Source organism: Canis lupus, chromosome 1 (assembly GCF_011100685.1).
Source record: "Canis lupus familiaris isolate Mischka breed German Shepherd chromosome 1, alternate assembly UU_Cfam_GSD_1.0, whole genome shotgun sequence".
In the NCBI taxonomy this organism is placed as follows: Eukaryota; Metazoa; Chordata; class Mammalia; order Carnivora; family Canidae; genus Canis; species Canis lupus.
In genome coordinates, this window is record NC_049222.1 from 103,067,260 (window position 1) to 103,336,258 (window position 268,999).

Consider the following 268,999-nt stretch of genomic DNA (forward strand, 5'->3'; position numbering starts at 1 on the left):
AGCCCTTAGTGTCAGGCTCTAAATGGTCTTTCTTGAGCTGTCAAGTGTTGTTGAAGACCTAGGACTGTGAGGACTGCAGTGGACTTTACCTGGTCACATGCACTAATCTGCTGCATGAACAGACGTGCATGAACACCTCTGACGTGTTCAACATAAGAACGTGGACCACGCCCAGTCCTGGGGGCAGAAATGGTGGGACAGAGCTCCCCCAACCTAGACCTGACCCCTCCAGCCCCAACAGTGTGAATCATATGGTAACACGGGTGGGGGACCACGCTGGGACAGGCAGCACCCACATGAATGCATAGGGGCAGAGCCCCAGGGCCACAGCGAAGGGAGGCCCAAGCCAGATGGTTAACATCTTTATTGCTCTGGGTACAGGGGCAAGTGCTCAGGAGCTCTTGGTGGGGCGGGCCCGCTTCCTCTTCACCATCACAGGCTTCTGACTGCGCAGGATAGCACTGGCTCTGCGAATGGCAGCCTGGAAGGACAAAGAAAAGGCTCAGCACACATTCCCACACCGCTTCCTGAGAGCAGCTCCAGCCCCACTGGTCAGAAGCCCTGCTTACCATGCGCAGATCCGGACGGTACTTATTCTTGCGGATCATGTGCCTGATGCTACTGAGGGTGGCCCGGGCATTCTTGTTGATGGTAGTTCGCACATAGGAGGTAGCGGGTTTCCGCTGGCCTGGGGCAGGGGATGGGGTGGCAGCAGCAGGGGTCAGTGTGATGGTGCAGTGGTACATGGGGGACCTGAGCGCCCCACAGCCAGCCCTGTCCACCCAGCCTTGTACCAGTTCACTCTTCTGTGTCCCTGACACAAGTTCATAAAGTCACTTCAAAGCAGCCTGGGTGGCTCAGCGGTGGAGCGTCTGCCTTCTGTTCAGATCATGATCCTGGAATTTCAGGATCAAATCCCACATTGGGCTCCCTGTGGGGAAACCTGATTCTCCCTCCACCTATGTCTCTGCCTCTCTCATGAATAAACAAACAAAATCTTAAAAAAAAAATTTAAATTTAAAAAAAAGGGAGGGGGCGGGAATCCCTGGGTGGCTCAGTGGTTTAGCGCCTGCCTTTGGCCCAGGGCATGATCCTGGAGCCCCAGGATGGAGTCCCACATTGGGCTCCCAGCATGCAGCCTGCTTCTCCTTCCCCTGTGTCCCTGCCCTCCCCCTCTCTTTCTATGTCTATCATGAATAAATAAAATCTTTAAGAAATAAAAAATAGGGCAGCCCTGGTGGCGCAGCGGTTTAGCGCCGCCTGCAGCCCAGGGCGTGATCTGGAGACCCTGGATCGAGTCCCACGTCAGGCTCTCTGCATGGAGCCTGCTTCTCCCTCTGCCTGTGTCTCTGCCTCTCTATGAATAAATAAATAAAATCTTAAAAAAAAAAAAAAAAGAAATAAAAAATAAAAAGGGAGGGGGGAGAGGAAAGCAAAACACTCTTGTCCAAGGTCACTGGCACACAGGCCACCTGCCTGCCTGACTCTAGGGCAGGAAGATGCTCACCCCACGCTGGTCAGGTTCGCAAGTACCTGTGAGACTGAAGCTCCAATCAAGCTGAGTCACAAGATGAGGCCAGGGTGAGCAAGAGCCCTGCAGCAAGCACCTGCCTGCCCATCCACAGGTGGAGTCTGGACCCCACTGCCTGTGGTTCAGAGGAAAGCACCCCTTCCTTGTGTGCAGAGCTGAGGGCCTCTGTCAGGATCTAAAGTAGAGCAGTCAACGAGGTCTTGGGGAGTGTCCTATGCCCCAAACAACAGATGTGGAAGGTGTTGCCCAAGAAACCAAGGACCCTTCACCACACCAGTGACTTTAAACAATGCCAGTTCCTGGGGCACCTGGGTGGCTCAGTGGTTCAGAGCGTGATCCTGGGATGGACTCCTGCATTGGGTTCCCTGCACAGAGCCTGCTTCTCCCTCTGCCTATGTCTCTGCCTCTCAGTGTCTCGTGAATACATAAAATCTTTAAAAAACAATGCCAGTTTCTGATAGTCCGGAAGAGACCACCCAACAACCTGACAGGGAAGTGAGGGCTTCAGGGCACAGAGCAGCAGCATGGGGTTCTCAGGAGCACAACAAGAACCCTGGATGCTCACTGGTGGGCTGAGAAAGAGTAACCCCCCTTCAGGGTGGGCAGGAGTCCAATCAAGAACCAGCATGCCACAGCCACTGCTGTCCCTGCCCTGGGCAGTAGGCTCCAAACCCAAACAGAAAACAGCCCTCAACAGAGTTCAGGAAAAACCTTGCTCCCATCTTTTAAAATACCCCAGCAAAGGGATGCCAGGCTGACTCTAGATGAACATTTGCCTTTGGCTCAGGTTGTGATCCCAGGGTCCTGGGATCGAGTGCCATATCGGCGCCCCCCAACAGGGAGCCTGCTTCTCCCTCTATATATCTCTGCCCTTCTCTCGTGAATAATGCTTTTAAAAATAAATAAATAGAAGACGTAAAATCTTAACCAAAAAACCACCCAGCAAAGAACAAAGGTGAGGAACTGTGATGCCTCTGGTCTACACAACACCTGCCTCTGAAGCTCTCCAGTCCCCCTGACCCTCTGTCACACGAAAAGCCTGTCCAGTAGGAGTGGGACGCTCGGGACGTCTCCGAATGCACTCGGCGGCTGAGGGGTCAAACTACTGCAGCGCTGCACGGATACCTAGCCTGCTTCAAGCACTTTGCCGCGCTAGGTCGCGCCGTCCAGCCCCTGAGCACCCCTCCCCCTGGGGTGGACCGCCGCCCGATCCCAGCCCCGCCCCGCCGGGGGCTCACCTGATCTCCGCTTCAGGACCACCACCACACCCTTGCCGTCGGCCGCCGGCTCCACGCCCACAGTCTTGCGGTGAATCAGACCGTTGTAGCGGAAGGAGTTGCGAGCTTTCAGGTTGTTGGGCTCCTGGGAAGGGAAGGGGGCGCAGCGAGGCCGTGAGGCGGGAAGGACCCCGGCGATGGCGGCGGTTGCCTCCCCGCGCCCGGGCGCCCCGCTTACCGTGCTGTACGTCTGCTTGTTCCTCTTGATCAGGAAGCTGGAGCAGTTCCGCACGACCATCCACTGCAGGTGAGCGGACATGGCGGCTGCTGCGGGGAGAGAGAGCAGGGGAGGGCGTCAGAGGCGAGCCGCGGGCCGGGGCTGGGCCCGGGACGAGGGGAGAACACGAGATGCCGCGGCGAGCTCCGGCGGTGGGGACGGGGGGGCGCAGCGCCAGAGGCCAGGCAAGGGCCGGCAGAGGCCGCGGGCAAGCGTCGCAACCACGCGGGAAGACGGAGGACCGCGCGCTCACCTCCTTTCCTTACGGCAGCGAGAGACGGAAAGAGGCAAGTAGAAGACCCGGCGACGCCTTTAATTCCAAACGCATTTCCGCTTCCTCTGTGGGCACGCGCTTGCCCTCGCCTGTCCCCGCCTCCTCCCTTCCGCCTCCGAGGCGGCTCGGTAACGTTCGGCCACTTGCGCCGCCTCGTCGCCAACCGTTCGGAGAGTTCCGGACTTCTTCGGCTGGTGACCCGAGGGCGTGTTCTCGGAGCCTGAGCGCCACTGTTCCGAGGGTCCTTCGTGTGTTTTCGGAACTCCAGCGCTGGATTTCCGAGTGGGTCCAGTTCGAGAGGCCCGAAGTCCCTTTCCACAAGGGTTTCTCTCCAGGATTGCTCACCAGCGCTGAGCACAGGATAGGCACTCAATAAACATTCATTTTATGAATAAACGTGAGAATCCGTGAATTACTTAAGGCTAGCTCCAGGGTCTTTGGATACTTCCGGTCTTCTTCGTAAGCTCTCGGCTATTTCCGATGGAGGCACGGAGGCCCGATCGGGCATTTTCGGAACTCTCCGGAAAGGCTCTTTCGCGGGCTTACCGCCTTCTCTTATTGGCGCAAGCCCTTTCGGGTCTGTTCGGAAACACTCGGCTTTTATCGGCCACATTCGGAATTCCGTGGCTAATCCCCGCTGACCTCTCGGGTTGCCCTCCCCGCGATGCTCTCAAACGCTTTATTTTTTTTTTTATTTTTTTTTTTTTTATTTATTTATGATAGGCACACAGTGAGAGAGAGAGAGGCAGAGACACAGGCAGAGGGAGAAGCAGGCTCCATACACCGGGAGCCTGACGTGGGATTTGATCCTGGGTCTCCAGGATCGCGCCTGACGTGGGATTTGATCCTGGGTCTCCAGGATCGCGCCCTGGGCCAAAGGCAGGCGCTAAACCGCTGCGCCACACAGGGATCCCTCTCAAACGCTTTAGAATCTAGAGAGATTCCCGCGGGACGGAATCTTTTCGCCGACTGTCACCCCGGGAGGGCGTAGATTACCTCTAAGGGCGAGTCGTTTGCAGGAGAAGAGATTTGCATGGGGAAGTTGTTGGTTCCTTCAGAGGGTCCTACCTGTTGGCCTCTCCCGGCCCTCCCCGTCCAGTGTGCCCGCTGTGGCACCCCTTAAACTTATGGAAGTTTCTTTTCTGTGGTCGCGGCCCTCTTCGGGGGCGGGAGCCCTGCCTGACATACCTCGGGATCTCCGGCCTCGCCAACACGGGGCTCAAGGAACAGTGGCTTTATGTTGCCCCCCCCCGCGCCAACCCCCAGTGCACCTTGATCTGTGGTAGTGTCGGGGTCCCCGTCTGGCTTCGTTCCCAGAGAGCCCCAATGGTGCAGAGGCACTAGGAGAAGTGCAGGGTACTGCCCTGCTGCCCCCTGTAGAGCACCCACATCTGGAGGTGGTGCACAGTGCAGGAAGGACCATCCACTCCATGCCTCTCATGCAGCCGCACGGGCCGCCCCACGGCACAGGCAAAGAGTGGGAGAAGGCTCAGCTCCCAGGAGTCCCATGCTTCCTCTGCCTGCTGATTCTTTGGGTCCCGGGACTTCTTGAGGTCCAAGAGCCTCGTCGGATTCTTGTTTTTGACCCCACCTGTCCCCTCTGTGGGGTCTGGTACATACGGGGCCCCTGAAGGTAGGCACTAGGCAGAGATAGCCTCCTGCTGGACGCCCCACGCTACCTCCATTCGGACACCCTGAATTCTGAACATGTTCCTTAGCCTCCTTCGGGTGCATAAGGCCCCTCCCACCCTGATCAGTGAGGCTGGCAGCCCTCAGCATAGGCCTCTGAGGGCCAGGACGTGCCCAGAAACCAGGGTCAGGGCACCCCCAGGTCGGGCCCGTCTGCCCCCCAGCGTGGTCAGGTGACCAGGCGGGCGCCCGGCACACCTGGCGCCGTCCCTTGACCCCGCCCCGGGCCGCACCCCAGAACTCTCTCCGAGAGAGCCAGCGCGGCGGAGCAAGGGCCATGGCGGCGGCGCCGGCGGTGGGCGCCCCGCAGGGGTCCCCGCCGGGTGCACAGTCCCCACCGGCTGGCGCGCCGGTGCCCGCGTCCGGTCTGGGCCGCTGCCGGATGGCGCTGCTGATGGCCGTGGCGCTGGACGTGGCGGGCATGGCGGCGCTGCTGACCGGCGTGTTCGCGCAGCTGCAGGTGCGCGGCCGCGACTTCGGCGACCTGCTCATCTACTCTGGCGCGCTGCTCGTCTTCCTGAGCCTGCTCGGCTGGATCCTCTGGTACACCGGCAACATCGAGATCTCGCGCCAGGAGCTCGAGCGCGACTATGGCCTGCGGCCCTCGGCGCTGGCCCGCCTGGCGCGCAAGCTCTCCCGCCGCTGGTCTGCGCCGGCCTCCGGCCCGCGCGCCGCACCCGGCTCCCAGGGAACGCGCCGAGCAGCCCGCGCGCCCCCGCCGCCCGCCGCCGGCTCCCGCCGCGTACGCCTGCAGCTAGCTACGCTCGAGGCGGGGCCGGGGGCGGCGGGCGCGGGCCCCGAGTGAGTCGGAGGTGAGGGATGGGGCCGCAGGGAGAGCAGCAGACAGCTGGACGACCGGACGGGGGTGCGGCGGGGGCAGCTGGAGAGACAGGGAGAGACAGGGGAGACAGCTGGAGAGATAAGAGGGAGAGCCGGAGAGACAGCGGGGAAAGCCAGAGCCCGGGACAGGAGGCATGAGCGCAGCCTCTGAGGAGAGACCTTGTCCCCAGATGAAGCCTAGAGCCACGATCCGCTCTCCCCCACACTAGGAGACCCTACTTTGCACTCCAGCCCACTTAATCCTCATAGAGTAACTGGGTCTCCGAGTCACTGCCGGTACCATCCCCATTCCAGTGGAGGACAGGAAGGTCCAGAAAGGTGCCACCTCTTGCCCAAGGGCACACAGCTGGGATGCTTCTAAAAGAGAGAGGGAATGCAAATGCCAGGAGTGTGAAAGCAGAGAAGGTTCTGCTGCTCATCCCTTCCCTTTTCTATCTCCCCTCTGTCTTCTGTCCCCTTTTGTAAACACCTTTGCTCAGACACCTGCTGTTTCTCCCTGTGGCTTTCTGCTTAAACCTCAGCCTCTCACTGCAAGCCCTGCACGTTTCAGCCCATCTCCCTTCTTTGCAGCTATGATGGCATCGCTCAGTCCTCAGACAGCCAGGCTCTCCTGTCAGTTGTCCTCCATGCATGCTCTCCCCTGCAGCAGGAGTGCCCCGGGGCCGTCTGTCCTCCACACAGAAAACATCCCGTGTGTCCGTTAAGATCCAACTCAACTTTGCTGCCTTTCTCTGGGTCTTCCTTTGTCTGAGGTTCCCTGTTATTGCTTGTGATGTGTCTTGTGAGTGTGTGCTGGTACGGTCTCCTGCTCGACAGGGAGCATCCTGATACTAAGGCCTGTGTCTCTGGTGTCTTCATTCTTAGCATTGCCCAGCAAAAAGTAGGCTCAGGAAATCAGAGGCAGGTGATTGGGTCTGTGGGTGGCTGCGTGGATGGATGGGTGGATGGTTTGATGGGTGGTTGGATTGGTGGATAGATGGATATAGTTAGACTGATGAATTGGTAGGATTCACCAGAATTGGTTTGGGCAGATAGGAAGATGAGAGAATGGATGGGTTGGCCAGTGGATGGATAAAGAAGTGGAACAGTGAATGGATGAGTGACTGAATCAGTTTCTGAGAAGGGAGATCTGCAGGGGTTCCTGGGTGGCTCAGTGGTTGAGTGTCTGCCTTTGGCTCAGGGCATGATCCTGGGGTCCTGGGATCGAGTTCTGCATCGGGCTACCTCTGCTTCTCCCTCTGCCTCTGTGTGTCTCTCATGAATAAATAAAATCTTTTTTTAAAAGAGTGGGGGTGGTGAGTTCCACAAAAGAATTAAATCCCGATGTGCTTAGACCTCTGCATGTGACGAACTTAACTCTTCGGTGCATCCAGAACAGTACTAGTTAGAGACCCTTCTTTGTGAGAACTGAGGATGTAGTCACTCCAATCACCTGCTGTGTTCTGTAGTTCAGAGGAGGAGCCAAATCTAAGAAAAGACGTAAGCATGGGTGAGGAGGCATCAGCTCGGACAGAACTTGGCCTATAATAAAGAATCGCTCACCAGCGGCGAGAATCCTTCACCTTGCCCAGTAGTCTAACGTCACTGGCTGGGTCTCCTGCTGGAACCACCTGCCAGAACCATGGTCCTAAGTGACTGGAGTGGCAGCCCCTCTTCCAAGGAAGACAGACCTGTTCAAACACAGGACTCCCTAGTGGGCGAGGTGCTTCCAGCACACAGAGGACAGAGAGCCTCAATTTTAACACAAGGACCTGAAGATTCTGGCTCTGGGACCAGAATAAGTTGAGTAGACAGAGCCACCAGCAGCAGCCATTCTTTATCCCCTCATTTTTTTTCTCTGTCTCTGTGTGTCCCTGTGTCTCCATCTGTCCCTTTACATGTCTATGTCTCCTGACATTCCTGTCTCTCCTCCAGCCTGTAGCCCTGGACTCTGGCGAGCCACACAAGCTGCGGCAGGTGGGGGCGTGGAGGGATGGAGGAGCAATCAAGCAGGTGTACCAGTCAGCGAGGGAGGGGCTCCCCCTGCCCCTTAGGCCACTGGGTGCTAGGCCCCAGGAATGTATGAATCCTGAGCCCCCAACAGTCACTAATACCACCCTTCCTCCTGCAGACGACCACACGGCCCCACGTGTCAGGACGGGACTGCGATGTTCAGCTGTGCCCCACATCACTTGGCCTCCGGGATGCCTAGCTGTCCTCCTCTCTCCTTCCCTGGATAAATGGCTCTGCCTCCTAGCTCTGTGTGTCTATCTGGGAGAGGGGACAGTACTGGGGCCAGGCCACATACTCACAAAGGGGCCACCCATGCCCTAGGAGACCTTGGGGCCCAGCCTCACACTGGTCCCTCACAAGAAAGCGGCCAGGATCTTGAGCCCATACCCACCCACCCCCCCAGTCCAAATCTTCTCAGCCCAGGCCCCTCTGTTGGTGCGGGGGTCCTCCAAGAAGCAGACAGAGGGACAAATTAGGGACAAAAAAAATAAACATGCTTATTGGGAGGAAATATTTAAAAAAAAAAGATTTATTTCAGAGGGGAAGGGTCCGAGGGGGAGGAAGAGGGAGGATCTCAAACAGGCTCCCTGCCTGCCCAGCACACAGCCCCACAGAGGCCTCAATCTCACAACCCTGAGGTCATGCCCTGAGTTGAAATCAAGAGTCCGCACCCACTGAGCCACCCAGGCGCCCCCGGGAGGAAGTGCTGATGGAGGGTAGCTGGCACGGGTGTGACACCTGAGGAAGGCCGGAGGGTTGGGCAGGACAAGTCTTGTGCTATACACGCTTCCAGGAAGATTTCTGCCCAGCCCCTGGAGAGTCTTGAGAATAAACCCGCTGGGGGCAGCCCATGTCCTGCAGGGAGTCCTGCCCTGGTCAGGCATTGGAGGCGAGGCAGGCTGGTCAGGCACAGGCTGGCAGAGGGGAGCGGGATCCCAAGAGTAGGTGGCAGAGACTGCCGGGCAATGGTGCTCCCGCAGGAAGGGAACAAGTCATGGCCCCATAGCTGCAGTATGCACCCTGGTCCAGGCCACCACCCATGTACTCAGCACGCCCTGTTTTCAGACCTCATTCGGCCCTGAACCCCATGATCACAGCTCAGCTCCCTGGCCCCTGCTTGCACACAACACACTCGCGCACGTGCACACACACACACACACACACACACACACACACACACCTTGCCCCAGAGCTCAGGTCCCTCCTGTTCCCATGGTTCTGAGAAAAGACACCACACGTCCATATGCTATATCTGTATTGTGGGGTCCCCCCAGGGGTGCCCCTAATCTTCGTCCTCTCCACCTTCTGTTTCTTCACCCCCTTCTGTCGTCCCTTCCCCTTCAGTGGCTCCTGACACATCCGCGTTCCCCTCCGTAGGAAGGGAGGTTGGCACGCTGCCCGCAGATGTCTTTTTATCACTCAGAGTCCCCCGGTCCTTGGATAACAGAGAGACGGTCCTCGACAGGTCACATTTGCCCTTTAAGAACCCTGGAAGGTGCAGCATGTCCCGGCGCTTGGCCCACCTGGGAGGAGGGTACACACTCAGCCCTAACCAGGCTGACTGCTCCCCTGGGGTACGGGTGCCCACCCCAAGCCCCAACGCCACTTGCCAGAACAAGCAGATGCTGGAGATTAGGAAGAGGAGGCCTCCACATGTCCAGCCCAGCGCCCACATATGCTTCCTCCGCATAGTTTCTGAACAAAAGAGGCAGGTTTGAGACCTGGGAGTCTCAGTGGCCAGTCCTGCCCCAGGGACCCCACCTCCAGGCACTCACCATCTGGCCGCTGGTGGTAGCAGACCCCATCACGGTAGCAGCAGCGTAGACGCAGACAGAGATTGGGATTCTCGATTGCGGCCTGGCCCCCACAGCTCTCCCGGTCCCACACATCTCCCTCACAGCCTTGGGACAAACCACAAGTGGCAGCTATGTCACAGAGTCTGTCCCGAAGGCCTCAGAATGCCAGGGTCCCAAAGTCAGACTCCAGGCCTGCCTGCCTGGTCCTACTAATCTGTGCAGGACCCAGGAGTCCAGGCCCCCAGAGCTTCCTCCCTCAGGCCCCAGAGTCCAGGCTGCCAGCCCCTCCTCCCTCAGACCCAGGAATCCAGTCCCCCAGGCCCCTCCTTCCTCAGATCCGGGATCCAGGCCCCTAGCCTCCTTTTCCCTCAGACCCAGGAGTTCTGGCCTCCAGGCCCTATTCCCCTTAGACCCAAGAGTCTAGTCTGGGCTCCCTGTCCTTGGGAGACCAAGGTTTAATTCATTGCTCACTCCATGGATAGAAGAATCCCTGGATTCCATTCCCATCTGTGAAGAAAAAGGATTGGTGTTAGAGGAGGCTGTATGGAGGCTGAGGAGGCTCCCTGCCCAGCTCTTGGACCCTCACTTCATCCCCCTTACCTACTGAGCCCTGCATCAGCAGGAAAAGGCTCAAAGCTGGGATCCCAGAGGCCACCATGTTGCCTCCCCCAGACCCCTGGGGCCTCTGTGGGGACAGACCCTGAAGGCCATCACCCCAGCAACCAGCGGGGCCCCGCCCACCTGCCCACCCAGCTTTCAAGGTTCTAAATTCTGTTGCTAGGGAGCCACCTGAGCAGTGGGGGAGAAGGAAGGAGGGGGTCACACTGGCCTGGTCATGCCTGGTTGTTAAGAAGTTGCTTCCTTAGCAACCAGGCGGAAAGGTCCATGGGGGTGGGGGAGGGGGCCTGGGCATCAAAGGAGCCTCCTTATCGGCTTGAGCAGAAAGCAGGTGGTGGTCTAAGGCACCTCTTGCTTGCCAACCAGGGGACCCAAAGACAGGGGCCTGGGAGACCTTACTGCCAGAGAATCCCTCTGCTTAGTAACCTGATGCCTGCGGGCAGCTCTCCTGAGACATCGTTGCCAGGGTCTTCCCCCTAGCAACCAGGGCGTGTTGGGGGGGCCTGAGGCTCACTGAGCCCCATTGTTAGGAAGGACCCCCCACTAATGACCCGGTGGCCTGGGAGGACACAGGGGAAGTGGGGGTTGGGCCAGAGGTCAGAGCACTTGCTCAGGAGTCCTCTTGTCCCAAAAGCACTCCAGGCCTCCCAGTGGAGAATGGATGGGGGATGTGTAAGGGCCCATGGATATGGGAGGGTGGCTCATGGGCAGGAAGACCTTCCCTGAGGCCTGTCTCTCCACCCACAAATGGGGAGAGGGGTCCAGGGGTCCACGTGGAGGCCCTCAAGGTCACCATTTGTTTCCCCTCAGAGGGGCTGGGTTGGGACCATGATTCCTAGTCCTCTCAGGTGAACCTTCATTCAACTTTGTAGTACAGTGAAGAGGGGGGCAGTGTGGCTTTGGGGGCTGGATTTCTGAGGAGGGGCTGGGGGCCTGGACTCCTGGGTCTGAGGGAGGAGGGAGCTGAGGGCCTGGACTCCTGGGTCTGAAGGAGGAGGCTGGGGGTCTGGACTCCAGGGTCTGAGTGGGGAAGGACTTGGGGCTGGGACCCCTGGGTCTGAGGGAGGAGGTGGCTGGGGGCCCAGACCCCTGTGTCTGAGGGAGGAGGAGGCCAAAGACCAGGTCTGAGGGCAGCTGTCCAGGAGTCCAGACCCCATTTCTCAAGAAGCCCTGTGAGTCTGACTCCCGCTCTGCGCATCTCTTGTAAACATCCTGGTGGGAGCTGAGTGGCCCTGGGCTGCCTCCGTCAGAGATGACACAGGTTAGAGGGGGCTCAGCAGGGGGCCGGGGGTGGGGGGTCATAGGGGTTGTGAGGCTGAGGCCAGCAGCTGATGACCATTTCCTGTGTCAACATCATCTGGACCCACTTCGCAATTCCCGGGATTCCTCAGGGATCAAGGAGGGGGTGGGGGGCGGGGCTGCCGGGCCCTGGACCTCGGCTTGGGACTGGGGGGGCCCCCCCCCCGCCCTCACGGCCCTCACCGCTAATGACAGGTTTGGGCTGCTTCTGCGGCCTGCCTGCCCCGTCACCCCCTAGAGGCCAGACAGGACCCCCCAGGGACAGACAGACGGACACACACAGCCTCGGACCTGCTGACCTCACACCAGCCAGTCTTCCCTTGCCCACGGGCAGCACATGAGCCAGGACCCCTGCTCCTGGCTCGTATCCCAGCAGCATCTTACCAATGTTTGTGACCACCCCAGCACTGGGTCTCCCGAGCCTTGTCTCTGAGCCTCTGAGCTTCTTTGTGTGTCTATAGATCACATTGTTTTGCATCCTTGTCTTTTTCTCACTCTGGATGTCTGTGCTCTGGTCCCTTTCCGTTTGTTGGTGTCATCTTGCCACTTTTTGTGACTCCCCAATCCTGCCTGTCAGTGTCTGTCCCCCATCCCTTCTTGCTCTTCTAGCAAAGGAAATAATCTAAGCCGCATCCCTGTCTTGAAGACTCAGGGTCCTGCGTAATCCCTGACCTCCTGCCTCGCACTCACCCAGTCTCCCTCAGCCTCCTGAAGCCAGGGAAGATGGAAGATGGGGAAAGATGACCCCACGGCCCCAGGGTGCGGGCCAAGGCAAGATAATCCAGGGGGACAGGCACCAGCCAGGACACTGGCCCGGCCCCAGACTCCTGACCTTTCCAGTAGAGCATTCCCCAAACAGCAGAATGGCCACACCTTTTTCTCCACCTGGGAACCAGGGTTTAGGGCGTGGACACCTGACATCAAGGTCTGAAGGAGGAGGAGGCTGGGGGTTCAGGGTCTGGGGTGGCCCCCCAGGTTCCCAGTGGAAGGGGCTGCCATTGCATGATCCCTATTGTTGCTCTCAGACTGGCCCCAGGCCCAGTCCCCATCCCCTCAGGCCAGTCCATCCCCCAGGCTGGTGGCCTGAGTCACCTTGGCTGGCCCCGCCGGTCTGGGGGGGGGGGCTACGTCAGTTCTCCCCTCACTGACGCAGCCTCAGGCCCCCCCACGCTGACTCAGCCGGAAACAGGCCCCCTGAGGGGCGGAGACCCAGTGGTCAGAGGCCTGGGTCCCTGCGGGAGTAGAGCAGGAGCTGGGGAGGGCCCCTGGGGGGCCCTGGAAGGGGTGGCCATGACAGACCGAGAGAGCGTGCTCTTACCTGAGGCAATGAGGTCATGTCCCACCATGGGGGGGCTGTGACCTCACCTCCCCAGGGACTTGAGCAGTCACCCTCCCCCAGTGGTGGGGAATGGGAGGTGGAGGACTTTAGCCCTCATTCATCCCTGGAGCCCCCCTGCCAGCTCAGCAGTTTTGAAGGCCAGGAGAGGGCCTGCAGGGGGACCCTTAGAAATCTGTGTCACTTTTTCTTCTTACTCCCATCCCGTCTTTCACTAGGAGGGGAGATCCTTCTGGGGATGAGGCTCTGGACCTGGTCCCTCACTGGCTCTGCTCAGTGGACTTGGTGCTCATCCCGATGCCTCTGTCTGCAATGCTGTCCTCCCACCCCACCCCACCCCCGCTGTCAGCATGTCTCCCTCTCCTGCTCTGGTGTCCCGTGCAGTGTACTGCTACCTCTGCCCTGTTCCTGTCTCCACTCCCTGGCCGAGCCGCTCTCTTCTTGTGTCTGTCACCCTCATTATCATGCCTGCTCATTCACCATCTCCAGCTCTCACACTGGATATTACATCCTTCTCTGGGTCTCCCTGCATGTGTTAATAAAAATCAAGGAAGAGAATTGCAATGGCTCATATTTGTTTATATTGACAGCTGACCCTGTGCCTTACACGAGGGAACTCATCCTTACCCAGGTGTTGGGGTGTGTGTGTGGATGGGTGGAACGGCTGCTGGGTTATCCCCATTTCACAGATAAGGAAACTGAGGCACAGAGAGGGTGCAACAGCACCTGTGCAAGGTCCCACCTCATCTGGGCTTCTCACGCTCTCTCAGTCCCCTGTCTCTGCTGTTCCCCCCCCACTGCAGATTCTGCCCATCACTGCCGCCATGGCTCAGCACCTCCATCTCTGTGTGCCTACATATCCTGGGGCCTCTGCAGCTTTGTCACCTGCTGCCTGCCTCCCCTCTAAGCCTGCAACAATCTGTCCCTTTTTCTCCTGGTGTCTCTCTGCTCCTGCAATGTGTCTGCTTGGTGTGCCCATTTCTCCGTGTGTCATCTCTATCTCTGCAGTTCAGACTCTTGTCTCTGTCCCAGGGTCCCCCTCATCTCTCCAAGCGTCTCTGTCTTCTTGCTCGGGTCTCACACTCTCCTCCGCTCGCTTTCTCTGTCCCTTGGAGTCTCTCTGCCTCGCTCATCCATGTCCCCAGGCCTGTGTCCTGTGGCCCTGTCCCCAGCTCTCCCCCAGCCTCCCCTCCTCTCAGTCTGTCCGGTCCAGCCAACCCCCTGACCGCAGACCCCCTGCCCACAGCCCACAGCCGGGCCCCAGCTCTCCAGCCGCGGGTGTCTGCCCCTGTGGCGGCCTGGGCCCAGGAGGTGGAGGGAGGGGACGCCAATGACCTCACCAGCCCCTCTCCGACCACCCCCCCCCTTTCTCTTTTCAACTTTTCCAACTTTTCCTTCTGTGCCCTCCTCTGAGCAAGGCAGCGTGAGCCCTGCGAGGCAGCCGGCTCTGTCTGAATGGAAAAGGCAGGCAGGGAGGGTGAGTCAGGATGTGTCAGGCCGCCCTCCCCTGCCGCCTGCCCCCCGCCCGCCCGCCCTGGCCCCCTATATAACCCCCCAGGCGTACACACTCCCTCACTGCCAGGGCCCTCGCTGCTCACACGCACATGCCTCCCCTCCCCAGGCCGAGGCCCAGCTGACCCCCAGGGCTCCCCAACGGCAGCGGACAGGGAAGGGTTAAAGGCCCCCAGCTCCCTGCCCCCTGCCCTGGGGAACACTTGCCCTGTGGGGACATGAACAGTAAGTTGGTTCAAGTTCATGGGGTGGGGGGGACAGGAAGGGAGGAGGGAGGGACCGTGGCGAGGAGGGTGGGGAGCAGACTGGCACAGCGGACAGAGAGGGAGCCACGGGGAGGCAGAGACAGAGAGGAAGGAGATTCCGAGAAAGCAGGAGGCCCGGAGAAGAGACGGGAGGACGAATCTCAGACGCCGAGAGGCGCGCAGGGCAGAGCGAGGGAGATGGGGACCCCCAGACAGACAGAGGCCGGGAGGTGACCGACCCCCCAAGGGCCCGGGACCCCCATTCCTCCCGACAGAGAGGTTCCGGGAGGGAAACGGAGGCAGAGAGCCCCAGGAGGTGAGCGCCAAGTCCAGAGCACCGACCTCAGTCAGGGGGAGGAGAGGAAGAGAGACCGCGGTGCAAGACAGGAACGGGACAGCCAGACCGTGCGGACCGACCGGCAGACAGCGGCGGGGGAGGGCCCGGGGGGCGGGCTGGGGGTGTGATGCGGGAGCGGGGCGGCCCGGGGGGCGCTGATTGGCTGGCGGGCGCGGGGGTGGGCGGGGCGGCGGGGGATGGGCTGGGGAGAAGCGCGCGGGCCGGAGCCCCCAAGTCCTGCGCCGCCGCCGGGTCCCGCTCGGCGCCCGAGCCGCTGCCTCTCCCCGCCCAGGTGTGCTCCGTGGGCGTCCCCGGCACCTCGGCCGGGCCTCCTGCGGCCCGCTAGGGGGCAGGGGTGCCTCCCAGGAAGGGGTCTGGGCCCCTGCCCGTCCGGGTCTCCTAACCCAGCTCTAGCTCCAGCTCGGGCTCCCGAGGCCCGGGGAGGGGGCAGGTTCTGGCCTGTGCCTCCCCCCCTCATGCCCCGCCCCGGGGCCCAGATTCCGGCGTCCGGGGGCGGACGGGAGACGCCCGGCCCGTCTACCCGCCCCGGGCCGCGTCTGCTCCGACGGGCGGGGCAGCCAGAGCCGGAGAGGGAGAAAGAAGCCCGCCCCGGGCCTGCGACCTGCCGCGGGCGCTCCACCTTGGGACTCTAGACCCCCAGTCCCTCCCGCCTCAGACCCACCAGTCCGGTCTGAGCTCTCGGCCTCCTCCCGCCCCCAGGTGTTTGCTGCCTGGTCCTGGTCGCTCTGAGCCTGTGGCCAGATAGAGCTGCTGCCCCGGGGCCACCTCCTGGCCCCCCACGGGCCTCCCCAGACCCTCGGGCTGAGCTGGACAGCGCCGTCCTCCTGACCCGCTCCCTCCTGGCGGACACCCGGCAGCTGGCTGCACAGCTGGTAGGAGAGGCTGGAGGGGCCGGGCTGGGACGGGGACCAAGAGCGGGGAGGGCTTCTGGGCTACCACGGTGGCAGAGTCGGAGGGGAGGGAGGAGTTTGGGGCCTGTCTGGAGGATGGAGAGACCCTTGGAGTTGGGCAGGGTCCCCCTCAAGGCTTCTTTGCCCCCGCAGAGAGACAAATTTCCAGCCGACGGAGACCACAACCTGGACTCTCTTCCCACCTTGGCCATGAGTGCAGGGGCGCTGGGAGCCCTACAGGTAAGGGAAGGGAGCTTGGATAGGGGCAAAGGTGAGATCTGGGCAGTGGGGGGGTGGGGTGTGCATGGGAGATTGGGGCCAGGCAGTGGCAGGTATTCCCTGATGCCCGCATACCCTGTGTCCTAGCTCCCAGGTGTGCTGACACGACTGCGGGCGGACCTGTTTTCCTACCTGCGGCATGTACAATGGCTGCGCCGGGCGGGGGGCCCTTCCTTGCGGACCTTGGAGCCAGAGCTGGGTGCCCTGCAGGCCCGGCTGGACCGCTTGCTGCGCCGGCTGCAGCTCCTGGTAGGACACCTCAGCTCCCAGACCTGACACCTAGACTTGAAACCCGAGACCTGCTCTGAGACCCTTGCCCCTGTCCCTCAAATCCTGTTGGCCCCGAGACCCCCAGACCCTGACCTAAGGCAGCCTGGAGACCCTGGCTCTGCTATCTCCAGACCTCAAGAACCTAGACCCTGAGGTCTCAAATGAGAAGACCCCACACCTTGAGCTCTGAGTCCCTAAGACCTCAGATGCTGGTCATTAGCCCTCAGGACCTCCAAACCCTGACTGCTAAAATCCTAGACCCAAGGACTCTGAGATCAGAAAACTTCAGATAGTTCTGGACCTCAAAGTCCAGCTCCCAGTTCTGAGACCCTAGCCCTCACCCATGAATTCCTGAGCTTGGATAGGAGAGACCTCACGTCTCCAACATGCTGAGAACTGTCCATTCAGAAACCATACCTCACAAGCTAGAGACACTACGGGAGGATGTAGCCTGGACTCCCCAAGACCCCATTCAGTAGAGGCTCCAAACACCACTTCCCAGGACCCCCAATGCACCCCAGACCTATTGCTAACTTTCTGTTCTCTCCCAACAGATGTCCCGCCTGGCCTTACCCCAAGCACCCCCAGACCCACCAGCTCCCCCGCTAGCCCCCCCGGCTTCAGCCTGGGGAGGCATCCGGGCAGCCCATGCCATTCTTGGGGGGCTGCACCTGACCCTTGACTGGGCTGTGCGGGGCTTGCTGCTGCTGAAGACTCGGCTGTGACCTGCCACCCAGAACCATCAATGTCCTTCAATGCCACATCTTATTTATTTATTTATTTTGGGACTGGGGGCATGGCAGCCAGAAGACACCCTCTCTTTTTCTCCCCCTAAATAGAGACAGTCACTCCAGGAGACCAGGGCAGAGTAGGGGGGGTATCTGTGCCTTATTTATACTTATTTATTTAAGGGGGTGGGTGGGAGGCAGGTGGACTTGAGGACCAAAGGGGCAGGGAACTGGAGTCCTGGATTCTTGAATCTCTTAAGAAGTCTGGCCACAGTGTTTCCTTGTCCCTCAACCTTCTGGGCCTGGGCAAGAACCTATATTATTTATTAAACAATTACTTTTTATGTTGGGGTGGGGAGGGAAGGGAAAGGAAGTCTGGGTTTTTGTACAAAAATGTGAGAAACCTTTGTAAGATGGAGAAGGGGGAATTAAATTTGTCAAACACATCCACTTAGAGGCGATTTCTCTGAGGGCTGGGACGGGGTACTTGACACTGGGGTTTCTGGAGCAATGGAAGGTTCCAGAAAGCCATCCTATGACCTACAATACTTGTATGTGACAAAGTATGTGTGCAAATTTGACATTGTTCATCATGGCAATGTTCACAACAGCAAATCAGTAACAGCCTAGATGTCCAACAATGAGGGATGGTTTAATAAATTACACCTGTCCAAGTGATGGAATTCCATTAGCCAGGCAGAGGGGATGCCACAGAGGCGCCATTAAGGCAGAGAGAAAGGAAGTTAGTAAACACTGCACGATTCCCATTTTGTGTTTGGATGGATAGATGGATGGATGGATAGATATATAGATGTTTTTAGAAGTCCTAGAATATGGGGCACCTGGCTGGCTCAGTAGCGCATGTGACTCTTGATCTCAGGAGTTCCAGCCACACATTGAGCATGAAGTTTACTTATAAAAAAAATAAAAAAAAAATGGGGCAGCCTGGGTGGTTCAGCAGTTTAGCACCGCCTTCAGCTCAGGTTGTGATCCTGGAGTCCCGGGATCAAGTCCCACGTCGGGCTCTCTGCAGGGAGCCTGCTTCTCTCTCTCTCTGTCTCTCATGAATAAATAAATAAAATCTTTTTTAAAAAATTACAAATCTTTAAAAAAAATAATAGTAAGTCCTAGAAGAAAATGCACCAAAATGTTGACAGTGGTCCCTTTAGGGTGGAAGGCTGGGTGGAGTTATGGGTGACTTTTATTATTTGCACTTGTCTGTATAATCCAGAATTTCTATCATGACCACCTAGTTTACATGACACTTAAAATATATATATATATACTTTTTAGAATGACAGAATATCAGTCAACCCCTTCCCCTCAAATAAGCCCTCAGAAGAAGGGTCATTGCCCACTGAGTGCCTGCTCTGGGCTGTGCCTCAAGTGTGAGGTTTTACTCACTTGATCCCCTGAATGTTCCATTATGCCCCACTTTACAGATGAGGCTGGAGGGGGGGTGGCCCTTGTTAAGGTCACATGGCTAGGGAGAGACACCTGTGATTCTGCCAGAGGTCTGGCTCATTCCAAAGTGCATGTACATCCCTTTATAACCCATGTTTCAGCAGTTGTTGCCACAGACACAAATCAGTGACATCTGGGGAAACTGAGGCCCAGTGGAAGATATGGGTCTTACTCAAGTCTTACTAGAGAAAGGTCAGTGGTGAGTTGGAGCTGTACTCAGAGCCTCCCTTCTTAAGAGTCAGAAACTCTGGTTAATTATCCAAGACAGCCCCTCCTTCCCCTCCAAGGGTTTCCACTAGTTTGGGTCCGGAGTGGGGACTTCTGATTCACACACTCCAGCCCTCAAGACTCTAGGCCACAACCTGGAGCAGAAGGGAGTGCATGCCCCCCAGAGAGTTCCCAGAAAGAGTCCTACACGTGTCTGATGAGGTCACAAAGCCTGTCCACCAGAAGGCTCCTCCCCCAGGCCAGGGCTGACCGCCCCCCCCTCCCTGAAGGGCCTGGCCAAGCCCTAGGGAAGCTCCACCCTCTGCAGCCCCTGAGCTCCCCGCACCTGTGAAGCCCAAAGGGCCAGGCCCAGTGGGCTGGGGGACACAGGGCAGGCCATGCACCCAGGCACCTGGGCCCCTGACTCTGTGTCCGTGGTGACTCGTCTTTTCTCCAGATGCCATGAACCGCTTTCGGAACATGAGGCGCATGGAGCCATTCCAGGGCCCCTCAAAATGGGTCCCCACTCTGGGCGAGCTGCAGAAGACCCTCCAGAAGGGCGAGTACCTGCCCCTCCGCCCGCTGCCCATGTTCGAGAGTAACTTTGTCCAGGTCCCCAGCTTCCTGCACCCTGGGGAGGAGCGGGGCAGGGGGGGATTGAGACCCCCCCAGAGCTGGGGGGATTGTAACCCAGACAAGCACAGGGCAGCGGTGGGTGGGGGGGCTTAGCTGGCAGGGGGCTTGGGCTGGGGATACCAGAGGAGCACAGGAGAAAGGAGTGGTCCCAGCCCCTCTCCCTGCCCCCCAGGTGACCAATCGAGGGGCCCCCGTGTACGTGCACCACAGAACCAACCGCCTGACCATGGGTGTGGCCGCCTCCCTGCCAGGCCTGGTACTGCCTGACATCCTGCTGATCGCTCAGCCCCCAGAGGGCAAGGAGTGCTCCAACCTCGTCCTCACCAGGTGCCAGCATCCCCCCACGAATCTGCCCCTGCCCTGTCCCATCTCCTGCTCTACTATCTCCATCTTCTGCCCCCTGCCCCAGGATGCTCCCGCTGGACCTGGCTCACCTCTACGTGCATGATCTGTCTGCCTGGCGTCTGAAACTGCGCCTGGTCACGGGCCGCTACTACTACCTGGAGCTGGACGCCCCTGATAAAGAGGTTGGCTTCCTGTTTGACCGCTGGATCCGTCTCATCAACCTGCTCCAGGAGCCTGCCACAACCTGGGCCCCCAGGACTCTGAATACACCCACCACGGACCTGGCCCATGTTGTACCTCCTGCCTCCACCTGGCGCCTCCAGGTGGGCACTGCCCTCCAGCCCCTGGGGGCAGCTATGGTTTTAGAATTCAGAGCCAAGACCAACAGCCTGAAATGCAGAATCCCAAGAATTAAGGGTGGTGGCCTTGGGACTCCTGGATGACAGAGGAGGGGCTGGGAGCTGGACTCCTGGGTCTGAGGGAGGAGGGGCCTGGGGGACTAAATTCCAGGGTTTGCAGGAGCAGAGGACAGGACCCTTGAGTCCTGGCAGGAGGTTGGGCTGAGATCCTGGAGTCCTGGCCTGGGTAGGCAACAGAGATGTGGAAACCAGGAGGAGGCCAGCCCTCCTGACTGCCCTCCCTCCCTGTCCACAGGCCCAGCCACAGTCCAAACGTTCAGGTGAGCAGGCTCAGTGTCCATCAGGCTCTCCCTGCTTCTCAGCTTCTCCTGCACTAGGCATGGTCACACCTCCCCCCCTCCACTGGCCAAGCCCCTTGCACAACTCCCTGCATCCTTCCTGTCAAGGACCCTGACTCAAAGCCCCCTCTCCTCTGCAGTCATGATTGTCGAGCCCACCTTTCCTTACAAGTTGCTGGCATCTCAGAGACAGAAGAAGGCCAAGGTGAGCAGGCCAGGCTGGCCTGGCTGCTGAGGGGTGGGGGCTGGAGGTGCTGAGCCTCTGGACTGCCCTATATCTCTCCTCTCACTGCCAGACTCTCAAGCGCAAATTCAAGTCTCAGGCTGTGGGCGATTCTGTGCCTCTCATATGGTCACAGATGGAGCATGCTAAAGCTAAAAAGAAATCTGCAGAAAAGTAAGCTTAGGGTCTCGCTCCCGAAGGGAGGCAGGGGAAGGGTGAGGACCCTGGTGCAGATGCCATCAGAGTCACATCACATTGCTCCCACAGGTCCCAACCACACCTCCACCCAGACAGATCTCAGACCCAAATCCAGATTTCCGGTAAGTATGCCACCCCCTCTATGTATGGACCCCCAAGGTTCTAGCCCTTCCCCTGAAAGCTCAGACTGTTTTCTTTCCACCCAGAGAAGCCCAGCATCACCATCCGTACCATCTTCAGCATCATTTCCAATACCATCAACCACACACAGTCCTCTTCTAAGGCAGCTATTTACTGGGGACCCAACTCTTAGTCTGAGGGAGGAGGGGCTAGAGGCCTGGACTCCTGGGTCTGAGGGAGGAGGGGCTGGAGCCTGGACTCCTGGGTCTGAAGGAGGAGGGGCTGGGGCCTGGGTCTCAGAGCCTCCCCTGGTCCTGATGGTTCTTCGTCTTTCTTCGACCTATCTCCAGCCTTGCTCTTCTGACTCTGACCTGGGCACAGTCCTGGGAGGTCTAGTTGAGACCCCTGTACGCTGTATCTCGGAGGAGAGCGCTGGTCCTTCCTTGGCGGGCTCCTATGAAAACTTGGACCCGTACCTGTGGCAGCAGGATATCGAACACCTGATAGATCCTGATTCCAGCACGCTGTCATCTTCCTCCTTTTCCCCAGCCCCAGGCCCTCCGGCCTTCTACCTCCGTGCCCCCTACTCCTCCTTCCGCAAGCACAAGGAAAGGCCCCGGGTCCCGGGATCTGGGCAGAGGCAGCGGCTGCCACCCTCCCAGAAGACCCAGTCTATCCGTGCTACCTCTTGGAAGGTTCCATTCATCCTTGACCAATCCAAGAAGGTCTCGGCAGCGCATGCTCCAACCCAGAAGACCTCAACTGGTGCTGGCCCATCCCGGAGGGTCCCAGTGGCACCTGTTGCTTCTCAAAAGGCACCTGTCACACGGGGCCCGTCTCGGAAGGTGCCCCCTGCATTGGCTACTTCCCAGAAGGCCCCCACAATACACGGCTCAGCCCGGAAGGCCCCACCTGCACCAGCCATTTCCCGGAAGGCCCCAGTTGTATCTGTCCCATCTCGGAAGGCCCCACCTGGGTTGGCTATTCCACAGAAGGCTACAGCCATACCTGTCCTATCTCAGAAGGCCCAACCCATACCTGCTTTGCCCCCAAAGACTGCGCCCCACACTGTCCGAAACAGGAAATCTTTGTTCCTCCCTACGCCATCTCAGAGGGCTCTGATCTCTCCCACTCAGGACCAGGGGACCCTGGATGAGGTTGATTTGGGCATGTTGCCCAGATTAGGTTCTATGAGGAATGTGCCTAAGAGAAGCAAGCGAGAAGGGATGCCAGAGCCCATGATGTTTGTAAGCACCCATGAGATGGACCTGGTAGAGACGAGGACCAAGAAAACCTCCCTGGAGCTGCCTTTCACTACCACAGAGAGGGAGTCATCGGAGGTGGTGATCAGCAAAGCCCATGAGATCAACGTGGACGGCCTGAAAGGCAGGAGCTGGTTGGAAGACAAAGTGCAGAGGAAGAAGGAGGAGAGGGCTCTGGACATTCCTGGCTTCAAGTCCAAGGAGATGAGGCAGCAGCACAAGTGGCTCAAGACTGAGGAGCTGACCATTGAGGGACCCCCGGAAGAGCAGAGCAGGCCCTTCTCAGTGGAGGGGCTCACCCTTGCCAAGCTGATTATCATGGCCAACTCCAAAGAGCCGCCCCAGAGACCACCTGTAGTCCGTCTGCCCTCCTGGCTCTCGGTCGCCCAGGTGTCTGCCATGCCAACAGAGAGTACGGTGCCCACCAAGCCCCATAAAGAGCCCCCAGCAGAGAAGACACCTGTGGTGGCTAAGGAGAAGCCCCCAGTGCACACCTGGGTGCCCCCACCAGAGAAGACACCTGTGGTGGCTAAGGAGAAGCCCCCAGTGCACACCTGGGTGCCCCCCCCAGAGAAGACACCTGTGGTGGCTAAGGAGAAGCCCCCAGTGCACACCTGGGTGCCCCCACCAGAGAAGACACTTGTGGCAGCTAGGGAGCAGTCCCCAGTGCGTAGCTGGGTGCCCTCGCCAGAGAAGACACCTGTGGCGGCTAAAGAGCAGTCCCTGTTGGACAGCTGGGTCTCCTCATCGGAGGGCACATCTGTGGAGGCTAAGGAGCAGTCCCCAGTGCGCAGCTGGGTGCCCTCATCGGAAGGGACACCTGTGGCCGCTAAGGAGCAGTCCCCGGCACAAAGCTGGGTGCCCTCATCGGAGGGGACACCTGGGGTGGCTAAGGAGCAGTCCCCAGCACGCAGCTGGATATCCTCGTTGGAGGGGGCACCTGGGGCAGCTAGGGAGCAGTCCCAGGTGAGCCCCTGGGTGAAGGGGAAAATGCATGAGTGGGCAGAGAAGAGCAAGCATTCCTGGGTAGAGCAGGAAGCAAAGGTGGAGAGGTCATCCCAGGACTCAACGGGACCTTCCGAAGTGTACTATCTCCATGAGCTGGAATCCAGCAGCCGTAACACAGACACAGCCTCCCCACCTCCCATCCCTCTGCCTGCATCAGAGTGGGAGAGTACACCCCAGTCGCCCATGTCACTGAGCCCCATCTCAAAGATGGAGCCTGGGATATCCTCAGAGTCCAGCGTACCTCAAGAGCCCCAGGAGCTCAAAGAGATGTCAGACCATAGCCCTCTGACCATCACCGACTTGTCCTCAGAGGTCTTGCCCTCACCCTTGGAAGCTGAGAGTGTGACAGACGTAGCAACCAGTGGGGAGAAGACAGATGAATTGGATGCCTTTAGTCCTTCAGCCAGGTACTTGGGGCGAAGCTGACATGTTCTGTCAAAGCCATTATCTGCGAGGTAGAGAGGATCATGCCCTCTTTTTTCACTTTTGCTCATGGACTTGAGATATAGTGAGTGTGGACTTGTGCCAGGCCTTGCTCTAAGCACTGAGGGTACCGCACTGAGCAATTTGGGGAGTACACACTCCTACCGTCTTGTGCGTAGAGCCCAGGGTAGCTGTTCCACATCCTACAGCACACAGGATGGTGTCCCCCCACTCCCATCCCCAGCAAAGAATGATCCACGCAAAATAACAGGTGGGCTGAAGTTGGGAATCCTGATGATAGAAACGAAGTCAGTTACGTGGTGTGATACAAGGTGATAGCCTCATGGGAAAACAGCAGAGTAGAGGGGCTGGGAGGGAAGGCAGGTGGCCTCCAGTATTGGGCTGGTTGGTCCAGGAGGGCCTCAGTGAGCTGATGTCACTTGTGTGAAAGACCTGAAGGAAAAGAAGGAGGATGCCATTCACACATCAGGCACAAATATATCTGTGTGCAGTATCTTGGACCAGGAGTGAGTTCCAGGGGACCTCAGAGTAGGGAATGCAGTAAAAAAAAAAAAGTTATGGAAGTGGTGGTGATCATGTGGGACCTTGCAGGCCATTTTAAGAACTTTGGCTTTGATGCTGAGTGAGCTGGGGTGGGGGTGAGGGCTTTGAGCACAATGACTGGAACTGATGTTAGAGGGGCTCTCTGTGGCCCAAGCATAGAGAAAGTAAGGAGGCAAGGATGGAAGGCGGGAGAACAGGCAGGAGGCAGCTGCAGTGATCCAGGCATGAGATGGTATCAGTTGGGACAAGAGGGGGAGGTGTTGAAAGCGTTGAGAAGAAGCAGGATTCTGGAGATGATCTGATGGCTGAGCCAACAGATTGGCTCATGGGTTGGGCGTGTCCATGTGGCATCAAGGGCAACTGTAGGGCTTGGGGTCTGGGACACTGGGGAGATGTCGTGGCCATCAGCAGCAGCCAGAGAGGCTGTGAATGGAGCAGGTGGCAGGTAGAGGATCAGGAATTCCATTCTGGACATCTTAATTCTGAGATGTCTGGTGAGGATGCAGGGTAGGTAGCCAGATGTATCAAGAATGATGGGAAATCATTGGCCCATGGATAATTATTGCAAGCTATAAGACTGGAGGAGGTCTGCAACTAGCGAGCGTAGACCAAGAGAGTCCAAGGTGTTTGGAAAAGGGGAAACCATAGTCATGGTGGGCACACTGGTAAGAGATGGGCATCCCCAATGCCACAGGAAGGGAGCCCCTGCGTCTAATACCACAGCTAGGTGCAGGGAGAGGGGAGTGAGAAAAGGTGTTTGGATTTATCAGCAAAGATTGGATTATTTGTTGCATGGTAGTAACAAAGACCTGAATGGGGCAGGCCTAAGGAAACACAGGAAGCATGGAGTCACCTGCTGCAACCCTTGAAAACATGATGCTGAGCCAAAGGAGCCAGATGCAACAGGCCCCATAGGGATGCTTCCCTTTGTATGAAACTTGCAAGGCAGGCAAATCCAAGCAGGGATTGGGAGGGGTGGGGAGGGAACTCATACTGGGAACGGGGTCTCCTTTTGGGGTGATAAGACTTCTGGAATTCAGTGGTTGTGGTTGTACAACGTGGTGAATGTAATTAATGCCACTGAATTGTACACTTTAATATGGTTGCAAGGGTCAATTTTATGTGATGTGTATTCTCCACACTGTATGCCTACCTACCTAGACCAGCTTTTGCAAGCAGTTTGCTGGAAGGGGAGAAGGGACATGGATTGGTGGTTGGTGTAGGACGTGTGTGCCAGAGCATTTCTTGAGAGGAGAAAGGTATTAGTGCCTTTGGATGTTGGTGTGAAGGATCCACAGTCCAGCTTGATAGCAACTAGGCAGGAGGGGGAGGAGCCAGGGAGGTCCGCCAGGGCCAGGGAGACGCCGGTGGGGACCCTGTTCCAGCTTCCGCTCCATTTGCATGGGTTTACTGAGTATGCATGATGCTGACCCCTAAGCTCCCTTTGGCTTTCTCTCTCTCTCCAGCATGCACAGTTGGGAAAGCCCTCAATAGCAGGATTCCGAGGACTCCATCTCAGTTACCAAAGTGTCCAAAGGAGCCCAGCCTGGCCAGGTAGGCTGAAACCCCACAGCCCTGCCTCAGTCCTGGCACCGGGGTCCAGGAGCTCAGACTCCACCCTGGCTCTTTCCTCTTCCCCACAGGCCCCTAGAGTGCTTGCACCTCTACCGTAAGAAGCAGGGTGCCGAAAAGGCCAGGCGGGGGGATGCTCCCTCTCCGGTAGAGACCAGAGCTATCTATACGTTTATATATTGGGGGGCGGGGGGCGGGGCAGGGGAGAGCCGGCGGGGTGGCCCAGTTTCGCAGAGATTAAAAGCCTGAGTCTGAGACTCGGCAAAAGTAGCGCCTGGGTGCCTGTGTGTGCGCGCCCCCCTACCCCCAAGAGCTGCATGGGGCTGGAGGCAGGAGGAGGCAGGGGGTTCCACGCAGACCCGGCCCGCGTCGGAGAACGTCCCCTGCAGCGCCGCGGCTCCCATTGGTTGCGGTCCAGGGGTCCCAGCCTATCCTGCCAGGGGTCGTGTTTCTCCTGGACTGGGACCCCCGAGACTCAGAAGCGAAGGGCACCCTTGGACGGAGTCACAAGCACCGCCGACCCAGTGACACGTTGGCATCAGTCTGGTGAGGGCAGGGCGGGTGGGATCAGGGGCTGGGCTTCCGGGTGGGGGCCGGGAGCTGGGTGCGGGTCGGAGAGAGGGCGCCCCTGAGCCCCACGGATCTCCCCGGCCCCCGCAGGAGCTGCCGCCTCCGTGGATGTTGGATGTTGATTCCCAGAAGCCCCCCAAGGGGAAATGGTCCACACCGCCCTTTGACCCGCGCTTCCCCAACCAGAACCAGACCCGAAACTGCTACCAGAACTTCCTGGGTGAGACCTTGCGGGCCGGGCTAGGGAGAGGGGGTGAGGCAGGAAAGGGCGCACCCCACCTGAAGACGGGGAGAGGGTCGGGGACCCGCCTTGGCGGCTGAGACCGTTGGGGGGGGGGCAACCAGGGCCCGAAGGGGCGGGGCTTGGCTGGGAGTGGGCGGGACGGAGCCCTAGAGGGGGTGGGCCGTCGTGGGGGCGTGGCCTGGCAGGGAGTGGGCGGGGCCTGCTCTGGAGGGATTTGGCCGGCCCCGGGGGGCGGGGCCTGGCCTGGAGGGGGTGGGCCGGCAATGGCGGGGTGGGGCCTGTCTGTGGGGGGGCGGGGCCTGCCCTGGAGGGCAGAGACTGAGACCTGGAGGTGGCGGCCTGATCTGGAGGGAGTGGGCGGGCCATGCTGGGCCGGTCTGGATGTGGAGGGGCGGGGCCTGGAGGGGATGGGACCAAGTCCTGGAGGAGGGGCGAGGGAAGGCTAGGAGGGGTTTTCCCGTGAAGGGAGCGAGACCTGATCTGGTGTGGTCGGGATGAGCCGGAGAGAGCGCGCGAGCGAGGGAGGGAGGGAGCGAGCTCCTGGCCAGGGGCGGTGCCTGAGTCGCGGAGGGACGGGCGGCGGAGGCGGGGCCAGGCCGGGAGGGGCGGGGCCGCAGAGCCACCGAGCCGGCCCGCCCGGCCCCACCGTGCAGACTACCACCGCTGTGTCAAGAGAATGAGCCGCCGCGGGAAGAGCGCGCAGCCCTGCGAGTATTACTTCCGCGTGTTCCACTCGCTGTGCCCCAGGAGCTGGGTGAGCAGGCCGAGGGGGCGCCGGCGGCCGGCCGGCGGGGCGAGGGTGGAGGGCCCCGTGCAGCTGAGCCGGCGCCCTCCGCCTCCCCGTCCGCCGGCCCCTCCCCAGGTGCAGCGCTGGACCGAGCAGATCCAGGAAGGGACCTTCGCAGGCAAAATCTGATGGCCTGAGTGCGGCTTCTCGGAAGGGTCAGCGTCCTGACCCCCATCCTCGCGTCTCCCGGAGACACAGCCCCGGCTATCCACTCCCCGGTCTGTAAGCCACAAATAAAGCTCTGTTGCTGCTGATGTTTCTTCTTGGTATCTGGCGGGGGTGCTGGAGAAGCCCTTCCTGTATCCAGGGCCCTGCAGCTACCACTACTGGTTCTGAAGGGAGAGGGGACACAGGGAGGCTTCTTCTCCATCGGGGCTGGGATGCAGGGAGGTCTGAGATCCCCAGGGCGGGAGCAAACCCAGCCCCTCCTAACGCCCCCCCCCCCCCCCCGCTCCAATCCTGCAGCAGGCAGCGACCCCCAGCCCAGGTTCCTGTTTGACTATGGACGACGCTTGCCCGCTGGAGTGCCCCTGGCTCTCTGTCCCCACACCGAGTCCGCCCTCTGTCTCCGCCCTCAGGGTCCTCTTCCCCTCTTGCCTGGACACCTCCCCAGCCTCCTTTGGAACTTTCATTCCCAAGTTCTGGGGGGTTCTGTGTGCTCCCCAGTGCTGACCCCAACCCTCCCTCTCCAGCTCTCACCCCAGCTGGACCCTCTCCCAGCTTTTCACTCCATCACTCCCCTGCCCAACTCCAAGTCCCTCCAAGTACAGCTCATCCTAATCCTGTGAGCCCCTCCCCCCAGTCTTCTACATGCCTGGCCCTGTCCTTTCAGCACTGTCCCCAGCCAGAGTAGTCTCTTCCGTGGTTCTCCACACACATGTGTCACGTCACTTTTTCCAGAATGCTCCTCTAGGATGTTCCAAGCTCCTGTTTGGATAACTCTTTGCTCCTGCCCCATCAGGCACTGGGCCTGCCTTCAGCCAAGGTCAGAGGTGGCAACGCTGAGATTCATTGATTCCAAATGCCTCTTGAAATGTCACCTCTCCAATCGCTCCACCCCCTGGCCAGCCGCCGCCCCCAGCCAAGGCTGAAGAGTGACCCTTATCACAAGCACAGAGCCCTAGGATTCTAGCCTGGCCTGAGTCCTGGGCAGGGAGAGGATTGTTTTCCAGTTTCTCCCTGAAGCCTCTTGGGACAGCCTGGACCCAGACTCTGCCAGAAGTAGTCTCAAGAGGCCTGTTCAGTCCTGGGGTTCAAAGGTGACTATTACTAATCACAACAACTTTTAGGGTGACCCTGAACAAGTCTCTTGACCTGCATGCACCTCAGTTTCCCCAGCTGTAAACCAAGATGGTGCAGAGTCCCATTACCAGGAGGATGTGGGATGATTGGAGGGGCTGAGTGGACTGCCTCCATTCCCTCCTCCCACTCTCCTTGATGACCACTCCCACAGATACCCTCCATGCTGCCCTCGTCACCCCACCCAGGGCACACCCCAAATGTCCCATTACTGAGATGGGTCCACCCAGAAACCTTACCCCAGACTCTGTCTCTCCAACCACAACCGAGAGACAGGAGGGCAAACGAGGATGCGGGGTATGTGGAGAGCTACAGGAAGGGCTGTCCTGCTCTAGTGGTGGTGCCACACAGGCAAGGCAGCTCTGAGTCACCAAATGGGGTGACACTCGGTGAGATCACCCAGGTAGTCTCTGGGCATGGGGCCTGCCACCTGTGCAGCCCCAGCCAGCCTCTGAACCTCACCAGGGCACCAGTGCCTGGAGTGCACTTTACCCGGTTGCCCAGAAGCCACTCCCAGCCTTCCTCCTTCCTTCTTTGGCCCAGGATCCTCTCCACCATCATCCCTCCACCACTTCTGGAACATTTTATTTTTTAAAGATTTTATTTATTTGAAAGAGAGAGTATGTGTGTGTGCAAGCTGGTGGCAGGGGAGGGGGGGGCGGTGCAGAAGGAGAGACAATCTCAAAGAGACTCCCCACCGAGTGCAGAGCCCCAATGGGGCTCGACCTCACCATCCTGAGATCATGACCTGAGCTGAAAACCCAGAGTCAGAAAATCCAACATCCGATGCTTTTTTTTAAAGATTTATTTATTTATTTATTTATTTATTTATTTATTTATTTATTATTAATGATAGACATAGAGAGAGAGAGGCAGAGACACAGGAGGAGGGAAAAGCAGGCTCCACGCTGGGAGCCTGATGTGGAACTCAATCCTGGAGTCCCGGGATCACGCTCTGGGCCAAAGGCAGGCGCCAAACCGCTGAGCCACCCAGGGATCCCCCAACATCCGGTGCTCAACAGAGCTACAGGCACCCCTTTTCTGGAACATTCTTCCCACTCTGCCACCATTGTCCTGTGTATGCCCACGCCCAACAACACTGCAAACTCTCAGGCCCTGAACTCTGAACATCTGTCCCACTGCTCCTCTACCAGCCCCTCTGAAGCAGCCTCCCAGATCCAAGCAAACTAAGGCCACTCGACTGGTTCCCTGCCCCTGCCCCCAACCTGCGGCCCTGCTCTCCTTATTGCCCCCTTCCGGTCAACCTCAGTCCTTCTCTAATCGTTCTCTAATCTCTGCAGACCCTCAGCCAGCAGCTTCCTCCCTATCTACAAACAGGCTCCAGGGCTTCCCTGTAAGAAGGGAAGATGGTGGGAGGTGAAGGAAAGGAGCTGCAGGAAACGGAACAATTGTAGCTCACAATGGGGTCTGCACTCCGCTGCTCCTCCCCCCAGCGATCTTCTCCCCTCTGGTGGCTGGTTCAGCAGCAGAGCCAAGAGTGCCCTCCAGGCTGGGCACCCCAATCCTGGGCCCACCGAGCTGCTCAGTGGCCCTTCCCCCAGTAACCCGAGACCCCAGGCCCCTGCTCTCCCTCTCCTCTCCTCCCACCTCCACCCCACAGAAGCCCTGCAGCCCAGCTCACGGTCCCTTGGTTCCCAGTGGGCCCAGCTCCAGCCTCCTCTCTCTGGTGTCTGCCTCCTTCTCAGAGCCCGATGAACTCCTGAGAAACAGCCCCAGACAAATCCCCTAAGCCTTCAGCACCACAGTCTTTTCATCCCAAATGCAGTGATAACAATGCGTGCACTTCATAGGGCTGTCGGGGAGGATGATGCTGAGTCACAGGATTGTGGAGCTGGGTGTTCTCAGGGTGTGTGTGTGGCGGGGGGCTCTGTCCACAGAGGCAATTCGAGGAACTCAGCATCAGTGTTGGCAGTTCAGTGATGGTGCCTAACGTCACATTGGACGGTGGGAGTGACAGATTGCCAGCGGCCCTCTGGGATCAGCAGCTCCAGGATCAGCAGCTCCAGGATGGCCAGCCCATCAGCAGCAGGGGCCCGGAAGCGGCTGGTCAACACCGCAGGCATGCAAAAGCATCGAAGAGCGCCCTCGAGGAGACATGTGGGCCCAGGATTGGGGTGCCCAGCCTGGAGGGCACTCTTGGCTCTGCTGCTGAACCAGCCACCAGAGGGGAGGAGAGCACTGGGGGGAGGAGCAGCAGAGTGCAGACCCCGTCCTGTGAGCTACAATTTTTCTGTTTCCTGCAACTCCTTCTTTCCTTCACCTCCCTCCATCTTCCCTTTGCCCTTGCTTGGCTCAGCCCAGGCTGCCTGTCTGATGGGGCTCCTCCTGACCCGGCCCTCCACACATAACCCTGGCTACCCACCCCACCCACCGGGCCCTGAGCCACCAGGGGGAGCTCTGGAGGCCCAGCACAGCTCGAGATACTTCTCTGGATACATCTTGAACTCCTTACACTTCCCTGTGGTGTTAGTGGACTATCTACTTGGGGGTCCTGGAGGAAACTGGCAGCAACGGGGACTCTGTGCATGTACCTACTGTCCACAGGTCATCTGGGAGTGCTATCGTGAAGGCTGGCACCAGGACACAGCCCAGCCATGGGTATTGCCCACAGTTCGTCCTGGAGGGCTTCCCTGTTGCTCAGCCCAGTGATTCTCAGGGTGGCTCTGGCCCCAGGGGGACATTTGGCACTGTCTGGAACCACTTTTGTTACCACTGGTGCTCCTCATCCTACAACACAGAATGGGCTGGCTCAGGACGGCGGCAGCGCCAAGGGTGAGACCCTGCCCATCAGTTTCTGTTTTTTTGGGTTCCAGACACTTTTGAGAGTTGGATGAAGGCTCCAAACTCCCTCCCCTGAGAAGGCAGTGCACATGCATATGTAGTTACCATGTTTATTTTTTTGTTTTTTTTTTTTAAAGATTTGTTTATTTATTTATTCATAGAGACATAGAGAGACAGAGACGCAGGCAGAGGGAGAAGTGGGCTCCGTGCAGGAAGCCTGACGTGGGACTCAATCCTGGGTCTCCAGGATTACACCCTAGACTGCAGGCGGCGCTAAACCGCTGCACCACCGGGGCTGCCCTATGTTTATTTTTTTAAATATTTATTTATTTATTTATTTATTTATTTATTTATTTATTTATGAATGATAGACATAGAGAGAGAGAGAGGCAGAGACACAGGAGGAGGGAGAAGCAGGCTCCATGCCGGGAGCCCGATGTGGGACTCGATCCCGGGACTCCAGGATTGCGCCCTGGGCCAAAGGCAGGCGCTAAACCGCTGAGCCACCCAGGGATCCCCCATGTAGTTACTATGTTTAAAATATAATTTCTGGAGGTTCTTGTAATCCCCAGTGGCCTTAGGGGAAGAAGATTCCCGGCTCTGCCGTGCTGTTTGTCTAGAAGCCTCAGTGAAGGTGCCTGCACTGCAGTCCGTGCAGATGCCCAGTTCTTTAAGGATAGCCCTCCCTCTGTGCTCCTCTATGTTCTCTTCTCCCCCATCTTTAACAGGAAGGAGAAAACTATCAGGGGCAATAAGAGTCCCAGGGAAGCCCGGTCTCAGGCTCTTTGTCTCCTCTAGTTCTGAAAGGAAACCCCTCTCAGTAAATGAAAGGAATTTAAAGTAAAAAGGTTACAGCCCCAGGCAGTTCCTCTGCCCCACCCAGGGGCCTCTCCCTGCCGCCCCACCCTCTCCTTAGCCCCCAGCCCCACTTGACCCTCAGGCTGTGTGAGGCCACACTCACTGGTCCTGGCTAGCTGTCTGCCTTGCTGGCATTTGTTCTGTGCCACTGGGCAGAGGGAGGTGAGGATGAAGAGGGATGGCAGGGTCCCCACTGACCTGGATCCTGAGCAGCTTGAGAAGGTTCACCGCCCTGGCCCCATAGAGCTGGGCTGACCAACAGAAAAGAACATGGAGGAAGATGCAGGGGCAACAGGACCTGCAGGCGACTCCCTCTGTTTGCTGGACCTGTTACCTCATCTGAACGATGAGAGAGCCTGATGAAGAGAGAGCCCGATGAGAGAGCCCGGCTCGTGAGGACAGCGCCTGAGGCACTCTTCCTAAATCTGGCTCGGGTGCAGTTGTGACTCTGGCCTCTAGGACAACCTGCAGACCTTTCTTCTAAAGCTCGTAGGCCCCCAAAGCCTGGGCCACCTCCCCCTGACCTGATTTCCCCAGCAGGGCCGAGGGTTTCCCCCTGCTGATAAACATCCCCTCAAAACATCAATCAAAATGAAAAGCTACAAAGGGTGCTGCTTATAACAAGGTTTTAATAAAATAAAAAGTTCAAGTGCTTCCAATCCCCCAACATATCCCATTCTGGTGTGAGGGAGGGGAGGGACCCCCACACCCCAGTAGCACCAGGGATAGCACCATGAGAAAGATGAGGTCGCATCCGGCCTCCCTGAGACCCACAGGGTGGTGAGGGCATGTCTCAGACAACCCCCCCGCTTGCCCCCCACCTCGGACAGTCGCAGAACTGAAAGCAAGTCCATTCCCCTCCGGAGTACAGTCTCTAGGGAGTGCCACCCCTAGGTGAATCTCACTCCTCCTGAGGCCTGGGCTTCTGGGGAGATGCCATAGGGTAGCCCCCACCCCTTATGGCTTTGCTCCCTGGGCAGGAGGTGGGTAGGGAAGGGAACGGCTCCCATAGTCCTGAGGCTGGAGTTGGGGAAGGGCAGCCAGGACCAGAACACGCTGCTGGGGGTGGGGGTGGCTCAGGGGTCAGCAGTCACAAAAGGTCAGGGGTCAGATCCCTGGGTGTCTCCAAACCCACTCAGCCCAGGTCAGAACTGTGCTGGGGCCAAGGGCCAGCTCCCTCCCAGAGGTCCAACAGCTCCTTCTAGAGGTCAGTGAGTCCTGGAGAACCTGGGGCTTGGGGAGGATGGAGGACGAGGAGGGACCCTTTGCTCTCCTGGCCTGCGGCCTCCCTGTCCAGCTCCTCATGGCCCGTCACCGTTGACGTCCAGGTCAATGGAGCCATGGCTGACCACCAGCCTCAGACGCTTGGGTGGGCTGAAGGGGGCAAAGGCCAGGGCCTGCTTCGGGAAGGGGGTGGGGCCTGGGGTCCCAACAGGGGCGGGAACGGGGGTGGCAGGCAGGGCTGCAGCCACGCGGCTCAGATCCACGCGCACCACGTAAGGCAGCCCATAACGCCGGGCCCAGTGCCAGTCCTGCTGAGGGGCCCAGTGGGCTCGGGGGGCTGGGCCCAGGGCCACCAGGGCTTCTGCTCGCAGGCAGCAGCGAGGGCCACAGCCTCCCCACTGGTGCAAGGAGACGCGGGCTGCACGGAGGACAGGGAGCGCAGGGGCCCGCCGGGGCTGGGGGCGTCGGCGCCGCCGGGGGCGCGCCCGGAGCTGGGGTTGAGACAGCCACTGGAGCCAGAGGGGCGAGGCGTCGGGGCGAGTGCCGCAGGGCAGGGGGCGCAGGGGCTGGCAGGCAGCTGTGGAGGCCCGGGGGAGGGGGAGAGACACGAGGGGCTGGTGAGCAGGGCCTCGGGGAGGGTGCCCAGGGGCCGGAGGGCAGGAAGGGGCAGGGCAGGCGGCCAGCAGACAAGGGGTGGGCCTTGGGGGGCTCACCACAGAATGGGTCCCGGTGCAGCGGGGACAGGTGGGCACAGGCCCTGGGGCCCAGGGGGCCCTGCCGGCGACTACGGTCTGGGCCCTGCTGCAGCCTCCGTTTGGTCTCCCGGAGCTCGTACTTGTCCAGGGGCCGAGGGGGCAAGGGTTCCCTAGGCCGCAGGCGGAAGGCTCCTTCGCCTTTCCTTGTGGGGGTGGGGGGAGATGGGAGCAGGTCCTGAGGAAGGACTTCTGGGTTCACAGGCACAGCTTTCCCGATGTGCCATGGCTTTCCCACAACCTCCTGACGTGCCTCCCATGACCTCCCCAGTGCCTCCCACAACCGCCCCCACATGCTTCCCTACAGCCTCCCCAGGCCATCCCATGGCCTCTCTGGATGCCTCACCTCTCACACGTGTAGCATTCACAGTGCTCATTCTTCTCACCAAAGAAGCCCTCACCATAAAAGCAGGTCACCTCATCCCCTGGCTCAATGTCCCGAAGCACCTTCACACAGGCTGCATTCCCATCTGCCGGCACAAACTGGGAGCCAGGATGCTCAGGGGCCTGTCCTAGACTCCACCCCACCTGGCCAGTCCACTCCAAGTGCACTCCTGGGGATGGGGCCTGGGATAGGGACTGGCAGGGGCCAGGAGCCCAGAGCCCTGGTGGGGGGAGGGTTCCCCTCCAGGGCCTGCCTGCCACACACACTCCCTGACCTCCCACCCTTCTGCTGGCCTCTACCCTCCCCACATGATGATGGTCTAACTAGACCCTGGTGGTGTTGGCAATGCGCATGGCCCACTCCCTCCTGCACTCTTCCTCCACCCCTCTGACACACTGAACCCACTCCCTACTCCCCGCACCTTGTACCCCAGTGGCCAGCTCCCTTCCAGAGGGTCCGGCCACTCTGCAGCCCAGGTCTGGGATTGCTGGCCCACCGGCCACTCCTGCCTTCTGCCTCTCAACCCCCCACCAGTCTGGGAGGAGTGGGACCCCCATCAGTCCCTGCACTCTAGCCTGACACACATCTGGGGTGGCTCTCACCACCTGCCTGCCTTATCCCAGACCAGATGGCCAGAGCATCCGTGCACAGGGTCTTGTGTCTTTGTCCTATCCCCTACTCCAGCTGGAGCCAACCTCTCACTCAGTTACATACCAGGTCACACACCAGGTCACAGGGCAGCTTCTGGTCCTTCCCCTTCCTGCCAAACCTCTACCTCATAAGCTGCCAGGGCTGTCTCAGAGCCAAGCCCCATTATTCACCCAGTGGGAGCATCCACAGGGCAGACTTGAGCTACTTGTGGCATGTGGACACCAGAGTCACCAGGCCGGTCCTGCCTCCTTGGCCCTCCACTGAGACGTATCCATCTGGGATGCCCTGACACGTCGGTTTTCCTTCAACACCTAGGAAAATCCTAGTCCTCCTTCCAGGCCTAGCTCTGGCGGGACTTCTCTGCAGTCTCCCTGTTTTGCATGGCCTTACTCCTGGGCCCTCAGGCAGCTGCCATCTGCTGCACTCCAGAGCCTGGTTTTCTGTGCTCCCCAGCATTTTTCTCACCCCCAAATCCACACAACGGGACGGGTCTGCAGTCACAGAACACAGGAACCAGGGTGTGCACTTCACTTCCCTTGCAGGAGGTGAGTTCTCACGGGCTCCCACGCAAGAGAAGTGAGTGAGGCAAAGACTCGGATCCAGTTTCTAACTCTGGAGCCCCAGCTCTGGACCCCCTGTCACACCTTGGGGCCCAACATTCAGCAGGATGTGTACTCAAGACCTTCTCGAGACTGCTCTGTGTTCACACACCCCATGCTCCACCACGTAGAACACACAGTGGCCCCTCCCCACCCCTCTATCCCAAAGCTGCATCCTCAGTTCACTCCTCTGCCTGGAAGCCCTGCCTCCCAGACTCTCATCTTCTAGGGCTGTCTCTGGCTTTACCCGAGGTGGCTCGCATGAATTGACAGCTTCCTGTCCCTCAGCCACCCCAACACCCCACCTCGCCTTCTGCTGTGGCCAGTGGGCATCTCCACATGAGGCCAGGGGCTCGCTCCCTCCTCTGAGTGGCATAGCCCTGAGTCTAGCCAAGGCCCCCTCCTCCCTGACTCTCTGATCGCTGCAGCCACAAACATGATTCTGAAGCTACAAAACCAGGGCTGGAGGACAGTTCTGTCAGATGGGGAGACTCTGGGCAGTTTTGGGCTAGTCACTGACACAAATGCCCTTCCCTGGGGCTCCCTCATCACCCCATGCCCACTCCTGGGTGGAGGTCCCCAAGTCTTACCTTGCAATTGGGTTTGCAGTCTGGAGCATGGAGGGGTGGGTGAAGGAGAGGGAGAGAAGAGATTCAGGTGAGTGGAGGGGTGGCTGGCCACCCTCCCTGCCACCCGCCCCACCCCGCCCCTGCCCCCACCATGGTTTATGAAGGCTGCCGGGCCCAGCCACAGCTGTGCGATGCGCTTGCGGGTGGAGTACATGATGCTAAAGTCGTTTTCGCCAGCTCTCAGCAGCCCCTCGTCGGCCTCCCGCAGCTCTGCGATGCAGCCCACCAGCAGTTCCAGCTTCTCATTCTTCTTCCTGCCAAGAGGCCAGGCAGTGGGTGGGTCTGTGCACAGCACCTCTAGCCACTATCTCCATGGACAGGGGCTCTAGGGGACCAGGCCTCCTGCATGCCACTGCTGGCCACCGTGGTCCGATTTCTCAAACCCACCCACCACTGCATCTACACCTGCCAGGGGCACTTCCTAGATCCAGCATCCTTGGAGAGAGGATGGTGCCCAGACAGGACACTACAACCCAGGCACCACTCACACTGTCCTCTTGCTCTGGCTCCTCTTCCAGGTCCAAAACCCCTTGGGCCTTGCACAAGTTGCCCTTCTGCCTGGACTCTTCACAAGCTGCTATCCCACATGCTTCACCAGACCCTCTGGTGGGCCTCTGCCTAGGCCTGCTTCCCAAGAACATTCAAAATTCCCTAGTGGCTCCTGAAGCACCTAGGAACTGTGGTCAGTACCTGTGTGTTTACTTGGCTACACCTGCCTTCTGTCTACACTGTGAGTGGCTGGCAGGGTCGACCTTGCTCACTGCCCTGCCCCTTACCCAGTAGCATGGTTTATGCTGCAGAGGCCCCACTGGCACCAAGGCTGCCACAGTCCTGGGGACAGTCAGTACTTTCCTAGCAGCCCCTGGAACCCCAGGGTCGCATGGAGTTCTCATCCCCCATCAGGGCTGCTGAAGGCCAAGAGGGTCTCTGGGACTAGACCTGGCCTCAGCACCAGAGGCTTCTGCCCTGGTCTGCTGGGGTATCCTCTCCCAGCAGCCTCCAGGGCTCTTGTCTGTGAGCTCTGCCCTCTTACCAAGCTCTGGTAGACACAATCTTGGCTCCATTTGTCTCCATGGAATAGCGTGTACAGGGCAGGATGGTAAAGCCGCTTTCAGGCAGGAAGGCTCGGAGGTAGCGATAGATCTGGGGGAGGTGAGGGGGTGGGCGGGGTGAGGAGCTGGGGCAGGGTCGTCCTCGGCCCTCTCTCTCCTGGGTCCTAGTCCTGCTCTGTCACTGACTCGCTGTGTGGTCTTGGGGGGTTCACTTCCCCTCTGGGGGGTCTCAGTTTCCTCATCTGTCAAATGAAGAGGTTGTACTCCATCTCAGAGGGCCCCCAATTCTCCTCTCCTAGGATTCTCTGAGCCTTGTCTCAGATGGTCCCAATGGCTAGGAAGTTAGGGCGTCTTGTGGGGGTGGGGGATTTGCAGAGGGTGGGGTTGGGGGCGAGGTGGGGTGGAGATGGGCAGAGCCTGGGGCTCCAGAGGTTCTGTCTGGCAGGGTGGCAGAGGTGAGAGGGAAGACCTGTGGGCTGAGGGTGGAGATGAAGGGAAGGGCGCCCTCACGTGGGTCTTGAGGGCAGCCTCCTGCCGCGGGCCCCGGCTCTGGAAGTAGTGGGCCATCCAGCCTCCCAGCGTCAGGGCCCGGTATGCAGCCTCCAGGTCCCGCTGCCTCAGGAAGGCCTCCAGCGCTGAGCGCAGGTGGTGCTGTCGCCGCAGTGGGGGCACAGGGCTGGGGGAGAGGGCATGCCTGGGTCCCAGGGCCTTGGCTGGGCCTTCCCAGGCCCCGCCCCCACCCCCTCTTGGGGCTGCAGGGCCCCTGGAGGAAGGGAAGGGGTCCCCAGCCGCCTCACCTGACGTTCATCTTGTGGGTACGGAAGCCGAGGTAGGGGTCCAGGACTAGGCTGGTGGCAAGGTCGTCATTCTCACACAGCTCTCTGGCTGTCACTCTGTCTGGTCCCATGGTGCCCCACGGACCATGCTGCCTCTGGCCCGGAGGGCACAAGGTAGGGGCAGGGGCAGTGCCCCAGGAGTGCCACTTAGGAGCTGCGCGGAGTTTGGCAAGGCTTTTAAAGGTCTCCAGTCTCATCTATAAATCAGGGAGTAAAAGCAATGCTGACTTCACAGGGCTCTCGGTGAAGCCAGAATGCAACAAGTACTTCTGCTAGTGGGGAAGCCCCTAAAGAAATGCCAGTCATCGTCATTAGTATCTTCATGCTCTGGAGCACAGACACAAATCCTTCAAGCACCCATGACCACCTGCTGTGCACACCCACACACATGCAGATTCCCTCATCCCTCTCTCTCTCCCTCACACACACACACACACACACACACACACACACGTGCGCGCGCACGCAAACGCACTCGTCCCTACTGGCTCAGGGAAGGCTGATTAATTGGCAGTCAGGGATAACCCTAAAGGCTTAGCCCTACAGGGGTGGGAGTCAGGGGGAGCCCATTTCCACCTCCAGCCCTCACTAAGGAAAAATCCAAGGCTTCCCACCCGCTAGGACAGCCTGTTCCTCCACCCACCCCCACTCTTCTTGGCCTCAGCCTCCACCTCCCTCCAACCACCCCTCCATTCCTCCCCAGCAGCCCTTGGGAATCATCTGGAGACTATGGGAGAAGCCTCAGGCAGCCTGGAGGGGGGGTAGGGGAGGGAGCGCGGAGGAGGGATCCCAGCACCTGCTCCCTCTCCAAGGATTCTGGGGGAGGGAGGGGGGGGCTCGGAGGACAAAGCCCAGAAGGGGGTAGAGGAAAGGACTGATATGGAGAGGCAGTGCAGGTCTATCAAAAGGGGAGAAAGAAGGGAATTAGCAAAAGGAAACAAAACAAGACCCCTGACCCTGACTACAGAAGGCCTGCTGGGCATCCACGCCACGGTGCTTCAGGGAGAGTCCACGGGGGACCGCGAGGAAGGGGAGCTGAAGAGGGACCAGCAGCTTGAGCTGCTGGAAGGGGTTCCAGAAAAGACAGGAAGGCTGGGGATACATAAAGAGGGGGCGATGCGAGAGGGCGCCGGGACGGAGCGGAAGCTGCAGACAAGCTTGTGGGTAGAGACAAAATACACTGCACAGCGGGGATCTGGGGCACAGAGTAGGGCCGGGGGCGCCTGCTGGACAGAGCGCGGTTCGGAGGCCTGGGGGTCACGGACGACCCCACGAACGCCAGAGTGGAGAGCTGGGGTCGAGGGCAGGTCCCGTGGAGGAGAACGGGGGCCTAGGGGTGCAGAGCGGGGCGTGGAGAAGCAGCGGAAAGGCAGGTCCTGCACACCCCGGGAGGAAGAGCTTGTGCTCCAGGAAGGGACCTGGGCAGGCTCTGGGGGTCCAGGAGCCGGGGCTGAGGTCCGCGGGCGGCACTCAAGAAGCAGACAGGGGCCTGGCAGGCAGCGAGTGTGCAGGGGAAGAGCCTGAGGGCCAAGGAGGGGAGCGGGGGGGTGCCGGGGCGACCCGAGGGTGCGGGGAGAGGCTGGGCGCCCGGAGCAGCCTGAGGCCGAAGGGCGGGAGACGTGGGCGCCTGGACATGAGGAGGGGCCGGGCGGGGCGGGGGGCGGTCGGGGCTGGGGGCGACCGGGAGCCAAGGCAGCGCGGGCTGGGGGCCAAGAGGGGGCTCAGAGGTCGGGCCCCGCGCCGCCCCTCACCCGCTTTTCCTCCTCCTCCTCCTCCTCCTCCTCCTCAGGCACCAGAGCCGCAGCCGCCACCACCTCCTCCCACTGCCTGCTCCAGCTCTCGTCAGACACGGTCGCCGCGCCTCCCGTCTGCGCCGCCGGCCCCGCCTCACCGCAGCCAGCGGGAGCGCCCATTGGTCGAGGCCGCCGCCATTCTCAGCGGCTGCGGCGCTTCCGCCACTCTCATTGGTCGAGACCCACTCGGCCCCTCCCCGCCTGCCCTCCCGTCCGTGCCCCTACGAAACCCCGCTCAGCTCGCGCGGCTGCCAAGAGCCGCCGACTTTGGCTAATGGCTCCCGCCGCTGTCCTTCCGCCGCTGCCATGGAGACACGCCCCGCCCACAGCCAGGAGTCGACGCCCTCATTGGCCGAGAGCGTCGTGGCTCCAGGCGAAACTCGGGTTTGGGTCAGGTTATTCAGGTCCTAGTGGAAAGGGGCGGGCTCGCCGGCTCCATAGCCCGCGTGTGACTGGCTGGCCTTGGAACGGCTCGGCCTCGCATAGGCTAGGGCCTTCCCCCGTCACCGTGGAGTCGCTTCTGGCCCATTCTTTTTCTCCGGCGAAACCTTCGCGAACCTCAGGGAGAACGCTGGGGCGGGTGGGCGTGCGCGGTCGCCCGGGCAGATCCCGCCCGGCCTGCGGTTGCCGAGGCGACAAAACTTTGACAGCCCTGTCCGGCTACAAATGGCACCTCGCTCTCCCTGGTGGCTGGAGCACCTTCTGGGCTGCGAGAACCCCGAGAACCCCGCGGTAGCTGTGTGGTTGAACGGGTCGGACAGGAGGAGCCTGGGAAGCGGGGCCTTGGAGAAAACTCTCATGGGACAGTCCCCCCCCCCCCCCGGTTGGCATCAGCCCCCCCCCCAGCTGCAATCCTGGAGGCATGCATAATTACCAATTCATCATAATTATGCCCAGAATAATAAGCTCCGCACTCGGAGCAGGCCGTCTTTGTGTTACTCACTGCCGTGTATCTTGTGTGTTTATAACAATGGCTGGCTCGGAATAGGTGCTTTCTTCATGTGCACTGGATGAATGAATGTGTGCATGACCCGCTGGCGAGGAGGAGCTGACGGTTTCTGCATAGCTCTGTGATGCTGGGGAAGTGGCTTACCCTCTCTGGACCTCAGGTTCGCGTTTGTAGAACAAGGACCACGCTGGTCCCTCTCTGAGGGTTTCTCCTTGACATCCTCCCGATTGTCTTCCATCCGTGCTTCCAGCCTACCTACCCCCCTATGTTCCTGCTGATCCTTCCCCAGCTGGGGCTAACCCCAGCTCTGAGACCGCTCCCCTCAACTGAGGCACACACCCACAGCTCTCCAATAAGGATGGCCACAGCTCCAGAGGAGAGCAGGAGCCAGCAAGCAGAGAGGACCCTACAAACTTAGCTCTCTGGAAAAGTCCTATCAGCACGTCTGGATCTTACAAGGACAGCCCTTCTTTCTGTTCGCTTGTGTATATAACCTACAAAAACACTCGCAAATGGGAACCAAAAAGATAAGCTCCCAACAGTAATGTTTGTAGTGGTAAAAAACAACAACCTGGAATCGGCTTAAATGCCCATCACATGAAGATAAATGGATCATGAGGTATTCATACAGGGGAGCACCATACAGCAGTGAAAGGGAGTGAGCCTGCACTCTGTACATCCAACCTGGACAACCCCAAAACATGATGCTAGCTGCAGAACTCTGCAGAGTCGAATGTGGGCAGTTTTAAAACACTTGAATCGAGGGTTGTAAAAAAAGAAAGAAAGAAAAGAAAGAAAGAAAGAAAGAAAGAAAGAAAGAAAGAAAGAAAGAAAGAAAGAAAGAAAGAAAGAAAAGAAAAGAAAAAGATTGTATGTGGATGTGTGTTTTCCACGTGTATAGATGTGCATAGGCATGACAAAAGGAGGGGCAAATCCTATCTGTGACCCTTGCAGGTGGGCCAGAAAGAATGCAATCAGGAAAGCCACGCACACGTTGATATTTGTACTTTTTTTCTCTCCTTTTGTAGAGTCCAGAGGTGGAAACATGAGTTTACTATATTCACTATCTGTTGTTTTTCTATGTCTCAAAAAAGATTGCATAATATATAGATATAGATATAGATTTTATTTATTTATTCATGAGAGACAGAGAGAAAGAGAGAGGCAGAGACACAGGTAGAGGGAGAAGCAGGCTCCATGCAGGGAGCCTGACGTGGGACTTGATCCCAGGTCCTTAGGATCACACCCCGGGCTGCAGGTGGTGCTAAACCGTTGCGCCACCGGGGCTGCCCTTTTATTTGTTTATTTATTTTTTAAAGATTTTTATTCATTCATGAGAGACACAGAAGAGAGGCAGAAGAGGGAGAAGCAGGCTGTCCGCTGAGCAAGAAGCCAGATCATGCCATGCCAGCACCCGAGGATCAAGACCTGAGCCGAAGGCAGACGCTCAACCACTGAGCCACCAGGTACCCTCACTTCCAGGGTTTTATTTAAAGAAAATAAATAGCAAATGTTAAGATATTTATATAGAAAGATGTTAGCCGCAGAGTTGTTTAAAACATAGAAAAAGGGACGCCTGGGTAGCTCAGCAGTTGAGCACCTGCCTTTGTTCCATGGCATGATCTTGGAGTCCCAGGATCGAGTCCCACAACATCGGGCTCCCTGCATGGAGCCTGCTTCTCCCTCTGTCTATGTCTCTGACTCTCTCTCTCTCTCTCTCTGTGTGTGTGTGTGTGTCTCTCATGAATAAATAAATAAAATCTTAAAAAAATAAAACAGAAAAATAGGGCATCTGGGTGGCTCAGTCAGTTAAGTGTTTGCCTTTGGCTCAGTCATTATCCCAGGGTCCTGGGATGGCATGATCCGGCTCCCTGCTCAGCAGACAGCCTGCTTCTCCCTCTTCTTCTGCCCCTTCTCCTACTTGTGCTGTCTCTCTCAAATAAATAAATAAAATCTTAAAAAAAAAAACACACAGAAAAATACAAAAAGCCTTAATGTCCAACAACAGAAGATTGGTCAGTTCACTTGACAAATCCACCAGATGGAGTAATGACCACGCCTAACAGTTTACTGAGCTGGTAAACTTTGCAAATAGCTCTGCTAGGGGAGGGCTCTTATAACCCCCATTTTATTTTATTTTATTATTAATATTTTTTTAAGATTTTATTCATTTATTCATGAGAGACACAGAGAGAAAGAGAGGCAGAGACACAGGCAGAGGGAGAAGCAGGCCCCACATAGGGAGCCCAAGGTGGGACTCGATCCTGGGTCTCCAGGAGCACGCCCTGGGCTCAAGGCAGGCACTAAACCGCTGAGCCACCCAGGCTGCCCTAACCCCTATTTTACATATGAGCAAAGTGAAGCTGACAGAGGGGATTTAACTGAACATCAGACACCAGAGGTTTACTCCCAAAGTCTGAGCTATATTGCTCAGAAGCATCCAGCTGGTTCTCAACCTCCAAGGCATAATAAGAGACAGCCCAGAGCAGGAATGAAGCTTGGACAAACCGTACAACATAGATGAACCTTGAAAACATACCAGGTAAAAGGAGCCAGATACAAAAAATCACATATGGGGATCCCTGGGTGGCGCAGCGGTTTGGCGCCTGTCTTTGGCCCAGGGCGCGATCCTGGAGACCCGGGATCGAATCCCACGTCGGGCTCCCGGTGCATGGAGCCTGCTTCTCCATCTGCCTGTGTCTCTACCTCTCTCTCTCTCTCTGTGACTATCATAATTTAAAAAAAAAAAAAATCACATATGGAATGATTCCATTTCTTTTTCTTTTTTAAGATTTATTTATTTATTTTAGAGAGACGGAATGCGTGTGTGCACACAAGGTGGGAGGGGGGCAGAGAGAGAATCTCAAGCCAACCCCACACTGAGTGGGAAGCCCGACTCAAGGTTCTATCTCACAACCCTGAGATCATGACCTGAGCCGAAATCAAGAGTCAGATGCTTAATCCACTGAGCTCCCCATGTGACTTGGAATGATCCCATTTCTATGAAATATCCAGAATAGGAAAATCCATAGACACAGCAGATTTATGGTTGCCAGGGAGTGGGCAGGGGCGGGGGAGGTGGAGGGAAGAATGGAGAGAGATCAATTATAGGTATGGGATTTCCTTTTTGGATGATGAGGTTTTGGAACTAAAGAATGGTGATGCTGCAGAACATCGAACGTGTACATAAAGCCATTAAATTGTACACTTCAAAATGGTTAAGACAGTGGGATGCTGGGTGGCTGGCTCAGCGGTTGAGCGCCTGCCTTTAGCTCAGGGCATGATCCCAGATTCCTGAGTTGAAGTCCCACATCCGGCTCCTTGCATGGAGCCTGCTTCTCCTTCTGCCTGTGTCTCTGCCTCTCTCTTTGTGTCTCTTATGAATAAATAAATAAAATCTCGGGGATCCCTGGGTGGCGCAGCGGTTTAGCGCCTGCCTTTGGCCTAGGGCGCGATCCTGGGGCTCCAGGATCGAATCCCACGTCAGGCTTCCGGTGCATGGAGCCTGCTTCTCCCTCTGCCTGTGTCTCTGCCTCTCTCTCTCTCTCTCTCTCTCTGTGACTATCATAAATAAATAAAAGTTTAAATAAATAAATAAATAAATAAATAAATAAATAAATAAATAAATAAAAATAATAAAATCTCGGCAGCCCAGGTAGCTCAGCGGTTTAGCACTGCATTCAGCCCAGGGCCTGATCCTGGAGACCTGGGATCGAGTCCCACATTGGACTCCCTGCATGGAGCCTGCTTCTCCCTCTGCCTGTGTCTCTGCCTCTGTGTGTGTGTGTGTGTGTGTGTGTGTGTGTGTGTGTGTGTCTCATGAATAAATAAATAAAATCTTAAAAAAAATAAATAAAATCTGTAAAAAATGATTAAAACAGTAAATTTGATGTTATGCATATTTTACTACCCAAAGAGAGGGAAGCAGAGAAACAATCAACTGGAAAATATAGTGAAAATATAGATTCTAGGATGCCTGGGTGGCTCAGCAGTTGAGTGTCTGTCTTTGGCTCGGGTAATGATCCTGGAGTCCTGGGATCAAGTCCCACATGGGGGTCCCTGCATGGAGCCTGCTTCTCCCTCTGCCTATGTCTCTTGCCTCTTTCTCTCTGTGTCTCTCATGAATAAATAAATAAAATCTTAAAAAAAAAGAGAAAACATAGATTCTAAGTCTCAGCCTCCAGAAAGCCGGGTTGAGTATTTAATAAGCATTTTAGGACAGTGTGCCCAAAGTGTGGCTCGTGCACCCACAGGATCAGGCAGGATCACATGGGTGCTTGGTGGGAATGAAGAATGTTGGGTCACATCGCAGAATTCCTAAATCAGAATCACCCAAACCAGTGATTGGAATGCTCTAGAATGTTTGAGAAGTGTGCCTTTATTTTTTTTTTAAGATTTATTTATTTATTCATGAGATACACAGAAAGAGAGAGAGTCAGAGATACGGGCAGAGGGAGAAGCAGGCTCTTCGAAGGAGCCCGATGCAGGACTTGGTTCTGGGTCTCCAGGATCCCGACCTGAGCTGAAGGCAGCTGCCCAACCGCTGAGCCAGCAAGGCAACCCAAGAAGTGTGCCTTTATAGGTGGCTTCTTCAGACCACACATTAACACACTGGGGGGACATTGTAGCCTTAGTAACTTCCAAGTTACTTATGGCTTATTTTAAGGGGAAAACTTGTTATAAAACTGTAAATTCGAGGGGTGGCTGCGTGGCTCAGTCAGTCAGGCGTCTGCCTTCAGATTAGATCATGATCTCAAAGTCCTGGGATCAAGGCCCACATTGGCCTTCCGGCTCAGCAAGGAGTCTGCTTCTCTCTCTCCCTCTGCTCTCCCTTCTCTCCACTGCACTCATGCTTACTCTCTCGCTGTCAAATAAATGAGTAAAATCTTAAAACAAAAAACTTTTGTAAATTCAGGATGACCATACTTTGAGGGAAAAGGGGTATTTACTTATACGTGTATGTAAATTACATGATTGAGGACCAGGATGTGGAACAAAGGGGACCCTTGTGGCTGTCGATGGGAATGTAAGCAGGTGTATCCACTATGGAAAAACGATATTGTGAATCCTTAAGAAATTAGAAATAGAGATGTGGTATCATCCAGCAATCTCATTTCTGGATATATATCCAAAGAAAATGATCACTATTGCAAAGAGATACCTGCACTCTCATGTTAATTACAGCATTATTGACAATGGCCTCAACATGGAAACCACCTAAGTGCTGGTCGATAGATCAATGACAGAAGAAAAGTTAGGGCATGTGCATATATAATGGAATATCATTCAGCTGTGAGAAAGGATGAAATCCTGCCGTCCGCAACACAATGGAAGAAACTGGAGGACATGCTGCCGAATGAGATAAGACAGACAGAAAAGCAAATACTGTACGATCCCACATGTGTGTGGAATCTAAACAAAGTCAAACTCACAGAAGCAGGGATTGGAAGGTGGTTACCAGAGGTTGAGGAGGCAAGGAGAGACGTTGAGCAAGGGGTACAAACTTACAGTTAGGAGAGGAATGAATGATGAGTTAATAGTACTGTATTGTATACTTGAAGTTTGCTAAGAGGGTAGATCATAACCCCCCCCCCCCCCACACACACACACAGGCAAAAGGCAACTGGTGATGGGAGGTAAGGGATGTGTGAATTAGCTTGATTGTGGTGATCACTGCACAGTGTGTACATATATCAAGCCATTATACTGTATATTTTAAATATATACAGTTTTTGTTTGTGAATCATACTCTAATAAAGCTGGGGAAAAAAAGGGTTGTGGGGGAGTTATCTCTCTGTTTTCATGTATGACTTATGTAATGACTGAATGTATATAATGATAGAATAAAATGTATTATATACTATATGTTAGTTCATAAACATCTATGCCATGTATATACCTATGTATATGCATATGTACACGTACATGACTCAATCTACCTATATCATTGTCATCATGCTCAAAGTTTTGCAATGAATTCACACCTTGGTGTATTCACATTTCCAAGATGACCCCTAGTGACCTCCAAGATGACCCCTAGTCAGCTTCCAAGATGACTTCCAGTGACCCGCAGTGGAATTCAAAACCTTGTGCACCTCCTTCCACTCTGAATAGGGCTGGGCTGGTGCCATGCAAAGGATATTGCAAACACAATGGCATGTCCAAGGCTAGCTCACTAAGGACATGATGGCTTCCATCCTTGCCATCTCTTTAATTACTCCTCTGGGGGAGCTCATCACCATGCCGAAAGGCTGTCAAGTCCACCTTATGGAGAAGGTCATGTGGCAAGGAACCAAGTTTGTGCTAATAGCCAGAGAGGAACTGAAGCTTCCTGTCAAGAGTTTGAGTGTCATGTGAGTGAACCACCCTGGAAATGATCCTCCTATCTCCAGACTGTTCCCCAGTCGACATCTTGCTTACAACCTGAAGAGCAACCCCAAGCCAGAGCCAGCCAGCTAAATTGTTCCTGAATTCTGGACCCTCAGAAACTATGTGAGATGACAAATTCTTTTTGTTTTATGCTACTATGGTTAATAGATATGCACCTGGATTAAAATCCAACATCCTTACGGTGCCCATCCCCTCATTATTCCTCTGATCTTAATTATTAACTATTCTCTGAACTGTTCACCCTGTTATTATCCCATTGGTCTCCTTGATGGAAGTAAGACCTTTCCTTGCTGTACTCTCTGCTAGAAAATCTACCTCCTACAACTATTTGCAGGGCTCACTCTCTCATCTGCTTTTTTTTTTTTTCTCTCATCTGCTTTAAGTGTTTGCTCAGATGTCACTTCCTCAAGGTGACCTTCCCTAAGAGTCTGGCTGGAAGAGCCCAACTACCCCAGTTATCCCCTTACTCTGCTCTCTTGCCTCAGAGCCCCAGGACCAGCTACATAATTTGTGGGTCCCAGAGCAAAATGAAAATTCAAAGCTTTTGTTCAAAAATTTCTAAGAATTTCTTTTTTTTATATATATATTTATTTATTCATTCATGAGTGACAGAGAGAGAGACAGAGGCCGAGGGAGAAGCAGGCTACATGCAGGGAGCCCAACATGGGACTTGATCCCAGGTCTCCAGAATCACGCCCTGGGCTGAAGGCAGCACTAAACCGCTGAGCCACCCGGGCTGCCCTAAAAATTTCTAAGAATTTCAAGATGGTAACAGCAGAGTATTAAACCAATGTTAGGCCCTGCACCACTTCATAGCTCACATGCCTACAAAGCCGGTATTGCACAGCACCAACCTCTACCTGACATTATTTGTTCACTGTCCTTCTCCCCAACTAGAACAGAAGCTCTAGGAGGGCAGGGGCCCTTGTTCTGTTCACAGCTGAGTTCTCAATGTCAAAGGTGGTGCCTGGGACACCGCTGGCATTTGATGAAGATTTAATGAATGATTGAACAAACCACAATGAGGGATCCCTGGGTGGCGCAGCGGTTTGGCGCCTGCCTTTGGCCCAGGGCGCGATCCTGGAGACCCGGAATCGAATCCCACATCGGGCTCCCGGTGCATGGAGCCTGCTTCTCCCTCTGCCTGTGTCTCTGCCTCTCTCTCTCTCTCTCTCTGCGACTATCATAAAAAAAAAATCACAATGAAAGAAGCTTGACTCTGAAGGAAAGAGAGAGGCCCTCAGAAGAGGATTGTTATTCATGGAATGGGAGAACATTTTTGCAAATCATGTATCTGGTTACAGATTTGTAATCTAGAATATATAAAGAATATGTATAAGTTGGGGTGCTTGGCTGGCTCAGTGGGTGAAGCGTCCAACTCTTGATTTCAGGGTTGTGATCTCGAGATTGGCTGTAGAGACTACTTAAAACTAAAGTCTAAAAAATAAAAGTTTGGGGTGGCTCCTGAGTGGCTCAGTCAGTTAAGCATCTGCCTTTGGCTCAGGTCATGATCTCAGGGTCCTGGTATGGAGGCCCACGTCGGGCTCCCTGCTCAGCAAGGGAGTCTGCTTCTCCCTCTGCCCTCTCCCCTGTTTGTGCTTTCCCTCTCTTTCTCTCTCTCAAAAAAAACAAAACAAAACAAAACAAAACAAAAAATATATATATATATTTAAAAATGTTTTATTGGAGTTCAAATAATAAATAAAATCTTTAAAAAAGAGAGAAAAAAAGAAAGAACTAACTTGTATGTGGATATTTATCACAGCATTATTCACAGTAGCCAAAGGTGGAACTAACCCAAGTATCTATCAACTGATAAATGAATAAACAAAACGTGGAAAGGAAATTGTGACATAGGCTACCGCACAGATAAATCTTGAAAACACTTTCCTAAATGAAATAAGCCAGACACACATATAAAAATATTGTATGATTCTACTAATATGAGGTACCTGGTAGCACCAAATTTATGGAGACAGAAAGTGGAGTGGTGGCTGCCAGGGGCTGCGGGAGGGAAGTGGGGAGTCATTAGTTAATGTGTATGAAGTTTCTGTTTGAGGTGATGAAGAAGTTCCGGAGATGGATGGTGGGGATGGTTGCACAACAGTGTGAATGTACTTAATGCCACTGAACTGTATATTTCAAATTGGTTAAAAGGGCAAAATTTATGTTATGTATATTTTACCACAATTTTAAAAATTTTCTAGAGAAAATTCATATTTAATGGGGAAACACTGAAAGCTTTTTTTTTTTTTAAGATTTTATTTATTTATTCATGAAAGACACACACAGAGAGAGGCAGAGACTCAGGCAGAGGGAGAAGCAGGCTCTACGCAGGGAGCCCAATGTGGGACTTGATCCCGGGTCTCCAGTATCATGACCTGGGCTTAAGGCGGCACTAAACCGCTGAGCCACCCAGGCTGCCCCACTGAAAACTTTTTACTTGAAATCAGGAAATAGACAGGGATGTCCCCTTAGCACTACATTCAGCACTGTTCTGAAGACACAGCCAGTGTAGTAAGGCAAGAAACAGGAAAAAAGGTATAAGAATGGAAAAGACAGAAACAAAACTGCTATTAATCACATATTTGAGGAAGGCCTGGGTAGCTCAGTGGTTGAGTGTCTGCCTTTGGCTTAGGTCATGATCCAGGTTTGTGGGATCAAGTTCCGCATCAGGCCTGCTTCTCTCTCTGCCTGTGTCTCTGTCTCTCTCTTTTTTTTAGAGATTTTATTCATCCATTCACGAGAGACACAGACTGAGAGAGAGAGGCAGAGACACAGGCAGAGAGAGAAGCAGGCTCCCGAGGGAGCCCAACGTGGGACTCCATCCCTGAACCCCAGGGTCATGACCCAAGTCAAAGGCAGATGTTCAACCGCCAAGCCACCTAGGCATCCCTCTCTCTGTGTCTCTCATGAATAAATAAATAAAATCCTTTTTTTAAAAAATCACAGATTTGGTTATGTACCTAGAAGATTCAAAAGAAGCTCCTGATAAAATGTCAAAATCAATGATGGAATTTAGCAAGGTGCTGGTTACAAAATCAATATATAAACATCAGTTATCTATTTTTTTACCTGTGTGTTGGGGGCACCCAAACCACACATTTTTGGAAATTCACTAGGACTCATAGAGCTCAGTATAGAGTTGTATTCATGGCTAAGCTTTATTACAGCAAAAGTCACAGGCCAAGACCAGAGGGTTTATATGCGGTTTTCCTCATGCTCTCTCCCTTCATGAGGATCACATAGAGCTCACTCTTTCCTCAAACAAAAATGTAACAAAACATGGGATGCTTGGGTGACTCTGTTGGTTGAGCATCCGACTCTTGGTTTCAGCTCAGGTCATGATCTCAGGGTCATGAGATGGAGCCCTGTGTCAGGCTCCTCTATGGGCATGGAGTCTGCTTGAGATTCTCTCCCTCTCCCTCTGTCCCCCACCCCTCACATACACTCTATCTTTCTCTAAAATAAAGAAATAAATGTTTAAAATTTTTTTAAAGATTTTATTTATTTATTCATAATAGACACAGACTGAGAGAGAGAGGCAGAGATACAGGCAGAGGGAGAAGCAGGCTCCATGCAGGGAGCCCGACACGGGACTTGATCCCAGGACCCCAGGATCATGCCCTTGGCTGAAGGCAGTTGCCAAACTGCTGAGCCACCCAGGGATCCCCTAAATGTTTTTTTTTTTTTTTTTAATGCAGAAAAATGTGTATGATGTTTTTTGCCTAAGGGAGCCTATTAGACTCAGCTCTCAAGGTTTTTTTATTGATGATTGATCACTAGGGTGCACCAAAATTCTAGACTCCCAGAAGGAAACCAGGCATTCAGCATTAACCACATGATTTGCACAAACAATCCAGGCACAGTGAGCCACACAGAATAGTTCAACAGCCAAGTACCCAGACACCAGCCAAAGGCAAATCTTGCAAGTGGGACAGCTGATTCAGATCTGCTAAGTTAACCATTTTCTGTACAACTAACAGTTCTAAAATAAAAATTTAAATAAATATGGCTAGAGGGTATTTATAAATATCCAGCAAGGGGGGATAAATCTAACAAAAGATATACAAGACGTCTTCAAGGAAAATCTGTAAAAACCTTGTTGAGAGACCTCAAAGGTCTAAAACAGGAAGATACATAACATGTTCATGGCCTGGGAATGAAAAGGGAGATGAGAGGATGGGAGATTTTTTTTTTTTTAAAGATTTTATTTATTCATGATAGGCACATCACACACACACACACAGAGACAGAGAGAGAGAGAGGGAGAGAGAGGGAGAAGCAGGCCCCATGCAGGGAGCCCGACATGGGATTCGATCCCGGGTCTCCAGGATCACGCCCTGGGCCAAAGGCAGGCGCCAAACCACTGTGCCACCCAGGGATCCCAAGGATGGGAGATTTAAGGAGAATGGAAAAAAGGGAAAAACCATATTTAAAAAATTATTTATTTATTTATTCATGAGAGACATACAGAGAGAGGCAGAGATATAGGCAGAGGGAGAAGCAGGCTTCCCACAGAGAGCCCAATGCAAGACTTGATGGGAGGACTTCAGGATCACAACCTGAGCTGAAGGCAGACACTCAACTGCTGAGCCACCCAGGTGTTCCCAAGAACCACGTTTTATTTATTTTTATTTTTTTATTTTTTTAAGAACCACGTTTTAGAATCAGTCAGACCTGTGCTCTGACCCCAGCTCCTCCACCCTCCACTCAGTAGCTGAGTGATATTGGGCCAGCATGGTAGCCATGGTGGATCTCCCTTGAAGAAAGAACTTAATCAGCTGTGAAGAGTGCCTTTGGAGGACGGTCCCCAGGTGCAGTACCCGCAATTACTATTTTGTTTGGATCAAGGTCATGTTCTTTTCTGGCAGCCCCCAACCGTGACTAAGCATCAGGGCAAGGGGAGGGGGAGTACTAGGGCCTGGCCATTCCCAAATAATGTGGCTCTTCCAACGGCAAACTTTCTTTCTTTCTCTCTTTCTTCTTTTTCTTCTTTCCTAACTTTCTTTCAAAGATTTTATTCATTTTTATTTTTATTTATTTTTATTTTTATTTTTATTTTTTTTAAAGATTTTATTTATTTATTCATGATAGTTACACAGAGAGAGACAGAGAGGCAGAGACACAGGTAGAGGGAGAAGCAGGCTCCATGCAGGGAGCCCGACGTGGGATTCGATCCCGGGTCTCCAGGATCGTGCCCCAGGCCAAAGGCAGGCGCCAAACCGCTGCGCCACCCAGGGATCCCGATTTTATTCATTTTTAGAGAGAGAGAGCGTGCAGGCACGTGAGCCCATGTGCAAGCAGTGGGAGGCAAGGGCAGAGGAAGAGGAAGAGAGAAAGAAGCAGACTCCCTGCTGAGTGCAGAACACTCTGAGATCAGGACCAGAGCCAAAATCAATTTTGGCAGACGCTTAACCCACTGAGCCACCCAGGCGTCCTTTTCCTTTTTTAATGGAAGTAAAATTCACATGCCACAAAATGCACCACTTTAACCATTTTGAGGCATACAAGCCAGTGGCATTTAGTACCATCACACTGTTGTGCAACTGCCTAACCTCTATCTGCTTCCTAGATATTTTCATTGCCCCAAAAAAGAAGTGATTAAGCAATCACTCCTCATGTACCCTTCCCTCCAGACCACCAGTCTACTTTCTGTTTCTAGGCACCTGTGACAAGAAATTCTTGCAATAAAAATTTTGAAAAAAAAAAAAAGGAAAAGAGAAATTCTTGCAATTCACCTCCCCTGTGTGCTGGCTGAGATTCCTCAGAGCTGCACCATCTTAAGCTCTTCCTATGCACACCTCCCTTCCCCCTCTTATGCCACAGGTGGTCGACCCACTTCCCAGCACAGCCCTGCTCCCTCTCCCCTTAATCTTTCACTGGCATGCCCCCCACCGGCCCTAATAAATCTTTTGTATTGCTAACACCTCCGCAACATTTGCTTCTGGAGGCCAATTTAACACAGCAAGATGCTGTGAGCTCCAAGCATCTACGAAGTGATACAAGTTCTCAGAAATACTGAATGTGACTCGGAGGACCCAACAATGTTAATACCTGACTGTAGAAAGCATTGACTAAGTGCCAGGCACTGCGGCAGTTGTGGACTCCCACGGGCTCCCTCCTGAACCCTCACAAGCATGTGATGGGGGCACCATTAGGATCCTCGCTTTGACAGAGGAGAAAGCAGAGACCCACTGCACGGGGAGCTTTCCCTCTCTGGGAAAAAAAAGTCCTCACCACCAACCAGAAACAGTTTCCTAAATACGGAAGTGCAGTATCATCTTAGCCAGAGGAAGGCCACAGGCAGCCTCTTGCCCTGGGCTGAGCCTGGCTAAGGAAGCACCTGTTTCTGGAAGGTTCCAGAATAATCCAGTTCCTCAGCCTACACAGTGGGAGGGGACTATTTCCAAATTGAAAGTAGCCCACCAGTCCTCTCACAGATGTCCCAAGGATGTCATGCAGCCACCAGAGCGATACCTGTAAACCTAGCTTCTGTGCCAACACAGGGAGGTGGGGAAGAGTCTTGCCTTGGGTCACCTGAAGGTTAGCATCTTTGAGAGAGGAGTAGAAATTAGACAGGCACAGCCAAGGTTGGGGTAAGGTGCGGGGACAGAGTGGGCACCAGTTAGCATTTGGTTGTCCTGTGTTCCTTCAGGCACAGATCCCTGGGATACACAGGGAGCCCCTTGAAGGCAGGGGCTAGATCGGATCCATGCCTGTGAACGCAGGGAAGTCAGGGGAATGTTTCCCGAGTGAATGAAGGATTCAGGAGAAAGATGCTGAGCCATTGGCTGGAACAGTTACCAGTTACCAATAACTGGTACAGTAACAGTTACCAGTTACCTCTGGAACCCAGAGGGGACTGGGAGGAGAGGTGTTTGGGGCTGCGGGCAGGGTGGAACTTGCTTGTTTCACTCCACTGGAGCGATTTTTGTCTGCGTGTTCACTGCTCTATCTCTGGTGCCTGGAACAGTGGCTGGCACACAGTGGGTCTCAATCAGTGTTTGCTAAATGGCAATCACACACATATGCACACAAAACCACCACCACCAAGAAAACCCCCAGGAACTCTGATGCCCCTTCTGCCAGGAGCAGTTAAACTATACTCTGCTAGGAGAAACAGTCCTGCACTGAGCAATAACCATAGGCCAGGCCCTCATCAGAGGCCGATCATGCCTTTTTTTCCCCCTTTGATTCTTACACACTCTCAGATAATGGCAATGCTGACCACAGCTACCTCTTAGGAACACAAACACATCAGATGCTGTTCTGAGCACCTTACGTGGACTCTCAGTTCCCATACCACGGGCCCCTGAGGTACTTACTCTCAGTGTCCCCACTTCATAGATGAGGACACCAAGGCACGGAGAGAGAGAAAGCCACCTGCTTCCGGTCACACCAACCACAAGAGGCAGAGCTGGGGAGACAACCACAAGCTTAAATAGCAAAACTTTAACTGAGTACCTCTTTTTTTTTTTTTAAAGACTTTTTTATTTATTCATGAGAGACAGAGAGAGAGAGAGAGAGAGAGAGAGAGAGACAGGCAGAGGGAGGAGCAGGCTCCATGCAAGGAGCCCGATGCGGGACTCGATCCCGGGACCCCAGGATCATGCCCTGGGCACAAGGCAGGCGCTAAACCACTGAGCCACCCAGGGCTCCCCTAACCAGGTACCTCTTAAAGATTGGAATTGGCTCTATTAGGTGATTGATGAATCGGGCAGCATCCTGTCTAGCAAGGAAAGGGAGCTCTGTCCAGCCACCCAAAAGAAAGGGTTTTTAAAGGTAGATAGGGAGCAGAACAAAGAAAAGTATTAGCAAAGAACGCATTGTTTCAGGCAAGGTTGCCCTCCCTAAGGGGAATGAAAGGGTCTTATCAGTACATTTCCTCCTGCTAACCCGAGATTCCAGGTGGACTAATTAAATGTTACCATGGGGGAGGGGCAGAGGCTGAAACTACTCTTAGGTTAGGTATTAAGTCTTGGTTTGCTGACTGGGGCCCGTGCCATAAGTGACACCATTTGGGAGGCTGTGGTTTTCTTACTACCACCAGGAAGGCCGTCTCCAGAGTGATTTTACGTGGTCTATTTTTACATATGGAAGGAACTGAAGCCCCCTACCCAGGGACACTGTGGGAGACAGCATAGTGGTCCCCAAAATGTTGACATCTTCATCCCCAGGACATGTGACTACGGTACATTATGTAGCAAAAAGGACTTCGCACATATGATTAAATTAAGGATTTTGAGCTGAGAGACTTCTGGATTATCTGGGTGAGCCCAATGCAGTCATCGGGTCCTTATAACTGACAGAGGGGGCACTACTGGAGTCAGAGAAGGAGACGTGATGACAGAAGCAGATGCTAGAATGAGGCGCTCTGCAAATGGAGGAAGAGATACACACCAAGGGATGCCGCTACCTCCAGAGGCAGGAAAATGAAGTCTCTCTGGAGCCTCCATAGGAACCAGTCCTTCGGACACCTCAATTTCAGCCCATGAGATTTGGACTTCTGACCTCCAGAACTATGAGCTATTAAATTCGTGTACCTTGGGCAGCCCAAGTTGCTCAGCGGTTTAGCGCCGCCTTCAGCCCAGGGTGTGATCCTGGAGACCTAGGATCCAGACCCATGTCAGGCTCCTTCCTGCATGGGGCCTGTTTCTCCCTCCCTCTGCCTGTGTCTCTCAAAATAAATAAATAAAATCTTAAAAAAATAAATAAATTCATGTATCTTAAGCCATGATATACTTGGTACTTGGTTACAGCAGCCATTGGGAGTTATTATGATTTTTTTTAAAAGATTTTATTTATTTATTCATAAGAGACAGAAAGAGAGAGGCAGAGACACAGGCAGAGGGAGAAGCAGGCTCCCACTCCATCTCAGGTCTCCAGGATCGCACCCTGGGCTGAAGGCATCACTAAACTGCTGAGCCACCTGGGCTGCCCTACAGCAGCCATTGGAAGCTCATGTAGGCACCCAGCTTTTAAGTGGCAGAGAGGGGATTCAAACTCAAATCTTGCCGATTTGAAAGCTCTGGATCTTCTGGAATCTCTTTTGGAAGTGTGACGCTTGGCATTATTCCAGATGTGTTTTTCTTGGGGTCGCTGGGCAGGGCTTGGCACTAAAGATATGCTAATGGTCATTATCATTATACCTCCTTCCTTTCTGTACACAGTGCCACTGCCTCAGTCTTCTCTTCTCTGCTCAAGAACCTTCCATGGCTCCCCAGCATCCTCAGGATAATGTCGAACCCCTTTATGGCAATGGAGAACTTTGCAGCCTGGCTCTGTCACCCAGCAGACAAAGGCACTAGACCCTTATGGGCCAGGTTTCAGGGGCCACCTGGATTCTACTGAGAAACACTTCCTGCAGCTTGCAAACTCCCTTACAACCTCCCTTCTAAGTATGGCTTGTGAGACTTTCCTGGCTTTCCCTCACAACTAGAATATACTAAACACGATTGCTAGTTAGCCACTCCCTCTTCTGGGGGCCACCTTACCCTGTGCCACCTTCACTATAATACCTGTATTCTAATTTTTGGGTTCCAGTAAGGCTGCCCCCAGCCTGGGAAGCCACCGTGGGCAGGGATGAGATCTCGGCCTCTGCTGATTGCTGCCTGCCTCTGCCTCAAGGAATGTCCACTGTCTATCTCTCTGCTTCTCCACTTTCTTATCTACTCTCTTGAGGAAGCTGACAGCCTAAAGTCCTAGTTGCTGGGGCAGCATGACCAAGCTCTCAGACTCGTAAGTCCCCAGAGACATAGGACTTCTATTCAGCTGTGGAAAGAGATGAAGCATTGACACACTCTACAATGTGGATGAAACTGAAACACATATGAAATATCCAGAATGAACAAATCCACAGACACAGAAAGCAGTCTGGTTGTGGCCAGGGGATGGGGGACAAGAGGGAATGAGGAGTGCCTACACTTGGTGGGGAGAGGATTACTTCCAGGATGATGAGAAAGTTCTAGAACTAGATAAACATGGCAGTTGTGCAACATTAGGAATGTACCAAATGTCACTGAACTGTTTGCTTTAAAATAGTTAATTTTATGTCTTGTGAATTTTAGCACAAATTGAAAAAAAAAAAAAGGAGGTGGCTGAGGGAGAAGGTAGCTGGAACTTCTAGGTCTGAGGGAGGAGGAGATGGGGTTCAGGACTCCCAGGTCTGAGGAAGAAGGGCTGGAGGTCTGGACTCCAGAGTCTGAGGGAGGAGGGGCTGGAAGCCTGGACTCCAGGGTCTGAGGGAGTTGGGGCTGGGGGTCTGAACTCCAGGGTCTGAGGTAGGAGGGGCTGGGGGTCTGGACTCCAGAGTCTGAGGGTGGGGGGGAGCCTGGGCCTCTGAGTCTGAGGGAGGAGGGGCTGGGAGCCTGGACTCCTGAGTCTGAGGGAGGAGGGGCTGGGGGCCTGGACTCTTGGTCTGAGGGAGGAGGGGCTGGGAGCCTGGACTCTTGGGTCCAGGGGAAGCAGGAGGAGGCTGGGGCCCAATGGCCTGATTTTTAAGAGGGGAGGAAACCAGAGTTAGTTGAGCATTGCTATGCCGGAGAGAGAAAAGAAGGATCAGAGTAGAGGAAGCAATTGCTTTGGTGGGGGGAGGCTCATTAGATGGAGATGTCGACACCAAGGCCTCCCTTCCCACCCTGAGCCAACCCACTGGGGAATTCCAGCTGCTGCCCAGAGGAAGGGAGAGGGGAAGGCAAGTGAGGGGGAGGAAGCAGGGTCACCAGGGCCCCACACCCAACAGCCTAAGGACAGAAACTGTACCCAGAAAGGAGCCTGGCCTGTGGGCCTGGATTCTGGGGCACTGGAGGAGGTAAGAGCTAGGAGGTTGGCCCAGGCAAATGTAGAAATTCTAGAAGGGACTGGGGTCTGGATGGCTGGGGCCCAAGGGAGGAAGAGTAGAGGGAGCTGGAGGCTCAGATTCTGGGTCCTGGGGAAGACAAGGGCTGGGTGCTTGGACGTTGAACTTCTGAAGCTGGAGTAAGGAAGTTGGGGCCAGGCGAAGCTATCTGAGGTGCTGCTGGTAAGGTTTTGAGTGGGGAAGTGGCAGTTCAGGGGCGAGGTCCCAAAGAAGGTGGCAGGTCAGTCAGTGGGACAGTCTGTCTGCCTGCTGTCCTGCTGTGCGGACTTTGGCTCTGCCACGCTGCTACCGCCTACGGGGCCCCACCCCATGTCCCCTCTCCCTTTCCGACCTCTCCCACGGCCCCAGGCCTAGGACGGAGAGAGCCAGAGGGAGAGTTCGCACAGGTGAGCATACAGGCAAGCCCAGGGGCCACCAGTGGAGGGCTGGCTGGGAGAGGCTCAGAGGCTGGGTAGAGGGAGGCCAGCCTGGAAAAACTGGGAGGTCAGGATGGAGAAACAGTTGTTCCAGGAGGGAGAGCGCCCCAGGCTGCGATCTGGCTTCATCAGACCAGACCCCTCACCCACTGCTTCTGCCCAGGAGCCAATGGGGGCCTCAGAGCCAGGAGGCCACCTTCTGATGCACCTGGACTCTTAAGGCAGGTTCCTCACCTGAGAGAGAGGCAGACAGACAGAGAAAGGCTTGTGGTCCCTTTCCTTCTCCTGCAGAGCCCGGTATGTGGGGCTACCTGTCCCTGCTGCCTGCCTTCCTGGCCCTCTGGGCTATCACTGGAGTCTGGACCGTGTGAGTATTAGAGGCAGGATGACCCCTGGGCCTGAGGGAGGAGGGAGCTGGGGGCCTGGACTCCAGGGTCTGAGAAAGAAGGGGCTGGGGCCTGGACTCCTGGGTCTGAGGGAGGAGGGGCTGGGGCCTGGACTCTTGGGTCTGAGGGAGGAGGGAGCTAGAAGTCCTTGTTTCTGTGGGTAACAGAAAGAAAAGCTGTCGTTTAAAACCACTTTGATGTCTCCCTGTACTTCAGTTTTGCCCTGGCCGTAGCCAACAGGTCTGTGAACCTCACCGAAGGTTTTCCCTACATCAGGTAGCTATGGCGCGGGAGGAGGGGGTAGGAGGGTGGTTCCAAGGTGAAAGAGGGGGGGGGCCTGGCTCCGAGGTGCCACAGGACGATCCTTTGTCTCCCCCAGCCTCTGTGGATCTTACCCCCCTCAGAGTTGCATCTTCAGCCAGCTGCTCAACATGGGAGCTGCTATGGGTAAATATTCTCAGCACCCCCCGGCCAAGGTGTGGGGGTTAGCCCAGGTGTGGGGGTTAGCCCCCACCCGTAGATACCCAATCTCTCTGCAACCCATCCCCCAGATGTGGGGGTTAGGCCCCCATACCTAGACGCCCAGTCTCTCCGCACTCCATCCCCAGATGTGGGGGCTAGGCCCTCACCCCCAGACGCCCAATCTCTCTGCACCCTGGCCCCAGGAGTCCGAGCCCGGCTTGCCCGCCCACTTCCCTCTTCTCCCAGCCGCCTGGATCTGCATCATCCGTTACCACCAGCTCCGGGACTGGGGAGTCGGAAGATGGTTTAACCAGGTGATCCTGTGGACGGGGCTTCTGTGTGCCCTGGGCACCTCCGTGGTGGGCAATTTCCAGGTGAGACGGCGTGCACTCCAGGAGCCCAGCCGGGCGTTCGGACCAGCCCGAGTCTGGGACTACAGCTCCCAGCACCCCCCGGGGCCTCCGCCTTCTCTATTGGCGGGGTGGGGGTGGGCTCCTCCGCGAACGGCCTTCTGGGACTCTCTCTCTTTTTTTAAAGATTTTATTTATTTATTCATGAGAGAGGGGGTGGGGGCAGAGAGAGGCAGAGATAGAGGCAGAGGGAGAAGCAGGCTCCATGCAGGAAGCCGGATGCAGGACTCGATCATGGGACTCCGGGATCACGCCCTGAGCCGAAGGCAGACAGACGCCAACCGCCGAGCGCTGAGCCACCCAGGTGTCCCATACCTTCTGGGACTTCTATTTCTCTTGTGGCTTTTGGGCCGGGGAGAAGGTGAGCTCCTCGTCTCTCTGGATGGAGTGCCCCAGAGGCTCTTGGTATAGCGATTCCACTGAACACTAGAAGGTTGGGGTAATTCACTGCGGTTCTTTGCCCCTTTCCCCTTTTAATAATGAAATTACTCAGAGCCACTCATTCTTAGGTTTTACGTTGTATGCATTTTCATCCATCTCCTCAAGGGCTCTAGCTAGACCCTTTTTGGTCAAACAGAACTTTTTAATTTTGTTTTTTGTTTTGTTTTTGTTTTTAATCAGCTGGCCTGTGGGGGTCAGAAATAAACCCAGATTCATAGACTCCAGAACTCACATTCTTCACCTTGAAGTTCAGTTGATATTTGTAGAACAAATGAATGGATGATCAATTGAAGAAAGCTTATTGATTATTTTGTTATTTAATTTTACTGAGGTCTCTCCAACCCCTGCCGCCCCCGCCCCCCGCCCTTGCTGAGTATACTGCAGGATAAGAGGCTGCCTCCAACTTGTTCATAAAAATTCCCTCTGCATAGCGCTCATTCACTCATTCGTTTATTCCTGTGCTCCACAACTGTGACTTGTTTTTTTTTTTTTTTAAAGATTTATTTATTTATTCATTCAGAGAGAGCGAAGAGAGAGGCAGAGACACAGGCAGAGGGAGAAGCAGGCTCCATGCAGGAAGCCCGATGTGGGACTCGATCCCGGGTCACCAGGATCACACCCCAGGCTGCAGGCAGCGCTAAACCGCTGCGCCACCGGGGCTGCCCCACAACTGTGACTTGTTAAAATTATTATATCGTTCCCCTAAGGAGTCTTTTAAAGCCATTTCCCGCTGGTCATTGCTTCTCCTCATTAAACTTTTAATATTAAAAAAAAATTAAATAACATGTACGGGGATCCCTGGGTGGTGCAGCGGTTCGGCGCCTGCCTTTGGCCCAGGGCGGGATCCTAGAGACCCGGGATCGAATCCCACGTCGGGCTCCCGATGCATGGAGCCTGCTTCTCCCTCTGCCTGTGTCTCTGCCTCTCTCTCTCTCTCTCTGTGACTATCATAAAAAAAAAAAAAAAAAAAAAAAAAAAAAAAAAAAAAAAAAAAAAACAAAAAAAAACATGTACGATGTATCAGTAAGCCACAAACCATTGTAATATTTAAGAACTTTTCACCCTCTGAAAACCAATTTTTACCCCCTGGATGCCAGTGTCAGCCCTCCCCCACCCTGGTTGAGAATGAAAGATGAAAAAAAAAAAAAAAAAAAGAGAATGAAAGATGTATTGCACTAATATTTCCTGAGCGCCTATGATGTGCCAGACCCTGTGTTAGGGAGGGAGGCCACAGCAGTGAGCAACAGATTAGAATGCCTGCCCTGCTGGAGCTGACAATAGCCAATACACCTAATCAATAATCCAGTCAACTGGCTATGGCAGTTTTCACAGTCCACTGGGTAGGTCAAGGACCCCTCCCCCCATTACAGCCCTTGTACCCTCCATCCCCTGCCATCCCCATTTATCTATCTTCCTCTCAATTCTGGTCCCTTTTCCTTCCAGCAAAAGAACCAGCTGCCCGTACATCTGACAGGGGCCTTCTTTGCCTTATTCGTGGGCAACCTGTACTTCTGGCTGCAGCTCTTTCTCTTCTGGTGGATGAAGAGCCTGCCCCAACCTGGGGCCCCCTGGATCAGGCCACTCCGCCTGGGCCTCTGCAGCCTCTGCACCATCCTCATGGTGGCCAGTATCCTTACCCGGGCCAGTGACAGGGGCATTGGGATGGGTTGGCTACCTGCAATATGCAGTGCCCTGTCCATTCTCCGTCTCAGCCTCCTTAGTATGATAGAGTAATGGAAAGCGTCAACCCTGGGGTTAGGCAGCCTGGGTTGGATTCCACCTCCCCTAGTACCAGCTTGTGGGCGGGGGGGGGGGGGGGGGGGGGGCCTCCATTGGCTGAACTTTTCATTCCCTGTGCTCCTTCAGCTGTCAAATGTGGATAATAATAGGGCTGCTCTCCCACCCCGAGTTGTAAAGAATGAAGGAAGTAATACCTGTGAGGTGCTTAGATGGGTTTCCAGCATAGTGAGCAACCAAGAAATTCTGGGAGGATGGTAAAACCAGTGGTAGTGGTCTGTTTGGGGTACCTGCCCTGTGCCAGGCATCATGTTGGCTAAGACTGAGGCCTAAACTGAGGTTCAGATAGCAGGGAGTCTCTTGGCCAAGACCCATCATGAAGTCCAATGGTGGAACTTGTGGTAGGCGGAAGGCAGCTTGCACCAGCTCTTGAGACCAGTTCGTATTTCTTCCCAACTCCATGTTTGGTGCTACCACTGACCTTGGTGAGAGTCTTCACAACATAGAAATTGGCCAACGCTGCAAATCAGAGCTGGTAGTTAACCATTTACCATCATGCCTACTTCTGGGGAAAGACTCCACCCAGCCCAGTTCTTAGTCTCCATAGCACGACACGCCTCTGGGTGGCTCAAATCACTGTCTGTGTTTTAGTTTCCGTATCTATAAAATGGAGTTGTTTTGATTACTGACAGGTGAAGTGCCCTGAGAGATGAGAGGCCTGGAGGCAAACTCAGTCTCCCTGACTGATATCCTCCTAGGGGAGGGTGGAAGGGAGACCAGAAAGCTACTGGTGTTCAGAAGAGGCTAGAGGGAAGCAAGCTGAGGTCCTGTGCTCTCTGCACGAGGACATCTGCTTATTTGGAGTTATCCCTACAAATGGAGCTGGCAGTCCCATCTCCCAGAGCAGCAAACTGAATCCCATGGAATAGGTGAGACGGGCTGACCCCTCAGCTAAGCCTTTAGCTACTCCAGCCATATGAGCAACATCTCTCCTCTGCAGAGGCCCTGTTGGTGATAAGATCCAGCTGGCCCCTTTTATTTTATTATACTTTTGTTTTAAAAAAGATTTATTTATTTATTTATTTATTTATTTATTTATTTAAAGAGAGTGAGTGAGAGAGAGAGAGAACAGGAAGAAGAGCTGAGCACAGATCCTGACATGAGGCTCCATCCCAGGACCCTGAGACCATGACCCAAGCTGAGACCAAGAGTTGGTGACTTAACTGAATGGCTCAGGTACTCCTTGCTGGCTCCTTTTAAAACCCCAGTTGGGCTGATAATCAGTTAGGCTACAGGGTCCTTATTCTGTGGGGCTCAAGTATCCCTTGGCCCTGGAGCAGGGAGATGGACCGACCATAAAGACAGCCAGCAAGCTTTGCGCAGTGGCAGTATCGCAGCCAGTGAGGTTTATCTGAGGCTTGATTATTACTAGTTGAAGATGGCCAGCATTGTGTGATAGGAGCTGGGGGTCTGCAAGGATGGGTCTGCGAACTGGCAGATTCTGAACTGGTCTTGCAGAACCAGCTTTTTGCCTGCATTGGGAGGTTGGGGAGACACTACAGGTGCATGCTGAGGGTGGGAGAATCAGCTTGGAGATGAAGCTGCTGGCAGGGCCTGAGACAAGCATCTCTAGTGCTCAGGTGAGGTTTTAAAGGCTCTCATTTCTGCATGGCTCAATAGGGAACCATGGAAAGCTTATGAGCAGGGGAGGAATAAGGCCATTTCTGGGGGTAACCACCTTGTGTGTGGGTGCTCTCATGTCTCCTTTGCTCTAGAATTCATGGGGTCGGGGTGATGTTGGCCTTATTCGCTGCCTAAAAATCATTCAATGAATGAAATGTCTAAACTGATCTAGGAGTGGGTGGGAGCTAGCTAGGTTGATAAACAGAAAGGTTGTTGCAGTGAGGGGGCCCCAGAAAATCAGGGACCTCTCTGATAGTCTGAGGTTGGAGTGTGTGTGTGTGCTGGTGGTTGAAAAGGTTTTCAGGGAGCACCTGGCAGGCTCAGTCAGCAAAGCATGTGACTCTTGATCTTGAGGTTGTGAGTTCAAATCATACATTGGGTGCCGAGTTTACTTAAAGAAAGGAAGAAGAAAAAGAAAAGAAAAAAGAAAAAGAAAAGGAAGTTTTCAGGAGCAGGGGATTGAGGACTGGAGATGAGACAGGGCAGACCAGAAAGAGATGAGCTAGGCCAGTGGGATAAACCTTGGGCCACCAGCTGGCCATGGGGATGAGGAAGGGGAGGGGGTGAGTGGGTGGCAGAACTGTCATCAGATGGGAACACCAGGAAGAGGAGCATATTTTAGGGGGTGAGTGGGAGTGGCCAGTGTGCCACAGGTGGGGGATGAAAGTTGCCAACAGAGCCCAAGGCCAGCGCCCTGGTCGGTGTCTTTAGGAAACCCTGAATATTTGATGGAAGAAGCAGTTGCAGCTGCTTGTCTAACAAGGCAAGTGGGAGATGGTGATGGTGGAGCCCTGATGGGGTCAGGGAGGATTGAGGGTAAGACAAAAACCTTGTTTTGGGATGTTGGAAATGCCATAGGAGCGAGAGGAACATGCCAGTGGAACATCTGGGAAACGGCCTTGGATGGGTTGGAAGGCATCCCTGTAAGTGTTTGGGAGCTGGGTGGCCGGCTGGAGGCCATTCCGCCAGTGTAGGACACCCAGCAACAGTGACCCAGCAGGCTCCCGGACCCTTCCTGCTTGCTGTGGCCCTTGACCCTGGTGTAAAGTGGTCATCCTCCACCACTGGCCGCTGCGCTCGGCCTCCGCTGCCTGCGAGTGGGCCATCGCCATGCTGCTGTTCATGCTCTTCGGCCTGTTTGCGGTGGATTTTTCCTGCCTGGACGGCTGCACCCTGTGTCTCCAGCCGGGCCCCAGCCTCAGCCCCCCACCGGCCTCCCCCATCTCCCTGCAGGTCCCCCTGTGAATGGCAGTCCGATTGGTGTGGTTTGGCGCCAGTGCTGCGATCAGGGCCACCTGGGAAGTGAGAGGCCAAGGCCAGCCAACCATCCCTGCTCAAGGCTATTTATTATTATTATTATTAATTTTTTTGTTTTTGTTTTGTTTTGCCGCCGGCGGAATCAGAGACACGGACGCAGGCAGGGTCACGCGAAACCAGAATTCCTTCCGGAGAGCAAATCCGTACAGAAGGTTTTGAAGGGAGGGGAGAGCTGGGGAAGGGGGGGTGCCTGGGAAGGAGGAGTTGGGGACACAAGGACAGATGGCCCTCTCCGTCCGGATCTGCTAAGCCACCCCAACCAGCCCCCGTCCCTCCCCCCACCCCACCGAGAGATTGATCAATAAATAAAATAATAAATTAATCAATAAATAAAATAGAAACAGCTCCCCCGCCCTCAGTTCCCCCCCAGAACCACCCCCCATTGGGCACGGCCCCCTGAGCCCCATCCCTGCAGGGTGAGGCTGGGTTTGTTGTGTCTCTCCCCTCCCTATATACTCCTTGGGCCCTATTTACAGATTCACAGTTAGGGGGCAGGGAAGGGGGGTTGAGGGGGTTTCCCTCCTTCCCTGGCCCCCTGGGGTCAGGGCAGAGGGGTCCCATTGGTGGCCAGGAGCTTCTTGTCCTTAGCAGGGCCTCGGCGGGGAGAACTGGTCAGCTCTGGGTCTGGGCGGCTGGGTGGGGGCTGCAGGCTTCTGGGTGGGGTGCCAGCAGGCCGAGTCTGGGTCCCGTTTTTCTCATCTGCGGAGGAAGAAGCAGTGTGGCCTCAGTAACCTCAAGGCTGCCAACCCCAAAGAATATGTTCCAGCAACAGCATGGTGAGACCAGGGCCCCCATCATGGGACTAGAAGCCTGCAGAGATGGCTGCCAGGAGGACTCACATCTGCAGCCACACCTGGCAGCCTCAGGATGGCGGGTCATACATTCTGGGCCCCCCAACCTCTGTGGCTTTGGAAACTGGGCCAAGTCAGTCCCAGAGGCCCACCTTCAGGGGGCATTCTCATAGACTCTGGCTATGACATCATGCGCTAAGAGACAGCTTGTCACAGCAGCTAATCAGATTCGCATCCCTAGATTACAGCAAGAAGGATTGGTCCCCTTCTGCTACCCTGGTTGTGGGGGTAGCACAGGAAACGTTCCCTGGCAACAGGGCCCAGGGGAGCCTATAGTGGGTTGTTTTGCGGGGGAGGGGGGGTTTGAACAGATCTGGATGGTTGATTACTCTTTTCCAGAACACAGTTTCAGAATTTTTGTTAGCAGAAAATCCCACATCCCCGACACAGAGACTGGTCATCCTCTTAGGGATCCCCGGAGGTGCCCTCCCTAGCCACAAGGCCGTCTCAGGTTGGGATGGCCTGGTTCCCTGGATGGAGCTCAGGACCCAGCCTCTCTGAGAACCTGTGATCCTTGCCCACAAACTGAAGCCCTGGGGCACCTGCTCAGCAGGAGGTCTTCCCTCCAGCCCACAGGATAAAAGAAGCAGACATCGGCTCCGGCCCCTGCCTCCCACCTGCCAGGGCCTGCACGGAGGGCTGGTCGTGAGTGCTCAGCAGCTGTGCCTGGATGGTCTCTACAACTCGCTTGAACCGACGGCTGGGACCTGGAGGGGAGACGGACATGGACATGGAACTTGAGGACAGAGATACTGAAGACACTCCCACCCTGTGGAACCCAGCAAAGGACTCTCTTCCTCTTGGTCTCAATTTCTCGCCCTGTGTGGGGCCAGGCATAAACCCACGCTTTGCAGCTGGGGCTGAGAAAGATCGGCACTGAAATAATGATGGGTGTGGTTTTCTGTTGAAAGAAGCTGTACTACTTGCTAGTTTCTAGTTGAGGCCATGAAGAGCCAGAAACATAAGAAAAATAAATGGAAAGTAAAACAAAAAACAAAAAACAAACAAAAAAAACCCCTTAAAATCAAGAAAGTCCTGCATATCAGTCTTTAAGGGAAAGGGGAAAAAATGCATCATAATTCATCTTAGTGATGTAACATTGTGGCAGGCTGGTATAGAAACTTGGGAGCGGGATCCCTGGGTGGCGCAGCGGTTTAGCGCCTGCCTTTGGCCCAGGGCGCGATCCTGGAGTCCCGGGATCGAGTCCCACGTCAGGCTCCCGGTGCATGGAGCCTGTTTCTCCCTCCTCCTGTGCCTCTGCCTCTTTCTCTCTCTCTCTCTATGTCTATCATAAATAAATAAATAAATCTTTAAAAAAAAAAAAAAAAAAAAAAAAAAAAAAGAAACTTGGGAGCAAGCTCATCTCCCAACTGTGACATATTAAGACTGCTAACAAGGGTAGTGAACAGAAGCATCCCTTGTTATCCAAACCCTTGTCATCAGGGCTCAGAAACCAAGCTGAATGGGAAGGAAGGCTTTTCTGCGGTTTTCATCTCTGGTGCCAACTCCTGATTGTCATGGCTGCCTGCGATTTCTGAGGCTGCTGCTGAGCTCAGCAGGACGAAGTGCGGTGATTGGCTGGTGATGTCTGCTCTGGGTGCAGGAATGACATTGGATCTCAGTGAGCCATGTCTTTGCCTGTCTGGTGTATGGTCTTAAGGAAGTAGGAAGGGAGCTCTGCACTTCGAGGTCAGCAGGGCTAGGCTGAGCCCAGCTCTGTCGTGGTTTGCAGTCTGACTCTCTCAAGTCAATTTACCTCTATAGGACTCTGTTTTCTCCTCTGTAAGGTGGGTGATCACTAATACCTCAAAGGCTGCTGGGAAGCTTCAATACAACAGTGCACGTAAAGCACTGGGAACATCACAAATGTCCATGAAATGTCCATGAGAAAAAGGGTAGACAGAATGTAGGGGTCTGAGTGAGGAGGGGGCTCACGTAGTCAGCGGTAGCTGGGCACCACCTCTTCCTCCCTCTTGCTACCTTGGCCACTATCCTAACTCAGTTGTCTTGAGTGTCCCAAACACTAGGCTGTAGGCAGCCTCGCTGAGGGAGACTTACCGGAGATGAGCGTAAAGGTGACGGAGTAGATACCACCACTGCCACTCCCATCCCGTCGTGGGGAAGGCTCTGGACCCTCTGAGGAGCTGATATCCACCTGGAATCGGACAGGCTTCTGGAAGACGGATGGGCCGCCACTGGCCTTGTATTCGGCCCTGAAGCTGGTCTGTGACAGCACACTGTGACTCAGGCTGGGGATCTGAGACAGGTGGGGGACAGAAGCAGGGGGTGATTCCAGTGACCTGATTCCAGAGAATGGTTAACCAACCCCACAACTACATCTGCCCAAGGAACTAAAAGTTCCATCAGCCACTGGGGGGAAAAAATAACCGAGGAGATACTGGGAGACCCCACTGCCTGCTGGGACTAGTAGTTTTCTTGTCCAACTCTAAACGTATGTCAAGAATGGCTGAACAACTGAATTCCCATGTAGAGTCCCAGGGACTCTTGCTTCTAGGTATCAGCCCTAGGCTCCAGAATCACATGACACAAACTTTTCTGTCTCCACAGGCATTGTCATATCAGCCTCAAAACCAGTAAGTCTTGGGATGCCTGGGTGGCTTAGTGGTTGAGTGTCTGCCTTTGGCTCAGGGCATGATCCCGGGATCCGAGATGGAATCCCACATCAGAGTCCATGTGTGGAGCCTGCTTCTCCCTCTGCCTACGTCTCTGCTTCTCTCTCTGTGTCTCTCATGAATAAACAAATAAATAATCTTAAAACAAAAACAAAAACAAAAACCCCTGTAAGTCCTACTAGCTCCTAGAGCAAAGAACCAGAGGACCCAGTGGGAAAAGTGGTTCCTTCTGCTAATCTCAGACGTGGTGGTCATGGAATGGCAACTGATCAATACTCTAGAGACTTGTCCCATGCCATCACCTCCAGGCCCCAGGGCACCTCTCCCACCTCCCTGCCCTGACAGTGACCAAACCCAACTCTGAATGGTAAACTACAGATCCCATGAGCCTCAGGAGGAAGCCAGGCCAGAGCAATGGTGGTGGACCCCAGGGGCTGCTGGGATTTGTAGTCCTGTGCGGGCTAGGACACAGGAAAGACCCAGGTCCCCTCACCGACAGGAAGGCATGGACAATGTCCGCTTTGATGCTGCTGAGAGGTTTGTCCTTTAGCACAAGGAATATTTGTTCTTCTTTGTCCAAGGAGATGAAGTTCCCAAACCAGGAACGTTTTGCCAACCTGAGTAAAAGGGAATGGTTGGAGGCAGGTCAGCAGGGGGGTCAGGGGCTCAGGGAATAAATACCTCCCTCCATCCTCTCACTTCCCTTCCCTGTCAGACTCACTCTGGAGAGGACTCTGGCGTCAAACTGGACATCTCCTCGGCAGTGGGGACTGGCGGGGGCGGTGAGGGAGGGGAGAATATGGTCAACACTTGCACATCATCCTGGGGTCCAGCACGCGGGCCAGCGGTACCCTCCAACCAGAGGTTTCAGATCCCAGGGCCCATTCATCTCCCAGTAGCTAAACCCCAAATGGCATGCTGACTGGTGGTCCTTCCAGGGATGCGGGCCCATCTGTTAAGCCACACCTCCTGAGGGGTAGAATTTGCTAGCTATAAGCCAATGGGAAGATGAGCCAGGCCTGAAGGGGTGTGTCCCTGAGAGGCTCCTCCTCCAGAGCTGGAAGCCACGCCCCTCTCCCCAACGCCTGAATCTCTACTCGCAACCCCATTTGCTCACAGGAAGTGGGAATCCAGGCCCACAGCTCTTTCCCCATCTTAGGATTCTGGAGTCCATGCCCCCAGCCCCTGCACCCTCAGGGACTCCATACCCTGCATCTTGCGTCGGTGAAAGCGAGGGGAGCCCAGGAAGCTGTTGCGGATGGAGTTGAGACGACTTCTCCAGGCGGCTCCCCCCACGCCACCGCCGGGGCTTGGGGGTGGTGTTGTTCCTGGCGTCCCGGTGGGGCTGGCCCGGGGCGTATGCAGGGGCGAATGCAAGGGGGTGCCCCCAGAGGAGCGCGGGGAGCCTGGGGGGCCAGGCAGGGGTGTGGAGCGGGCACTGGGGGGCGGGGGCTGCTCTCCGGCGCCCCCACCCCTGGGGCCTCGAGAAGGCAGCGTCTGCGTTTTGGAAGTTGGGGAGACCCCGCCCCGAGCCTCATCGCCAGCCCCGGGCTCAGGTGAGAAGGAAAAGACAGGACTCTGTGGAAGAGTGGAGATGGGTGAGATGACGGACTACAACTCCCAGGAGGCTCTAGGAGCCTCATTCGCACATACTTACGGAGGTGGGTCCTGATGCCTGCTGGAACTTGTAGTCCAATTATTTTCCCCTCCCAACCCACAGTGTTAGGTTGACAGAAACTTTTTCTACCATGCTCACTGCTATAGACCTAGCACAGTGACTGGTACAAAGGAGGTGCTCAGTTAGCTTTTGTTAAGTGAATAAATGAACCCTCGACATACACTAAAAACCCAATCCTACAGGAGGTGGAAATGCCCAACTACTCATGCGGCTTTGGGATTGGGGCCCTATAGGGACAAAGAGGCAATGCCTCAAGACTTCATGGGAATTATAGTTTCTGCTGCACAATCTTTGCTCCAGTGTCTTCACCCCCTTGCTCCTTCTTAATTGGGGAGCTGGCCTTACCCTTGGGCTGCTGAGAGGGCTGGAGGACAGACCGGTGGATGCTCCACTGACACTACGTGATCTGTTTCCATGAGAGATTAAACAAACAAACAAACAAACAAACAAACAGGTGTATGGGTTTCACGAGGCTCAGATGTCCTCTCCCTTCCTCGTGCCTTTGAGATGAGGACCTGAGGCCTAGAGAGGGACCACTGAGGTGGAATTGGGGCTAGAACTCTGGATCCACTGGAGAAACAGGGGCTCCCACCTCTGACTGTGCTGGGCCATCTCCAGGGCCCGTCGGGTGGGCACCGGGGAGCCACCGCCCCCAGCATCTGTGATGCTCAGAACTTCCATGGACTTCCGCTCTGGCCTCCGCTTCCCATGACGGCTCAGCATGGGGGAATCCACACGTTTCCGAGGAGGATCTGAGGGCAAAGAGAGTTTTAACTCTATCAGAAGATGTCTTGGTCCAGCTGTACATGGCATTCATACACACAGGGAAACAGAGGCCCAAGACGGAGAGTTGTGTCAAGGTCACAGAGCAAGTCAGGGGCTCTAAACCCAGAAGCTAAGGGCTTGCAGCTCCTTCCTCCCCCTGGAATTTGGGGTCTGTACTTCCAGCTCTGTCTCCTCACCGACATCATTCCGGGGAGGCAAGTCCTGGTCCTCACAGCTGGGATACCGCTCCTTTCGATCCAAAAGCAGATAATATATCATCTTTTCCTGGTTCTCCCTGACGGGGAAGGGGAATAAGGGGGTAGGAGAGGATTGGGGTCAGAGGTCGGGTTCCAGAGGTCTCACCCCCTCCCTGCAGCTGTGGCTCCCGGAGGGCTTGGTACACCCAGTATCTCTGTCCATGGTTCCATCTTCCTAGGTATCGATATGGTGAGTTTTTTTGTGTCGGGGTACATCTGACTCTTCCTTAACAATAATAGCAGTAGTAGGAATAATAATAATACCTAATAACTCCACACTTACTATTTGTAAGCGCTCAGTGGGACACTAAGTCTGTCTGAGCACCTATTGATACATCTCAGCATCTGGTCTGCCTTTTTTCCACTGGCCCTTCAGCCCCCTCGTGGTTCCTCCGGGAACAGCACCATCTGGGAGCTTTAGGCTACGCCCTCCCTGTCTAGCAGCCTGAGTGCCACGCCTCAGGGAGTCTGCGCGTGCGCGGGGCCTGGGCGCGCTGTCTGCTGGCCATCTGGGGCGCTGCCGCTGCTCGCCGGACGAGGGCACCTGGGCAGCAGGTGTATGCTGAGGGCAGAGGGCCTTACTCCTCGCTGCGCAGCTCGCGGTGCAGCCGCTCGCGGTCCCTGAAACAGCCCAGCGAAGCCATGCTCTCCAGGACGTCGGGGTCCAGCTCTCCATTCGATGGCAGGCTCCGCATGGCCACCCGCCGGCCTGGGGCTGGCTCCAGGCAGGGGTCTGGCTCGTGTTTCCCACCCCTGGGGAGAGGGAGAAAGGTTACAGGGGACCGGGCTTCCGGGATTCGAGCCCTCTCCACCCAAGATGCAGGTATTCTGGGTCCCAACCTGCTCCGCCTGTGTCCTTTTCCCCCAGGACCCAGAAACCCGAGTCCCTAGCCCCTCCTCATTGAGGAACTTTGGCATCCCAGCCTCTGGCTGGTTCTCCTGCTGGGGTCCCTTGAAATTTGGGCCCCGTCCCTTCCTCCCCCAGGGAACCAGGTACCCAGGTCCCCATACTCACAGGTACCAGGGATGTTTCTGAATTTGCTCCAGCTGTACGGAGGGTGGGTGTAGAGAAGCAGAAGTGAGGTGGTATGAACACAGTAGGCCTCAAGGAAAGTTGATGAGGAGGCATTGGGGGTCCGTGGCAGTGCCCCCTCCTCTCCACCAGGGGCAGGATGACAGTTTAGGTCTTCCCCTAGTGGAGACTGAGCACCTCAACCTACCACTATTGCAGATAGCACTGGGAGGACAAGGCCCACATGCACGGTGGCATCCCTCCTGCCAAGGGGGTCCTCTCCAGTTTGGAGTGGATAGTTTTGCAGACCCTGGAAATCCATCCTCATCCGCCCCCTAGGGATTCTGTCCTCAGGACCCACCGCTCATTCCAACTCACACTGAGCCTTTTTTCAGGCTCCACTTCAATCATCCCTCGCAGGAGGCTCTGGCAGTCTGGAGGGATGAAGTGGGGCATGTGGAAGACGCCCCGTTTCACCTTCTCCAGCAGCTGGCGGAGATTGTCATCATCAAAGGGCAGAGCCCCCTGAGTGAGAAATAACAGGACCCCTCACATAGAGCTTAGGATGTATCAGTTGAAAGCCTAAGTGCTTGGCAAACTGACATGTCAAGTCCTTACCACAAGCACTAGGACGGAGGGGACTATAATTATCCTACTTTACAGATGGGGAAACTGAGGCATGCAGAGATCCAGCAATTTGCCCAAGGCCTCTGAGCTGGTGAGTGACAGAGCAGGGACTTGGCAATGGACAAGTTAGGCCCCAGTGCTTAAGAGGCTGGGGTTGTGGCTTGGAGGCTGCATCTTTTTTTTTATTATTATTATTTATTTATGATAGTCACACAGAGAAAGAGAGAGAGGCAGAGACACAGGCAGAGGGAGAAGCAGGCTCCATGCACCGGGAGCCCGATGTGGGATTCGATCCTGGGTCTCTAGGATCGCGCCCTGGGCCAAAGGCAGGCGCTAAACCGCTGCACCACCCAGGGATCCTGGAGGCTGCATCTTAAGTTTTCTCCCCAGACCACTTTCAGAAGGGGTAATCCTCATGCATTCATTCAACAAAAGGTGAGCATCCATTTGGGGTCAGGGATCTCATGATGGACAAAACAAGCTCTTGCCCTCCTAGAGCTCACACCCTAGAGACCCTGGTGAGTAAATGAACTTTAGGAGCTATGTCATGAGGGCACACTTGCTGTCTCTCAGGTTCTGATCTGGCTGAGAGGGATGGAGCAGGGGACACACCAGGTCCCTGTGCCCAAAGAGCTTTGTCTAGAATAATGCCTGAATTGATAAATGATGGTTGAGGGGGGCCTGGGTGGCTCAGTCAGTTAAGCATCTGCCTTTGGCTCAGGTCAGGATCCTGGGGTCCTGGGATCAAGTCTTGTGTCAGGCTCCCTGCTCAGTGGGGAGTCTGCTTCTCCTTCTGCCTCTGCCCCCTGCTCATGCTTGGTCTCTCTCTCAATAAATAAAAAAATTTTTAAAAAATAGGCAATGGTTGTTGAAGGAGTAGTGGGGAGGACAAACAACAAATGGACACGTGGAATGAGACAGCTGGGAGTGCATGTGATGAGGAAGTACAGGGCCAAGAAAGCAGGCAGTGTGAGAGGGGAGCCGGGTTTTGCAATGAAGTTGGGGAGGGGGAGAAGATGCTGGACATAGACTTGCAGGGGTGACAGTGTGAGTCCGCACTGGGATCCTGGGATTGAGTCCTGCATCAGGCTCCAAGCAGGGAGCCTGCTTCTCCCTCTGCCTGTCTCTGCCTCTCTGTGTTTCTCATGAATAAATAAAATCTTTTTTAAAAAAAACGCAAAAAAGCAAAAAACAAAACAAAACAAAACAAAACGCAGCACTCAGTAGACCGCAAAAAACACACCTGTGCACAAGATTAACTGAAATAAGGGTAAAAAAAAAGCCAAGGGTCGCCCTGTGCCACCTCGGCAGGAACACATGCGACAGGGACTCAAATTTTTCTCCACCCTGTGCACGTCTGAGGATGACCTTGAAAACACCAAGAGCAGTGATGATTTTGAGGATGTAAACTGCAGTGAGTATGCAACTTTGCAAATATGGAGGATCATAATCCAGAAATTATAAGGATCAGCTGTAATAATAATAGTAATGAAGTATGACAACTAATAATTGAGCGCTGCTCAGAGGGCTGACTGTGGAACAGTCTATGGAAATGCTGGTGACTCCAGGTACCGTAGGTACCCCCATTGGGTAAATGAGGCAACAGGCCTAGAGAGGGAGACTGACTTGCTTGCTCAAGGTGGTGGAGCAGGGGTTGGAACTCAATTGGGTGGGCTCCAGAGTAGCCAGCTGCAGGAGGGCTGAAGCCTGTAGCGTTTGCACCCGCTTCTCAGGCATCCCCCCACCTTCCTGGAGAGGGGGAGCTGGGAGCCCTGGGCATGCCTGTTCAGCCTCAGTCCCCTCTGTCACACAGGCTAGTGGTGATGAGAGCGAACACAGATCCCAGCCCTACCACTGGTAAGCATGTGCCCATGGGCCAGTCACTTCTCGTTAGGGCTTTTGAGACAAGTACACGAGGAACAGTGCCTGGCACAGAGTAAGCTGCCAATTTATTTGTCCCATGTAAGTTCATGAGGGCTGCTGTGCCAACCCAGGTCACCATGTTGAGCCAATGGAACAAAACACACAAAGACAAAAGCCCTGACTTCTGGGAGCTGATGATTTAGAAAGAAAAGGAGACACCGTACAAGGAACTGCATAGCTCAACACACAATGGCCAACTCTGAGAGTTGCCAGGAAGGACAGAGCCTCCCCGAGGGCCTGACCTCATGAGGGGTTGGGGTGGACAAGGGAGGCTTCCTTAAGAAATGAATATTGAACTGAGGGTGAAGAACAGTCTAGGTGTGAACCAGATTGGCAATGGGACTAGTAGGGATGGAAGAGCATTCTAGGCCGAGAAGAGTAGGTGCAAAGGCCCTGGGGGAAGGGCCAGGCCGACAGGCGTGGTCTGGTTATACTAGTTACTACCATATTGCAACAAACACCTGAGAATAGCCATTGTCCCAAGCCCCTCCAGGGCTGCTGGTGGCCGTATCCCTTTCTGGAACACCCTGGACTGGCTCACGGTTTTCTGACTGGCTAGCTCTGGGCACAGAGATGGGGTATGGGGGGTTGCTCCAGGATCTTGGTCTGATGGTTAATACCTCCCACCTTCCTGTTACCAGTTAAATATTTGGAAGACAACCCCCAAGGGGAGGATGGAACTTCATGTTCTATGCTCCCACCAGGCAGGATTGTTCTAGAAGACGGAGCAGGAGAGGTGAAGGGCACCTTACCACAAGCAGGGCAAAGAGGATGACTCCGCAGCTCCACATATCTGCCCGGCGGCCATCATACTTCTCCCCCTGGAAAGGAGAAGGCCCTGCCATGACTGAGTCTGTCCACCACACTCCTGCCATGCCTCCCTCCTCTCCACCTGCTCACTCACCTTAATCACCTCTGGACATGCATAGTGGGGGGACCTGAGGGAGAGAGGTGGTGTGAGCTTCTGGCCGGCTTCTCACTCCCTCCCCGGGACGACGGAGGCCAGGCCCCCACTCACCCACAGCTGGTCTCCAGGAGGCTGTCCCCCACCTGCAGGGATGCCATGCCAAAATCTGCGATGCGGATGTTGTTTTTCTCATCCAAAAGCAGGTTCTCAGGCTTCAGGTCTCTGTGGCTGAGGCAGGCAGGTGGGGCTCAGGCCTCTGGTCTCCTCCCAGAGGCCGAGGCCCTGGTTACTATATCTCAGAGGTGGGCCCTTCTGGAAACTATTATGGACAATTTCAAACATGCTCCCAAATAGAAGAATATAAGGAAGCCCCATGTGCCCATCCCCCAGCCTCATCTGTTACCAACTCAGGGCAAATCTGTTACCAACTCAGGCCTTATCTACACCCATACATACTCTCTTTCCTCCACTGGATTATTTAATAGGAGACCCCAGATAGTATATGATTTTATCCACAAATATTTGAATAGGTACTAAGTGAGATATTCTGAGTTAAGAGGGCTAATGTTGAGCTATTTCCATACTGAATAATAATAATAAGGTCACCCCAAGCCAGTCACTGGTCCCTTCCTGGAGACACCTGCCCTCTCCCCTGGAGCAAAATTCCTCAAGTTTTAAGGTTTGATATCTTGGTGGGGGAGCGCTGAGGATTCTACAGTTTCTGTTGGAAGTGGTCAGTAACTGGGTCATACCTGTTGTTAAACATGTTGACTATTGCCCCCTAGAGGTCAGTGTTTTTAATGTCAGGATTTTGACAGGGTCTTGTCCATAGGGAGGTGTTGACAATTTAAATGGGATGCTTTTCCATTACCAATCTTTACTCCCTGCGGAACTCTGAGCCCCTCTGCCCCGATACCCACCCCAATCTCTATCCCAGAGACTGAAGGAGTGCAAACAAATAAGGCTGAAAAGACAAGCTCAAGGCCATTCACCGAGAAAAAGATGGTATTTTCCTATGGACATTTACATGCCAAAAAAACAAACTTCAACCCTTACCTCACATCACAGACAAATATTAATTTGAAATGTATCATGGGCCTAAATGCAAGAGCTAAAACTATATAACTTCCAGAAGCAAATGTAAGAGGAAGCCTTAGGGACCTTGAGCTGGGCAAGGATCTATAGACTGGGCAGAAAAAGCATAAACTGTACAAAAAATATTGACCAACTTGAGTTTATCAGAATTTAAAACTTGCTTTTCAAAAAACATTCCTACAAAAACACAAAAGTGGCGTGCCTGGCTAGTTCGTTTGGAACAGTGTGTGACCTTTTTTCTCTTTTTTTTGGGGGGGGTTTATTTATTTATTTGAGACAGAGCATGGCGGGGGAGGGGGGCAGAGGGACAAGGAGATTCCCTGCTGAGCATGGGGTGATCCCAGGACCATAAGATCATGACCTGAGCTGCAGTCAGATGGTTAACTGACTGAGCCACCCAGGTGCCCCAAGCGCACAACTCTTGATCTTGGGGTCCTAAGTTCAAGCCCCACATTGGATGTAGAGATTACTTAAAGAATTTTTAAAAGTTGTTTAAAAAAATTAAATTAAAAAATTTAAAACTGAAAAGCATGTCACAGACTGGGAGAAAAAACTTGAAAAATACAGTTAATAAAATATTTGTTCTTAGAATAAAGAACCCTTAGGAGTAACTCCTAGACCTATCTTTTCTCAGAATAAAGAATTCTTACAACTCAATAATAAAAAGACAACTCAATAAAAAATGGGCAAAGGATCTGAATGGACATTTTTTTCAAGGAAGATAAATGAATGGCCAATAAGCACATGGAAAGATGTTCTACATCATTAGTCATCAGGGAAATACAAATCAAAACCACAATGAGGTACCACTTCATACCCGCTAGGATGGCTATCAAAAAGTCAAATGGGGGCACCTGGGTGGCTCAGTGGTTGAGCATCTGCCTTTGGCTCAGGTCCTGATCCTGTGGTCCTAGGATTGAGTTTTGCATCAGACTCCCTGCGGGGAGCCTGCTTCTCCCTCTGCCTGTGTCTCTGCCTCTCTCTCTCTCTCTCTGTGTCTCTCATGAATAAATAAATAAAATCTATTTTAAAAATTTTATTTATTTATTTATTTATTTATTTATTTATTTATTTATTCATGAGAGACACACAGAGAGAGAGAGAGAGAGAGGCAGAGACACAGGCAGAGGGAGAAGCAGGCTCCATGCAGGGAGCCCGATGTGGGACTTGATCCCGGGACTCCAGGATCATGCTCTGAGCCAAAGGCAGACACTTTAACTGCTGAGCCACCCCGGTGTCCCAAAATCTTTTCTTTAAAAAGTCACATGACATGATAACAAGTGTTGGCAAGGACATACAGAGATTGGAACCCTAATGCACTGCTGGCGGGGATGGTGAAGGGTACAGTCGCTTTGGAGAATGATCTGGCACTTCCTCAAAAGGCTAAGCAGAGTTCCTACATGACCTGACTACTCCACCCCCAGAGATGTACCTGAAAATTGAAAACACAGGTATGCACTTGAATGTTCCCATATTCATGTTATTTACAACAGCCAAAAAACAGAAACAACTAAAGTGTCCATCAGCTGGGGAATGGATAAACAAGATATGGCATATCTGCACAGTGGAATACTGTTCAGCCATGAAAAGGAAGGAAGTACTGACACATGCTACCACATGGATGAACGCTGAAAACATTTTGCTGAGTGAAAGAAGCCAGACACAGACCACATATACTATGGTTTCATTTATAGGAAATGTCCAGAATTGGCAAACTCATGGAGACAAAAAGCAGATTGGTGGTCGTCGGAGGCTGGGGGGAGGGTGTGTGTGTGACTGCTTAATGGGTACAAGGTGATGATTTTGGGGGTGAGGAAAATCTTCTAAAATTACATAGCAGCAATGCACAACACTGGGTCCACCAAACCCCACTGAATTTTATACTTTAAAAGGGTGAATTTTATGATACATGAGTTACATCTCAATTTTTAAAAAGGAATAAAGATTTATTTTGGGGCTGCACCACACTGGCTTCCAGTCAGCCTTGTGGGCAGCGCTCATCCCAGCCTCCCCTCCGCTGCCCCCTCACCAGATGGAGTAGCTGTGGCAGAAGTCCAGCGCCGACACGATCTGGCGGAAGAACTTCCGGGCCTCCTTGGGTGTCAGTCTCCCCTTCTTTACCAGGTAGTCAAAGAGCTCACCTCCGGAGACATGTTCCAGAACCAGGTACCTGGGGGGACGTGGAGGGGCCAGAGGGCTGGAAGGGGCATGTGGAGGACCAAAGAGCCTGGTCTCCCTCTTTCAAAAGCCCTTGGACCGCAGCACAAGACCTCCATCCCACTGTAAGCAAAGAATCCCGTCTCCTGAGACCCGGGACAGGGTGGGGGTGGGGGTGGGGGTGGGGGTGGGGGGGAGACTTCAGTTCCCATGAGTCCCCGGGAGGAGAAGACTCCAGTTCCCATGAGTCTCTGGGAGGAGGGGGAGAAGAAGACACCAATTCCCATGAGTCCCTCAGCAAAAGAGACTCCAATTCCCATCAAGCCTCTGGGAAACGAAAACTCAATTCCCCCCAGCTCTAGGCAGCCAACTCCCATGGCAATTTTAGGAGTATCAGTACTCTGACTCCTAGTTATTTCAGGAGATAACGACAACTCTGTTAGCACCTGGAGGATAGAAACACCTCAATTCTCACAGGACGCTGGGACATAAAGACACCCCCGTCCTCCACTCCCATCAGCTTCTGGAAAGCCGAGCCTCTCATTTCTGTAAGCCTCTGGGAGGTAGAAACTCGAATTCTCATTAATTCCTGGTAAATAACGACTGCAGTGTGCACCAATCTAAGTCAACGACCATAAGGTAAAAGACTACAAGTCCCATTAGCTCTTGAGAGGTTTAAAAGTTCCCAACTCTCAGAAGTTTCTGGGACATGGGCTCTTAATTTTTTCCATCAGCACCTGGACCCCTAAGACTCCAAATCCCATCAGGCTCCGGGAGGCTAAACTCTGATTCCCACCAGCCCCTGGGAACAAGAGTTCAATTTATATGAGCTCAGGGAAGGCTGATAGTCCTCTGTGAAACCCAAACTCCCATGGGGCCCCCTCTATCTACCTAGGTGGAGTGGGAGTGATAGCTCCAGCAGTTGGTGACAAAGCCCCTCCCTGCTGCCACACCTGGGGCAGCCTGAGGACTACAATTCCCATGAGCCCCTGGGGCCGGGCCGCTTCCTGCCTGGGGAAACCCTGCCCAGCATCTGATGGGTATTGGATGGAGTCAGTTCATTCTGGGGACTCTGTGGTGGGGGCAGGAATCTGGCCCCTCACCCGCTGCCTAGCCCAGCTGTCCCTTGGGTCACCAGAGTCAGACAAAGGCCTGTTGTCTGTACCGTAGGCAGCTGGACTCCACTCCCATCTTCCTGGAGGGTAATCAACTTTGAGACACAGACTCGGAACTCCTAAGCAGGCCATTTTTGGGGTGTCCATCACAGCACCCATGGTTATGAGGGATCAGGAGAGGGGTGGTTTAGGAAGGAGGATTCACTGAGCCTCAGGCTTTGCTAAACTCCCATTGCCTCAGTGAAGAGGAGTAAGGTGGGGATCTGCCCTTAGCAAGCTGGATCTGGTTGAGGGCATCCAGATTATCTAGCAGAGAATGTTCCCTGTAGTCCAGTATGGTGGGGGCCTGAGGCTGGGAATAAGGGCCAGGATGGATCTCTGTCCCCCATTCAGGATGGCTGATGCGGCTGTCCTGTTGCTAGGGCATATTTGGCCCTTCGCATCAGTCTAGGCCAGTCGGTGTGGGAGCAAGGATTATGTGTGTGTGTATGTATGTGTGGGAGGGCCTCTGTGCAGTAGCAAAGGGACAGACTGGCCCTTCCGTGACTCTAGTCAGGAGACCTTAAGTCTCTCCAGGCCCCTCCAGGACTTGTTTCCAGAAAGGTCCCACCCTAGGAACTTGGGGTGGGGGGTGAAAGGGGGGCTGGGTGTCTATAAATACCTACAAATATTTCTTGTTCTCGTAGACATCGTGCAGCTTGAGGACATGTGGGTGTTCAATAAGCTTCAGGATGGCGATCTCCCGCTCCACCTGGGGGGAGCACGGGACATGGGAATGGAGGTCAGCATGGCCCCCATCCCTCCCCTCAGCCCCAAAGGGATCTCCTCCTCCAGTGCACACACACCTTCATCAGCACTGACTCCGACAGCTTCTCCCGGTTCACGATCTTGATGGCGACCTTCTGGCCCGTGATGCAGTGCACCCCGAGTTTAACCAGCCCTGGGGAAGCAGGACTGAAACTGGGGGGGGTGGTCCCAGAGCCCTCGCCCAGCCTCTGGCTCCTGAGTCTCCATTATGACCCCCTTTCCTCCTCCTTTCCCTGCTGGCCTGAATCACCCTGACCTGGGCTCCCAGGGCTCTGACAGCTACCATTCCCACAAAACACATTCTCTTCTTGCTGTTGCCTGTAGACATAGACATTCTGTTTTGTCCGCCCCCCCTCCTTTAGATAGTCTCTACACCCACGTGGGTCTCAAACTCATAACCCCGAGACCAAGAACCAAGAGCTGCAGGCTCCACTGACTGCGACAGCCAGATGCCCCTGTTCTGTCCCTTCTGGTTGTCTGTCCCTCTCTGCCTGCCATCACCTCCATAGCCACTCCTGATTCTCTCCCTGATTCTCTGTCCTCATGTACCCCTTCAAATCCATCTCTCCACAGAATCTTTCCTCACTGTGTCTCCATAATTTTGTCTCCCTGCCTGCCTGATTCACCCTGTCTCTCTCTCCCTCTCTCTCTCTCTCAACCCATCACTTCCTTAAATTCTCTGCTCTTCAATCTTCTGGAGACTCCATGTCTCCCAAGGAATATACTTTCACATTTGTCTCCTTCCCAGACCATCCTCCTCCACCTCCTCCTAAACCCTGACCTTTTAATCCCCTCCTTTAATCTGGTTTTAGTAGCAGCTGTAGCTGGGAGCATGCAAACCCCAAGAGTATGCCTACTTCCCAAGGGTAAGGCCCAAAGCCACAGATCCTGGAGTTCAGGCCCCCAGCCCTCCTCCCTCAGTCCCCCTCACCCAGGAGCCTGGGCCCCCAGTCCCTCAGCCCCTCCTCCCTCAGACCCAGGAGTCCAGGCCCCCAGCCCCCTCCTCCCTCAGACCAAGAAGCCCAGGCCCCCAGTCCCTCTGCTTCTCCTCCTTCAGACCCAGGAGTCCAGGCCCATGGCCCCTTCCTCTTCCATAACTCAGGAATTCAGGTCAGTGACACCTTCACACCCTTACCACTAGGATCCTGAGGTCTGAGCCTTTCCCTTCCCTGTTGCCCTGGAACCTCAGCTTCACAAGAGATTGAGGGCCCACCCCTGGGCCTCCTGCCTAGGACACGGGTGTGCAGCTCCTGCTTCACACCCACCCACCCTCCACCTGGCAAGAAAGAGGCCCCGACTGGAGCCAGCCTTTAGCAACAGCAAAGGATGACCCCTGATTCCACAAGCACTCCTGGGAGATTTGACTTTCCCTGTCAATTTCTGTTCCCCACACTGAGCCAGCATGCTGGAATGGGGAGAATGCTGCAGACCCCATCACCCGAGCCTCACTGCTGGTCACCCAGACAGCCTGCCAGGAGAGCCTGAGGCCCTCCTCAGCCAGAGAGCAGTGCAGAGGGAAGCGGCTGCCCCGGGGTGCACCCCCATCCCGTGGCGTACTGCAGCAAGCACCTCAGCTCCTGGTGCAGGCTGATGATCCCTTGCTGCAGGCCGGCCTCCCTTCCCCATCGTGGCCCTGGAGCCCTTCCAACTTCTGACCCCCATGAGGTGGGAGCCTTTGGGCCTCAGCACCTCCCTCCAGGAGTCCAAGCCCCCAGCCCCCTCCAACCTCGGGACCCAGCACACTGGACCCCAAGTCCCCTCTCTGTGAGGGACCCCTGGGTCTGGGCATTCGGCCCCTGCCCTTTGAATACCCATGAGTCCCGCCCTCTGCCCCCAGCTCTCCAGCCCCCCGCCCCAGGTGTCCCCTCCCCAGGCTCACCTGTCTGTCCTTTTCCCAGCGTCTTCTCCAGGCGATAGGGGCCCACATATTGGGCATGCTGGGGTGGGTGTGGGTGTGGGTGCGGGAGGTGGTAGGCGGGGGAACCCCCGCCCCCCTCCTTGGCCCCGGACGACATGGTGCCCTTGGTCCCGGCCCGACCGGCCCCCCGGCCGCCCCCCCTGCGGCAGGTCGCCCCGTCCCTCCGGTGGGGGCCGGCGACAGCTCCGTCCCGGCCCCCCCGGCTGCTCCCCACCTCTCCGGGGGTCCCCAGGGGGCTGGGCTGGGCGCCCCCCCCCGTCGGCGGGCCGCGGAGCTGGGGGAGGGGGGGCTGGCCCGGGGGAGGGGGGGTCAGGCCCCGGGAGTCAGCATGGCCCGGGGGGGCTGCGCGGCCCCCCCTCCCCAGCCCGTCCCTGGCCGGCCCCCCCCTTCCTGCGCCTCCCCCCGCCGGGGGGGTCTGAGGTGCGGGCCGGCGGATGCTGCAGGCCGAGGTCCCCCCCACCCCCCCACGCGCCCTCTCTCCTCCGCCTCCTCCTCCTCTCCTCCTCCCCCCGCCACCTCGTCCTTTCTCTCCGGCACGCTGACATCACCATCCGGGGACTCCGGGCCCTTCCCCAAAGTTAACCCTTTCGGAGGGGGGAGGGGGAGCCGGGGCAGGGGGCGGGCCTGGGCGCCGGAGGGATGGCGAAGAGGTGGGAGGGTGCAGGGAGGATGGAGGGATGCCGGAGGAGAGAGGATGGAGGAGAGGCAAGGGACCGAGATGCGGAGCCAAGAGACCAGGGCAGGGATGGAGCCGCACAAAGGGAGAGGGAGTCTGAAATAGAGACGGGGACACTCGGCGACAGCGCTGGCGCAGGCAAGGGACCATGCAGCGGTGGGCAGAGACGGAAGAGCAGGCAGGGACGAAGAGCTGGAGAGACAGAGACAGGGAGATGGAAGAGATGTGATGGGGACCGGGAGAGACAGCGATACCGAGAGAACCGGGCGGGGAGACAGAGAGACAGGGACAAGGCGGGAACAATGTGGAAGAAAGACAGAAGGATGGAGAGTCAGAGAGAAGAGTGGGAGAGAGGTGGAAAGGGATGGGGGTCAGGAAGAGGAATGGACAGGTGGAAAGGGAGAGCGATGGCGAGGAGAACCTTAAACCCACAGTGGTGTTGGTACCGGTCCACAGGTGCACAGGTGCAGGGCACATGCTGGGGAACACAGGGACACACTGCAGGGGCAGACTAAGAGGGAAATAATTTGGGAGTTGCCCGACTAAGACTCATCCCTGCTTCTCCAGGCCTCCAAGCCTGCCCTCACCCCCAGGCCTCCTTTCCCCACCAGCACTAGGGGACCCATCCATTCCATTTAGGATTCTCAATGCTCCCGTTGAGAACCTTCCAGAACTCCCTTAGGTCCCTGTGTGTTTAGACCCCTGAATATTCTCTGTGCCCACAAGAGGGTCTCCTCAATCTTTATATGGGCCTTCATATAATTATACACCCCCCCACCATGGCACATCACATAGATATCCACATAATCCAGGACTCCCCCATATCAAGTACCCAAAGGTGTTAGGCATCCCTTTAATCCCTAAGTCCCCTAGAACGTGGATCCAAGAGCTTCTATTCTCTTAGTCAACCATCTTCATTCCATGAACCTTTATTGAGTGGTAAATCTGAGCTGGCACTATCCATATGCTGAGGGGACGGCAACTATCCCAATCAATCAAGATCCCTGCCCTGTGGAGCTCCCACTGCAGTGGGTGAGGCGAGTGATAAGCAAGATGAGCAAAATATTTGGTATGTTTGACAGTGGAGACCAGTGCTAAAGAGCAGATTAAAGCAGGGAGGGGGACAGGAAGTGTTCATTGGGTAGAGTATGATTTTTGATATGGTGCCAAGAAAGACTACTCCAGTGTGGGGATGTTGAAGGAAAATGAGGGTCCGAGCTGTGTGGACAAAGTACCTTCCATGTAGGGGATAGCAAATGCAAAGGCCCTGTGGTGGGAGTGTTCCTGGTGTGTTGTGGGAACATTGAAGGCCCTGTGTGGCCAGAGGGGAGCAAGTGAGGGGGAGAGAGAGAGAAAATGAGGCGAAGAGACAGATCATATAGGGCCTTAGAAGCAGCGTAACCGGGCAGCCCCAGTGGCTTGGCGGTTTAGTGCCGCCTTCAGCCCAGGGTGTGATCCTGGAGACCCAGGGTCAAGTCCCATGTCAGGCTCCCTGCATGGAGCCTGCTTCTCCCTCCGCCTGTGTCTCTGCCTCTCTCTCTCTCCTTTTTTTTTTTTTTTAAATTTTTTTAAATTTTATTTATGATAGTCACACAGAGAGAGAGAGAGAGGCAGAGACACAGGCGGAGGGAGAAGCAGACTCCATGCACCGGGAGCCCGACGTGGGACTCGATCCCGGGTCTCCAGGATCGCGCCCTGGGCCAAAGGCAGGCGCCAAACCGCTGCGCCACCCAGGGATCCCTCTCTCTCCTTTTTAAAAAAATATTTATTTATTTATGATAGACATAGAGAGAGAGAGAGAGAGAGAGAGAGAGAGGCAGGGACACAGGTGGAGGGAGAAGCAGGCTCCACGCTGGGAGCCCGATGTGGGACTCCATCCCGGGACTCCAGGATTGCGCCCTGGGCCAAAGGCGTCTAGACGCTAAACCCCTGAGCCACCCAGGGATCCCCTCTGCCTCTCTCTCTCTCTCTCTCTCTCATAAATAAATAAAATATTTTTTTTAAAAAGAAGCTGGGTAACCATATGCCTGGTATTCTGTAATTTTTTTTAGTTATTATTTTTTTAAATTTAGGGGCCCATGGGTGGGTCAGTTGGTTAAGCATCTGCCTTGGGTTCAGGTCATGATCCTGGGGTCCTGGGATTGAGCCCCACATTTGGCTCCCTGCTCCACGGGGAGCGTGCTTCTCTCTCTCCTCCTCGCTTCTGCTCTCACTCGGTATCTGTTTCTCAAATAAATAAAATCTAAAAAAAAAAAAAGATTTCATTTATTTATTTGAGAGAGAGAGCACAAGCAGGGGGAGTGGCAGAGGTAAAGGCAACATTTACATGTTGTAAATAATATAAACTGACTTGTACCTAGGTGTATATAAGTTTGGGAGGGTAAATAACAGTCCCCAGAGATGCCCACATTCTAATTCCCAGAACCTGTGCATGTATCACCTTATAGAGCCAAAGGGACTTTGCAGATGTGATTGAGTTGAAGATATTGAGATGGGAAGATGATCCTGGTTATTGGGGTGCACCCTAAATGTAATCACAAGGGTCCTTCTGAGGGGCAGGCAGCAGAGTCAGAGAAAGAGATGGGATGATGATGGAAGCAGAAGCCAAAGCAATGCAGTCACAACCCCAGGCGTGTGGGTGTCCTCCAGACGCCAGAAGAGGCAGGAAGCAGATTCTCTCCTAGAGCTTCCAGAAGGAACACAGCCCTGCCGACACCCTGGTTCAAACTCAGTAAGAACCACTTTGGACTTCTAACCAGCAGAACTATAGGATAATAAATCTGTTGTTTTAAGCCACCAAAAATTTTTTAAAGATTTTATTTATTCATGACTGACACAGACACAGAGAGAGAGAGAGGCAGAGACATAGACAGAGGGAGAAGCAGGCTCCTCGCAGGAAGCCTGATGCAGGACTCGATACTGGGACAGGGGACTATGCCCTGAGCTGAAGGCAGAAGCTCTACCGCTGAGCTACCCAGGTGTCCCCATGCCACCACATTTTTTATAATTTAAAGGCAGCAACAGAAAACTAATACAATAGGGTACAGGGGTTGGGGGTGGGAGCCCAGATGAGAGCTATTCTGTTCAGTGCTACAAACACTGCCCACTGTGCGTGTAGCTTTTATGTTGTCTTCCTATTTCCGCCCCAAATATAACCTGGAACACACCAGGCCTGGCAGTGAACACCAGCACCGGAGGCTGAGTACAGCCTTCTCCTGACGGGGCGGGACCTCTAATGGGAGACTGGGACCGGGCTTTCTCTAAGCCCAGCTCAAGGCAAACACCTCTCTCAGGCCAGGCGTATTCCCAAAGCTGAACCCCAAAAGCGGAGAACACAGTGGGCTCGCCTCCCAGGGCACCTTGTTTGGGCATTTTGCTTCAGGTTCGTCTTTCAAGAATCCCCTCCCATGCATCTGGCAGGTCTCAGGGAGGATTCCAAGAGCTAGAGCCTGGATGGTAACAGGTGTCTGCACAGGAGCTGCAGCAAGGACCAGGTAGCCCCCTTTGACGACTGGGGAAACTGAAGCCAAGAGAGGGGTGAGGTGGGCCAAGGGTGCTTACGTCAGATGTTAGAGGTGACAAGCCAGGGCTCCAGGAAAAGGTGGGTAGGGGGTCTAAGTGAGGGGCCTGCACTACCCGCAAGGAGGGGGTGGGGCCTACCGGGCACCAGCACGGGGCGGGGCTTAGGTCAGGGGCGGGGCTAAGCTGGGAGAGGCCGAAAGGCCTAGAATAGGGGCGGAGCTTGAGGTAGCAGGGAGGGGCGGGAACATAGGTGTGGGCGGGGTCTGGCCGAGGCGGAGCTGACTGGGGGCGGGGCGAGGGTGGAGCTTGAAGGGAAGTCGAGGGGGCGGAGCTCGCTGAGGGGCGGGATCCGGGTTGGGGGCGGAGCTTAGGCTGAGCGTGGGCGGGGGGCGGGGCCGAGCGCAGTATCCGGCCAGGTGGGAAGGGCTTAAGAGACAGGCACGCGGTCTCAGCCTCAGGTACGGCCCCAGGTTGGGAGGTTGGGAGGGGGCGCCGGAAACTTCCGGGCGAGACCAGCGCATTTCCGGTCAAAATGGCGGCGCCCACCAGAGTCAGGTGGCAGCGACTCTATCTTTAGTAGCGGCGGCGACTTGAGGCCCGGGGGAGGTGAGGCCCGGGGAAGTGAGGTCCACCTCTCTCTGACTCCCCTCTTTGGAGAGGAAGGAGGAGACTTGTTGCTAAGACGTCCAAAGGGAGGGCTTGTTGCTATGGAGGCAGGGCAGTGGGGTTGCTAAGAGACAGGAACGCATTTAGTGGAGATGGGGGAGGGGGTTGGTAGGTGGAGTGGGTGGGGCTTGTTGCGAGGGAGGAAGGAGGGACTGAGACTTTGGGGAAGGGTCCTGTTGGTATGAAGGAAGGAAAGCGGGGCTGTGGTTAAAGTGGGTGCGGGCACAGTGGTTTGGGGTCATGGGGCGGGCGCGGAGCTCTCCTAAAACGTCACCTTCTCAGCAGACCCCCAGGAGTCGACCCATCCGGGCGCCAGAACTACCTCAGCGGTGACCACCTCCTACCCCAAACACAGTCTTCCCTTCAGAAACGGCCCATGGCGGACCAGGGCTCGGGGGGCAGCCGCCTCCCTCTGGCGCTGCCCCCAGCCTCCCAGGGCTGCTCATCCGGGGGCGGCGGCTCCTCTGCGGGGAACTCGGGCCATCCTCTGCCCCCTCGAAACCTTCAAGGCCTGCTGCAGATGGCTATCACGGCGGGTTCTGAGGAACCAGACCCCCCTCCAGAACCCATGAGTGAGGAGGTAAAGATGGAGGGACCCGATGAATTGGGGGGAGAGTGCCCTGGGCAGAGGCAGCGCCTAGGTGTGAAGGCAGAGTAGTAGGCTGTATTTGTCCTAGCTGGGTCATTGTAGATTGAAGGTCGGGTCTCACGAGTGTCTGGGAGGGCAGATACGGCACTGGGATGCAGAGTAGCTCCGCAAGTAAAGAAGGAGGGAGGATTCTCAGAACCCTGCCATCCTGGTTCCAGCAATATCCAGCTGTGTGACCTTGGGTATATTGTTTCATCTTTCTGAATGGCAAGGTCTTTATTTGCAAACTGATGATGACAATAAGACTAGTAACATGTACTTCACCAGATATTTTTTTTTTAAGATTTTATTTATTTATTCATGAGAGACAGAGGCAGAGACACAGGCAGAAGGAGAAGCAGGCTCCATGCACAGAGCCTGATGTGGGACTCGATCCCCGGTGTCCAGGATCACACCGTGGGCTGAAGGCGGCACTAAACCGCTGAGCCACCAGGGCTGCCCTTCACCAGATATTTCTGAAGATACACAGGACTCAGGGCACACCGTCAGAGAGGCCGGGCTCCTGCAAGCATCAGGCTGTTCTCATGAAGAGTGCAGGCTCTGTGGACAGACCATTTAGGTGTGACTTAAGGCTTTGTGGATGGCCGACGGTGTGACCTTTGTGTGTCACAACCTTTCTGGGCCTCAGTTTTCTCATCTGTGAAGTGGGGTTGACAGTAACACTTGGAAGGTTGTCTTGGAGATGAGTAGCAACATCTGTTATATGTGTTTAGCTGGCGATGGTGTTTCCAGTGTACAAAATGCCGTGCTAATCCAGTGACATCCATGATGTCATCGAACTTTTAGGTTAATGAAATGGGAACAGGCACAGAAAAATGAATGTCTTGGCCAAATTTGTTCAGGACTGTGACTATAGAGCCCACATATGAGCACTAACAGGCCCGATGGGAAAATAAAATTTAGTGGCCAGCTCTGAACTGTCAACTTACTTGACCTAATAGGCAGCATTTGATTTACTGGCCACCTGGACAATGGATCTCTTTCTTCATTTGGTTTCTTTCTTTCTTTTTTAAGATTTTAAAAATTTATTTATTCATGAGAGAGACAGAGAAGCAGACATCGGCAAAGGGCGAAGCAGGCTCCTCACAGGGAGCCTGATGCAGAACTCGATCCCAGGATCCTGGGATCATGACCTGAGCTGAAGGCAGACACTCAAATGCAGAGCCCCTCAGGCATCCTTCTTTCTTCATTTGGTTTCTAGAGCACTGTCCTTGTTTTCATCCTTACTCACTGGCTCTCCCTTCCTGTTTTCCTCAGTTGACTTTTCCTCATTCCCCAGCCTCTGAATGATGGCACACCCCAGGGCTCTCCTCGTACCTACCTCTGCTCACTTCCTTGGTGATCTCATGTGTTGAGACTATTTACCCTGATGACTCTCCAGTTTACATCTCTAGACCACTGGTTCTGATTTCATCCCCCTCAGGACATTTGGCAATGCATGGAAACATGTTTCGTTGTTCCACTTGGGGTGGGGTGGGGGCTACTGGCATCTAGTGAGTAGAGACCAGGGATGCTTCTCAACATTCTATAACATGCAGAACAATGGGACTGCCCTTCCCCCACAACCCCCGAACTCTCCAGCTCCGAGGGTCAGTAGAGCCAGGGTTGAGAAAGCCAAGTCTAGGCTGGGCCCCCTCCCTGAGCTTCAGGCAGCCTACTCACTATTTTACCTTGTGCGCATAATAGAGCCCTTGAACTTAACATGGTAGAAAATGAGTTCTCATCTTTACTACTCCTGCTCCATACCTGCTTCTCCTACCATTGTCCTCATCTCCTTCTGGTTGCTCAGGACAGAAATCTGAGAGTGCCTTTTTTCACACCCCATAGCCCCAGTCTCTCTATAAGTCTGGTATCTAAAAAATTTTCAGTGGAAGAGATACCCAGTGGGTAGCTGTTGAAGGAATGATAGGTCAGCTCTCAGATGTTGGCTGTTATTAGTAACAACTGTTATTTATGATTTCATCACTGATGGAGGTTTGGTTCTTTCCCCCACTCTCCTGCCCTGACAGAGGCGTCAGTGGCTGCAGGAGGCTGTGTCAGCAGCCTTCCGGGGCCAGCGGGAGGAAGTCGAGCAGATGAAGAACTGTCTTCGAGTGCTGTCCCAGCCTATACCCTCCTTGGCTGTTGAGGCTGAACTGGCCACTGACCAGCAGGAACGCGAGGGGGCCCTGGAGCTGCTGGCCGACCTGTGTGAAAACATGGACAATGCTGCAGGTATACCTGGGCCCACCCACGGCTGCCCCTCAGCATCCTCTGGCTCTTTCTTCCTTCTCAGCCCCATGTCCTGCTGTGGCTCAGCCCTTGTCTTTTCTCTTGGGGACCACACCATCGGACTCTTCCCCACCCTTCCAGCCTCCAGCCTCTCCCTCTCCTGTCTGGCTTCAACTCAGGCCCCAGATGGGACTGTCCTATCTCTTCCTGGTTGGTCCCTTTGCCACCAGGAAGGGACTTTCACTTACCCCACCAGCCTGGCTGGTATCAGGTCTACCTTCGTGACATTTTCCAAAACTGGTCATTTCTCCCTTGTCTCTTGGGACTGCACTGTCACTGCCTAGAATATGAATGAGGAGGTGGTTCTGGGCAGCATGGTCAGGGAAGGCCTCCCCAAGGGGTGCCATTTGATTAGAGACCTGGAGTGAATGAGCAGGTTATGGGAACAGCCATGAGAAAAACATAACAGGCAGAGGGAATAGGCCAATACAAAGGCCCTGAGGTACACATACATGCCTTATATGTGCAGGAACAGCAGTAAGGCCAGCATGACAGAATGCAGTGAGGGAGGGGCAAGAGGTAGGAGGTGCTGCTGGGTATGCAAGGCCTTGCAGGCTGAAGTAGGTGCTGTGGGTTTTGTCCTAAGTGCCGAGGAGCTGATAGAAGGTCAGCATCCCCCATTTCTTTTTCTTTTTCTTTTTCTTTTTTTTTTTTTTAGCATCCTCCATTTCTTTTGGAGGGGCATGATGTAGCTGTGGAGGGTGTGGACGTGTCTTTTCTGGATGTTTCACATAAATGGAATCGTGGAGTACGTGATCTCTTGTGACTGGCTTCCCTGAGTGTGACATCTTCAAGGTTCTCTCACATTGTAGCCTGTATTGTAGCTTTATTCTTCTGAATGGCTAGTTCTCCATCGTGTGGATTGACCTCATGTTTTTTTTTTTTTTTTTTTTAAAGATTTTTATTTATTTATTCATCAGAGAGAGAGAGAGAGAGAGGCAGAGACACAGGCAGAGGGAGAAGCAGGCTCCATGCAGGAAGCCTGATGTGGGACATGATCCTGGGTCTCCAGGATCATGCCCTGGACTGAAGGTGGCGCTTAAACTGCTGAGCCACCGGGGCTGCCCTGACCTCATGTTTTTTTTTATCTGTTTGCAACTGATGGGCATTTGGGTCCTTTCCCCCTTTGGTTATTGAGAATAATGCTGCTTTGAACATTGGTACAAGTGTCTATTGGAGTCTCTGCTTTCTGTGGTTTAAGATATTTATGTAGGAGTGGACCCATGATAACTCTGTGTTTAACTTTTTGAGGAACTGCCAAGTTCGCTGGTTACCACCTTATTGACAGAAACAAGTGGTGGGTTGTAGTTTGCCGAGCCCTGGTCTAGTGTACTGTTCTCCCATAGGGGTGTTCTGATTGTCACAAAGATTGGGGGTTGGTACTGGGATGTAGTGTGCTGGATTCTGGAACCCTAACCGCCTGAATGCTGGTGTTTTTGAGGCATGCTGGCCCTGGAGGGACCTCTGGTTGGGTGCTTGACGGATCCTGCACTTGAGGCAGGCTCTGGGAGCCAGCCCACCCCTCTGGCCTCACTTGCTGTGTTCACTTGTGAGGGCTGACTGCCTTGGGGGTTGAAACACAATGTATTTTCTCAGGGTTCTGAGACCCTGGTGTGGGCAGGGCTGGTTTCTCCTGCGCTCTCTCCTTGGCCTGCAGATGGCTGCCCTCTCCCTGTGTCTTCACACGGTTTTCCCTGTGTGTCTGTGTCCTGATCTTTTCTTATGAGGACATCAGTCTTACTGCGAGGATTAGGACCTATCCCGATGACCTCACTTTACCTGGATGATCTCTTACAAGGACTATCTTCAAATATAGTCACATTCTGAGACACCCAAGTGGTTGGGGCTTCAACATGTGGATTTTGGGTGGGGGGTGGTGCATAATTCAGCCCATTCCACTTGGACTTTCATCTCTCCTCTCTTCAACATGTGGATTTTGGGTGGGGGGTGGTGCATAATTCAGCCCATTCCACCTGGACTTTCATCTCTCCTCTCTCTGCACAGACTTCTGCCAGCTGTCAGGCATGCACCTGCTGGTGGGCCGCTACCTGGAGGCAGGGCCTGCAGGGCTGAGGTGGCGAGCAGCACAGCTCATCGGCACATGCAGCCAGAATGTGGCAGCCATCCAGGAGCAAGTGCTGGGCCTGGGTGCCCTGCGCAAGTTGCTGAGGCTGCTTGACCGGGACCCCTGTGACTTGGTGCGCGTGAAGGCCCTCTTTGCCATCTCCTGTGAGTGTCTGGGGCAGCCAGGGAGGGGCAGGGGCCCTGCTGGCATCTGCTCAGGGGCAGATGGAGGGGAGCCATAATTGTTTATTTATTCCCATAGCCAGTTAAGACTGTGCTGGAGACTGGGGACAGGGTGGTGAGCCAGCCAACCCCTCGTTTGTCAGAGAGCCAGATTCTGATGACATAGGTGCACCACTCAGCTTATGTGCTTCATGTGCATTAGGGTTCTTGGCCTCAGTGCTGTTGACACTCATGGTAAGGAGGGGGCCATCTTGTGTGTAATGGGGTGTTAAGCGGCACCCCAGCCTCTCTACCTGTTAGAGATACTAATGGCTGCCTCCTGGGCAACAGGTGCCAGGACGAGGATGATTCCAGTGCCTGTGGGGCACTCTATGCCAGGCCCCATGCCAGGCCCTGCGAGAGTGTTAACTTGTTTAGTTCATATGCACAGCCTCTGAGGTAGGGAGACCAAATCCACCTAGAGGAGGGACCGGGTGACAGCCTGGGGCACCCTGCAAGGACATGCAGATGTGGGGTTTGAGCCCAGGGAATGTTCTTAACTGTGGGTTGGGCTCCTGTCTGTGTGTGTGCCATGCTGGAGGCCCCCACTGGCCGTTTTCTTTTTTTTTTTGATACTGTTTCCTTTTTTTTTTTTTTTTAATTTTTGATTTTATTTTATTTTATTTTATTTTATTTTATTTTTCATTTTTATTTATTTGTGATAGTCACAGAGATAGATAGAGAGAGAGAGGCAGAGACATAGGCAGAGGGAGAAGCAGGCTCCATGCACCAGGAGCCCGACATGGGATTCGATCCCGGGTCTCCAGGATCGCGCCCTGGGCCAAAGGCAGGGGCCAAAGGCAGGTGCCAAACCGCTGCGCCACCCAGGGATCCCTACTGTTTCCTTTTTAAATAAGCCTTATGGAGATAGAATTCACAGGCTATAGAGTTTATCTTTTTAACATGTACAATTTAGCATATTCAGTAGGTTGTGTGGTGGCCATGACCACTGTCTTAACTCCAGAACATTTCCCCCACTCCCAAAAGAAGCTGCATTCCTGTTAGGAGTCCTGCCTCACCCCCTCCCTCCAGCCCTTGCAGGCAGCCACCAGTCTGCTTATCATCTCCACAGATTTGCCTGCTCTGGATGTGTCCACCATGTGGCCTTTTGTGTGTGTCTGGCTTCTTTTACTGATCATCATGTTTTCCAGCTTCATCTGCATTTATAACCTGTGCCAATGCTTCATGCCTTTCTATGGTTGAGTAATATGTCACTTATAAAGGGACCACATTTTGTTTATCCATTCATCAGTTGATTGGTTGGGCATCAAGTGGTTTCTACCTCTGGCTGTGAGAATTGTGCTGCTGTGAACCACGTGGACAAGTTTTTGCATGGACGTGTGTTTTCCTGTCTTCTGGGTGTACACACCTGCGGTTGGAATTGCTGGGTCCTATGGCAGCCCTGTGTCATCTGTTTCAAGTTGGAGGAAAACCTGTTTCTTTCACTCATGACATTTGTGACACCAAATGTGTGTGCAGGAGTTTACATAAGTCAGTTTTCCAATTCTCTGGACACCCAACTGGGCATTCTGCAGTTCCATTCTGACACTGACTACTCAGAGTTGGCACACCTCCACAGGTTAAGGACTCAGTTCTAAGAGACGGTCCCTCCTGCAGACACCAGTGGAAAGTTTGGGCCTTCTGGGGGCTCCTGGCTCGCTCAGTCATGGAGTATGCAACTTTTGATCTCAGCGTTGGGAGTTTGAGCCCCATGTTGGGGCTGGAGTTTCCTTAAAAAAAAAAAAAAAAAAAAAAAAGAAATTAGAGCTTCCTGTACTTATTAGCTACTGGCTATATATTGGGCATTGCCATGATCCACTTCTCAGGTTTGATACTTTGCTAGAATAGCTACAGAACTCAGAGGAATATTTATGTTTAGTGGCTTACTATAAAAGATATGAACAGGGACACCTGGGTGGCTCAGTTGTTAGATGCCTGCCTTTGGCTCAGGTGGTGATCCCGGGATCTGGGATTGAGCCCCGCATCGGGCTCCCTGTGAGGCGCCTGCTTCTTCCTCAGCATATGTCTCTGCCTCTCTCTCTCTCTCTCTCTCTCATGAATAAATAAATTTTTTTTAAGATTTTTATTTATTTATTCATGAGAGACAGGAAGAGAAAGAGGCAGAGACACAGGCAGAGGGAAAAGCAGGCTCCATGCAGGGAGCCTGACGTGGGACTCGATCCTGGGTCTCTAGGATCACGCCCTGGGCTGAAGGCGGCGCTAAACCCCTGAGCCACCTATGGATCCCCTAAATAAATCTTAAAAAAAAAAAAAAGATATGAACAGCCAGATGAAGCAGTGTATAGGACGAGGTCTAGAAGGGTCCCGAGCACAGGAACATCTGTCCCTGAGTTGGGGTGTGCCATCCTTCTGGTACAAGGACGTGTTCACTAACCCAGAAGGTCTGTGAACCCCACCGTTTAGGGAATCTTGTGGAGGCTTCCTCCTGTGCACATAATGGATCATTAATTCCAGTCTCGTCCCTCTCCTTTCTGGAGGTTGGGAGGTGGGGCTGGAGGTTCCAAGTTTCTTTTTTTTTTTTTTTTTTATTTATTTATGATAGGCACACAGTGAGAGAGAGAGAGGCAGAGACACAGGCAGAGGGAGAAGCAGGCTCCATGCACCGGGAGCCCGATGTGGGATTCGATCCCGGGTCTCCAGGATCGCGCCCTGGGCCAAAGGCAGGCGCCAAACCGCTGCGCCACCCAGGGATCCCGGTTCCAAGTTTCTAATCATGGCTTGGTATTTCTGAGAAGTAAACCCTGCCCAGGAGCCCACCTGGAGTCACCTCACTGGAACAAAAGATGCTCTTATCACCCAGGAAGCTCCGCGGGTTTGAAGAGCTTAGTGTCAGGAATGGGGGCAAAGACCAGATATATATTTATGTTACAGTTTGGCCCTGGGAAAAAGAACAGGGAAGCTGGGAAGGAACTCTAGTAAAGGTGAGAGAAAGAGTCCTGGAGCAGGTGACATCAGGAAGATCATGTCCAAAACTGAGGAGATAGGTGGACAGACAGACCTTGGGAGGCTTGGCCACAAAGGGTAGACAGCCTCAGTTCCCCAGACATACCAAGAGCCAGAGCAGGATTGGGGAGGGACGGGGCAAAATTTTCTTCTAATAGTCTATGTTAATTATATCTCAGTAAAACAATGCTTTAAAAAAATATTGTGCTTATGAAACCCAGGCCCATAGTAGTTGAAAGTGATAGTGGTGAGGCTCGTGGTGACAATGGTGACCTTGAGGCCTCTCTCTCTCTCTCTCTCTCCCCCCCTTTCTGTCAGGCCTGGTCCGGGAGCAGGAGGTGGGGCTGCTGCAGTTCCTTCGCCTGGATGGCTTCTCTGTGTTGATGCGGGCCATGCAGCAGCAGGTGCAAAAGCTCAAGGTCAAGTCGGCATTCCTGCTGCAGAACCTGCTGGTGGGCCACCCTGAACACAAAGGTGGGGCGGCCAGGGCAGGGGGCCCAGGACAATGCCCAAGGGAGGGTGGGGGAGGGGTGTGCCTGGGGAGGGGTGTGGACCACCCCTCTGACCCCCAAGCCCCTTCCCCCAGGGACTCTGTGCTCCATGGGGATGGTCCAGCAGCTGGTGGCCCTGATCCGGACAGAACACAGCCCCTTCCATGAGCATGTGCTTGGAGCCCTGTGCAGGTATGCTGGGGCCTCTGAGAGGACGAGGCCTGGGGCAGGTGCTCCCATTTTTCAGGCTGACATCACTGGGCTACAGCCCTCCAGCCTCCTCCCTTCTAGGATTCAGGAGTTCAGGCCTTTCCCACCAAGGGGGCAGGACTGAGTGCTGGCGCTCCCTGGGCATTAGTTTCCTCGTGTGTAGGGGGCTGACACAATAGCCTGGGAGGAGAGGGAGAGTCTTTCTGACCCCGCTCCCCCTGCACCCAGAACTAGCAGATTAGCGTCTGGAAAAGATGACAGACACAATTGAGCAGGTGGCAGCTCTGGTGTGTGGAGTGGGCTCCAGGCCAGGCTCTGTGCTAGGTGCCTTGTTTTGTACGCATCTCACTGTAGGCCCTGATGTGGGTGGGGACCCTGTGAAATTTGTATTGCAGATGGGGAAACTGAGCTGGGGAACTGTCTTGCCTGGGGCTCCTGTGGGAGCAGTGCAAGGGCGCACCTTTGAAGGTCCTGAGGATTGCTCTTTTGTTCCTACAGCCTGGTGACAGACTTCCCCCAGGGCGTGCGGGAGTGCCGGGAGCCCGAGCTGGGCCTGGAGGAGCTCCTCCGCCACCGCTGCCAGCTGCTGCAGCAGCACGAGGAGTATCAGGTACTGCCCACGGGGCCTGTGTGGTCTTTTCATCCATACGTTTGTCTCCTTGTCTCTTCGTTCCTGTGTTTCTTCTGCCATCCATCCAGCAGACATTTACTGCCCCCTCCCCTGTGCCTCATGCTGTATGAACACCACAGGCCAGCGGGAGAATGATGAATTGGAGTGTTTTAAGGGCTTAATGAAGTTATTTATTAGCTAAACTTTATAAGTGTTTACATCCTATCAGATACTTAATAATTATTTTTATTAGACTGATAAATCAGTAATAAAAGGTAACCAATTTAATATTTGATTAAATAAAAAGTAAGTAATTAAGTAGATAATGAGTAGCAAATAGATAAACAACTCAGATATTTAATTAGATAATAAATAACAAGTAATAAATAGCTCATTAGATATTTAAATAGATCAGTAACAAGTAAGTGATAATTCAGATAATTAGGTAATTAGTAACAAATTAGTGATAAAGAGCAACTGAATGAATATTCATATAGTTGTTTAGTTATCTAAACAATGAAGTGATTTAGCTAACTGATGATTAAGTAGCACCCAGATGTTGGTGCTTTAGCAAAGCTGAGCATGGCAGACGTGCTACCCTCCCAGGACTTCTGTTCTACTGAGTCCATTCCTCTGTGACCCTGTCGAGCATTTCCAGAGAGGTGCCAGGATTGAGGAGCAGGGAGGGCCAGGAGAGGCACACTGCTCAACCCCAGGTGCCTGCCCCAACCTCATCACAAGGACACGTGGAAAACATGCCCATGGGTTGTGCCCACGGGTTAAGCCTGGCCTAGCCTGGGCTTTCAGCTGGGGAGCACGTCAATTGTTGCTGTCTTGGGACATTCATTCTCTGCGCCACTGGCATGCCAGACCCTGGGCAGGTGATGCCAGGGCCCACTGTTGAGGGACACCTCCAGCAAAGTGACCAGCACTCCTTTTTTTTCTTCCAAAAAAACTTTAGCAACTTTATTGGGGTATCATATAATATATAACTATCATATAATAAATTCCAGTTCTTAGAAGTGTGCCATGTGAAAAGTTTAGACATAAGAATACACCTGTGAAAACCTCATCCTTCCATCCCTCCATTCGTCAGGGGCAGCTTACCCACGTGCCAGGCCTGGATATGGGCACTGGGGGATTTGATGAGGAGCAAAAAAGATACAGTCTTGGTTCTCAGGGCTTCCAGGGGTGATAGAGAAACATGTAGACAAATAAACAGAAGCATGTATTTACAAATACCTAGTGTGTGTATGTGTGTGTGTATATGCATGTATAGTACATGCAATATTTGTATCTGTGTAACTTAACATTGTTTTGTATAGTTTGACAGCAGGAAGTTATAACTACAGTGAAGGAAACAACCTGTGAGGGAACAGAGAAGGCTGGGCAGTGATATTTTCGGTACTGATGGCTGCTGTAACACTACTATAGACCAGGTGGCTTAGCACAGAAATGCATTCTCTTGCAGTTCTTGGGACTAGGAGTCTGAAGTCAAAGTGTCTGCAGGGCCATGCTCCCTCTGATGGTTCTAGGGAAGAATACTTCCTCTTCCAGCTGCCAGTAGTTGCTGGCATTCCTTGGCATTCCCTGGCTTAGTGATATGCCACTCCAGTCTCTTCATATGGCCTTCTTTCCTATGTGTCTGTGTCTTGGAAATCTTTCCAGATACTTAAGTAGAGGTCTGCTTTAATTCTAGCATAACTGAACAATGCAATTGGGATGGTATTCTGTAAGGTGATTCTATCGTGACTTAGTTCTTTTTTCTAACTCTTTTGTAAGTATTTTTGTAGGTAAATTGAAGTGTTAAATTTCATGAATGCCTTCTCATGAAAAGGTCCTGTGGTCATATGGTTCAAAATTCCAGATGCATAGGAAGGTCAAAAGTGAGAAGTCTCCCTGCTGCCCCTGCCCCTAATCACCCCGTACCTTCCCCACTTCTGTGTGTGGCCTTCCTAAGATAGTCTGTGCACATAAGCAAATGTGTGTATATATTCTTCCTTTCTACCTTCCTTCCGTGTAAAATCTACTTGTCCTGACCACTTTGTCGCTCCTTGCCTCGTTCCCTTTCATAATATCTCAGGGAAGAGTGCAGAAGGAGTGTGTTGTGTGTGGGCAGCCATGGCTGCAAGGTAGGTTGCTGTTTTCGTGTCATGACCCCTCTCTGCTGCTACCAACTCTGCTGAAAGAATAAACCTTTACATAGGTTTCTTTAGATGTGTGAGTATGTCTATAGAATAGTTTGCAAAAGGGGAAAAGCTGGATTAAGGTAGGTTAAGGATGAAGTTATACAGCTTAGGGCCATTTTTGCTAGCTATTGCCTGGTTGCTCTCTGTAAAGGCTGAACCAGTTGACTCTCCAACTGTGAAGGTGCTCAAAAGTACCTCAAGCCATTTGACCTTTTTTTTCCAAGCTGATTGGTGAAAAGTGGTATTCTAATCAGTTTATATTTGCGTTTCTCCCTGGAGGAAAGTTAGAGAGCTTTCCTTTCCTGTGAATTGTTCATATCCTTTGCCCATTTATCTACTGGGTGGTGAGTTTTTTTTTTTTCAATCAATATATTAAAGTTCTTGAAGTATTAAATATGTTAGCCTTTTCCGACAAGTTGCAAATATTTTTCAAGTTGTTTTTCTTTTCTTTTTGTTTCTGGCTTCTTTTTGCCATGCAGAAACCTTTTATGTTCATGTGGCCCAACCTAGGAGTGCTTCTTTCTTGGTTTCCGGGATTTGTACCTGTGGAAGGTTCTAATTTTAAGTGGGGATTAGTAGGGGTCGGTCATACCTGGGGAAATGAAGAGCCCAAGGGGCTGAGGTGAGGACAGACCAGTGGGGTATCAGAGACACTGGGAGGCCCTCATTCTGGTTCAGTAATCCAGGTACAGATGAGAAAGGAAACAGCGAGCCGTGGATCTCAGCTTGAGTCAGAAAACCCCTGGAGGCTTCTGGGGCTAGCACTGGGGAGGACAGAGAGGCTATCTCGGTGCCGAGCATGTTGGAAGCCGCCCCGCCTGTGCACTCAGAGCTCCTGCTCTTGCCCCCCTGATCCAGGAGGAGCTGGAGTTCTGCGAAAAGCTGCTACAGACCTGTTTCTCCAGCCCGACGGACGACAGCATGGATCGGTGAACCCCGGTGGCTCAGCACCCCCTCTCTGTGGGAACCCCAGGCGCCCTGTCTCCCAGGGGAGAGCAGAGCCTTGTTGGTGCGCAGCCAGGGCGGCCTAACCCGGTTCGCTAAAGAAGGCGCCGGCCCCTGGGCTCCACCCCTCACGCTAGCACTTTCCCCTTCCGCACTGCGTTCCCGGTACCCCCTTCCGTGTCCACACTGTTCTCTAATAAAGGTGTTCTCCTCCAGCTCCTTCGCTGCGGCCTTCGTCATCTCCCCTGGAGGGCGCCCTACCTGGGAAGGTGTGCCATCTTAGGGGGTCTGGGGTGCCCAAGCTTGAACATGAACGCACTGCTCTCAAATCCAGAGCCACCGTTGCTCACCTAAGCAGTCTCTCCTGACAGGGAGGGTGGTGGGCCGCCCTCCTTCCTTCCGGTTCACTCATCCACCCCTGCTTCTCCGTTTGAAGAACCCTCAAATTTAGCACTCAGGCAGCCTGCCCTGAGGCAGAAGCCACGTTATTTCCCAGCATCCCATGCGGAGGTGCATTATGTGACCTCAGCTCAGCCAATTAAAGCTCAGCGCAGGCTTCTGGGCAGTGGTGGTGGGAGCCTGGGCACCGAGGGTGTGTGTGTGCCAGGAGCTTGGGCCTCCTTTCGACCAACTGCAAAGCACCACACCATCTCCAGCTGTCTCAGAGATTAGGGTGGTAAGACACGCCTCAGCTCCTTTCATGAATTCCTTGTCAGTTAGCTGAAAGTGGTTTCATCATTTGCAGCCGCTGCTGATCTTCAGACGAGGAATCAGCCCAGGGTGGTTGAACTGCGGGCAAAAGTTAACAAACCTATGTTTCAGGTAAAGCTGTGCGCCTCCTCCCGTATTCTGGTTTCCTAGCTGCATTTGATGTGGATGAATTCTTCTCATGTGTAATTTACTTGTACTCCAGGGATTTGGGAGGGACCAGTTATTTTCACCCTTCTTCCCAAATTCAGCATAAATCAAGAGGTAGGTACAGGATTTGAGAATTGAAGATAAAGTATCACCTTTATTACCATTAGCGATCAGAAGAAATGGCTTTAGTCTTGCATTAGACAGGGTTACCTCTCCCGTCACAGGCAGCACTGGATACACACAGGCCTTCCTCTGGGTGCAGCAGGCCAGACCCTGGGTAGGCTGGCTATGAGAGGGGGAGCTGGGGTGAGCCACGATGCCCATCCAACCTGGCACATTGTTCCTCAGCCCCTGGAAGGGGTGGAGAGGCCAGAAGACACACTAAATGGTTGAAGTTCCTTTACATGGAAATGTGGACAATGGGGAATGGGTGTTCCCACCAGACACTTTAAGAAGTCCCTTCCAATTTTTTTTTAAATTTTATTTATTCATGAGAGACACAGACAGAGAGGCAGAGACACAGGCAGAGGGAGAAGCAGGCTCTCTGTAGGGAGCCCGATGTGGGATTCAAACCTGGGAGTCCAGGATCACGCCCTGGGCCTAAGGCAGGCACTAAACCACTGAGCCACCCAAGCGTCCCTTTTCCAATTTTTTAAAGATTTATTAGAGAGCGCGTATGTGCATACATGCACGTGCAAGTGACGGAGGGACAGAGGGAGAGAGGGAGAGAATTTCAAGCAGAGTTCCCACTGAGCACAAAACTGGCTGGGGTCAATCCCATGACCCATAAGATCATGACCTGAGCCAGAACCAAGAGTCCTACACTTACCTGAGCCACCTACGTACCCCACCCCTTCCATTTCTAATACACATACCAGTTGTTGTGCCCGAGATTGCCGAGGAGCCGACACCGATGCAAACACACGAGGGTTTATTTACAAGCTTGAGCTTGGGTCCAAGTACACCCAACACAGCAGAGCAGCGATTTGGACCCCAAGACTAAGAGGTATAGCAGCTTTATAGGGACCAGTGGCCAATGGGATATGCAGAAAGTTGCACAGTCATGGCCGATTGAATTACATTTTACCCTAAAGTATCCATTTGAACTGGCCTATCACTGAGCCGATTTCCGATTAGGGTGTGCCCTGCGGTTTGACTAGGGTGGGGCAGCGCCCTAAGCAATAAGCAGGTCAGCACAAGGCCGTTGCAGCACAAAATGGAGTCAGTCCTGCTCTGCTTGTCCAGGGGTAGGGGATTTTTGTTAAATTTCCTCGGTCCCACACAGTATGGTCAACCTGTGAGTTCTGAGAGGGTGGAGACAGGTTTCATTCCTTAGAGCCCCTGCAGCATCCAGACTGACCATGTCAATATCTCAGGTTTCACTTGGTGGTTGAATATGGCTACTCCATGACCCTCAGTTCCTGAGCTCTATGTTAAAATAATATGCAGCTGTGCAAGCATACTGGGAAAGAAGCAAAATGCTGAGTAGAAGACAAAAGAACGTGACAGAGGAAAAGACTCAAGGAAGAGAAGGAAATGCCTCACCATTGTTTCAAGCCGAGTAACAATAGGAGCTTGAGTCCATTTTAAGACAAACCCTCGGGATACCTAGGTGGCTCAGCGGTTGAGAGTCTGCCTTTAGCTAAGGGGGCGTGATTCCGGGATCCAGGATCGAGTCCTGTATTGGGCTCTCTGTGACTACTCCCTCTGCCTATATCTCTGCCTCTCTGTGTGTCTCTCATGAATAAATAAATAATAAAACCTAAAAAAAAAAAAAAAAAAAAGAACAAAACCTCAAAGATGAAAAGGTAAAATAGGCAAACTAAGGAAACAGAGGGCTGTGGTGGCTCGCTCAGGAAAATATTTGCTTCCTCCCATTCCACCTCCGGAAGAGTACTGTCCCAACCCGTGGGCTGTGGAGAGTCAATTCCTGCCCCATGACTTTGGTATTGATCATGTGACTTGCTGTGACCAACGGATGGTGGCAGGTAAGAGGCAACCTAGGCTGTGCAACGTGCTAACAGGCTTGACTCGGATGCTTCTGCCTTTCCGTATGAGATGGTGCTCTAGGTAGCCTGTGGTGCCAGAATATAAGAGACATGGTAAGAACGAGCCTTACCACCCTTTACAACGGCAGCTTCAGGCTGCGAACCTGACACATGCTGCCGAGGTGGTGACTGTCACACGGCAGTCGGTGGCTGATAACAAGGATCAAAAAACATCCCGTGCATCCCGTACCCTGGAAATAGCAAGGTCCCGGAAGAGACATGTGATAATAAGTACATACAGGTGGAAATGACAAAGATTAAAGCAACCAGAGAGAAATTAAGAGATGTGAAGGACAAATGCATAACTGGCATCCTTGAAATAGAGAACAAACAGAACAGGAAAATGTACTTAAGCATACGATTCAGTAAAGTGTCTCTGAAATAAGTGTGAGCAGGTTAAAAAAATGAAAGTTGTCAGTACACACAGTCGTCTGATCCTTACAGTGGGCTTGTAACATGGGCGGGGGGGGGGCATGAAAGCTGGGGAAACTAAGGCAACAGGAAGACAAAGCCTGGGTAAGCGCGTGCAGCACACAAGGTCGAGAACTGCGCGGGAGCGGACCGCGCAACTTCGGCTGGGGAGAAAACCTGCTATGGATTCCCCAGGAGCTGGACCCCAGCCGAAGCAGGATTATAATCTGACGAGACCGAGTAGCGAACAGATTTCCAGGAGCAAGCGGGTAGAGAAATCCTGGAGCAGAATTATCTCTGGACATTGGAACGGAGTCGTAGAGGAACACGGCGCCTGCGCATTAGGTTGTCTGGGTTTATTCGGGGAGAGAGCCTTGGCCCAAACCAGCGCAAGCGCATCTGGGGCCGTGGGCTGGTTGGGCGGGTGGGGAGCGGCCGGGCCCCCAAGCGCACGCGCACTGCCGGTCCTGGGCGCGCGGCCTCCGCGCACCAGGCGGGCGGCGGGTGGGCGGGGCTTCCTGCGTGCCCCTGCGCTAGGGGATTGTGGGATAGTGGCGGACGGAGCCGGGCGGCGGAGGCCCCAAGAAGACTGCAGAGTCCGAAAACCCAGCCGGTGCGAGGAAGGGGGCGGCCGAGGAAGTGGGCTTCGGCTTCCGACGGCCGCTGCTCAGCCCTGCGGCCTGCCGGGACTGCGGAAGGAGACGTCTTCCCTGACCGGCCTTTGCTTTCCCGCGCGGCGCTGGGCCGGGCCAGCCGGGGTGACTTCCCCGCCGAGGGCCTCCGCCGGCCTAGAGACCGCGCTGACCTCCCCGCGACCCCCGGCTGCCGGCGGGCCCCGGACCCCCGCGTCTGTCCGCTCGCAGCCACCCCGCGGCTCGGCGCGCCAGGACCCTCCCGCCCCGAGGCCCGAAGGCGCGTGCGCGAGTCCCCGCCGCCGCCCCCCGCCCCCTCAAACCGGGCTCCACAGCAGGGGCCCGAGCCGCTGGCGGCGGGGCGGGGGGGGCGCCCGGATGAGCCCCGAGTGCGAGGAGCCGCCGCCCCCCAGCGCAGGTGAGCGGCCCCGGCTGGGGGAGGATTCCCGCCCACGCCTGCTCCCCTTGCCTCCCGGACAACCTCCTCCCGCCCCTAGTTCCTAGACTCCCCGCCGCAGCCCCTCCCCAGTCTCCTCTCGTCCAACTTCCCCTCCGCGGACCGAGCCCCTCCATCCCCGTCCTGGGACGGGTCCGCCGTTTCCTCCTGCCACCCCCCCGCCCCGGAGCTCCCATCCCCGGCGTGGCGTGTGCGGGGGTCTTGGGGAGCGGCCCCGTCGCCGTGGGGGTAGGCGGCGGGGGAGGGAGGGCACAAAGTCCCCGCCCGACGGTCACAATTAGCGGTGTTGTGATGGAGATGGCTTAGGGCGTGCGGGCGGCAGAGGGGGCGCCGGGGGGACTGGCTCGGCGGAGGCGCTTTCTGTCCGCGAGGGATAGTGCCGGCTTGACAGATGGAGAGTGGGAGGAAGGGCCTTCCGGGTGGGAGGAACAGCACGTGCAAGTCTGTGAAGGTGGGGCTCTGGGGCTGGTCTGCGGGCGGACGTTGGGGGCGGCGGAGGACCCCTTCTCGGTGGACTTCCTGCTCAGGGTCTCCCTGGCTCCTTCACACCTCTTTGCGGCCGGAGGCCAGACAGCACATGAACCCCAGCCCTAGAGGCAGGATGTTTCTGGAAAGGGAGATGAATCAGGTGTGGTGCGGAGTTCTGAGTTGTAAAGAAACTTGAGCGAGTTGTAAGGCGGTGTTGAGGGTAGTGCTCTTCCTCTCCAGTGGCTCAGGGGACTCACTAGGCTGTAGAAGGTACAGGAAGGGCTCCAGGACCATTACTAGGTTTGGGGTTACCTATTGCAGCGGTCCTCAGGGGGGCTGTGTCCCCTAGGGGACATTTGGCAATGGCAGAAAACAGCAGTTGTTACATGACAGGGTACTCCAGGTACCCGGTGGGTAGGGGCCAGGGATGCTGCTGCCATGGCACAGTGCACAGCTCAGGGTGGCCCCCCGCCTCCAGTATTTTCCAGCCCCAAATGTCAGTAGTGCTGCGGTGGAGAAGCCCTGCTCTCTTGCTTGGGTGTCGTAGATGGTTTGGTCTCATCTGCTCTGTTGCCACCCATGAGTGGCTGTGTGGCGTATTTTGATTTACTTTCGTGTTTTCTGTCGTTTTTGTTGGGTCATCTACTGTTTCTCTGTGTCAAAGGAGAACCTGCTGGCTTCCCCCTCACCCCCACCTCTCCACCACCAACACTTTTTCTCAGGATCTGTGGGAAATGACTTTAGCAATTCCTTTTTCCTCTCTGGACTTGAGTTTTTAATTAATTCAACACGTATTTATTTCTAGCTGTCAGCCTGGTCTTATGCAGAGGGAGGCAGGTGACAGTACAAGTGAATCCTGTCACAGAGCGCTCAGATGCTGTCACAGGGTGACCACGGAAGCTGTGGAAGCGTGGAGCAGGCCCCTAACACAGTCAGGGGAGGCTTCCTGGAGGAAGTGGTGTCTGTGCTGAAGCCTGAAGGACCCAGGAGGAGCTAGTCAGGCTCAAAGAGCTGGAGGGGAGGCAAAGGGAGCAGCCAGCCAGGGCAGAGGCGAGGGTGCCTATGAGCAGTCAGGTGTGGAGGGAGTGTTGAGCGCCATGCGGGTTGCAGCAAGAGATGAGGTGAGAGACCTGGGAGTTCTGGTGAGAGAGGCCTTCCTGGCATTCCTGGCTCACCAGCGCTCTGGGGCAGGCTCAGCACATGGGGGGTGAGGACACGCCCTCCTTTCCAGGCCAAAGCATGGTTTTCTCTTTGAACACTGTTTTATAGGTCTTCCTGAGGGAGGTGTGGTCCTACAGTCACCATGAGGTGTCTCCCAAGTGAGAAGACTGAGGCTCAGTGCTGGTGGGACCCCAAGCTGATCCAAGGCCACAGGGATTAAATTTGGAGAGGCAGGATTGGAACCCAGGCTCTTCTGATTTTGGATTAGCCTAGAACAGCAAGTCTGCTCCTCTATGTTCCAGAGTCTGTTAGTTCCTTCCTTTCCTCCTTGGAACCCATAACTGATCCAGGAGATGGTCCTAAGTGTGAGCTTTCCGGTCCCTCGGTCCTGGGCCTGGGGTCTGTAGTGTCTGTGTTTCCTAATTAGTCCCTCCCCAAGGGTGGACTAGAACAGCCACCTCCCCTGGGAGAGAGTGCTTTGGGATCTCCTCTAACTGGGGACCCTTCCCAGGCTTTTCCAAGCCATGGGAAAGTCCCAGCTCATCATCCACTGTGGGTCTGGCCTCAGTGGTCCCTTGTCCTTAACGGATATCTTGCTGCCTCCCTGGCTAGGTGTGTGCTGGGTTCTGCAGCCAGCACACACGTTGGGTCCCCAGAGGCCATGAGGTTGCCGTTACTGTTACCCCGTCCTTAGAATGGCAGTCCTCGGGATCCCTGGGTGGCGCAGTGGTTTGGCGCCTGCCTTTGGCCCAGGGCGCGATCCTGGAGACCCAGGATCGAGTCCCACGTCGGGCTCCCGGTGCATGGAGCCTGCTTCTCCCTCTGCCTGTGTCTCTGCCTTTCTCTCTCTCTGTAACTATCATAAATAAATAAAAATTAAAAAAAAAAAAAAAAAAAAAGAATGGCAGTCCTCTACCCCTTTCCAGATTTGGAGAGCTGATGGTTGGGATGAATTGAAGGAGGTGGTCTCCCCATCCTTGGGCCTGCTGAGCCCTGCAAGGGACTGGGGCTGGCGTTTTGGTAGTGTTTTTTTTTTTTTTTTTTTTTTAACACTTTATGTATTTTATTCATGAGAAACACACAGAAAGAGGCAGAGACATAGGCAGAGGGAGAAGCAGGCTCCCTGTGGGGAGCCCAGTGGGGGACTCAGTCCCAGGACCCTGGGATCATGACCTGAGCCAAAGGCAGATGCTCAATCACTGAACCACCCAGGTGCCCTTGGTAGTGGGTTCTGTCCCCTTGTAGGTTCACCTAGCCTGGGTCTCTCTTACAGCAGCCTGTGGGCCTGTGATAGCTGAGGTGGCAGCTCAGGTGGCCACCCTGGAGGCCCTCCCAGAGGCCTCTGCACCCTTGACCTCCACTTCTGGGTGCTTTGGGGCCAGGGCAGGCGAGGAAGGGGTGGAAGATGAAGGCTCTGCCTAAAGGCTCCCTGGCAGGCAGAGCAGTGTCTGGATAGACCTAGATTATGAGGCGGCAGCGGCACCGTGGGGATAGCACTCTGGGTGCTGTAGCCAGGCCCTTTCGGAGCCCGGGCAAGGGCTGGCATACTCTTGAGAGGGCAGCTGGTGTCAGAGCCTAAGAGCGATCCAGTAGAGCAAGAAACCCGAGGTGATGGTGCCAGGCTGGCAGAGGGAAAGGTGGTTCTCGTGTTTAATGGCTTCCTTTCTTGCTTACGGTTTCCCCTTCTTCCGTTTGCAACCAGAGTCATGGTTTTCAAACTGACACTGAGAGCCACTGCTAGTCACTTCCGCTTTCTTGAAGGTTGCTAAAAGTTGCATGAGGTGGGGGTGGGGGTGTGTGTGGTGCCTGCCAGAGTGTTTGAATGACCTGGGTTGCCCAGCAGTCTTTCTTTGGGTTCTGTGTTTAGAGTTGTCACTCCTGGGTGAGTGGCCAGCTCCTTCCCTTCTGCTAGGAGTGTCAGGGCTTCCATGTGGCCAGGGGTACCCAGGAAGGGCCCTGCACCTGTGGAGCACCTGCCTTAGCTAGCTGTCCCAACAGCGTGGCCCCATTTCACAGACGAGGATGCCAAGTGCCTGGCCCAGGTTCACCCCGTTAGAGAGTGTGAATGGAGCCTCCCTCTCTTGTCCATCAGACTCCTGGGGCTTCCAGCAAGTTATACCTGGGAAGATGGGGTTGGCCATGAACTCTTAGCTGCCATATCTGCAGCTCTGTTTTGTGTATGGCTTGTGAAGGGATGTTTGTACGGTACCCGGCACCACTTGCTTGCATCTGATCCTTGCAACTTTCTCTGATTTTTGGAGGAGCGACCTGAGGGAGAGTGTGAGGGGCCACCTGGGTCTTAGGCCCCTAGGGCCTGTACCTGCACCACCCAGCACCCTCTTGTCTTATCATGGGTGGCCTCACCCATTCCCACCCCATAACAGTTCTCTGGAAAGGCTGCGTGGGGAAGGAAGCCCTGTCTGCCAGCCCAAGTGGACCATCTGAGGGGGGGTTGGGGTGGTTCCCATAGCCCGTGCCCTCTTAAGTAGGTGCTTCAGAAGTGGGCACGGCTCCACTTTGAGAATTTTCAACTGTAGTGAGGAGAGCAGGGCAGGCAGAGTTCTGGTTCTTCGTCTCGGCCACAGTGTCCCGTCTGTCAAATGGGAACCATGGCCAAGCTTCACCTCCTTGTATTGGTGCCGAGATGGGGTGGGTGCCCATGCGGCTACACAGGTTTTCAGGAGACGGGGGCTAGGCCCTATCCCTACCCTGCCCCTTTGGGGACATTGACAGTTGGGAAGGGGAACCTGGGCAGGCTTTCTGTGCCTCAGCTCTTCTGGCAGCTGCTATCTTGTCAGCTCCGGGTGACTTGGACTTGGAGCAGGGTCTGAGCCGGCTCTGTCACCGCAGCCTTGGGCAACTCTGGTTTTGTTTTTGCTAATAGTTTTTGTTGAGATGTAATTCATACGTTGTGTGATTCATCTATTTAAAGTGCACAAGTCAGTGGTTTCTGGTGTATTCAGAACCGTGCAGCCATCATTGTAGTGGGGTTTTGTCACTGAGGTATAATTGACAAAATTGCGTACAATTTCAGAACTTTCAGGACTGGTGTTTTTTTTTTTTTTGAAACATACTTTTTCCAGAAGAAAGTCCCATACTTGTTAGCAGGCACTCCCTGCCCCCATCCCCAGTCTCTCCCAGCTCCTTTTGTCCACCTCTTCCAGACATTTCACATAAATGGAGCCCTACAACACGTGGTCCTTGGTGACTGGCTTCATTCACTCTGTATGTAGCCTTTGAACTCTCTGGTCTCCTCATCAGGCATGAGAGTGTCTGGTGTGGGAAGAGATTGTGTGCTCACCCCATGGAGCTGTTTGCCGCTCGAGGTGGTTCTGGTCCTGGCTTTGCCAGCTCAGGAAGCATGCCCACGCTGCCCACCAGTGCCTTGGGGCTGGGGAGGCCCCTTGCTGGCCTTAGTTTCCTCACCTTTGATGCTGCCCCGTCGTGGCCTTGTCATCAAATGAGGGAGGACATCCATCAGGTATGGAAAGGTTCCTTTGGAAGATCAGGATCTGGGAAAGGGGAAGGAATTGCCAATGTGCCCAGGAAGGTTGCTGGGCAAGAACTGCATACCAGGGTCTGTGCTAAGTGCTGTCCCGGGCACTCCTGGCTGCCCAGTAAGGAGGGTTCTGCTGGGTGGACCATCATCTGGTCCAGGCGTGTGTACTGTGTGATGGAGTACTCATCTTGCAGGTCAGGGTGCATGTCCTGAGCTGGTGGATAGAGGTGGGGCCAGAGGACTGCTTCAGCCCCTCTGGGGGTAGGTGCTTGGTAGGAGACCCCAAGGATAAGGAGGAGCCAGTTCCTGGGATGTCCCAGGCAGGCGAGGCAGCAAGAGCAAAGTTGGCTAAGAAGAGCCCAGGTTTGGTGTGTTCTGCAAACAGAAAGGCCAGTGTGTCCAGTGTAGATGAGGAACGGCCAGGTCAGGATTTAGAGGTATTTGAGTAGAGGAAGCCCTGGGTGCCTGAGCACAGACCATATGTGGTCAGGTTCCATTTCCGCCAGCTCTGTCTGCGTGCCTATGGAGTGTTACGCGGAGAGACACAGGGCAGGTCTGGAGAGGTGATGGCCTGGTCGGAGAAAGGGTCATGCAAATTGAGAGAAGCCCCTCGATTTCTGGTTCAGCTCCCCCCTCCAGTGGCTGAGTGATGGGCAGGTGTGCTGGTGCAGCAGGGCTGTGAGGAGCCCAGGTCGAGCCTTCCTCTCTGAATTTAGAGGTGTCTGCTCACTGAGGAGGACCAGGAAGGACCTGGCCTTCAGCTACGTGGAGGTGTTGGCAGGTCAGAGCCTGGGGGAGGATGGCCAGAGCCAGGGCCCAGAGCCCTGCACAAACTGGGGCCTGCGCCTGTCCATTCTCTGTGTTTATGGTGGGACCTGACGCCCTGACACTTTACTTTCCAGGGGCCTGGGTGGGCAGTTGCTGTGGTGTGCCTCAGTTTCCTCACCCATAAAATAGAGCCCTCAGCACCTTTCTTTGGGGTGGCTGTGAGAGTAGGTTGAGATTAGACAATCCTGAGAGCACTGTCAGCACCACAGCCAGTGTGGTTTGTTGATGTCACCAGCATGGTGCCAGGAGGCCTAGATGTCCGGCCTGGTGGTGGGGTGGTAATGTCACGCAGGGAGCTCCTCAGGAGAGCCAAAGGCTGAGGGAGGCATGCCCCACAGTGGCAGTCACAGGTCGACTTATGAGGAGCCTGGCTGTAGCTTGCTTGGGGGTGGGGTTCTGAGTGGTTGGGCAGGTGTGGGGCAGGTGGGAGAGAGCCAGGTGTGCAGACTGGGCAGTAGGCAAGCATATGACAGGAGCTAGAGGTCCCAGGTAGAGGCTGGGCTTGGCCAGAGCAGCGCTGGAAGGCTGGTGGGGCCTGTGGGGTCTCGAATGTGGAGGCCCAAGAATCCCTTTTGGGCTTCTGGCCAGGAGTGAACATCAGGCACTCAAGTTTGTGTTTCAGAAAAGTGGCCAACGTGGGGTGAAGGATGTAGGGCTAAGGGGCGAGTTGGTGTGTGCTGTAGGACAGGGCCTGGAGGCCGGTAAGGATGCCCTCGCCACCCCAGCTGGGGCCTGGCGTCCGCTGCTGTCTTCCATGATCGTCTGTCTTCCACTCCACCTGTAGTCATCTTGGGCCAAAATCCCAGGTATTGCAGATTTAAAGCCACTTATTCTGGTCACGGAGGGTGGGGAGCATGCTGGGGGGTGAGTGGTCTCCTGTGGAGGCCGGAAAGGAGGGCTGGGTGCTGGGGGCCGTCTCTTGAGGGGACACGGCCCCCAGCACCCAGGCTCAGAAGGCCAGTCCTGCTTGAGGCCACATGTGCCCCCACTCTGCCCTGGCTTGAAGCCCTGGCTGCTTTGAGAGTTGAGTCAGAGCTGCTTTCTGCTTTGGGCTGGTGCTCCATCTGTGGCTGATAGGTTTTCCGTGGTCAAGGTGGTAATGGGGCAGAGAAGGTGAGGGTGAGCACATAGGAGGGGGACCAGCCTCTGTGGGTCTGAGAGGGGCCTCTGCCTCAGGTGGTCTTCACAAAGCAGGTGATACATGGAGCTGTGGTTGGCGCCTGTGTGGTGGCCGGGGAGCCCCCACCTTCCCTTGCAGAGGGGTGGCGACAGCCCCTCAGAGGGGGATGTGGGTGCTCTACGCAGTGGACAGAGTGGGGAATACAGGGCCTGGGAGCCTGACGGCAAGTACAGGGCAGGCCTACCAGGTGATCAGACTGGGAGCCTGTAGGTGTCTTCAGAGGAGCAGCTGAGTGTGTGCGCATCGGGGGCTCAGACCCACTTGGCGCCTAGTGAGTGCTCCTGGCATGGTGCTCCTGATGGCAGCTAGCTACCTGTGCTGGGGTGGGTCAGGGTGGCACTACAGCCGGGCACACAGGGTCTCGGTGCTGGTGGGGATGAAGGGCGCCATCCTTCAGGTGGTGGGAGACAGCCTTGTCCTCCTCCCCACTGAGTCAGTGACTCTATCCTGTTCCTTTGGGCCCCAATCAGTGGCTCTTCTGAAAGACCCCCCTCCCCCACTTTTCCTCTTCCTTGTCTGGCCACTGGGTGGTGGTGGGGGGGTTGGGTGTGTTTGTGTGTGTGTATGTAGCATCCAGGCAACAGCCACAGCCTGGGGACATCTCAGACTTCCCTCTGCCACTGCCCCACACCCTGCACGTGGCATGGTGATTTGCTGGGCTGGCTGGCAGCTGCGTACTGGCCATTTGAATTTGCTCAGTAAATAGAGTGAAGTGAGTCCAGTGCCAGAGGTTTCAGTATTCCACTGGACTATTCCACAGTTCCACCCCTGGGGGTCCCTGCCCAGATGTGGGACGGAGGACACAGGCCCTGGAGGGGACAGGATCCCCATGGCTCCGTGTGCAGCCTTAGGGGTCTCCTTGTGGGCCTGGTGTATGCCATGCCTCTTGCCCCCCACCCAAGACTTAACCGGGACCTGGGGGCCAAGAGGTGGTCAGGGTGATTGGCCTCTGGTATGAAGTGACCTCCTCGCAAGCTTTCGCGGTCATCTGGGTGATGGGTGACCAAGGTGGAGGAGGGAGTAGGGCAGTCCCAGCACAGCCTGCTGTGTGACAGACCCCTGCCCTCAGGGCGCCATGTTTTGGAAGTTTGACTTACACACGAGCTCACACCTCGACACGCTGCTGGAGCGGGAGGACCTGAGCCTGCTTGAGCTACTGGACGAGGAGGACGTGCTACAGGAGTGCAAGGTCGTCAACCGCAAGTTACTGGACTTCTTGTTGCAGCCACCGCACTTGCAGGCCATGGTGGCCTGGGTCACCCAGGAGCCGCCAGCCAGTGGCGAGGAGCGACTGCGCTACAAGTGAGCCCTTGCCCGCTCTGTCCCCCTACCGCTGCCCCAACTTGTTGGTACTGCCACCTCCGATGTGGGGTGTTGGGCCCCGTGCAGGTAGGGGACACAGAGGTGAGGGTTGAAGTTAGATTTTAGAGAAGGTCACCTGGCCAGTTTGATGGGCCTGGCCAGACTAGAAGGGATTGGAGTCTGGGAGGAGGTGAGGGTGGGGCCCAAGCTCAGGAGGTGGGCTGGAGCCTCAGGGGCAGTGGGAGCCACGAGTGGGTTCTATAAGGAGGGCATGGAGGGTGGTGGCGAGGAGGACCCAGCCAGCTTCCCTGGCATTTTCCCCCCTCTCCCCAGGTACCCCAGTGTGGCCTGTGAGATCCTGACCTCAGATGTGCCCCAGATCAATGATGCGCTGGGTGCTGACGAGTCCCTCCTGAACCGGCTCTATGGCTTCCTACAGAGCAGCGGCAGCCTCAACCCACTGTTGGCCAGCTTCTTCAGCAAGGTCATGGGCATCCTCATTAACCGCAAGACAGACCAGGTACCGTTGCCAACCTGGGGTGAGGGCGGGGAGGCGGGTGGGCGCGCTGGTGGGCACAGGCCCTGGTCCTGCCATGTGACATGTGCTGTCCCTCCTGTCCCCAGCTTGTGTCCTTCCTGCGGAAGAAGGATGACTTCGTTGACCTGCTGCTACAGCACATTGGCACCTCAGCCATCATGGACCTCCTGCTGCGTCTCCTCACCTGCGTGGAGCGGCCACAGCTGAGGCAGGATGTGGTCAACGTGAGTGTGGGGGCTTGGGGAGGGGGGTGGGGACTGGGGGAGGGAGGGGGCAGTGAGCAGAGGCCCACCTTCTCACCCCCAGTGGCTCAACGAGGAGAAGATTGTGCAGCGGCTCATAGAACAGATCCACCCGTCGAAGGATGACAATGTGAGTGTCCTCTCCTCGCCTGCTGTCACACCTGTGGCCCGGTCTCTTCCCCTCACATCTGCTCCTCACGCCAGCCTCGCCCCGTCCTCCCTTCCTAAAAGGTGAACTGAGGAGATGCTGTGTGGGTGCTGGCCCTTGCAGCCGCTCACTGACAGGGCACCTGCTGTAAGTAGCAAAGGGGTGCTGCCCACAGGGAACGTGTCTCTTGAGCCAGGAGCTTGGCCCAGCGTCTCTTGACAGGTCAGAGGTCTGGCCAGCAGCTTCAGGCTCCACCCCCTCAATGCCAGCTTTTCTAGGGGACCCTTCCCCACTCCCCTGCTGACTGTGATCTGGCAGGTTTTCATGTCTCTTGTGCCTTGGTACATCTTGCTAGTCCTTCAGAGAATCCATTCAGAGGCCCCACATCCTCACTGCAGCGCAGGGGCCCTCGCCTTATCTTCCCGTGCTGCTGGCTTACAGAACAGAGGTCCACAGGTGTGGGTCCCAGGCAGACCCATTGCCTGTCCCAGGCAGGCCCCCAGGGGCAGAGGGATCAGGGGCCCTGGGAGGGGCTCTGAAGTGTGGCCCATGGCCTGGAGGGTTCTGGGGTCTGTGCAGGTGGGCCCTGGTAGCTGCGTATAGGGTTAGACTTGGGAGTTCTGCTCATGGTTCTTTTCTGTTTTTTTCCTGTAACATCTTCACCGAAGGTAGAGGGTTATGTACCATATGGGTCACATGTTTAAAATAAAGAACCTAGAGCAGCATTTAATGTGTTCACAAAATTGTCTGGTTATCACCTTGTGGATCTGGGAATAATTTTTCCTTACTCCACGAAGGAAAGCCTGTGCTCCTTAGCTGCCCCTTCCCCTCATGGGCCCACCACTCCCAGGGTGCATTTTGCCTTGGGGTTTGCCTCTGCTGGACTTGTTATTGTGAATGCAATCACATGGTGCCTGGTCTTGCTGTGTGGCCCCTGCGTCAGCACCGGGTGTTCCGTGTGTATCCATGCAGTGGAGTGCTGGTGCATGGACGAGTCACAGTAGCTTGTGTGCTCACCAGTTGGTAGACCTCGTGGTTGTTCCCTCCTTTGGCTACAGCAAATGGTGTGGAAACTTTCCTGGTTTCCCAGGTTCTCACCGTCTTCTTTCCTGATATTTGATGCCTTGTGTTCCTTGCCTTGGCACTTGTGTCTCCCTGTCTGTGTGATCCTCCACTCCTCTTCCTAAGGGTGGGGCGGTCAGCTCCAGGACATGAAGGGCACAGGTGCTGGGCTGGCATCCTCAGCTCTCTCTTTGCCTCCCCAGCAACATTCCAATGCATCCCAATCCCTGTGCGACATCATCCGCCTGAGCCGGGAGCAGATGATCCAGGTCCAAGACAGCCTAGAGCCCGACCAGCTGTTGACCACCCTGGAGAAGTGGGTTTGTGGTTCCAAGGCCTAGGGCGGGAAGATGTCCGGGGCCCTTCACCATGACCCCCACCCCGACCCCACCCTCATCCCCTGTCCCGACCCCTGCTCCAGGCAGGAGACGATTGAACAGCTCCTGAGCAACATGCTGGAGGGAGAGCAGAGCCAGTCTGTCATTGTGAGCGGGATCCAGGTGCTCCTGACCCTGCTGGAACCCCGAAGGCCAAGGTGAGGGGGCCCTGCCTCCCCAGGCAGCTATTGCCATCCCCCAGAGACCCTCTCCTTCTTTTTAGGGGTGAAGGTGTGGGGACTTGTCATCTACAAGCAGCATCCCCTTCTTGGTGGCCACTTAGGGTCTTTTTTTAAAGAATCTGGTTTTTTTTTTTTTTTTTTTTTTTTTTTTTTTTGTATTTTTAAAATATTTTATTTATTTATGAGAGAGAGAGAGAGGGGCAGAGACACAAGTAGAGGGAGAAGCAGGCTGTCCGCAGGAGCCCGATGTCCGATGTGGGACTCAATCCTGGACTCTGGGATCACACCCCAAGTCGGGCAGACGCTCAACCGCTGGGCCACCCAGGCATCCCACCACTTAGGGTCTTGGGAGAGGAGTTCTCAGTTCCTGTCTGAGGCCATGTAAACCACCTGTAGCTTTGAGCTGACTGGCCGAGTCCAGGGCCCTATAGGCCCATGATCCCTGGGCATCCCCCCCCCTCCCCCCGTGCACGCTGTACTTCCACAGGAAGCAGCTTGTCTCTCCCTTCCACATGTGCCATACATATGCATATGCGTGCACACAGGCCCTGCATCCTGTCCCCCCTGCAGGTCCGAGTCTGTGACCGTGAACAACTTCTTTAGCAGTGTGGATGGGCAGCTGGAGCTTCTGGCCCAGGCGACCCTGGATAGCAGCATGTCCAGTGTGGGCGCCCTGCACGCCCTGCGCCCACGGCTCAGCCGTTTCCACCAGCTTCTGCTTGAGCCCCCTGAGGTAGGCTGGGAGTCCAAGGATGTAGGGTGGCAGGGAGGGCAGCCCCACGGTTCTAGGTGGCACTGAGCCTCCCATGTGCCTGTAGCTGGAGCCACTGCGTACTACCTGGGGCAACCTGGCCCCGCCTCTGGGCAATACTCGGCTGCATGTGGTCAAGCTGCTGGCCAGCGCTCTGAGCGCCAACGACCCAGCCCTGACGCAGGAGCTCCTGGCACTGGATGTGCCCAACACCATGCTGGTGCGGAGAAGGGGGTGGGGTGGGGTGGGGTGGGGTGGAGGGCCCGGGCAGGGTGGGGAAGGGCGGGATGGGGATGAGGGGGTGGAGGGGGCCCTGGGCAGGGGTGGATGAGGGGCCTTTCCATGCCAGCCTCCACTGCCCGCCCCCCAGGACCTCTTCTTCCACTACATGTTCAACAACTTCCTGCATGCCCAAGTGGAGTTCTGTGTGAGTGCCATGCTCAGTGCTGGGCCTCCTTCCGACAGCAGCCTTGAGATGCCTGTCCCAAATCCCGTTGTGAAACATGTAAGCTGGGGTTCCCGGGTACCCCACTCTGTTCCTGTGGGTCACCCACTGTATCCCTCTGCCTTCTCTAGGTGGCCTCACATGCTGGGGGCCAGGGGCTCAGCCTTGTCCTTAGGTCTGTCTGGGAGAAATGGAGGATGATGTGCAGGCGGGTGCAGACGGGAGCCCTCAGGGGGCAGCAGTGTCCTCTGGGGTGACAGATGCTACTCTAGGGGAGGTACTTCCTGGGTTATAGCCTAGGGCCTTGGACATGGCCCCCACCCCCCCTCCCACTCCTCTGTAAATCCCCCTGGGTGCTGGGAGGGGCACGTCCTGGCCCTGCCCCCATGTCCCCGGTGCCCCCACTGTCTCCACTGCCCTCACAGCTCCTGCAGCAGTGCCGCCTGGTGGAGCGCATCCTGACATCCTGGGAAGAGAACGACCTTGTGCAGTGAGCGGCCCCTGGACTTCTTGCCCTTGGGGAGGGCGGGGCGGGGGCGCATGGGCCCATGTCCAGCTGCGGCCTCCGATCTTGCCCAGGTCTACCGGGGGCCCCCGCAAAGGCTACATGGGCCACCTGACGAGACTGGCCAACGCCCTGGTGCAGAACACGGAGAAGGGGCCCAATGCTGAGCAGCTGGGGCAGCTGCTGAAGGGTGAGGGTCCGGGAGGGTGTCGCCCCAGGGCTGGGGGCAGGGCTGCTGGCTGTAGTGGCGGGGGGCCTCACGTCCTGTCTCTTTTGCGCTGAACAGAACTGCCGGGTGAGCAGCAGGAGCGGTGGGAGGCCTTTGTGGCCGGACCCCTGGCCGAGACGAACAAGAAGAACATGGTGGACCTGGTAAGGCACCGCAGCTCTCTGCCGCGGTTCTGTTCTCCACCTGCACCTCCCTGAGGCTGCACCCTGCCATCCTGGCCCTCACCCCTTGCCTGCCCCCATGCCCCAGGTGAGCACGCACCACCTGCACTCCTCCAGCGATGATGAGGACGACCGGCTCAAGGAGTTCAACTTCCCCGAGGAGGCAGTACTGCAGCAGGTGGGCTGGGGGCCAGGGGCCTGCCCCTTTCTGCCTGGCCCCACCCATCCCTGACCACTGCTCCTCCACAGGCCTTCATGGACTTCCAGATGCAGCGCATGACCTCAGCCTTCATCGACCACTTTGGCTTCAATGATGAGGAGTTTGGGGAGCAGGAAGAAAGCGTGAAGTGAGTGTGCTCTTCTGTAGGCGAGCAGGGGTGAGAACACAGCAGGTGGGAGCACGAGTACTCGCTGGCCGTGTGGCACTTTCTGCCAGGCTTCCTGCGTCCTCCTTGGTCCCACCAGTCCTGGCACTTGGGCTCAGCATGGGGAGCGACCAGCTGGGGCTCCTCTGTCCCCTCCTTGGGGAGTCAGCTGCGTGTGTAGCTGGTGGGATGACCCCTTGATGCCAGAGCAGCCCCCAGCCCTCCACCAGGCCCTGTGCTTACAGGAGAACTTGAGCTTTCGGTGACTTCTACAGCTGCTTTGTTGAGCAATAGCAATTTAACTTGGTGTTGCAGTCATCAACTTTCTTCTTTAGTTACCAAGTTTTCTACCACAGGCATCTGTTCTTTTTGTAGTCAGAAAAAAAAAATAAGAGTTTTCTACCGTTTTGCAAATTGATGAGCAAGTTTATGGCAGCAAAGCTGGAGGGGAGCTCGGGTCGGGGTGGGAGCGAGGTTGGCCAGGAGGTGGTCTGGGAGGGAGCCCATCCTCTGTAAGGTCCCTGGAGGAAGTGCCATTGGAGTAGAAGGGGTGACTTTGAGGAAGGAGTTGGTAATGCCTTGAGGGAAAGTAGAGGGACCACTGGAGGGCGGGCAGGGGGTAGCCAAGGGGTGGGGTCCAGGGACAGGCAGGAGGAGCCTCAGCTGCCCCTTGGGGTCCCCATCTGCTTCATCCCCTGTGCGTTGGGTACATCTCGGGGGGTCTTCCTATTGTGTGTCTACCATCATCCTTGGCTCTGGGCTCGGAGTCTCTGGGGCAACTGAGACACATGCTGGTCGGTGTGGGAGCAGGATCGCCCCTGTGTGGCTCAGGGTGAAGGCACCATGATGGGCTGTGCTCAGCTGCTGGCCTTTCTCATGCCAGACAGAGGTTGCCTTGGGAACAGAGACCTGTGTGTGCTGCTCTGCCCAGCCCAGTGCCCATTGCATGGAAGGCCGGGCAGTGCTGGCCATGTGTCGGGGGCCTGGGGCCCTGGAGAAGCCCCTCCCACAGGAGGACAGACTGATTGTTCCATGGATTGTGTTGTCTTCTCCATCAGATAATTTGCAGTGTGGTTAAAAACTTGAAACTTTGGAAAGCCACGAAGCATTCTAAAATGAAAAATACATGAATATTTTTATAATTTTTATGCTGAATATGCTGCCCTACAGGGCTCATGTGGCCCCTGGACTGCCCCAGCCTGACCTGAGTGCTGGGCTCTGCAAGTTTTAGGAAGAGAGCAGGCGGTGTGAGTGCGTCTGTGCGGTGTCCGACGCTGAGGCGGCATTTGGGTGGTTGGTCCCATTTGTCCATGGAGCTTGCTGGCCATGTATTTCCTGAACTAGACAGATGAACACAGGGCAGTGGGACCCCACCCCCCCAACCCCACAGACGGATGACGGCTCTAGGGAACATGAGTCAGAGACTGTGGGAAGATTGTGTGTTCTGGTGGAGTGGAAGCCAGGTTCTCATTGGCACTTTGTGTCCGTAGTTAAAACCCATGGATTGAATTTCTGAGCATGGGTTTTGTGCTTCCATGAGGCTTTCCAAAAGAGGATGGAACAGAGGGTGCCGGGTATGCTCGGCCTCGATGGAAGACGGGGCCACCCTGCCGGTCACTTTGGGGCCTCAAGTTCAGAATCCCAGCTGCAGACAGGCGAGCTGTGTGTGTTGTGGCCTGCACTTGGTGGAGGGGTGTTCACCCACCAGCAAGCAGTGTCTGGGCACTTGGGGAGCCCGGGCTCCCCCTGGAGACGGTCAGGGTGACAACTACAGCTTGCTCGGTCATGGCCATGAAGTGGCCTCCTTCACCGTGGTGTCGTGGACTTGTGCTTCAGTTGCCTGTGGCTCCTGAACAGAGTCGGGACAGAGTTGGGAACAGACTGATGAGCCGCACATGGTTTTGGCTCGCTTCCTGACTACCGCCATGATGGGTGAAGTCCCCGCAAACACTGAACCCTCGCTCCCAGAGGAAGGGGGCGCCTCTATGTGAGGAACTCACCCTGATGGCAGCCTGAAGTCCTCACAGTGACTTGTGTGCAGGGAGATCCTATCTCTGTCTTAGGATGGAGAGGAGGAGGTTGAGATGAGAAGTGCTCTGTGGCCTGCCTAGGGCTGCCCTGCCACCACTTAGAGCTGAGGCTCTGTCCCCTGGGGGTGTCTTTGTGGAAAGGCTGAGATGGGAGGGCAGAGCATGTCTGTGTTGGACATCAGCTGCCAAGGTGCCTGTTGGGCCACTCCACAGATGACTGCAACAGGTCATGGGCATTGATTTGAAGCTACAGTTGAATTTTGGCTAGTGGGTGGATGTGCAGATGTGGGACCTTGAGCAGTGAGAGTGTGTTGAGTGGATGCGGGAGAAACCTGGCTGACCCCTTTCCTGAGGGCTGTGGTCTCACCCACCACTCCTCACTGCCCCTGTGCTTCTTTTCTAGTGCGCCTTTTGACAAGACAGCTAACATTACATTCTCCCTCAATGCTGACGACGAGAACGTGAGTGGTGCTCTATCCCTGGCTGTGGGGGGCTGCAGATAGTGCCACCCACGCCACCCACCCCACCCTCCCACCCTACACCCTGCAGCCCAATGCCAACCTGCTGGAGATATGCTACAAGGACCGCATCCAGCAATTTGATGACGAGGATGAGGATGAGGAGGAGGGCCAGGGCTCTGGGGAGTCTGATGAAGAGGATGGCGCCTGGCAGGGCAGCCAGCTGACCAGAGGAGCCCGCCGCGGCCAGCCCCCGGGTGTGCGGTGAGTTCCCCAGCAGTGGGGCTGTGCAGTCCATGAGACCTATTTTTCACCAGCTGGAGTAGAGGAGGAAAGAAAGAAGGGAATGTGTGTGTTAGGTGGGATGCCTCTCCAGCTCAGGGTAGCTCAGATGCCAAGGCAGGAGTGTACCAGCCTGTGTGGGGCTGGGAAGTCGATGAGTCCTAGACCTGCGGCCTGGCCCAGGCATGTCTCCGGTGCTCCCCTCTGCTCCTCTAGGTCAGCTCGTACTTAGAGCTTCCCACCAGCTCTGTCTCTTCTTCCTGGTAATGGGAGAGATGGGCTGAGTGTGGGTAAGCTGTGGCCAGCTCCTAGATGCCTGTGGTGCTGGCTGGCCCCACGGTCCCTGACTCGGTGGGCTTGTGCCTTGTGAACAGCATCTCAGAGCCTCTGCCCCTGTGGTCTCTGGCTTGAGGGTCTCAGTGTGCTCAGATAGTGTGCCCAAGACAGTGTGCCCAGACAGCCCCCGTGTGTCCCTAGGCTGGCACTGGCCTGACTTCCTGCACTTGTGAGGTCCACCGCCCCAGTAGCTGTGTTTGTGCCTTGCTCCATCTGCTGGGTGGCCAAGCCGATAACCCCAAGGTCATGGTTCACTCCATGTGCTCTTCTAGGAGTGTGATGGTGCTAGCTCTTGCGTTTCCCCATTCGATCCTGTTTTGAGCTCTGTTTGTGTATTGTGAGGTGGGGGTCCGGCGCCGCCTCCTGCACCTCTCGTGGGAGACACTGGGTGCACTTAGCTATCCCTGTGTGAGTTGGTTTCTGGCAACTCCGGGGCTGCTAGTCTTCATGGCAGGACCTCCCTATCTCCACGACCATTGTAGGAAGGGTTGAAAGTAGGAAGTGAGTCCTCTAGCATTGCTTTTGAAGGACTGGTGGGACTTGTAAGGTCAGCCTGTTCATTTCAACAAGGACGCTGGCTGGGTGAGAGGGCTTGCCCTGAACCTGTGGGTTACCTCACGACCTAGGAACCGTATCCCGTCATCCGGTCTGTGAGCTTGGAATGTCTTTCCGTTTACTTAGGTCTTTTTTAGAGTGTAAGTTTTGTGCTTCCTTTGTTTTTTTTGTTTTTTTTTGTTTTTTTTGAGTATTTTATGTAATTGGGATTTTGAGATTGTCCCGAGCGTGGAAATGCAGTGGACGTGTGGATGAGATGTGTCCTGCAGCTTGCGGCACTCATACACACTGTGACAATTTTTTTTTTAAATTTATTTATGATAGTCACACACACACACACAGAGAGAGAGAGAGAGAAGCAGAGACATAGGCAGAGGGAGAAGCAGGCTCCATGCACCGGGAGCCCGACGTGGGATTCGATCCCAGGTCTCCAGGATCGCGCCCTGGGCCAAAGGCAGGCGCCAAACCGCTGCGCCACCCAGGGTTCCCCCACACTGTGACAGTTTTAATGGGTTCCTTGGGGTCTTTTCTATATGGCCTGGCTATCTGCATATTGGGTTTTACTCTCTTTTCTGGTCTGGATGTTTTTCTTTTCATGTTCTCGCTTCTCTGGGCTGCAGTACGGTCCTGAACAGAGTGGGGAATAGGCATCTGTTTGCTCCTGACCCCGGGGGGACAGCTGGTCCTCCAGCACTGAGTGCGGTGTTGGTTGTGGCTTTGGGAGATGCCCCTTCTCTCCTGTTTGGCGGGTATCTTCATTTGTCTTCAACTGTGTTCACCTGTTTGCACACGGGTTCCTTTCCTGTCAGCAACTGTAAAAACAGTTCCCACCAGCTCTAGCGGGCATCTGGCGTCCTGGGAACCTCGTGATTTGTTTAGCTGTTTCGCAGTTAGTGGCCATGTAGGCCAGTCGGACTTTCCCCAGGGGCTCGGGTCGAGCATTGGTCAACACCTAGACCATAATTTTGGAGTGGCTAGATATTGTTCTCAGTCTGCCCAAGCTCCCATGTGGAGGGAGGGTGTCAGGTCGGCCCTCAGCGCCTCCGTAGGGCACTCAGGGCGCCCACCTGCCTGCCATACCTTGGGCCCTGGTAGGCCATGACCTGTCTGTCCTGTGGCTTCCCAGCCATCCACCCTCCTCCATCCCTTCTGGCAGCACAGCCGCTGACAGGTGGTTTCTGGGCAGGAGTGGGGGCAGCACAGACAGCGAGGAAGAGGAGGATGACGACGAGGAGGACGAGGACGACGGTGACGGCCGTGTGGCTGGTGGGGGCGCCGGGCCCCCCTCTTATCCTAGCCCCGGCCCCCAGCCTCCGGGTGGGTGAAGGCACAGGGTGGGATGCAATGGGGTGCCCATGGGGTGTCTGCCTCCGGTGCTCACCCCGCCCCTCCATTCCCTCCCCCCAGGCCCCAGCTGGACAGCCACCTTTGACTCAGTGCCTACAGATGCCCTGACCGGCCCCCGAGACTCTGGGGAGAAGGAGCCGAGCTCTGGGCTCTTTGCCCCACAGGGGTCCCTCAGCATACCCCGGGACCTCCCTGCCTTGAGCCTGGCCGGCCCTGTGGCCTGCACCACCCTGCAGCTCAGGTGAGGCTTCAGGCAGACGGGTACCCAGGTCCCAGTTCACTGAGGCTGGAGTGCTGACCCCCGCTGGCCCTCGGGCTGCTTTTCTTGCCCCCAGGTCTCAGGACCCCGTGTCCCCCTCAGCACCTCAGGAAGCCACAGATGGCAGCAAAGTAGCAGAGCCTTCGGGTGAGCGCTGCCGCCTAGCCCCACCTGCGCTCCCCATTGTCCCCCAGGCTGGTGCACACTTGGCACACTGGGGCGAAGTGCAAGAGTAGCATCACGCTTACTGAGCCTTGTGTTCCCTGGCCTTTCTCTTCACAGCCCCCTGCCAGTCCTTGGTCAGCATTGGGGACCTCCAGGCCACACTCAGAGGGACATGCTCCACCCCCAGCTCCTTGGACAGGTGACTGACTGGGGAGCAGCTGCTTTAGGGGGAGGCAGGTGGAGCCTGGCCCCTGGGTTGTCTCTGCGCCACTCAGGGCCTCCGGGCAGCTGAGGGTCCTGTGCTGTGCCCATACCCACATGTGGGTGCCCGGATCTCCCCAGTCAGCCCCCGGGGGCAAGATGGCTTCCAGAAGGGGATAGACAGTGTGTGGAGCCTGCGTCTCATCCAACCCTGAGCTCCTCCTGCCTGGGGTGGTTCCCAGGGGTCTCTGATAGGAGGGTCTAGCGGAATGTCAGTGATGGTAACCTTACTGATACCCAGCCCACCCCACTCTCAACAGTGCAACCAGAGACCCTGCTACCTCTGTTCCAGCCTCCGGGGCCTGCCAGCACCCCCAGACCACAGAGGGGGAGAAGAGCCCAGAGCCCTCAGGGCTCCCTCATAGCCAGAGGTGAGTGCCGTGCAGCCTCCAGGGTAGCTGGTGTCCTGTGGGGGGAGGCACTGACCTTTCTGTGTCTCTATCTCCTGACAGTGCCCAGGCCCTTGAGCCACCTCCAATGCCCAATGGCTCTGCCCCCGGAGGGCCAGCGTCCCTGGGTTCCCAGTGAGTGGCAAGGGCCATGGGTGGTAGGTGGGCTGGGGCTGCACAGGTGGGTGCTTGGGGGATAGCGGGCTTCTCATATGGGTATCTCTTGGTTCCCAGGTAACTGCCCGGTCCCGGTGGTGGCGGCTAAATCCTCTGTACTCCACATGGACCCTGCCCGAGTGGGGGCAGGGTGGGGCCCATAGTGGCCCTGTTGCCCCATCACCCTGTCCCCACCCTCTCTGCCCCCACATTCTCTCCTTTAGACTCCCAGGAGCCCGGTGCCAGGGAGACAGGCCCCTACCCACCTCCATTTGCACTGAGAAAAGAAATTATGGAGTTTTGTCTCCTAGAATAAAGAAACAGAGTTGAGTAGAGAAAAAGAAGAGAGAGAGAGAGAGAGACCTATATTATATATTATATACAGAGAGAGAGTGGGTGGATGGAGAGCCAGGAGCAGGCCCGGCCAGGCAGGGCAGCTGGTGGGACCTGCTTCCCATCCCGGTGGGGTGGGGGGTGGGGGTGCTGTGTAGGGTCCTGGGGCCGTTGCCCACTCTCCCCTCCCACCATGCCTCCAGCCTCCAGTGCAGATGTCCACACCCACACTTGGTCAGGTCCACCTCGGGGGAGGGCCCGAGTGGGGGCCGTGCCTTTGCCCAAACCCTTGCCCTGGACCCTGCACTTTGACCCTGGCTGGGAGATAAAGGACCCACCTGGCTCTGCTGGCTCTGTGGGAGCTGGCAGTCCCCATCCAGGGGGTTTCTCCGGTGACATTCCCATGGGGCCCTGATGCACTCACTGAGAGCCCCCTCTTGCACCTCCCATGGACCCCGGGGGTGGGGAGTTGGCGGGGGTCTGGCTGGGGTCCCCTTCCTATGCCCAAGGGTCTGGGGTCCAGCCCAGCTGCCAAGTGACCTTGTCCCAGCTCCCTCTCCCCAGGCTGGCGTGAGTGTGCGTGTGTTCGTGCTGAGCTTCTATTTCATATTGCAAATATAAATAAAGACAGTTTAAATTCCTGCTCAGACCATGAGTTCTGGAATCTGGAGTTGGGTGTCCTGAGCTGCCCTTGCACCCTGGCCTCGGGCTTTGAGTTCTGGGATCTGGGGTGGGGGCCTGAGCTGCCCTTGCACTCTGGCCTCTGGCCTTGAATTCTGGGATCTGGGGTCGGTGGTGGGGGCCTGAGCCGCTCTTGTACTCTGGCCTTGGCCTTGAGTTCTGGGATCTGGGGTTGGGGGTTCTGAGCTGCCCTTGCACCCTGCCGTCAGGACCCCAGGCCTTCCCTCAGCCCCTGGGTATGGCCCTCAGAGTGCAGTTTGGCTCCTGGACCTTCATGATTTGCTGAGGGTGGGGTCACTTATGCTCAGACCAGGAAAGGGTGTCCCGGGAGGAGGAGCAGAGCCCTGCCTCATCCCCACAAGCTGTTTTTGGAGTCCCTCCATGCCCCCCAGCCCTGTGTATCCCGGGTCCATACATACCTCCAGTCTTGGTGGGGGTGACATGGCTGGGCGACTTTGCAGCAGTGATGTTCTGAACCTTGTCGCATGTAGTGGAGCGGTGGGTGCCTGTGGGTGGCCAACCCATCGAGATAGGTGGGTACCCAGTAAATCCATTCCTTCTAAACCAGAAGTTGAGCACGGGCCCAGTGCACTTGCAGGTTTGCACAAAAGTCTGTTGGGATGACATGCAACTCAAGCCAGCATGGAGCGATGACTATACAACCCAGCACTTGGCATTTGATCCCTCTGGATTGTCTGTGGACAGATTCTGGGGGCCTGAGGCCAGAGCTGAGGGTAGCGTGAGGTGTGGCCCCCGGGCAGCCTTCTGGGGGACGGTGGGCAGGGACATAGGGAGTTTCCATCCTGCACCTCCAGGCAGAATGGTCCTGCCACCTAAGACCAGGGATGATGGCGCTGCCCTGCTCAGGGGACCCCAGGTGCAGGGGAGGGCATTGATGGCCACGCACCTGTGCCTCCCTTGCCCTCCTGCCACTGCCAGGCAGCCAGGGAGGAAGCCAGGTCTGGTGGGCAGGGTCAGGGTACTGTGGGGGAGGAGGGACCCCTGGGTCCCCCGTGGTTGCCTTATCAGCGGTGCCAGGTGGGGCCATCCCCAGGGCGGGGGCAGCATCTCCTCGGGCCTGTTATCGGTCCCAGAGTCCACAGGACGCTCCTCGGGTTAACGTGTAACCACACACTGTCCCCTCCACCCCCAAAGCCACCCGTGCCCACACACACGCTACTCTGGGTAGTCATAGACCGACATGGACGCCTGGGAAGAGGGTCTGCCGGGAAAGCCTTGCTTCTTAGTCCAAGTGAGATGCCGGGTGTGGGAGGGGGTTAGGCCTGGGTTCTGGGGAACCTGAGCAGCCTGTGGGAATCAGGGGGCCCTGCCCTCTCTGGAGGCTAGACATCCTGGTCCCTGAGCAGAAGCTCCCCGCAACAGACAGCATGACTCTGGTTCCTGGGTTAGGGTGCAGTGGGGCCCCACCACCTAGTCCTGGCTATTGGGGCCTGCCCCCCAGGGGCCCGGAGCTGGCTGGGCTCTAGGGACTCCATGACCCCCTTGTCTCTCAAAGCAGCCACGCCTGTGCTGGTGGTTGAGCCCCTTCTTCCTCACCTGTGCTGTCTACTTCCTCCTCTGGATCCCTGAAGACCAGGTATCCTGGGTCAGCGCCCTCGTCAAGTGCCTGCCTGTGCTGTGCCTGGCGGTGTCCCTGCAGGCTGTGCGAGGGGGCAGGGGCTACCACACACGCCTGCAGGGGGCCCTCCTGTCCTCAGCTGTGGGGGATGCCTGCCTCATCTGGCCTGAGGCCTTTCTCTATGGTGAGTGGGGCCGCACTACGGTTTCTGGACTCCACCTGGACACGAACCCCTGCTCTCACAGAGCCCTTGTTCCCCTAGGGTATCAGGAAGCAGCAGTGCCTTAGGAGGTGGGAGTGGTGTGGAGGGACAGCAAGGAGGGGCTTCAGGTGTAGCAGTCTTGAGTAGCTGGTCAAGGATGGCCTCACCAAGGAGGTAATGTCTCAAGAGTGCAGGAACCACCTGAGGAAGGATGGTCTGGGCAGAGGGACTGGCAAGTGCAAAGGCCCTGGGGTGGGACTGCTGGCAGGTCAGAACAGGTGGGTGGGGAGAGCCGAGTGGGGAGCAGAACACAGGGACAGTTGTAAGCAGAGTGAGGATGGGATGCAGTATGCTGTAAGGAGAGGAGAGCTCTGCATCATGGGGGCTGGTACCATCCCAGCAGATGGGGATGGTGTGGCCAGGGTGCATGCTGCTGCAAGGGGCAGTCCTTTCCTCAGGCTCTGAGCTGCAAGGTGGCCACGTGGGAGCAAGCAACAGGTCCTGTCTCCTCCAGGTGTGGCTGCCTTCACCATGGCCCACCTGCTCTACCTCTGGGCCTTTGGCCTCACTCCCCTGCGGCCAGGCCTCCTGCTGCCCGTCGCCCTGGTCTCCGTCCTGTATTACGGCCTCCTGCTGCTCCACCTCCCAGCCAGCATGGTCCCGGCCCTGGCGGCCTATTCCTTGGTCCTGGCCTCCATGCTGTGGCGCGGCCTGGCCAGAGGTGGGACCGTCTGCTGGGGTGCCCTGCTCTTCACGCTCTCGGATTCAGTGCTGGCCTGGGATACCTTCGTCCAGCCACTGCCCCACGCCCGCCAGGTGGTCATGACCACCTACTATGCTGCCCAGCTCCTCATCACCCTGTCAGCCTTCCAGAGCCGCAGGCTCAAGACCACCTGACTGGGGTGGCAACATCCTGGGGCTCCCAGACCGGCCCCACCACTTGACACGGTGAGAACCGTATGTGGAAATCCACGTCTGTTGCCAAGGCCCTGCCACCTTCCCTCTGTTCTGACTCTGGATTCCAGACCCTACCCCCACAGCCTCTCACCTGCCTCCACCTGCCCTCCTCTCCTCGGCCCTGATCTATTTTGTGCCCAAGTAAAGTGGACACTAAAACAGTCACATCTCTGTTATGTGGGGGAGGAGTGCTAACAATACCAGTAAATGTTATTTTTTTCTTTGTTTTTGTATTTTTTATTATCGTTATTTTTTAAATATTTTATTATTTATTCATGAGAGACATAGAGAGACGCAGAGACACAGGCAGAGGGAGAAGCAGGCTCCCTGCAGGGAACCCGATGTGGGACTCAATCCCAGGACCCCGGCCGGGATCATGCCCTGAGCCAAAGGCAAATGGTCAACCACTGAGCCACCCAGGTGACCCTCTTCTTTTAATTTTTAAAAAAGATTATTTATTTAGAGCGGTGGGGAGGGACAGAGGGAGAGGGAGGAGAGAGAATCCTCAAGCCAACTCCCCACAGAGTGTGGAGCCAACATTGATGCTTGTTCCCAGGACCCTGAGATCACAGCCTGAGCTGAAAACAAAAGTCGAATGCCCAACTGACAGAGCCACCCAGGTGCCCCCCCCCCCCTTTTTTTTTTTAAGCAACGGAGCATCATTTTAACCATTTTTATTTTTATTTTTTTTATTTTTATTTTTTTAAAGATTTTATTTATTTATTCATGATAGTCACAGAGAGAGAGAGAGAGAGAGGCAGAGACACAGGCAGAGGGAGAAGCAGGCTCCATGCACCGGGAGCCCGATGTGGGATTCGATCCCGGGTCTCCAGGATCGCGCCCTGGGCCAAAGGCAGGCGCCAAACCACTGCGCCACCCAGGGATCCCATTTTAACCATTTTTAAATGTATGATTCAGTGCCATCAGGTAAGTACATTCACTGTGCTGTGCACTGAATGTGTTTTTATGATCATTCCCCTGATAGAAACACTGAGCTGGACCCTCATAACACCACATGTACAGAATAGAGTTGCTGACCATGGGCAGGCCTGGCACCCTGGGCTTAAGGAAGGTGGAATTCCCCCAACGTCCCCAGGTCAAAGTGGGTCCACCCCGTCCTCCACCCCCAGCAGTGACCTCTACACAGCAATGACAGCAGGAGAGGTGCCTAACAAGGTCATCTTTCACAGGCGGCCCGAAAGGGGTGAGTTTTAGGGTTTGGAGGAATATTAAGAAGTGGAGTCACCATTCTGTGCGTGCTAAGCAAGCATGAGGTTGCCCACGAGCACGTAGGAGACATGTCTGTACACACGCACATTATGCTAATGATGCTTATGCCCACCTTTTTTGCGTTTAGGGACTCTTTTTTTTTTAAGATTTTATTTATTCATGAGAGACACAGAGAGAGAGAGAGAGGCAGAGACACCGGCAGAGGGAGAAGCAGGCTCCATGCAGGAAGCCCAATGCGGGACTCGATCCTGAGACCCCAGGATCATATCCTAAGCCAAAGGCAGATGCTCAACTGCTGAGCCACCCAGGCATCCCTGCGTTTAGGGACTCTCAAAGCAGAGGGGGACTTCTACATCCATGTGGTGCTTTTAGGGACCACAGCCCACTGCTGATTTTTTAAGTTTTTATTTTAATTCCACTTAGTTAATATACAGTGTAATGTTAGTTTCAGGTGTAGGATATAGTAATTTAGCATTTCCAGATGTCACCCGTGCTCCTCAGGACAAGCACCATCTTCCTCCCCATCCCCTGGCCCCCTCCCCCACCCCTGCCCTGGTCACCAGCAGTGTGTTCTCTCTAGTGAAGAGTCTTTTCCTTGGTTTGCTTCCCTCCCTTTGATCCCTATGCTCTTATTCATGAGAGACACAGAGAGAGAGGCAGAGACATAGGCAGAGGGAGAAGCAGGCTCCATGCAGGAAGCCTGATGTGGGACTCAATCCCCAGACTCCAGGATCATGCCCTGGGCCCAAGGCAGGTGCTAAACCGCTTAGCCACTCAGGGATCCCTTCATTTTTTTTTTTTTTAAGATTTTATTTATTTATTGGAGGGAGTGAGCACAAGCAAGGGGAGCAGCAGAGGGAGAGAAGAGGGAGAAGCAGACTCCCCGCTTGAGCAGGGAGCCTGACCCGGGACTCGAGCCCAGGACCCCGGGATCATGACCTAAGCTGAAGCCAGACGCTTCACCGACTGAGCCACCTGAGCACCCCATGATCTCCTTTGTGATGGTCGAGTAATACTCCATTGTGCATGTATCTCACATCTTTACTCATCAGTCAGAGGACCTGTGGGCCATCTCCATATTGGGCTATGTTGCCGCCGCTGTAAACATCAGGGTGCACCTGATGGTGCACCTCTCCTGCTGTCATTGCTGTGTAGAGGTCACTGCTGGGGGTGGAGGACGGGGTGGACCCACTTTGACCTGGGGACGCTGGGGGAATTCCACCTTCCTTAAGCCCAGGGTGCCAGGCCTGCCCATGGTCAGCAACTCTATTCTGTACATGTGGTGTTATGAGGGTCCAGCTCAGTGTTTCTATCAGGGGAATGATCATAAAAACACATTCAGTGCTTTTGAGTCTGTACTTTTGTGTTCTTGGAGGCCACCCCTGCTTTTCAATCCCCACCCTGCCTTCGGGCCACCGTACCTGAAGGCTTTGGGCCACATGAGGCGTGCATGCACAACCCAGACAGAGGTGAGTGTTCTAGGAGCTGTGCCTTGCTCCACATAACCGCAGAGGCCAGGCGCGTGCCCCTGCCTTGAGCCCATGTAGGGGTCCTGATGGCCCTGCCAGCCATCAGCAGCAGAGGCTCAGAACACACTAACTGGGGGGGATGAGGTGAGCATCTTGCCTCCTCCCCCGGAGAGCGCCCCCCCACCCCAGAACAACCCTCCACCCCTGTGGAAAGAACTAAGGAGGGACATTTCCTGCTTCCATCTGTCTAAAGAACATCTTCCTTTTTTTTAATTGAGAGGTGCTAGACATATAGCGCTGTGTGAGTTTGAGGTGTAGGCATGTTGATTTGACACACTTATGTGTTGTAACGTGATTGCCCGCACAGCGTTCACTGACGCCTGCGTCCCATCATCTCTTTACCTTTGTGTGTGCAGTAGAACAAGTAGATCTGGTCCCCTAACCACTACGAGCCTTATAATACAGTATTGTTGACCATCAGTGCTATGCTGTGACCATGTTCTGTTGGAGGTTGTTTCTATTTGAGTCCAGAAAAAAACTATCCTGGTCATGGCTTTGTTGAGATACTCTTCAAATTCCACACAACCGTCCACTTAAGGTGTATGCGGGATGGGGTGCCTGATTGGCTGGGTGGAACCCTCGGCCCATGGCCTCAGGGTGTTGAGTTCAAGCCCTGCGTTGGGCGTAGAGCTTACTTAAAAAAAAAAGTGTGGATGTTTGTGGTTTAAGGTATGTTCACAGAATTGTGCAACTATCACCACACTCGAAGAGCCTTCACCCAAAAAAGAGACCGTGTGCCTTCCAGCCTCACCCTCCACCCCGGACCATTCATCCCCTCCAGGCCAGGGCAACCACCAGCATAATTCGTCTTTAAATGTGTTACCAGGGGATCCCTGGGTGGTGCAGCGGTTTAACGCCTGCCTTTGGCCCAGGGCGCAATCCTGGAGACCCGGGATCGAATCCCACGTCGGGCTCCCGGTGCATGGAGCCTGCTTCTCCCTCTGCCTATGTCTCTGCCTCTCTCTCTCTCTCTCTCTCTCTGTGACTATCATAAATAAATTTTAAAAAAATGTGTTACCAATCTTTTGGGATTTGGGTTGCTTTCATTATTTCACAAGGATACATAATTAGGATTCTACTCCATTCCCATGTGGGGGCTCCTCCACAAGACCAGGCAGTTCTCCAACCCCAGCTGGGGTCCTACAATTCAAGTCAGTTCTGGCACTAGCTCCCTGGAGCAGTGTCACATCTCACAGGTGACGATTCTGCATCACAGGACTTTCTCCCCCAGGCCAGTCCACGTCCATGCTGTCACCAGGGCTTCTGACCCCACGGAATACAGATGAGAGGTCCCCACGCCCCCCTCCTTGGGTTTGATTAATGCAGCGGAGTGGCTCACAGAACTGGGAAAACCTTTCCCTCACCAGATCGCGGGCTTAGGACAAAAGGATACAACTCAGAACAGCTGCCAGATGGAAGAGATGCTCGTGGCCAGGCTCGGGAGAAAGCACATGAGGCTCGCATGCTCTCTCCCTGAACTGCCAGGCGTTCCCAGGCCCAGCCCACGCTGACTAGTCAGACTAGGCTGGGGCCCTGCAAACCTGCCCCCCAGGTCCAGCTCACCCCCTCACATCCCTGTTCCATGCAGAACTATGGCCACACCAAACCCCATTCAGGTCTCTTGAGTTGTCCCAGTTCACCCCTGGCTCTTCTCTCCCTCTGCCCCTGCTGCCTTCCCAGCGCACTCCTCCCCTCACCAAGTCCTGATCTTGTATTGAGACTCAGCCGTGGGGCACGTCCTGTAGAGCGTCAGACATCTCCGCAGTGCCCAGCACTGCCGGGCCAAGGCACGGTCCATCTCACGGGGCCCTCCCCTGGCTGTCTCTGCAGCACGGCACCCTAAATAACAAGGGGACTGGTTGGAGATGGTGAACGGAGGTGGCTTTAGTTGCTGAAGGAGCCATCCGGGGAGGGGTACGCATGGAGCAGAGGGTCTGACAGCCATAAAACAACAAAACTGGTGAGAAAGTCTGCAGAGAGGGAAGGGGTCAGGGTCTGGTGATGGAAGGGGACAGAGTTGGCGTCTGGAGGGGGCCGGCGAAGGGGTGGCCGCGGGAGGCTGTAGAAAGACAGCCCAAGGATCCCTGGGTGGCGCAGCGGTTTGGCGCCTGCCTTTGGCCCAGGGTGCAATCCTGGAGACCCGGGATCGAATCCCACATCGGGCTCCCGGTGCATGGAGCCTGCTTCTCCCTCTGCCTATGTCTCTGCCTCTCTCTCTCTCTCTGTGTGACTATCATAAATAAATAAAAATTAAAAAAAAAAAGAAAGAAAGAAAACCCGGCCACCCTACGGGCATCCGCACAAGGTCTGTAATGGGAATATTCAAGCAGCCAAAGGAGCAAGCCTAAATGCACATCATCTGGCAAACGGATAAAGAAATTGGCCTGTCCATAGGGTGGAATATTACTGAACCATAAACAGGAATGAAGTCTGGGTTTGGGGTGATGATGACGAGTCAGTGCAGGCTATGGTGGGACTGTGGTAGCGGGAGAGAGGCCAGGCCAGGCCAGGTGGAGGCAGGGAGCAGGCGTGCCAGACAAACCTCTGTGCCTGCTGCTCACACGTTAGCTGTGAAGCCAGAAGTTCCCATAAAAGGAACCGGATCACAGGCCTGCCAACGTTTCCTGTCTGGGGCCAGATGAGTAACCACCACGTTGTGGGCTCAGAGGCAACCTCAAGGATATTCTGTGGGTGCTTAGCACAAGGGAAAACACATTTTGATTAAGTTCTTAATGATGCAGCCCTTTTTTTTTTTTTTTAAGGTTTTATTTATCCACTCATGAGAGAGACACAGAGGGAGAGAGAGGCAGAGACACAGGCAGAGGGAGAAGCAGGCTCCATGCAGGGTGCCCGATGTGGGACTCGATCCAGGGTCTCCAGGATCATGCCCCGGGCTGCAGGCGGCGCTAAACCGCTGTGCCACCGGGGCTGCCCCTGATGCAGCCCTTAATATAACATTAGTGACTGCCCTCAGTGTCTGTAATGCCAGTGAGGAGAAGTGTGTCTTGGCAAGGGCAGCCACTGGACCGCACGCTGAGCGCCTTCAACGCCATTCTGCTCCGGTTTCCTGGTTCTGAAGCCAGATTCCCAGATCAGGTGTCAGTGGCCGTGGTTCCTGCTCTGAGACTCCATGTGTATCACGGTCTTGAAACGGCAGACATGGGGCACCTGGTGGTCCTGTCAGTTGAGCATCCAACTCTTGACAGGCTCAGGTCATGAGCTCAGGGTTGTGAGATCGAGCCCCTGTCGGGCTCTGAGCTCAGTGTGGAGTCTGCTTGAGATTCTCTCTCTCCTTCTGCCCCTCCACCCAGCTTGCTCTCTCTCTCTCTGTAAAAAATAAATAAATAGGGGCACCTGGGTGGCTCAGTGGTTGAGTGCCTTCAGCTCAGGTCATGATCCTGGGGTCCTGGGATTCAGTTCCGTGTCAGGCTTCCTGCCCAGTGGGGAGCCTGTTTCTCCCTCTGTCTCTGTCCCTCCCCCTGCTTGTGCTCTCTTCCTCTCCCTCTCTCTCTCTCTCTGTTAAATAAATTAGAAAAAAAATCTTAAAAAATAAAAAATCTTAACAACAACAACAACAACAACAAAAAAGAGGATGTGCTTGTCAGGAGATAAAGATCGAGAATAGTCAAATATAAAAGGGAGTAAGTAGTTCCTTGGTGACAGGGCAGAGCTCTATCTTGACTGTAGTGGTGACTACACTATTCTGTATATGGATTAAAATTGCACAGCACTGCATACACACACAAGTATGACACACACAAATGCTTGTTAAAAAAACAAAACAGGGCAGCCTGGGTGGCTCAGTGGTTTAGCACTGCCTTCAGCCCAGGGCGTGATCCTGGGGACCCGGGATCGAGTCCCAAGTTGGGCTCCTTGCATGGAGCCTGCTTCTCCCTCTGCCTGTGTCCCTGGCTCTCTCTCTCTCTCTCTCTCTCTGTCTCTCATGAATAAATGAATAAAATCTTTTAAAAAAAGAAAAAATTAATAAAAATCTTAAAAAGAAAAAAAAGTAAAGACATGGCTCCAGTAGAGTATGGTGGAAGCTCACACTCCCATGGCCTTGTTGAGACAGATAGGCAGGGTCCAGAGGTGAGATGTGGTCACCCCTGAAGCTGAATCTAAGGAAGAGGAGAGGAAATGATGTCCATGGGGCCCTTGGCTCAAAGATCCAGGAATGTTGGGCCCCAGACTGACACCCCATCAGACTTCTGCCTTCCAGGCCCTATTTCTAGGTAACACCCTTCTTAGCAACCAGGTCTGTCCAGGTGTGGTGCATCTGCTTAGGGATGTGGAAATGCCCACTCTGCTCCCTCTATCTCTGATCCAGAGACAAACCTGGAGATTTAGAACTACAGCATGAGCTCTGCCACCTTGACCCAGGCAGCTTTCCTGGGCTCAGACCATCCACCTGACACCTACCGAATCCAGTGGTGGGAACCAGATTTCACCAGTGAGACCCTGAGCAGCTCAGGGACATGGGTCATGGAAGAGAGACCGGGAAGTGGGGCCCTACACACCTTTGCCGTCCTGGCGAGAAGGAGTGAAGCCAGCAGCAATATCCAAGTCTTTGACATGCCCACAGACAAGACTCATACCTGTTTAGGATTTGGCACTTCTGGGGTTGTAGGAAGGGGCTGATCTGGCCTCTGAGATCTTCCCTAGGAACTGGAGTGTCCATTTGATCTCAAGGGGAGGAGCCCTGGTGCTAGGGAGTGTCTCTCCTTAGCAACAAGGATGTACAATCATCACATTTTCCTGATCTACCTCTGAGAGTTAGAGCTTCAGAAGTCAAGAAATACCCTAAAGTATCGGAGTCCAGGTTTCTGGTCTCCAGACTCAGTTGGCCAGCTCCGTATTTTGGCCTCATCCTCCATGACTGGGTCCAGTGGGCTGGGAGGATGTGACATGTTCGGAAGATCCAACATCATGGACATTGCACTAGAAGACAGAGCCCTTGAGATGCAGGAGACACTGTCCTCCATCACCAAGTGTGGATGCCTACAGGTGCTCTGGGGCAGAGCAGGTGTGGAGTGTGTTTCCAACATCCCCTCCTCACTTGTCAGCTCCCAACAGAGTCACGGATCTGCACAACGAAACTCAGACCAACAGCTCCATCACTCTGGGGTGGAAGGCCCCCACAGACTTCCACTCTCAGACCTACACGTACTGGGTCCAGTGGGCCCCTGGGGGACATCCCCAGGGAGAGCAAGACCCCCAAGAACATCAGGCCAGCCAGATAGGCAGAACCAATGAGACTCGCTATGAGGTACAGGCCCTGGAACCCGGGACCCTGTACAACCTCAGCATGTGGGCAGAGAGGAACAATGCGGCCAGTTGGGCACAGAGCCTCCTTGCATCCACAGGTGAGATGGGCCCCCCTTCCAGCAGGTAGGAGCTTAGGTCAGACCTGGGGGCAGTGGGAGGTGAGTGGACTCCAAATCCCATGAGGTCATGGCATCATGGCCTTATAAGCTATAGTGATGCAGAGCATCCAAGGGCTCATGGGAGTTGTAGTTTGAAGGGGGGTCTGTTGTATGTCTATTTGGGGAGGACAGAATATGAGAGATGAAGTGGTGTTCTGGTGTTGGAAAGGAAAGGATGGGCGAGTTCTCAGAGTATTGGCATCACAGGTGGGAAGTGGGGGTCGGTGGGGGGGATGGAAAGCCACCCTGTATGGCTCCTACTGAGTCCTCCTGTCCCCTCCACCCAGCCCCGAGCCCGGTCACCATCATGTCCTGCATCAGCACCTCTGGAGACTATGGGGTCATCTTGACCTGGTCCTGCCCCCAGGGAGGCTACGAGGCCTTTGAGTGGCAGGTGGGTGGACAGGGGGACTCCCAGAACAGGTCCTCGTGTGGGAGGAGCGTGTCTGTTTCAGATCTCAGGCCGGCCCAGTCCTACCCAGCCACCGTCACGACTATCTGGGGTGGAATGAGGGCCCCGTCTGTCTCTGTGACCTGCCACACCGACAATGCAGGTGAGCAGAGCCCCATGGGACAGGAACCTGGAATGAACAGCTAGCTGAACTTCACTGTCAAGGCCATGGTCACTAAAAATGGGGAAGGTACAAATGCCCTGGGTCCTCTGGGGACATCTTTAAGGAAGTCTCATTGTAGAAGAAACAGGCTGACGAGATGCTGGGGACTCAGCACAGAGTCCCCTCTTCCTCCTCTGTGGTGGGGAAGGTGTCAAAGCCCCCAGATGCTTCCAGAGCGAGCAATAGAGTACTAGTGGCATGTTCCTCCTTCCCACTTTGTCCTGTGTAGAGAGAAGGTAGTAAACACAGCCATGTCTACTAGATGATCACTGTGTGCTCACAGGATAGGGTTGCTGCCTGCATTTGAGATGACCCCAATGGTCCACTCTTCCCAGCTCTCACATTCTTGTGGGGTCCCCCCACACGAAAGAGGCTGACCAGCGTAATGAGTGGGATGTGCCAGAAATGATGATGTGTGCCTTTGGGGGCAAGGTCGGCAAACATATTGTGACTTCTGTCTTGCTCTCTCTCAGACCACTCACTCTGGGGGAAGCTGGTAGCATGCTGTGAGGACACCCAGGACATGCCATGACATGATGTCTCCTGCCAACAGCCATGCCAGTGAACCCTCCCGAAAGTTAGTCTCCTGCCATGGTCAAAAACCTTCAGATAATGCAGCCCCCATCAACATCTTGGTGTCATCCTCAGGAGAAAATATGAGCCACAACCACCCAGCCAGGACACTCCTGAATTCCTGGCATGCGGAACTCAAGAGATGGGATGTGTTCACCGTCATCTATGCCACCAAGTCTTGGAGTGATTTGTGACACAGCAGTAGGTAGCTCATACAGACGTGTCAGCTCACTATAACAATGGCTTTTTGACATAGGTAGTATTTATCTCTGAGACAGAGAAGAGGCAACCTTTTCTCAAATAGAAGACCTGGGAATGCCTGGGGCCCAGAACTGGCCAGAAGCCGACAGCTGCTCCAGATCTGCGGTAGACAGTGTCTTCGATTCCATCTCAAAACCAAGAAGACAGAGATGCAGGGAGGCTGGACGCCATGTATGGTCACAAAGGTGGGTAGTGGTAGGAATGCAGACATGTGACTCCAAGACTTGTTTTTGCTTTCATGCTGCCTGTGAGGTGAAGGCAGCCGCATGTGTATATAACTAGTAAGTCCCTAAGATACCCCGTGAAGCCCTTCTGGGCGCAGGAGGTCTTAGGGATGAACCAAAATACATGCGGCTACAATCTGTCAAGGGTTTTAAAAGAGCCAGGCACTGTTCTCAGATTTTATGTATGGACTCATTTATTACTCACATGATGTTGATAAGGGGTTGTATTCATTTTTTTTTTTTTAATAGCTGATGAATCTGAGTCACTGTGAGTTTAAGGCACTTTGCTCAAGGTCGCATGTAGAATGGACAAGGTGAATAAGCAAATACTGTCTGGCATGTGTGACAGATACAGCCTAGGGTGTATGGGGCTAAGAAGGTGTCGGATGGGGCTAAGAAGGTGTCGGATGCAGCGTGATCCATCTGGGAGGAGTGGGAATGAGATTGCAGGGGGGGTTGAGGGAAAGGATGGTGCCCCTGGTGGGGAGTCTGCGTATGCAAAGGCAGACAGGCAGGTAAGAGTGACCTGGGCTCCTGCTGGTGGGGGGGCCTCTAGTCTTGTGGAGACAGGGAGCGGTGACAGGACCTGGGTCAATGGGCAGAGCCCACTGTGGCACAGGGGTTTACACTCAGCCTGGTCCCCTTGAGAGACAGGGCCCAAGGCCCCAGGGCTGCCTCCAGCTCCGACCATCCAGGACCTGTGCTGCCCATCCACGCAGCAGCGGGGAAATAGCCTCTTATCCAGGTGGTTTTGGTGGAATAGTGTAAGGAGAGCCAGGAGCTGGAGGGGAGACCCCATGGCCTGAGGAGGGGTGGAGCAGGGGCTTCCAGAGACCAGAACCAGGGCTGAGGGCTGGGGTGGGGCTGGGAGCCTCTACTTCCTCCTCCTCCCTTCCCGCCCTGGCCGGTGGCCTCACTGTGCAGCTCAGAAAGTGGAAATTCTTGCGTTTAAAGTCCAGCAGGCGAAAGGTCGGGTTGGGACACCTGGGTCCATCTGCAGTGTCTGGAGACATGAAGGGGACCAGAGGGGACCTCAGGACCTGGGGGAACCTGGTGCTGCTGGTGAGTGCTCCCAGACAGGGGCAGGGAGCTAGGGTCCTGAGGGGCTGATGATCTTCTGGACTAGTAAGCAGGCTCCTGAGTTATCAGCCAGTCACACCTGGGCTCTCAGATAAGGCCATCCACTCTGAGTGAACTCTGGTTTCTGGCAAGACGCAGCTGGGCTCACCCAGAAGTGCAGTTCTCCAGCCCCCTCCTCCCTCGGACTGGGGAGTCCAGGCCCCAGCCCCTCCTTTGGGAACGCAGCCGGGCTCCTGCCACACTTCCCCCTCCTCCCCCTCAACACATACATACCCAGAAAAGAAGAAAGAGGGACATTGGGGTGACTTTTGTTTAGAGCCCAGTCTGGGGGAGGAGACAACTCCACCTGTCCCTCTTCTCCCTCAGGCCCCAGAGACTTGCAAGGTGGGGGCAGGGCACAAGAGGGTCACTGGTCAGCCCCTCCCAGCCCCACTGTCTCCCCTGAGTCAAGGAAGATGAGGCTAAGGATCTGACTCTTCCCTCTGGGTTCTCCCCAGGGCCTGTGCAGCTGGACAGGAGCAAGGGTGGCTGGTGAGTGACCCCTGCTGAGTCGACACCCTACACAGAGGTGAGGGTGCACTCAACCCCCATGAGCTCTGGTGCAGGGGTGGCCCCATGGAGGGCAGGGTGATCCGTAGTTGGCACTGATGGAGGTGGTCTTTTCTGGACTCAGGCAAGAGTCGGAGGAAGTGGAAGGGACAGCACTGGCTGCTCCCCTGCTCACACTGGGCCCTCCTTCCCAATTCTCAGCCCTCAACCCTGTCAGAAACCTGAGCGTGGAGGCCCAGACCACCAGCTCCATCACCCTGAGCTGGATAGAGCCGGCCGACCCTGACCCTAGTAACTACACCTACTGGATCCAGTGGACTGGTAATGAGACCAAAAGCACAACCAGCACCAGTGTCATAGTGGATGGACTGCAACCCGGGTCCTTGTATGAATTTGTCGTGTGGGTAGAGAAGAATGGAGTCAGCAGCTCCAACAAGACTTGCAACGCCACCACAGGTGAGAGGCAGCTGCCACTCCTGTTCTTTCTCCTTTTTTTTTTTTAATGAGAGGTGATAGGTGGTGGTGGAGAATTGCCAGAACAACGCAGCAGCCTCTATAGCTCACAGTCTCCTTGGGTCACGTTGAGCATGAGATGAAGAAAGAACATAATAGATTCTGAGTTGGGATCAGTCAGGGTCTAGGACCCTTAGAGTACAGCCCATAGAACTAAGGGGTGACTCTCCTTAGCAGGAGACCATAAGACTAGGTTTAGTGGAAGAGACAGCACTGGCTGCTCCCCTGCTCACACTGGACCCTCCTTCCTGATTCTCAGCTCCCAACCCTGTCAGAAACCTGAGTGTGGAGGCCCAGACCACCAGCTCCATCACCCTGAGCTGGATAGAGCCGGCCGACCCTGACCCTAGTAACTACACCTACTGGATCCAGTGGACTGGTAATGAGACCAAAAGCACAACCAGCACCAGTGTCATAGTGGATGGACTGCAACCCGGGTCCTTGTATGAATTTGTCGTGTGGGTAGAGAAGAATGGAGTCAGCAGCTCCAACAAGACTTGCAACGCCACCACAGGTGAGAGGCAGCTGCCACTCCTGTTCTTTCTCCTTTTTTTTTTTTTTTTTTTTTTTTTTTAATGAGAGGTGATAGGTGGTGGTGGAGAATTGCCAGAACAACGCAGCAGCCTCTATAGCTCACAGTCTCCTTGGGTCACGTTGAGCATGAGATGAAGAAAGAACATAATAGATTCTGAGTTGGGATCAGTCAGGGTCTAGGACCCTTAGAGTACAGCCCATAGAACTAAGGGGTGACTCTCCTTAGCAGGAGACCATAAGACTAGGTTTAGTGGAAGAGACAGCACTGGCTGCTCCCCTGCTCACACTGGACCCTCCTTCCTGATTCTCAGCTCCCAACCCTGTCAGAAACCTGAGTGTGGAGGCCCAGACCACCAGCTCCATCACCCTGAGCTGGATAGAGCCGGCCGACCCTGACCCTAGTAACTACACCTACTGGATCCAGTGGACTGATAATGAGACCAAAAGCACAACCAGCACCAGTGTCATAGTGGATGGACTGCAACCCGGGTCCTTGTATGAATTTGTCGTGTGGGTAGAGAAGAATGGAGTCAGCAGCTCCAAAAAGACTTGCAACGCCACCACAGGTGAGAGGCAGCTGCCACTCTTGTTTTCTCTCTCTCTCTCTTTTTTTCTTCTTCTAAATGAGAGATGATAGGTGGTGGTGGAGAATTGCCAGGACAACGGAGCAGACTTTCTAACTCACAGTCTCCTTGGATCATGGGTCATGTTGAGCAGGAGATGAAGAAAGAACGTCACAGGTTCTGAGTTGGGATTGTCAGGCCCTAGGACCCTTTAGAATACAGACCATAAGCCTAGAGGGTGACTCTCCTTAGCAACCAGGGCTATGTAGGGAGCAAAGTCATGTTGTCTCAGCTCTGGGGGGATGAGGGGTGTGGAATGTGTGGAGCCCCTCAGGATTCCAATCCCCTGAGTCTTCTCCTAGTCCCCAAGCCACAGTCTTGAGGATGGAAGCTCAGACTATCAGCTATATCACCCTGATCTTGGTGGTGTCCCTGGGCCTTGGCCTTCTGGACCATGTGTATTGATTCCAGTGGACTAGAGAGGGAGACAGAATTGAGACCCGACACTCAGCCAGCCTTAATTTCCCAGCAGAGGGACCCAAAACTGGGATCTTGTACAAAATAACTGTGTGGGCAAAAAGAATGAAGTACCTGTCTCCAGTCAGAACCTCAGCAACTCCACAGATGATAAGCATCAATGCCTATTCTCTGTTTTGGTGAGAGGCTAAGAACTGGCCAAGATGGCACCTCCTCTGGGCTCTGGGATCCAGCCATTGTCTCTATGACCTCAGCCCGACCCAAATGCTGAGTCTGCAGGAAGTTCCTGCAGACTCAGGAACTCAGGAATGGAAGGCCATTCCTGGGGACAGACCTGTCCAGAAATCTCCTGCTGAACTTAGGGCTGCAGGCACCTGGGCCTCTTGAGGCCCCATCTCTAGGAAGTGTTCCTTTATAAGTCTGGCTGCACAGGAAGGCTGTGTTCTGGACTCTTGTGGATCAGGGATTGGAAACTCTAACTCTCTGCTCCTTCTGCCAGTCCCCAATGCAGTGACAAGTCTTGGGACACAAGACCAGACCAATAGCTCCATCACCTTGAGCTGGACAGCTCCCCTGGGCCCAGATCAACCTCCCTACACCTACTGGGTCTCATGGGTCAAGGAGGGCATTATTGCCATTAACACCCAGGACACCCCAGATACCAGCATCACACTGAAGGAACTGGAAGCTGGGAGCTTGTATACCTTCACTGTCTGGGCAGAGAGGAATGGAGTCAGCAGTGACAGCAGGACACTCACTGAAGCCACTGGTGAGACTCGGGCTAGTTCTAGACAGACTCAGTACTATTGACATGGGTGAAGGAGAGGGCTGGAGAAACTTTGGTGACCCCATCCAGCCTCATTAGACTTTGAGCTTATAGATCTGCTTCCTAGGAAGAATCTGTCTTCAGCAGCCAGGTCTTTCCAATCATGAGGCTGTCTTTGGGTATGAGTCCCTGACTGCCCAGCACCACCCCTTAGGAACCAACAGAGTCAAAGCCAGAAGTGTACAGCTCAACCCAGTGTACTTGCTGAACCAAAGGGGCCCTCTTCTCATCCTCTATATGAAGGGTCCCAAGTATGACAGGAACCAACATTATCCCAGGAACTAGGTTCTCTGTGGGTGGAGAGAACTTGGAGCTCATTAGTTTTTGGCCACTTGGGCTAAGAAGACTGAAGTCAGCAGCTCTGTCTAGAAAGAAGTGTCCAGAAGTAAAGAAGAACCCTGTTTCAAGCTAGCTCATGCAGGACATAGTGTAGAGAAAAGTGATGTGTGGGACCCAGTACTACAGACTCAAGACAGAGAGGGCCCAGGCAAGCCTGGTCTGCACCTGGCCCTAGGAAGTAGACACATCTGGTGACCAAGGAATCAGGGGAGGTGAGCAGGCCTGGGTTCAAGGGTCCTTGAGGGTACACCTCCTTGAGCTTCTATCCCCACTTGTCAGCTCCCAACAGGGTCACAGATCTGCACAACGAAACTCAGACCAACAGCTCCATCACTCTGGAGTGGAAGGCCCCCACAGACTTCCACTCTCAGACCTACACATACTGGGTCCAGTGGGCCCCTGGGGGACATCCCCAGGGAGAGCAAGACCCCCAAGAACATCAGGCCAGCCAGATAGGCAGAACCAATGAGACTCGCTATGAGGTACAGGCCCTGGAACCCGGGACCCTGTACAACCTCAGCGTGTGGGCAGAGAGGAACAATGTGACCAGTTGGGCACAGAGCCTCCTTGCATCCACAGGTGAGATGGGCCCCCTTTCCAGCAGGTAGGAGTTTAGGTCAGACCTGGGGGCAGTGGGAGGTGAGTGGACTCCAAATCCCATGAGGTCATGGCGTCATGGCGTTATAAGCTATAGTGATGCAGAGCATCCAAGGGCTCATGGGAGTTGTAGTTTGAAGGGGGTCTGTTATATGTCTATTTGGGGAGGACAGAATATGAGAGATGAAGTGGTGTTCTGGTGTTGGAAAGGAAAGGATGGGCGAGTTCTCAGAGTATTGGCAGCACAGGTGGGAAGTGGGGGTCGGTGGGGGGGATGGAAAGCCACCCTGTATGGCTCCTACTGAGTTCTCCTGTCCCCTCCACCCAGCCCCGAGCCCGGTCACCATCATGTCCTGCATCAGCACCTCTGGAGGCTACGGGGTCATCTTGACCTGGTCCTGCCCCCAGGGAGGCTACGAGGCCTTTGAGTGGCAGGTGGGTGGACAGGGGGACTCCCAGAACAGGTCCTCGTGTGGGAGGAGCGTGTCTGTTTCAGATCTCAGGCCGGCCCAGTCCTACCCAGCCACCGTCACGACTATCTGGGATGGAATGAAGGCCCCGTCTGTCTCTGTGACCTGCCACACCGACAATGCAGGTGAGCAGAGCCCTGCAGGGATAGAGCTACGGAGACCCCATTAGGCTCTGTTGTGAGGCCATCTTACCCATCCAAAGGGTCCTGTATGTTTGTCTGCTTTGTTTTCTGCTTTCTTTTTTTTAAAAAAGATTTTATTTATTTATTCATGAGAGACACAGAGAGAGACAGGGAGACAGAGAGAGAGAGAGAGGCAGAGAGAAAAGCAGGGAAGCTCCCTGCAGGGAGCCTGATGTAGGACTTGATCCTGAGACTCCAGGATCACGCCCTGGGCCAAAGGCAGATCCAACTGCTGAGCCACCCAGGCGTCACTGTTTTTTGCTTTCTTTGAAACAGTGTGAGATACAATTCACATATCATACAATGCACCCACTTAAAGTATACAGCTAATGTCTCCAGTATATCCACAGCACTATGCCACCCCGTCACCTTCACGTAGAACATTTTCCTTACCCACGAAAGAAAGATTGCTCCCTTAAGGCATCACCCCCTAATTTTCCCACTTCCCACCATCCTGGCTAGGGAATCTCAAATTCACCTTCTGTTCCCTACAGATTTGCCTATTTTGGACATTTCCTAAAAATACAATCAAACAATATGTGGTCTTCTGTGGCTGGTTTCTCCCACTTGGTATAACGTTTCTAAGGTTCATTGATGTTGTAACATGTGTCAGTGTTTTGTTCCTTTTTATTGCCAAATAATATTCCATTGCATGGAGAGACCATGTTGTGTTTATCCATTTATCCATTGTCTGCGGAGGGATCAGTTGGTGATTTCCACATCTTGGCTATTGTGAGTAATGCTGCTATGAACATTCATGTACACATTTCTGTGCAGACATACATTTTTATTTCTCTTGGGTATATACACAGTAGTGGCATTGAGGGATCAAATGGGCAACTCTGTGTTTGTCCTTTGAAGCACTGCCAAACTTTTTTCCAATGTGGCTATACCATTTTCATCATTGGGGTATTTCAGAGAAGTTTGAGCTTCACACTTGGGAAATCTCTGATCATATACCTTTGACTGTTGTCATAGGCTTCATTGGGCCCCCTCGTCACTTCCTACAAATCAGGACCTCTTAAAAGATTAGATATCTGATCTGTTGGACGCCTGGGTGGCTCAGTGGTTGGGTGGCTGCCTTTGGCTCAGGTCATGATCTCGGGATCCGGGATTGAGTCCTACATCGGACTCCCTGAGGAGAGCCTGCTTCTCCCTCTGCTTGTGTCTCTGCCTCTCTCTCTCTCTCTCTCTCTCTCTCTCTCTCTGTGTGTATGTCTCTCATGAATAAATAAATAAATCTTTAAGAAAAAAAAAACTCTGATCTGGAGAGAGGCTGCCAGTTGAGGCAACGATAAATGGATTCTACTCCCAACTGGGCTTCTCTGGATCTTAGTGCCCAGGAGTGTGTGTTGCTTAGAAAGCAAGGTCCCTGGGAGGAAAGATCCTCTTGTCTAATTGTGTGGGACCAGGTCCATGAAGAGAATGGGCCACCCCACCAGGCTGTGTAAGACTCTACCAGAGCCTGTTGACAGGTCCTAGTAATCAAGACTGTCGGGAAGCTGGGGCTACCACATCAGATGGAGGTAGGCTGTGGGCTGGAGTCTGCCCCAAGACCAGGCATCTAAGGATAGATCCTGGGAAATCTGTGCCCATTAGAGCCTGAAGCCAAGATCTTTGGCACAATTGCTGCAGAAGAGCCCTTCTGTTAGCAAACAGGACTTTGAGAAGATGAGCCTTCATTCTGAGGCGAACCATCAATGCTATCAATGCCATCAATGTCAGATAGTGGCTTCTCAATCTTGGCACTTTTGACATTTGGGGATGGATCATTCTTTGCTGTGAGGGCTGTCCTGTACATTGTAGGATGTGAAGCAGTACCCCTGGCCTCCATCTGCTGGAAGCCAGTGCACCACCACTCCATTTGTGACAACCCAAAATGTCTCCAGACATTGGCAATGTGCCCTGAGGGTCAAAATTGTCCTTGCTGAGAACCATTAGTCTAGTCCAAGGAGTGGTAGAGTCACTCTGGCATCCAGGCTACTTGAGCAAATGATGTCTTTGGACCGGGCTCCTGGGAAGGTTGAGTGGGAGGTAGGGCTCTATCCAGAGGCTTTATCATCTCCGTCTCTGCCCTCACATCAGCCCTGTAGGCTCTCTTGTCACAGTCTAAGCAAGGACAGAGGTAGGAGAGACAAGTTGCCAGTGGATGAGGCTGATTCTAACAGGTCCCCATGCCTTCTTCTCCAGGGGTGATTGCTGGAGCCATTTTTGGTGTCATTCTGTTTCTCATCCTGGTGGGTCTGCTGATTTTCTTCCTGAAGAAGAGGTGGGACTCCGCATGGCGCTGACTGACCACATGGAGTGGGGGCCAGAGGGAGTGTGAGGATCCCTGGCTCCAGTCTGACTCCCTGAGCCTTCCATTGCAATGTCTTTTTTCCAGGCACAATAAGAGCCAGAGGGAACCAGCACCCAGGGGTCTCGTTTTCAGGTAAACAGTACATGTTGGGGGAGCATCTAGAAGAATAGCTGTCAGGTCAAATCAAGGTATGTTTGCTGGTCACTGGGTAGGTCAGAGGGTGGGCTCAGTGAACCCACCCACACAATGCCTTCTGCCCAAGGGATCACAAGTGTTCCATTGCTTTCCATAACTTGAGCCAGTGGCTTTGGAGTCAATCCTAGTTCCAGCTCTGGGACTTTATGCATCCTACAAAATATTCACTGAGCAGTGTCAGGCACAGGAAGAGTAGAAGGGTATTTTAGATTGGGTGTTAAAATTAGAGAAAATTGTAGACAGGTGTCCAGGAAAAGGAAGATTAAGACAACTAAGAGGAATTCATTTGTGCATGTCTTGGGAAAGGGTATTCTAGGCAGAGGGACCAGCAAATGCAAGGCCCTGAGGCAGGGGCATGCTTGGAGAATGTTGGTATCTCTGAGACTGAGCAGAATAAATGAAGGAGGGTAGGGCAGGAAATGTCCCTGAGGTGGGACCAGGTCAGGTAGGGCCTTCCAGATACAAGTAAGGAGTTTGATTTCCTTTGAAGATGGAAGATTTTGTAGGCTTTTGAATAGACTCGGTGATCCAATCTAACCTTTTTAAGAATCAAAGGCAAGAGCAGAGAGACGGAGGAAGAGGTATATAAAAATTCAAATAAGAGATTATTGTTTTGGACCTGAAAATGGCTAGAGGTAGTCAATATTCTAGATATGGTTTGAGTCTTTAAACAACAGATCTGGCTAAAGAATGGGCATGTAGTTTGGGAGTCAAAGAGGGCTCAAGAATGAGCCCAAGGAATTCATCCTGAGCAGCGGGAAGACTGGAATCACCATTGCTTGAGATGTAATGACTCTGGGGGGGGGGGGGGAAGATTTGGGGGAAAGTATCAGCCCCTCAGTTATAGACACATTAATTTGGGGGTACTTAATGGGACATCTACGCAGAGACATTCCTGATGGAGCAGGTGAATGAACAGTTGAAGAGAAGCTCTGTGCAAATCTCTTTATTGTACTGTGTTTTGTTTGGGTCAGGTCAACAATCATCGAATCTCTAGGTTAGAATGATCCCCAGGGATTGACAGAGGAGAGGAGAGATAGGAAGCTGGGAGAACAGCTGTGACAGCCTGTCCACAAAAAGAGGTGTCATCAGAAGCATATACATGAGGTGTGGGGAAAGGTGAGGTCCAGTTTCTCCTTTGCCATAGGACCTGTTCTGGCCAGTGTCCCACCATTCATAAAGTTAACTTCTTCCCACCTTACCTGCCCTATTTGGCATCTGCAACAAACCACTCGATTCATTGGATTCCAAACCTGGCACTGTCTCTATGTTGAGCGCTTTGCCATCTGCAACTTCCATAGGTGTGTCCGGATGTCCTAGTGATAATCCGCTGGGATGTCAGGATCAGGTTCCAGGCAGCAGGCGGGCACGTTGATCGGAAGCTCAAAAGAGTGAGCAGTGGGAACTAATGATGGAATTTGTAATCCCAAGTGTAGAGCTCGAAAGTAAAGCCATGGGAATGGATGAAACCCCATGAGAAGTGTGAGTGCAGTGAGAAAACGGGCTTGGAGACAGACTCGGACTCTCGGGAGCATCCACCTTATCTTGTGGATGCAGAAAGTAGGGCCCATGGAGATGGAGAAGTCGCGGCCAGGGGCATGGTGGTGGTGACACGCAGGGGAGAGGGTCCAGGAAGAAGGGAGGAGCAGTTTGTGGAGCTAAATGCTGCCGAGCAGTCACTCCAACAATGGACAGAGGTGACCCTTGGAATTGGAGAGAAGGAGTCAGATAAAATAGGGGCCTCTGAGGAAAAATGTCCTTACTACGTAGATTAATGCTGCAGACAGCAGGCCTTGGTGAAGTGCATAAATGCAGCAGAGGAACCTGGCCTGCAGAAGTTTGAATGTGTATAGGTGTTTGCTTTAACAGGGTTTGTTGTGTAGATATGATGGAGCCAGTGAGACATGGCAGCCACTTTCATGACTGCCACTGAAAACATAGTCTATTATACTGGCAGATCCCAAGAGAGGGCTACACAGAGAAGGGGTGGGCTCAGTCTGGAGGTAGGGGAGGTAAGGGAAATGTGGGCAAGGGACTCGATTGTGGATTCTGTGAGAGGGAATGGGCAACACCAGGCAATTGGGCTTAGTACAACTCACTTTGGTGAGCTCTGGGGTACAGAGGCTACCCTCGGTTGTCAGGCGCCTGGTCCCCGTGGGGGAGAGCGTGAGGCCCCCATGAAGGAGCTGGTGGGTGTGTGGGTTTAACCACTGCTCAAGGAGGGGGACAGATTGGCCTCTCATCTGGCCTCAAAACTGGGTCAAGACAGTGTTCATAAAGCTCTCTTACAAGGAGAGGAGTGACAAGGAGTTAGAGCTGGAGCTATATGATGTCAAAAGCCTGTTTTATTTTAATATAGAATCGAGATTAGCATGTTGACCAGCTAAAGGGAAGAGGACAGGGTAGATATGCAGACGAGAAGGAGGATGAGAAGGAGGATTGGATGCTGAGGAGGGTGGAAGGAATCAGAGCCCGGGAGTGGCCTGAAATGGGAGAAGAAGCACCTTTTTCCTTTTTATCATTTAAAAATTAAACCACTTTAATTGTGGTAGAATACATATAACATAAATTTGGCCATCTTACCTGATTCTAGGTGTGCAGTTCAGTGGTGTTAAGCATATTCACACTGTCATGCAACCATGAGCACCATCCGTTTCTAGAACTTCTCCCATCTTGCAGAACTGAAACTCTGTCTCCAGTAAACGTCCTTTCCCTTCCCCTTTCCCCAGCCCCTGGTGCCACTATACCTTCTGTCTCTATGAATCTGACTCCTCCAGGGACCTCAGAGAAGTGACTCCTATAGTATTTGTCCTTTTGTGACTGGCTTGTCTCACCCAGCATAATGTCCTCCACGTTCATCCGTGGTGTAGCCTATGTTGGAACATCCTTCCTTTTTAAGGTAGGGTAATATTTCATTGTACAGACTGCATTTTGTCCATCGGTGCCTCCACTGACAAGCGAAGTGATGAGTGAGTGAGCGGTGGATGAAGGGTGGTAGACACTGGGCTGCTTCCACCTTTGCTCTTTGAATAATGATGTTGCAAACATGGGGGCACCCTTGTCTCTTTGAGACCTGGCTTTCTGTTCAGGAATGGAACTGGTAAATCAAAAACACCGCTTTGATCCAGCAAGTCCACTTCTTAGAACTTATTTATTTATTTAAAAGATTTTATTTATTTATTCATGAGAGACAGACAGAGGCAGAGACACAGACAGAGGGAGAAGCAGGGTCCCTGCTGGGACCTCAATGTGGGGACTTGATCCCAGGCTCCCGGGATCATGACCTGAGCTGACGGCAGATACTCAACCACTAAGCCACTCAGGTGCCCCCATTTCTGAGTATTTATGTTCAGGAAATGAGATCACTATCTCAATGATAGCAATCCTCACGTTTGATGCAGCATCAAGCATAAGAGCCAAAACTCGGAGGCACCTAGGTAGCCACTGATGGGTGAGTGCATAAAGCAAATGTGGTGTATATATATGGAGTATTTATGCAGTCTTTTTTTTAAAATATTTTATTTATTTATTCATGAGAGACACAGACTGAGAGAGAGAGAGGCAGAGACACAGGCAGAGGGAGAAGCAGGCTCCATGCATGGAGCCTGATGTGGGACTTGATCCCGGGACTCCACGATCACACCCTGGACCAAAGGCAGGCGCCAAACTGCTGAGCCACCCAGGGATCCCCATACTTATGCAGTCTTGAAAAAAAGAAGAAGAAAATACTGACATTTGTGACAAAATGTGCAGATTTGGAGGACATGATGTTAAGTGAGATAAGTCACACAGGGAAAGAGAAATACTGCATGACATCACTTGTACTTGAAGTTAAAAACAAACAAACAAACAAACAAACAAACAAACCCTGAGTTCATAGAAACTGAAAATAGATGTTGGTTGGTAGAGGCAGAGGGTGGAGGGCTGGTGACTTGGGCAAAGGGGCTCAGAAGGTGCAAACTTCCATTTAAAAGCTGCATATAGGTTCTGGGGCGGTTAACAACAACCAGGGAGGGAAACAGGCTTTTCTTTTACTCCAAGATCACAGGATTGGTGGAAGTTTAATTCTGCCCCTTTCCTACAGCCTCTCAAAGGACATCCTAGCAGAAGACTTTGCTGACCACATCAGGAAAAATGAGATGGACAGCAATTATGGCTTTGAAAAGGAATACCAGGTGGGTGAGAAGCAAAGGGGCTGAGCTGAGCCCCACATGCCCACCCCAGATCCCGCCACACCTTTTTGGAATTCTACAAGAGCAGCCCCATCTATTTTTATGCTTACACAATGAGAGATTCTTTTTTTTCCTCATGGAAATCTTACACTATGATGGGCCCTTGGGTCAGTTAAAGAAACATCTTGGTTTTCCCCTGATGCCTCTTCTCTCACTACCTCCCCAGTCCCCACTGTCCTCCAAATCCTCCCAAGTGCCCTACGGTGAGGGTGGTCCACATGATCTATTTTTGTGGGTGCTGCAGAATTCCAGGGTGTGGGGGGTGATTTGGGTGTGCTGAGGGGGAGTATCCTTGGAGGAAGGTGGAGAAAATGTAATGCCTGTCCACCCCCTCTGTCTCTGCCCCCAGCAATTGTATCTGGAGAGCCACAACCAGTCTCAAACGGTGGCCTCAGCTCCTGAAAATGGTGCCAAGAACCGTTACAGAAACGTGCTGCCCTGTGAGTCTTAAGCCTCTGCTGACTTAATCCCCAGCCATGATTTTGTCAACACTCCATCCCCGACCCCATCCCCATCCCCTGTGAGACACAAAACTCTTGCTCCCCTGGCCCAGTCCTCCCAGATGAGGTCCCTTGGCCCCTCTCAGAGCTCCCAATGCCTGTCTGCCCTCAGCATGACTTCTGTCCCTGGGTCTCCACCCCCCTGCCCCGCTTCACAAATGCTGGCCTCTTCCCCTAGATGACTGGTCCCGTGTGTCCTTGAAGCCCCTCCAGGATGAGCCAGGCTCTGACTACATCAACGCCAGCTTCATGCCTGTAAGGTTGCTATTGGGAGCCAGGAGGGTGCTGAGTGATGCTGACAAGGGAGGAGCTGGAGGGCGTCACGACTTGCTTGTTTCCCTCCACAAGGGTCTCGAGAATCCCCAAGAGTTCATTGCCGCCCAGGGGCCCCTGCCCCAGACGGTGGGTGACTTCTGGCGCCTGGTGTGGGAGCAGCAGAGCCACACCCTGGTCATGCTGACCAACTGTGTGGAATCCGGCCAGGTGAGAGACTTGCAAGGGTCTTGTGGGTGACCCCAGAGCTCCAATCCCGAAACTGATCCCACTGTCGACCCTGACCTAGATCTCGCTGATTCCGTCCTATCTGACCCCCAAGCCCATCCATTAGTCCATATGCCCCAATGGCTTTGAGAAGGAGGGGTCCTCCTGGCGGGGGTGAATCTAACCTGGCTTCCCGAAGGTCTTGCCTTATCACCAGGCACTGAATGCAAAGGCCACAGTGCAGATGGGTACCTGGATGGGCTCTCTGGGGCCTCCTGACCTCCCAGTTGCCCTTCAGGTGAAGTGTGAGCATTACTGGCCTCTAGACACCAAGCCCTGCACATATGGGCATCTCCAAGTGACCCTGGAGGGTGAGGAGGTGCTGGAGAACTGGACAGTCCGGGACCTGAAGCTCTGGCACGTGAGTCTGCTGTTCTCTGCCAGCGGTGTCCTGATCTTCAATTCCTCCTCCTAATTCTGCTCCTCAGAAACCGTGGTGAAGCCGAGCCTTCTATCACTCTCCCAGGGGACCACAATGTGCCCAGAGCTGCCCCCACTGGTTTAAAACCAGCCCTCTCTGGGGTCCTGAGCTCTCCCTCCCCAACCCATTCTCCTTCCAGATGCAAGAGCAGAAGATGCTACACATACGTCAGTTCCATTACATGACCTGGCCCGACCACAGCGTCCCCTACTCCCCAGACCCCATATTGGCCTTCTGGAAGATGCTCCGGCAGTGGCTGGACCAGACTGTGGGAGGAGGTCCTCCCATTATTCACTGCAGGTGAGGACCTCCTCGCTGGGAGAGCACCTTTCCTGTGGGACCCAGGAACCGGGGTTCTGTGGGTCCTTGGGCATTTCTACAGGAGATGGAAGGAGGATGGAGGAGGTGGAGGCAGAAGGCGAAGGGGCAGCAATGCAGAGGGAAATGAGGATGGGTGACAAGACAAGAAAGCCAGATGGAAAGGTCAAGGAGAGGAATGCGGCAATGGGGTACAGGATAGGGGGGTGAAGAGCAGGAGGAACAAGCAGCCAGAGGTTTAGAGGAACATTTGAAACACCTCCAGTGTAGGCCCAGGACTTCACCCCATCAGCCATTCTCCTGATACTGACCCTGCAGCCTCTGTAGATGAGGTTATGGGGGGAATAGAAGGGACCTGCTCCAGAGTGGCGGACAGACTCTGCAATGGGGTCTTGGCTGCCATGATAGCCAGCACTTCTACAACACATACCACGTGCCAGCCTCAGTCTTCCTGGTCCTCAGGGCACCCTCATGACCAAAAGGGTTTCCTCCCCACAGCAGGGCTGGGAAAACCCAGTCAGGAAGCTCGTCTTGGGTTCGAGGCTGATAGGGAGTGGCCCCTGGTGGCACTCTTAAACTCTGCTAAAGTGTGTCCTAACACCGTCCCTGTCCCCAGAGTGCCCTCTGGAGGTGTCCCCAGCAGGGGGCCATCCTTCCCCCACCCCAACCCCCTCCCAAGCACAGAAGGGACGTTGCAGAGTGGTTGAGAGGATTAATTTGAACCGTTAAAAGGGAATGAAATACTGATTCACTCCGCGATGTGGAGGAACTTTGATGCTGAGTGAAAGAAGCCAGACATGAACAGTCACACATAGTAGGATCCCATTTGCATGAGATGTCCAGGATAGGTAAATCCACACAGAGCCAAAAAACAGGTTGATGGTCACCAGGGGATGGGGACAGCTGTGCAGGGGGAGCCGACTGCTTAATGGGTACAGGGTCTCCTTCTGGGGAGATGGGAGCGTCTGGGAACTAATTAGACCTGGTGGTCACACAACAATGTGAATATCCTAAATGCCACAGAATTGTTTTCTTTAACATGTTTAAACATTTTTTTTTTGAATGATCAGCTTGGGAGTTCTTTTTCTCATTTGTGAACTCCAACTCTGTGGTTTACTGTCTGACTGACCCAGGACAGAGAAGTGACTTCCTGTCACTCAGCCCCTACTTCCCATCTGTAGAATGGTCGTGCTGGCAGCTCCTACTTCTCAAGGAAAATGAAAAGGGCATTTAGGGCACTTGAGGCCAGACCGAGCAGGCAGAAAGAACTCAAGGCACAGTCATACACAGTGGTTTTCGCTCGGTTAAATAATCTCCACTCACACCGTATCCCCCAGAATGCTACCTTGCTGAGCAATACCCTGATTCTGGGAGCTCCAAACACAGATCCCTCCAATCAGCCAAGACTCCCCCTTCCTGGGGCCTGACCCCTTCTTGTTCCTGCCTAGTGCTGGCGTGGGCCGCACGGGCACTCTCATTGCCCTGGATGTCCTGCTGCGGCAGCTGGAGCGTGATCGATGTGTGAGGCCCTTCAACTATGTGAGGAAGATGAGGGAAAGCCGGCCTCTAATGGTGCAGACCGAGGTGATGGGGCTTCTGAGGGCACAATGCGGGTGGTGAGGGAGCCCTGGGGGAAAGCAGGCCAAGGCTCACCCCCTACCCCGTGTCCTTCCCCAGGCCCAGTATGTCTTCTTACACCAGTGCATCCTACGATTTCTCCAGCAGCCAGACCAAGCCCTGACAGAAAATGGGGCCGCATATGAAAACCCACTGTATAAGAATATCTGAGCCTCAGGAAGGCTGAGACCCCAGCCCAGCCAAACATAAACTCTGGATCCCCACTTCAGCCCAGATTCCTGGAGCTCTGGGACAGCAGAGCAGACAGCTGGGTTCCCAAACTCCTGGGTCTTGAGGGTAGAGAACAGCCTCAACTGTTTCCCTAGAGGAGAGAGGGCAGGTGGAAGCAGGTATCCTGGATTCCTGACTCCTCAAAGGAGGGAGGGATGGGAGTTAGGATTTCCTCATTCTTTGAGAGAGAAGGAGGCTGGGGTCTAGGCTGTAGGGTCTTAGAGATGTAAGCTGCATCCTGAAGAAAGAAGAAACTAGAGTCTGGAATGCTAGCTACCCCCAGGACCAAGGGTAGGCAGGATCCATGCCATGTTTTACTTCAGAAACCATATCAGTCTTCTAGGATCAGAGATTTCCCTGCACCCCACTGCCTGTACATATCTTTTTCTTCTATCCCATAATTTATTAAATCACTATTCTCCCTACAGATGCTTGCTATAGTGGATTTCTGGGTCTAGAAATAATACTGGGGTGGGAGTGGGCCTGGATTCCCAATGTTCAGGAACTGAGGTAAATGTCCTAGGGGATAGCTAGAGGGATCCACAGTTTTGCACCCCCCAAAAATGTGTTTGGATGGTTGAGTCTTTCAGAGAGGGTTGGAGGTCCACACTTGTGTCCCGGGTCTGGGCAGTGTGGACGCCGTTTCCTGAGTAGGAACATAGGGGGCTTGCTTCCTGGGCCTCGTGCTGGAGTGAGGTCTGGGGTAGACTCACTGGAGGCTTTCGCGCTGAGTCTTGTGTCTCAGTCTTGTGTGGATATCTGACTCCTTGGGTCCTAGGAGAGAGTGTCCGGGGTCCTAGGACCAGGTATTCTGGCGGGGGTGAGGGTGGAGGTGCGCAGATGGGGCCTGGATGCCAGACAGCTGGATCAGAAAGCAGAAAATCCTCGGGGACCAGGAAAAATATCCGTGGACGCCCTAGTGGTTCCTGGCTGGGGGCGGGCCGAGGGGCGGGCCGGGGCTCTCCCAGTACCCGAGTCCTAGCACGCACGCACGCGCGCGCGCACACACACCCACCCACCACTCCCGGGCTGGCTCCGCTCTGCCGCGCCCCCGCCCCACCGAGTTCAGCGATCAGCACCCAGGACAGCGCCATCCGCCCGCGTGCGGAGGCGGGGTCCGGGCGGGGCTGGCGCCGGAGTGTCTCCAGAGAAGGTCCAGTCCAGCCGCCGAGCAGGTAGGAGTCTTGGGGACCCCCTCCCAAAGCCCCTTCCTCATCCCCATCCCTGGAGAGACGAGGCGTGAGTGTGTGTGTGTGCGCGAGGTGGGGGGACAGAGGGCGTGGGAGGGCTGGAGACTGCAAAGGGAAGATTGGGATTTAGGGACAGGTGTGTGGAGACAATGAGCAGAGGGGAAGGGGGCACAGGCAGGGGGCGAGAGTGGGACACCCCTGGAGACACAGCCCGGACCACAGGCAGAGAGCAAGGGAGACAGAGACAGGAGCGGCGAGAGGCGGGTGGGGGAATGGACAGAAATAGGGAATGGAGAGAGAGGGGTGGGCGCCGAGGCGGTCACGAGGACAGGTGTGAAGACCGAGCTTGGGATGCGCTGGAGAGACAGCAGGCCGGGAAGGATGCGCGTCCCCCACCATGCACCCCCCCACCGCACCCCCCGCCGGGGCAGCGGAGGCAGGGAGCCCTCCGCAGAGCCCGAGAGGCCGGCGAGCCCGAGGCTCCGCCCGCAGGGCCAGATGTGCGGGGAGGAGCCAGCCGTGGGCGCGTGGACAGACGGCCGAGGTTGCCCCCTCCCCACGCTCGCTCCGCGCGGGGTCCGGGGCTGGGGTCCAGACCGCGAGAGGAGCGAGCCTGCGGCGCCTGGACTCTGCATCTGTACGTCAGCCCCGCCCGTTGTCTTGGCAACAGCCAGGGCAACCATCCTAGCTCCGGCCCCGCCCGAATCAGCCACCCGTTGCTCGGGGCGACCCAGGGCCCCGGTTCCCACGCCTGCCTTCGCCCACTTCCGGTTCAGGCCAGTGGAAGGGAATGGAAGCGGTAGAAGTCGGCGGGACTCCTGGGGGGCTGGCAGGGCGGGGGCGTCCCTGTGGGATGGAACGAGGTCCTGGAACCTGCCCCCCGCGCCCGCCCTCCGCCGCGGGAAGGCTGATACTACAACCCTCAGCATGCCTCGCGGCTGCTGGCTAATTCCTAGGCGGCCAGTCGCCCAGGGGCCTGATGGGAATTGGAGTCCCGCGTTGTTCCGAACGCAGTTCGGCTTCAATGAATGCACGGGGTGGGCGTGGGGGGCTAGGGCTCTTGGGTGCCTCCGCAGAAGGGACCGTAGGACCCCGCCGCCATGTTCTCGGAGCCCCCAACCCCGGGGCTTCCAGCGCCCGACACGCCTCCTGACTCCAGTCGCATCCGCCACGGCCCAGGTGAGCGAGTTTCGGGGCCAGAGCGGAGGGAAAGCCCGGCTGGGATTCTCGGGGGCGGGATTCGGACTCGGCTGGCGGGCGGGGAAAATCCGAATGGTATTGCCGTCGGAATCCTGGACTTGACTCTAAGTCAAGTAGAAAGGAACAGGTTTGCAAGGAAATCGAGCACCAAATCAGAGTGTGTAATGGAATGGGATCTTGAACTGTGAATTGGAAGGGTCACTTTTGCTTTCTTTTAGAAATAGAGAAACTGAGGCAGGGGAGGGGCATGGCTTTTAAAAGCGTCAGGGGTTGAGTAGAAATTAGAATGGGGGTGCAAGGGGAGGTGCCGGTAACAGGCAAAAACATCTGGATAGTGTCAGCCAAGAATAGGGTATCAAATCGCTTTAGAGGTGAGAGCAGTGGGAAGGAAAACACGATAATATAACGGACTGGAAATGGCTGGAGGGGAAGCAAGGCCAGGATTCCAGCTTCCACGTGTAATTCGGACTGAATCAGTCAGCTTGCTTCCTAGGGCTTCAATGAGTGTTGTCTCCATGCCCTCTGCAGTACCACCCTGGGCCCTGGCTGCCATCCTTCTGGTCTCAGGCCTCCTCCTCTTTGGCTGCTGTTTCTGTCTCTACCGGAAGCGTTGTCGGAGGCGGTTGGGCAAGAAGAGCCAGGCCCAAGCCCAGGTCCACCTTCAGGAAGTGAAAGAACTGGGCCGGAGTTACATAGACAAGGTGTGGCCTGGCCTGGCCCCTTAGCCCTGCCCTGTCCTGCACTCTTCCCTCCTATGCCCACCTCATTCACTCATCTCCCCAGGTGTTTAGCCCTGACCTGGACCCTGGGGTTCTGTAGCTGGGCTGCATCTAGTCACTTCTCGTGAGAACCAGTCTGGTGGGGAAGCCAGACACTCACAATTCGGGGTGCTATGTGCCACATTAGGGATAGCTCAGAGCGTATCGGCGTGCAGAGAAACCACCTGATAGCCTAGAGAGCACAAGAATGCTTCCCAAAGAGAGGTATTTCCTGTGTTGAGACCCAAGGAACACACACAGATAGCCAAGAACAGAAAGGACATCATAGCTCGAGGGAGGAACATGAGCCAAGGCCTAGAATTTAGATGTTGAGGCATCTCACAATAGCTGGAGCACAGAATATAAATATACTGCACCCTAGAATAGATGTCTGAAGAGCTCAGTGGTCCCATGTCAGGAGGGCAATTGGGAACCATAGAAAATTTGTGTTGGAATGAATCCTCTGGAACCCAGATTTGGGGCAAGGAGGCCAGGGAAGAGGCTAGTGTGGCAGCCCCAAGAGAATGAAAGAAACATGAGTTGGAAGAAACCACCGGAGTGGAAAATTAGAGGTTACAGATATAAGAGTCTGAGCACAGAACCAGGCAATCCTACGTTTCCAACCCAGAAAAATCACTCCCCCAGCTTTGTGACCTAGGGGAATTCACTATCCTTCTCTGAGCCTCACATTCATGGTCTGTAACCAGTATCTCCCCTCTTCCCTTCATAACAAATAGCTGTTGTAATTATAACCCCATAAGGCTGTTGTAAATATCACCCTTTAGGGTCCTGGTGTCCAGCCTCCATCCCTGTCCCTCAAGCCAGTGATGTCCAAAGACCACCTGCCAGACTCACCTCAGGTTCTTGTGGAAACACAAATTCTGGGTCTTGCTCCAGACCTACCGCATCAGAATCTCTAAGTGAAGGCATTTTACCACATTTCTCAGGGAAATTCTGATCACTTGAATTTTGAAAATTGGTGGCTTAGGTTAAGGAGAAGTCTTGTTCTAGCTTCGAATGGCAAATACAAAAAAAAAAAAAAAAGAATGGCAAATACAGGGTAAATATACCATTTCTCCTTCATGTTTTTCTGTGACAAGGTCATTAATCAACATGTCAACTTGGACAACAACCCTAGTACATCCATTAGCATGTGAAATAAAATCTTCTGCCTCCTTCTTGTACACAACAAGGTGTGATTGGTACTTGTTTTTCTAGTCTAGGCATGACAAACACACTGAATACATGTCACTGTATCTGTTCTCCCCCATAGCAGATGTCATTCATCAAACTTCGACTAAGTACTGCATCCATGTTACTATGACTAGGCCCTGCCTGTGGCAGACATCATTAATCAAACACTGGCTCTGCTTAGCCTGCAAGGGCTCAGCAGTAGCCTGAGGGATCAGTGAGTCTCCCTTGGCTTCTGGGCCTGGAGGATACCACTATCAAGGGAAGAGTTCACCTACTCTTGCTCCTGGCTCCTTAAGGTGCAGCCAGAAGTGGAGGAGCTGGAGCCAGCACCATCTGGGCCAGGGTCACAGGCAGCAGAGAAGCATGAGCTAGGACGGCTGCAGTACTCACTTGATTATGATTTCCAGAGTGGCCAGGTGGGTGTGGAGGAGGGAGATGGTGTGGAAGGGAGGGTCGGAGAGTTCTAACTCCCTTTTAGAGGAGGCTCCAGAAAGGAAGCCGAGACTAAAGTCCCCTCATCACCTTTCAGCTGCTGGTGGGCATTGTACAAGCTGAGGGATTGGCTGCCTTGGACCTGGGTGGCTCCTCCGACCCCTACGTGAGGGTGTACCTGCTGCCAGACAAGCGGAGGCGGCATGAGACCAAGGTGCATCGGCAGACACTGAACCCACACTTTGGGGAGAACTTTGCCTTCAAGGTGAGCTCCTGGCCTCTGTGCTCCAGGCTTGGCAACCTGCTCCCAGTCCCTGAGATACTGGGGAGCGACCCCTTCAGCTTTTTCTGGAGGCAGCCACAGCTCAGATAGCAGCTACCAGCTCTGAGGACTTTTTTTTTTTTTTTAAGATTTTGTTTATTTATTTATGAGAGACACACGCACACACAGAGAGAGGTAAGACACAGGCAGAGGGAGAAGCAGGCTTCATGCGGGGAAGCCTGATATGGGACTCCATCCCTGGTCTCCAGGATCATGCCCTGGGCTGAAGGCGGCACTAAACCGCTGAGCCACCTGGGCTGCCCAAGCTCTGAGAACTTTTACACAGGACCCGGTCCCCTTGGGGCACTACTGACCCCCAGGCTGTTCCTTTGTCCCATTTGGGTTCCACAGATTTCCGCCCAACTGTTCTCTTGAACCCTTATTGCCCAACTTGCCACCTTCTGCCTGGATGTGCTGTGCCCGGCTTCCTGTCCCTCTTACTTCCTACTCTTCACCTGTGCTCTCTTCTCTGTGGCCCCCTTATCTAGGTCCCCTACGTGGAACTGGGGGGCAGGGTACTCGTCATGGCAGTGTACGACTTCGATCGCTTCTCCCGCAATGATGCCATTGGGGAGGTGCGGGTCCCCATGAGTTCGGTGGACTTGGGGCGGCCAGTGCTGGCCTGGCGCGAGCTGCAGGCTGCTCCACGGGAGGAGGTGAGCACGTGTGGCCATGCTCCCACGGCTGAGCCAGCCCACTGTGAGCCCAGCCAATCAGATCAGAGGCCTCTCAGGGCTCCAGTCATTACACCTGATGCGGATGGTAGTCCCAGGGCCTGTCCTGGTAGGTCACCATCTCCACTTCTCCTTGGATTGTACCACTGTGGTCTTCACTGGACCACTCCATTCTAAGGCGAGGGGGAGGGAAGGAAGGTCCGAGAGGGGATGGACGTGAAGCAGGGCTCCAGCGATGGGTCCCTCTCCGTCTTTTAGCAGGAGAAACTAGGTGACATTTGCTTCTCCCTCCGCTACGTCCCTACGGCCGGTAAGCTTACCGTCATTGTCCTGGAGGCTAAGAACCTGAAGAAGATGGACGTAGGAGGGCTCTCAGGTGTGTGGAAGCAAGGAAATGGTGGTAATGGGGAGCTCTGTAGCAAAGGTTCTGGCAGCTTCTGGGTCCTGGGAGTCCCTTGGTGGAGAGAGTCCAAGACTGCCCTGGAGGATATGGATTTGCTTTGGACACAGTAAGAGAGAGCTGAGGGGTGCACAGACTGTCTCTGTGTTGTTCCAAAGCAGAGTCTCATGCATCCTCCTCAATATGATCCCAGGGACTCTGTAGCTGGGGGACTATAAGACTCCTTTTTCTGCCCAGATCCGTATGTCAAGGTCCATCTGCTGCAGGGGGGCAAAAAGGTGCGTAAGAAGAAAACCACCATCAAGAAGAACACTCTGAACCCCTATTACAATGAAGCCTTCAGTTTCGAAGTGCCCTGTGACCAGGTGCAGGTGAGCTCAGACCTACCCAAAGCCCCTGGAAGAGCAGCCTGAAAGAGAGACTCCTTAACAACCGTTAAAACCAGGTCCTGGGAGCCTGAGGTTGTGTTTCTGAAGTCAGTTTCCTCTTCAGAGGACCAGGGCTCCCCACCCCCAAGCAAGATCAGGTTGTCCCACCTCCGAGTAAGACCAGGATGCCCCACTTCCAAGTAAAACCAGGATACCTTGACCCCTAGCAAGACCAGAATGCCTTATACCCCAAGGGCACCCCCCTCAGGAGTTATGGGTACTAAGGAAAAGATTTCCCCACAACTGTTCAGGAACAGGGCCTAGCCAGGACCCAGGCCTGGCCACTGCACATATTTCAGAGTTCTGAAGGTTTACCCCCCTTAGGACTGTTCCCTAAGGCTCCTAACAACCCCTTACCAATGGGGTCCTGAGGGTTTAGCTCCTTTGAAGTCTCATGGCAGAGGAAGAAAGACTCCAGAGCATCCCTGTAATAGAGGCTGTCCCTCCTTTCACCTCCCATCCCCTCCACCATTAGAGTCCCCTGACAGGCCTTAGCTCAGGGTGCTAACAAGTCCCCTAAGACCTCAGATTGTTAGGGACAGGGTCTCCTTGGCAATGATACCTGAGCCCCTCTCTGCCATGCCTTCTTCCCAAACCCTGTCTTTTCCTGTCTCCAGAAGGTCCAGGTGGAGCTGACTGTGCTGGACTATGACAAGCTAGGCAAGAACGAGGCCATCGGGAGGGTGGCTGTTGGGGCGGCGGCTGGGGGAGCTGGCCTGCGGCACTGGGCAGACATGCTGGCCAACCCCCGGCGGCCCATTGCCCAGTGGCACTCTCTGCGGCCCCCTGACCGAGTGAGGCCGCTGCCTGCACCCTGATCCCCACCTCAAGCCCCTTGCCAAGCCTGGACTGAGCCCCTGATCTCAGACTCCTGGCCAGAGCCACACCCAGGTCTACCTTGAAGCCTTCTCTGACCGCTGACCAGCCGAACCTGCCCCATTCCTGCCTTCCCATTCCCCTTTGTACCAGTCGCAGTGACTTGCCAACTCTCCCACCAAGCACATACTCAGAAGCCCCAGGGACCCCTGGGGGAGGGGAACAGTCTGGCCTGCCCCCACCCCAGCCTCCCACTCTCTGCTTTGACAATCAGTGACCCAGCCTACTACCCCCTTTGCTCCCAGTGCCCCTCTTCCTGCATTGGATCACCTGCTCCCATCCCTAGTCAGATTTCTACACCATTCCTGGGACCAAATAAATACTCAGCAACTTTGGTGGCCTGGCCTGGTGCTTACTGATGGGGTGGAGGGGGCAGGGCAGGGGCCAGGGGAACAAGAGAGTGGGATCCCCCAAGGGCAAGGATGGGCTGCCCATCTTGGAAACATACTGAGGGAACCTGGCCTGCCCACCCATCATCCATGTATTCATTTATTCATTCAAGCATCCCTCGGAGCCTGGGTTTCCTCCGGTGAAAAAATAGTTGTAACAATACCTCCTGTATGTTTGTTATGAGGAGTCCATGAGAATCACTTACTGCTCACAAATTTAGTCCGCTCCCACACCTGTACCTTACATAGATTTTCATACTCATTGGACGCCGGGGTGGCTCAGCGGTTGAGCGTCTGCTTTCTGCTCAGGGCCTGATCCTGGAGTTCTGGGATCAAGTCCCACATCGGGCTCCCTGCATAGAGGCTGCTTCTCCTCCCTCTGCCTGTGTCTCTGCCTCTCTCTCTCTCTTTATCACTCGTGAATAAATAAATAAAATCTTTAAAAGAATTTCTTTCTTTTTCTTTTTCTTTTTTTAATTCACGAGCGACACAGAGAGAGAGAGAGAGGCAGAGACACAGGCAGAAGGAGGAGAAGCAGGTTCTGTGCAGGGAGCCTGATGTGGGACTCGATCCCGGGGCCCCAGGATCATGCCCTGGGCTGAAGGTGGCGGTAAACTGCTGGGCCACCTGGGCTGCCCAAAAAAAGATTTTCATACTCATATTTTCCCCTCTTCCCTTCTTTCTTCCATCATTCATCCATTCTGTTTTCCGAGATCTTCACTGTGGCAGCTTCTGTTAGATGCTGGAAACCCCGAGTTGATGTAGATCTGGACTTGACCTCCAAGCGATGTACTCTCATCACCGAGACAAAGTAGATATGCAGAGTCTGGGAATACCCAGAGACTGGGAGAAATAACAGAACTATGCAGGGAAAGCCAACGGTTCCACCTCTTCCTTCCTTCAACAAATTCTGCTTCCTAACCTGTGTCTAGGAAAGACAGTCATTTCCTTGGCCTCTCCCTCCTCTCATCTCAGACAGGTTTTCAGGTGGTAGATAAAGGTCCATGAAATTTGGCAAGAGAGCTCTTGGACCAACAGGTTAAGTGGAAATGAGACAAAAGTTTGCCCCATGTACTAAAGAAAGGGCAAAGTATTAATTTGCACTGAGCTCCTTGATGGCCAACCATCAGGGAAAAGGGAAATCTGGTCAGTTACAGATTGTGATGTCCATGCGATTTAACAAATTTCTTCAAGGGGGTGCAGTGATTATCTATCTATCTATCTATCATCTATCTATCATCATCTATCTATCTATCCATCCATTCATGAGAGACAGAAAGAGAAAGGCAGAAACGTAGGCTGAGAGAGAAGTAGGCTCCCTGCAGGAAGCCAGATGCAGGACTTGATCCCAGGATCCCAGGATCCCACTCTGAGCCAGGGACAGACGCTCAACCATTAAGCCACCCAGGCATCCCAGATGCGGTAATTTCTCATGTATGAGTGAATGAGGGGACATCTTTATGAAAACAACATGAGGTATTACTATTGTTACTATTACTGCTACTCCTGCTAATAATAATCTTCACAACCACCCCATGAAATAGACATGATTATTATTTCCAGTTGACAAACGAAGACATTGCCTCAGAGAAGTAACAGGACCTGCCTAGGCTCATACAGCCAGGAAATCTGTCTCTAAATCTTGGGATTGAATATGTTCTGAGTTAAATGATGACATTGGGGGCCCTGGTATTGTGTCTCAAGAGAGCAGACAAGTGAGAAAAATAAAATCATTACAAATAGTGGACTGTATTGGGAAGTAAACTAGTGAGAGCTGAGATAATTTAGAAAGAGCAATCAGGGACAAATTTCCTAAAGAGGTAATGTTTGAGTTGTGCTTTGAATGACAAGAAGCAATGAGGCTTGCAAAGATAAGAGGGGAATACAATGGAATATTATTCAGTCATAAAAAGGAATGTTTGTACCAATTTCATGCTACAGCAAAATGAAGCTTGATTGTAAGCAAAAGAAGTCAGAAATAAAAGGCCACAGATTATATGATTACATTTGTATGCAATATTCAGAATAAGCAAATCCACAGAGAGAAAAAAAAGTAGGTTTGTGGTTTGCTGCACTAGGGAGAGGGAGAAATGGAAAGTGACTGATTAATGAATACAGGACTTCCTTACGGAACGATGAGAAAGCTCTGTAAGTAGATGGTGGTGTTGGCTGCAGAATATTGTCAATATACTAAATGTCATTAAACTTTATGTTGCATGGAATGCCTGGGTAGCTCAGTGGTTGAGTATCTGCCTTTGGCTCAGGGCATGATCCCAGGATCTGGGATCGAGTCCCACTTCAGGCTCCTTGCAGGAAGCCTGCTTCTCCCTCTGCCTGTGTCTCTGCCTCTCTCTCTGTGTATCTCTCATGAATAAATTTAAAAAATCTTTAAAAAAGTTTTATGTTGCATGTATTTTACCACAATAAAAATAAGATGAAGGCAAAAAGAATTCCAGGCAGAAGGAACCCTAAATTGCAAAGGCCCTGGGGCAGGAACAGGCTTGGTGTGTTCTCAAAAGAGCCAGAAGGCCAGTGAGTCCTGCATGGTGTGCAGAGACCTCAGCTTCACTTCCCAGTGCCCAGAACTGTCCTCAGAGTGTCCTCTGTCCTCAGATGGACCCCTTTCAATGCATCACATCACTGCCAGCTGCATGTTACCATTCATAATTTACGGAGCAGAAAACTGAGGCACAGAAAAAGTGACTGATTTGTCTAAATGAAGTCACTGAATATAAAGTCCAGAGGTGATGTCTATTAGTATTCTATCATACAGTAACATAGTATTTCCCAGGGTCAAGATAAAGGTTCCACATTTTAAGGCAAAGCTGAGGAAACAAAACAAAACCACCATTCAGGGGCACCTGCATGGCTCAGTGGTGGGCACCTGGGTGGCTCAGTGGTTAAGCATCTGCCTTTGGCTCAGGACTTGATCCCAGGGTCCTGAGATGGAGTCCCGCATGGACTCTTTAAAAAAAGAAAAACAACACCATTCATCAAGATAAATAGAATTTTAATACAATATTTTTAAAATTAAAAAAAAAACGCAAAAAAAGGGAAAAGAAATAAACGATGGGCGGCCATCACCGAGGCGCCAGCGGCCAATATGAAGTTCAATCCGTTTGTGACTTCTGACCGAAGCAAAAATCGTAAGCGGCATTTCAATGCGCCTTCCCACATTCGCAGGAAGATCATGTCTTCCCCGCTTTCCAAAGAGCCAAGGCAGAAGTACAACATGCGGTCCATGCCCATCTGGAAGGATGATGAAGTGCAGGTTGTGCGAGGACACTACAAAGGTCAGCAAATCAGCAAAATAGTTCAGGTTTACAGGAAGAATTATGTCATCTACATTGAACAAGTACAGCAGAGAAGGCAAATGGCACAACTGTCCACGTGGGCATTCACCCTAGCAAAGTGGTTATCACTAGATTAAAACTGGACAAAGACCGCAAAAAGATCCTTGAGCATAAAGCCAAATCTCGCCAAGTAGGAGAGGAAAAGGGCAAATATAAGGAAGAAACCATTGAGAAGATGCAGAAGTAAAGTAACTTAAGTGACTTTAAATAAAAACTTAAAATGAAAAAAAGAAAGAAATCAACGATGGATAAAATATAAAAATTTTAAAGACAAGGTCTGACTGTGCACTTGGACCACCCCTCTTCATACTACTCCTGGCCCTGGTTCTCATAAAATTTTATTTAGAAAAATAGGCAGCCAGTGGTCCTAGTTTGCCAATTTGATTTTTTAAAACGATTGCGTTAAAATAAAATATTATTTCCTTCATTTGAATACAATTGATGTAAAAAAACCTTAAGACCACCAGCAATAGGAAAATATAGTAAAATAAGATGTGATGAGTTTTGAGTATATATTGCCTTTATTTTATTTTTAAAATTTATTTATTTTTAAAGATTTTGTTTATGTATTCATGAGAGACACACACACAGAGGCAGAGACACAGGCAGAGGGAGAAGCAGGCTCCATGCAGGGAGCCCGATGTGGGACTCGATCCCTCATCCCCGGACTCCAGGATCATGCTCTGGCCCGAAGGCAGGCACTAACCGGCTGAGCCACCCAGGGATCCCTGTATTGCCTTTATTTTAAGATAATGCATTTAATTTGAGTTTAATTTTAGGAATTAGTAAGTCAGTTTAATTTTTAGCAACGACTGTGGGTAACAGCCAGGTTGCAAAATTCCTGACAATTGAGCAGCCAGGGGCCAGTCTAGCTAGCACCAGCACCTTGCTGCATTTCCCGCCTGGGTGGTAGGATCACGGTGTGGGGTGGAAGGGGACACAGAGGAGGTCCAGGCAGCCTCACTTTAATTTGAATTAATCAATATTCTGTTCAGTTCTTTTTTTTTTTTTTTTTTCAGTTGTGTATCAATTTGAATCGGCTCCTACCTTCTCCATCTCAGAGATGTGGATTTCCCCAGGCCCCGCCCCAGCCTCCCCCGGCCCCCCTCTTTCTTCGCCCGCGCCATCGTCATGACAACCGCGTCCACACACCCTCCACGTCCGCGAGCTCTCCCATTGGCCAAAAGTTCATAGCAGTCGTGCCTCGCTCGCTCCCATTGGTCAGTTGATCGCACCGTGCCAACCCGCGTACTCCCATTGGCTGATTGGTCGAGAAGGAAGGGGGGGTAGGCAGTGTGTGTACGCGGTGCGGAACCGAGCGCAGCACCGAGCAGGGAGGGAGTCTTTGGAAGGGTAGAGGTGAGGGGGTGTCACTTGGAGGAGAGGGCCGAGACGTGAGGGGCGGTGAGAGGGGCATGCGGGGCGACGCAAGGATCATGTCTGGGGACTCCCAGGATGTCTGTTCTGCAGGGCGATGACCACGCCGGCGGGCTCCGGCGCAGGCTTCGGCTCCGTATCCTGGTGGGGCCTGTCCCCGGCGCTGGACCTGCAGGCTGAGAGTGAGTCCCCACGCTGGACCATATCTGACAAGGCGGCTGCCTTCCCAGCCTGGCAGGCGGCGCCCTAACGTTCTCCGAGGCTCCAATGGCGGCGCCGCCCCTCACTGGGCAGCCCAAGTGGCCTCTGAGGACTACGAGTCCCAGAATGCTTAGAGGCACAGCTCCCTTGGGAACGTAGGCCAGGCGTGCGAGTTCTACTGGGAGTTGTAGTCCACCGTTCTGGGGCACTCTTCAGGCCACAGACCCCAGCCCGTGTCATCTTGCCAGGTCCTCCTGTGGACTCAGACTTGCGGGACAATACCGAGCCCAGGACCCCCGAGTTAGATGTACTGCTCGTGGGCTCCGTGGATGGGCGGCACCTGCTTCGGACCCTGGCCCGGGCGGCGCTGTGGCCTCGCAGGAGGTTACACGTGAGCTGGGATTCTGGGGAGGGAGGAGGATGAAGATGAGAGCCCAGATTCCTGAGTCCTTGAAGGGAAAGAGAGCTGGAGGCCTGGACTGCTAGGTCTGAGGGAGGTAGAAGCTGGGGACCTAGACTTCAGGGTTGGGGACTCGAGTTCAAGTGGGAGGAAGAGCCTAAGGATTCGCGGTCCCTGAATAATGGTGGGGAGGAGGGTTTGAGTGCCCAGACTCCTGTGTTTGAAGGAAAGGGGCCAGTGTACAGGATGCCTGGGTCCTCTGGAGGCAGGAGGCTGAAGTCTTCCATCCCTGGGTCTCCAAGGAGCCAGGGATACAGATCTCAGAGTCATTTTGCTCTATCTATCTTCCAGTTCTATGTGCTAGAGAATAATCTGGAAGCTGTGGCCCGACACATGCTGATCTTCAGCCTAGCTTTAGAGGAACCTGAGAAGATGGGGTTGCAAGGTCAGTTGCAAGGACCCAGACATTCTGGCCCGCAGCCTCTTCCCCCTGCCTGCAGGGGTTCTGGCATATCAATATGTAAACATTTTAGCTACCTACTGCATCACTTGTTCACTAGTTTGTCAGGCTTAGGGCTTCAACTCTTCCCACCTGTACAATGGGGCTAAATATACCTCCTAGAGCCATTGAGAGGATTCCAGGGACGCCTGGATGGCTCAGCGGTTGAGCATTTGCCTTTGGCTCAGCTTGTGATCTTGGGGTCCCAGGATCGAGTCCCACATGGGGCTCCCCCACAGGTAGTCTGCTTCTCCCTCTGCCTCTCTCTGTGTGTCTCTCATGAATAAATAAGTAAATAAAATCTTTAAAAAAAAAAGAGAGAGAGAGAGGATTCCAGGAGAAAATGCACATAAGCTGTCAGCACAATGCATGGCACAGGGTAAGCATTCAAAAGCTCCTAGCACAGGAGAGGACCAAAAGAAATCAAAGGACTTCTTAAGAGGTAGTGGGTCCCCCAGATGTGGGGAAGGTTTGGCAGAACTGAGTTCAGTCCTTTTCAGAGCCTTCCTACAGGTCCGAATGTCCTCAGTTGGAGGCATGAATCTCAGGGAGTCTGCCTTGAAGACGCAGCCCTGGGAGGAGGAGGACGAAGAGAAGGGGCAGGGTGGCAGGAATCATGATCTCATGATGGCAATGATTTTGGCCCAGTGTCTGGAGCCAAGTCTGGACTTGAGACAGTCTGTTCAAATTCTGGCTCTGGGTCCAAGTCCCTGCTCCGCTGTGTCGGGTATACTTGGACCCAAGCTCGAGCTTGCTAATAAACCCTCGTGCGCTTGCATCGGAAAAAAAAAAAAAAAAAAAGGGATCCCTGGGTGGCGCAGCGGTTTGGCGCCTGCCTTTGGCCCAGGGCGTGATCCTGGAGACCCGGGATCGAATCCCACGTCGGGCTCCCGGTGCATGGAGCCTGCTTCTCCCTCTGCCTATGTCTCTGCCTCTCTCTCTCTCTGTGACGATCATAAATAATAAATAAAAATTAAAAAAAAAACATTAATACTGCCTTTAAAAAAAAAAAAACAAACAAATTCTGGCTCTGCTTGCTGAGTGACCTGGGGCTACTATCTGTCCCTTTCTGGGCCCACATTGTTTCTACATTGATAAAAGGGAGATCCTAAAAGTTCTTTCCCCATAGAGTTCTTGTGAGGATTCAATTAGAAAAAAAAAAAAAACCAAAAACAATGCATAGCTCCTGGCTTATGATATAGGCTCAGTACCTCTTACTGATCATCATTGTTTTCACGACCTTGGAGGGTAGTTGTTAATAGCTCAGAGCATTCAGAATACACTGCACACATGTCACAGTGTACCTCATAAAAGGCTCTGAGCCTAGCTATCTAACTAAAGGTATATAGTTCTCTATTACAGGATTCTTAAACCACTAAAGGAAACAATTTACATATTGATAGAGATACATTGATATAGATATAAACCTGTATACAACTAAAGATGAATAGTTCTCTGGTAAGATTCCTAACTAAAAAGGAACAATTTAACACTATAATATTTTAACATGCATAAATCTCCATTTCCATCTCCATCTATACATAACTTTTTCTTTTATAACGTGAGGAAAATTCAAACATGAGCTGCAGGACTGGGCTCATCTGGTGGGTGGGGAAGACTAGGAGGAGACTTAGGTTGGGTGTAAGTGACTCTTAGAGTCTGGGGGATGGATGGGGATTTGGCCAGTGTCCCTTATACTCACATGACTATGACATAATAAGATTAAAGAGGGTGTGCGTCAGCCACACGAGTCTCATTTCTGGGTTCACTCGACTGCTCTGTCCACTAACCCTCTCTCCTTCTTCCCGCCCCCTTACCCCTACCCCAGAGAGAAGCGAGACCTTCCTGGAGGTGTGGGGGAACGCGCTGCTGCGCCCCCAGGTGGCCGCCTTCGTGCGCGCGCAAGCCGACCGCCTGGCGCACCTGGTCCCGGAGCCGGACCGCCTGGAGGAGCAGCTGCCCTGGCTCAGCCTAGGCGCCCTCAAGGTGCCGCCACTGCCCAGGATCCCGATGGCCACGGGAAGAATGGAAATGGGAAGCCCAAAAGGGTTTTCGTTGATGGCGTTCGAACCCCAGCCCCCCAGCTGTCACTGGGGGATGTGACCTAGGTGGTGGCTTCTACTCTCGGAACTGCAGTTTCTTCTGAGAAATGGGAGAATCCTCCTCGCGCCCTGGGGTGGGAGGGAGGGTAAAGCAGAAGATCCGGCTCTCCCTGCAGCTTCCTCCCCCTTACTCTCTCCCCGCCCCCCAACCTCCCGCGTGCCGGCCGTGCAGTTCCGTGAGCGCGACGCCCTGGAGGCTGTGTTCCGCTTCTGGGCGGGCGGAGAGAAGGAGCCCGAGGCCTTCCCCATGAGTCGCTTCTGGGACTCCAGGCTGCGTCACTACCTGGGCTCCCGTTACGACGCCCGGCACGGTGTCAGCGACTGGGACTTGCACATGAAGCTGCACGATCGCGGGGTGAGGGGGCTGGGAGGCTGGGGGCCCGGACTCCGGGGTCCGAGGGAGGTGGGACTGGGGGCCCATATACCAGATTTGCTTAGACCTGTTCGTTCGGGCCTTCTATCCAGGCCCGAGTCATCCACACTCGCGAGTTCCGGCGTTGGAGGGACACGGGTGTCGCCTTTGAACTCAGAGACTCCAGCGCCTATCATGTGCCAAACCGGACCCTTGCGTCGGGTCGCTTCCTGAGCCATGTACGTGTCCTCTCCCTGCCCGGGCCAGTGCTTCTTTTCAGTGACACGGGAACCGGGGTCTCCAACATTGACCTCACGTGCCTTTTCTCTCCAGCACGGGGAGCGTATCGCAGCACGCGGTTACTGGGGGGACATCGCCACGGGGCCATTCGTGGCCTTTGGCATCGAAACAGACGATGAGAGCCTCCTGCGGACCAGCAACGGACAGCCGGTCAAGGTGTGTGACTGCAGGTGCTGGGGCTGAGGGAGGGCTTTCGAGGCCTCGCCCCTCTGTACTTTAACCGCCCCCCTCGCCAGCACACACCTCGCACTGGGCGTTCCGGGGAGGGATGGTGTACTCTAGGCCCAGCCGCGTCATCCTGGCTGCGCCCCTTCTCTCCCCAGACTGCTGGGGAGATCACTCAGCACAACGTGACGGAGCTATTCCGAGAGATGGCCGCCTGGGGGCGCCCGAGAAACACCCAGGGAAACCCCGAGCAGATGTGCCAGGGCGAGGATCGCGGGGATCGCGAGGATGGCGAGGGTGCAAGCCCAGAGCGTAGTAAGCGTCCTGGTTCGCTGACCCCCTTGAAATGCGAATTGGGTGGTAAAGGGGTCACATCATCCCCCAGGGAAAGAGTGGAACCTGGACCCCCATCCTGGGCGTTAGGTTCCAGGTCTTTCAGCTCCAAGTGCGTAATGATATGGTTTCCAACGACTGGACAAGTGATCTCCTGTTCCTGATATGTCTTTTTCTTTTTTTGTATTTCTTTCCCTTTCCTCAATCTTGACACCATTGTTATCATTCTGAATTCCAACAGAATTCTAATCCTACCTGCGGCTAGAGTATTCTAACAGGGTGCTGGGGCCCAGCCCACCCGTGGAGAGACCCTTCCCCTGCCCTGATTCTGGTCCTGCGCCCTGGTAACCATCACCTAACCTGGCTCTTCCTGAGTGTCTGGATGACCCTTATGGCCATGGGCCACCCGCTCTTTCCCTCTCTTGAGCCTCAGTTGCCTAGTCTGTAAAATGGATCTCTGCTTGCTGGGCTGACCTTCCTAGAACTTTCCAGGAATCCATCTACGAGAGATGATGAGAAAGGGCTTCAAGACAGGTAGGCAAGGAGCATTATCTCCAAGCTTGGTGTGCCTGCCTAACTGCGGGTTCATCCCCAGCTGCCTCTGCCCCGGGATTCTTCACTGTGCGCTTCCTGCCTCTCGGCTCTGCAGAAACCCTTCACCACAAGAGCTGCTACAAGGGACGGTTCCAGCTGCTTTATGTGGCCTGTGGGTAAGAAAGAGGTCTCTGGCTCCTCTGCCCTCACACCCAGAAATCCTGGCCCTCAGCCCCTCCTCAGTCAGCACCCAGATTCCCTGGCCCCACTACTCCCTCAGGACCTGAAAGTCTAAGTCTCAGCCCTCAGCCCTCACTTTTCTCTACTCAGGATGGTGCATCTTCTCAGCCCCGATCTCGGGGCCTGTGTGGCCCCCGGAGGACGCTTGGTGGTGGAATTGGCCCGGTGAGCCAGCCAGTGGGAGCGCAGGGCAGGGAATATCCAGCCCTGGGCTCACAGCCGGGGACCCCCTAACATACCCCTTCCTTGTTTCAGGTACCTGGTGGACTTGAGGCAGGAGCAGTTGCAGGGCTTTGCTGCCCGGGTTGGAGAGTTAGCTCAGGCGGCTGGATTCACGCCCCCACCCCAGGCCAGGCCCTCGGAGACCTTTGCGCGCTTCTGCAAAGCCTTGGACTCTGCTGGCCAGCACACTGACTCAGCTTCGGAATCCATGACTCCGCCCCCTGACACCCTGGCTCCGGCCCTTGAGAACCAGAGTCAGCCTCTCAAAGGCGGGACCCCACCCTCTTAGCCCCTCAAACTGCGCTCAGAACCCCTCAAACTCCAGCTCTACTCCCCAAGGTTCTGGCTCCACCCACAGAGAGTCTGACCCCATTCCCAGATATCCAGTCCCCCATCTCTGACCTCTAAGGTCAGGTCCTGGAAGTAGAGCTTGCCTCTAGAATATTCACTCGGGTATACTCTCAATATTCTCCAACAGCTCCAGCGGTGTCCCTAGAATTTCAGATTACCTTCCTGGGATTCTATATTCTGTTCCTAGAATTCTAGAGTGTTCTTTCAGGGTTCCACATTCCATTCTTGAGACTCTAGAGATCCGGCCCTGAGTCTCAGGCCCTCTATGTGGTTTTCTTGTCCTCAGAGGTCCTATTTTACCTGAGGGTTGGGGGAATCTGCTTTCCAGGGCTGGTCCACACCCACATAGTCCAGATAAAAAGAGTGGTGTCCTCTTCTTCATGTGCCCTTGTGTCTTTGTCTTCACTTTTGTCTCCAGGGCTGGGACAGGGAAGGGGCTAGGGTGGTTAAGAGAGGAGACCTAGTTCCAAGTGGATTTCTCTGGGCTGTTATTGCCTGAGAGTCTGGACCATACCTGGATCGTCACATAAATCAACAAAATTTATTGAGTGGCTAACAGGTTTGGGACACAGAAACTGATCATAGCTCTCATGGAGATCACTGTTTAGTGTGGGGATGAGCCCCAGACTTCTGGGTCTGAAGAACCAAGGAGCTGGGGGCCTGAACTCCTGCATCTGAGGGAGGAAGGGCTGGGGGCCTGAACTCCTGTGTCTGCTGGAGGAGGGGAATGGGGGCCTGAACCCCTGCGTGTGAGGGAGGAGGGGCTGGGTTCCAGGCCTCCAAGGTGGAAGGGTGATCCAGCTGGAGCACAGCCCACCCCACCCCTCACGCGCCCCGGTTATCTCACATCCTGGGCAGGGGGAGGAGGTGGCAGCAGTATATTTAGTCTCAGTCCACGCCCCTTATCTCAGTGTCTTCAGTGAAGCTTGAGCAGTGCAGACAGACTGAAGCTCTGGGGGCCTTCAAGGTCATCCCGGATGCCCCCTCACTGACCTTCCAATCGCCCCTTGCCCTTCTTTGCCTCCTGCAAGCCTTGGCCTGAGTCTGCGCATGGCGGATGAGTGAGTGCATCTAGGGAACTCGGACCTGCAGGGCCCGAGGCGGTGGGACGTGGGCCTGTGAGGCCTGAGGAGGGAGGTGGGGACAGACTCCTGGCTATCGGCACGAAGAAAGGTTTGGGAACCAGACTCCCTGGAACCCGAGGACTGGGCAGCTGGTGGGCGGCCCCTGGGGTCCCTTAGACTGGACGGGACAGAGGCCCACCATTAACCCCCCCTTCCCGGTCTCTTCCTTCAGGAGCGGCGATGCGGTGAGAGGAGGCGCAGGCCGGGGTCCACGGCAGGGGAGGGAGCCGCAGGGTGGGCCCTGGGGCGGGAGGTGGCAGCTCCACCCGTAGAGGGGCGCTGGGGGGGCCCGCAGTGACGTGGCTCCATCCCCCCAACCCCAGGCGGGGTGCCCGCCCCCCGCTCCGGCCCCGATCCGACGCCAGTCTTCCGCCAACTACCGCGCGTACGCCACGGAGCCGCACGCCAAGGTGAGCGAGGGGCTGGCGGGGCTCGGTTCCCGGTCCGCAGAGGGGGCGGGACCCAGGGGTGGAGGGGCGGTGCCAGAGCCTTGGCTGGGGCGGGGCTTTGGCTGTGGGCGGAGCCTAGGAGGAAGCTGCGCCCTAGGGGCGGGGTTTTGCGGAGGGAGGGCTCGGATTGGTGTGGCCTGCCTATGGGCGGAGTTCGTTGCCCATGGGAACTGCCTAAGCAGTCAGGGGGTCAGGGTTGGTGGATGGGGCTGAGGGGCTCAGCTTCAGCGGGAAGCGAGTCCAAATCTGGAACCTACCCATGCCCCCGACCATCTGTCTCCTACTCCCCGCCCTGATTATTCCTTGCTCCATGTCACCCCGGCAGAAAAAGTCCAAGATCTCCGCCTCGAGGAAACTGCAGCTGAAGGTGCTGGTGGGCCTGGAGGGGGCGCCTAGGTGTCCTCAGGGGGTGGAGCTGGAGGGTCGGGTGCGGGAGGGGGTAGGACGAGGCCTCAGTGGGGAGTGAGCGTGGCTTGTGGTGAGCAGCACCCACCCTCTCCCCGCCACGGGGGCGGAGCCTCGGATTGAAGGGGAGCGTCTCTGGAAAACCGCGGACCCTGCCTGGAACTGGGGGGCTGTCCTGGCCAGGGCGGCCTCCCCGGTGCGGATGCCGCGCAGCCCTCATCCGCCTCCCCGGGTGGGCTGCGGTCCCCGGCCTCGCCTCTGCAGACCCTGATGCTGCAGATCGCGAAGCAAGAGCTGGAGAGGGAGGCGGAGGAGCGGCGCGGAGAGAAAGGGCGCGCCCTGAGCACGCGGTGCCAGCCGCTGGAGTTAGCCGGGCTGGGCTTCGCGGAGCTGCAGGTACCGTTCTCATCAGGGACTCCTGCCCAGCTGGGGATCCGAGGTACCTAGTGACCGCTCCTGCATGGTTTGGACTCACCGGTCTAGTCACTGTCCCCTACCTCTGCTCTGGACCTTGTGATCCAGTCTGCTAATCCTTACCCTCAGGAGTTCAGAAATATGGCCTGCAGCTGCCTACAGTCTCAAAACCCAGAGATTAGGCTCTCCAGCCCCAATTCTGTCAGATTCTCAGGACTCCTGGCTCCCAGCACCCTTTATTCCAGCTGCCCCAGAGTCCTCTAGGACTAGATGTCCAGGCCCCCAGGGCCTCCTCCCTCAGACTCAGGAGTCAGAGTACCCCCGTCCCCCAACCACACATACCACATTCTTGACCAGGACTTGTGCCGACAACTCCACGCCCGAGTGGACAAAGTGGATGAAGAGAGATACGATGTGGAGGCGAAAGTCACCAAGAACATCACAGAGGTGGGGGGCCCTGGGCAGTCTTGGTCCCTTCGGGTAAAGTCTGGTGCCTGGGGTTGTGGTCTCAGTCCACGCCCTTGCAGCTGCTGTTGACTGCAGACACCAGGAGACCCAGGACAGCTGGGCCTGGCAGGGATGGGGCAGAAGAATGAGTATAAAGTGGTTAGGGAAGGCTGTTCCAGGCAGAGGGGACAATAGCACACAAAAGCCAGGAGTTGGGAACGCAGAAGCTGTATTCGTGGAAATGTGTAGCTGGAGCATCGGGTGTTGTTGATAGGTGAGCTCAGGCATGGGTCAGGAAATTGTGGGATGCATGCAGCAGCACCAGGAGGTGTCAAGTGTTTTTCAGAGAGGAGGCTGGGCCCGTCGGGAGGGCTTACAGTTACTGGATGAGGAGCCTGGATGAGACCTCCATAGGCCTGGAAAGAGAGCAGAGGGAAGTATAGGGTGGAAGAATGGGTCTGGTGGAGGTTTCTACCTTCCCTTATGGCTGCCCCCAGATAGCAGATCTGACCCAGAAGATCTTTGACCTTCGTGGCAAATTTAAGCGGCCCACCCTGCGGAGGGTGAGGATCTCTGCAGATGCCATGATGCAGGCGCTGCTGGGCACCAGGGCTAAGGAGTCCTTAGACCTGCGGGCCCACCTCAAGCAGGTGAAGAAGGAGGACACAGAGAAGGTGAGTGTGGCTAGAGCCAGGAAAGGGGGTGCTCAGAGGAGAGGGTGTGGGACATAACAGTCATTGGGCCTAAGCTCAGGGCAGATGCTACTTGGAGTTATGGGGAGAAGAATCTGGTAAGAGGTCCCCAATAGGAAGTATAGGAGGGGCATAGGAAGTGCAAGGGGAAGCCAGAAAGTAGAAGGGGAAGCCAGGAAGTGCATTAGGGAGAAAGGAAGTAGCAAGGCCAGAAGTGCATGAGGGAGATAGGATGTGCATGGGGGCAACTTTGATGGGATCGCCTGAGGGGATGAGAAGCCTTCCAGAAGCAGATCTCAAAATGGACATCCAAAGCAGAGTGGCCCAGCGGGCCAAAGATTGGGGGGAGGCTATTTGAGAGAGTGTAGATGGGAGAGAAGCCCTCACTCCTGGCCCCATTCCTCCAGGAAAACCGGGAGGTGGGAGACTGGCGTAAGAACATCGATGCGCTGAGTGGAATGGAGGGCCGCAAGAAAAAGTTTGAAGGCTGAGCTGGCTGCCCCCTGCCCTGGCCCTGAAGGTGTCCTTGAGGAATAAAGTTTCTCTCTGAGCTAGAAATGGCTGCAAGTCTGCTACCTGGGGGTCCGGTGTGAGGGAGATGAGAAGACTGAGGGGAGAGTCCCCCAAAGCCACACCACACAGCAGGAGCAGAGCTGGGTCTGCAGTAGGGGGCGTTCCCAGCTCTTATGCCTCACACGCAGGGTGTGCAGAGATGCCCAGACCGAGGTCCAAGGAGAGAGACATGCACACACACAGAGACAGCCAGAGACCCACAGAGAGGGAGAAAAGACAGAGATTCCTAGAAAGACCTGCAAAGAAAGGGGAAATGGAGAGGCCGATGTGCACAAAGCACATCAGAGACCACCAAACAAGGCAGAAATAGGGACTGAAAGAGGGACAATGCAGAGACATGGAGGAAGACACGGATGCAGAGCCAAAGAAAGACATAAATGAGGTCACACACATTCATATGCCAGTAGACAGATTCACAGAAATTGACAGATTCACCCCCAGAAATGCAGAGACAAAAATGCATGGGGAGACACAGGGAGTGAAAACACAGACTCGGAGAGACCCAGAGAGACAGCCCCTGGAGAAATGCCCAGAAAGAGAAACAGAGATGATAGGCAGGGAGAGACAGAGACACTGAGAAGCAGGAGGGGTGGCTGGCTCCCTTAGGGTTCAAGGTCGTGGCCGGCTGTGGGTAAGGGTAAGGGGGGCAGGAATACCCAACAGCTCAGTGTCAGATGAAGGTGGGGGAGTGTGAGGTCATGGGCCTGACACCACACCCTCTCCCCTCCCCCGACCCACACCTGCTTCCCGGCTTTAGCGCCTGTTGTCACCAGGATGGAATCCTGGTGGCAGACAAAGGGGTGGGGGTGGGAGGGGGTTGACAGAGACAGAGACAGAGACACACAGGTGGAGGGTCCCAGAGACAAAGGAGAGATGGACAGTATCAGAGATGCAGAGAGGCCCGAAGAGACACAGAAACTGGGACAAGAGCCTTATAAGAGGAAGCACCCCTTGTGCTCTTTTTGTCAGTAAGTATTCTCTGAGGACCTACTGTGTGCCAAGCCCAGGGACTTCAAAGCATCGGGTTCAGCGTGCTGTAAGGGAGGTGGGGAGCCCGGAGGTTGGAGGTCACCTGACCCAGTCTAGGTGCGAGGCCATGCTGATGGGGTGAAGGGGTCCCTAGACCCCCAGGAGGTGCCAGGATCCTGAATATGCAGCCAGAGCGGGGGCAGGGCAGCCTCTGAGCTGGACTCTGGGTCTGAGAGAGGAATTCTCAGGCCCTCCCTCTCCCCTGGGGGGCGGGGCTGAGACTCCACTATAAACCAGGGGTGCTTCCACTCGCAGGGTCAGCAACAGATCTGCCCTGCCCATTTGCTCACCGACTCTGCAGACTCAGCCTTAGGTAATGGTCTCCAGGAGCTTCGTACTGGGGGGAGATGGGGGGGGGGGAGACGACAGGAGGGGTGGCTACGGAGGTGGAGGTGGTACAAACTTAAGGCTTGGGAATTCCTGGGAAGTTCAGGCTTTATGAGGCCTGAGGACAGAGGTATTAGGATTTGGGAGTTATGGAGTCTGGGGGTGCCGAGATTGGGGTGTCCCAGAATATAACACCTTCAGACCTAGGAGCTCAGAGGGAATCTCAGAAATTGGGGATATCTGGGCTTGGACATTTATGGGCTGGGTGTCAGGACTGGGAGCCTCAGACTCTGGGGATTTGAGAATTGAGGTCTCCAGGTCTGAAGCCATATGATTGGAGGTACCAAATTTTGGGGCAACATGAATTGTACCTCTGAGCTTGGGCGTCTAGATTTTGGGGTCTCAAGACGTTGAGGCTTTAGAATGTAGGTGTCGAGACCTAGAGCGTCAAGATCTGGGGATGTCAGCCCAGACGCTGGAATCTCAAGAATGGGGTTCTCAGAATCTGGAGACATGAGGCCTTGCTTGTCCCCAGAAACTAGGGGCATCATCAGTTGGAGGGGCTCAGGATCTGTGGGTCTCAGGATTTGGGGGTGCTCTTAACCTGGATACTGTTGGTCCTGGGGGAATCCCAAAGATGATGTGGTGTCTATGTAGGAGTCAGGGTGAGATGTGTGGACTTCACTGCTCTTGATGAGTCCAGCTTCCTTCAAGGCTGTGGGTAGGGGGCCAGGAGGGGCCAGGTGGGAAGATAACCAGATAGGGGGAGGGGGAGGGGTGGAGAGGGAGCCTGCGTGACTAATTCTCCCAGGAGCCTCCCCCCTTGAATCCCTTCTTAGGAAATGTCCTCTGTTTCACCATCTACGACATCCCCCCAAAATAGCCTTTGGGGGGTGGGGCAGCTATTGTCTTCAGGCCACAGTCCCTTCCCAAATACCTTCTCCTAATCTCCACTCAGATCAGGTTCCCATGGACATGTCATAAGACAAAGGAGGACAGCTGTGGTGGTGGAGGGGCAGGAGCTGCAGCTTTGGGGCTGTGCTCCCCCCACACCTCCCAGAGCCCTTTCCCTGTCAGGGCTCCCAGCCCCTCCTTCCTGAGACTGGGGAGTCCAGGCCCCCAGCCCCTCCTCCCTCAGACCCAGGGGTCAAGGCCCCCAGGCCCTCCTCCCTCAGACCCAGGACTTCAGGCCCCCATTCCCTCCTCCCTCAGACCCAGGACTTCAGGCCCCCATTCCCTCCTCCCTCAGACCCAGGACTCTGGCCCCCAGCCCCTCCTCCATCGGGACCCCACCTCAGTCGCATGTTCTTTGGTCCTTAGGTGACACAGGATGTCGGACACCGAGGAGCAGGAGTATGAGGAGTGAGTGGTGCTGGTGGGAGGGCTGGGGTATGGAGAGGTGGGACCCTCTCCCACCTCCAACACGCTAACCCTGCCTCTCTGTCCTCTTCCTGTGTCCTCAGGGAGCAGCCCGAAGGTGAGTGGGGAGTGGGTGGCCCTCGGTGGCCTGGGGACACGCGCGGGAGGCCCGAGGACAAGGGTCGCCCATCGCCCCCGGCCACCCGGGGCGGCCACCCTCGGGGTCGCAGCACCCTGGGCGTGCTCTCTTGTGGGGTTCTAACCCTGCCTTTTCTGCCCCCTGCCCTTCCAGAAGAGGAGGCTGCGGAGGAGGAGGAGGAAGGTGAGGCCTGGACCCGCAGGTCTGCGGCCCAGGCAGCCCCGCGGGGCCGGGGCTGGGTGGGGAGGGGGCGCTGGGCGTGGCGGGGCCGGCGGGCACGGGGCTCCCGACCGCCCCGGCTTCAGGTCCTTTAACAGCCTCTACCCTTTCTTTCCTCCCTGCCCCCCCCCCCCGCCCCCCGCACCCCGGCGTGGCCGCTCCCCCTCGCTACCCCCTCCTCGCTTCTCCCCCTGCCTCCTCCTCCCCAGCCGCCGAGGAGCCGGAGCCCGTGGCAGAGCGAGGTAACCGCGGCTGCTTCGCTTCCCGAGACGGATTTCCTCGGGCCCCGAGCCCTGCGAGGACCCCTGCGCCCGCATAACCCGCCCAGGCCCGGTCCTTTAAGCTCCGGAGAGCTCGCGCGCCCTCTGGTGTCCACGAAGGGAAACGGCCTCGCCGAGGCTTTAACCCATTCCCTTCCTTCTTAAAGGGACCGACACCCAAGCCTTCTTCCCCAGCCTGGAGGAATTCTTGTAGAAGGGTTGGATGTTTGCGGACAGACACCCCCACCCCACCCCCATCTAAGTCCCCGACCCTGTCACTTTTCTCCTTCATATACATTCAAAGGTTGGGGTGTGAGTTGCAGAAAGGGCTCTCCCTGGGCGTCTGGATTCTTGTGTCCCCAGAGGGGAGGGGCTGGGGGCACCCTGAAGTGCTAGGTGTAAATGCAGAAGAGCAGGAGCTTTGGTATGTAAGAGGAAGGTCTGGGGGGGTTGGAGCCCTGGGTTCCCAGAGAAGTGGGAGGGGGACCCCACACCAGTTCTGAATGTATATCTGATGCGTGTGATCCTCCTCTTCCTGATTTCCCTTGTTCCCTCTTCTCCCCCCCTACTCATGCCTCTCCCCCAGAGCTGCTCCTGGGGTCTATGGCTTGGAGGGGAGTTCCCTCCTCTGGGTGTATCAGGCCCACCCCCATGAACTCTTGCTAATTATCTCTTTGTATCTCCCCACTAGAAGAGGAGCGTCCCAAACCAAGGTGAGATCCTAGGGGCTAAGCATCCCAATCACATCCTCCTAAATATGTACCCCCCACCCCCAGAGACAGGGTGTAAGAAAAGCAGAAAAGGAGAGTGGGGCCCTTGAAGCAGGAAAGGGCAGGGATTTGTTCTGTCAGCCAATTGTCCAGAGAACTTCCCTTGGTGTTTGGTATATCAGAACCCATCTGCTCTGTTGGTGAAACAGACCCAGATACAGTGAGGGTAGCACACAAGAAGGTACTATGTTTGCCCTAGGCAGTCAAGGAAGGCTTCCCAGGGGAGGAGGTGATGCTAGAGTCCTGAGGGATGAAGAGTTCACTAGCTGAAGGAGGTGGGAGGGATATTGTAAAGGAGAAAGCTTCACAGGGTGCATGCATGGTGCAGTGGTTGGATTCAGGCCAGGCTTTCAGGGAACAGACAGAGACACAGGTCATTCTGATGATGAGAGTCCTAAAATAAGCAGATCTGTGGAGACCATGAGAGCTCATGGGGGCGGAGGGTCTTGGAGGAGGTGAGATTGGGGCCAAAGCTTGGAGATGCAAGGAGGCTGCGATCTGAGCACAAGAAGGAGAGTTCTGGGTTGGTGTGGGCAGTGGTGCCAATTTCATTATGGCTGGAGTGCAGAGTGCAAGAAGGCATGGGGCTGTGAAAGCCTGGGCCCTGTGGAGCCATGGGGGGTTTTGAGTAGAGGAGGCATGGAAGGTTTTGAGTAGAGGAGTCAGACCTCAGTGAGACAGCAAGGGGGATCAGGGGGGCACAGGTGTGCTTTGGGATCTGGGAAGGCTTGTTGGAGAAGGGAAGGCCTCAGGGGATGCAGCAGGAAGGGGAAGGGCGTTGCATGCAGAGGGAACAGCATATGCAAAGGCCCAGGGGTACAAAGGCACATGTCATAGCCAGGGAACCATGAAATGTGTGTGTCTGGGAAGGAGGAGAGAAGTTGCTGGAGGATCTGACGGGCCAGATGGAGAAGGACTTTGAATGCTGGGTTGCTTGGACTTAAGGATGAGCTCTGGGTGCTAGAAACACCGCTCTAAAGTCATGAAGGAAGATGAACTGAAGGTAAACAGCCAGAGGTGGCAGGGGGCCAGGAGGAGGCTGGCATGAAGGTTCACAGGAGAGGGGCCGAGGCCTGAGCTAGGGTGGGGAGCATGGGGTGGAAACTGGGGAACAGACTGGGGAGATGCCCAGGCAAAGAGGCCAGACTTGTCACTGGGGCAAGGGGAGGGAGAATGTGAGCACCGCTGCCAGGGGTCTGGGCCATATGGCCGCCACTCAGTCTGGGGGAAGTTGGTGAGCTCAGAGGCAGCATGGTTTGTGAGAAGGCAGGAAATGTCAGGACGCACCTGTCAACCTGAGTCTGGAACCTCAAAGAGAATCTGGGCTGGAGACAGAGTTGGTGAATCCTTGGTAATTGATGATAATCGAAGTCACTCGAATGAATGACATGCCTTGTGGGAGTGTCCTGTGAACGAATAAAAGGGCAAAACTTTTTAAAAAGAAAAGATTTTATTTATTCATGAGAGAGAGAAAGACAGAGACAGAGAGACAGAGAGACAGAGAGAGAGAGAGACAGGCAGAGGGAAAAGCAGGATCCATGCAGGGAGCCTGACATGGGACGCCAGGATCATGCCCTGGGCCAAAGGCAGGTGCCCAACCGCTGAGCCACCCAGGGATTCCCAAGGGTGAAACTCTTTAAAGGGCTCTCTGGGGACCAGTAGACAGAGGTGACAGCGAGAGGAGTAGGAAGGAAATCAGGTGAAGTTTCTGTTTTAAAAAGCAGAGAAGAGAGAATTCTAATGAAGGCATGGATGGAGGGCGGACCCCCCCTCAGGGCAGCACCACCCAATACGAATATAGTGCAAGCCACATATGTATAATCTATGTATATAATTTATGTATAAAAATATATATTACAAGCAACATTTTAAAAAGTAAAACAAAACAGATAAAATTAATCTTCATAGGATTTTTCCATTCAATCCACTATATCTGAAATTTTATCATTTCAAGATGTAATCAATTGATAGGCGGCATCATTAGTGAAATATTTTACATTTCTTTGAACCAAGTTTTCAAAATCCAGTGTGTTTCACAGATGGCACATGGAATCGCAAGTCAGACCAGCCAGTTGTCAGGTGCCCCAACCACACGTGGCTGGTGGCTGCCAGGGTAAACAGTGCAGCAGCAGCAGCTGGGGAGCTCCATCAGGGAGCTCAGGCTGTTCATTTATTCCCCTTCTCCACCCATCAGGCCTGTGGTCCCTCCACTGATCCCCCCCAAGATCCCAGAAGGGGAACGTGTGGACTTCGATGTAAGTAAGGGACATCCAGTCTCCAGGTGTCTTTGTGCAAATTAGGAAGAGGCGCCCCTGGGTTCTCCCTTCTTTCGGGAATCCCCTAAAATGGACCTAGTGTGGGTCGCTAGTGCCACCTTCTGCAAGCATCGCGAACAGCGGCCCCCTGACTCCCTAAACTGTCCCAGTCCATCCCTGCCCCCAAGGGCCCTGCCCTGACTTTCCTCTGAGGTGCGCACAGGTGGGTGCGGGTCCCCCACACTGCCTGGGGATGACACGCTCCCCGCCCCCCCTCCGGCCTGCAGGACATCCACCGCAAGCGCATGGAGAAAGATCTGCTGGAGCTGCAGACGCTCATCGACGTGCATTTTGAACAGCGGAAGAAAGAGGAAGAGGAGCTCATTGCGTTGAAAGAGCGCATTGTGAGTGGAGGGAGGTGGGGTTCTGCTAGTTCCTCCCTCATCCTGTGAGGGGCTGGGCTGGGAATGGTTCCCAGACAGTGCAGGCCCGAGGCTGAATCTTGAGGGAACTGGCAACTGGTGCAAGTCCATGGCCACACTCAAACTAGCTCATCTCTGCTCTTGACCTCCTTGGGAAGGCAGCGTCCCTGCACCCCCTCATTCTTCTCTCCCCCCAACACCCCCCTCCCGCCCCAGGAGCGGCGCAGAGCTGAGAGAGCTGAGCAGCAGCGCTTCCGAACAGAGAAGGAGCGTGAGCGTCAGGCTAAGCTGGCGGTGGGTGCCTCCCCTGCCCTTCCCTGCCCTGCCCAGCCCTGCCCTGGAAGGGAGACCAAATGTTACTTCTTCAGCTGGATGCTCTGTTTCCCATTTGTCATATTTTCTGCTGTCCTGAGAAAGTCCTTGTGCTGTATTATTCAAGGATCTTTCCTTTGGAAGGGACAGAAACCCCAACCCAAACCGGATTCAGCAGAAAGAGAATTTTATTGGCTCATATAACCAAAAGAAAAGTGGAGTGTGACTTGCTTCAGGCATGGCTGGATCAAGAAACTCAAGCTCACAAAGACTCAGCTTTTGTCTTCCTATCCCTGGGCCCATTTTTCTGTGGACCCTAGGGTGATGAGGTCATCATGGGTGTGCTTGGGACTTTCCTGGCCTGGGCCTTGAAAATCCTGTTCCCATCAGTCCCAGGGAAACCAGATGGCTGGTCACCCTACTGGACATCCCGTTCTCAGGCAGGGATGGAAAGTGACCATCAGAAACTCTGGCTATAATTCCTCTTTTATCTGTCTTCTGCATGATTCTGGGATGAGTGCAGATTGGTCACCTGTCCAACTTGGAGCAAATTGCTAGCTAGTTGTAGGAGACTGGTTAGGATATTCCCATTGGCGTAGGCTCTGGATATGTGATCTGCCTTGACATCAAGGACTCCTGGAAGCACTTTTAAAGATTAGGAGTAGTGACATGGTAGGCAAAGTACTGGTCTCCCAAAGATGCTCACATCCTAATGCCCAGAGTCTATGAATATGATACCTTGCATGGCAAAAGGGACTTTGCAGGTGTGATTAATTTTTTAAAAAGATTTTATTTATTTATTCATGAGAGACACAGAGAGAGGCAGAGACACAGGCAGAGGGAGAAGCAGGGTCCCTGCTGGGAGCTGGATGTGGGACTCCATCCCAGGACCTCCTGTCAGGACCTGAGCGGAAGGCAGACATTTAACCAACTGCGCCCCCTAGGCACCCCCAGGATGTCTGCATTCTTGCCTATTCTGACACTGACTTTGCCTCATGCACTGTGTCTGGTTGGTCCTGCTTCACTTAGCTCACCAGTGAGATTCCCTCCCAGCTCCCCATCCCAGACCTTTTCCCTGAAGTGGGTGGGCAAGGCCTTAGGGCTAACCCCTTTCTTCCCTCAGGAGGAGAAGATGCGGAAGGAGGAGGAAGAGGCCAAGAAGCGAGCTGAGGATGACGCTAAAAAGAAGAAGGTTCTGTCCAATATGGGAGCCCATTTTGGGGGTTACCTGGTCAAGGTGAGTTCACTCCTCTGGACCTAAGGTCTATGTTTCCAGGGAAGAGGCAACAGAGGGCTTAGAGTTCTGGTTCCCCATGAAGGTGGGGGCTGGGGGCCTAGTCTCCTGGGTCTGAGGGAGGAGGGGCTGGGGGCCTGGACTCCTGGGCCTGAGGGAGGAGGTGCTGGGGGCCTGGACTCCTGGTCTGAGGGAGGAGGGGCTGGGGGCCTGGACTCCTGGGTGTAGGGACAAGGTGGTGAGGAGCTCAGCTCCATGGGTTCTGATCCATCCCACACTTCAGTGTGTCCGTTTCTCTACTCTCAGGCAGAACAAAAGCGTGGTAAGCGCCAGACAGGTCGGGAGATGAAACTACGTATCCTGTCTGAGCGTAAAAAGCCTCTGAACATCGACCACATGGGAGAAGACCAGCTCCGGTATACCGGTGGGATGGGGGCTCAGGGTGGGAGGGGGCTGGCTGTAAGACGGTGACATAAGGGAATCCTTACCCAGCTCTGGGAGAGCAGAAGCCCAGGTCTGAGCCCTGGTGCTGTGTGACTTTGAGGTAGTGTGTCCCCCTCTCTGGACTCCCTTGTATTTCCAGTGAAATATGTCACTGATTCACTTTTTGTGGCTACCTTGACATGTAGAGTCTGGGGGGGTCATATGAGGGGAAGCCAGATAAGATGGCTCACCAAAAGTTAGGAGATTTTGTTGACTTATTGAGGTCCTGTGGAAACTCAGGAAGCCCCATCTTTTTTTTTTTTTTTGTACATTTTATCTGTTTATTCATGAGAGAGAGAGAGAGACAGAGAGAGAGAGAGAGGCAGAGACACAGGCAGAGGGTTCAGAAGCAGGCTCCATGCAGGGAGCCTGACATGGAACTCGATCCCCAGTCTCCAGGATCACACCCTGGGCTGATGGCGGCGCTAAACTGCTGAGCCACCCGGGCTGCCCAGGAAGCCCCATCTTTATGTGAATTAAAGCCAGACATGTCAGTGAGACCTTTCCAGCCAAGTGTCTGCCCCCTGGGACTCCATCTGCTCCTCTACCTCCCATTCACAGGACAGCCCCCATCTTGTGATAAGCACTGGAGGGAAGACTGCAGAGTGCTTCTCCTTCTGGGGCCTCAGCCATAGCCTGATGTTTTCTGACCTGGGGTATGACCCATAAAGTCAGAAACCCCCACAACCCTGGAGACAGCACAGCAATGGGGGCTGGAGCTCAGTGGTGGCTCTACCACTTACCAGCTGTGTGATCCTAGGCATGGCAAGCAATTTCTCTGAGCCTCACTTTCCTTATTGGCAAAATAAGGCCAGGATAACAAAGTCTACTTCATACACCTGTGAAAGGTCAGTGAGGTGATGATGATGATGATGGTGATGGCGATGATGATGGCAGTGGCGGTGGTGGTGATGATGGTGATCGCTGCAGCAGCCATGCCCCAGGGAGGGCTTACAACCCTGTGACGTAGATACTATGAGTATCCTCCTCCTGGATGAGGTTCCTGAGGCACAGAGAGGTTAAGTAACCTCTCTAGGGTTGCACAGCTTGCAAGTGTAAGCGCTAGGAATGAGCCCCAGGCCGTCTGGTGCAGCAGCCTGTACTCACTGCATTATAAAGTGGAATGATGGTAGATGTTAAACTGCCAGCTTTCCAGAAGCAAAAGGTCCCAATCGTAGCTTTTGCCCATTTCCATGATGTCCACCATGTGGGTTTCAAACTACCAGTGTGAGGATACTGTGCACAAGAAAAGACGCACAGGGTCAGCTCTTGGAGGTGTTTACATGGCTCCAGCCCACTGATCGCTTTGCACTCCCCCTTCTGAGCACATTTTCACAGAGCCCGTCATAAAGTAATATGTGGCTGCTCATCCCCCCACCCCCTTTCCCCCCTTTTCTTATTTCTCTGCCCTCCACCACACACTCACTCATAACTTGGGTCCACTAATATTTAGATCCAGTTACCTCAATTTTATTCATTAGATAAAGGGTCTAATATGAGGGTCTTACAACATTTTTCAAATAAAAATGTGCCCCAGAGGAGAGTGCAGTGGAAAGCTGGTAGCTAGCAAGACAAAACAAGCAATATAAATAATAATAAAATGAACAGTAACATTGACTTTATCGAGTGTTTCTACGTGTCAGGCATTACACATCGTATAACAGTTCTGTGCAATAGATTTTTTATCAGTTAAGAATAAGCTTGGCTTCTAGTAAAGTCACCTGTCCATAGCAGCCTAAAATACAGAGGCTTATTTTCTCACATGGGAGAATTCTGAGACTAGGTGGTCCACAGCTGGTATAAAACTCTAGAAAATGACTGAAGACCCAGACTCCTGTTTTTCTGCTCTACCACATTTAGCCTGATATTTCCATCCTCAAAATCACCTCATGGTCCAAAGTGGCAGCTGGGGCTCCAGCCAGCACATCCAAGCAGCAGGAAGAAGTTGCACAGAATGAATTAACCAAAGGCTTTCCTGGGAGCCCTATCCAGGGACCTGTTTTCATCCCCATTGGCCACCCCTACTTACACAGGAGATTTGGGAGAGTGGCTTTTTAACTAGGCCTATTGCAAAAGGTTGTTTCTAAGGAAGAATGGGAGAAGAGGTATAGAGGAGGTAGCCATGATTTTACAGAGAGGGAAATGGGATCCTAGGGGAGGTTACTTGGCAAAAGTCACAAACAGGAGAATGGCAAAGTTGGGACTTGAATCGGCTTCTGGACTCCAGAACCTGGGTCCTTAACCATGACATCATTCTTCCTTAGGGAAATATGGATTTTGGATGTGGAGACAGTGGGCAGACACTGGAAACCCTTTTTCTTCCATTCACTTTGAATAGTTTGGCCTCAGATATTAGCAGAATGGCAACAGTGCTGCCCAACTCAGAGTCTCGTGGGGTGGCTCTGGGCACTTCTCTGTGGGCTGGGGGCGTGGGATGGCGCCACAGCCACCCTTCTGTCCTCCCAGGGAGAAGGCCCAGGAGTTGTCGGACTGGATCCACCAGCTGGAGTCTGAGAAGTTTGACCTGATGGAGAAGCTGAAGCAGCAGAAGTATGAGGTAAGGCCCGTCTCCCACGGAGGATGTCGGCGCTGTGCAGGGCAGGGGCGGGCAGACGCGTCTCCCAGGCTGTCCCCCCAGCCCGTCTCTCTTTCCCGCACAGATCAACGTGCTGTACAACCGCATCAGCCATGCCCAGAAGTTGTAAGTGTGTCTCGGGCGCTGAGCCCTGTGCCACCCACCCCTCACTCTGACGCTGGGGTCTGTCCTTCCCTCTCTCTGTGAGCTTTGGTCCCTTGCCCCCTCTTGGCATCTGCCCTGGGTCCCTCTTCTTGGGTCTCCATCCCTGTTTCTGTGTCCCTCAAAGTCAGGACTCTCAAGGTGGGGTGGGTGGTCTTGCCCCCCCAGGGCATTGGACAGGGGCTGGAACACAAGTGGCTGTCACAGCTGGAGGTGCTCCTAGCATCCAGGTGGGGAGACTGGGGAGGCTGCCCAGCACCCTGCAGTGTCCAGGACATCCCCCCCCACTGCCCCAACCGTCAACAGGATGAGAACCCCGCCGTGACTTCTGTGCCTTGCTCTGCCTCCCCAGCTCTCTTTCTCTTGCTCTCTGTTCATCTATCCCCATGTCCCACATTCTCTCTTTCACCCCAGCCTTGGGCCCTCTTCTTTGCCACCCACTCTCTGTCACCCATCCCTCCCTTCCCCCAGCCCATCCCAGGAACATACTGACCTCGGCTCCTGCAAGTGGGTGGGTGGAACCCGGCCCCAGACCATCAACCATACCGCCCCAGTCAGCAAACCCTCAGACCATCAACCACACTGCCCCGTCAGCGAACAGAGAACGCATTTGCCTGCCAGTCCTCTTGACCGGGACAGCGGGAATTTGGGGGTGGGGCTTGTGGACTCCCTGAGTTGAGGGCTGGGCCAATCTCAGAGGCTGGGGGAGCCCCTTCTTCCTGACACCCCTTCCCTCTTCTCCTACAGCCGGAAGGGGGCAGGGAAGGGCCGAGTTGGAGGTCGCTGGAAGTGAGGCCCGGGAGCCAGGAGCCAGAGCCTGAGCCAGAGCCTCTGGGGCATGGATCACATCTGTGGTTGAAATAAACATGCCCCCTGCAGGCCACCTGCTGAGTTCTGTGGTTGTCATTACTGCACTGCATGTGGCCAGCTTCCCTGCTTCCTTTGACTTAGTGCCTAGAGAACCCTCCTTGTCACTATAGCGGTAGGTCAAATTGAGCCCTTATGCACCTGCTGGGAATGCAACATGGGGCGGCCACTTCGGAAGCCAGTCTGGTGCTTCCTCACCCAGCTAGGCACACAGTTACTCTATGGCCCAGTAATTCTACTCCCAGTGTCTACCTGAGAGAAATGAAAACACATGTTCATCCACATGCCCACTGTGCTCCACGGCCCAAAGGGTGGAAACACTCCTAATGTCCACCAACTGATGAATGGATGTGAGGAGGTATTACTCAGCAATAAAAAGGAACAGAGCCCTGACACACACTGTAATGTCCACGAATCTCAAAAACATGGTACTTGGTGAAAGAAGCCAGACACAGAAGGTCCCAGATTGTGTGACTTCACATGTGTGAATTGTCTAGAGGGCAAATCCATGGAAGCAGGGAGGAGGTGGGTGGCTTCCAGGGGCTGGGGGAGGGTTGGGTGGGGAATGCTGATTTTTGTCGGGCTGCCGAAAATACTTGGAATTAGTCGTGATGCTAGGACACACAACCTCGTGAATATAAAAAATCACTAAACTGCATACTTTTTTTCCCCCCAAAAGCTACCCAGCTGTATCAGATGGCCTGTGTTCCATAGCCAACCACCTCACTTGTAACTGGCTTCCCATAGTAGCATTACTTTAGTTTATGAGTTTGTGGGTCAGTTGCTAGTTTGTGCTGGGCTCAGCAGGGGGGTTCTTCTGGGCATGGCTGATCTGGGCTGGGCTTGCTTGTGCATCCACGGTTGGGGATTCCTGTGGCTCAGTGGGACTGGTTGGTTTAGGGTGGCCCCATTTGGGATGGCTGAGACCTCTCTCCATGTGGTCTCTCACACTTTTCTTTCTAAGGAGGGACATATATGGTTTTCTTTCATGCATTTCAGCCTAATCTTGTGCTCCCAGAATTTTGTTGACCTTCTGTGATCATCCTGTGAATGCCTCTTCATGTTTCAGTAGCTTGACTCGGGTCCTTTCCTATTGGGAAGTGTTGGGTTGCCAACACTAGCCAACAATGTCATTTAGGAGTTATGCTTGGCTGCTAGGAAGGAAGACCCAAAATAACAATGGTTTTGGTGAATTGGGGGTTTGTTTTCTCACACAGAACCTAAAAGAAAGAGGTAGTAGGCAATCCTGGGCAGAAAAGGCAGGTCTAAAGAGCCATCAGGAATTGAGACTCCTGCTTTTTTTGCTCTGCTTCCACCCACAAGGTCATGCAGTGGTCACTGTATGCTTTCTGGAGCTCCAGCCATCACTTCCGCTTACAGGAATGGAAGACAGCAGAAGGCAAGGCCAGAAATGTACACCTTGCAGCTGAATTCAACCCCTAAGAGAGCCTTCCTGGAAGCCCCATCCACCCAAGTTCATTCCCATCTTGTTGGCCACGCCTAATGGCAAAGGAGATTAGGTCTCTGGCCCACTCTTGAGCGAGCTGGGTGTTTTGCCACTTCAAATAAAACCAGGGTTCTATTTTTGAGGAGGGAAACACTAGTTACAGGCAGACAATTAGCAGTCTCGGATGCACTTCCGTCCTTTGGCTACCCAAGCTACACATATAGATCCTGTACACGGGTCATTCACCTGCTCCCTAGGGACAAGAGCCCAGGTTCTTGGGGTCATACCAGCCCTGCCAGTCAGGCTTGGGTGTGCCTCCCACTGGTTTGGCATCTTATAAACGCACACCCTAACAAATCCACAGTGGCTAAGATGCAGGGAATTGTAAGAATAACAGTTCAGACAAACCTTTTCACAGGGAATAGAGTAGAAAGGGAGGAAGAAGGACGTCACAGGATAGGAACAGACATATGTTAACAGACCCAGAAAATGTGGCTCTACACATTGGGATAAAACCCCTCTTCTGTAATCATTTTGGCTTAACACTACATGTAAGTGGAGGGTGTCTTTCCATGCTCATATTAGAGAGTGATATTTGGGAGAATACTGTTCTTGGTGTGGTTAACAAATTCAAAGCCTCCTTCCTGTTGGTGTGAGTATGAGGACCCAGGGGATGTGTTTGTATGTGGATAGTCACTAGATGGTCAGCCATGGGGGTGTCTTTCATAGTACATTGTCCCTTAAATTTAAAACTTTCCTTTGTGTAAATAACTCTGCCAAGAACAGTTTTAAAAACATCAGAAATCAGAACTGACCTATAATATGCCTAGTCTTGTTTTCACACTGGACAAGAGAGTAAACTTGATGCTTTAGTTCATTCCTTTATCTGGATCATCTTTATGACATGGATGGGCGTCTGTTTCTCTGTGTTTGCAGGGGAAGAAGGAACATCTTCTTATCTCAAGGAGGTTATTTTCACCAGCTGAGTGAGGAGGGCTTGCAGTTCTAAGGTTAGGCATTGCAATTCCAGTGTTAGCACGGAGAGGAAACAGTGAAAACACTTTCTCCATGGAAAAGCAAAGGGAAGAAGATAATTTTAAAGAGTGAGATATGAACATGTCTGTACCAGCCAACACCTGGTACCTATCAGATACCTTATGGACGCTCTGGACAACTCCCTGAGACAGAGATTAGCCCTAGGCTTTAGAGCCAGGAAGTGGACAGAAACAAGCGTCAGACCTACCACTGCCTACATGGGACCTGGAATTCTTCACCATTGCAGCAGTGCAGGTTTTAAAATAGAGGCTAAAGTCTAAATTCTGCAGGCAGTGTAAAGATTGCCAATTGAGCTGATGGTGGGAACACGTCTCACACTTTGTCGTGTGGGTTGGGCAGACACCCCAGATAAACAATCACAGTCACAAAAACAGACAGACATATTTCCACGAACACTTACAGGCTTGATAAACATGAATCCCTATGAATAGCACACACCCAGGCACACACAAGACCGTAGGCACACAGTTATAAAGTGTCACGGGTATGCACGCACACTGAAACACACACAACCACAACCGCACATAACCTACAGGCGACCTACTAACTGCCTTTCAAGCTTCCTGGCAAAGGAGGTGGGGTTCACGTCCCACGCGTGGGAAGCGTGGGGTTCAGAGACTACATATCCCAAGAACTACCGGGACTGCCATTCCCTTTATAGCTATGGCCAGCTTTCCCCAGGCCTCATGGGATTTGTAGTTTATTTCTTTCTACAGGCCCCCGCTACTTCGGAGTGGGTGGGCTCCTCCAACATCCCTTAAGAAAAAAGGCTGTTGCCGCTGTCCAGATTTCAGCGCCTTTTTGTGCGATTTTTACGGGTCTTGGATCCGACCTCAAAGTGCCTCTATCTCTCCTAGCCAGGATTTAGGCGCAGGACACTTAAAGTGAGGATTTTTTTTTTTTTTTTTTTTTTTTTTTTTTTTTTTAAAGTGAGGATTATTTCGTGTTTTAAAGTGCTACGTGGAGCCCCTCACCCAGGACTACAATTCCCAGCATGGCTTGCGAGCATGTAGAGCCTAGACTACATTTTCCAGCGTGCTCCGCGTCGCAGGAGGCCCTCGGAAGAAAGGCGGATGAATGAAGGTTCTGGGGGCGCTGTCCTTGTGGACCCCGCCCCTTGGGCCCCTTGACTGGATGTGATCCAGGGGTCACCATGAGGGACTTTGGACTTCTCCTGTCCTTGGGCCTGGCTTTTTGGGGGGCTTGGGATTCTGCCTAGGACGTACTGTGTTTCCAGGGGCGTGGCCCTGAGAACTACATTTCCCGGCGTGCGCTGGCGCTGTGGGCCGATGGCCATGACCTCTGACTGCCCACTCTATCTCCCAGCATGACCTGGGTGGCCACTCCGGAAAGCTGGGATTTGGGATTGCCCTGAAGGGTCTCCGGGTTGCGGGGCGCCCTGGTGTTTCCCTTGACCTCGGGAATCCATTAATTACTTCGTGCAGAAATTAACTTCGGTCTCGCAATTTTAAGCTCCATTCTGGGTCCTGGGGATAAGGGGCGCTCAGAGAAGACAAACGTCCTTGCCCTCCGGCCGCTTATTTCTAGCTAAAGGGAGCTGACCAAAGAGCCCACAATTAATGAATTATGTGGGAAAATGAGCGTTATGTCCTTCCCGGCTCCCGGCCCCGTGGAACGTAGCAGTGCATTTCCCAGGGCGCCCCCGCCCCCACTCTCACTCCCACCCCCACCCCAACCGTCCACCGGTCGCCTGGAGCGGCGGACTTCCCGGTGCGCCTCGGGGCGGAGCGAGGCAGGGAGGTTGCCATTAGCAACTTCCGCTTGCGGACTCCATTTCCCAGCGCACCCCGGGGAGGCGTGCTGACGTCGGCGCTCCGGGCGGGGGCAGACTGATCCTCCGGCGGCGCGGGGCCAGCGGCAGTTCCCAGCGGCCCCGGGCGGGCGGCGGCGGCGGCGGCGGCTCCTCCTCGGGGCTCGGCGTACGCTCGCTCGCTCGCTCTCCCGGCGGGCGGGCGGCGCGATGTCGGGCGAGGACGGCCCGGGGGCGGGACCGGGGGCCGCGGCGGCCGCGGCTCGCGAGCGGCGGCAGGAGCAGCTGCGGCAATGGGGGGCTCGTGGGGGCGCCGAGCCAGGCCCCGGGGAGCGGCGCGTCCGCACCGTGCGCTTCGAGCGCGCCGCCGAGTTTCTGGCGGCCTGCGCGGGCGGCGACCTGGACGAGGCGCGCCTCATGCTGCGCGCGGCGGACCCCAGCCCCGGCACCGAGCTCGACCCCGCCGCCCCGCCGCCCGCCCGCGCAGTGCTCGACTCCACCAACGCCGACGGCATCAGCGCCCTGCACCAGGTCAGCGCCCCGGCCCCTTCCGGGACCTGGTCCGCCCTGGGTCCGAGGCTCCTCGAGCATCCTCCCAGCCTGAGTCACGGTCGCCAGGCCTGGTCTGCGCCCCGCTCTCCGCTCCCGCCCACCTCGAGCTCCCCGCTTGCAGCCTTGAGCCTCCTCCTCAGCCGGCCCTGGTCTCTGCCACCCTGCGCCGCCCTCTCCCTGGACCCGAGCCACTGCTGACAGCTTCAGTCTGGTGCATGCCTCTGGTCTTGGTGGTGGTCACTTGGCGCCGCCTCCTCCCGACCCTGAGCGCGCCTTACCAGCCTCGTCGGTGTCCCGTCTACTGTGGCACCTCTTAGAGCGATAGTACTTAAATCCCCTGTACCCCGCTGTTCCCCTTTCCAGCCGGGTACCACCCTCACTGCGCAGCAACCTCCTCTCTGGCGCCTAAGGAGCTTCCTCCCCTAGTCCCCGGCCTGTGCTACATCTTTGGCTAGGCCCAGATCTTCCATGGTGCTGCTGCACAATGCGTCCTCCTCGCCATTCCTTCTCACCCTTGGGCAGTGCCATCTGTTGCTGTGTGAGGATGCTCTTGCTTGAGCCACTTTCTTCTAGGTCTGGATCACCTCATCCTATGTCCACCCAGATACTGGCTGCGTTCTCTTTCTGGAGGCTGTGCCACCTCTGGTCTCTCACAGTAGGCCTTGTGTCAGGGATGTGTCTTCCAGGCACCTCCTCGTCTCTTGCCCCTTCCCCTTGTCTAGGCCTGTATTCTTGCCCTTTTTTGAGGGAACCTCAAAGCACCCGATGCTCTATTCTGGGTCATCTTGCTTTCTCCTGTGCATTTGGGCAGCTTCTCCTGTAGACTCTGTGGTCTCTCTGGCTCTTGTCATACCACCTCCACGAGGGGTTCTAGAACCCTGCTGGTTCTCTCCTCCACAGCATGGCCCCTATGCCTTTCCAAGACTCCCTGATTGTTGCCTCCAGTGTTTCTGTGTCCCAAAACGAGGGCCACCTTACGCCCCAGGACTCTCTCTGGTTCTGGATGCATTTTTCTGCTCCCCCCCACAGTGGGAGCATCAGGGACAGGACTGGCCACAGGAGAGCCCCCACCCCCTGTCTCATCCCTGAGACCATGCCCTTCCTGGATGAGTCCTCAGCCCTCTCCTGCCTGCCAGAATCCGTGGGGTTTGGTAATTGATGGAGCCAGAGAAGACCCTGGGAAGGAAAGGCTGGTGGGGGAGGCAGGGATGTTTGAGGAGGCCCACTTCTCAGGTCCCCACGAAGTGAGGAGTAGTTGAGAGAAAGCAGAATTGTCTAAGTCCTAAGTTCTAGTTTCAGTTCCTCAGCCTTGTGGTTACAAAAGTTACTGTCCGTTCTGTGCCTCAGTGTCACCTGTGCAGCAGGACTAGCGGGCAGCCCTTCTTGGCAGGGCTCTGGTGAAGGAGGGAGGTGGCCTGTATGGAAATCCCTTCAGAAGCAGCAGAGGCATTCCTCTGGGGAGTTGTGCCACCTGGTCTGAGTGCCACCCCTCCCCTCTTTCTCCTTTCCAACTCCTAGGCCTGTCCCACCCAGAGTCTTTAGTGCTGTCTGGGAAATTGTCTTCCACCCAGAGGAGGGTCCTGCTTCTTTGAGGCCTTGTAGAGTACTTGCAAGCCCAAGAGAGGGGCCTGAGGCTCCTATACCCCCTTCCTCTTCCACCATCCACACCTTAGCTCCGCTCGACTTTCCCTTGGGCACTCTTGGTCCTGTTCTTCAGGCTGAGCCCTCCTCTGTCACCCTCCTGGGCCTAGATCCTTGCAAAAGGCAAGTCTGACCTGGCCTGTCAGGCTGCCCTTTCAGGTGCAATCTTTCCCCTTCTCCAGGCAAGCAGTTGGTAAACTCACTTTGCAGGTGGCCTGAACGGTTAGGGCTTTGGGGGTTCAGAAAGGGGAAGTTCTTGCCTCAGGTCACATGGCCAGCAACCGGGCGAGCTGGGGTTGGGTCAGATCTGCTGTGGGGTGACCAACTAATGCTGGTTTGCATGAGACTGGCCTGGTTTTAGCAGTGAAAGTCCCAGACAACCTGGGACAGTTGGCTGCCTCGTCTGGGTGAGTCCTGGGGCTGTGGTTTCCTTTCTGAATTCTCCCTGGAGTGGGTCCCCAGGCATCAGCCCCCTGCTCTGGTCGTGTGCCCAGAGTTCTCAGATCCCAGTGCCTGCTTCAGATGGGTCCGTTAACCACTTGATAAAGCCAGTTTCCTCTCCCCTTTCCCCAAAATTGCCTAATGGTTAGGTCTGGTCTGGAATAGAAGGGATCGGGAGCCACGGTTCTCAGGTCTGAATAGGGAGGATGGAAGCTGGGACTCCTGGGTCTGGGTTGGGGAGGGTCTTGGAGTCTTGGGTCTTGGGGAGAGGGGCTTGGACTCCTGGGTTTGGGGGCAGGGAGGCTTTTGGACTTCTGGTTCTGGGTGGTGGGGAGGAGCTTGGGCTCCTGGGTCTGGGGAGAGGGTGGTGGCTGTCGTCTGGGTTCTTGAATCCCTGGTGCCCAGGCCTTGGGCATCTTTCACATGGATTCCTGTGCCTAGCCAGGTCCTTGAAAGGGAAAGGCCCATCTCTCTCCTCGACACCCCCCCATCACCATGACAACCGGGTGGAAATAAACGAAGCCGAGTTCATCCCGTTCCCAGGGCACGTGTGGCCCCCCTTTCACGGCCTGAGTTTCCATGACTTCATGCTCTTGGCCCTCATGGCCTCCTCCCCCTTCTCCAGATGGGCGGTTTTGGAGAGGTGAGGGAGTTGGGGGGTTAATTTACCCTGAGAACCCAGGATTTCAGGTCCACCCGTTTCCTTGACCCAGGGCAGGTTCCAGTGCCCACTGGGTGTTTGTGTGTGCCCTGGGCTATAAAACCCTGCCCTGTTCCCACTTGCTGTGCCTACTCAGGCTGGGGCTCTTGTCTCCCTGAGACTGATTTCTTCCTCTGCAGTACAAGAGCCCTGACAGCAGGAAGATGAGAGAGGATCTACCCAAGTGTAGACCCCTTGGCACAATAGTCTGTACATAGTTGGCCCTCCGTGCGTGGGAGCTGCGTCTTGGGCCCCAGGCTCTGGGCACATGCTAACACAGCCATCCCTACTCCTTTAGGGGTCTTGTCCAGGACCATCATTCTGCCCTGTTTCCAGGGACTTAATGATTTGACCAGCTCTGCACAGCCTTGGGCCCCAGGGGCCAGGAGTCTCTCCTCAGGGTACAAGTCAGGGCCATGGTCAGTTCCTGGAGTGTATCCATTGGGTCTGAGGGAGGAGGGGCTGGGGGACCTGACTCCTGGTCTGTGGGAGGAGGGTCTGGGGGCCTGTATTCCTGGGTCTGGGAGGAGGGTCTGGGAGCCTGGATTCCTGGGTGTGAGGGAAGAGGGGCTGGAGGCCTGGACTCTTGTGTCTGAGGGAGGAGGGGCTGGGGGCCTGGACTCCTGGGTCTGAGGGAGGAGGGGCCTGGGGGCCTGGACTCCTGGGTCTGAGGGAGGAGGGGCCTGGGGGCCTGGATTCCTGGGTCTGAGGGAGGAGGGGCTGGGGGCCTGGACCCCTGTGTCTGAGGGAGGAAGGGCCTAGGGGCCTGGACCCCTGGGTCTGAGGGAGGAGGGGCTGGGAACCTGGACTCCTGGGTCTGTGGGAGGAGGGGCTGGGGGCCTGGACTCCACAGTCTGAGGGAGGAGGGGCTGGGAACCTGGACTTTTGGGTCTGAGGGAGGAGGGGCTGGGAACTTGGACTCCTGGGTCTGTGGGAGGAGGGGCTGGGGGCCTGGACTCTTGGTCTGAGGGAGGAGTTGTCCGTCACTGGAAGCCCTGTGCTGTTGGTGGTGACTGGGGTGCATCATATTCTCACAAAGTACCATTCAGGATTTCTACACTTGGAGAAAAGCCACCTCTCTTTATCCAATTCCTGCTTGCAGGGGTCTGGGTATCCTACTGTCATGGTCTCCACTGAACTCCAAATGCCCAGCAGACCTAACCTTTGGGAAGCCAGGGGTGTCCTAAATAGCTGGGTACTGATGGGTCCTCCAGGGATAGGGTTGGCGCCTTCCAGGATCTGTCCTAGGGACATCAGGGTCTCTCCCTTGAATGTCACAACTGCTTGTCGCCTGGATCTGTGTCACGGTCTCTGCAGGGGTCTCGCCTTTCTGGGTGTGTGGTGTCTGGGTCAGGTGAGGGCTGACAGTTGTGGCTTCTGTGCTCCAGGCCTGTATCGATGAGAACCTGGAGGTGGTACGCTTCCTGGTGGAGCAGGGTGCCACGGTGAACCAGGCCGACAATGAGGGCTGGACGCCTCTGCATGTGGCTGCCTCCTGTGGTTATCTGGACATCGCCAGGTGAGGTGGGGAAGGGTAAGTGGGGTCCCCCTGGGGGCTGGAGCTCAGTCCCCTCAGCCCTGACCTTCCTGCCCCTACCTGCCTCCAGGTACCTCCTGAGCCACGGGGCCAACATTGCCGCTGTCAACAGCGATGGGGACCTGCCCCTGGACTTGGCTGAGTCAGATGCCATGGAGGGGCTGCTGAAGGCAGAGATCGCCTACCGAGGTGGGCCCCTGGGTGCTGACTGTGGGCACAAGGGGGAAGACTGCCAGGGCGCAGAGGTCAGCCCCTGCATATCCTAGGATTCTCCGACTCTCTGTGCTTTAGTTTCCTTTACTGTGAAGTGGGAGTGTGAGTACTGATCCCTTGGGTTGCTTGGCATGGGGAGTGATCATAAAGAGTGCTTGTGCCACTGCTGGACACGCAGAAGAGCCCTGCCCTCGAGGAGGTGAGGGTCTCTTAAGTGGAATTGTCTTTTCGGGCAGGGGTCCTGGGGGATTGGTCCTCCTGTGCACCGGGTCACTGCACCCTGGTGGTCGTTAATGTGGGACCCAGGATCCTCTGCAACTCTGTGTATTACCAAGTTCATGTTTCTAGACAGAATGTGTGTTGTTTCCAGCAAGTTCTCAGAGGAGCTTATGACCAACCATATCCGCTCCCCCTTCCCCCCCCGCCCTGCACAGCTGTGTAGGACCAGTTGATGAATGGGGTGTGTGGGGAAGGCTGTGGGCTGACTGGCCTGGAAGCAGAGGACACAGGGCTGGGGGTGCTGGTCCAGGTGCAGTGAGGCGGCCGCTGAGGTGTGTACACAGGGCTGGGAGTCTGGAGGGCCTCATGGCGGGTTCATGGAGGCTCTGAAGAGCAGGCGCTGAGGGTGATGCCCAGATGCCTGGATCCCTAGATTCCCAGCTGGGGCAGGATGACTTCTGGTGTCTGCTGGAGAGCCACGGGGAGGTGGGCAGGTGGGCATCTGTGTCAGGGCACCCCCTGCCCTGCTTAAAAGGGGCAGTGAGCTAAGGCAGAGCTGAGCTCCCTCCTCTCCTTTGACTTTTTACCTTGAGAAACTTCCTGTTTGGAGAAAGGCTAGGATGGTCTTCTGGGGAGCACCCATGTGACCTCCCTGAGCTCTGCCCGGGTTTGAGCGGCTAAGTGGAGATGTGGTTCCAAGCTCACACAATTCTTTTCGAAAGTGTGTGCAGCCCACTGTTTTTTTAGTGCTTTTGGTATGGTGCATCTATCAGCATGTTGTTTCAGAGGGTTCGATCATCCCGTTACCACCCGGCCCTAGGAGACCACTCAGCTCTCTGTCCCCATGCACTTGCCCATTTTGGATGTCTTGTTCTAGTGGAATCACATGCTAGAGGTCGATCAGTTGTCCCGTTCTGGCACATCTGCAGTCGCCCTGCCTCTCCCCCTCCCCCCACCATACATAAATAGCTCCCCACCTTCCCTCTCCCTTTCCTTCTCTCTTCCTTTCCTGGCTGCCTCCCTCTCTGTTCCCAGGCTTCTTGAGAATGTGCTGCAGACAATGTAACCCCCGTCCTGCCATGGGAGCCAGTATCTCCTGGAACAGGGACACGGGCTGTCACATCGCTACTTTGCTGTGGGCGCGGGGACCTTGATGCTACTGTAACTTGTGGCCTCCCCTCCTGGATCCTTCTGGGGCCATGCCCTCCCTGCTCATTGTCCTCCTGTGTCCTAGCTTCCCTTTGCTTTCCTCACATGACGTGTCCCTCAGCCTGGACCTGGCCTCTGCTTCACCAGGAGATTCAATTCTGCATTTTTGGCAGGAGCTTCTCAGCACATTGCTGCGGGAGACAGGCCCCATGTGTCTGCCCTGTTGCTGTTGCTGCTAGCCTTGAACCTCATTGAAGGGCACAGGCCAGGTGGCTCTACTGTGGAGGCATCTTCCTTACTTTGTGATTCAAAGTAGCGTGCAGGATGGTGCTTGGATGCTGCCGCTGTGGGAACCCACTGCAGCCTGGCTCAGGCCGAAGAGGCGGTTTGTACAGCTATGTTCACAGCAGCCAAAAGGTGGATACGGCCCAAGTGTCCGTCAGCGGACAGATGCATAAACAAGATATGGTATGTGCACACAATGGAATATTATTCAGCCTTAAAAAGGCAAGAGATTCTGACCACTGCTGCAACGTGAACAAGCCTTGAAGACATTATGCTCCGTGAGATAAGTCAGGCATAAAAAGGACAAGTGCTGTATGATTCCATTCTCGTGAGGAATGTGACCAAAGTGGTCAAATCCGTAGACAGAGAGTGGAATGGTAGGTGTTGAGGGCTGGCAGAGCGGGGAGATGGAGAGTTGCTGTTTAATCAGTACCGAGTTTCAGTTTTGCTAGATAAGAGTGTTCTGGAGAAGGATGTCAGTGGTGGTTGCACAACAGTGTGATTACACTTTTATTTTATTTTTTTAAATCTTTTTAAAGATTTATTATTATTTTTTTTATTAAAAAAAATTTTATTTATTTATTTATGACAGTCACAGAGAGAGAGAGAGAGAGAGAGAGAGAGAGGCAGAGACACAGGCAGAGGGAGAAGCAGGCTCCATGCACCGGGAGCCCGATGTGGGATTTGATCCCGGGTCTCCAGGATCGCGCCCTAACCCAAAGGCAGGCGCCAAACCGCTGCGCCACCCAGGGATCCCCTTTTTAAAGATTTTATTTAAGAGCGCAAGAGAGAGCATGAGCAGGGGGAATGGCAGAGTGAGAGGGAGAAGCAGGCTCCCCGCTGAGCAGGGAGCCCAATGTGGGGTTGATCCCAGGACCCTAAGATCATGACCCGAGCTGAAGGCAGACACCTATCCAACTGAGCCACCCAGATGCCCCTGACCTGCACATTTAAAAAGGGGTTAAGGTGGTAAACTTTATGTATATTTTTCCACAGGTTAAAAAAAAAATACAATTTTTGGGCTATGTAACTGAAGTCTAGGAATTGGACAGACTTCAGGCATACAAAGAAAACCATCACTGTACTGAACTCTGCATTGACCTTGTTCTTAGGCAGATTCTCTCAGTTTCTTCCTTTCTTTCTTTTTTTTTTAAAGATTTTATTTATTTATTCATGAGAGACAGAGAGAGAGAGAGAGAGAGAGGCAGAGACACAGGCAGAGGGAGAAGCAGGCTCCACACCGGATGCCCGACGTGGTACTCGATCCCGGGTCTCCAGGATCACGCTCTGGACTGAAGGGCGCTAAACTGCTGAGCCACCCGGCCTGCCCCTCTCTCACAGTTTCTAACAGTTCAGACTGATACTCCAGCTGAACCAGGACTAGGCTTCCTCAGTTGTCTAAGCCGCCACCCTCAGTCCGAGCCAGTACCATGCTAGTCACTGGGGCAAGAGGGGAGGGTGGTTAAGCCTGGTGATGTAGGGATCCCTGGGTGGCGCAGCGGTTTAGCGCCTGCCTTTGGCCCAGGGCGCGATCCTGGAGACCTGGGATCGAATCCCACGTCGGGCTCCCGGTGCATGGAGCCTGCTTCTCCCTCTGCCTATGTCTCTGCCTCTCTCTCTTTCTCGCTCTGTGACTATCATAAATAAATAAAAACTTATTAAAAAAAAAAAAAAAAAAAAAAAAAAAAAAAAAAAAAAAAAAAGCCTGGTGATGTAGCCACCCGTGGAGCCCTGCATTGGGTGCAGTCATGTTGGAGCTGTGTGGGGTGAACGCAGGGTAGTATAGGGAAGACGTTAAAAAGGTGGTAGCGTAGATGCCAGCAAGGCCAGCAGGAGCCCTGCAGCAGATGCTGCCCCCAGCCCAGCCACCGTGTCCTGTGTAGACAGCACCCTTTGGCCACTTTGCCCACAAGGATGCAGCACTGGGCAGGAAGGGAGCCACCTGACAGGCCCTCCCACCCTCGGACAAGAATCTTCATCTGGGTGTTAGCAGGCATGAAAGGTGAGGGCCTACACCAAAAGAAGCATGGATAAATCACTAATCTGTAAATAATGATCTAAGCAGGGCTGGCAAGCTTTTTCTCTGAAAGACTATACTGTAAATATTTTAGACTTTGTGGGAGGCGCTGTCATGTTGCAACTATCCCCTGTGGCTGCTTTCCCCACTACAGGCAGGGGCAAAATGTAAATGATGGGCCTGTGTTCCAATAAAACTTTATTTACAAACACAGATGCCTTCCAGAATAGGCAGTCTTAGTGACAGGAAGTAAATTGGTGGTTGCCAGGGGCTGGGGGAGTGGGCTACAGAGAATGACTGCTTTATGGGAGGTTTCCTTTTGGGATAATGGGGAAGTTCTGGACATGGATGGGGGCCCATGGTTGCACATTGTGAACGTCCAAATGCTGCAGAACTGCACAGTTTAAAATAGCAAAATTGACACATTATGTTACCTTTGTCTTACCATCACCACAACAACAAAACTGAAAAACCAAACAGGTTTGCCAACCCCAATCAAGAGCTCCATCAATAAACACAGTCAGATCTCAGCAAAACCAAATGGCAGAAGGATGTGTATGAACACGTCAAAGGATACTGATGGTGGTTGAATAAAAGGTCAGCCAACCCCACCCCTCCCTGCCCAAGAAAGGCATAGGCATCTCTAATAGGATTGAAGGTGATTCCCTTTAAGGAAGTTGTGGGATGGGGAGTGTCCCTGAGTCCTCAGCATTCACCTGGCCTTTCCACCGCAGCCTGGGACCTCCAGGTAGGCCCTCAGCAACCAAACCTTCCTTGGACAGCTGCCAAACCAGAGACCCCAGGTGATCCCACTAGGGGTCAGGCCTGAGTGCCCAGGTACCGCCAGGTGGTGCAAATGTACAATCGGCTCAGGGTAGCTTCCGTGTTGCAGTGGGGAGTGCACTCTGGGATTCCACGTGTAGACCTAGGACAGAAGTTTACAGAATATGTAGTAAGGATAAAATAAAGTGCATGAAAGCAAGTTTGTGATGGTGGTTACCTCTGGGGCCATAGGGAACAGATGACATGTGTGAGGGGCACACAGGGGGTGTCTGTTTTCTCTGTCATATTTAAATGTTTAAAGAACCCAAGTGGTTCTTTGCCAGTGCTGTCCAATGGCAAGCCAGCATAAGCCACAAATGTAATTGAAAATTTTTAAGTAGGTGCAGATACTAAATGTAAAAGGATACAGGTGAAATTAATTTTAGTGATATATTTTATTTAACCTCCATTAAACCCCCCACCTCAGGGTGACTCAGTCAGTTATGCATCTAACTCTTGATATCAGTTCAGGTCAGGATTTCGGGGTCGTGAGGTCGGCCCCCATGTCAGGCTCTGCACTGGGCATGGAGCCTGCTTGAGATTCTCTCTCTTCCTCTCCCCTTGTCCCCCCACGCCACACTCTCCTCACTCTAACCAAAAAAAAAAAAAAATTATTTGTGGGTTGCTGCATGCTTTTTCTCTCCACACATCGAAATCCAGTGTATACTTTACATTCATAACCCATGTGAGTTTGGACTAGCTACGGTTCAAGTGCTCAGTAGCTGCACATGAGGACGGCTCACTTCAGTAAGCGTGAGAAGCCTCACAGTTGAAAAAGCCGTAAAGGAGAAAGATCGAATATTTTCTGGAAAAGACTATTTTTGACTCCTGTCCCGAAGGTTTATACCAATCAAAGTGCAGATTCTTAGTGATGGTCAACATACTATTCCAGCGTCAACAAGGCTGCCTGTTTTGATCCAAAATCCACTAACATGTAAAGTCATAACTTGCCTTTTACATCCATAAATACAGTATAGCTTTTCCATGAAACCGAGGGAAATGGTGAAACTGACTGACCGAGAAGCATGCTGGCCTCTCACTTGATTGTGCTAGGTGATGGCACAGCTGTGAACCGGAATTAGCCCGTGGATAGGACAGAGCTGTTGCCCCAGTGACACAACACTTTATTTGGTGGCTCTTTGCTTTGTTTATCCTATTCCCGGGTGACAGAAATATTCATGACAAAGTGTGTGAAGATGCGGGGCTAAGGATTTTACTGGTGGTGCTACTGAGAGTCAGATGTCATCAAACATTGGGTTTGCTCCGTAAACTTGAGGTTTTATGCTCAGAAATCGCAAAAAGCTGACATTTCAGTTGAAAAGAGAAGGCCTGTGATCCTTGGTCCCTCTGCTCCCCAGCAGCGACATGGAGACCCAGTGGGGAAGCCCAGGTCCTCCAAGTCCCAGAGGAGGGACCCGGCAGGGCTGCAGCCCTGTGCCACCTGGAGCTCGAAGTGTGATTCTCACCTGCTGCCCCTTCTCCTCCTCTCAGGTGTGGATGTGGAGGCGGCCAAACGGGCTGAGGAGGAATTGCTGCTTCATGACACCAGATGCTGGCTGAACGGGGGTGCCATGCCAGAGGCCCGGCACCCCCGGACGGGGGCCTCTGCCCTGCATGTGGCCGCCGCTAAGGGCTACATCGAAGTGATGAGGTGAGCTGGGCTGGTGTAGTCCTCCCTTTGGCCTGCTCTTTGCCTTGGGCCTGTCTGTTCCTTCACATAGTCTATACCTTCCTGTGGAATTTTTAAGTTATGGATGCAGGCTGAGTATGTATTTCTGTGTACATACAGCCTTAGCTGTGTCTACAAGTCCTGATGGTAGGTTCTTCCTTGTTATTCAGTTGAAAACATTTTCCAACTTATAGTCTTTCTTCTGTGACCCCTGGATTATTAGAAGTATGTCCTTAATTTCAGATGCATGGAATTTTCTCATCATCGTTTCTTGGCTTGATCGTACCATGGTCAGACAGCGGGTTCTATGTGATTCCAGGTTTCTGAAATCCTCTGAGGTTTGCTTTATACCTGAGTATGTGTAAGCAGGAAAAGAGCCACGCTATCAAGTGCAGCGTTGTATATAGGTTATTAGGTCAGCTTTATAGTTGTGCTATTTAAATCCTTTATATTCTTAGTGATTTTTCTTTCCATCTGCCTACTCTGGCAGTTCCTGTGAGAGGTGTAGAAAGAAATTTTTTTAAAAGATTTTTTATTTTATTATTTTTTAAAAAGATTTTATCCATTTATTCATGAGAGACACACAGAGAGAGAGGCAGAGACACAGGCAGAGGGAGAAGCAGGCTCTACGCAGGGAGCCCGACGTGGGACTCGATCCCAGGACTCCAGGATCATGCCCTGGGCTGACGGCGGCGCTAAACCGCTGAGACAACGGGGCTGCCCTTTTTAAAGATTGTTTAAAAAGATTTTATTTATTTATTTGTTTTTCATTCATGAGAGACACAGGGAGAGAGGCAAAGACATAGGCAGAGGGAGAAGCAGGCTCCCTGTAGGGAGCCCGATGCAGGACTCAATCCCAGGACCCCAGGATCATGACCTGAGCTGAAGGCAGATGCTCAGCCACTGAGCCACCCAGGCGTCCCTTTTTTTTAAAAGATTTTATTTTTAAGTAATCTCTACACCCAGCATGGGGCTCAAATTTACAACTCTGAGATCAAGAGTCACATGCTCCACCAATTGAACCAGTCAGGTGTCCCCTAAAATTTCCTACTATGCTTATGAATTTTGCTTGTTCATCCTTGTAGTTCTAGCAGTCTTTATTTCTGTATTTCAAAGCCAGGTTATCTGGCACATATGTATTTTACATTACATGTATTCAAACAGCGCATGTTCTCTTGCTACTGTCCTCACCTGGGCCTCATCTGTGTTTGGCTGCCTCACCCCCTCCCCCCTTTTTTAAAAGATTTTATTTATGTATTCATGAGAGACACAGAGAGAGAGAGGCAGAGACATAGGAAGAGGCAGAAGTAGGCTCCGTGCAGGGAGCCTGATGGGGGACTCTATCCCAGGACCCTGGAATCATGACCTGAGCCGAAGGCAGATGCTCAACCACTGAGCCACACAGTTGCCCCTCCTCACCCCTTTCTATTGAGGTGGTTGGCTCCAGTTCTTACTCCTCCTCTCTCTTTGTGATTTATACTTTATTTTTAGTCAGAAAGTAGAGTAGAGATGAATCCCTCATCTCTGCTCACCTCTGTGTTGGGCTTTTAGGGAGGTTTTCCTGTGAGGTACTTAAGATGACCCCTAATAGCTCCAGGCTCATGTCCTAGTTGCTTACCTACTGTGAGAGTATAGAATGCTTTGTCCTCTGTACTTGCAGCAAAAGACCTGGTCTGATCCTCACTGGGCCGCCTTGGATACCTGCCCATCCTGAAGCCAATCCCTGTGGCAAGAGGGATGGGATACTGTAAATGGTTGGGCCCAGTCATGCACCCAGCCCTGCTCTCTTCTGGCTGTGGCTTCCACCCCTGAGTCTCAGGTGGCTGATGGACCAGCTGCAATTGCATCTGTATCCCAGGTAGCAGGAAGGAGGCAAGGGCAAAGAGAGCAAATGTCGATGTCCTTTTAGAAGAACAATCCAGAAGTGACGTATACACTTAACGCTGACATCTCATTTGGCAGACCACCTGGCATTTACTTGGCATTACCATCATCCCAGTTACTCACCTGGTCATTCACAGCTGCCAGGGAGACTGGGACATTCTGCTTCGGCCCATGACAGCGTGTCCAGCCGAGAGCCGGTGCTGTTACACACAGGTGGAGAGTTCGTATTTGGGGGCAGCCTCATTTCCTGCCCCAGAACTCAAGTGCTTCAGATGCAGACATTATCTCTGAATCTCATTTCATTACTGCCCCTCTGAATGGCTTCTCTTTACAACCAGATCCATTGACTGCATTTTTAAGACAGTGTAACTGATGTTCTCATAGAGATGAGAGGTGTGCAATTATTTGATGCCATTGACTCAAGACTGACTTACTGAGCACCCACTGTATGCCAGGCCATCTTTTAGGACTGGGGATACACGGGCAAATGGGGCAGGTCTGCTGGGGAGCCAGGTGAGCATAGAAGCAGGCCACATTGGAGGCCCTGAGTGCATGAAGGGCCTGCCAGCCTCCATGCTCATGACTAGGGCTGGATGACAACAGGGTGCACTGTGCCCTGTTCATCTTAAGATGTTGAGCAGCATCCTGGGGCTCTACACTGGGTGCCAGGAACACCCCCACCACAGTCATGACAACCAAACATGCCTGGGCATTGCCAGGTGCCCCTGGGGGGCCAGTGCTGTCCCTGGTTGAGAACCTCCAGATAGAAGGATATAAACAGGGTGGTGGGCAGGGCCTGCAGGACCTCTGGCCTGGGGACAGCTGGTGACCACGTGAACTCCCACCCCAGGCAGAGGGATCAGCATGTGCTGTGGGGTACCACCCCCCCACCCCCCACCCCCCGCCGTGGCCACACACACTGGGCACGTGGCGGGAGCTTGGGATCTCGAGAAGGTGAGTGGTGAGGTCAGCAGGACCACACAGGGACCCTTTCATTTGAAAAGCCTCCTTATTAAATATCTCCTCTCCATCCTCCCACCTTGTATTAGCTCTTTCCACTGACACAGAGCCTGATGCCAATTCTCCAGAGGCAGCCGCAAGCTGTGGGCAGGATTGCCTTCCCCCAAATCCTGTGGTCTAATGGTCTTTTTTTTTTTTAAGATTTTTATTTATTTATTCATGAGAGACACAGAGAGAGAGGCAGAGATATAGGCAGAGGGAGAAGCAGGCTCCCTGCAGGAAGCGTGATGCGGGACTCCATCCCAGGACCCAGGGACCATGACCTGATCCAAAGGCAGTCGCTCAACCACTGAGCTACCCAGGCATCCCATCTAATAGAGTCTTCTAAGTCAGGGTTCCTCAGGCTGGCCACTAGATCAGTCTTTGCTGTGGGGCCATCCTTCTCACTGTAGGATGTCAGTAGCATCCCTGGCACCCACTCCCAGGTTGTGACAACCAGAAATGTCTCCAGACACTGCCAGGTGTCCTCCAGTGGGCAGTGTCGCCTTGACTGGGAACTGCCATACTAAGCTGGTGGTTTCTGAGAACCCTAACACCCCCAAGGCTGCCCCTTCTGGGGTCTCCACCTTTTCATAGGCTCTGGGGCTGTCTGTCCCACACCCAGGGGTGAAAAATCAAGAGAGTTGACCCCCTTCAGGTACAAGGAGCAAGGTTCCGACGGCCACCTGATGGGTGGGTCTCTGCGCAGTGGCTTTTCACCACCTGCCTGGGGTCATTTCAGAGCTGTCATGTCTGGGTCATAGCACAGCCAGCTGATGTCAGCCATCGGTGCAGAACCCCTATCTTGGTTCTTGATTCTAAGCCTTCCTGGTCCCCAGGCTGCTCCTTCAGGCTGGCTACGACCCGGAGCTCCGGGATGGGGATGGCTGGACCCCCCTACACGCAGCGGCCCACTGGGGTGTGGAGGATGCTTGCCGCCTGCTGGCTGAGCACGGTGGGGGCATGGATTCGCTGACCCACGCGGTGAGGGCCGGGCTGCTGGTGGTCTGGTGGAGGTGAAGGTGGGGAGGGCCTCCCTTACCTCCTTCATGCTCCACCCCTCCCCTTCTTCTCCCTCCACCAGGGGCAACGTCCCTGTGACCTGGCTGATGAAGAGGTGCTGAGTCTGTTGGAGGAACTGGCCCGGAAGCAGGAGGATGTGAGTCTTGGGCTCCCTCCCTCCTTTCAGCAGGCTGAGGAAGGCCTCCCTGGTGGCCTAGCTCCTCCCCAGCTGGTAATGGAGTCAGGAAGAAGAGTTAAGGGAGGAGGCAGAGTCTGGGGCCCAGTCATACCTTGGGATACAGATGAGGTTAATCCATCCCAGGTTCAGGCTGGGCCTCATCTGCCCTGGTGCCCTGGGATGCTGTCAACCAGCACGGAGCCAGGGCCTGCTGCTGGAAAAATGCAGAGTGAAGGATGACTGGTGTGGACTTTGGGCTCTGAATCCCAGCTCTGCCATGGATTTGCTGTGTGAGCTCGGGCTGGTCACTTAACCCCTCTGGGCTTCTGTTTCCTCACCTGTAAAATGGGGTAATGGTGTGTGTACCTTTATGAAGAATTACGTGGAGTGTATGTTATTCTACAAGGAATATATCTGTTACCCAAGAAGAACATTTAGAATGTTGCTTGGCAGATAGTAAACCCTGTTGGTAGCAAGCAGCATCTTCAGGGGGCCAGGCCCTCTGCCTGGAGCTTCCAGCCAGGGGCAGGTATACCATCTACCTGGACACAGACCCCTCTGTTTAAAGGCTGGTTATAGTTCTGCCTTGGTAGATAGCTTCTCACATCCAGGGCATGTGTTCAGATTTGAGGGAACAGCATGTGCCAAGGCTAGTGGGTGGGAGCATGAGGCAGGAGAGGCCTGGGACAGGGGTATGCCCTGAAGGGCCTTGAATGCCAGCCAGAGGGTAGCATGAGGCTGAGAGTGGAGATGATGGGGCCATCACAGGGTTTGTAGAGGGTGAGGCAGGGTCAACTCTTGGCGAGGGAGAGCACAATCTGTATGCCTGTGTCCAGCCTAGAGGAGAGTCCTCCTGCACATGGGGCTTGCTGGTTGGGCCGGGGGTGACTGGCTGTCCTGGGGCAGGAACTGTTGTGTGGAGGCTGGGCCAGTGCCCAGTGAGCCATAGAGAGGAGGCAGGGGCTCCTGGTTCTGAGCACTATGCCAGTGTCCCTGTTAAGCAGGGCACCCTGGGAAGTAGAGAGATCCTTCTGGGGATGAGACTGGAGGTGGGGAAGCCAGGAGGTGGCTGTGAGAACTCAAGGGACCCAGATGCTGCACAGCATCTGCAAGACACTCGGATGAGCCCACAGACCCTCCATGCCCACCCTTGGAGCATCCTTGAGCTCAGACCAGCACAGCCATGCAGCATAGCCCTGCACACTGGCCCTGGATACTGGGGCTGTGGGGCCCTCCCAGCAGCCTGCTTTCCCCCTTTGCAGCTGCGGAACCAGAAGGAGGCCTCCCAGAGCAAAAGCCAGGAGCCCCAGGTGCCTTCCAGCAGCAAACACCGAAGGTAGTGGGTAGGTGCCTGGGTGGGTGGGTTGGAGTCCCCCAGGACTTGGACCCCAATACCCTCCCCCTCCCACCAGGAGCTCTGTGTGTCGTCTGAGCAGCCGAGAAAAGATCTCCCTTCAGGACCTGTCCAAGGAACGCCGGCCTGGGGGTACAGGGGGGCCGCCGATACAGGATGAGGATGAGGGAGAAGAAGGCCTCACAGGTGAGGGGCCAGGGTCTGGGTTTCTGAATCTAGGAAGAGAAAGCTGGAGCCTGGACTCCAGGGTCTGAGGGAGGAAGGAGGGGCTTGGGGCCTGGACTCCTGGGTCTGAGGGGGGAGGGGCTAGGGGGCCTGGATTTCTGAGTCAGAGGGAGGAGGGGCTGGGGCCTGGACTCCTGGTCTGAGGGAGGAGGGGCTGGTTCTGAGAGGCAGCTGGCATCTCCATTTTCTTACACCAAGCCACCCTTTCCAGAATCCAGAACTCTCAATGGAGTGTCTTCCCCGCCACCCTCTAGCCCTCAGAGCCCCAAGGTGAGTCTGGATGTTCTGGATGGTCATGCTGTTTTGGGAGGGGGAGTTGATACCATCAACTGTGCAACCCTCTTCTCAGGGCATGTAGGGTCAAGGTTAGTTTCTAGAGTCTCCAGAGCCATTGACTGTTTTTTTCTGGCTCCACCCTCCAGAGGTTGGTGGGAATTGTGGTTTTTGTGGTCCTTCTGGGGTAACACAGGAAGCCTCTGGAAGGATCTTTTCTCTATAGCCAAGACCTTGCTCTTCCACAGCCCTCAGAGGAGGCTCCCTTCGCCAGGCGCTTTGGCCTCCAGAAGATGGGGAGCTCTAGTACCCTGGGTCCCACAGACAGACGGGAGGCTGAGGGCACCCCTGGGGTGGGGCTACAGCGCTCAGCTTCCTCCTCTTGGCTGGAAGGGACCTCCATTCAGGTGAGTGGAGTGAGGGGCAGGGGACCGAGCCCTGCCTGTTCGAGGAGAATGTTCTCTCCGTTCTCTCTTTACACAGGCCAAGGAGCCCCGTCTTGCCAGAATCACGCCTACACCCTCCCGTAAGGTGCTGGAATCCTCTGCCCTGTGAGTGCCAAGGAAGGGCCTGGGCCTGTCGGGGTAGGGGCTGTATGATCCTGAGCAAGTCCCTTTGCTCTCTGGGATCTCTGCCCTTGGCTGCTCTTTGCCTCAGTTGTCCTCTGGTACATCAAGTAAAAGCTCAGAGTTAAGCTTCCAGGGTCACAGTGACATGACCTCCTGTTGTCTGTGTCTCTCACCCCATCCCTTTCTGACTCCTGCCCCAGGGCCTTTGCTCTGCAACTCCCCAGCTTGCTTCCACTCCCTGCTCAGGTCCTTGTGAGGCCCGCTCTGACCACCTGCTCATGCTACTGCAGTGTCTGCACACACATACTCTCCCACCTCCCACCCCTTCTGTTTCCTTGCTTCAAAGTACTTTGGCCTTCTGGCATGACATGATGAGGGTCTGAGATGACATATGAGGGTTTTTTATGCTTATTGTTTGTTCTGCCTCTTTTCTGTTCATGTTTGACTCATTGGGGCAGAGATGATTTTCATCTTTTGCTCACTGCTGTCTGTATCTCTAGCACCTGCCATGTAACTCAAGCTTAAGTAATAATATTTGCTGGATGAATGAATTCACACAGGTTTGAGATCTCCAGGCGTCCTCCTCTGGATCACTCCACTCCTCCCTCCAGGATTCCGGAGTCTGAATCCCCAGTGAAGCCAAATGTCCCTGTAGCCTCCATAGCGCCCCCAGCTGATTCCCAGGATAGGCGGAGGTGAAGAGGCAGGGGGTGGGAAGCCTCTTTCGCGCCCGCTGGGAAAACCTAGCTGGCCCAGGGCTGTGTCCCCAGGGTCTCGGGCTCCCTACGGGGTTTGTCCCAGGGTTGCTGTGAGTTGGAAGTCCTCTGACAGAACTTACCTTCCCTGAAGGGTGTCAGCGTGGGTGGGACAGGAACGGGCTGCAAAGGAACCCTCCCTGAAGTTGGGACCTTTCACTCAGGTCCTATCAGATGCCTGTGCGGGATGAGGAGTCTGAATCCCAGAGGAAAGCTCGCTCCCGCCTCATGCGCCAGTCTCGGAGGTCCACACAGGTGTGGGGGTGGGCTGGGGCACTGGGCTCCTGGGTCCTGGGAAAGGGGGTTGGGGGCCTGAATTCTTGTGGGTCCTGGGAAGGAGGGGCTGGGGACCAGGACTCCCTGGTCTAAGGGAGGAGGACCTGGGGGCCTGGACTTGGGACCTAAGGGGCTAGCCCTGAGCTCGAGGACCCCTGACTGCTCCCACTCTGCCAGGGTGTGACTCTGACTGACCTGAAGGAAGCCGAGAAGGTAGCAGGGAAGGCCCCAGAGCCAGAGAAGTCATGCCTGCAGAGCCTGGTGAGAGGGGTCAGATGAGCAGGTAGTGGGTGGTATAAGACCCCATGTCCTCTGACCATTCTGACCTCCTTGCCCCTGTCCCCTAGGACCCATCTCGTCGTCCCCGCATCCCTGGGGTGGAGAATTCTGAAGGCCCTGCCCGGAGAGGTGAGGTCTGGTGTCTGGGAGGTGGCTCCTGCCCGCTCCCCTCCCCATCTATCCTGCTGTGCTGTTTTCTTGGGGGGTCAGGCTAGGGACCCTGACAGGGCAGGGAGGGGCCCCTCCACAGGTTTCGGGGCTGATTCCTGCCCCTCCCCCCAGCAGAGGTGCCTGATGGGCAGGGTCAGGGACCACAGGCCGCCAGGGAGCACCGCAAATTCGGCAAGGAGTGGAGGGGGCCTGCAGAGGTGAGTGGGAAGGCCCAGGCGGGGTGAGCTGGGCTATGGGTGGGCCTTGACGGCAGGGTGGTGGGCCAGACTCCCCTCCCGGCATCAGGCTGAACCCCACCTCCGCCCGCAGGGGGAGGAGGCGGAGCCGGCCGACCGCAGCCCAGAGTCCAGGTACAGGGTGGGCAGGGAAGGGTTTGGGTTTGTCTGTAGGGCCGCAGGGAGCCCCATTGATGCCCTGCCCGCCTCCACCCAGCACTTCCGAGGGCGGCCCCTCACCTCGCAGGGTGCAGGACCCCGAGCCAGAATCGGAAGAGCCTGATGGAGGCTTCAGAAAGGTTCGCAGTCCCCTGCCCCAACTGTCAGCCTCTGTCCACCTGCCCTACCGCCCTTTCTCTGTGGCTTAGCCTGCCACCTCCCTGCACCCTGCTATTCAGTGGCCTCGCTGAGCTGTGTGGGACTGGCAGGCCTGACCCTGTCCCCCTCCTGCTGGTCCTTCAGCTGTACTCAGAGCTGCGCAGTGAGAATGAGAGGCTTCGTGAGGCTCTGACTGAGACTACGCTGCGCCTGGCACAGCTCAAGGTGGAGCTAGAGCGAGCCACGCAGGTGAGGTGCTGAGGTCTTGGAGGTGGGCAGGGTGGCGGGGTGGGGCTGAATGATGAGGGATGCCCAGGGGAGCAAGAGCAAGGGGGGATGGGGGAGGCGGGCTGCGGGGGCAGGGCTGGGACCCTTGGGATCAGGGCTGATGATGAGGGACCCAGCCCTCCAGGAGCCTGGACTGCTGTCCCTCTCCCATGCTGATTTCCCCCCTGGTCTTTGTGGTTGGGATGTCTGAGCCTTGTGCTTTCTCTGTTCTCACCAGAGGCAGGAGCGCTTTGCAGAGAGACCGGCCCTTCTGGAGCTGGAGAGATTCGTGAGTGGAGGCAGCTGGGGTGGGGGCCAGATGTGTCACCAGCCTTACAAACCCATGTGGGTCTGAAGGAGGGCACGGTGACCCCCTACCCTTCTCATCCTATTTTGACCGCTGGCCCTCCCTGAACCCCAGACCCTGGGCTTCACCTCTCCTATTTATTCCAGGAGCGCAGGGCCCTGGAGAGAAAGGCAGCTGAGCTTGAGGAGGAGCTAAAGGTGAGGAATTAGGGGGTGCTGTGCACAGTGGGTTCCACTGGCCCAGGGCCACCCTGCTGTGACCCATCCCATCCCACAGGCCCTGTCCGACCTCCGGGCTGACAACCAGAGGCTCAAGGATGAGAACGCAGCCCTGATCCGTGTTATCAGCAAACTCTCTAAGTGACTCTGGAGGAGAACCTTCCCTGTACCCGTATTTATACAGCTGCTTCTGCCACACGCATCCCTTCCCCTGTGTGAGCACGAGTGACAGGGCTCCCAGGGGGTCTCTGAGAAGCCATAGCCTCCCTTCTGGGCCTCCAGACTGAGGGGAGTACAGAGTCCCAGGAGCCAAGGGGGGCCCCCCTAAGGCCAGGATGGAGGCGAGAGGCCAAGCCAGGTAGGGGGACATTGGTGAGAGCACCCTGGGGCTGGAGGTGGGACCAGAGAGGAACCGAGGACCAGGAAGTGCCAGGACCAGTAGCCAGGGCCAGAGTGGCCACCGGAGGTCCCCCACTCACGTGTGATGCCACCCCAGTCACCCCTCCCGTTCCTGAACAGGGATCCGAGAATGTGCCAAGAGTCCCGCCAGCCTGGGCCATCTGTGTGCAATAGGGAGGGATGTCTCTATTTTTTGCTGCCCCCTTCTTGCCCACTGTCAGGGGCAGGGGGAGAAGATATTTTCGAGACAAAGCACAGGCACCACAAATAAAAGTCGTGAAGTTGCCACTCAGTGACTGTGTCCCCGACTGGAGGTGGGGCTGTGCTTCTGTGCTCATCTGCACTCCTCAGTGGCCACACTGTAGGCTCAGGTGGGTGGTGCTGAGGGGTGGGTAGGTGCGTGCTCACTGGGTGGGTCCAGGTTTCAGGATGAGTGGCTAGCTGGAGCTGTGGCCCCAAACCAGTGCTGACATGGTCTCCAGGTAGCCTAGTGCAGGGCAGGGTTTGTGTCAGGCTGGGAGCTGGTGTCTTACATCAGTGCTTTTGCAACAACTTTGAGCCAATTGGCAGCATTGAAAATTTGGGGTAATGCATATTAAAAACCTTAGAATTTTTGATTTTTCTGGAAAAATAGGAATGTGATAGTAGGAGTGGTTGAGTCCAGCATAATAACAGGTGGCTGGGGCTGAGGAGGAGGATGGGGCATTCTTTCATTCCTGGTCATGTTCTCCTTTCAGGCCCCGCCCTACCTGGTGGTGATAAGTAGTAAAGGGAATGGTAAAGATCTGATATGTTTGAGGAGAGGCCCTTGGCATGCTGCCATGAAAGGTGTCAGGTGGTGGTGGTGTGGAGAAACGGCAGGAGGCGCTGCAGCGGGAGCTGGGAGCCTGACCCTGGGTGTAGTCTGTACAGGCTGGTCAGAGTCAGCCCTGCTGGGGAAGCTGGCACAGGCTGATACTGGCAGGTGTCATGGAATGAGCCATGGAAGTGTTTAAGGGGAGAGTTTTCTGGATGATAAGAATAGCAGGGATGAGGTCCATAGGGCAGAGGGGTACCTGAAGTGTGGAGGCGCAGGGAGAAGCTTGTGAGGCCAGAGAGAGAGCGGGGATGAGGCTGGAGAGGTGACAGCCAGCTGTAAGGACTTGAATGGTGAGGTGGGTCCTGGGTCTTAACGGGTCCCTTTGGCTGCTGCATTGACAGCAGTCCAGGGAGGACAGTGCAGGACAGGAAGGGCGAGGCCAGCTGCCATCATCTCAGCAAGAAGTGATGGCAGCTCGCAATGGTGAGACTGAGATTCTGGGAATATTGGAGGGGACAGTAGCCTGCACGTCCTGACAGGCTGGACTGTGGTGCAGTAGGGCTTGGGCCTGCCTTCAAGCTTGGAGCCTAGACTTTAATTGGTGGGTCATGAGGAGGTCATGGGGAGGCAGGAGAGGTATGAGGGGGCACAGGGGGCTGAGTCAGAACTCCGGCCTGCCCATGGCGGGCTGATCTCATCTGATGGTGGAGAGCATCATGGGGTGGCTTACATAGATAGTAAAAGGGCCTTCTTCCTGTGGTCAGGTGGCATCCAGTCTGAGGGCAAGATCTAGAGAAACCAGTCCTGAACCAGCCTCGCTCCCTCTCTGGACAATGGGAAAAGGAGCTGGCTGTTCTCTAGCTGGGAAACTTCCTTTAGGCAGGCACCTGGCAGGAGAGGAATGGCTAGGAAGCCTGTGGCACATTCAGGGGGCAGCTACTTCTTTGTGGTTGGACTCCTGGCAGCTGGTAGGGGATGAGGGTAGGCTTTGCCAGGTAGAAAGTCACCGTTCCAGCCAGCAGAAAACATCAAAATCCCAGTGGTTGAGGGGGTTTGGGGGGGTTTGCATGGAGTTGGGGGAGGGGAGGAGATTGGGGCTCTGGGGGCCGTGGGGAGCCAGGGAAGGAGACTGGAATGGACTGGAAGACAGACTGCTGGCTGGGGGGTGGGGTGGGGTAGGGTGGTGGAAGCTGGAGATGGGGCCCTGGGGAGGAGAGGAGGATTTAGGGAAAGACACCAAAAAAGGTTGGGACATATAGACTCCTTTTCCTCCTGAGGCTCTAGCGGGGCGAGGGGCAGGTTCCTGGGCTCCCTGGTGGCCCAGTAGAGAAGGGACAGCAGTTGACAAGCCTGCTAAGAGGAGGCTCTGTATAGACTGAGGAAGCTGTTTATAGACTGGGCAGCGGATCACAATGCACAGGGCACCCGCATGCGGCTCTTCCTCCCACTCACGGCCAGTCCTCTCACTCAGGAGACTCTACAGAGACAGGGGAAACCGGAGCCGGAACACTTCCGCAGCTTCGCGAGGGGTCTACTTCCGTGGGCGGGAGCAGTCCGCAGAGTCCGTTCTCCTACAGGCTGCCTTGAAACATCCAGCAAAGTAGCCAGGGAGGTCAAATAACCTCTGTTTCCAGGTCACCTTCCACCTTCTTCTTTTGCTTCTCCATCACCGCCTCCAACTCTGACACTTTCTCTTTGTCCTGGAGGGCCGGGTGGAAATGAGAAGTCTGGCCTCTGCCCCGGGGCGCCCTCCCAGGCCCAGGCCCGGCTCACCTCCAGCAGTGCTCGCTGCACTGTGACCTGGCTGTACACGCGTGCCCCCTCCTCGGGGCTCACCGCCCGCAGCTCCTCCTTCTGCAGCGAGAAAAGCTGCGCGCCAGTCAGCACGCCCAGCGCCTCCACGGTCCTGCGGGATGTGGGGTGGGGGCGCATCAGGTCCCGAGCCAATTACATCACTGCTGCCTAACCGTCTGCCTAATCAGAGCCGCATTCTGGCGCTCCCGGGGAAGGCGCGGGAATCCCTCCCCCGCCCGCCCCCTCCCCGCCCCCCAGTGCGCCACGGGAGGAGGCGGGGTGTGTGCGCCCTGCTTTCTCACGAAGACTCCGCCTGGACACACGTGCCAGGCACTGCAACCAGGTAGACCCTCTCTGTAGGCCAGCCCGGGTCCCCCAGGTTCCAGTCAGACCACATCCACATCTCCCTGCCCGCCGGCACGCACCCCAAGCTGAATCCTTTGGCCTGCAGCCAGGTGCGGACCTCCGAGGTGTCCGAGTGCGGGCTGAGCTGCGGCTCCGGGGCGCGGGGACCCGGGGCTGCGCGGCTGGGGCCCGGGCGGCCCTGGGCTAAGCGCGCCTGCAGCTCCTCGTTGACAAACAGCATCTGGGAGAATTTCTCTGCAGGGGCGGAGGGAGGAGGGACCGGGAGGGAGCGCGGATTCAGGACGAACAGATCACCAGCGTCTCCAGCGTCTTCACGATGGCTGGGGAGTCCATTTACTCTCTTTGAGCCTTGGTTCCCCTGACTGGACAAGGACGGCTCCCTCAAGGGGCTGCCCCCACCACTCACCCTTCTCTCTGGGGTCCATGTTGAGGATATCACAACTGTCCCAGGGGGGCCGAGAGGAGCCCGGTCCTGGGGCTGGTGCTGCTGGTGGGGGAGGAGGAGCGTCATCCTCCTAGTAGGGGAGTCAGAGGAGCACCCGGGTTAGAGAGAGGATGGAGTCCCTGCCCCTCCCCCTTCCAGAGGTCAGTTCCTGAGCCCCCCACCCCCCTACCCCCTCTGTCAGTGCCCTTGCCCTTGGCACCTGACTCTCACCACCCTCCTTCCCTAAGACAGGAGTCTGTCCTGGCTCACCAGGCTGCAGGAGGCGCTTTGGCTGCAGCTTCCCCGAAGCCCTGGGTGGGGAGTCAGGATATTATAGGGAACATATCCTTCCTGTCCTTGCTGGTCTCGAACCTTCCACCACTTGCGCCTGTCATCCAGGACCTGAGGGAGGGAGGGAGAGGAGGGTTCACAGCCTGTGTCTGCAGCTAGGGCTGGGTCCCTGTAGCCCCTTGGCCCTCCACCCCTCTAACCTCCAACACATCCCGCTGCTTGACTGATAGCTCGCTGCTGTTGCGGGCCTGGAAGTCATAATTACACAGTACCCACTTCCCCTCCGGCTCCTGCTGGGGCTCAGCCTCTGGCTGTTGATGACTGTGGAGGAGAATGAGGGTTGGGGATAAGGAGGCAGCCGGGCTCACTGCTCTGGACAGTAGGGTACTGGTGTGAGCTGGAGTTAGAGCAAAGCAGGGGTCAAGGCAGGGGGGCCCAGGTTAATAATGTTAATAGAGACATGAAATCAGAATAACAACTTGAATGCATTTTGTTCCTTATGTACCTGGCACCATGCTTTAAGCACATGATAGGAGTACTAACATCACTTCCATCTTATAGATGAGAACATTTATAAGGCTCAGAGACAGAAAATCACTTGTTCCAGATCGTATAGCCAGAGGCAGCTATTTATTGAGCATCTACTGTATACTGGGCTCAGGCTTAGAAAACCCATAGTTACAGCATAAACAACAGTTAATGTATAGTTACCTTATATAGCATGTAGTAGGTGCCAGCCCCCATTCAAAGACTTACACATATTGGCTAATCTGATTTTTGCCACAACCCTTGGTATAACCATGAGTTTGGACTCCCGTCCCCACTCCTGTCCTTTCTTGATTCATTCCCGAATCTATTATTTTCTATTTTACAGGTGAGGAAGTGGAAGAACAGGGATATTACACGGCATGATGACGTAAAGTTCACAGAGCAAGAAAGAGGCATGGCCAGACTGAGACCCAGGCGGGCTGGCGCCAGAGACCATGTCCTGAGTAATCTGGTCTATGGTGCCCGGCGCTGGATGTGAACCTGAGCTCTACCATGGCAGCTCTTAACTGCTCGCCTGTAGAACCTCAGACTTCTAACTCTTCCAAGAGGGGATTATTATTATTCTCAATGTCTCTGCAAAGAACTGGAGGCTCAGAGAAGGGAAGTTAAAAGCTGGGGATGTCAAGCCCAAGAATCAGAAGCTTGGAGGGTGGGTTCTGCAAGACCAGGCAGCTGAAGGGAAGGGGAGCAAGATTTTGGCTCTGGTCCCCTGATAAGAGGGACCTCAGCCCGGATCAGGCCTACCTGTGCAAAGGAGAGGGGGGCTCTTCAGGGCCGCAGCGCCCCCTGTGTGGGGCTGGCAGCTCCCAGCATGCTGTCCCTGCTGAGACTCTCTTCCCGGGGCCCTCACCCAGACCCCCCTTCTGTTCCTCTAGCTTGGCTGCTTTGTTTTCCTCTTACCCCACGGAGCTTCCCTCACATCTGCCCTCAACTTGCTCAAGGACCCTAGTGTCCTGGTGTTTCCATGCCCCTTCTTCCCCAGGATCCCAAGAGTCAGTGCCCCCATTGCTTTTTGGAGTCATGAACTCAGGATTCCAGGTCTCAAGCCATCATTTCCCAAACCTTTAATCTCTGAAGGCTATCAGTATCACACTCAGCAGGAATTGAGATAGTTTGCTTTAGAGCCTTGGGATAGTAAGGGTCCAGCCCCCAGTCGTTACCTCTTTCAGGGTCCCAGAAATACTATCTCTTCCCAACTTTCCCAGAAACTTGTCCCTTGGCTCTTGAAGGCTCAGTAAGTCCCCAAAGTACCACCTAGAGTTACCTAGGTGGTAACTCAGTAAGTCCCCAAAGTACCACCTAGAGTTACCTAGGTGGTTTTGAGCTCTACCTCAAAACCTAAATGCCCAAGCCCCCAGTCTCTTCCCTCTAACTTCTGGGGCTCTGTCCTCTTAAAGACCCACACAGGGAGCTTTCCTGGCCATGGGAACTCAAACTGCCTTCTCCCAGCCTCTCAGACTTTACCCACTCCCAGCCCCTTCCTCCCTCAGACCCCCAAGTCTGGGTCCTGCCCCCTTCCCCCTCCCCCCTCCCCCCTCCCCCCTCTCCCAGCCCCCAGCCCTCACTGGTCACCACCTCACCCACCTGGGAAGAGCCGGGAAGCCAGAAGGAAAGACAGAAAAAAGGAGTGGAGTCAGCGCCAGGAGCCCCCAGGACGCATCCCCTCCTCGACCCCACCTGTCCCACCTGGGGCCCCGACACTCACCCATTGACAGCGACCTGGGGGGCACTTTGCTGCAGGAGATGAGAGCAGCAGCAGCTCAGGCAGGGCCAGACTTCCTGGTCCCAGCCCCACTGTGTTACCTGGGGGAGGAGTTTGTTCCTCCCGGGGAAGAGAAGCTCTAGCCTCACCTGCTGGCGTTGCCGCTCATGCTGTAGCTGTTTCTCTACCGGGTCCTCCCAGGCGCGGCCGTGTGGGTCGGTGGCAGGGGGCTCCCAGCCGCTGGAGAACTCAGGGCTGTATGGAGGTCCCTCCTTGGGGGACAGCTCCAGTCTGCAGCCGAGGGGCCGAGGGCTCAGGGATGCCAGTCTGCCCCAGGCCCCAGTACCACCTTCACTTCCCCAGCCCCTAGGCTAGGTGCTTCTGGCCTCTCTGCTTTTTGCCAAGCCCCTCTAAGTTCCACCCTGACATCAACTATATTTGTAAATATACTGATTTTGCTCTAATGCTGTGTCCAGCCTCTGAATCACCTCTGATTTTTCCACACCCATCCTGCCTCCTTCTGCTAAGTCTGGCTCTGCTCATATCCCTGGAGGCTCGCAGCCTGCAAGCGTATCTCCACCCCCTTCCCCAATCCACAGCCAGTCTTTTCCTAGGCTGCACCCCCTTTTCTAAGGCCAGCCTTTCTTTCCAGTCTGAAACCTCTCCTCCACACCGTCTACTCGTCTCTCCAGTGGCATCCTAGCAGTCACCCTAGCTTCTTCAATTGCTTGGGGTTGTACCCTCTAGCTAAGCCCAGTGGCTACCCTTCCCTGCCTGCCAGCCCCTCACCCCGGGCGGGTCCATGAGTCCCCCAGCGAGGTCCAGAGGGCATTTTCACGGGGGGTGAGGTTGTCCCGCAGCAGTGCCACCGCCTCAGACGTCAGGTGCGGCCGCTGCACGTCACTTGCAAATCGGGGGCCGCCCGATGTGTCCACAATCTGCCAGGGGTGCAGGAGTGGACACCCCATCAAGCCCCCCAAGGTCAAACCTCAATTCCTCCTACTGCAGGGGCCACCGGAGGGCTGAGGGAGGGGTGGCTCACCAATTGCAGAGGTCCGAACAGGAAATGCAGCAGCTCTGGGGAGGAAGGGTTGGCGATGTTTCCACGCAGTCTGGCCTGTGGAGCCGGGGAGGTGCTGGCCTTACTGAGTGCATGGAAGACGGGTCAGGCTTGCTACGCCCCCGCCCCACGCTGGCCGCACCCCACGCATTCTCACCAGCAGGCTGAAGGCGTACTTGATTTTCTGAAGCACGTCAGTGTACTCGGCCTCTGAGGGCGGCTTGGCCCGCAGGGTCAGGAGACCCTCTGCAGGTAAGGGACGCAGGTGCAGTGTTGGGGACACAGAGACAGCGCCAGTCAGACAGACAGAGGCCCAGTGAGGTCCCCAGGGATGGGGAGTCAGAGCTGGCAAGGGGGTGTGTGGGGGGACCCTAGGGAGAGCGAGGATATTTGGGAGGGACTGGATGTTCAGGATCCCCCTGGGGAGCCTCTCACCCCCAGCTGCCCGGCGCCGGGTCCTGCGGCCACGCTCCCGGTGCTCCAGCACCCGGGCTGCCTCTGCTGACTTCTGCAGCTTCGAGACGAAACTCTCCACATCGTCGAACACGTGGTTCAGGATGTCCTGGGGGTCAGGGCGAGGGACAGCGTGGGGGACAGTGTGGGGGACAGTGTGGGGGACGGAGCCGGAGGACAGAACCGGAGGACAGAGCACGGGTCAGAGCAGGGGGACTCAGGGATGTGGAGTCCTGGCCCCGCATCACCCCCAAAACCCGCAGCCAAGGGCCCTGATATCCTCCCAGGCCAGGCCGTTCCCTCTGCTGCGGGCCGGGTCCTCATATTCCAGTCACCGCCAGCCACACCCCCAGAAGTCTGACACTCCCACACCCCATCAGGCCCCACCCCCTGAAGCTGGGACTCCCCACCGCCGGCCCCGCCTCCATGCCTTGGCCCCGCCCCCTCACCACGTCCCGCTCCGCCTGCAGACTGGCCAGGTCCGGCCCCCGGGGGCCCAGGTCCGGGGAGGCTGGGTTGGCGTTCCCTGAGGTTCCTTCCTGCCCGGGTCTCTGGGGCTCCTCCACCTCGGGGATGGGCCCCGCCCGAGGTCGCCCCCGGCCCGCCTCCCCTATGCTGATGACGGCGCGGACCGAAGGGCTGCGCTGCAGCGGAGGGGTCTCGGCCGCCGGTGAGGGGTGGCGCTGCAACTCCTCTTGCGTGGCCCTGTGGTGGGACAAAGGGAGACAGCTTGAGTCCACGGGGGACAGGGCAGGGGATAAAGTCGGTCTTAAAACGGAGACACTGCGGCCCAGCGGAATCAGACCCAGGGGAGGAAAAAACCGGAGATATGGGGAAGGGGAACACCTCTCCAGAGGGAAACTGAGGCCCGAAGGAGGAGAAACCGAGGACCAGAATTAGGAAAAGTGGTCTTGGAGATCGGGTGCAGATGTCTGGGGGTACGGCAGGACTCGAACCAGGCTGTTTGGCGGGCTTCAAAACTTGTGCTGTTCTAGGGTAGGGGCATCAGCTCACTGTCCGAAGGAGAGGGGACGGAGGCCCAGAGAGGGGAGGCTGGCCTCCCAGACACCCCACCCAGCCTCTCTTCTCCCCTGCTTCCAGCCCAGCGCCCTTACCTGAGCGCTGCGGGCCTGCGCTCCCCGCGGCCAGACCGGTAGTCGTGCAGAGCCCCCTGGACGTCTTCTCGGATCAGCTCCGCCTGCCAATCATGCCATCAGGCCAGGCCCCCACTCCCCACCTACCTCTGGCCACGGTCCCCCCAAGGATCGATTTCTGGGCTGGGCGCCAGAACCCCTCCAGCCAGCGCTCAGGCTCACGGTGCCCATGCACCGCCACTCTCTGAACTCACACCCTCACCCTACTTCTGCCCCTGCCCTGGGCCTCGACCATGCCCAGAGGCCGGGTCCTGATGTGGCCTTGCCCCTAGACCATACTCGCCTCTGGTTGTGGCTGCTCCCAGACCCTCTGCCCCATGTGCTGTTACGTCCCGCCCGGGACCTTAGTCTCGCCCTCCACCAGGTCAGTCCTGACCTCAAAACCCCTTTCCCTTCCCGAACTTCTCTCCAGGCCCCGCCTCCTCCGGTGACCAGACCCGCCTCTGCCCCAGGCCCCGCCCCCATCCCCAGAGGCCCCGCCTAGCTCTAGCTTCGCTCCGGGAACCCACAGGGTCTCAGCCCTGTCCCCGGTGGCTCCCCTGACCAGGCCCGCTCACCCCCAGACGCAAGCCCTGGAAGAAGTGCACATCCGGCTGCGTGCGCTCAGGCTCCTGGCACACGAGCAGCAGCAGCGAGCGGCTCCGGCCTGGCAGCATCACCACGTCGCAGCGCACGATGGCCCCCAGCGGGTACGACTCCAACTCCTCCTGCAGGGTGGGATGGCGGGTAAACTGAGGCCTGGAACCAGTGGTACTAAAATGGTGACAGCAGTGACAGCTTGTACGCTGGCACTGCACAGGCAACCCTGCGAGGTTAGGGGGTTAAGGATAACACCCCTGTTTAATAGGGGAGACTAATAATACTCAAAATGGGGGTGGAGATCTCTTGCCAAAGTTCCCAAAGGAAGGACATGCAGAGGCCAATATTCACACTTAGACGTCCGGAGGGTCAAGCTCTCCATGCCCCTGCTCGCTCAGGCCAACTGCGCTTTCCACCCACGTGTCCCCTGGCACCTTGGAGATGGGGTCAAGCAGCGTGACGTGGTCCGGAGACACGCGCAGCAGCATCTCTTGGGCCCAGACGCGGCCCTGATTGTCCATGACGGCCAGCTTCCGGGAGGCATCCTCCACAGTGTGCACGCCATCCTCTTCACCCAGGCAGAATGTCACCAGGTGCTGGCACGGCGGTGCCGAGAAAGCAGTGAGTCCCAGATTAATGTCAGCTGGGCTCAGCATCCCCTGGCATCAGCCTTCCAGCCCGAGACTAAACACACCTCCTTGGGAAAGCCTTCCTTATCACCTGCTCCACTTATGGGGCACCTGCTCCACCTATGGGGCCCCTGAGTTTCCTTTGTTTTGCTTTCATCGGAGTGACTAGCACTGGGACCTGTCCTCCCAGCACGACTGGAGGCTCCTTGAAGGCATTGGTTATATCTAGTCCCTTCTAAGCACCTCTGCCTCCATTAGAGCACCTGGCACCCTTTGACCTGTACTCGTACGAGGATATGTAACATTGTCCCCATGGCCTGACTGTCCAGCACAAGAGCTGGTCTGGAGGAAAACTTGGATTCAAGTGGAGTTGACTTCTACTCAATACCCACTTCTGAGCAAAGGCAGAAACCCATCTTGCATATGACCAAACTCAGTTTCCTAGCTTCTTTCTGCTTGGAGACCCAACTGCTTTCAACACTTCCATCTTCCCAGGCCTGCCTGCCTTTCCTCCCACAAGACTCCCTGTGGCCACGCAGACCCCAACTCACATTGACTAGATACTGCGAAACATCTGCCATAACCACAGTGGAATAACGTTTCCTCTGCTCTGTGGGGGAGAAGGAGAATAATCCAGAAGACTCAGCCCCTACTGCCTCAGACCCAGGAGTCAGACCCCAGCCCCTCCTCCCTCAGACTTAGGAATCCGGACCATGGTTCCCCCTTGTCCTGGGACCTCCCCTCTCAGACCCAAGAGTCCAGGCCCCCAGCCCTTCCTCTCTCAGACCCTGGGGTGCAGGCCCTCAGCCCCCTCCTCCCTCAGACCCAGTTTCAGCCTGGAGTTCTCTTGCTCTGAAACTCACCATAGATTGACTTGGCACTTGGTTTGGGGGCAGCCTCTGGGCTGGATAAGGAAAAAAGAATGAAAGAGACCTTGGGAATTGGGAGATCATGGGGATCTTGAGTGCCAAGCAGAGCAGCAAAGACTTCATCGTAAGGGCAGTGGGGAACCATGGAGGGTTCTGAGCAGAGGAGGGCCGGTCCAGAGCTGGATTTTCACACAGGTAACTCTGGTACCGGGTGGTGGTAGAGTGTGTGGTTCCAGTATTGGGAGCCCCTCCGCCCACAGACCTGGCTTGGCATCCTCTGTCAATACTGTCTTGCCATAAGACCCTGGGGAGGAGACTGAATATCTCCCGCCTTGGTTTCCTTTTCTCTGAGATAGGGGTTAATTATCCAATAGCCTCCATCTGGTAGAGCTGTTGGTGGATTCATGGAGAGTTGAGAGGGTTCACAGCCTCAATAACTTAACTGTCAGTGCTACGATGCAAAGGGTAGCACACAGTAGGTGCTCAGTAAATGGGGTTTTTTACAACAGCATTAGTATTTGGTGTAGACAGAGACTTATCTCCCCCTCCTACTCCCATGGGCCAGGCTCTTCCCAGCCAAATCCTTCTCCATCTCCTGCTCCTGGCCTCTCCTTCTAAGTCAACTTCTCCAAGAATTCCACAGAAATGATGGAAATTCAGAGCTCAGGTAGGATCAGGGATGAGGGACAAGAAATACTTTGAATCAAATCTCTGCTCCTCATCCTTCTCCTGCCAGTCAGATCTCCACACAGTTTGATTACTGCTGTGCTGGGGAACTTACATGCAGCTATTCACAGGGGCCTCTGTTTGGGCTTCTCCTTGCTCACCCCAGGAGACTTGAACTTTATTAGAAACAGCCCAGAGGCACCTGGGTGGTGCAGCTGGTTAAGCATAGGACTCCTGGTTTTGGTTCAGGTCATGATCTCAGGGTCATGAGATCGAGCCCCACATAGGGCTCCAGGCTCAGTGTGGAGTCTGCTTAAAATACTCTCTCCCTCTGCCTCTTTCCCCCGTGCTCTTGCTTTTTCTCTCTGAGATTGATAAATCTTAAAAAAAATAAAGCAGCCCAGATTTGCCTGCAAAGAGTCAATATTTAATAACACGCTAACAGCCGCAGTGGCAGTTCCTGTGAGTGGAGTACCTGCTGTGAGTCAGATAAGCCTTGTACCTTCATTAACCTGTCAGGCTCTCATATTGTCCCTCTTTTTTTTTTTTATTTTTTTTTTATTGTCCCTCTTTCACAGAGGAGGGGCTCAGGCTCAGGTTGTTGGTTAGAGTCACACCACCCTGAGTGTTAGTGTCTGGGTTTGGACCCAGGTGTCTTGCACTGGAGCAGTAGCTCCAGCATAGACCGGCAGGGAAGGAGCAGCTCAGGCTTCCTTCTCAGTGTCCAGACCTGGGCTGCTGTAAATGTCAGTTGTGGGTGCAGGGACGAGGCTGGCAGAGGTGACAGGGCAGCCTGGGGGGGGAGGGGACAAGGGACACTTACCCGGTGCTAGTGCTCATGGTGTGGAGAATGGGAGCTCCTGCCACCTGGAGGTGCCCTGGAAACCATCAAAGAGGTGAGGGACTGACCTGGCCTGAGGTATCTGTGATTTTGGCCCCTGCTCCTCCTCCCTCTGACCAGGAGTCCAGACCCCAGCCCTTTCCTCCCTCAGACCTAGGAATCCAGGCCCCCAGCCCCTCCTCCCTCTGACCAGTAGTCCAGACCCCCAGCCCCTTCTCCCTCAGACTGTGGAGTCCAGGCCCCTAGCCCCTCCTCCCTCAGACCTAGGAGTCCAGACCCCAGCCCCTCCTCCCTCAGACCCAGGAGTCTGGCCCCCCAGCCCCTCTTCCCTCACCTAGTATGCTGCCCCCCCAAATCTCTCAGGGATCAATGCATTTGACTCCCTAATCTATGTGTACCCCACTTTGCTTCCTCTCTCCAGTGATCCTGTGTCCCAGCCTCATCTCCTCTAGGGCCCAGGAATTCAGGCTCAGAGCTTCTGGACCCAAAGACTCCAAGTCCCCTCAGAGAGTCATTCATCCAATTCCTCAGACACTGTGACCTCAGTATGGGGCCAATCTCCCAGCCCTTACCTCTTCAGGACTCAAGGGTTTATGTCTGCCAGCCTTCCTGGTGTCTGGACCCCAGAGTCCTGGCCGCCTGCTCCTTGGGACTCCGGACCTCCAGCCCCTCCTGGCTAGCCCCTTCCTCACCTGCCACCGTCAGGCTCTGTCTGGTGGCGGTGGCACGGAGAGGCCCAGCTCTCTGCTGTCCCCTGAGTCCAGAATGCGGAATGCCGGCCCCTCCTTCCTGCTCCCTCCAGGCCACCCCGCCTCTGCCTCCGCATACCTGAGCACTCACCTGGCACAGCCCAGCAGCGGTGGCCCTGGGCGGGGCTGGCACAGACATCCGGGCTGGGGTGCGGGGGAGCCACAAACTGTGACTGTCTCTGTCATAACAACATCAGCTCAAGGACAAGTAATCTGATGTCACACTTGTTCTCAGCGCCGACAGCTCTGCCTCAGATACCCTCTTCCTTTTTTTTTTTTTTTTTTTTTAACTGCTGAGCCACCCGGGCTGCCCAACTCTGATTTCTTTTTTTTTAATAATAAATTTATTTTTTATTAGTGTTCAATTTGCCAACATACAGAATAACACCCAGTGCTCATCCCATCAAGTGCCCCCCTCAGTGCCCGTCACCCATTCACCCCCACCCCCCCCTCCCCTTCCACCACCCCTAGTTCGTTTCCCAGAGTTAGGAGTCTTCATGTTCTGTCTCCCTTTCTCAAAGAGTTAAAAATAGACCTGCCCTACGACCCAGCAATTGCACTGTTGGGGATTTACCCCAAAGATACAGAAGCAATGAAACGCTGGGACACCTGCACCCCGATGTTTATATCAAATACCCTCTTCCAAGTGGACTTATGCCTCTTCCAAGGACTTAAACCTCTGGTCAGAGGTTTGACTTGTACCTGTTTGCCGTTTAAGAGGCAGTGGTCAATGTGGAAAGGGTAGGATTTGATCCCCCAGGCCTGCCTTTCTGTCTCCGGGGCCAGGGTCTGTCCCTCCCTGTGCACACCTCCCATCCGTTGTTCCTGCCTCTACCCCTGCCCTTGCCTCTTCCTCTGGAAATTCCCCCCAGTAAACCCCTCTGATGATGGAGCCCCACACAGCTCCAAGCACTTCTCACATGTTAACGAGCTCCTCAGGCTTGGCATCTTCTTTCGAGAACTTCCCCTGTGCCCTGGTCCTTGCTGACCACATTATACATGCCATTTCTTCCCGAAACCCAGCCAGGTGAGTGTTGGGGGTCTCTGTTTGACAGATGAAGAAACTGAGCCCCATGGGGGTGAAGAGATTTGCCTGAGGTTACGGTTGCAGGGAGGGAGTGGATGAGCACAGCCCACAGACCCCAAGCTCGGCCTTGACCTGAGAGAGCCAGAGGAGGGGTGGACATGCCCCTTTCAGCCTTTCGCTTTATCGATGATCTCCATCTGCTTCCTGGCCTCATCTGCTCATACCTGAACCTGTAGAGCCTCCTAGCTGGCCCCTGCTCCCTTCCTTCCCTCTCAGTGCAGGGAGGCCGAACAAACCTGGGTCAGCTCCCTGCTTCCGTTTCTTCAGGGGCTTCCCATTTCTCTGCAAGGCCTTAAGGGACACTACTCTAACCTCCTCTCTGCCTCCATCACCCCATTTCAGTGCACCCCCTACTTGCTGCTCCTCAAAGCCCATCCTGCCTCAGGGTCTTTGCACTTGCTATTCCCTCTGCCTGGAATGCTTATTCCCTCAGACATCCTCCTGGACTGTTCCCTCACCTCCTTCCGGCCTTTGCTTGGATTCCTTCTCTGAGAGGCCTGGCTGACCGCTCTATTTAAAATCACACCTCCTCTTATCCTCCCGCTCCTCATAGTCTCTCCCTGCTCCTTAATTATCCTTCAGAACGTTTACCACCTTTAAACATACTGTATTACCTGTTCATTTTGATTATTTTATGTCTCCCCTGCTAGAATGTAAGTTTCACGAAAGACAAAGACATCTGTGCGTTCAGCCCTGCACTCTGCTGCACATTACAGTAAGTGCTGGAATGATATTTGCCCTTGGTGCATTCATATGTATTATGCTCCATTGTTTTGTTCACCACACGTTAACCCCATAGTCTATGCCGAAGGAGGCTGGAAACCAGAGAAAGCACACCTTTGTCCTGGGCTGACAGGGATGAAAGAGTAGAGGGAAAGAGAGACGATCATATGGTGTGGTGTGATGGCAGAGAGCCCAGGTGGGTGTGGGTTCAGGTTCTGACTGCCATTAAACAGTGTTGATAATACTCATTACTCAATACCTACTGTGGGTGTGCTTCTGCCTTCTTCTGAGTACACGCTGCTTGTCTGTGCGCACATCTAATCCTCACAGCATCCTATGAAACGGATTCCATTATCCCCCTTTACACACGAGGAAGGGGAGAAGTACATGTTAAGGAATTTGCCTACAATCACTTGGCTGATACATGGTGGGGATGGATGAACCCAGGCCATACGACTGACCGCACATCCTTTGGAGCTTCCCTACACTGCTACCTCCTGACTGTGCCCCTTTCTAGCAGTGTGACCCTAGGCAAATCACTGAACCTTTCTGTGCCCCAGTCCCCAGCTGTAAAATGGGATCACAACATTGGGAGGATTAAATGACGTTATGGAGAGCTCTCTGCACAGTTCCTGGCAATGAGGAGATGCTAGGTTGAGTGTTAGCAACAGCAGTGGAGATGGTGGGCTTTCCTTCCGTACATAGTGTGGTGTGATGGGGGATGCAAAGGGTGCTGCAGAAGCCCAGGGGGGGCTGCTGAGGTCAGGGCAGGCTTCCTGGAGGAGGAGGGGCAGCTGGAGCTGAACCAGACCAGCAAGTTTGGCAGCCCGAGGTGGCCTGAAGGAGAGGGAGGAGTGTTCCAGGCCACATAACTGCCTGAGCCTCGGAGGGGAGGGGCAGCTGGCCAGGCCATGTACTGCTGGGCACATCCCAGGTGGTTCTCCAGGGAGCTGTAGGGAGAGGCATGAGGGTCCAACTTCTGCCACGCTGGGTCCTTATCCCATCCGTGCCACAAGTACCTTCTGAGCTTGGTCCTGCCTGGGTTGGGGTCTGCAGAGAGGAGCAGACCCCTTACTCTCTGTGAGGCAGGCAGTGCTGGGATTGGTGTCCACGGGCACAGAAGACAGAGGCTCAGAGTGGGGAGGCCACTAGCCCAAGGTCACAGTGGACCTGGGCCAGGTGACACAAATGCAGATCTGACAAAGACCAGGCCCCTTCTTCATGTGCAAATGTCCTCATATAGGCGTTCCATAGGAGTCAGGGACCTGGACTCCCAGGTCTGAGGGAGGAGGTGCTGGGGGCCAGGACTCCAGGGTCTGAGGGAGGAGGTGCTGGTGGACCAGGATCTGCAGAGTCTGAGGGAGGAGGGCAGGGCCCAGGGACAGGTGCCCTAGTCCCTGCCTTCAGGTGCTCTGAGGTCTGAAGCAGCAGGTGAGAAGGTGAGATCGAAACCAGAGCCTCCGCCCTAGTTCTAGGCCCACGGCCTCCTTCCTCCTTCTCTGGCCACAAAGGAGGCCCTCCCTTTCTTCAAACCATAGCAAGTGGCTCCCAAATACCAGTGGAGGCTCCCACCCCTGTACAGCGTGACTCAGTACATCCCGGGTGGAGGCAGTGAACCCTGGTCTTGGAGACTCACCAGGGCAACCAGCCACCTGAGAATCCTTTTCAACCCCTTGTCTGCCAACATAGTCAGTGCCTTTCATTAAGTGAGCTTTAGGACTCTGTGGGTCTGAGTCTGCTTCTGTCCCAAAACTCGGATAGCTTTGTCATTGGCGATTGGATTGTTTATTCTCTGGGTTGGAGGAGCCCCAGCAGCACACACAATTCCCCACTGGAGCCTGATCAGCTCAGATTCCCCATATATCATCTCTAAAAGCACCCCACCTCTTTCCTTCTCCTCCTTGCCAAACACACAGCTCAGCCCGACTCCCCAGTTGTAGGGTTTGCTGATGAATTCCTAGGATGGGGCTTAGGGGGTGGACAGTCAGTCACAGGCACAGGAAATAGGAGATATGGCAGTTTGGGGGGCAGATATAAATAAGGTGGGAGCTGGGTCTCAGGAAGATATACTTATTTACATCTGTGTTAATTAACTTAGTCATTCAAGTAATGGTTCCTGAGACCCCATGTGTGTCCCACTCTTTGCCCTCAAGAAGAGAGTCTAATTGGGGAAGTTGGGATGCCTGAGTGGCTCAGCAGTCAAGTGTCTGCCTTCGGCTCAGATCCTAGAGTCCTGGGATCAGGTCCCACATCGGGCTCCCTGCATGGAGCCTGCTTCTCTCTCTGCCTATGTCTCTGACTCTCTCTCTCTCTCTGTGTCTCTCATGAATAAGTAAAATCTTAAAAAAAATTGGGGAAGTCCTTTTTTTAAGATTAAAAAAATTATTTATTCATGAGAGACACAGAGAAGCAGAGACATAGGCAGAGGGAGAAGCAGGCTCCCCGTGGGGAGCCCGATGCAGGACTTGATCCTAAGACCTTGGGATCACAACCTGAGCCAAAGGCAGACGCTCAACCACTGAGCCACCCAGATTCCCCCAGTTGGGGAAATCTAATTGGATATCCAGTTGAGTGATAACTGGAGAGGGTTCTGAAGGATAAATAGGAGTTTCCCAAGGACAATGCAGCAAGGGATGACAGTCTAAGCATTGATAGTAGCATTTGCAAAGTCCCAAAGTCACATAGTAGCAAATACATGCCGACTTTGTTCCAAGCACGTTCTGAGCACTGGACAGACAAAAGCCCTGCCCTTGTGTTATTGTTGCCCTGGCGGGTGTGGTGGGAGACAGAAGGTAAACTGGTAAGCACATCCATGAGGAAGACTTGTGGTGCCATGGAGGACATAAAACCAAGGTGAAGAGATGGGGCTACTGAGGGCAAGCAGGTATAGTCACTTCAGAGAGGTAGTCAGGGCTGGCCTCAGTGAGGAGGTGGCATCTGAGCTTTGACCTGAATTTCAAGAATGAGTCAGGAATGCAGAGAGGGTTCTGGGCAGAAGGAATACCTTGGGGAGGCTGGCAGGTGAGGCCTGTAGGGTTGTGTCTGGCCAGAGCATGTCAGGCTGGAGACTGGCTACCAGGACTGTCACGGTGACAACTATGGCAATAGCAAACAAGAGGGTGGCCAAACTCCAGCGTGGGTGGATGGGGTCATCCTGAGCCTGAGTCTGGCTGGGGAGGTGTCACAAACTCAAGGCTGCCCTGAATGGGCTGTGGGGAAGCCCAGAGGAAGGGTGGGTGAGGTGTTTCCGTGCAGATCTGGGGATGGGCCTGCCTGCCCCAGAGCAGGCACTGTGACCCAAGGAGGGTGGGTCTGAGAACCCGCCAGGTGCCTGGCGGGGGAGGGGCAGAAGGGGGTGGGTAGGGAGGTTGAGAGCGAGGCTGTTTGTTCTCTGGGAGAGATGGAGGGTGGGTCAATTTCCTGAAACTGGGGGAGACTGGCCCTAGGGCTGGTGGGAGGGGGCTGGGCCTGGGGGCCCGGAGGGGGGGGGGCAGCGAGTGGAAGGGACTCAGAGACTGGAGTTTAGGTCTTGGGTCAGACCAGGTGACTCAGTTTATTTGGGTCTCTTCCTCTAAAACAAACCTAAGTCCTAGCACCTCCCATAGGGCCAGTGGGGAGACAGGTGTGGAAAGACACGAAAGGTGCTTAGAATGGGCTCACAGCTCAGCCTCCATGAAAAATAAATAGAGCAATGAACCAGGAGATAAATGATGGAGCGACATCTGAGGAACAAGGGGTAGCTCTGCACACAACTGTTCCCCCAGTCCTGGGGTCCAGGGACCATCGCTTATTGGAGACGGCCATTCATTCATCCATCCAATGGTTATTAAGTGTCTACTCCACAGCAGGCACTGTTCTAGGGACCAGGGAATGCAACAGCCCCAAGCATGCCCTTGTGGAGTTTATATTCTGGTGGAAAACAAAATTTAAAAAAGTAAACTGTTTAGGGAAGCCTGGGTGGCTCATTAGGCTAAGCATCTGCCTTCAGCTCAGGTCATGATCCCAGGGTTCTGGGATCAAACTCTGAGTCAGGATGCCTGCTCAGTGGGCATTGCTTCTCCCTCTTCCTCTGCCCCTGCTTGTGAGTGTGCTCTCTCTCCTCACTCTCTCTCTCTCAATAAAGAGAAATCGTAAAAAGTAAACTGTTCAGAATGTTTGATGGTGACAGTGCCATGGAGGAAAATAAGGCAGAGAAGGGGTCCAGGGAGGGTCCAGTGGGTGTTTTGGGGGTTCTCATGAAAATTCATAGTGTGGTTGGAGTGATATTGAGGGAAGACCTGGAGGGAGTGAGCTGTGGGGACACCTGGGGAAGGATTTCTAGGCAGGGGCAACAGCCAGTGTAAAGGTCCTGAGAGGGGAGCTTGTCTAGTGTACACACAGCAAGGCTAGCACATTTGGAGCACAGGGGTTGAGGGCAGAGGGGTGGAACATGAAGTCAGAGAGATCATGAGAGCAGATTGTGGGTTCCCAGGGTAACTGTCAGGATTAGAGAGACAGAGAGGGCTATAGAAGTATTTTGGTCAATATATTTTTAAAAAATTGACATATAATTAACTGTCTTAAAGTGACAATACATTTAGTGCATTCTCAGTACTGTGCCACTATTCACGTCCAACTAGTTCCAAAACATTTTATCACCCCAAAATAAAGCCCCATACTTATTAGCAGCTACTCCCCATTCCTCTCTCTCTGAACTTGTGGACTGGCCCATCTGGACATTTCATACAAATGCAATCATACACTGCATGACCTCATGGTGGTTTGGAGGTTCATACATGTATTGATCAAATGTTGGAATAATTTCAGACTTAAAGAAAAGCTGCAAAAGGATACAGAGAACTCTCTAAATTACACCTAGAATCCCCAGAGGTTAACAGTGAATATAAACACCATATTATCCTTTCTCTCTATTTCTCTTTGTCTCTCACACACAGGTGGTTTTTTTTTTTTTTTTTTTTTTTTTTTTTTCTGAACTATTTAAGAGTCACTTGCAGACCTGATATCCCTATACTCCTAAGTACTTTAGGGCAGCCCGGTGGCTCAGCAGTTTAGCGCCACCTTCAGCCCAGGGTGTGATCCTGGAGACCCAGGATCAAGTCCCACGTCGGGCTCTCTGCATGGAATCTGCTTCTCCCTCTGCCTCTCTGTCTCTCATGAATAAATAATATAAAAAAAGAACTTTAAATGTATTTCCTAAGAACAGCAGTCAGATAGATGGAGATTGAGACAGAGAATGATTTTGGGCTGTAAGCCCCTGATAGGGAAAGCAGAGGGCTTTGCGGGAGAAGTCTCTCAGCACCTGGGACAGCACCCGATGGTTATCAAGAATTCAGGAACATCAACAGTGATAAAGAGGAGCATAGCCTACCTGGAGTCCAAAGAGAGTTTCTTAACACCTTGGGTGTGTCTGGGAACCAGGTGGGAGGTCCTCAGAGAAAGGAATTTGCATACATTATTTCCTGTATAATAACTACTTTAGCAGCCAGCAATGTTCTGGTACTTACTGTGTTAGGTCCTTCTTGTGAATGACTGTATGTCAACCTTCCAGACTTTACAGTGAGCTGGCAAACTATGGCCCATTGCTTATTTTTTGTAAATAAAGTTTTATTAGAACACAGCTAATGCTCATTTGTGTGCATCTTGTCTATGGTGGCTTTCCTGCTATAATGGCAGAATAGTTGCAGTAGGGACCATATGGCCCACGAGGACGAAATTATTTACTATCCTGTCCTTTGCAGAAAACCCTACCCTTAAAAAAAAAAAAAAAAAAAAAAAAAAAAGAAAACCCTACCCTTGAGGTAGATGATATTAGAAAACAAAGGCTGAGAGGAAATGCTTTATTCAAAGCTGTGAGGACCAGAATCTGAATATACAGTGCCCATGTTTTCTCTCCTCTTCAGACCTCCTCCTTCTTTATTTTTATTATTTATTTATTTATATTTTTATATATTATTTATTTATTTATTCATGAGAGACACACACAGAGGCAGAGACACAGGCAGAGGGAGAAGCAGGCTCCATGCAGGGAGCCCGATGCGGGACTCAATCCCGGGGCTTGATCTTGGGGCTCCGGGATCATGCCCCGAGCCAAAGGCAGACGCCCAACCGCTGAGCCACCCAGGCGTCCCATCCTTCTTTATTTTTAATTATGGTAAAATGCACAAGACATAAAATTTACTCTCTTAATCATTTTAAAGTGTACAGTTCAGTGGCATTAAGCACATTCACACTGTTGTGCAACTAACACCACCATCCATGTCCAGAGCTCTTTTCATCTTGCAAAACTGAAATTCTGTGCCACAGAATTTCTGTGACTCATGAGAGTCACAGAAAGAGAGGCAGAGACATAGGCAGAGGGAAAAGCAGGCTTCTCACAGGGAGCCCAATGCAGGACTCGATCCCCAGATCCTGGGATCATGCCCTGAGTTGAAGGCAGACGCTCAACAGCTGAGCCACCCAGGTGTACCTGCTTCTGGTATTTTGAGGAACATTTTCCTAAGTATCTTTCTTTCCGAATGACTAATTACTCTCTTAGCATAAATTCTTACAATGGTGGGAATGGTGGGTTGGAAATATGCACAAATGGTTTTGCCATGAATTGCTGAACGGCCTTTTAGGAGGGTTGTACTAATTGTTACTTCCACCAGGAGGTACGAGTACCTATGTTACCACATCCTTGCCAACACTGGATGTTAGCATTGTTGTGACCTTGCCAATCTCATAGGTGAAAAATATCACCAGGTAATTATCCTAATGAGCATTTCTTTGATTCCTAGTAGGCCAAATAGTTTCATGTGTGTGTTGTCTACTTCTTTGCAAATTGTCCATTATACCATTTGCCTATGCTCTCCTTATTAGAGATTTGTTGTTGTTTTTTAAAGATTTTATTAGAGAGAGAGATAGATAGAGAATGAGCAGGGGGAGGGACAGAGGGAGAGGGAAAAGCAGGCTCCCCGCTGGGCAGGGACCCCCCCCCCCCAACACAGGGCTCCATCTCAGGACTCCAGGATCATCACCTGAGCCAAAGGCATATGATTAAACGATGGAGCCACCCATGCACTCCTGTTTTTTCTTTTTAAAATTTCCTTTTAGGGATGCCTGGGTGGCTCAGTGGTTGAGCATCTGCCTTCAGCTCAGGTCGTGATCCCGCTGTCCCAGGATCAAGTCCCACTTTGGGCTCCCTGCCTGGAGCCTGCTTCTCCCTCTGCCTGTGTCTCTGTCTCTCTCTGTGTCTCTCATGAATGAATAAATAAAATCTTTAAAAAAATAAAATTTTCCTTTAGCCATATCTCTTGCTAGCCACCTTCCCATGCAACCCAACCTCCTACCATCCCAAACTTGTGTCACTCCTCAAGCAACTTGCCCCATGACTCCTAGCCTTTAAATATGCTGTCACACTTGTCTAGTTGTCCCTCTCCACTTGTTCCACTTGAAGAACTCCTACTCATCCTTCAAAACCCTATTTACATATCCCTTGCTCTGGGACCCTTCTCCTCACTCCTAGGCTGAGTCTCCAATCTCAGACCCTGGACCCATGGCTGTTGTGTTCACTTTGGGTGCCCTGTGTCTGGGAGGGCACACAGAACTCATAGTTTTCACAGCACTATGGAAACAGGCAACATCTGTCCAAGAGAAAAAATTTAGCCCCAAACTGCAAAAGCTGCAGACCCAAAGTGAGCACATTTCATTCTATGTCTACAAAACATCACATCAAATTTGTTGTCTAATCCAATATTCAAAAACCTCTTGGGGCATTTGGAAATAATTTATCAGGCAGATATTTCTTACCTCATAAGAATTCTCAAATATGTCTGTTGATTGCAGACAAACCTGATCGAATCATAAATCAACAGTTAGTTGTGGTCGAATGATTTCCAAAACAAAACTATAAAAAAAATTTCAGTTCTTTTGAGTCAACTTTATTGTAGGATAATTTACATGCAACAAAATTCACTATTTTTTTTAAAATTCTTATTTATTTATGATAGTCACAGAGAGAGAGAGAGAGAGAGAGAGAGAGAGAGAGAGAGAGAGAGAGAGAGAGGGGCAGAGACATAGGCAGAGGGAGAAGCAGGCTCCATGCACCGGGCGCCCGACGTGGGATTCGATCTCGGGTCTCCAGGATCGCGCTGGGCCAAAGGCAGGCGCTAAACCGCTGCGCCACCCAGGGATCCCAAAATTCACTATTTTTAAGAGAACATGCTGATAGCACGTTACAAATATATGTAGTCATGCATGTAACTGCCAGTAGGATTACCACAGAGACGATTTCAAAACCCAAGAAGTTACCTCTCTGGCAATCACTTCCTCCACCCTCTCTGCCCTGACAACTACCGATCTTCATTCTTTCACTACTGGGCTTGCTTTCCTAGAATGTCATATAACTGGAGTCATACTTGTCCTTCTTGTACTTCTGTGTCTGGCTTCTTTCACTCAGAATGATGCTTTAGCTACTCATCCAGGTTGTCAAAACTGCCAGCATTTCATTTCTTAAAAATTAAATAACGACTCATTCTATGAATTTATAATATCTTATCCAGGAGTCCAGGCCCCCAGGCCCTCCTCCCTCAGACCCAGGAGTCTAACGCCCTGATTTCCTCCTTCAGGCCCCCAGGAGTTTGGGAATCCCGAGGCCACTAGGTCCTGGCTTCCGAGTGTCGAAATTCTCAAGTTCTCCTGTAGTCCATGAGGAAGGTACTACTGGTGAGCACGCACGTCAGGTGGGAACAGGCTGATAAATCTGAAACGCGCAGAGGAGCGCAGCCTGCCAGCCGCAGCGCGGTGGCGGCAGAGCAGGTCTCTAACCCAGGCGCACCTGCCGAACGCCGGGAGCGGCGTGAACGTGACGTCATTGGAACAGTGCGCAGGCTCGGCCCCTGCCCCGCCTCCAGCGCGCGGCCCCGCCCACGGCCGCGGAAATCCCAGGCCCGGCCGCCGCGGCGCCGAGGCCCGCCCTCGTGGGCCCCCGCTCCCGGCCGTCCACGCCCCGCCCCTCTCGGAAGCCTCCGCCCGGAGCAGAGCTGGTCCTTCCCCACGTGGGAAGCCGGCCGTGAGCTCCTCGGAGCGACCAGGCGGCAGGTCTCCGGTGGGCTCGGCGTCGGACCCCCGCTCCTGCCCGGCATGAACCGCTACCTCCTACCGCTGTCTGTGCTCGGCACGGCGGTGGGTGGCGCCGTGCTGCTCCGGTGAGTGCGCGCGCCGGCGGGCGGGCTGGCCCCCGGCAGGTGGGCGGAGGGCGGGAGAGAGGCCGCCCCGGTGGTCGCCAGCCTAGGGCTGGTCCAGGCAGCGTGGGGGGCACACCTAGGAAGGGCCGAGAGGGCAGGTCACGGCCCAAGGTCACCCCGAGGGCAGGGGCGGGCCCGGGCCCTTGCAAGTCTGCTGGTCCAGACTTCCGCGCTTGTCAGTGTGACCGAATACGTCCTGCAGACTTGTAATGGGCAGGCCCCATGCGTCACACGTGGCCCCGGTGCAGGGAAAACGCAACCCACCCAAGCTCTCGTTATCCGCAGAGATGCAAACCGAATAGCCCAACTCTGAAGAAAGGATTGTATTGCATGGGATATATGCATAATTCGTGTCTTTCCTAGGCTAATTCCCCCCGCAAAAACCCCACAGAAAACCCAGCTCCCCAATATTCTGTAGCAGCACTGAATGGTGGACCTTCTGCGGCAGGACCGCAGGACCTTCTGCGCTGATGGAAGTGTTTCACATTTGTGCTGTCCATTATGATAGCCATCGCCTGTGGCCACTGAGCGCTCCAAGCTGCTGTATGAGGCCCACAGTTAACAATATTGTATTGTACTGTGCACTTAAAAACTTAAGAGGGTTAAGTGTTCTTACAGCAGTAAAAGAAAAATATGTAATTTTATTACATATGTAATTTTATTATAGTTACACAATACAAGAGATAGGCTGGGAGGCCTGAAAGTAATTGGAATATTGAAGTACTCTTTTTTTTTTTTTTTTTAAAGATTTTATTTATTTATTCATGAGAGACACAGGCAGAGGGAGAAGCAGGCTCCTTCTAGGGAGCCCCATGCGGGACTAGATCCCAGGACACTGGGATCACAACCTAAGCCAAAGGCAGATGCTGAACCACTGAGCCACCCAGGTGTCCCTCTTTTTTTTTTTTTTTTTTTTTTTTTGGGCATGAAGCATAGACTGTCATCTCTGAATAATTACCTTTGCCTTCCCTGTGATGAGGCTTCATTGCGAACTTGTTGCTCCTGATCTGATAAAGTCTTTTTCACGGGGTTGGCCCATATCTTGTTATTTATAATTCATTACACTCCAGCTCTGTAATAGTAACTAGGTGTTTTTGAAAGTTCTAGAAAATGGAGATAATTCTTTTGCAGATGGAAATAATTTTCCCTTATAATAAAATTCATCAGGTTTGGTTTATCGTTATTCATACTGTTGACTTTCAGGGCTGACAAAGCTGAAAATAGTAACAATAAGAAAGTGACAGCATGGGATAGGCAGAATGAAAGGTAGCTGAATGTCCTGGAGGAAAAGTATGGCTATTTATTTTTAAATAATTTAAAGTAAAAAAATTGGCCCTGGAAGGCTGGCGGTCTCTATGTTGCACAGGGCCCTTCTGTCATATGGAAGTGGCATTGCCTACTTGGTCAGTCCCCTACTGGTGACATTCGCTTGTTTCCAGTATTTGGCCTCTGGGGAATGTGGGTAAAGGGTAAGACCCCCCCCCCCCCCCCCCCCCGCAAAGATGTGCATGTCCTAGTGCTAGAAACTGTGAAGGTCTTCCCTTACCTGTTACAGGGGATTTTGCAGGTGCCATTCAGTTAAGGACCCTGAGATGGGGAGGTGATCCTGGGTTGTCCAGATGGGAACCCAGCATGATCACCTTGGTCTTTAGAGTCAGTGACCTGAAGGCCCTGCTGACTCTGGAGATGGAGGAGGAGGGGCCTCTAGGAGCTGGAAAGGTCACGGACCGGCCTCTCCCCTAGAGCCTCCAGGAGGAGCATGGTCCTGCTGAGACCCTAGCCTTATCCTAGTGAGACTTGTTTTGGACTCCTGCCTGCAGAGCTATTGATTACCCGCACATGGTTTTTACCCACCCAGCTTGTGGTAATTTGTTACAGCAGCCATGGAGACCAATACAGTGGGTCTTTACAAAGTAATGATTGTCATGTTGTGGCACCTCCTCGCACAGGGCTGTGCTGAGCCTTTGCCTGTACCATCACACTGGCCCCCACGGAGTTATGAGATGTCCTTCTCATCTGTCCTTTGGGGGAACACAAGCTCAGTGGGGTCATTTGCTCAAGATCATTAACAGGGGCATGTGTGGTGGGGGTGCAGACAGAACTGATGATTGTTTCTTATCTTCAGAGACTACATTGCGGGCGGGGCCTGTCCCAGCAAGGCCACCATTCCTGGGAAGACCGTCATTGTGACTGGCGCCAATACAGGCATTGGGAAGCAGACGGCCTTGGAGCTGGCCAGAAGAGGTGCTTTTTCTGCTGAGGCTTGGCGTGTGAGGTTTGGGATGGAAGGTTTGGTTTCCTGGGGGATATTAAGGTTGCCCCAGTTTGGGCTGCACAGGGCAGGAGCCAGATTTATGCCAGCCTGCGCCAGAAAGGCTGGTGTCCCTGAAAGAGGCAGGGGAGACTCTGGGTCTCAGAGGGGGCTGCGGACACCCAGCGGTTGTTGGTGTTGATTTTTCTCTCTGTGTTGGCCCTCCTGATGGCGGGGCTGGGGCTGGGGTTAGAGATTGTGGAACAGAATCAGGTTTCAGTCTCTTCCAGGCTTACTACTCAGGTGTTTTGTTGAAGGCCCTTTAATTTGGGTTCATTCAGTGTTTTTCTCACAGTGGGAGTGGGGTTATGGAGGAAGTCCATGGAAGAGGAGGAAGGGTGCCCTTCTAGGCACACTAAGATCTCCTTCAAAGTTGGAATCAGTGGATTACCTGTTGGATCAGGCACCAGACAAGAAGTCAAGGATTTCGGTTTGAGCAGCAAGGAGACTAGAGCTGCCACCAGCTGGGGCGGGATGGCCGTGGCAGGGCAGGTGCAGGAGCTGGGGGAGGTGGGAAATGTTCTTTGGGCTTGACAGTTTGGGGTGGCCTAAGGAATTGGTCCTGATGGGCTGAGCCAGAGCTGCCCGTCCACCCCTCAGGTCAGAGCGGTGGGGGCTGTGATGATCGACAATCCCCACCACCCTGTGGGCTTTCCCCAAGGAAGGGGCACGTGCTCCGCTGTCCTGGGGGCCGGGTAGCAACTGAGGATGAACAGATCTGGGGTCAGATGAGTTCCCTCGTGGACCGTGTGAGGGGCAGTGGGGTGTGTAGGAGGCAGCTGGGCCCAGTGGTAGGCAGGCAAGCCACATGGGTCCATGTGGTCAGTGTTGTGGCTGCCTGTCCTCCTCCAAACCCTGGTTCTTCTCACTTCTCTAATTTTTTTTTTAAAGTTTTTCTTTTATGGCCATATTAGAATTTATTATTTTTATTTATCTATTTTTTAAAATTTTTATTTATTTATGATAGTCACACAGAGAGAGAGAGAGAGAGAGGCAGAGACACAGGCAGAGGCAGAAGCAGGCTCCATGCAATGGGAGCCTGATGTGGGATTCGATCCCGGGTCTCCAGGATCACGCCCTGGGCCAAAGGCAGGCGCCAAACCACTGCGCCACCCAGGGATTCCCATATTAGAATTTAATGCACACATCACATAATTCGCCCACGTAAAGTGCACACTCTAGTGGCATTTAATGTATTACTAGAGTTGTATGAATGTTGCCAATCGTTTTTGATGAAAATGTTTTCATCAAAAGGACAGCTTGGTCCTCTGAGAGGTCACCCTGGTTCCCACCCCTCCCAGGGACCTCCTGTGGATCGGCCTGTTCCAGGTATTTCATAAACACGAAATCCTGCACCACATATCTTTTTGTGACTGGCACATTTTATGAGCACATTTATGAGGTCCACCTATGTTATACCATGTGTCAGTGTTTTGTTCTATTCCGTGGCCGAGTAGCATTCCAGGCTCTGGATGTAACACCTTGTTCATTTCTGCTCAGCAGCTGATGGACACAGGGGTGGTTTCCATCTTTCGGCTGCCGTGAACAGCGCAGCTGGGGGCTCGTGTGTACACACTCTTGAGCAGACCTGTGTTTTCATTTGTGTTTGTTCTCTGTACTGGGCGAGGATTGAAAAATTAGTTTTTTCCTATCCCGGGCTTCCAGGAGGCAACATCATTCTGGCCTGTCGAGATATGGAGAAGTGTGAGGCAGCGGCAAAGGAGATTCGTGGGGAAACCCTTAATCACCGTGTCAGTGCCTGGCACCTGGACTTGGCCTCTCTCAAGTCCATCCGAGAGTTTGCAGCGAAGATCATTGAAGGTAGGCGGGAGGATGCTGGCCTTGTGGGGCGAGGTAGGTCCTGGGCGGACACAAGTCCTAGAGTGTGGTGCTGGTAGACCATGGCCCATGTTTGTGGACGGGTGCAGATTTCTACAGGTGACGATTATACATTCTTATATTTTCTGACCTTCTCATGTGAACATATATTACGTTTCAACCATTTACATAAATGGTTGAAAGAAATTAAAAGAGTATTTCTGGATATGTGAATACTGTATGGAATTCAAATATCAGCATCTGTAAATAAAGTTATTGGCACACCGGCGACAGCAGAGTTCAGAGGGACAGGCTGTATGACCTGCAAAGCCAAAAAATCTAGTCTGGTCCTTTATAGGAGAAGTTTGCTCTGTGGGATCCCTGCACTGTAGGAAGACGCACTCCTTCGGCATTAGCTCCTACAGGATGCAGAGGCCCAGGTGAGGCCAGATGTGCAGGCAGCTGGAGGGTGAGTTAGCTGGGTGAAGGCGGCGGCAGTGCTGACTTAGCCAGCAGTTCCGAAGTGTCCTGGCTCTCATGGGTGATGGGTGATTCCCGGGACACAGAGAGGAGTCAGAGTCAGGCTCTGCGCCCACAGCCCGGTGAGGGATACGATGTGGGATAGCACAGAGTACCTGGAACTCCCACTGACCTTGTTGGGTGTTTCTTTTTGCTGATCCAGGGATTAGGCAGGCCTTTTTCTGCACTTCGTCACACAGGTGACTCACTTTCATTTCATGTCCCACCAGATGTTTTCAGAACTGGCTCACGTCTTTATGTTTTCGAACAGGAATAACATTTACAGGATTAAACATTCAGAAAGGACAAATGGTGATTCAGCCAAACACCTCCCTGCCGCTAGCTACCAGATGCTTTCCTTAGATGTGTCCAGTGTCCTTGTGTGTCCTTTTGGACACGGTTTGTGCATTTATAAAGCAAGCAGGTGTATGTACCTATATACCTCCCCTTGGCTTGCTTGCTTATTTATTTATTTATTTAGAGCGAGTGAGCAGAAGTGGAAGGGGAGGCGGGGGGGGGGGTGGAGGAGGGGGGAGAGAGAGAGAGAGAGCGAGCGCGAGCGCGAGCGCACAAGAACCTTAAGTAGGCTCCATGCCCAGCACAGCCCAGTGTGGGACTCCATCTCATGATCCTGAGATCATGACCTGAGTCGAAACCAAGAGTCAGAGGCTTAACCGACTGAGTCACTCAGGCGCCCCTTTCTTGGCTTTTTTATACAACCAGAGCCTATTGCATGTGTGGTGCTGTGGTGCTTTTTCTCTCCTACTCTACCAGCAAGTTCTAGTGTTATCTTTTATCCAGAGGGGGAAACTGAGTCACAGAGAAGCTGTGTGACTTGACCAGGGTCCTGCGCTGCTCAGGATAGAGCTGGGGGTTTGAACTGTCGTCTTGACAATTCTAGAGCTTGGTTTCCTGATGGCTGTGTGACTCCCTCCACCTTCAAATAAAGCCAGAGGCTCTGTTTACTAGGTGCTAGATAACTAGTGTGTTATCCCCGCTGTTCCCAAAAACCACTGTGAGAGTGTCACAGGTTCCACTGTGTTCCCTCAGAAGATGTGTTGGAGTCCTAACCCCCAGGACTCAACGCGAGACCTGATTGGAAGAGAGGGTCTGTACGGAGGTGATGAAGTGGAAATGAGGTCATCGGGGTGGGCCCTCATCCAATGACTGGTGTCCTCAGAGGATGGGGAAATCAGGACGCAGGCAGATGCGAAGGAAGAGGCCGGAAGATAGTGGCCAGTCACCTGTGAGCCCAGGAGAGAGCCTGGCACAGATTCTTCCCTCACTCCTTGATCCTTGGGAAGAAACAGCCCTGAGATACTTGACCCTGCACTTCCTGCCTCCATAACTGGGACACAACAGGTTCAAGTGGCCTGTCATGTGATAGTTTGTTATGGCAGCCCTGGTTAACTGATATGGGGAGGAAGGTGCTGTTTTTCATCCCATTTTACTGACAAGGAAAGGGAAGCTCGGAGAGGGACGGTTGCTTTGCCTGTGAAGCGGCCAGGGTCTGGGATGGGGGGCGGTGCTGGCTTTAGATAGGGATCTGTTTTGTTCAGTTTTGGAGGCCAGAAGTCTGAGATCACAGTCTCAGGAAGGGACCAGGAGATCCTTTCTGCTTCTTTCAGCTTCTGGCAGTGGCCGTTGGTCCTCAGTGATCCTTGGCTCATCGATGCATCATGGCCTCTGTTTCCCCATGGTCCTCAGTCCCTGTCCTGCTGCATTAGGGCCTACGCTGTGACCTTATCTTAACTTCTTTACTTTTTGCAAGGACTGTTTCCAAAAACAGGTTGCATTCCCAGGCTCTGGGTGGGCCTGAATGTTTTAGGACAGTTCAGCTCAGTGCAGGGGTTGTTTTACACCAATTGCGCTGGTGCTCCAGGCAGGCATGCGACTGACATACCTGCCCTCACCCCTGTCTCCTAGAGGAGGAGCAAGTTCATATCCTGGTCAACAACGCGGCCGTGATGCGGTGCCCCCACTGGACCACCAAGGACGGCTTTGAGATGCAGTTTGGTGTTAACCACTTGGGTGAGGCCACAGGCTGAGGGCTATGTGGTGTCTGTATGGGCCTGGGATGTAGGCAGGGTCCCCAGTGGGCCAGGCACACTGGGTCCTCCTCCACTCTCCAGGGCAGCTAGGTGTGGGGCCACCTGGCAGTTCAGGGAATTGCCTCCTCATTGCTGGATGCTCCATTAGTTCTTTGGCTCCTCCGTCCATCTCTTGGTCTCTTGACCCTTCGTCTGTCCTGTAGTCTGTCTGCCTGTCAATTACTCTGTATACCTGTTGTCACCCTACATGTAACTGGAATTCTGTTAGTAAGGGTGTGGGGTGGGGTGGGGACAGATATCAGGTGGGCACCAATCACTGGATCAGGGCCCACCCTCATGACTTCATTTTCACTATAAAGACCTCTCTCCAGATACGGCCACGTGCTGAGGTCCTGGAAGGTCATAATGCACATGACCTGATGGAGCTGCAAGGGAGTCTGGGAAACATAGTCTTTCACTGGGCAGTCCTGTACACAGCCAAACATTCTGTTGAAGGAGAAAGGGAGGCAGACCGTCCCCTAGCTGACCTCACAGGGTTCTAAGAGGGCCTTACCTCTGGGGCTGGGTCACTCTTTGCTGCGGGGCTATTCTGAGTGCTGTAGGATGTTTAGCAGCATCCCTAGCTGCCTCCCTGGATGCCAGGAACACCGCCTCCTCTCTCTGCAGTTATGATGAACAAAACTCTAGACATTGCCAGATGTCCCCTGGGGGAAAGAACTGGCCCCTGTTGAGAGCCGTGGGTTATCGGGAGGGTCAAAGAAGGTAATGTTCTCAGTACGATCCTCTGCACCAGGTAAGAATTCAGTGACAATTTTCTTTTTTTGTTGTCCTTCACCCAGGTCACTTTCTCTTGACAAACTTGCTGCTGGACAAACTGAAAGCCTCAGCCCCTTCACGGATCATCAACCTCTCATCCTTGGCCCACGTTGCAGGACACATAGACTTTGATGACTTGAACTGGGAGAAGAGGAAGTATGACACCAAAGCGGCTTATTGCCAGAGTAAGCTGGCCGTCATCCTCTTTACCAAGGAGCTGAGCCGGCGGCTGCAGGGTATGTGTGTGTGAGCCTCGCTGGCCTTCCTCTTCCTCTAGCTCTGAGCCTGGGACAGTCCTGCTATGACCCTGGACCGATGGAAGGTCAAGCATCAGTCCCAGAACAGAGCAGGTGGATGTGTGAAACACATACCACCATGTTCGGTGGTGCCTGAAGCAGACATCACTCATCAGTCGTGGCATCCTTCCCTGCTCATCCCACACAGGCATCTAAGTCATTGGTGCTCTAGGCTAGTGATTCTCAACCATGGGTGATGTGGATGCCCCGGGGACATTTGGCAGTATCTGAAGATAGTTGTGGTCCTCGCTTCAGGGAGTGGAGGTGGGGTGGGTGTTGCTACTGGCAGCTAGCTGCTCAGCAGGATCAAGAATGATCTGACCTCAGTGTGCACAGAGCTGGAGTTGAAAGGTACCCTTTGCCCTGCTCCTCAGAGAGCATCCGTGGACCCGCAATGTCAGCTGGGCTGGGAGCTTGTCACCACTGCAACATCTCAGACCCCACCCCGACCCACTGCTTCAGATTCCCTGGGGGTGGGTGGAACCTAGCGGTTTGGGTGTCTCAAGTGCTCCGGGTGATTTTTACATACGCTCAGGTTTGGGAGGCTCTGCTCTGGGCAGTCATGCAACAGAGCTGCAATGCAAGATGAAACCCCTCAATGTGGAAGTTTCAGAGCAAGAGGGTGCTGTGGGTTCAAAGGTAGGACATGGCACAGTACTGGGTAGCCCTAGAGCTGAGAATGGGCAACGTCAGCTTTCCAGGTGGGGTGTGAACCTGACGTTTGCCCACTCCCTCATCCCTCCTCTTCTCTCCCTAGGCACAGGCGTGACTGTCAATGCACTGCACCCTGGCGTGGCCAGGACAGAGCTGGGCAGACACACAGGCATGCACAGCTCTGCCTTCTCCAGTTTCACACTCGGTAAGAACCCTCCTGGCCTGGGGTCCCTTAGCGGAGCCCCTGCCCTCTCAGCTCAGGGCCTAGGACTCTCTTCAGTATATTAGTCAGGGTTCTATAGAGAAACAGAACAAATAGGCTGTATATAGATGCTTGGAGGGATTTGTCATGAGGGATTGGCTCATGCATTTATGGAGGCTGAGAAGTCCCATGATCTGCCATTTGCATGCTGGAGGCCTGAGAAGATGGTGGTGCTGTCCCAGGCCAAACTGGTATCCCAGTCGAAACCCAAAGGCTTGCAAACCAGGGGAGTGATGGTGTAGGTCCCAGCCCGAAGGCCAGGAGCACTGATATCCGAGGGCAGGAGATGGATGTTTCAGCTTGAGCAGAAAGAGGGGTAATTCGCTATTCCTCCGCCTTTTTTTCTGGTCTCACCCTCAGCTAAGAGCATGGTGGCTTCCCATATTGGTGAGAGCAGATCTCTTTCCTCGGTCTACTGATTCCAACACTGATCTCTTCTGGTCACATCCTCATGGACACACCCCAGAGGAAGGCTTTGCCAGCTTTTTGGCTCCCCTTGGCTCAGTCAAATTGATACAAAACTAATATCACACTCAGAGACTACATGAGCGGCTTCGCTCTGCCCCCTCCCCTGTATCTCCTGGGATGCCAAGCATGAGTCTACATGTGTATTCAGCCTAGTGGCCTCAGAATAGCCCCAGGAAATAGGCTAGATGCTGTTTGATAAGAAATTGAGTCCCAGAGGAGGGGATTATGGAGCTGCTTCCTGGTTGTGCTTGGGGCGACTCCACCTTCACCCCAAACAAACTGTGCCACCTGGGGAAGCAGCCTCACCACTTAGGTCCTTAGTTGCCTTAACAACACAGGAGGGCCATCCTAGTGCCCTCCTCACACTTACTGGGAGGATGAGATGGGCCTTAAAATGGCCAGCCCAGGGCCTGACCAGCTTTTTTTTTTTTTTTTTTAATATAAAAAAAAATTATTCATTCATGAGAGACAGGCGGAGAGAGAAGCAGGCTCCATGCAGGAAGCCTGACGGACTCGATCCCGGGTCTCCAGGATCACACCTTGGACCGAAGGTGGCACTAAACCGCTGAGCGCTGAGCCACTCAGGCTGCCCCACCTGACCAGCTTTAAACTGAATAAATAATTAGAGCTTTATTTTTTATTTTATTTTTTTATATAAATTTATTTTTTATTGGTGTTCAATTTACCAACATTAATTAGAACTTTAGAACTAGTATTTGTAATCCTGAAAATCATTTACTGGGTGGTTGCCAGATAGCAAGGATTTTAAGCTGAGCCTGGCCCCAGAGACATTTAATAAATAAAAGCTATTTTAAAGCAAGGTGGGATAGGGTAAGGACTCAGAGATGACTGAGCCTCCATTTGCCTGGGGAAAAGCTGGGGAGGCTTGCTGGAAGAGGCCCCATTTGGGCTGGTCTCTATGTCTGGAGGGATTTGGCTGGGCAGTGCCAGGGAAAGGAGCTCCTGGTGGAGGGAACCTCAGAGGCACAGGCCTGGAGGTGGGCTGTGTGGGACTGCAGTGTCACCTCTGGCCTCTGGGCCCCAGGCAACCCTGGGGTGGGGGTGGGGGTGTTGGGGGGAGAGTAGGGTGTTCATGTCCTCCTCCCTGAACGTGTGTGGACTGAATGCTCTGTGGGCTGATTGCAGGGCCCATCTTCTGGCTGTTGGTCAAGAGCCCCCAGCTGGCAGCCCAGCCCAGCACGTACCTGGCCGTGGCAGAGGAATTGGAGGGTGTTTCTGGAAAGTACTTTGATGGACTCAAAGAGAAGGCTCCAGCCCCGGAAGCTGAGGATGAAGAGGTAGCCCAGAGGCTTTGGGCTGAAAGTGCCCGCTTGGTGGGCTTGGAGATGTCAGGTGTTTCCTCAGTGAGGGGGCAGCCCCTCCCTAAATAATCTCAGGGAGCAGGTGTGAAAACCACGTGGGAGGCGGAGTACCAGGATGGAGCCGCAAGGCCAACCCAAGCTGGCTGCTCTGTCTGCAGCGTCCTCTGGGTGGCAGTGTTGCCCACGGAACGCTGACCGAGATGCCCACGTCACCCTCTAGGTGGCAGTGTAGTTTGTGCGAGCCTCAAGACTACTGCTGTCATGCCCAGAGGGTCCTCTAGGAGGCAGTATTGCCCAAAGAACGCTGGTTGCCATGCCCACGTCACGCTGGTAGGGATCAGTAGCTGCCCTTTTCTTCTCAGGCAGTGGCAGGTGCGCATCTGGCCGTCAGACACCTGCCTTGAGCGTGGAACTGGGAATCGCTGAGGGAGGAGGCCGCTCCGGTGTGGCCGTGTCAGGAGGGCCACTGGTGGCCACGGTGCAGACCTGTGTGGCCATTGGGAAAGTTGTCTGCCAGACCCAGTCAGGTTCATGGTTCCCTGTGGGACCGTGCACACCCTCAGTCGCCTCTCTGAGCCTCGGTTTCTCCCACTGTGAATGTGCAGAATAACCTGACTACCTCACAGGACAGCATGGTGATGAATGAGTTGTCGCCTGGCTGGATCAGTGGCAGCTGTGCGTTCCTTGCTGCTGAATGTTCACTTACATGTGCCATACCCTGGCCGAGCTGCCGGAACACCCCTGAGGACAGGCCCGCACAGATGCCAGTCCTCGGGACAGCTGTGCGGCTTGGGTGACAGAAATGGGGCTGGCACTCAGCTCCTGCACAGACCTGGGGCGGGGTGGGGGGGGGAGGGCCTGCCAAAAAGCTCAGTAATCAAGATACAAATACTTTAACATTAAAAAACCCGTACCATTTGAGATACTTGTGGACGCCAGGGATACTGTTCCATGTCCTAGGGTATGCAGTTCAGCAGCAAATGGCCCTTCCCCAAAATGGCCCTTCCCCAAATGCCAAAAGTGCCGAGGAAGGGGAGTTGAAGACGGCTCAAAGCTTTATAAATACACTTTTCTTTTTGCTACCACATCAGACCACAACAGCCAAAGGATATGTTTGGGATGAACAGACTCGGGTGGGCACCTTCCAGCCTGGAGCCCAACGATCCCACCTCCCCCTCTCCATGCCTTCTGACCTCCAACTGTGGGCAGGACCCAACCACTCACTTCCAGTGAAAAGAACAGAGTGAAGCTGACGGAATGTCTGATTCTGGGATTAGGTTACTGCCGGGCATCTGTACTGCTAGCATGTACTGCCTTGTTGCAATAGTGCTGTGAGCCACCCTCTGGGGGGCCCGAGAGCTGGGGCAGCCAGGAGGTGAGAACCCCTGGAGCCTGTCCACCACAGGGATACACATACATGCACAGCACACATACATAGATCACATGCATGTGCATATCCTTATACAATGTGTGCATTTCTTACTGTGGGATCAGGGAAAAACTAGTTTGAGAAATACTTCTACTGATAGTACAGTAGTCTGAGAGTAACCTCGAAACCTCTGGTTCTCTAAATATGTATAGGATTCATCTGGAGGGACACCTGGGTGGCTCAGTGGTTGAATGTCTGCCAGGACCCTGAGATCGAGTCCCACATCAGGCTCCCTGTGAGGAGCCTGCTTCTCCCTCTGCCTATGTCTTTGCCTCTCTCTGTGTATCTCTCATGAATAAATAAATAAAATCTAAAAAAAAAAGAAAAAGATTGTCTGGAGGTCATGGTATTTACTACATAACAAAAATACAATGATCAAAATCAAGAAAATAATAATGGTGCTAATGTCTGATATCAATCTATAGACATTGAAATTTTATCAATGGCAATGTCTTTTATAGCAACCCCCACCCCCCACCAAACCCCACAAAATTATTTTCTGAGCCAGTATCCAACCTGGAATCACACTTTGCGTTAGTTAGCATGTCTCCATAACCTGCTTTAAATTGAATGGTCTTTCTCTTTCATGAGTTGGATACTTCTGAAGAGTCCTGGCCAGGTGTTTTATAGAAAGTGCTTCAATTTGGGTTTGCCTGTGACTTCATGATTAATTTAGGCTATGTGTTTTTGGTAATACCACAGGAGTGATGCTGGGTCCTTCAAGATGCCTTATGTCGTCAGGAGACGTCCCATCATCGGTGACATCAGTAATGACAGCCTTGGGCTGGCAGAGGCACACAGGGCACAGAGCCTTGCTGCCCCTGGGCACGTGGCTCCCTGCTCCTCCACCTGCTCACCCAGCCGGGAGCTCCTGCATGGGCTCTCTGCTCACCTGTCGTCCACAGTTTGGGTGGGTCTCTCAATCAGGGTCCCGTGTCTGCATATCTGGGGAGTGGGCACGTGGATGTGATTCAAGCAAGACCAACCAGACCTTCTTGATTTTGCATCTTGGTGGGGCTTACACCAAGAACAGTAACTTTTGTTCCAAATACGCCTGTGGGCTTCTGTGTGTTCAAGCTTTGCAGGGCTGCTGTAATAGATGGCCATAAACTGGGTGGCTTCAACAATGCACACTTACTCTCTTCACGTTCTGGACATCAGAAGCCTAGAATGGGTCCTAGGGCGAATGTCAAGTGTCAGCCAGGGCTGTGTTGCTTCTGGATTCTCAATGGGGAGAATGCTTCCTGTCTCGACCAGCTCCTGGGGGCGCCACATCCCTAACCTCCTGGCCCTTCCTCTGTCTGCAGGGCCAGCCACCTTGGACCAAGTCCTCACACTGCCATCTTTCTCCCTCTTCCCCTCTTTTAAGGACCCTGGTAATGCCATTTGGCCTGTCTGGTGATCCAAGATCACCTCTCACCTCTACGTCAGCTGGTGAGCCACTGAATCCCATCGGCTACCTTAATTCCCCTTTGCCATGCAAAGTAATAGGGTCTGGGAATTAGGACGTGGACCTCTTTGGGGCAGCCACTGTTCTGCCTACTACACCATCCTCTTCAAAACCTGCTTCCTTAGCTTTTCTCGGGTGTGAACTGCCCGGGATATCATTCATCAATTCCTTGCCGCTTCTATGAAGCAGAATCAGCGTCACTGGGGTTGCTTTGCTTCAGGCAAGTCAAATGAAGTGAGTGGATGTTACCACTAACTCCCCACTACTTGCTTTTTAAAAAGTCCTGGTTGTGGAGTAGGTGAGGGCGCCTGAGTGGTTCAGTTGGTTAAGCATCTGCCTTTGGCTCAGTTCATGATCTCAGGGTCCTAGGATCGGGTCCCGTGTTGGGACCTCTGAATAGCAGGGAGCCTGCCTCTCCTTGTCTCTCTGTCTCTCCCCTCCACTCATACTTAATCTCATTCTCTCTCAAATTAGTAAACGAATCTTTAAAAAAAGAAAAGACTTGGGGAGGCACCTGCCTGGCTCAGTTGGAGGAGCATGTGACCCTTGATCTCGGGATTGAATGTGAGCCCCACTTTGGGCATGGAGTTCACTTAAAAACAAAAACCAAACAAACTCTGGGGTCTTAGCAAGAAGATCTGGGATCCAGTATGATTTGGAAGCCCCTATTTGTAGGGGATACGGCCCTGGATGGCAGGAATGTGAAGCCTAGCTGACTGGGGTGGCTGTTCTCACAGGGACTTATCTTTTGCGTAGACAAATACAACATGGCTTGGGGTTAAGTCTAGCCACAAACCCTCACAACCAGCATCCACTTCCTTTCTGGAACTGAGAAACCCCAAGGACCGCAAACGTTGACTCACAAGCCACGTAACCCATGCTTACTCTCCTGGAGTCTTTGAGGTGACTCACAGCCCTGAATAGAGTCCCCAGAGAGATGAAAGATAATAAAAATGGGCCTTAAAAAAATCCCCAACAACCCCAAACCGACAGAAGTCCAGAGAGAGCATCGTGGCAAACCAATAAGTGGACCAAAGAACCAAATGTGAAAAGATGATGCTTCAGGGGTGGGGTTCTTTTTTTGTTTTTGTTTTGTTTTTCCCCAAAAAGAAACCCAAAGCGCTGTCAGACCCTTCATATTGCTCTTTGGACTTTGGGAATTCTGTCTGGATGTATCACATGGAAACCACATGGATGCAAAAGAGAGAGGCCAGTGCTGTTGGTAGGTAGAAAATTGGGTGAAAACCAACACCAGAAGGAGAAAGCGGTGCAAGTAGTCAAAAGAGCGTTCAGATCAGGGCACAGAGCACAGGGCACAGACCAGTCTGTGAGAGACTCACAAACAGGGAGATGCACCTTTTGGATACTGCATGGTGAAAAGAAAAGGGAGAAATGGGGAAATCAGGGTTATTCAAGAAGAAAGGAAAAAAAAAAAATCAAAGCCATGACATTTCTCCTTATTCTTTACCTCCCTGCAAGAAGTAGCTAGTGAAAAGTTGTACTTTTCTATGCTATCAGCAGAGGGCACACTTGCACTAAAAAATCTTTACAGGGCCTCCTGGGTGGCTTAGTCTGCCCATTAGGTCATGATCTCAGAGTCCTGGAATTGAACCCCACATCGGGCTCCCTGCTCAGTGGGGAGTCTGCTTCTCCCTCTCCCTCTGCCGCTCCCCTTGCTTGTGCTGTCTCTCAAATAAACAGAAATCTTTAATTAAAAAAATCTTTACAAGAGCAACCAAGTGCATTATCTAGGAACACACGTCAACAGGAACCGCACAAATCCTCCCAGTCACAACCCTGTTTACAGAAGTACACAGGTGCAAACATCACTTATCAAACACTGCCACCCAAATAAACCAGAAAATGAGGTCCACAAAACTCAATTGGTACACACCGAAGAACGGCACTGGTAGGTCACATGGTAACCCTACGTATGACATTTTGGAGAACTACCAGACTGTGTTCCACCTATGTTCACATGCAGTATTTACAACAGCCCACAGGTGGAAGCAGCTCAGTGTCCATCAGAGATGAATGAATAAAGGAAATGTGGAATGTTATTCAGCCTTAAGCAGGAAAGACGCCTGTTACCACATGGATGAACCTTGAAAACACTAGGCTAAGTGAAACAAGCCAGTTGCAAAGACAAATACCATGTGGTTTCACTGATACGATGTTTCTAAAGAAGCCAGGTTCATAGAAGTAGAAAATTAGCATGGTGCTTACCAGGGGTAGCGGGGGGATGGTCTGGGAGTTGGAGTGCTGGGACTGAAGCAGTAGGCATTAGTCTCTCCAGGTAGAACTCAGGAGTGGAGGTTGCTGGTCCAGCCACTGAATTGGCAGCGTAACCTTGGGTTGCCTGGGGAGATCTGAATGCAGGAAGACAATTAGAGCTAACGATGATCAAGGGCTTAATTCTCCCTGTTGAAGACACAGGAAGAAACATCTTTCCTGTTGCTTAGGGCCTTTTTAAAAAAATAATAAATTTATTTTTTATTGGTGTTCAATTTGCCAACATACAGAATAACACCCAGTGCTCATCCCGTCCAGTGCCCACCTCAGTGCCCGCCACCCAGTCACCCCCTCCCCCGGCCCACCTCCCCTTCCACCACCCCTAGTTCGTTTCCCAGAGTTAGGAGTCTTTAGGACCTTTCTTTAGAGAACATATAAGTTGTTCCTTTGTCAACATTTTTAGAAAGTAAGTAAGCCTCTTGCCAGTTCTGCGGCCCAGGCCTACGTTTCTGGAGGACCAGGAGTGTGAGTGTGAAGTGTGAATGTGAAGGACCAGGTAAAATCAAGGTGGTGGCATTCCCATGTCCCAGCTCCTGAAGGAGGGCAGGAGCTCAACTCAGTGTTGCACAGCTGCCTCCTGACATAAAGCTGGATGATCTCTGTGTGACACGTGGTGCTGTCAAGTCCTCCTGCTAGAGGACTAATTATTATTTATCTCAAAACACTGGATTTGATGAGCTGCCTCTGCTGGACTCCATGACAGGGCAACACTGTTTTCCGTCTTTGCCGTCTCTTTGGCAGATCTTGAATGCATATCACATTCTGGCTTGAACACCTGTTGGATTATAAAACTGTCCTCAATTTTTGTGCCAGAGCGGAGCTCCATATCAATCTTCACACTCGCATCCCTACTGGGGGAGGGGGGGGAGGCACAGAGCTGTGACATGGTTAGGAGCAGTCTTTGCATTCATCGTCACCATCCCTTACACCATTCCAGGGCGGAATGTCCCTGGTGCTATGTCCTCAATATGCAGATGCAGATCCAGAACCACCCCCTCTCTGAATGGAGCCTGGGAATATACATGCACATGTGCAACAGGGTTTGTAAAAGAAAGCTGGCTGCATTGGTAAAAGCATGTTGGTTGTATTTCTTTTTATATGGAAAGGTTAGGAGCAACCTAAAAGGCAGAAACAGGAGTCATCTTAAGCAAGTTATGGTACCTCCAAGGAAAGGAACATCTTGCAACTGTTAGCACGAAAGCCATTTTTGGTGGTGATGTTTTTTAGCTCTTTGGAGGAGGTGTTTAATGGGGACATAAAACACCCCAGTGACATGTGGGTGGGTGGGACCTATGTGCCTGGACCCCCTTACCAGTAGGCAATGTCTTCCCTGAGTGGCCAGGGAACCACCATTAACACACGTGTCCAAGAGATGGCTTGAAAATGAGAGTCCATCTAAGGAGTCCTTTGGAACTGGAGACTCAGGAGAGGGGTGCCGTCCTTAGAGGGGATGAGCTTTCCAGGGGAAGGAGAGGGTGGGCAAGATGTGGGTAGGTTGAGGGCCAACTCCGGTGGATCTGATAGCACAGAACAAGGAGGAAGGAAAGAGGGTGAGGATGAGGAGGGGGAGAAAGCCCATCTTGTCCAGTAAGCGTCAGCCTCTGCAGAGAAGCACAGGGAGCCTAAGGATGAGGAACGGCTGTGCATTGGGCCAAAGACTGATGCATCCCTCCGTCCCACTCTCCATCACCGACTCTGGATTCCAGGCTGGCATCTCCCAACATGAATGTGAGCAAAGGCCATTAGGGTCTCCATGCTGGAGCACTGGGCAAGAGGGGAGTCTTGGGGTGTTGTTCCTGAAGTTGCCTAGATTGGCTGAGAACAGCAAGCTCCTGGCTTCCCCCCAGAAGCCTTTCTGCTGAGCCAGGCATTGACTAGGAAGATTCCCAGACTCCAGGAAACGTTGCAGCCAGAGCCAACCCAAAGGCGCTCTGTGCATTGTAATCCCAGGGGGCAGATGCTGGGGATGGAGACACAGAGACGGTGGCCCAGTGTCACACCAGGATATCACCCCACATTTGAAGATCACTGCATCCGTTTCCTAATGGCTGCTGTAAAATTGCTACACACTAGTGGCTTAAAACAACACAGGTGTCTCATGGTTCTAGAGGTTAGAAGTGCAAACTGGGCCTCACCAGGTAAAATCAAGGTGGTGGCAGACTGCATTCATTCTGCAGGCTCTCAGGGGAGAATCTGTTTTCCTTGCTCTTTCTAGCTTCTGGAGGTACCTGAGTCTCTCTGCTCATGAACCCCTTCTCCGTCTTCAAAGCCACCAGTGGCCGATTGATTCCTTCTCCCACTACCTCACTGACACTTTTTTGTTTGTTTGTTTGTTTTGACCCCCTCTTCTGCATTTGAAAATCCTTGTGATTCGTTCAGCTCATCCGGATCCTCCAGGATCACCTACTTAATTTCAGGTCAGCTGATTAGCAACCTTAATTCCATTGTAGCTGAAGTTCACCTTTGCTGTGTAAGGTGATATATATCCAGGTGATCCCAGGCTGTGGGGCATCCTTATTCTGCCCATTACCATTTTTTGCTCACTGCACCTTCCCTGTTGGATTACCCTTAACCAGGTGTCCCTGTTTGAAGTGAGAACTCCCAAGTGCCAGGATCATAGCATGGAGTTGCTCAGGTTGTCACCTGCCTGGGGACAGTTGGCCAGTGACTGAACGGCAACATAACCATTCCACCTGCCTCTCACCAGGTTGCAAGCCCTAGCTTAAGGCAATGGCCACTTCTTCCAATTAGTGAAATAACATCCTATGGGATATTGGCTTATAGTGGGTTGAATAGTGCCCCATCCCCAAAGAGGCCTGTCCAGAGTCTTTGGATGTGATCTTATTTGGAATAGGGGTCCTCTAGATGTAATTAAGAATCTTGAGATGAGGACACCTGGGTGGCTCAGTGGTTGAGCATCTGCCTTCGGCTCAGGGCGTGATCCCCGGTGCTGGGACCGAGTCCCACGTCGGGCTCCCCACAGGGAGCCTGCTTCTCCCTCTTCCTGTGTCCCTGCCTCTCTCTGTGTCTCTCATGAATAAATAAAAATCTTTAAAAAAGAATCTTGAGATGAGACAATCCTGATCAGGATGAGCGGTACATCCATCCAATGATAAATGTCCTCACTGGAGACATCAAGGAGGAGATGCATGTGAGGAACACATGAAGATGAAGGCAGAGATCAGGATGAGCCTCTAGAAGCTGAGGGATGCCAACAACCACTGCTGGCCACCAGAAGCTGGGACAGAAGCACAGATCAGGTTTCCCCTCAGAGCCCCCAGAAGGAAACAATCCCAACAACACCTTACTTTAGGACTTCTGGCCTTCACAATGGTGACAGAATAATTTTCTTTTGTATTTTTTCTGATTAAAATTTTTTTATTTATTAAAATCATTTTCCCCCATTTAAGAAAATAATGAAGAAAATTTTGGTGAAAGATACGTAATGTAAATTTCCCATCCTAATAGCTTTTAGCGCCCAGCTCAGTGGCATTAAGCACATTTGCATGTTGTTCAACCATCACCACCATCCATCTCCAGGACTTTTTCATCTTGTAGAACTGAGACTGTGGGCACCTGGGTAGCTCAGTGGTTGAGCATCTGCCTTCGGCTCAGGTCGTGATCACGGGGTCCTGGGATTGAGTCCCACATTGGGCTCCCCACAGCGAGCCTGCTTCTCCCCCTGCCATGTCTCTGCCTCTCTCATGAATAAAAAAAAAAAAAAAAAAAAAAAAAAAAAAAAACCAACCTGGAGACTTTCCCATTAAACATTTCCCTACTCTCTACTCTCTCCCTCCCCCAGACCTTGGCCACCACCTTTCTACCTTCTGTATCCATCATGATCCTGACAACTCAGAGGAGTGAAATTCTATAGGATTTGTCTTTCTGTGACCGGCCTATTTCACTTTGCATAATGTCAATTTTCTGTTATTTAAAGCAAACAGTGTGTAGTAACAAGCTGATATTTGAAAATGGCTCTGTCCCATAGACCCTTATGCAATGATGAAAATATGCTTTACTGTTTGAGCTTGTTTACTACTGATTCTGTAGGGCTGTGCTGTCACTCCAATATGAAAGCCATTAGGGACTCGTGACCACTGAGCATGTAGTATGGCTGGTACAACAGACGGAGTGAGTTTTAAACTTCATGTAATTTTTGGGGCACCTGGGTGGCTCAGTGGTTGAGCATCTGCCTTCGGCTCAGGTCACAATCCTGGGGTCCTGGGATCGAGTCCTGCATGGGGCTCCCCACAGGGAGTCTGCTTCTCCTTCTGCCTATGTCTCTGCCTTTCTCTTGGTGTCTCTCATGAATAATAAATAAAATCTTTTAAAAAATTAAGTTTTATTTAATTTTAATTAATTTAAATGTAAATAATCACCTACAGCTAGTGGCTGCTAGGGAGCACCTGGAAGGACAGCAGTCCTAACATCTCCCTGGGGGCTGTAGGACTTCATGTTCCCACCAGAGGTAAGGGAGTTACTGGGTACACCATAGCATCTGTAGGTCCTGGGTGGGCCAGAAAAACGTCATTCCTGGAAATGTTGGCCTCAAAAGCCCCAGCTTATTATGGGCTTGGCAAGATATCCTCCTTTCTGGGGAAGCATGAATGTATCAGGCCAGTTCCCTGGTGATGTGCACCTCCAGAGGCTTAGCGTGGGCTGTTGAGAGGCCCAGGGACCCACAGGGCACTTACAGTGTACTTCTGAGAGAGCAGAAAGACATGGTGGTTGGGGGGCAGCCCCCTCTGCATGCTCCCTCCTGACTTCCTGGTGCAAGTTTTCCCTTACCTCCAGAAACCACCCTCCACTCTGCTGCACTTGGTGGCGGCTTGAAGCCTCTCCATTTCTTTGTTTTCTGTGTGTCTCTCTCTTGATTCATGTACTGCCTCTCTTAGGAACCCCTCCTCTCAGGGAGTCCTTATGGGGACTCATGACATCCTACATGGGCTGGCATAGGTCATGTATGTATTACTGTGTACATACCGTTCAAAAGCAAAGATTCAACCGAGTGAATCAGAAGATGGAGTGGGTTCATGAATCCATCCAGCAAGTGGAGAGAGGCTCTGAGGAACTAGCTGTGCAAGTGGAAGGATTTTATAGGAAAGAGAGCAGGGCGTTATTAGCAAAAGAAAAAAGATTGTCTGGGGGAATTTGGACTATAGTTAAAACTTGGTTTGCTGTCCTGGGGGCAAATGACTCCATTTGGCTTGTGTGAATTCTCTCCCCTGCACTGACTGCCCCATCTCAGGTGGTAGTGGGTGTTGCAGGGACAGCTAGGATTTTGAGCCTCTCCGTGGAGGAAGGGGAAATCACAGATGAGAAAATGAGAAATAAGAAACTTCTGAAGGTGGGTGGTGATGTCTGCTTTGCCAAAGGACCTCTTCCTGAGATGCCTTGCAGCCCCAGATCCAAGATCTTTTGGAGAAAGAGAAACCATAATAATTGGGGGGAGGGATGTACTCACTACTTAGGTCCCAAATACGCTGGTTCAGATAAAATCCTGAAAGAGAGAGAAGGAGAGAAATAAACCTGTTTGTAGATTCCTCATATTTTCCCTGTCATTTGCCTATTTGGTTCACCTGGTCCCTGGGGGCTGGTTGGGGTGCTGGGAAGTGAGATGTGTGCTGTGGAGACTGGGGTGTAGGGCCATCAGAGGCACCAGGATGCACGTGCAGAGCTGGCCTGGAGGATCTGTGTGGAACGTGTCCCCACCTCCTCCAGGCTCCAAGACACAGCAGACACGGAGCCTGGAGGGCATGGTGTGGCCTCCATCAGGTCCTCCTGGTCCAGGACAGACAGACAGAAGGGCAGAAGGATGGCCAGTGTCACACCAAAGCTAAATGGGAAGGGGAAGAGCTGCAGTGCAGGGGAACCTTTTTCCACATCCTGATCAAGATAGTGTCCTTCTCATGTTTGCTCTTTGCGATCCCTGTGTAAGACACTTGGGAGGTCCCTAGGATCTGATGGACGCCACTTCAGCTTCTTAGCCATTTCTGGGGCTGACTAGAGAAGAGAAAGAGAAGCCTTAATTGTAGAATGATGCTTTACTTCTAAAATAAAAAAAAAAGGGAGGTGGTTCTGCAGATTCAAACCAGGGTATGAGAATCAGGCGGACTAACTTTGATCTGGACCCGTGGGCATCAAGGTGGGTCTGCCTGTATGGGATGGTGTTACAGGAACAGAGAAGAGACCCCATGGATTCATGCAGTTTGTGTCTGGGGTCTGATTTGTCACATTTCGAGGGACAATCCATTCGTGGATGGCCTCTGATAATGGAAAGGTTTAAGATACAAACCTATGTATTGAGCTCAGAAAAAAGTTTTTGAAATAACTGGGCCAGCTTTATACATTTGTAAGCTTGTACACATTTTTCTAATTTTTATTTTTTTAAATTTTTAAAAAAGATTTGATTTATTTATTCATGACAGAGAGAGAGAGAGAGGCAGAGACACAGGAAGAGGGAAAAGTAGGCTCCATGCAGGGAGCCCAACGTGGGACTCGATCCCGGGTCTCCAGGATCACACCCTGGACCGAAGGTGGCGCTAAACAGCTGAGCCACTGGACTGCCCATATTTTTCTAATTTTTAAGAAAACAAATCCTTTTTTTTTCTTTATTTATGACAGTCAGAGAGAGAGAGAGAGAGAGAGAGAGAGAGAGGCAGAGACACAGGCAGAGAGAGAAGCAGGCTCCATGCACCAGGAGCCCGACGTGGGATTCAATCCCAGGTCTCCAGGATCGCGCCCTGGGCCAAAGGCAGGCACCAAACCTCTGCGCCACCCAGGGATCCCTAAGAAAACAAATCCTATTAGAAATTAGTCTTGACAAATACTCACCATTTGCTTCAACGTGGATGGAACTGGAGGGTATTATGCTGAGAGAAATGAGTCAATCAGAGAAGGACAAACATTATATGTTCTCATTCATTTGGGGAATATAAATAATAGTGACAGGGAATAGTGAAAGGGAATAGTGAAAGGGAATAAATAATAGTGAAAAGGAAGGGAGAAGAAATGGATAGGAAATATCAGAAAGGGAGACAGAACATGAAGACTCCTAACTCTGGGAAACAAACTAGGGGTGGTGGAAGGGGAGGAGGGCGGGGGGTGGGGGTGACTGGGTGATGGGCACTGAGGGGGGCACTTGACGGGATGAGCACTGGGTGTTATTCTATATGTTGGCAAATTGAACACCAATAAAAATAAATTTATTATTAAAAAAATTAAAAAAAAAATTAGTCTTGAGATACATCCACGAAGGCAAAGAAACAAAAGCAAAAATGAACTATTGGGACTTCATCAAGATAAGAAGCTTTTGCAGAGCAAAAGATACCATCTACAAAACTCAAAGACAACCTACAGAATGGGAGAAGATATTTGCAAATGACGTATCAGATAAAGGGCTAGTTTCCACGATCTATAAAGAACTTATGAAACTCAACACCAAAGAAACAAACAATCCAATCATGAAATGGGCAAAAGACATAAAGAGAAATCTCACAGAGGAAGACATAGACATGGCCAACATGTACATGAGAAAGTGCTCTGCATCACTTGCCATCAGGGAAATACAAATCAAAACCACAATGAGATACCACCTCACACCAGTGAGAATGGGGAAAATTAACAAGACAGGAAACCACAAATGTTGGAGAGGATGTGGAGATAAGGGAACCCTCTTACACTGTTGGTGGGAATGTGAACTGGTGCAGCCATTCTGGAAAACTGTGGAGTTTCCTCAAAGAGTTAAAAATAGACCTGCTCTACGATCCAGCAATTGCACTGCTGGGGATTTACCTCAAAGATGCAGATGCAATGAAACGCCAGGACACCTGCACCCCGATGTTTATAGCAGCAATGTCCACAATAGCCAAACTGTGGAAGGAGCCTCGGTGTCCATCAAAAAATGAATGGATAAAGAAGATGTGGTCTATGTATACAATGGAATATTCCTCAGCCATTAGAAATGACAAATACCTACCATTTGCTTCGACATGGTTGGAACTGGAGGGTATCATGCTGAGTGAAATAAGTCAATCAGAGAAGGACAAACAGTATATGTTCTCATTCATTTGGGGAATATAAATAATAGTGAAAGGGAATAAAAGGGAAGGGAGAAGAAATGGGTAGGAAATATCAGAAAGGAGACAGAACATGAAGACTCCTAACTCTGGGAAATGAACTAGGGGTAGTGGAAGGGGAGGAGGGCGTGGGGTGGGGGGTGAATGGGTGACGGGCACTGAGGGGGGCACTTTTTTTTTAAAAGATTTTTTTTAAAGATTTTATTTATTTATTCATAGAGACACAGAGAGAGAATGAGAGGCAGAGACACAGGCAGAGGGAGAAGCAGGCTCCATCCAGAGAGCCCGATGTGGGACTCGATCCAGGGTCTCCAAGATCACGCCCTGGGCTGCAGGCGGCGCTAAACCGCTGCGCCACCGGGGCTGTCGGGGCGGGGGTGGGGGGCACTTGACGGGATGAGCACTGGGTGTTATTCTGTATGTTGGCAAATTGAACACCAATAAAAAATAAAATTATTATTAAAAAAATAAAATCCTTAAACAAACAAACAAACAAACAAACAAATAAAAAACCCCCACAAATTACTGGGGACTGTGGGAATGAGAATGGGGAGTTATGGTGTAATGGTTATGGGGTCTCTGGGATGACAAAAATGTTTTGTAAAGAGATAGAAAGGATGATTGCCCGATACTGTCAATATAATTAATGCTATTGAAGTGTACACTTAAAAATGGTTAGAATGGGGGCAGCCCCAGCGGCTCAATGGTTTAGCGCCTGCCTGCGGCCCAAGGCCTGATCCTGGAGTCCCGGGATTGAGTCCCACATCAGGCTCCCTGCATGGAGCCTGCTTCTCCCCCTGCCTGTGTTTCTGCCTCTCTCTTTCTCTCTCTCTCTGTTTCTAATGAATAAGTAAATAAAATCTTTAAAAAACAAACAAACATCCTCTTTATCCAGTTTGGCTATTGTGGACATTGCTGCTATAAACATCAGGGTGCAGGTGTCCCAGCGTTTCACTGCATCTGTATCTTTGGGGGTAAATCCCCAGCAGTGCAATTGCTGGGTCGTAGGGCAGATCTATTCTTAACTCTGAGGAACCTCCACACAGTTTTCCAGAGTGGCTGCACCAGTTCACATTCCCACCAACAGTGCAAGAGGGCTCCCCTTTCTCCACATCCTCGCCAACATTTGTTGTTTCCTGCCTTGTTAATTTTCCCCATTCTCACTGGTGTGAGGTGGTATCTCATTGTGGTTTTGATTTGTATTTCCCTGATGGCAAGTGATGCGGAGCATTTTCTCATGTGCGTGTTGACCATGTCTATGTCTTCCTCTGTGAGATTTCTGTTCATGTCTCTTGCCCATTTCATGATTGGATTGTTTGTTTCTTTGCTGTTGAGTTAAATAAGTTCTTTATAGATCTTGTATAGGTATACAATGAAATCTTAGTCATTAGAAACGACAAGTACCCACCATTTGCTTCAACGTGGATGGAACTGGAGGGTATTGTGCTGAGTGAAGTAAGTCAATCGGAGAAGGACAAACATTATAAATGGTCTCATCCATTTGGGGAATATAAAAAATAGTGAGAGGGAATAAAGGGGAAAGGAGAAAAAATGAGTGGGAAATATCAGAAGGGGAGACAGAACATGAGAGATTCCTAACTCTGGGAAATGAACAAGGGGTAGTGGAAAGGGAGGTGGGTGGGGGGTGGGGGTGACTGTGTGACGAGCACTGAGGGGGGCACTTGATGGGATGAGCACTGGGTGTTATACTATATGTTGGCAAATTGAACTCCAATTAAAAAAATATATAAAAAAATAAAAAATAAAACAGGGAAAAATAAATTTAACTACCCTAAAAATATTAAATCTATTTGAAAAAAAATATTCCCCTGGCTATTCGGGGTCTTTTCTGATTCCACACAAATCTTAAGATGATTTGTTCCAACTCTCTGAAGAAAGTCCATGGTATTTTGATAGGGATTGCATTAAATATGTAAATTGCCCTTGGTAACATTGACATTTTCACAATATTAATTCTGCTAATCCATGAGCATGGAATATTTTTCCATCTTTTTGTGTCTTCCTCAATTTCTTTCAGAAGTGTTCTGTAGTTTTTAGGGGTATAGATCTTTTACCTCTTTGGTTAGGTTTATTCCTAGGTATCTTATGCTTTTGGGTGCAATTGTAAATGGGATCAGCTCCTTAATTTCTCTTTCTTCAGTCTCATTGTTCGTATATAGAAATGCCACTGACTTCTGGGCATTGATTTTCTATCCTGCCACACTGCCAAATTGCTGTATGAGTTCTAGCAATCTTGGGGTGGAGTCTTTTGGGTTTTCTAGGTACAGTATCATGTCATCTGCGAAGAGGGAGAGTTTGATTTCTTCTTTGCCAATTTGAATGCCTTTAATGTCTTTTTGTTGTCTGATTGCTGAGGCTAGGACTTCTAGTACTATGTTGAATAGCAGTGGTGAGAGTGGGCATCCCTGTCTTGTTCCTGATTTTAGGGGAAAGGCTCCCAGTGTTTCCCCACTGAGAATGATATTTGCTGTGGGCTTTTTGTAGATGGCTTTTAAGATGCTGAGGAATGTTTCTTCTATCCCTACACTCTGAAGAGTTTTGATCAGTAATGGATACTATATTTTGTCAAATGCTTTCTGTGCATCTATTGAGAGGATCATATGGTTCTTGTTTTATCTCTTGCTGATATGATCAATGACATTGATTGCTTTACAAGTGTTGAACCAGCCTTGCATCCCGGGGATAAATCCCACTTGGTCATGGTGAATAATCTCCTTAATGTATTGTTGGATCCTATTGGCTAGTATCTTGTTGAGAATTTTTGCATCCATGTTCATCAGGGATATTGGCCTATAATTCTCCTTTTTGGTGGGGTCTTTGGTTTTGGAATTAAGGTGATACTGGCTTCATAAAACGAGTTTGGAAGTATTCCATCCCTTTCTATCTTTTGGAACAGCTTTAGCAGAATAGGTATTGTTCTTATTTATTTATTTTTATTTATTTTTTTAAAATAAATTTATTTTTTATCGGTCTTCAATTTGCCAACATATAGAATGACACCCAGTGCTCATCCCATCAAGTGTATTGTTTCTTTTTTAAACGTTTGAAAGGATTCCCCTGGAAAACCATCTGGCCCTGGACTTTTGTGTCTTGGGAGGTTTTTGATGACTGCTTCAATTTCCTCCCTGGTTATTGGCCTGTTCAGGTTTTCTATTTCTTCCTGTTCCAGTTTTGGTAGTTTGTGGTTTTCCAGAAATGCATCCATTTCTTTTAGATTGTCTAATTTATTGACATGTAGTTGCTCATAATATGTTATTAAAGTTGTTTGTATTTCCTTGGTATTGGTTGTAATCTCTCCTTTTTCATTCATGATTTTATTAATTTGAGTCATTTCTCTTTTGTTTTTAATAAGGCTGGCTAATGGTTTATCCTATCTTATTAATTCTTCAAAGAACTAACTCCTGGTTTTGTTGATCTATTCTACGGTTCTTCTGATCTATATTTCATTGAGTTCTGCTTGAATCTTTATTAACTATCTTCTTCTGCTGGGTGTAGGTTTTACTTGCTATTCTTTTTCCAGTTCCTTTAGCTGCGAGGTTAGCTTGTGTATTTGAGTTTTTTCCAATTTTTTGAGGAATGCTTGTATTGCGATGTATTTCCATCTTAGGACTTCTTTGGCTGTATCCCAAAGATTTTGAACGGTTGTATCTTCATTCTCATTAGTTTCCATGAATCTTTTTAATTCTTCTCTGATTTCCTGGTACCCTTTCATCTTTTAGCAGGATGGTCTTTAACCTCCATATGTTTGAATTTCTTCCAAATTTCTTCTTGTGGTTTAGTTCTAGTTTGAAAGCATTATGGTCTGAAAATATGCAGGGGAGAATCCCAATCTTTTGGTGTCAGTTAAGACCTGATTTGTGACCCGGTATGTGGTCTATTTTGGAGAAAGTTCCATGTGCACTTGAGAAGAATGTGTATTCAGTTGCGTTTGGATGTAAATATCTGTGAAATCCATCTGGTCCAGTGTATCATTTAAAGCTCTTGTTTCTTTGGAGATATGCTTAGATCTATCAATTGCAGAAAGCACTGCGTTCATGTCTCCCAGTATAAGTGTATTATTATCTAAGTATATCTTAAATTTGGTTATTAATTGATTGATATACTTGGCAGCTCCCACTTTAGGAGCATAAATATTCATGATTGTTAGGTCTTCATGTTGGATAGATCCTTTAAGTATGATATAATGTCCCTCTTCATCTCTCGCTACAGTCTTTGCGATAAACTTTGATTTATCTGATATGACAATTGCTACCCCAGCTTTCTTTTGAGGACCATTTGAATGGTAAATGGTTCTTCAACCTTTCATTTTCAGGCTGGAGGTGTCCTTGGGTCTAAAATGAGTCTCTTGTAGACAGAACATAGATGGGTCTTGCTTTTTTATCCAGTCTGAAGCCCTGAATCTTTTGATGGGATCATTAAGCCCATTCACCTTCAGAGTTACTATTGAAAGATATGAATTTAGTGTCATCATGATACCTATTCAGTCCTTTTTTTTTGTGGATTGTTCCCTTGGACTTCCTCTTTCTTTTACAGAGCCTCCCTTAATATTTCTTGCAGAGCTGGTTTGGTGGTCACATATGCTTTCAGTTTCTGCCTATCTTGGAAGCTCTTTTCTCTCCTTCTATTCTGAATGAGAGCCTTGCTGGATAGAGTATTATTGGCTGCATGTTCTTCTCATTTAGGACCCTGAATATATCCTGCGAGCCCTTTCTGGCCTGCTAGGTCTCTGTGGAGAGGTCTGCTGTTAATGTAATACTTCTCCCCATATAAGTTAGGGATCTCTTGTCTCTTGCTGCTTTAAGGATCTTCTCTTATTTTTGGAATTTGCAAGTTTCACTATGAAGTGTCAAGGTGTTGAGTGGTTTTTATTGATTTTAGGGGGAGACCTATCTCCTGGATCTGAATGCGTGTTTCCGTCATCAGGTTGGGGAAGTTCTCAGCTATGATTTGTTCAAATACACTTTCTGGTCCTCTGTCCCATTACAGTGTCCTCTGGAACCCCAATTAAACATAGATTTTTCCTTCTGAAGCTGTCATTTATTTCCCTAACCTTTCCTCATGATGTTTTAGTTGTTTTTCTCATTTTTTCTCAGCTTCCTTCCTTGCCATCAACTTGTCTTCTATGTCACTCACTCTTTCTTCTACCTCCTTAACCCTCATAGTTAGGACCTCCAGTTTGTATTGCATCTCATTTAATTGATTTTTAATTTCGGACTGATTAGATCTAAATTCTGCATTCATGAAGTCTCTTGATTCCTTTATGCTTTCTTCCAGAGCCACCAGTAGCTTTATAATTGTGCTTCTGAATTGGCTTTCTGACATTGAATTGTAATCCAAATTCTGTAACTCTGTGGCAGAGAGTAGTGTTTCTGATTCTTTCTTTTGTGGTGAGTTCTTCCTTCTAGTCATTTTGCTCAGTGCAGAGTGGCTAAAAACAAGTTGTACTGAAAAAAGGAAGGAAAAAGGGAAGAAAATAAGGAGGGGGAAACAAACAAACAAAAACTAAAAAACAAGAAGGGGTATCCTCTGACTCTGTATACCATAAGTTCCTAGACTTCGCCTGGAGGTTTCCAGCTCTGCTTGGTTAAGAACTTGCTCTTCACATGAGAGACTCCTAACTCTGGGAAATGAACAAGGGGTGGTAGAAAGGAAGGTGGGCGGGAGGGGGGGTGGGGGTGACTGGGTGACGGGCACTGAGGGGGGCACTTGACGGGATGAGCACTGGGTGTTATTCTATATGTTGTCAAATTGAACACCAATAAAAAAAATTTATAATAAAAAATAAAATAAAATAAAAACATTTAAAAAAAAAGAACTTGCTCTTCTCATGTCCTTCCAGCTGGTCTTTTTTAAAAATAACAAATTTATTTTTTATTGGTGTTCAATTTGACACATATTAGATTTCCACATATTAGATTCCACATATTAGATTTCCACATATTAGATATTGGATATTTCCACATATTAGATATTGTGATATTTCCACATATTAGATATTTCCACATATTTCCACTAGCTTTCCACATATTAGATTCAATCTTCTTTTACTGTATCTCACCTTCTTCTTTGTTAAACCTTATTATCACACAGCAGAAATACAGGTCACTACTGATAGCATTACACACAACTCCCACCTCTTTATGGCTGTAAAATTACAGCATAAAACCCACAGAGAAGCTCATGCCCAGTCCCAGTTTTCCGGTGCAGCATTGAGGGGCAGAGCCAGCTATTGCAAAAGGAGCAGTTCCCCTTTCTGTTCAGGTGTGTGTCACCCTGTGTGAAGAAGGCTCAAAGCTCCAGGCTGCTCCATCCATGGGTGTGTGCTCCTGGAAACACTTTTGGTCTAGTTGGCGTACTGCAGGAGGGAGGTATGGGATGAGCACTGCCATGTCCCCAGGGATCATTTTTCTGTTAGGACTTGGTGAGTGCTTCG

At 53.7% G+C, this 268,999-nt stretch overlaps 20 protein-coding genes, 2 long non-coding RNA genes and 2 pseudogenes across 72 annotated transcripts; 18 read left to right on the plus strand and 6 right to left on the minus strand.

The window, feature by feature from the left end:
- Positions 1-346: 346 nt before the first annotated feature.
- Positions 347-3,351, minus strand: RPL28 (ribosomal protein L28). Its single transcript, XM_038527898.1, has 5 exons — positions 3,279-3,351; positions 2,987-3,075; positions 2,770-2,893; positions 570-688; positions 347-481 (listed from the first exon to the last, which is right to left on the minus strand). The coding sequence occupies exons 2-5, from the start codon at positions 3,065-3,067 to the stop codon at positions 392-394; spliced, it is 414 nt and encodes a 137-aa protein (XP_038383826.1). The 5' UTR covers positions 3,068-3,075; positions 3,279-3,351; the 3' UTR covers positions 347-391.
- Positions 3,352-5,025: 1,674 nt separating this feature from the next.
- On the plus strand, positions 5,026-8,063 carry TMEM238 (transmembrane protein 238). Its single transcript, XM_038527896.1, has 2 exons — positions 5,026-5,800; positions 7,939-8,063. The coding sequence occupies exon 1, from the start codon at positions 5,266-5,268 to the stop codon at positions 5,791-5,793; it is 528 nt and encodes a 175-aa protein (XP_038383824.1). The 5' UTR covers positions 5,026-5,265; the 3' UTR covers positions 5,794-5,800; positions 7,939-8,063.
- A 995-nt stretch (positions 8,064-9,058) lies between these two features.
- On the minus strand, positions 9,059-10,292 carry TMEM190 (transmembrane protein 190). Its single transcript, NM_001313775.1, has 5 exons — positions 10,217-10,292; positions 10,088-10,123; positions 9,596-9,721; positions 9,431-9,515; positions 9,059-9,343 (listed from the first exon to the last, which is right to left on the minus strand). Exons 1-5 carry the CDS (start codon positions 10,272-10,274, stop codon positions 9,103-9,105), a joined length of 546 nt encoding a protein of 181 aa, NP_001300704.1. The 5' UTR covers positions 10,275-10,292; the 3' UTR covers positions 9,059-9,102.
- A 195-nt stretch (positions 10,293-10,487) lies between these two features.
- On the plus strand, positions 10,488-17,597 carry IL11 (interleukin 11). Of its 13 annotated transcripts, none has more exons than XM_038527860.1 (5): positions 11,136-11,495; positions 15,684-15,856; positions 16,028-16,114; positions 16,241-16,402; positions 16,978-17,597. In XM_038527860.1, exons 3-5 carry the CDS (start codon positions 16,085-16,087, stop codon positions 17,146-17,148), a joined length of 363 nt encoding a protein of 120 aa, XP_038383788.1. In that variant the 5' UTR covers positions 11,136-11,495; positions 15,684-15,856; positions 16,028-16,084; the 3' UTR covers positions 17,149-17,597. The 13 variants fall into 13 exon arrangements, 12 of the variants coding, with proteins under 12 accessions (XP_038383786.1, XP_038383779.1, XP_038383780.1 ...); XM_038527859.1 differs by lacking the exon at positions 11,136-11,495 and adding an exon at positions 14,448-14,606; XM_038527861.1 differs by lacking the exon at positions 11,136-11,495 and adding an exon at positions 14,734-14,942.
- Positions 17,598-19,097: 1,500 nt separating this feature from the next.
- On the plus strand, positions 19,098-26,087 carry FAM71E2 (family with sequence similarity 71 member E2). Of its 2 annotated transcripts, XM_038527753.1 has the most exons (12): positions 19,098-19,434; positions 19,631-19,785; positions 19,868-20,126; positions 20,458-20,482; positions 20,641-20,705; positions 20,797-20,897; positions 20,991-21,043; positions 21,128-21,204; positions 21,392-22,768; positions 22,829-23,718; positions 25,765-25,852; positions 25,942-26,087. In XM_038527753.1, exons 1-11 carry the CDS (start codon positions 19,285-19,287, stop codon positions 25,790-25,792), a joined length of 3,180 nt encoding a protein of 1,059 aa, XP_038383681.1. In that variant the 5' UTR covers positions 19,098-19,284; the 3' UTR covers positions 25,793-25,852; positions 25,942-26,087. The 2 variants fall into 2 exon arrangements, with proteins under 2 accessions (XP_038383681.1, XP_038383680.1); XM_038527752.1 differs by having other exon boundaries at positions 19,099-19,434; positions 21,392-23,718.
- Positions 26,088-26,256: 169 nt separating this feature from the next.
- On the plus strand, positions 26,257-27,725 carry LOC119870901 (cytochrome c oxidase subunit 6B2). The gene is made up of 4 exons (XM_038527899.1): positions 26,257-26,416; positions 26,531-26,660; positions 27,338-27,438; positions 27,547-27,725. Exons 2-4 carry the CDS (start codon positions 26,549-26,551, stop codon positions 27,598-27,600), a joined length of 267 nt encoding a protein of 88 aa, XP_038383827.1. The 5' UTR covers positions 26,257-26,416; positions 26,531-26,548; the 3' UTR covers positions 27,601-27,725.
- Positions 27,726-33,039: 5,314 nt separating this feature from the next.
- Positions 33,040-40,453, minus strand: KMT5C (lysine methyltransferase 5C). 2 transcript variants are annotated; one of them, XM_038527812.1, is made up of 9 exons: positions 40,310-40,453; positions 38,520-38,755; positions 38,233-38,398; positions 37,704-37,813; positions 36,761-36,924; positions 36,632-36,651; positions 34,753-34,889; positions 34,368-34,552; positions 33,040-34,231 (listed from the first exon to the last, which is right to left on the minus strand). In XM_038527812.1, the coding sequence occupies exons 2-9, from the start codon at positions 38,753-38,755 to the stop codon at positions 33,732-33,734; spliced, it is 1,518 nt and encodes a 505-aa protein (XP_038383740.1). In that variant the 5' UTR covers positions 40,310-40,453; the 3' UTR covers positions 33,040-33,731. The 2 variants fall into 2 exon arrangements, with proteins under 2 accessions (XP_038383740.1, XP_038383741.1); XM_038527813.1 differs by lacking the exon at positions 40,310-40,453 and adding an exon at positions 39,515-40,030.
- Positions 40,454-47,642: 7,189 nt separating this feature from the next.
- On the plus strand, positions 47,643-67,282 carry TMEM150B (transmembrane protein 150B). 6 transcript variants are annotated; one of them, XR_005354456.1, is made up of 9 exons: positions 58,193-58,503; positions 59,259-59,334; positions 59,570-59,629; positions 59,733-59,800; positions 60,062-60,189; positions 62,110-62,293; positions 65,135-65,388; positions 65,490-65,555; positions 66,824-67,282. XR_005354456.1 is itself a non-coding variant. In XM_038527884.1 (8 exons), the coding sequence occupies exons 3-8, from the start codon at positions 59,267-59,269 to the stop codon at positions 65,329-65,331; spliced, it is 705 nt and encodes a 234-aa protein (XP_038383812.1). In that variant the 5' UTR covers positions 47,643-47,792; positions 52,346-52,507; positions 59,259-59,266; the 3' UTR covers positions 65,332-67,282. The 6 variants fall into 6 exon arrangements, 3 of the variants coding, with proteins under 3 accessions (XP_038383812.1, XP_038383814.1, XP_038383813.1); XM_038527884.1 differs by lacking the exon at positions 58,193-58,503 and adding exons at positions 47,643-47,792; positions 52,346-52,507 and having other exon boundaries at positions 65,135-67,282; XM_038527885.1 differs by adding an exon at positions 58,900-58,937 and having other exon boundaries at positions 58,189-58,503; positions 65,135-67,282.
- Positions 63,775-63,925, plus strand: LOC119869947 (annotated as a pseudogene).
- On the minus strand, positions 65,414-83,336 carry BRSK1 (BR serine/threonine kinase 1). Of its 2 annotated transcripts, XM_038527794.1 has the most exons (19): positions 83,110-83,336; positions 81,269-81,363; positions 81,089-81,174; positions 79,181-79,321; positions 76,168-76,284; positions 76,054-76,087; positions 75,902-75,970; positions 72,978-73,124; positions 72,603-72,634; positions 72,170-72,340; positions 71,528-71,625; positions 71,158-71,317; positions 70,911-70,971; positions 70,096-70,465; positions 69,609-69,657; positions 69,381-69,504; positions 68,313-68,511; positions 66,872-66,961; positions 65,414-66,102 (listed from the first exon to the last, which is right to left on the minus strand). In XM_038527794.1, exons 1-19 carry the CDS (start codon positions 83,243-83,245, stop codon positions 65,945-65,947), a joined length of 2,337 nt encoding a protein of 778 aa, XP_038383722.1. In that variant the 5' UTR covers positions 83,246-83,336; the 3' UTR covers positions 65,414-65,944. The 2 variants fall into 2 exon arrangements, with proteins under 2 accessions (XP_038383722.1, XP_038383723.1); XM_038527795.1 differs by lacking the exon at positions 83,110-83,336 and having other exon boundaries at positions 81,085-81,174; positions 81,269-81,323.
- On the plus strand, positions 79,536-81,553 carry LOC111098870. Of its 2 annotated transcripts, none has more exons than XR_005354459.1 (2): positions 79,536-79,947; positions 81,110-81,553. It is a non-coding gene; the product is annotated as an uncharacterized LOC111098870 (long non-coding RNA). The 2 variants fall into 2 exon arrangements; XR_005354460.1 differs by lacking the exon at positions 79,536-79,947 and adding an exon at positions 80,355-80,510.
- A 4,383-nt stretch (positions 83,337-87,719) lies between the features above and the next one.
- Positions 87,720-100,842, plus strand: HSPBP1 (HSPA (Hsp70) binding protein 1). Of its 3 annotated transcripts, none has more exons than XM_038527842.1 (8): positions 87,720-87,804; positions 88,298-88,592; positions 90,671-90,875; positions 92,937-93,161; positions 96,501-96,656; positions 96,769-96,865; positions 97,382-97,493; positions 100,541-100,842. In XM_038527842.1, the coding sequence occupies exons 2-8, from the start codon at positions 88,389-88,391 to the stop codon at positions 100,613-100,615; spliced, it is 1,074 nt and encodes a 357-aa protein (XP_038383770.1). In that variant the 5' UTR covers positions 87,720-87,804; positions 88,298-88,388; the 3' UTR covers positions 100,616-100,842. The 3 variants fall into 3 exon arrangements, with proteins under 3 accessions (XP_038383770.1, XP_038383769.1, XP_038383768.1); XM_038527841.1 differs by lacking the exon at positions 87,720-87,804 and adding an exon at positions 87,811-87,952 and having other exon boundaries at positions 88,295-88,592; XM_038527840.1 differs by lacking the exon at positions 87,720-87,804 and adding an exon at positions 87,811-87,952.
- A 4,015-nt stretch (positions 100,843-104,857) lies between these two features.
- On the plus strand, positions 104,858-125,694 carry PPP6R1 (protein phosphatase 6 regulatory subunit 1). Of its 8 annotated transcripts, none has more exons than XM_038527772.1 (24): positions 104,858-104,994; positions 113,239-113,471; positions 113,805-113,991; positions 114,096-114,233; positions 114,316-114,381; positions 115,665-115,777; positions 115,883-115,996; positions 116,591-116,753; positions 116,839-116,991; positions 117,142-117,276; positions 117,642-117,706; positions 117,796-117,911; positions 118,008-118,093; positions 118,200-118,289; positions 118,361-118,458; positions 120,910-120,967; positions 121,056-121,228; positions 123,294-123,454; positions 123,545-123,725; positions 123,820-123,890; positions 124,026-124,107; positions 124,430-124,540; positions 124,622-124,693; positions 124,793-125,694. In XM_038527772.1, the coding sequence occupies exons 2-24, from the start codon at positions 113,245-113,247 to the stop codon at positions 124,794-124,796; spliced, it is 2,664 nt and encodes an 887-aa protein (XP_038383700.1). In that variant the 5' UTR covers positions 104,858-104,994; positions 113,239-113,244; the 3' UTR covers positions 124,797-125,694. The 8 variants fall into 8 exon arrangements, with proteins under 8 accessions (XP_038383700.1, XP_038383698.1, XP_038383699.1 ...); XM_038527770.1 differs by lacking the exon at positions 104,858-104,994 and adding an exon at positions 105,410-105,484; XM_038527771.1 differs by lacking the exon at positions 104,858-104,994 and adding an exon at positions 105,596-105,661.
- A 155-nt stretch (positions 125,695-125,849) lies between these two features.
- Positions 125,850-128,627, plus strand: TMEM86B (transmembrane protein 86B). 2 transcript variants are annotated; one of them, XM_038527887.1, is made up of 3 exons: positions 125,850-126,980; positions 127,245-127,491; positions 128,024-128,627. In XM_038527887.1, exons 1-3 carry the CDS (start codon positions 126,930-126,932, stop codon positions 128,404-128,406), a joined length of 681 nt encoding a protein of 226 aa, XP_038383815.1. In that variant the 5' UTR covers positions 125,850-126,929; the 3' UTR covers positions 128,407-128,627. The 2 variants fall into 2 exon arrangements, with proteins under 2 accessions (XP_038383815.1, XP_038383816.1); XM_038527888.1 differs by having other exon boundaries at positions 127,248-127,491.
- Positions 128,628-139,249: 10,622 nt separating this feature from the next.
- On the plus strand, positions 139,250-155,228 carry PTPRH (protein tyrosine phosphatase receptor type H). The gene is made up of 18 exons (XM_038527773.1): positions 139,250-139,382; positions 139,898-139,931; positions 140,151-140,405; positions 140,722-140,976; positions 141,308-141,562; positions 142,536-142,805; positions 143,481-143,780; positions 144,127-144,393; positions 146,641-146,719; positions 146,834-146,881; positions 151,029-151,119; positions 151,526-151,616; positions 151,855-151,931; positions 152,025-152,159; positions 152,455-152,577; positions 152,777-152,937; positions 154,404-154,539; positions 154,633-155,228. The coding sequence occupies exons 1-18, from the start codon at positions 139,332-139,334 to the stop codon at positions 154,741-154,743; spliced, it is 2,739 nt and encodes a 912-aa protein (XP_038383701.1). The 5' UTR covers positions 139,250-139,331; the 3' UTR covers positions 154,744-155,228.
- A 569-nt stretch (positions 155,229-155,797) lies between these two features.
- Positions 155,798-162,612, plus strand: SYT5 (synaptotagmin 5). 5 transcript variants are annotated; one of them, XM_038527832.1, is made up of 10 exons: positions 155,800-155,978; positions 156,486-156,630; positions 157,049-157,172; positions 157,722-157,894; positions 159,442-159,561; positions 159,675-159,842; positions 160,388-160,555; positions 160,832-160,949; positions 161,211-161,344; positions 162,019-162,612. In XM_038527832.1, the coding sequence occupies exons 3-10, from the start codon at positions 157,094-157,096 to the stop codon at positions 162,217-162,219; spliced, it is 1,161 nt and encodes a 386-aa protein (XP_038383760.1). In that variant the 5' UTR covers positions 155,800-155,978; positions 156,486-156,630; positions 157,049-157,093; the 3' UTR covers positions 162,220-162,612. The 5 variants fall into 5 exon arrangements, with proteins under 5 accessions (XP_038383761.1, XP_038383762.1, XP_038383760.1 ...); XM_038527833.1 differs by lacking the exon at positions 156,486-156,630 and having other exon boundaries at positions 155,798-155,978; positions 160,835-160,949; XM_038527830.1 differs by lacking the exon at positions 156,486-156,630.
- Positions 162,613-165,769: 3,157 nt separating this feature from the next.
- LOC100683159 lies at positions 165,770-166,206 on the plus strand (annotated as a pseudogene).
- Positions 166,207-167,292: 1,086 nt separating this feature from the next.
- On the plus strand, positions 167,293-173,476 carry DNAAF3 (dynein axonemal assembly factor 3). The gene is made up of 12 exons (XM_038527818.1): positions 167,293-167,378; positions 167,490-167,578; positions 167,846-167,988; positions 168,349-168,442; positions 170,325-170,482; positions 170,771-170,953; positions 171,064-171,189; positions 171,284-171,406; positions 171,574-171,730; positions 172,344-172,458; positions 172,613-172,687; positions 172,778-173,476. Exons 2-12 carry the CDS (start codon positions 167,494-167,496, stop codon positions 173,031-173,033), a joined length of 1,515 nt encoding a protein of 504 aa, XP_038383746.1. The 5' UTR covers positions 167,293-167,378; positions 167,490-167,493; the 3' UTR covers positions 173,034-173,476.
- Positions 173,477-174,006: 530 nt separating this feature from the next.
- TNNI3 (troponin I3, cardiac type) lies at positions 174,007-177,180 on the plus strand. The gene is made up of 8 exons (NM_001003041.1): positions 174,007-174,156; positions 174,392-174,404; positions 174,543-174,629; positions 174,994-175,035; positions 175,338-175,469; positions 175,845-175,934; positions 176,432-176,608; positions 177,034-177,180. The coding sequence occupies exons 1-8, from the start codon at positions 174,146-174,148 to the stop codon at positions 177,115-177,117; spliced, it is 636 nt and encodes a 211-aa protein (NP_001003041.1). The 5' UTR covers positions 174,007-174,145; the 3' UTR covers positions 177,118-177,180.
- LOC119870906 lies at positions 176,069-180,230 on the minus strand. Its single transcript, XR_005354468.1, has 3 exons — positions 179,849-180,230; positions 179,160-179,270; positions 176,069-176,350 (listed from the first exon to the last, which is right to left on the minus strand). It is a non-coding gene; the product is annotated as an uncharacterized LOC119870906 (long non-coding RNA).
- Positions 178,478-189,636, plus strand: TNNT1 (troponin T1, slow skeletal type). Of its 2 annotated transcripts, XM_038527874.1 has the most exons (14): positions 178,478-178,541; positions 179,876-179,917; positions 180,019-180,032; positions 180,207-180,236; positions 180,482-180,514; positions 181,224-181,245; positions 183,497-183,557; positions 183,845-183,961; positions 184,196-184,273; positions 185,415-185,528; positions 185,832-185,941; positions 188,475-188,565; positions 188,669-188,709; positions 189,493-189,636. In XM_038527874.1, exons 2-14 carry the CDS (start codon positions 179,886-179,888, stop codon positions 189,536-189,538), a joined length of 789 nt encoding a protein of 262 aa, XP_038383802.1. In that variant the 5' UTR covers positions 178,478-178,541; positions 179,876-179,885; the 3' UTR covers positions 189,539-189,636. The 2 variants fall into 2 exon arrangements, with proteins under 2 accessions (XP_038383802.1, XP_038383803.1); XM_038527875.1 differs by lacking the exon at positions 180,482-180,514.
- Positions 189,637-194,096: 4,460 nt separating this feature from the next.
- Positions 194,097-219,668, plus strand: PPP1R12C (protein phosphatase 1 regulatory subunit 12C). 7 transcript variants are annotated; one of them, XM_038527789.1, is made up of 22 exons: positions 194,097-194,417; positions 198,609-198,739; positions 198,828-198,946; positions 204,954-205,113; positions 208,854-208,998; positions 209,099-209,173; positions 210,457-210,530; positions 210,607-210,734; positions 210,985-211,043; positions 211,295-211,453; positions 211,530-211,597; positions 212,176-212,310; positions 212,535-212,625; positions 212,824-212,907; positions 212,994-213,054; positions 213,208-213,293; positions 213,406-213,446; positions 213,529-213,610; positions 213,774-213,878; positions 214,135-214,185; positions 214,350-214,400; positions 219,369-219,668. In XM_038527789.1, exons 1-22 carry the CDS (start codon positions 194,097-194,099, stop codon positions 219,519-219,521), a joined length of 2,379 nt encoding a protein of 792 aa, XP_038383717.1. In that variant the 3' UTR covers positions 219,522-219,668. The 7 variants fall into 7 exon arrangements, 5 of the variants coding, with proteins under 5 accessions (XP_038383717.1, XP_038383718.1, XP_038383719.1 ...); XM_038527790.1 differs by having other exon boundaries at positions 213,211-213,293; XM_038527791.1 differs by lacking the exon at positions 219,369-219,668 and adding an exon at positions 214,480-215,112.
- EPS8L1 (EPS8 like 1) lies at positions 216,991-227,825 on the minus strand. 7 transcript variants are annotated; one of them, XM_038527784.1, is made up of 20 exons: positions 227,689-227,789; positions 226,979-227,033; positions 225,484-225,524; positions 225,172-225,230; positions 224,426-224,587; positions 223,970-224,119; positions 223,374-223,456; positions 222,708-222,963; positions 222,241-222,367; positions 221,963-222,051; positions 221,788-221,862; positions 221,535-221,683; positions 220,895-221,036; positions 220,749-220,777; positions 218,695-218,815; positions 218,474-218,605; positions 218,186-218,294; positions 217,839-218,013; positions 217,393-217,525; positions 216,991-217,319 (listed from the first exon to the last, which is right to left on the minus strand). In XM_038527784.1, exons 2-20 carry the CDS (start codon positions 226,993-226,995, stop codon positions 217,233-217,235), a joined length of 2,136 nt encoding a protein of 711 aa, XP_038383712.1. In that variant the 5' UTR covers positions 226,996-227,033; positions 227,689-227,789; the 3' UTR covers positions 216,991-217,232. The 7 variants fall into 7 exon arrangements, with proteins under 7 accessions (XP_038383712.1, XP_038383713.1, XP_038383710.1 ...); XM_038527785.1 differs by having other exon boundaries at positions 220,749-221,036; positions 227,569-227,825; XM_038527782.1 differs by having other exon boundaries at positions 220,749-221,036; positions 227,689-227,791.
- A 10,648-nt stretch (positions 227,826-238,473) lies between these two features.
- Positions 238,474-251,849, plus strand: RDH13 (retinol dehydrogenase 13). 3 transcript variants are annotated; one of them, XM_038527827.1, is made up of 7 exons: positions 238,474-238,740; positions 240,905-241,023; positions 242,756-242,911; positions 245,354-245,458; positions 246,318-246,530; positions 247,348-247,449; positions 251,428-251,849. In XM_038527827.1, exons 1-7 carry the CDS (start codon positions 238,676-238,678, stop codon positions 251,832-251,834), a joined length of 1,167 nt encoding a protein of 388 aa, XP_038383755.1. In that variant the 5' UTR covers positions 238,474-238,675; the 3' UTR covers positions 251,835-251,849. The 3 variants fall into 3 exon arrangements, with proteins under 3 accessions (XP_038383755.1, XP_038383756.1, XP_038383757.1); XM_038527829.1 differs by lacking the exon at positions 251,428-251,849 and adding an exon at positions 249,121-251,011 and having other exon boundaries at positions 238,477-238,740; XM_038527828.1 differs by lacking the exon at positions 245,354-245,458.
- The last annotated feature ends 17,150 nt before the right edge of the window (positions 251,850-268,999 follow it).

What these genes read in the sequence shown, in the direction of transcription:
- PPP1R12C (XM_038527789.1), top strand. Translation starts at nt 194,097, where the DNA reads ATGTCGGGCGAGGACGGCCCGGGGGCGGGACCGGGGGCCGCGGCGGCC. An exon ending in GTGCTGGAATCCTCTGCCCT is followed by an intron (nt 211,598 to 212,175) that starts GTGAGTGCCAAG and finishes GAATTCACACAG; the next exon opens with GTTTGAGATCTCCAGGCGTC. An exon ending in AGCTAGAGCGAGCCACGCAG is followed by an intron (nt 213,879 to 214,134) that starts GTGAGGTGCTGA and finishes TGTTCTCACCAG; the next exon opens with AGGCAGGAGCGCTTTGCAGA.
- PTPRH (XM_038527773.1), top strand. Translation starts at nt 139,332, where the DNA reads ATGAAGGGGACCAGAGGGGACCTCAGGACCTGGGGGAACCTGGTGCTG. An exon ending in GACTTGCAACGCCACCACAG is followed by an intron (nt 141,563 to 142,535) that starts GTGAGAGGCAGC and finishes TCCTTCTGCCAG; the next exon opens with TCCCCAATGCAGTGACAAGT. An exon ending in TTACAGAAACGTGCTGCCCT is followed by an intron (nt 151,617 to 151,854) that starts GTGAGTCTTAAG and finishes CTCTTCCCCTAG; the next exon opens with ATGACTGGTCCCGTGTGTCC.
- PPP6R1 (XM_038527770.1), top strand. Translation starts at nt 105,425, where the DNA reads ATGGAGAGTGGGAGGAAGGGCCTTCCGGGTGGGAGGAACAGCACGTGC. An exon ending in AGGAGGCAGTACTGCAGCAG is followed by an intron (nt 118,290 to 118,360) that starts GTGGGCTGGGGG and finishes GCTCCTCCACAG; the next exon opens with GCCTTCATGGACTTCCAGAT. An exon ending in GGGCTCCCTCATAGCCAGAG is followed by an intron (nt 124,541 to 124,621) that starts GTGAGTGCCGTG and finishes ATCTCCTGACAG; the next exon opens with TGCCCAGGCCCTTGAGCCAC.
- TNNI3 (NM_001003041.1), top strand. An exon ending in CCACGGAGCCGCACGCCAAG is followed by an intron (nt 174,630 to 174,993) that starts GTGAGCGAGGGG and finishes TCACCCCGGCAG; the next exon opens with AAAAAGTCCAAGATCTCCGC. An exon ending in CGAGGAAACTGCAGCTGAAG is followed by an intron (nt 175,036 to 175,337) that starts GTGCTGGTGGGC and finishes TCGCCTCTGCAG; the next exon opens with ACCCTGATGCTGCAGATCGC.
- RDH13 (XM_038527827.1), top strand. Translation starts at nt 238,676, where the DNA reads ATGAACCGCTACCTCCTACCGCTGTCTGTGCTCGGCACGGCGGTGGGT. An exon ending in GCTGAGCCGGCGGCTGCAGG is followed by an intron (nt 246,531 to 247,347) that starts GTATGTGTGTGT and finishes TTCTCTCCCTAG; the next exon opens with GCACAGGCGTGACTGTCAAT. An exon ending in CTTCTCCAGTTTCACACTCG is followed by an intron (nt 247,450 to 251,427) that starts GTAAGAACCCTC and finishes GTAATACCACAG; the next exon opens with GAGTGATGCTGGGTCCTTCA.
- TMEM238 (XM_038527896.1), top strand. Translation starts at nt 5,266, where the DNA reads ATGGCGGCGGCGCCGGCGGTGGGCGCCCCGCAGGGGTCCCCGCCGGGT.
- KMT5C (XM_038527813.1), bottom strand. Translation starts at nt 39,541, where the DNA reads ATGCCCAGCAGGCCTTCTGTAGTCAGG. An exon ending in ACTGCAAACCCAATTGCAAG is followed by an intron (nt 34,890 to 36,631) that starts GTAAGACTTGGG and finishes CCTGGCTCCCAG; the next exon opens with TTTGTGCCGGCAGATGGGAA. An exon ending in GAATGCTACACGTGTGAGAG is followed by an intron (nt 34,553 to 34,752) that starts GTGAGGCATCCA and finishes CACCCCCACAAG; the next exon opens with GAAAGGCGAAGGAGCCTTCC.
- RPL28 (XM_038527898.1), bottom strand. Translation starts at nt 3,067, where the DNA reads ATGTCCGCTCACCTGCAGTGGATGGTCGTGCGGAACTGCTCCAGCTTC. An exon ending in GGTCCTGAAGCGGAGATCAG is followed by an intron (nt 689 to 2,769) that starts GTGAGCCCCCGG and finishes CCCCTGCCCCAG; the next exon opens with GCCAGCGGAAACCCGCTACC. An exon ending in ACCGTCCGGATCTGCGCATG is followed by an intron (nt 482 to 569) that starts GTAAGCAGGGCT and finishes TTGTCCTTCCAG; the next exon opens with GCTGCCATTCGCAGAGCCAG.
- TNNT1 (XM_038527874.1), top strand. Translation starts at nt 179,886, where the DNA reads ATGTCGGACACCGAGGAGCAGGAGTATGAGGA. An exon ending in TTGCGTTGAAAGAGCGCATT is followed by an intron (nt 183,962 to 184,195) that starts GTGAGTGGAGGG and finishes CTCCCGCCCCAG; the next exon opens with GAGCGGCGCAGAGCTGAGAG. An exon ending in AGCGTCAGGCTAAGCTGGCG is followed by an intron (nt 184,274 to 185,414) that starts GTGGGTGCCTCC and finishes TTCTTCCCTCAG; the next exon opens with GAGGAGAAGATGCGGAAGGA.
- TMEM86B (XM_038527887.1), top strand. Translation starts at nt 126,930, where the DNA reads ATGGACGCCTGGGAAGAGGGTCTGCCGGGAAAGCCTTGCTTCTTAGTC. An exon ending in AGCCTTGCTTCTTAGTCCAA is followed by an intron (nt 126,981 to 127,244) that starts GTGAGATGCCGG and finishes TGTCTCTCAAAG; the next exon opens with CAGCCACGCCTGTGCTGGTG. An exon ending in GCCTGAGGCCTTTCTCTATG is followed by an intron (nt 127,492 to 128,023) that starts GTGAGTGGGGCC and finishes TGTCTCCTCCAG; the next exon opens with GTGTGGCTGCCTTCACCATG.
- TMEM190 (NM_001313775.1), bottom strand. Translation starts at nt 10,274, where the DNA reads ATGGTGGCCTCTGGGATCCCAGCTTTGAGCCTTTTCCTGCTGATGCAG. An exon ending in GCTGATGCAGGGCTCAGTAG is followed by an intron (nt 10,124 to 10,216) that starts GTAAGGGGGATG and finishes TTTTCTTCACAG; the next exon opens with ATGGGAATGGAATCCAGGGA. An exon ending in CTACCACCAGCGGCCAGATG is followed by an intron (nt 9,516 to 9,595) that starts GTGAGTGCCTGG and finishes TCTTTTGTTCAG; the next exon opens with AAACTATGCGGAGGAAGCAT.
- EPS8L1 (XM_038527785.1), bottom strand. An exon ending in AAGTGCCAAGTCAATCTATG is followed by an intron (nt 225,231 to 225,483) that starts GTGAGTTTCAGA and finishes TCTCCCCCACAG; the next exon opens with AGCAGAGGAAACGTTATTCC. An exon ending in GACTCATGGACCCGCCCGGG is followed by an intron (nt 221,037 to 221,534) that starts GTGAGGGGCTGG and finishes CCTCGGCTGCAG; the next exon opens with ACTGGAGCTGTCCCCCAAGG.
- BRSK1 (XM_038527794.1), bottom strand. Translation starts at nt 83,245, where the DNA reads ATGTCGTCCGGGGCCAAGGAGGGGGGCGGGGGTTCCCCCGCCTACCAC. An exon ending in ATGGCCCAGCACAGTCAGAG is followed by an intron (nt 70,972 to 71,157) that starts GTGGGAGCCCCT and finishes TCATGGAAACAG; the next exon opens with ATCACGTAGTGTCAGTGGAG. An exon ending in GCCCTCTCAGCAGCCCAAGG is followed by an intron (nt 70,466 to 70,910) that starts GTAAGGCCAGCT and finishes ACTCTTCCACAG; the next exon opens with AGTCCTGTCTTTTCCTTCTC.
- LOC119870901 (XM_038527899.1), top strand. Translation starts at nt 26,549, where the DNA reads ATGTTGGATGTTGATTCCCAGAAGCCCCCCAAGGGGAAATGGTCCACA. An exon ending in CTGCTACCAGAACTTCCTGG is followed by an intron (nt 26,661 to 27,337) that starts GTGAGACCTTGC and finishes CCCACCGTGCAG; the next exon opens with ACTACCACCGCTGTGTCAAG. An exon ending in CGCTGTGCCCCAGGAGCTGG is followed by an intron (nt 27,439 to 27,546) that starts GTGAGCAGGCCG and finishes GCCCCTCCCCAG; the next exon opens with GTGCAGCGCTGGACCGAGCA.
- DNAAF3 (XM_038527818.1), top strand. Translation starts at nt 167,494, where the DNA reads ATGACCACGCCGGCGGGCTCCGGCGCAGGCTTCGGCTCCGTATCCTGG. An exon ending in TGAAGCTGCACGATCGCGGG is followed by an intron (nt 170,954 to 171,063) that starts GTGAGGGGGCTG and finishes CCTTCTATCCAG; the next exon opens with GCCCGAGTCATCCACACTCG. An exon ending in CGGGTCGCTTCCTGAGCCAT is followed by an intron (nt 171,190 to 171,283) that starts GTACGTGTCCTC and finishes TTTTCTCTCCAG; the next exon opens with CACGGGGAGCGTATCGCAGC.
- HSPBP1 (XM_038527842.1), top strand. Translation starts at nt 88,389, where the DNA reads ATGGCGGACCAGGGCTCGGGGGGCAGCCGCCTCCCTCTGGCGCTGCCC. An exon ending in GGCCCTCTTTGCCATCTCCT is followed by an intron (nt 93,162 to 96,500) that starts GTGAGTGTCTGG and finishes CCTTTCTGTCAG; the next exon opens with GCCTGGTCCGGGAGCAGGAG. An exon ending in GGGCCACCCTGAACACAAAG is followed by an intron (nt 96,657 to 96,768) that starts GTGGGGCGGCCA and finishes CCCTTCCCCCAG; the next exon opens with GGACTCTGTGCTCCATGGGG.
- TMEM150B (XM_038527884.1), top strand. Translation starts at nt 59,267, where the DNA reads ATGTGGGGCTACCTGTCCCTGCTGCCTGCCTTCCTGGCCCTCTGGGCT. An exon ending in ATCACTGGAGTCTGGACCGT is followed by an intron (nt 59,335 to 59,569) that starts GTGAGTATTAGA and finishes CCTGTACTTCAG; the next exon opens with TTTTGCCCTGGCCGTAGCCA. An exon ending in CAACATGGGAGCTGCTATGG is followed by an intron (nt 59,801 to 60,061) that starts GTAAATATTCTC and finishes CTCTTCTCCCAG; the next exon opens with CCGCCTGGATCTGCATCATC.
- SYT5 (XM_038527832.1), top strand. Translation starts at nt 157,094, where the DNA reads ATGTTCTCGGAGCCCCCAACCCCGGGGCTTCCAGCGCCCGACACGCCT. An exon ending in GGGAGAACTTTGCCTTCAAG is followed by an intron (nt 159,843 to 160,387) that starts GTGAGCTCCTGG and finishes CCCCTTATCTAG; the next exon opens with GTCCCCTACGTGGAACTGGG. An exon ending in AGGCTGCTCCACGGGAGGAG is followed by an intron (nt 160,556 to 160,831) that starts GTGAGCACGTGT and finishes TCCGTCTTTTAG; the next exon opens with CAGGAGAAACTAGGTGACAT.
- IL11 (XM_038527858.1), top strand. Translation starts at nt 12,868, where the DNA reads ATGTCCCACCATGGGGGGGCTGTGACCTCACCTCCCCAGGGACTTGAG.
- FAM71E2 (XM_038527752.1), top strand. Translation starts at nt 19,285, where the DNA reads ATGAACCGCTTTCGGAACATGAGGCGCATGGAGCCATTCCAGGGCCCC. An exon ending in AGAGACAGAAGAAGGCCAAG is followed by an intron (nt 20,706 to 20,796) that starts GTGAGCAGGCCA and finishes TCTCACTGCCAG; the next exon opens with ACTCTCAAGCGCAAATTCAA. An exon ending in ACACACAGTCCTCTTCTAAG is followed by an intron (nt 21,205 to 21,391) that starts GCAGCTATTTAC and finishes ACCTATCTCCAG; the next exon opens with CCTTGCTCTTCTGACTCTGA.